The sequence below is a fragment of the Lagopus leucura genome, unplaced genomic scaffold (genome assembly GCF_019238085.1).
Source record: "Lagopus leucura isolate 7727_CA_CO unplaced genomic scaffold, USGS_WTPT01 Super-Scaffold_650, whole genome shotgun sequence".
In the NCBI taxonomy this organism is placed as follows: Eukaryota; Metazoa; Chordata; class Aves; order Galliformes; family Phasianidae; genus Lagopus; species Lagopus leucura.
In genome coordinates, this window is record NW_024962253.1 from 328,964 (window position 1) to 606,772 (window position 277,809).

Genomic DNA, 277,809 nt, shown 5'->3' on the forward strand with positions numbered 1-277,809 from the left:
TGGTAAAAGGAATGTACTGAAAACTGTTCATACAGCATCCAGCATCATCTCACTTACGGACAAAGGTTACAGTTCCTCCTTTGAACTCAGGATTTCTCTTCAAGCAACTGTCAATTCCTAAAGTAGGCATCACCAGCATAAAGTGCTGCTGCCTGCTGTCTTTCTGTCCAGCCAAATGCAGTTAAGTTTAAAAAAGGAAGCTTTAAGCATGCTAACTGCTATGTTTAATAGACTGTCATCTTGGACAAAGAAAGAACCGCTGCAAATCTTAGCTTTATCCCAGAGACTCCTCACAAGAGACTATTTTGTCTGTAAGACTGCTCAGGGAGGTGGCGAAGTCCCCCTCCCCGGGTGTGTGTAAGTGAGGCACTAAAGGACCTGGTTTACTGATGGGACTCAGGCTGATGTTTGGACTGCTGATCACGGAGATCTTTTCCAATCTAAATGACTCAGTGGTTCTAAGTTTGGGTACGGTTACTCGGAACAGCCAAGCTAATGACCAACGACCTGTCTGGTCACTGCTCTGCCTTCATACTGCCTGCCCGCTGGGAAAATGACATTTATCTCGCTGCACAGACAAGCCTAAAGTAACAAAAATCACAGATTTTCTGTTGGCAGGATCAGTGTGAAGCCACAAAGGGAAGGAAAATTGACTAGATTTCCAGGCATACTGTAAAATCACATTCTTTGCTTCAATATATACTGACAGAATAACACATTCACCAGGTTTCTTTACAAAGCTACAAAGGATAGGATACTAGATTAAAGAAAAAACAACCATTTTCAGTACAATGGTCTTGATTGCCTTTGACCGTGTCTCCCTTTCTCCACCTTCTGGTTAGATACAGAAAAGCTTCGAAGAACAAAAGAGCTGAGATTTTAATTTGATGTTCCTCACTTTCTCTCCCCTGCCCCCATCCAAATTTAAATGAAAGACATTTTAACAGTTTCAGCACTCATTAAACTATTATGTTCTAACATTACAGCTTGCACTTTCGCAACAAAAGGGCTTGTTGCAAACATGCAGCCCATTTAAATCTGCTTCAAAATGTTCCCAAAGAAAATATTGAAGTGCTTTGCTGGTCTGGTAAACAAGCAATTTTCAAACATCTTCAGAGCACCAAACTCTGAACTGTTATTTCTCACAAGGAGTTGGGAACCAAAAAAAGTCATACACAGAAAGTGTCTTCTTAGTTGCACTGTATTCTTTTACCGTTCCTCACAGAAACAGGTAAAGATAGACAGTAAAAGCATCCTTCACACAGGGAAAAGTCACTGTGTTCTAAAATCTATTCTAACTGCAGGAAGAATAAAAGCAAGCTAATAACCAGTAATACTGGAAAATCGGTATTTTTCCTGGGAGAACTTCATGTATACACCATCATGCAAAACATGCTCACTGCCACCTGCCATGTATTTTTTTTTAAAGAAACACCACACAAACTGCACTGCTTCCTGGCTAAATAAGGGAAGATAATGGTGAGGTAGTTCAGCTAATACTCTGCTTTCATATCCCTTAGCAACTAATTACGCAGTGGCACAATGACCTCACAGCATGCTAAACTCTCAGCTGCAATCTGAGAGTAGTTCCAGGAGCTGTCACAAGGGAAGGAGGAAGAGCAATAATTAGAGCAGTCATCTAGCACAAACAAGTGCCATTCTTAAATCCTTGCTGAGTAGCTTCATGGGTACCTGGACACATCTAAAGATAGTTTCTACCCATAGGCTGAACACAAGCCACAGGAAGAAGTTAGTAGCACAGATACTAGCAGGTAACTGGGCAGACAGATACAGTCCCCTGCTGCCTTACCCTCAGTCCTGCATGGATCATGTTAGTGGCAGCCACAGACTCTGCAGGAACAGAGAATGGTAAAGCTGAGATGATGGTGCAATTCAGGAGCATGTTTCACCAGACACACCAAACTCTTCTTTGAGAAGCACACACCTCAGGTGCTGCTCCAAAAGTGAACGAGGGCCACAAAATAGAAGAGAGAAGAGCACTGCTATGACAGCTACACTCACCTGAGCCAGGCAGACATAAGCTAAAGCTTCCCACTTCAGGCAAGGGACAATAAACTGCTGCTGAGTTGGGTGATATATTTGCTAAGCTCAATGAGCACCTCTTCCCACACAGGCTATATAAACATCTCATTTCCTCTCAAAACCTGCACAATAGCTGTGTTCTGCACAAGACAACCACCACAATTCCCCAACCTAACAGCAAGTCCATGCCAGTTTAGGGAAAAACACCAACAACCCACTTGAAGTCCAGGATTCAGTAACTTTTGTTCACTTTTTCTTACAAAGCTATAGAAACAGAATTGGATACAATAGGAATGAGCCATTCATTCACAAGAAAAAAAGGAAAAAAAGTAAAAGAAAATAAAAGGCTGTAACTCTGAAAGATACTCTGGGGGAGCTGAACCTGGTTCTGCTCCTCATGGCAGGGACTGACAGCCCCTCCACTTCAAAAGGGGACCTGCAAAGCACTTCCATGGATAGCAGGTTAATGGCAGAAAATGTCAACATGCAAACCTTAGCATGAAGAGCTAACAAGGCTCACTGGGCAGAGGTCCTGGGTGCACACACAGACCTTAACTGCCCTGACCAGCCTCATCAGGGGGCCTCCACTCACACCTTCTCACAACCCAGAAGCCCCATTTAAGCCCTACAACAGGCCTTCAGTAAGCTACATAATGTTAAGTAACCTAAGCTGTGTTGCAGATGTGCTCATCTCTGGCTTAGCCACAGCTGCACTCCAGGCCTGCCCTCAGACCTCAGCAGCCCAGATCCAGCATAGATTGACTCCTCATGTCAACCTCAGCCTTGCCACCATGCAGTGGCAATTGCAGGACTACATCTGACCCTGATCACCATTCCAGACATAACCCGAGACTGACTTTCTAACATGCACTCCTTGCTTACCCTTGGAGCTGCCTCCTTACTTTGAGCTTGTCTGATGTCCTGGTCTCACAGCAGAAGCTCACCTGGTCCTTATGGCTGCCTTGCTCATATTCTGTGAGTACTGTGGGACTCAGGACTGACTGGTGAGTTCCTGCTCTACCAGCTGTTATACTGCGTTCTGCTTCTGGCTCCTTACCCTCCAAAGAGTAGCCAGCCCCTGCTGCACCCTACCACATAGATCTGAGAACAGCAACCCAGGGAACTTGGTACCATTAAAAGACACAAGCTTCCCCCACCAGTCTAGGGCCCCACAGAAATGATCTCCAGTCTCACCTCTCCCTGAACACAGGTCAGTGTACACAAGAGAAAAGCAAATTACAGAGGTTGTCACCAGTTTGTTTTCACTGATTTAACTACTTACTTCATTTAATGCATCACAAAAGCAGCTTCAAAGAAGTGTCAATGCTTTCACTCCACAGCCATCTCACTACTGCACAGCACAGTACTTACAACATGAAGTCCTGTTCCCAGCACGGTTGGTCACCTCGCACTGCTACTGTTGTGCTCTTCACATTTTGCACTTTCAGGGTCACATAGGTATTGAATTTATCTGGGGAACAAGAGGCAAAAAGTTATCTTCTTCAGTTTACCATTTCATCACACAAGCACAACATTTCAAGGTTTTCAATCCATACACTGCATCCTGGGGGGACAAACCAGAGGGGCTGGAACTTGATCCTTGAAGTCACTTCCAACTCAATCCACACTGTGATACTACGAAGCAGCATGAAGGAATAGGGCCTATCTTGTGGACTGTACAGAGCTAAAATAAATGAGCATGAGGCACTAGTGCCAATCATTCCGTCTCTTCCTTTCTGACCTAACTGTTCTCCTAGTTACTATCTTGTTTTCCATCCATGAGTCCACAAATAAACTTTAAAGATAAGTCAGGGGCTGAAGGAAAAGAGTGATTTATGCTGAGTGTGCTAAAAACGTGTTGCTTAAACCAGCTGACCCGGAAGAACTGTGTTATACTCATTATTTTTATAAGCCAGGATATGTTTAGATGCTTTGTCTTCTAAATCTGAAGAAAAAACCTGGATGAGACTTTTTTTCTAGTTCCTATCACCTCTTTGCTAGTAAGACTAAAAGCAGCCAAGCAGACGCACATGAAGTTCGAATATCAGCATCTGAGAATGAACAGAGTTCCCACCCCAGACCTATCTATCAGTTTCATCAAATCTTGAACAAGACTTAAACTTTAAGTAGCTATAAAGCAGCATGCAACTTTTAACACTTGGACGTTTTGCTGTGCCCCAATATATGTTAAATCACAGCTCATTTTAATGCTGCCAAAATTCACATTGCTGTGAGCTAGTATAGCACACCTTAGCACCTAGCTTCAAATATCCTGACAGGAACCAGAAGCTCAAGAAGGAATCACTGGAAGATGGATTTCCTCATACCTATCTACATACTATTTTGCGTCCTCCTGGGAAACTGGGCTTGTTAATGAAGCCATACACTCACGCACTTCCGTTTAGCTAAAGTACAAGACAAATACTTTGCAGCTCTGAGCACTGCTCTTGGTTGGAAAAAGGCTAAGCTACATAATGTCCACTTCCACTGTGTATATTCAGCTTTTCTTCCCTAGAAAAAAACGTAGGTTTGTGTACACACAGCTACTGACATGACATGGAATGTGGGCAAGGAGACAGCCACAGAACATGCACAAGCCAGAGAACTGGAAAGCTTTCACATATAACCTAAGAGCTACTGTCCAGGAGAATACAACTGAACAAATACAACGGACGGAGTGGGAAGAGGTGACCTTAGAGGAAACCTTTCTTCACCCATAGCCTGTGCAGGTCAGGTGAGCAGGTGGAGATTTCTCAATACTGTGATGCAGCTCAGGCTTTCTCCTAACTCAGGCTGTCTGGACTCCTGAGGTAGCTTTTGTCTCTCACAAGAGAGCACAGAGCAGTAAAAAATAAAAAGCAGAGTAAAACGGGATACAGCAGTGTGAACAGAACCCACTCCTGCTACATACAAGACTGATCAGAACAAGCAGAGCACCTCTTACCTGGAGGTCCTTGCAGTTTAGCTTTTTTTACTGTAAGGAGAAAAAAAAAGAAGAAAAGGAGTCTGTTAGTGATTTTGCCCTCTTATGGTCCCGTTTGAGTGACAGAGTATCAAAGGACATCACATTAACTTGAGAACACTGCATAACAGAGGCTTGGAAGCCAATGATCCATCCGTACACTTCTTCTGTTTAACAGACCTGATGACCTGGTAACATAGCTTCCTCTGTACCCTATTTCACCTTTCAAAAACAAAACATAGGATTACGGTTTGAAAAGCAATTGGATATGGCTTATGCACAGTTGACACGGAGGAAGGAAGGGATGCCATTCAGAGGGATCTCAACTGGCTTGAAAGGTGGGCTTAGCTGAACCTAACAAGGTTCAATACAGCAAAGTGCAAGGTCTTGCTCTTGGGCCGGAGGAGTCCCAGGCATCCACACAGACTGGAAGGAGCAGTCCTTGACAGCAGCCCTGCAGAGCAGGACCTGGGGGTCCTGATGGATGAAAAGCTTAACATGAGCCAGCAGTGTGCTCTTGCAGCTCAGAAAGCAAATGGCATCTGGGCTCCATCAGGAGAGGGTTAGAACACAAAACAGCACTGGTCTTCTCATACTGAATGGAGAAGGTCTATGTTTACCTAGGGAATATTGTGTTTACAGTTCTGTTTTGAAAGCTCATATCCTCAGTGGTATTGCTAAGCAAAAGCACTAAGATGAGACATCTCTAGGCACCAGCTAGTTTTCATAGTGGAAAATTAAAGCTAAGAAGAAACATACTTAACCTAGAAAAGAAGATACACTTGAGTGGCAAAAAGGAGAGTTAAAGAGGTAGTCAACTTTCCTCCAAAAAAAAAAAAACAAAAACATCCAACACACACAGCAAAACTTTGCAGAGTCTCACTTCCAAGAAAAATATAGGGGGTTGAAAGGGAAAGCAGGGAAGAAGGGGAAAAAGATGTTACACAATTACAAGAACAGAGTTGCAGTAGGGTATGTTGATGAAGAACACTCTCACTATTTGATAAATTTTGCTTTGCCAATAGATGTTTGCAAGAAGGAAATGCTGTACCAATAACAGTATGAGAATCATTTAAAATAAACTTTTCAAGAGCTGTAGTTTTCAACTAGACTGCAAGGCCTGCAAGCCTTAGGTCCAAAACAGAGGCCCATTCTCTCCCAGTTTCAGAGCCTGAAGCATTCCTGATGCTAAAGCTAATGGTGCATGCAAAACACGCAGTGCTGGTGGCTGATGGAAGATGCAGATACCTTTTTAATCTTCAAATTAATCTGTCTTACCTCAGAGACGTGGGGAGGGCAATCTGCTCACTTCCATAGGTGCCTCTGAATATCATACAAAAGTAGACAGTAAATACTGCCTTGCAGCAAGCAGCCACCTACTTATCTCCTCCCCTTGGAGAAAGGCAGGAGACAAGGAAAGAAGTGCATGTGCTGGAGGAAAGGGAAAAGGGAGAAAGAGAGGGACCTGCAGTAAGCTTCAGCCAGTCTCTCTCTTGTGGAAACAAGTTCCAAGGTTGTTTGCAGGGGAGTGGAAGCACACGCTGCAGCATATTTCACACACAAAAAAGGGATTCAGCCTCTAGACACAAAGATGGACACAGCCTCTGCAGCTAAGATAGGTGCTATCTGTAGAGGATGACCTCGAGTCTTGATATTTAAGATGTTCATTTGGCAGCCTGCACAGAACAAATCACACCGTCAGCTCAGAGGTATGGCTTATCTATAAGAGCAGTCACAGACCTGGGCATTTCATCTGCACTGGCAACTCGTCTGTGAGTTTACATAACATGTCCAAAAAGCTCCCAAGAAGAATGACTTGAAGTGTTTTTATTCTGTTAGCCCAATGAAAAGCATTTCCCAGGCGTTGTGTGAAAACCGCAGCACAGGTGCAGCTCACACAGCACAACTGTTTCACTGGCTTGAAGGATGTTTCTGAACCCATACCAGCTCATACGGAGCTTCTATATGCCAAGCGACCAAGAAATGGCACAATGGAGCAAAAAGCATATGAAGAAACCTGACACATCAGCAGTTAAACACTCAGTGTCACAGCAGAGGCTAAAAACTCACTGTTGTCCTGATGGCTCAGCAGAAGGAGGGCAGATAGCAATCAAGCCATACAAAACAGTAACTTCTATAAAATAAAACAAAGGTAGCCATCCAAAGCACTCAGCAATACCAAGTTTTATAGATACAGTTATTTCTGTACTGCCACAATGGAAAGCTGAAGGTAAAGTTTTTAAGTGAAAGATCTAAATTAGGGATGTCCTGACTTACTCATCCCACTTACCACAGGCACTCTGAGATTGGAGAAATAATATCTGTAAACAAATGGGAGATGTTAAATCCCGTTTGGCTTCAAATGGCTGCTCTGAGCAAACTCAGGAAGCCCAGCCATTCACAGGCAAGTCTGCCTACACCACTGCTACACGGGAAGGACAGCTATGGGAAACAAAAACGAGAGTAAGTCAGAAGGGAAGGAGTCCACAGCTTTACACTGTCATGTGTGAGCACTGCATTAGGGAGATGCAGAGATGCACCTGCTCTCACTGTGCAAGGAAACATTCATTTAATTGCAGAGGGAAAAATGAAAGACTGGCATATCTGACATACACTGTACCTTAATTTATGGTGTACTGGTAAAAGCTATTAGACTGTACACAGGTTACTTTGAAATAACTGGATGCAAATTAGACAAATAGATGGAAAAATATATTAAAAAAAAATTTAAAAAGCAAGGAAAATTGGTGTAAGCATTCAGTTCATACAAATAATTTTCCTTGGAGATCCTTCACCATTATGGTGCTTCTCTACAGACAAGAAAACATTCAAATCAAAGTCCAGTCTGTGACACTTCATGAAAAGCGAGAATAAGTAAATAAACCAGGTTTCCACAGTCTGCAATTGTCCATGTGCCACAAAAGGCTGGAGAATAAAAAAGACTCTTGAAAGACTAGGAAAGATAAAACACAAGATGGCAGAAAAGGTTTAAAATCATTGTGGGGGTTTGGAGGTGGAATAGAACAGTAGAACATACATTAATGTTACACTTCAATTTCACAGAAATTCTTACAGTCCACTCTACTATCTGAAAGGTATTTTTCTGACTAGGTGCACCATATATCAGACAGTGAATTAGAATTAGGCATGCCAAATTACCGTCAGGTTCAGACAATGCCTTTAACGAAGCTTCTGAATGGGAACATGCTCACTTTCACATAAAGGGAACGTGGCTATTCTGAACAGCCGCGGATTCGATCTCACCTTTAACATTTGCTTGCAATTCAGAGGGATGCAGACACAGGGAGTGCCTCAGCAGATGGCCAAAAGATTACATCCCCACTAAATCTAGCACATGACTTACCAGCTGGTCACTCACCACTCTACAACAAAATCTACATCCTTACACAGAGGCCAATAACATGCCATGGATGGGCTGAGGGAGGAGAGAGAAGAATGGAAGGATGTGGTTTAATTAGTCCTCATAAAAAGAAAAGCAGTGCTGAAAGCAGAGCATTCAAAATGCATTTTCATGATCAGCAATTTGACAAATAGTTTCCTTTTCCATGCGAGACATGAGAGCAAGCTTACTGTGCTTTTGAGAGCAGGCCATGTAATCTAACTTCTGCTGTAGCTGTTTCCAGTCAAACGGCAGTATTGATTCATATTTCCATTTCCCTCTGTGCTTTTCTCACCTTTCACAGGCACTCAGACTTCAGTGCACAGCATTATGCAGCACCAGGTGCAAAGGTTGCTTAGACAAGAACAAGACCACAGCAAAAGGCTCAAGCTATCCAAGACTGAGTCATCACACCAAAATCATCGCCTGCGCACCCTTACAGCATGCACAGAGAACAGAGGGAATCCTGCTTGGCAAAGCAGTTCTCTAGGCCTAGAGATCTGTTACATTTATATCAGCTATAATGAGCTTTTCGTAGCAAGTTTTGTTGTCTGAACCCTGGATCAACTGCTCTAGCACATGCAAGCATAATAGGGTCAGAAGCTCAACACCTCCTGCACACTTCTTGAAAGCTGTTTATGGACCCCTCAGAGGCCAGTAAGTGGTGCAATACTGGCACATCTGCCAAGGGCTGCTCTGCCATGAGGACGCCACAGGTACTTTTCCCTCCCCAGGAAATCCAATGTTTTCCATGCACAAACCCTGCATGTCCTCACCTCCTTTTTTTCTCTCCCACTACCTGAATCACAAAAGATGCTCTGAGCTGGAGGGAGCAGAAGCCTTGCAGTGATCTTGACCCATGATTTTAACTCAGTCATTGTTCCCTATAAAAGCCCTGCAGCACCAAAGGTATGCCGTTAAACACAACTGCACATCCAACAGCAAAACAGCAGTTCTGACTGTACCATGAAATCCTTTTCACTCCTTTGCAGCTCTGAAATGGAAAGAGCTGCATGAAACAGCAGCTTATTGGTTTCCCAAGCCTTTTACACCAATTCAGCATGGTGCAACCACATTGCCATTTCAAGCCTGAGACACGTTCAAAAAGATATGTTTCACTGTACCCACACACACTCAGAACAGCACTATGTATAGAAGGAAAAGACTTTCCTGAACAAGCTCAGGGGAAAAATAACTGCACAGGAGCCGCCAGGAACATACCTGGGCTCAGCAGCAGCCTCCTTCATAGGCAAGAGCAAAGTGTACTCAGAGCTCGTTCCCTGTACACACAGCACTGCTGAGTTAAAGTGATCAGTGCAACCGAGACATTACTTCAACTATATGGACACATAAGAGACTTAAGTCATGCTTATTACATTATGCTTTGTCTTTCTGCCAAGGAAAACAAACCATTGGTTTACATACAGCCATTGTTCTGCTGAACCAGTGAGGAGAGTGCTTTACATATGACCTTCAAGAATGACGTGTTAGAAACACAGTGGGTACCTCTGTGGACCAACAGATGTAACAGCTGAGATCACATGCAAATAAATGGAGGATAACATTATGCTATAGCATGATTTGAAGGGAGGGCTGGGCTGACCAGAGAGCTAGTCAGCAGAAAAAAGAACCACTACAAAACGCCACTTTACTTGATTGCTTGCAGAGAGCAGGGATCCAGAACAGATTTCCTTCAGTACCAGGAAGACTAAGGTTGCACCCAGAGACACATTTTTCTGATTTAATGCTCAAATCCTTCAAACAGCTATCACCTGTTTGAGTGCAACAGTTTAGGGAAAATCTGGATGGCCTTGGCAGCAACCCACCTGAACCACTACGTTTTTCTCAACTGTAGTCCAGAATAAATGGAGTGGATGAGAGTATCGATTTTTAATAAAAAGAAATCAAGAAATAAACACTTGAAAATTACAAATCCTGTCCATGCAACAAAGAGCTTTCTTCAGTTTGACCACTATAAATGCCCACAGGACAACCTGCCTCATCTTTCTCCAGGCTCCGGGCATCATGCCAAGCTAGAGGAAGCTAAGCTCCTTTCAGCAACCACCTACATCTAAAAATCGACTGCTTTCATTCTTGGATTCCCTCAGAGGGGAAGGAAAGCTTCTACTCTCTTTCCTGTGGTAGCAAATTGACCTACCCAAGGGATTTCCGTTTTGCCAGATGTCTTGACATTGAATTATACTCCCTCTTAATTCACATCAATTAGCATTTTCCTGCTCCAAATGATCTGCAAATTCATTACCCTGTCCACAGACACACAAAGCTACTAGGTTTATTTGATTTACAATACAATTTCCAACAATGCTTCCTAAAAGACACCCTTTCAGTCCACAGGACAGTGACTTATAGCAGCTGGGACACAGCTGACTCCTTGGAAGGGTTTTCCAGATTCCTCTGGCACATAACATTAACTCTATTTCAACTTCAGTACTTTGCAGACTGCAAACCCAGAAAGCACTACATAAAGTATACACCCCAGTGAACATCTAGATAACCAAACTTCACTGGCTACTCCCCTTCTGCATTTGTCTATTCTTTGCTAGTTTAACATCCAGCAGTGCCTGCAAGCCCACGAACCCACAGGCAGACAGTGTTCTCCTTGTCTGCCTCCCTCCACAGCTTGGACACCTCACACCTTGGGCCTGACAGCTATTTCCAGTGGGGAAGGGATACTGCAACTCCTTCTGTTTGGTTTGGCTCATTAAACCTCACCCCATCACTTTTTTCTTTGCAGAATTTTCACTGCCCTGAGCTCTTCATCTGTACAGGAAGAACTTTGGTGGGCAAAGTACTGAAATCCATCAAGAAAAAGCAAATTTTGTTATACACAGTAGGTATATATCACTGTCTTGTCTAAACCTGCTCTATTACTGCCATAGCTCATGGACATCAGAGTGGCATAGCACACCAGTAGTCCATCTGGAACATTCTCCACGCTATTTCATTCTCAAGAATTTGGAGAGAGAACAGAACAGCAGGATGGTCAATCTATGGAAAAAGCAAACTCACATTTGGTATATCAAAACTTGATATTATATATAATATCGATGTATCAATATACAATTGATATTATGTATCAAAACATCTGGCTATTCTGTTCCATACCCAGCCTGATCATTGTGGTGTACCACGTAATTTCATATCTCCTACAGATTGATGCTTTTCAGCTCATCTTTTGCACAAAACCTGATAGCTATAAGCAGTACAGCTCTGTCCACATCAGTTTTATAAGGCTCCACTTATTCCATCTGTGTACAAAAGTTACCCAGTAACTGCAGCAGAACATATCAAAACCCCTTCTGACAGCTGCAAACACTCCAACAAAAAGCAGATTAACAAGGTACACATGAAATAAAGAACCAGCTTTGTAGACCCTTTCCACAAAGGGTATTTTTCCATCTTTCTCTTTTTTGTTTTGTCCTTCTCAGCTTTTTTAAACAAAACTCAACTCTCACTAGCAAAAGCAGCCTTCTATTACAAGACCATACTTCCCCAAAAGATATTTCCTGCAAAAGAAAGGTGACAATTCAGCTTATTTTCTACAGTTGTTTAATGCAGTAGGCAGTTAATATAGGTAGGCTTCTAACTCTCAATGACAAAATTGACTCAGACAGTTGGAGAGACACCTGGATCTTACTTACAGGTTAATCTGTTACCAGATTTGGTTTGACACATTGACTTAACAACACAGGGTTTTGTGCCCATAAACTGTAGTTTCATACGCACTCTTGCTTGTTGCTTAGCTCAAGAACTCACCTACCTGAAATACTCCTTGAACAATCTCAGCAACAGAAATTCAAAAACATGGAAGGCATTCCTAGAAACGTATCAAAGAACAGCAATTTATATATATATATATATATACACACACACACACACATACACACAAAAAAAATAGTGCTACATGCTGAGGCAATTGCAATTGTGAATGAAGAGTTAAGATAAAAGTAAAACCAATACTTCAATTAAAAAAAAAAGCCAAAAAAAAACACCAACCTTGAGATCAAAAGCATCTAACTGGAAGAACAGGGAAAATGAAATGAAAACTATGCATGTAACTTGTAGAAAGCAGCTGTGACAACTATCAAAACGTAAGAGGGAAACTAAAAGGTCTGCAATCTGCAAGTGATTCCTTCCCACACATGAAAACAGACATCAGACTGCTCTGCTAGGATCCCCACTCCAGTGCTGCTCAGCAAAACTACTGAGCTGCTGGGCTGTTTTGCTACTTGTTAGGAAGATATTTTAAGTGGAGCAACTGGTCCTGGACAAGTTCACAGAAAGGAAGAAAGGAGTAATAAAATAGCAAACGCTAAGACTAAAAAGCTAGCACAGAGCAGGATCTGCACCAGTAAACTATGACCAACATACCACGACCGCTAAGGACAAAAGCCATTCTGCTTCAAGTATTCAAAAGACTCATGTATTTTAAAAATATGCTTATCGTTTTACCCAATAAATCCCTGAGGATCTTACCAACAAAATGCTTAAAACGCTGACAAGCTCTTTTGTAAACCATAGCTTAAATAATTTTTGCGTTGTGCATTAGTATTTAGTGAAACTCCTGCTTTGCATCAAGGAAGCTGCAAGAAGTTGACTTACAGCTGACCTCAGAATGAGCTTCCTGAAAGTCAGAAGGAAGCATTCAATTGATTTCAGATAAACAGCAGCTGAAAGGAGCTTGACAACATTGTTTCTCCTATCTACCTAAAAAGCAAGTACTCAGGAGCCACAAAAAGACTGGAGACAGATGGCAGGAAGCAGAGAAGAAAGTAGAAGATGCAATTCTTGAACTTTACAACACCCCTAAGAGATCAGTGCTGCTGGTGAATCCAACGCTTCAACAATCTACAAAATATCTTCTAGTTTTCACATGAAATGCAGTTAGAAACAAAAAAAGGTGTAGAAGCTTCCAGTTCTAGGCTGCTGGTGTAGCTGTGCTATTATGCAGGAGAGGGGAGGAGGCAAAAACTTAAGGGGAATTCCCAAAGTCAGGTGAAACAGGTCACTGCTGAACTCTTCCACAATACAGGGCTACCCATCTCCTTTTCTCCTGCCAGTATGGTCCCACTGTTCAGCTGGTAGACCATCAGGCACAGGAGACTTCCTCACCAAGCAGCAATAAGACCAACAGCAGAGCCTCGAGTCACCATGCACGCAAGAAGAACCATAAGCCATCTTCTGTCGGCTGTGGGAACTGCTGCAATGACAGCTTCATGGTGCCCAGGCAAAAGATCTTCCCACTAGAAACACATCTCATTACCCATTCCTAAAGGCTGGTCAAAAACCAGTTCTCAGGTTTCCTGAAAATTTCCAGTACGATCCAGGTTTCCAGTTTTCATCATCTTCTGTGATGGAGAGGCAGATCCAAAAGTTTTGCCAAGTTTAAACACTGCTCTCCTGAGAACCCTTTACATCATCACTCACCTCTCCAGCTTCTCTGACAATAACAGTCATCTCAGTGCAGGCTGACAAACTAATTCTAGCAAGTGGAGAGAGACCATACTCAGATGCTTAGTTGGAAGTGTGTTTTACAACTCCAGATTCTGAGGGGGTTCCAAGCAGGGTTCAGTCCCTTACTGCCGCAGTCCCTGTTTCTCTGGAGTGGGTACACACACACACTGGTTGGCTGTGTAATCCCTCCTAGTTTTGGGCAGGCTTAGCATCACCTCTGACTGGATCATTTGTGTTTTCTTCAAGAATAGAGAAAAACACACACCAAAGTTTTGTTACGTCACAATTAACAAATCAAGAGATGTTTTTGTCCAGTGTTTACCTGGGGTAGAGAAAGAAGCAAAGGATGGTGATCAAGAAACATTTGATCCTATTTCTGCGAGCAGACATATTTTGAACCAGACAGCAACAGAGGGTATAGCCAACACCTCTGATTCTGTACAGATGTAACGTCCAAACACTAAAGCCAGCTGCTGAAAACCACAGCTAGGTGAAATCCTCTATCATTTATTTCTTCCTTCCTTGGCCAACCAACACACATGCACGTTGCAGAAGATTCCCTGGAGTTTCTGCTCAGCAGCTGCTTTGAACTGAGCAGTGAGGACAGGAACAAAATCTCTTACTCAAAGCACAGAGATTATGGAGAGGTTAATCCTCCTGACGCTGGCAACACAGACGGCTCTGTCAGGTGACCTGGTTCCCCGACAAAGAGGTGAACTAAACAAGAATCTGAGCTGCCTCCTCTCTCCAGTATTCTGCTGCAGCTAGTATTTTATTTTATTAGTTAAAAACAAACAAACAAACAAATACCCTATGCAAAATATTAGAGTTAGTTATTCAGTGTGCGACTCTTCCTTAGAAGACAAACTGTCAAATCGTGCTTCATTTCTTTTGCTATAAGGAGTTATTTGCAGGTTACAGGTTTCCCTTGAACATTTCATAGTTTATGATCAGAAGAGACAGCAGGCCTACTCCTGAATCTGTGCCTAATTAGGAAAAAGAAAAGAAGAATTCATCAAGCCTTTCAAAATTTACAGATAAATAGAGAGCAAGGAAGAAAGAAGGTCTGCAAATTTTCAGTAGCATAACTTACTCTTCATTCAAGCTCTGTGAGATTAAGAAATGTGATTTCTTACATTAGTGGAAGTGCCTGAGTTGATAAAGTGAACAAAACCTGCACTGTTTAATTTTACATAAAACAGACCTTAACTCATGTATGCCGATAGCTGTCAAAAACTAAGGAAATGCATAAAATGAAAGCCATAACCTTGCACCAGCAGGCAAGAAGACGTAACATTTCAAATCTGATAGAAGCCACTTTGAGTTGATAAAACAATTTTGCTGACAAACAAGGAGTTCAACTAGTTTAGAACTAATTCAGAAATGTTTGCAGTATTTTTTTTTTTTAAATGAATTTCACTTCTTTTCAGATTAATTTCTTCCAAGACAAAGCATGTGTAGCAGCTGCTCAGTCATACACATGTAAAGACCACTTAAGTGTCTTGCTGGAGTTACTAGATCAAATGACACCACCTGGTCACAGCAACCTAACAGCTACAAGAAGACACAAGTATTCTGTCTGGTGCCAAAGAAGAAAAAATAGGAATTACAGATAGAATATCATAACTTGCATTCAGCATTCATTTCCTAAGGCTAGAGCGTCATCTGCACAGATTCCTGAATGACTTTTGCTTCTATGCTTCCTGGTCAGATTTACATTAAACCAGAAACACCCTGGAAAAGAAGCTGCTGACTAACCATATCAGAAGGGAATGCCACCTCAGCAAGGCCTCAGCACCTTCTGGTACTTTCAATTTAAGGTTCAGGATGGCAAGCAAGCAATGAACTGAACACAGCTACTTGCAAAGCCCAACTGAACACAAGCCTACCAGGATAGTAACACGTATCTGTTCAATTCTGAAGTTTAGCACACTTGTTAGAAGAGATACCGAATGCAATAGTGTGTATCCCAGGGGAATTCAGAGTTTTTTTTCATTTTGGGTTTTTTTGTTTTGTTTTGTTTCCAGTAAAAACATTCCACCATACTGCACTGCAACAGATAAACAGTTTTTCCCAGGAAAAACAGCAGCTGTGTTCTCCTGAAACAAATAATGGAGAAGAATTAGTCTATCTGAAAAACAATTTTAGTAAAGATGTTAAAACTGTCTTACTTATTTCACTGCTTTGGTTCACAAACATATAAAAACCTAATACAGAGAAGACAGAAATAAGCTGACTGCAAGCACTAACAACAAGTAGAAGAAATCCTAAGGATATCAGCTACGGCATAACCAAACGAGATTCCCACCCTGGGATGAGGGATTTAGCAGAATACTGCTTGAGGAGGAACCTAACTTTACTCTTGGCATTCACAGACTGCTTACACAACACTGGTCCCCGGACAACAAGGACAAATTGCAGAGGTAGGACAGACAGTCTCACCAACTTTCAGGATTTCTTTTGTTCTGCTTCAGGCGTTGGGACGTTGATCACTTTTTATATTCCCTAGAAGGCGGCTGAAAAGGATATTTTAAGTCAAGGTTGTAAAGACAGAGTGTGTTTCCCAAAATTCAGCTATGGACTGATACTGAAACAAGCACAGGCTTTTACCTCCACCTGGGAGCAGAAGCTGAACATCCGCTCCCCATGGCAGTACTGCAGTACTGGAAGGAGCCATGTCTCCTCAACACCGTAGCCTCCACCCGCCAAGATTTTTGATTCGACACTGCAAGTATAGAGAACTGAACCATAACAAGTGTTGCTACTGACAAAGATTATGCCCAAAATAGTTCTCTTGAAACCTCTGTGGTCTGCATATATTTTGGCCCCCATAAGTATTATACTGAAATTCCATAGGCTAAATGCAATTAGTATTGAAATTGTTAACTAAAATGAACAGGCTTTGGTAATAACTTAGTGTGAGCAAATCTTCCTCTAAGCAGTTTGTTGTATTATTATTACAACTGAGCAGTTGTCAGAGCAGTAATTCACATCACAGTGAACTTAGTGCTGTGAGGATCACAAAACTGGAGTGGCCTTTAGAGTCACCACATCTAGTATTTGTTCTCACGAGGATCTGAGCTGCAGAATCACAGAATGCTTGGGCTGGAAAAGACCTCAAAGTCCATCCATTCCCAACCCAAGCTCTCTGGGCAGTGGTGCCTGGGCATCACCACACTCTGAGTCAAGAATTTTCTCCTATCCTATTTTAGTTAAAACCATTCCCCCTTGTTCTATCACTATCAGACTAAGAAAAATCCAGTCTTTCTCCTTCTAAGGAACACTACAAGAAGTCCCACCAAAGCCTTCTTTTCTCCAGAGCTGAACAAGAACAGTTCTCTCAGCCTTTCTTCGTAAGAAAGGTGCTTTCTTTAATTATCTGATGTTTTTTTTCTGGAAATAAGTCCTAGATCTCACCAGCACCTGTTTATCAGTTGGAAAATGTCACAATGTCCTTGTCTTCTCACCACAGACACCGAAAGGAAGACAGAGTCAGTCACGTTTACTTCAACCCTCTCTGTTTAGTCCCACCCGAGCTCATGTTTTCCAAACAGGTCCGGCCAGCGCAAAGCACAGCACTCATGGACACATTACCTTTGCCTTTGTACTTCCCTCTCTGCTCAGAATACTTCCCTCAGCATATAGTGTCTCACCTTTTCCAATACAGCACTGAGACAGAAGGACTCCTCAGCACTTCTCCTTTCACTAAGCTCCCTGTTTTTCAGAAATTCTTCTCATTTGCCTTTAAACTCAAAACTCTACTTACTATCAGCTCATTTTCATTAAGGCTGTCCTTGGGGTCATTTAATCCTTCACATTATACTTACCTACTTCCAAATCTATTACGCCATTAGGACTCAGCTTTAAAACACATCTGACACACTCACGTTTCTACTTTCCTTGCCATACCACAAGCAGAAGACATCTCTCTGCTTTTCCCACTGACCATTTCAATGCCACTAGCCTCTGCTACGACCAGTTCCCACCCAACTTTACATTTCTTCTGCCAGTTCCAGATTTCCTCAAAAACAAACGTCAGCTACAAACAGGTGCTTGTTTCATCCACAAACAAGAGGCTGGCTCAGCACAACCTGCCACTTGCAAACCTACACTCCATTTATATCCAGTTACTTTCCACGCTGCTTACATCCATCTAAAAAGCTTTTATTACGTCTCTTTAAATTTGATTTTAAAACTCACAGCATCACAGCCTCCCCTGCTTTAGAGGTTAAGATGCATCTGCAGCCCACAATCATCCCTTATCTCCTTTTCTGTCTGCTCTCTTGCAGAAACCACCTATCTTGTTCTCCAATTAGGTGATGTCACTGTGGCTTACAGCAATAAGCTTCCACTACCAGACTTCAGATTTCAAGTGTTGTGTATTTCAGTACTCTAAGCCACAGTTCACCTAACTCAAATTCAGTAAGGTGTTGAAGTTTTGCCATCACCTGTACATCTGTATATCATTTTCAATGATATCCTTATAAGAACAACTGGTGCAGCTCAGGAATCATACCTACTGTACCTTCTTTCTGCACCCTGATCCTGTGCGCAGTGCTTTCCTGCTTCTCATTTTCGTATGACTAAAGCACATGATGTTATCTGATTTAATATCCTATAGAAGAGCTCATCTCTTCTGCTGAGTCGGAAGCCCCTGCCTTAATCCCTGGACTTCCTGATCCTCAAGATACACCTTCCTTTACAAACTGATTGTTTCTGCTCACAGAAGACCTGTGCTTGTGCACTGTACCCTGACACAGTGACCAGGTGAATCACTAGCTCTAGGGCCACCTTCCAGGTGGAGCCTTTCTTTGTTATTTGAGATGTTAATATTTGTCCCTGTAGCTTCACAGATTTCCATGCCCTCCTCTGTAATCAAGCTCTTGACTTTACCAAGAAGCTTCTCAAGGTGTTTCACAGCTGCTGGTCTAAGTTAAATCGTGGTCACTTGAACCAAGTTCGATTTTACGCCCAGCTCCAGCATCCTTTGCACTTCTTAAAGCCTCACCTACAATGAACTGTACTGATCTGGTGGCTTCAGTCACTTCTTGACAATGAATAGGCCTGACGACACAGCTCCCTACCCAGCCATTACCAGCAGCATTTGTCCTCTGGTGTGGAACATTAGTCTGCCACAGTAACAGTGCCCAGGAACACTCCTCTGTAAACATATTATGAGATTTCTAGCCACATTTAAATCCTGGACTACATGCAGTAGATCTCTAGTGCTATCACAGCAAAATATCTTATCAGCTCTTCACAAAGTAATTTCAGCCCAGCTGGTTCTCTTTTATCCACGCTAATGCAGCTTTGCAATTCTGCATCACTAACACTGTGAAATACTGCCAGTCACCTTTGTTCCTCCCTTCCCAGAGCAGGGCATCTCCTCCAGCATCTCCAGGAAAACTGCTAATAAAACACTTCTCACTGTTTACTTTCTATAAATTTACATAATTAAACCACTTGTTTCTAAAAACTATGTCATCCTTATTTTGTCTCCAACACCACCAGCTCTTCCCTGAAAAAATGAAATGTAAGCCTCTACAAGCACACACAGGGTTAACTCACATATTCACACTTTGGTCACATGCTGCTCCGCTCCAATGGAGCTTGAACACATCTCTGTATCTTTGACTGAGTGGCAGATACAGAATGGTAACTACAGACCAGGTTCACAACATAAGCTTTGTTGCTAGTGCTCCGCTAAACCACACTCTTCGTTCCTAGCAAAACGTAACAAAACGCTGATGTAAAATACCAGTCTGACAGGTTGTGCCAAGTCTTGATCTCGTTTCAAGAAATGAAAAATGTGTATGTTCCTCATTACAGTCTGATTAGCCAAGTACTTCCATTCAAGTGGTAGGCATCACCTAATGCCCTTTTTACCAATTTTTACAGTACTGAAGAAGTTTGACAAGAGGGTGGAATTTCATCACAGCTCAATCCAGTCTGAGCAAAGACACCTCAACTTCTGCGGCTGTGATGGTAAAGCTAAGCAACCCATGTAGGCTGAAAAACACACATTTGTTGTGTATGATGACAAGCAACATAAGGCTACCCAGAACCGCAGTAAATCCTTCAGCAAATTTAATTCAGAATCGCTTTTTTTCCCTAAAAGACTACAGGTTGTTAGATTGAAAAAAATCTACGTCCTACAGAGGGTCATATTAGATTACTACAACAATCCATTCAGGACCTATAACTATAGTGCTTCTAAGCAGTCAATCTCCTCAAAAATCTGCTATTAAAATGGAGAATACACAGACTCTACTTACTTAATTTGATATGTGAAAATCTAATAAAATTTTGCAGACACAGCGAGTTATAATGGGCAGGAAAAGCTGAAAGAAAATCACTGTCTCATATCCCTTTTCTCCTTCCCAACAACCCCATACTTACACTACCTGCCAGACTCATACAGCATACAACATCTTTAGGTCCAAACAATATGTAAGTCTGGCACATATGTGAACTAGGAAAGAATTAATTTATTTCATAAAATAACAAGAGCTTACTAGTCCATGAAATTTTATTTCAGCTTTGGTGGTATTATAATTACCACACCCTGAAACAAAGGCAGTTTTAATTTCCTACAAGATTTTTAAGAAGCACCAAAGGAAGTGCATCTTTCCAAGAGGACACTGAAGAATAAAGCGTGATGGAGAACAGCTCGTGAAAGTGGGGAAGTGAACAAAACTGGAATGACACAATTTTCTAAAATGCACATAGCTGTTAACTCAGCAGTCCAGCTCCTTCCTCACCCTAAGCTGATAAGCTATCTTGGCATCACCTCAGGTAGTGTCTGATACTCCTGCCATCATAGGAAAACAGTTATTAAAAGTGTCCAGGATAGCAGTTTCCAGATCTCTGGTTATAACACACCACAGGGACTGCAGTCATTGGAACAGAAGACTGTGGAGAATCACCACAGGCACTGGAAGTCTATATTCTCTGGCTATTTCCCAAATACAGGTTCTGAGGTTTATGAAAACCCTCAAGAAAAGCAGGTATTCCTGAAGGATTTCCTTCTGGACATGTAAATATCTCTACATTCGTATATATTCTATATTCATTCCTCCTAAACTACATGCACCAAGCAGATTTTTTCAGTGTATATTACAGTTTAGGTGAAATTTGTCCCAAAGTCTCTTCATATGCAGCCTTTCCATCACCACCTGACCACATGAAACTTTGTTGTATCATTCAAAAATAATTCTGAACAATTAAAAAAAAAAATACACCTGAAAGAGGTCATTTTGTGCAGCAGTTTTTGAATAAACTGGTCAAGGATTTGCTGAAGAACTGCCTTAAAGTGACCTCAGGATACTCAAGATGCCCATGCTCAGTGCAAGGTAAAATAAAACACACAGCTCCTGATGCTTGAAGTTTACAATGCTCTCTAATCATGATCAGGTATGTAGTGATACGGAAAAAAAGAAAGGAAACACCCGTGGTGAAAAGCTGCTGCAATCAAAGCATCATCTCCATTGCTGCTAACAGAGGTTCACATTCATGAGAACTATGGCAACTCAAACACAGGCAGCCAGGGAAAAATCACAGGAAGGTTTAGAACACAACCACTAGCAACACATGAGGCTCCAAGTCATGATCCAGCTGCAGAGGTTCACACTATACACACTGCAGCATCAGCTACCCAGCTTGAGTGCCTGCGCCACAGCGCTGGCTCAAAAGCTTTACAGAAAGAAGGGTTTTGTGGGCTTAGCTCCAGACACTTTCCTCATGAGAGGACTGCCAAGACTGCAGTGGGTTGGCTATATAAGTCATACTTCACCTGGACAAAAGAGCTACTCAAGATGTCCTTTAGCATATAATTTATTTATTTTAATGATGCATCTTAAGCTGAATATTATTATGACACTGATGTCAGCTGAGAGAACAAGCAGTGGGTGCACCAACGTTCAGAAGTGCTATTCTGTAATTCCTGCATATGAAATAATCATGTCTCCCTGCTGAAAATGCTGGAGTTTCCTTAGAGCAGCATTTGGCCGTAAAGAATTAAGAGGGTTAAGCCACAGGAGCTTTAAGTAATAAGGTTAAAACCAGTATTCCTTAAAGGGACACGCTCAAGGCGGGAAGCCAAACTTCTTTTAAAACTCAGCAACAGTTTTAGGCTAGAGATTATCTGGGGAAGACACCTTCTCTTATCCCTCATTAGATATTCCCTTCTAGTCAATTCACTTTCCATTCATAGGGATGTTCAGCTGCAAGGAAGAGGACCGTGGGCCTTAGGTCAGCACAAAGTTGTTCAAAGACCACATTACATTTTACAATTCCAAATGATCCATTCCTCAGATACAGGCAGGCAAAAATGGAACGAAACAAAATTCCTAACAGTTTTTAACTCGTGCAGCCCTGGCAAGCAATGACAAAACATTCACATACTTAAGCACAGACATCAAAAGTACACTCTGCAAACAACAGGGGTGAGGAATATACACCCAGCAACATTTCAATTTAATTTTCCTTCAGAATAGAATTTCAGTAAGCTCAAGGTCTCCAACACAGTCTTGCATGTGAAACTCAAGCACCCAACTCCCTTCCAGTTCTTTCCAAATCTTTAACTCTCCTGACAAAAGGATGAGCTTATGAACATTCAAGACCAGCGTGCTACAGAGAACTAAAACCAAAGCACAACTTTCACCTGTCAGCATTTCCTCTCATTTGAGATATCCTCACCAAGCTGACAGAGACAACACAAACCTGCCATTACCACCCTCAAGTTCCTTGCCACCTCCTATAGCAGAAGGGAAAGAATTCACATCATAACATACTGCTTAAACAGTTCAACCAGCACCAGTCAAAACTGCCCCAAGCCTGGGGAAAGGGAGGCATCTGTGTGATCAGGTACTTCGCAGTCCATCTGCTAAGTGAACACAGCAATCAAAGAAAACAGTAAAAATCAGGAAGTTTAGATAGCTAGCGTCCAGACATCAGTGACATTTGCTTTAAACACATTCAGAAAGACTAGAAAAAAGTTTCTAAGCAGACTGGAGTGCCACAGCCCAGGTGAAGTTAGAGCACACTTATGAGAGGACAGGTGCCTACAGGTCACCGAGCACACCAGGACGTCTGTGAAAACAGCTAGCAATGTGTAAGGAGTTAAAGATCTGAAAAAAATGACAACTACCAACCAACACTGATTTGGAATTCACCTAAACTACACAGACACATCATGCACAGCTTACCGAGATGTACAGCTGACTGGCGCAGGGCATTGTCACAGAAGTGACAAACGCCATCATAGCGTGGTTAGTCTCTTGAGGGACGAGTCATTCTCAGTGGGGTTGCACAAATACCCTCCTAATACCAACACTTTTACTGCTGGATCGACCACTTGCCATTTACGAAAAAGGCACAGAAGCTGCTGAAGAGACAAACAACAAAAAAGCAATGAAAAGCAACACTGTGCACGCCAAGTGTAAAAGGTCCAAGACAAAAGAAAGTCCCTCCGATATCCTGCTAAATTTGAACACTCAGACAACATCCATCTAACAGGAACCTGTATCGTGGTGGGCATCTGCCAAGTGCTACATGTCACAGCAAACAAACAAAACTTTATTCCAGCAGAGTCCTTGGCAAAGGTGGCCAATGCATATGGAGGTAAGCAAAAAGGAATGGAGCAGATTTTAGTTCTCCGTTACAGGACAATGAGATCAACACACCAATATAAAATCAATTTTTCATTTCTATAGGAACTTTAGTAGCATGAATAAAGGCTGCAAAAACAAAAAAAATCAAATTCAAACTGCAGAAAAACACTCAGAATGTGTTCTGAAGTCTGCAGTTCATCTAACAAGAAACAAGAGGAGCAAAGTGCTTCCGCACACTTCCTCACAAAGAAAACACCAGGTATCAGCAGGCTTCAATCTACCAAAGTGAAAGCAAAGAAGTTCCACACACCCTCACAGCAGTTCCCAATCTGTTTGCAAGTCCATGCAATGAAATGTCTGTATGAAAAAAAAAAGTTATTATATATATATCACTCTGGTTAAAGATCTTTTGAAAGAGCAATGAGAACAGCTTTCACTGAACAGAAAAAGTAGTTTCCAAATATTGAGAAAATTTGGTAACAAGGCACAGAATAAAAATGAAAGGGAGCAAAGTTCCAAAACAAAGTAATAAAAAGATCATTTGCCATCACTGCCATCAGACATATGTACTTCATGTGCCTCCAAGTCAAATATTTAAGGTAAGGTCCTGAGTTAAAAAAAAAAAATTGCTTGGATTTCACGTGATACGGTGTAAATTGCAATTAGCTCCTAAGCTACAGTTCATATTGAGGAACTTAGATCATTTCCTTATTAATAAATTCACCATTTGTTACATAATAAAACAGAATGTTAAGAGAGACTTCAATAAGTTTGAACTGGCAGATCCCAAACTGAAAGAATCAACTGAGAGAACACCAAGTGAGCAAAATGAAAGATGCTAGTCAATTTCAGGAAGCACCTCTGTGTGCTTCTTTTATCCACTGAAAATCAGTGAGGGTGTTCAAGTATCTCTTTGTTAAAACTTTGCAGTAACAGTACCCAGAACAGAAAAACGAACAGAAAAAGGCGGTGGCCTTTCCATCGCAAACCAAACACGGCTTGTCAGTTTTAACTATGCTTAAGAACAGAAGAAGCTGGAAAGCTTTACAATTATCTCTCTAATTAAGCTACCAATTGCATGTGTCAGCTCTCCAAACCCCAAACTTATGACCCAATGTAATTAGGCTCCTTTAAGAGAAAAGATTCCTCAGCATTATCATCCAGATTTATAACACATTTCATTTTGTTCCAACATACATACACTGGTAGCTTTCTGACTAATTACAGCTAAAGAAAACCAGTCTGTAATACTTATTCATCAAGCAATGTTCCATTAATACCTGCATTTCTGCTACTGCTTTCAGAACCCAAAATCCCACTCTCATATTTTCCATTTTTATCCACCCCAAAACAGGCAGGTTTTTTTTTTTTTTTTCCCCAATTCTGCAGCCATTTCAGAATACGGTCACAATGCAGTTGTAGAACTGCCCTCTGCTTAGAATACTGAGCTATTCTGACTAAGCCAAAGAAGTCACCGGACAAGCAAGTTTTGCAGCAATTCAGAACAGCAACAACAAAGTAGTTTGCAAAAAATAAACAAACAAAAATTAAAAAAAAAAAAAAAATTAAAAAGGTGCCTAACTTCAAGAGAGCGCCATTTCATGTAACAGTCGACAACTTGAAGCAGCAGAGAGCAGGACGAGAACAGGTCCCCACACTGAAGCTCCTGCACGCCTCAGGTAGCTGCACCTCACAGAGATGCTGCAGATGGGGCCCCGAGACAACAAAAGCACTGCCCCCCCGTGGGACTAAGCCACACAGTAGGTGTGGGGACAACAGAAGACCTCCACTGCCAATATCCTTGGAAAAGCAAAGAAGTAAAGCATTTCAGACAAACAGAACAAATCAACACAAATTTTACTACAGTTACCAGATGGATAGCTAGGGAGACAAAGGGATTAAGGATACAGTGGGAGCTGTCACAAAGCAGAGGGGTGGAAAACTAGAAGAAAAGCATCACTGAGTGGTAAGAAGCCATGCCACTGTCTCAAGACACCAAGAGCTGGGGGGCAAGTGAAAGGCTGGGAAGGAGCTGATGACAGAGCACTCGTAACCACATGATCCGGCTTTGGCAGGGCCCTCGCTTGGAATGACCCTTACGAGCTGCGCTGAGATGGCAGGTACCTCCATCTGTAATCTGGTAGACAGGAAAGATCAGAAGAAAAAATGAACGAAGTTAAGATCCAAGAAAAAAAAAATAAATCAAGACTTCCAAAACAAGGCCAGGAGAGCTAACAATGCAAGACTGACATGAAAAAATTAAACTGCTTCACTGGGACTACTTTTATTTAATACCTGCTATTTTAACAAACACAATACTAAACACAAACTAGTAAAGAGAACTGTGCCAAGAGAAGATTATCAGACATAATCCAGGCACAGCTGCTCTGAACTGGAGTATATGCAATCTCTTCTGGGGTAGAATCAAAATATGAAGAAGTGTGCTGTAAATCAGTCACATACAATTCAGCTTTTTTTGTTTTTTTTTTCCTTTTGCTCCTTGACTTTCACCCTCTGCATCTTTCAAGATTACTCCTCCAAGGGAGTCCCTTAGGTTACTCCTGGAACAGCCTGTGCCACTGGCTCACTTCACACACACTCTGCCTGTAGGTGAGCCCAGCTCAGAGTCCTGCTGCACTCAGACTTCCTGCCAAGTACCTCTGTGACAGACACAGTGCAAAGCTTCTGAGAAAACACCTGATTCAATCTCTGAGAAGAAGTAGTAAAAGAAATGTGCCACCTAAAATAAGATCAAGAAGCCATGAATGTCAGCTGCTCCTCCAGAAAGAAACACAGAACTCAAATCTATTTATGTGCACTGTCTTAGATTATCCATTCATTAAAATATCATTAAAGCACATAATTCAAAGGGGAGGAGGGGGAAATAAGTGAATTACAACACGTTCGGGCTGCTAGGCTTCTTGTTACACTGCCACTTCAGGTTTTTTCCACATTTCTGTTATCTGCTAAAATGCAATTCAGATGCAATTAACAGTGTCCTAATCGCCTACATTTCCTTCACAGGTTTCTGGTTGTCTTTCTTTTTTGAACTCAGGTCTACAGCATCCAAATCCAAGTCACTATACAAACCTATGCATGTACCTTTTTTAATGGAAACAGAAGTGGCTTTTTTTTTTTTTCCTCAATAGAGCTCTCTCCTGCTTGCTCCAAAAGTTGCTGTTTTATTTCATCTCCCGGTACCTAATTTGTTTTTTCAAGTGCTCCACAGCAGTATATCACCATTTTACATATCATGGTTCATAGATGCAAGATCTCATCAGCTCACTCTTTCAGCCACGACCACTTAAAAAAAGAAAAGTGTTCAGAAAATGGAATGTATCCTGCATCCTTCTGGTCAACCTGCCTAGTGCCATCTAAACTGCTGCCAGTATGATCTACCACCTTAGCACAGCAGGTGGATATGAAAGACAACTTTCACAGCTCCCTATCACATACAGTCACAGCTACCTCAGGCGTCTTTGGATCTTCACACCTGAGCAGAAATAAGACAATCACAGAAATCAGTTCCAGGCTGCTGAAACGCTTTTGTCCCAAAGGCTCTATGAACATACAAAGAACAGCCTGAGGAGGCAGAACTGCTTCAGTAAATGCAACATACAGTTGGTGTTGTTGTAGTGTATTATCCACTCATTACCGTTACTGTTACTATGACATTAGTAGATGAGTATAAATACACCTTTAACACAAGAGGCAGACTTTTTCAAAGGACAGCCTGAAAGCATTTTGGTGAAAATCACCAAAAAGAATGAAAATAAAACAGCCTTGTAATATGTAAGCTCCACTGAGATAATAAGAATCAGCTTCAATTAGGGGATTTGGAGGAAGAGCTTGAAATGGGTAAGCCCACCAGAGATGCTCAGCATGTGCTTCAGAGATCTATGGAACATTTTTAAGACAAGCTTCACACTTACACATATTTCCTAACTCCTCAAAAAGATATATTTTTTTAAAATATCAAGGCTGAAATGCAATTTGAAAACCCTCTCATAAAAGAATAGTGCTCTCCCCAGAATACTGAATGCTGATGATACTCTGGTGTTCAGCACCTGAATGGACTGCTGTCGTCAAATCGAGGGACATCAGCAAAAAGAAAGAAAAAGCTCGACTGAGAGCAGCTCACCAGCAAGTGTGCTGGGCTTTTTCTTTTATCATATCTGGCAAGGGAGCTGAGAACATTCAAACAATACTTGTAAGCCGCAGGGCACAGCACGGGGACACCCTAAAGAACAGTGACAGCCGCGTCCCCGAACCACGAGTCCTGGCACACGGTTTCCTTCAGGGATTTTACATCTCTGGCTCCAGAGAGCAAGAAGTTGAAACTGAGATAAGGAGCATGCGACCAGCGCTACGATCCGTCCTGCACAAGTGAAGGAGGCCGGGCGGCAAGAGGGCGGTAACTGCGATAGTCTGAAACAAAAACGCACGTCTGAAGCACGCACAGCGCCGTTAAAGCCCCGCAGCTCTCCGCTCAGCGGCCTCCAACGAAGCGCAGCACTCGGACGCCGCACGGCGCCCCGCACCACGCCTTCCCCGCCGCACAGCCCGCGCTCAGACACCTGCCCAGGCGCGGAGCCGCGAGCTTCGGCCCTGCCTTCGCGGCTTCCCGACACTTCTCCGCCCCGCGGAGCGGGGAAGCAGCCGGCGGCTCGCTGGGACGGCGGGAAGGTGCGAATCGCTCGCTGAGAACCACAGAGGAGCCACGCGCAGAAATCAGAGCGCCGCGCTGCCGCTCCCGAGCGGATCCTCAGAACGCAAACTAACTCGCGCGCAGGTGCTCCGCGGCACGCAGGCTCGGCCTCTCCCCACGGCCGGCCCCACACACCCCCGAGGGGCGAAAGGGGCACCGCCACCTGTGCGAACGGCCCACGGTGCTCCGACGCCGCCGCGCCGGCCCGCACTCACCTCGCACACACAGGAGCGACATGGTGCCTCCCCGCCGCCGCGCCTCAGCCGCCCCCTGCTCCTCTCATGCCGCCCCGCGGCCGCAGGTCGAGCGAGAGGGCGTGGCGGCGGAGGAGGCAGCGCGGCGAGCGGAGGAGGAGCCGGACCGCCGCGCCGCGCCCCGCCGAGGGGAGGCACCGGGCGGGCGGCTCGCCCCGCCGCCATCTCCCGGCGGCCGATAGGGGGCGCCGCCGCCGCTGCCCCGTCACCGTGGCGAAGACCCGGGTCCCGCGGCTTCTCCCTTCCTGGGAGCTTTGTCTCTTGCTTCTTTTTCTTTCTCTCTTTCTTTCTTTCCTTCCTTCCTTCTCTTTTTCTTCTCACACCTCTGAGTGGTCTTTCAGTGCTGCTTCATCCCCAGCTATTAATGAGGCTCGCGGTGCGGTGCACTTTTGTTTCCAAACAGAGGGCACAAAGAGAAACAAAACATTTCTGGCAATGTAACTTAATGGTGTTGGAAATATCAAAAAAATTTATCAGGACGGTATCTCCGATAAAGCAGATGTTATTCGCAATGGCAATGGCAGGCCTCCTGCAAGCAGGAGAGCACCCAGAAAACAGTGTTCCATCTTTTCATGCCCTGTCACCCGACGCTTAATCTCTTTCTCCCCTGGCTCCTCATTGGCTGAGTACTGCAGGTTCACAATCTTCTCAACGCTTCACTAGATGTACAAACACTGGACAAACATAAATCTTCGCTGGCTAAGAGTAAATCTCTAATTAATTAATTAACTTCTGACTCTTACTCCACACTTGGTCATTGTTTCTGGATATCTGCTTGTTCTCCCATGCATAGAGATAAGCTCGGAAGGAGGACAGAGGGGAGTATCTTAATGCCTGCCTGTCACATCCCAACCTTCCCACAGAGCAAGACAGTCTGGCCTTGTGTAGAGGCCCTGGCTGCTTTGATGTTTGATAAGTTTGTTTTTCTTTTGCTGGGAGTTTCTCTTCCTAACAGAACAACTCTACAATATATTTTCTAGTCTCTGACACTACACTCACATTGTTTGGGACATTTACCAACTATTACAGTTTTGCAAGAAAGAATTAATCACATGACTCAGCAATTCTGTTTCTAAAACACGCTGCTAACATATACAGTATTCCTACTTTTTACATCAATTATTACAGAATACAAACACATTATGTTCTACTTCTTCAAAACAATTGCCCTTTTTAATATCTAATGCAGAAATAACATTTCATTCCCACAATGGCAAAGCGTAATATAACATTAGTTCTGTGCCTTTAACACTTAGAATAACCCGCAAGCCTATACAGAGGACAGAGGAAAAGTGTCTTGGCTGAGTCCTTCAAAGGCACAACCAAGCTTCCCAAAACTCAGACTGAGACAGAAGAGAATGAGTTCTGCCCTGTGCAACAGTGTTTTACCGCTTTCACTCCACATAAGTGCATCAGTTACAGAAGTGTGTCAAAATATGTGCAGCTTCCCTGGGATACCAAGACGAGCCCTCAAATATCTTTGTTCTCATAAGTGGCCCTTAGACTGCGAGCTGAACGTGCTCATATGACCAGAAATACTTCCATCCATGGCAGTGTGTTTGGGCACCATCAGCACATGAAGCTGTCAGGGACAGAGCTGAGGTGGATGGAGGGATCTCCTCCTATCCCGAAGTGACATCTACACTGCTGAGGTGCTCCTGACCCCACAGAGGCTCTGGTTTGCTTATTTACCTCTTACTGAGGTTTAGCAGCAGCAGATTGAGACAGCTCTGGCACACCGACCTCTGCATTGTGTCTGTACATCATCAAAGCCTCCCAGCTGTGAGCTGGGCACAACGCAGGCTTTCCATCTAGCTCCAGGGGATGTCTGAGCTGCACATCTGAAAGTAGGATATCAGATTGTCAGCCTTTCCTCATCTCTGGTGCACCTTTATTTTTCAGTGGAGCCTTACAAGTTTTTGTCAGTGAAAGATTTCTTCAGGGGTTTCCCCACTGTTCAGACTTCTGGGCCTTCTCGCTCTTGCAGCCAAAGAAAACCCTTGAGGTGCACAGGAGCTACTGTCCACAGTAACCTCACAAGGATTTATTCACAGTAAAGGTGGTCAACTGTTGGAATGGGCTGCCCAGGGAGGTGGGGGAGAACCCATCCCTAGTGGTATTTAAGAGGCGTGTGGACACAGCACTAAGGGACATGGTTAGTGGCAGGTCTCTGTACGTCAGGTTAATGGTTGGACTTGGTGATCTGGAAGCATATTTTCCAACCGAGGTGACTTTATGGCTCTGTGATTCTCTGTCCATCATGACTGTTCTGCTTCTGCTGCTGCTTCCTATTCCTCTATCTGTCTTAATATAACGAATGAAGTCTTTGGAGCCATGGTTGTCCCCAGTGGCATCACACAGCACTTGTTACAGCAAGCCCCCATTGTTCATACTGCTTACAAATGCTACCATAATACATCAATTACCTCATCAAAAGCAGATGATGTCACACTTTTTTTAATATTGCAGTAATATATTATTAGTAAACATGGGATCAAATAAGCACTGTAGCTAAGATCTTTGCTGGATGAGATCTATTTAGGAGGAATGACTGGGAGTGCTAGGATTATCACAGGTGTTAGAAATTTCTTGCAGTTCTGAGCTGTAGTTTGATTGAAATGTTTTACCAATCTTTATTTAATTTAAAGAGATCATTTAAACCCTTGCCAGATCCTAACTCCCAAGGACTGTGTTTGCTTGTGGGTCTGTCCATCCCCTCTGTCCTTTGCACCTCAGATAGGCTGTGGAAGAAGGACGATGCCACAGTGGTGAGACTTTTGCCAGGTGGAATTATCCCTAATTAAGTTAGAGTTGCTCTTTGAAATCAATTTCTCTGTGTTGTCGTAGTTGAAGTGGCAGTCCTCAAATGCATCTTTGTTATTTTTCTAATTCTTCCTCTGAACATTGTTGTCATAAACATAGAAATAGTCCAGCACTAAAATATATTGACAATCTAAAGAGAAAGAATAATTCCTGTGCCATCTTCACCCTCTTAAGCATAGATCTTTCCAGGTCTGTTTCTACAAATGCACAAAAAGAAATACAAGATTCACAAATACTTAACCACAAGCAAAGCCCCAAATCCTATTGCAGACTGGGTCTGAATTCTGCAGCTCACAGTGTGGTCTGGTAGCACGCTGGTACACCCTGTCAGCACTGTGCTTTTTATTTTTTTTTAAATGGAGATCTTTACTGAGTCAAGGATAGGAAATACATGCAGCAAGTATACTAACATTCATGTACACAGAAACTATAATCCTGTCTGAGCTAAGATTGAGGTACTCTGCAAACTCAGAAACAAGTCATCTCTGGCAGCTCGACAGTGGTGCCCAATTTTCACTCTCTGCGAAAGAAGGGTTAATGAAGGGTTAATTTTCTCTGGCTACTCAAGCTCCAGCCATTGGTTCAGGATCACCTGCTGTTGAATAGGAAGGTTATAAGTGGGTGGTCTCCCACTCACTGCAGCTTGTCAGCTGTTTTATACCTGCTTATTTGCTATAGTTTCCTTGTTGAAAGAGCAATACTGTAGATCTATTTGCACTCTAAGTAAACTGTGTTTTCCTCTGCTTTTCCTGCTCTTCTGTTTTGAGCTTTGTATTTCTGACGATGTAGAATGGATCAAGCTGAAATCTGACATGTAGAAAACCCGCAGGGGCTTTATTTTAAATCAAAAGGTTTAGATCTGTTAAACCATTTTTTCTGTTATGCAACTGACAAAATCATCTCAGACCTGTTTTCTGGGGCTAAGCTCTAAAGATAAGGAAAAAAAAAAAGCTTTTAATTTACCCCATGACGTTTGGCAGGAACTGAGTGCTGCATATAGACTAAGCAGTTGATTGATATTCTAGTATTGAGTAGTAACACTCAGATTTGTCGGTAAAAGCAACAGCTACTGAGCAGGCTTTCACTGGTATCTCTGTTCCATTTATTTTCTAATAAAATACAGCATTTGAAGAACAGCACTGCATCCCATCTTACCTGTTGTGTGGGAGCCATTTCCATAGGATCCCCAAGCACAGCTTGCTCTGGAGTGGATCACAGTAGATAGTAAGCGCAGTAGGGAAAGAAGAGCACATACATACACTGGAAGCAGCCTGTAATTCCATGTTATATTTTAACCAAGTTTTTGTTTTAACACTCTGAAATTGTCAACCAGAATGATAATTGTGAAATTTTAAAGGTTTGGAATGAATAGGACTTCTGCCTCATGCCATATACAAAGGAATGCACCTGCCTGTAATGTCACAGAAGGTGAGTAGGGCTGTGAGGGACCGCATCCCTCACAGCCAAACTTTGAGCTGTAGCTTTGGGCATCTTTTTTCCTGCATCCCCACCTCAGCTTTTCCTAAAAAAGTTTGGATAACATCAGTAAGTGACAGTGATATATCAATGTACGTTGTTGATCAATGGCTTAACTTTAGAGACTCTTCCGTACAACTTGTCATGATTCCACCAAGTATTTTAGCATGCTCAGGAATGTCTCACCTTAGCCCTCCAAATCACCCTCTGCAGACATGTAGCTTTCCTACCTGCATAGCGTGGGCACTTGAGCAGGCTTTAGTCTTTCAGCCCTAATATTCCATCCACAAAATGGAGGTTGTGATAATTATTTAAGGATGGAAGTATTAAAGATTAGGGACATCCCACAGATAATAGCAAAGATAAGGCATCCAGACACTGTCACCATGTAAAACATACAGCACAAAAAGATCTGTCAGCTTTTAGGTTACAAAACCTTGTTCAAAAGTCTGGAGAAGCAAAAGGCATTCCTTCATCTCTGGAAAAAAAACCCTCTGCGTAAGAAGGCAGCTTTCATGGGAACTGACCTTTCCATTACAGCTGCTCACAGAAAAGTCTTTTCAGCCACTCGCACAGCAGTCGGTAGAACTGAACCTATTTCTCAGGCAATTATCTCAAGCATCTCAAATGTGTTTCTTGAGCATGCTGTGTCGCTTCGTCCTTGAGCACATGTGGGCTGCCACATGCAGCATGGGATGTCTATATGGACAAGCGTTGAACAGCTAAGCTGGCAGTACAGGGTCTGTGTAAAATACAGAATCCAGAAGGGACATTTTCCAGGAATCTGATATCTCAGGGCTGGGATTGGTGGTCGCTGCCAGTGACCCTTCACTTGGCCAGCGTGGACTGCCACTACCTGCTGCTCCTCTCACAGCATATGGCACAACATATCCATGAGGTGAAGAATGTTGAGGTGCTCAGAAATCTTTTTCCTTAGACTCGGATGACCTTCATATCGGTAGAAATACCTCCCTTAAGCCATGTTTATTCAATTTTTACTTAGCTATGTCCCCTTGACCAGATTGATCATCAGTGGTCAGGAGCTGAGGATCTCTGGGGTCAAAAGCCCTGTCTCTACAATCCCCTGCTCTTTCATAAGCTCTTGTGGTTGCATCAGTGCTATTCAGAAGTGAGTCAGAAGACAGCATCTCCAGTCTAAGCATATTTATGCTCTCTGTTATCCTTCTTCTAACCTCAGCTTTCAACAGTGCACTATTCTTCCTAGTGTTTGCCTGCTAAATGAGTTTATAGTCAGCAACGCCATTCCCTCTCTGATTTTGCTTTGCCACACCCCAAAAAAAAGAACTCTATTCTAAGTGGTCCAGAGGTCACTGGCTCTGCATGGTCTCTGCTTTGTAGCTTTTTTCTTCTGAGCTGCCTCTTCTCAATTACAGGCGGCATGTATTGTACACAGCAGGACACAACATCAGACCAATATCTCCTGGTGTTGGTCCCTCACATTGCATAGAGATCTATGCAGTTCTGCGAAATGGCCACCTGATTTAATAGCAACGTGCAGTACCCTTTGTGCTATTAAACACTCTGCTTTGATCAGATTCATATAGAAATTGGAAAATAGCTGTTGTATTATAGAGAGAGAAAGGGAGAGAGAATTACTGTTTCATTTGAAAGAGATCCGATATTTTACCTGTCCAAGACTTCTAGCTTGGCAGTGTGCAGAAGCCCTCACACCAGCTGAACTCGTTTCCTGTCCTACCGCTGTGCTGTCAATTTTTGTTCTGTGCATGCTAATAGGAGTGCAAGAAACTGTTTCTCAATAGAGAAGCCTAAGAGGAAAGCTCTTCTCTTGCTTTAGTACTTTTTATCTATCGCAGAGGAACATTTGTCAGAGGTAAAAGAGGAACTATTTGTCAAAGCAAAAGGAAAAACTGTGGGCAAATATTGCCTGAGAGGTAGGTTCTGAGGAAGAGGTGCCATGTAACTGCAGAGGTCTCTCCTATCTGCTTTGTGCAATTGCTTCCTAGAGCAAAAAAGTACAAAGCAGAGAAATGCCAACCTCACAGAGCTTCCCAGAACCACCAGCCCTTTAGAAGTAGCCAGGTTGACTGACATTTCTTATGCAAACAGGTCGCTTAACTCTTCCCAAGGCTGTTCCACAGATGCTGCAGCCCAGGCAGAGAGCATGTGTCTCATGCCTTCCTGCTACATGAAGAACAGGGAAAAGCAAGCAAGCAGACTGGCTCACTGCCCCTCTGGACACACATGTCCAGATTTCAGGGCTGTGACAGCAGCATAAAAGTCCTGTTGTGAGCACCTTTTTTTTGCCACCAGCCTCCTTGGAGAAGTGTGCAGATAATTAGCATTTCAAAACTATCCTCCTAGGTTTGTCCAGGAGTCTCACTGCTGTCACTCCTCTTTCTGCCCTTCTGCCCCTTTTTTCAAAGAATTTTGGGGGAAAAAACAAAAGTCCAAAGCTTTTAAATGCAAAAATAAGAGAAGCTCTTCTATTTCATTAAATGTCCACACACTGCATAGCACTCTGTTGCTGACTGTTGCATTTTCACATGAGATTTGCGTATCTGTGTCAACAATACAGGCTGCCTGCCAGCTGTGGGGCAGCTTCCTTAATACCAGAGCAAGCTGCAGGTGAAGATAAGTCACAGAAGATGTAGCACTACAGCCTCAAAGCTGTTGTATTTATGGACAGTACCTCCTTTTTATTGAGGCTGCTGAACCTCACCGTGTATCCCAGATGGTAGTTCCAAGATCATAAGTTTTGAGGAAATAATAAAAATAGAGAACGCCCACAAAATCTTCCCCAGGAGCTCCTTGAGTAACATATGTTTGAACAGGATGAGTTTCCCTTGGGGACTCTTTCTCTGAACTGTTTGCTGCATCTCTGAATAAAATACATTGCTGAAAAGCAAGTACAAAAGCTTTGTGAATTCAAAGCTGTGGCTAACTATCTGAGATTCCTTCTTTTTCTTGAGCTGAGCATTGTTGTCATTGTTGTGGGGAGGTATGTTGTGAGACTGTTGTGCTTTAACTAGGCAAAAGAAACACATGACAGAAAAACTGCACCAGTTTTGTGGAGCCCTTATCACTTATCTGCAACCAGAACACTCACCATTCTAGAGCTCTTTGAGCCTCACAGTAGCTGAGGATAAAGATAAATTATATATAAAAAATAAAATGATAGGAAGTGGAAAACACTGCTCTGTCAACTTTCTTTTCTATTGTAAAACAAATTTAAAGGGCAAACTAAACCCCACTTTTGCTCTTTGCTAATGGAAGTCCAAATCAGCTGGTTACATAAAACTGTTATTTGAAATCAGCAAAAGATGAAGAGAGATAACCTGGCATGGATATGTCTGCTTAAACATTAGATAAGGGATCTGCAAGGATTCTGCCACAGTTAAGGTTTGCCCTGGCAGAAAGCTACAAAGGAGAAGGACTGAGTCGTTCCCCCCTTGCTTCCCTTTTTTCTCATCTCACAGAATCCCAGCATAGCTCAGTTTGGCAGAACCTTTGTATCCATCTAGCCTCCAGTTTTCTACAAGGAAATTTTCCACTATGCTGTGATAATATTTCCTGTCCCTATTGGTGTTGTTTCTCATGTCTGAGCATGGAAATTGCACAGCCCTCTCTGACATCCACTGTTATATGCTAATAAGTTCTCAAGACAGAGATGCCCAGTGGAAGCTTAAGTCGAGGTCTAGACCAATACCCGCAATTGCCAATTAGCAGCTGGGGGTCTAAGACTTGCCAGAAGGCAGAGCTGGATCTCTAATATCTACAAATAAAAGGCCACCAAGAGACAACCGACATGAAATGACATTTGCACAGTTCAAAGCATTTTTGTGCAATACCAGTCCTGCTTTTTGTCCCTCTATGCTTCTTGCCATGTGCATAAAGCCAAAATCTCAAGTGCATGGACTCAGCTGAGACCCTACAACCTTTTCCTTAGGATCCCAGCATGCTGGCCAAGTTCCAGTTGGATAATTAGATCATGATTAGACAATTGCTTTCATATGTCATTTCTCTTCCCTGGAGAACCTGGCTCTAAATTGTTTGATGCTTTCAAAGCTTCTAGTCATTAGCAAGGCTGTTTCCCTTGCCCATGGGAGAGTGAATGCTGGTAGAGCTTGGAGAATGGCTCCACTGTACATGGAGTAAAATTTCCTAATGTGTAGGATAGACATTGACTATAGTTGTCAAAATTCCTCTGGCCATTTGGGGAGATGTTGCTCTGTTTTTAAAGTGGAGGTGTGAGCATTACAATCCCAAACAGAGAATATGAACCCAAAGTCATTGTTACGCTTAGTGGGTAGGAAAGAAACAGACTGGAAGCGCCCTTTCAATGTGGTAGGGATCATTTTGTGGTTTGCAGATTGAAATTCTTAATGGCACTTATTGCAAGTTGTTTGCTTCCAGATGCTGTTTGCTTTCATGTTCAGAGTTATATGCATTAACATGGAAAATTCTGCCTGGAAAAATGTTGAGTACTGGCAACTGTGCAAGTGCAATTTGAAGAAGTAATTACACAAAATGTTTTGCTAATATATCTTTACATGCTGGCTTGTGTTTTTTTTATTTTTTTGCAAAGAGCAAAGGTGAGGGTTTTTTGCCTTTTAGTTTATTATCCTTATATGCTTAGCCGCTGAACTGTTGTATAGTATAATCATACTAATTAATCAATGCTTGGTTGAAACATCACAGTAGCCTTTAGATGCTGTGTATGATAGTTGTGATGTAGCATTCTAGGTGGGGAGGCATGTTGTAAGACTGTTGTGCTTTAACTAGGCAAAGGAAACACATGACAGAAAAACTGCACCAGTTTTGTGGAGCCCTTATCACTTATCAACATCAAAGGAAACCAGGATCTACACAGCAGGTGGAATTAGCCTAAAATAACAGAAGCATCAAGACATTCCCCTTCCTTTTCCTTATCTGTGTGTGCAGAGACTTCTTCAGTTGTCCTTGCATTCCGCTGCAATTTTTGGGACACCACTTGCATGTTGTCTTCCAAGGAGATGAGCCAACTGCGGGAGGTGAATCAGCAGGCTAAACAACAAGACTGTCGTGTTGGAGGCGACCACGGAAGGTCTAGCAATCTATCACCAGCGATGCGACACTGAAGACCACCAAATAAGGCTATATCTGTTGGGCAATCATTGGGAGCGGATAGGAGAATGATTTTGTAAAAGTAATGACTATGTAATACTTGTGAAAATATAATCCGTTCACAAACACAATTGGGGGAGCATAGGCAGCATTTCTGGAGAGAGATCCCAATGTTCTCCCAGAGCTGCCAATAAGATTACCTACTTAAAGGGAATAAAACTTTTGCTTGTAATTTTCTTTGCATCGATTTGTTCATTTTATGTACAGAAAAAGTCAGCATCTGAAACACTGAAAATTTTATGTAAACAATATTTTTTTTTCCCGTGTTTTGATCTTTGGCTGCTGGCTGTTTATACTCCATTTGTATACACATACAGACAAAACTGCTGATTGCTTACAAAGATTCCTGGTTAAGAGAGTTCTCTTTCCATCACAGGTTCTTTTATTCCACCATCTGCGTGTTTCCCCACCTGGCAATTTCTCTCTGGCCAGCAGCTCTCACCCAGACACCTATCACCTTTTGCTCCCAACTGGTGAGAAGAGTGCTATCTTCTGCACTGAGAAGCGCTTAGAAAACATTCATTGGCAGACACATCTGCAGGCTAGGTACAGCCTGCAGCACCCACAGCAATCTTTACTGACAGCAAAAAAAGTCAGACTTTCTGGCACTGGGGCTCTGTGTGCAAAGCAGAAATAACATAGAAGGAAAGCATTCCTGTTTGTACGCACCCTTCTGTAATGCCGAGGTTTCCCCAGAAGATAGCAAGAAGCCCAAGCGCTGCTTCTGTGTACAGATACCTGCTACAACAGCATCCAACAGCAGTGAAGTATCATCTTTCACTGCAGATGCTGAGAGCCCCATGGCCAGGTCAAACATAACTTGTTTCTTGGAGAATGACAGAATCTAAAGCTAATCGAAAAGCTGCACAGTTTGGGTACTTTCTAGGGCAAGTTCCTCCCTGTGGCCTCGTATATTTAGTGCTGGCCAGGTGAGTATGTACAGACTGAAGACTGTAACTTCAGGAACTTCAGGCTGCAGGAACTTTCAGTCCAATGTGAAATTTGAATATAAATGCCAAGGGAATTTATAGAGTATAATATATATATATATACATAAAAGGGGCTGGTGCAGGCTCCTGACTAGGACTAATGGATCAGCAGCATTCCATGTGTCCCCATTAGAGAAGAGCCACCTGAAGAAAGGAAAGGGAGTGCATCAGTATGGCATCAGTCCAGCACTGTGGCCACACGCAGGTGCTTTAGACACGGAAAAATCCTTGGATGAGCAAGATACCACTAAGGAAATGCAACTGAATTATCCCATGGGAGGGTTTCTACAGCTCTTATGGTTATGATTCTCACAGAAAAGTATCTGCAGAAGGTGAGTGGCCAGGTTGGCGGGTGGGTGGACGGATGGATGGACAGATGGATGGGTGGGTGGGTGGATGATGGATAGAAAAGGGAGCCTGCCATTCCTGCTCATGGCCATATCAATGAACACACCTGCAGGAAGTCGCAGACACAGTCACCTCCTTCCTGTGTGGGAATACAGGAAAAACTGTTCAGAGCAGAAGCTGTGGAGCAAGATAAACAGCATGAGAACCAAGAACACCTCTAGAAGAAGAAAGAACGTCTCACGGCTCTGACTGGATAAGCGCCTGTGTGAACGGTTGAAGTGTTTTGTAGAATGCTCTGTTGGCATGTAAGGGTGGATGGGAAAGTTGCAGGGGTGGATGGGAAAGCTAGACAAAGAAAACTTGTGAAGGTATATAACTGATGTGAGAACTTGTAATAAACGATTTGGGTCATTTGCATCTGAGTCTGTGCATCAGACACTGCATTCCTGCACCGGAAAGGCCACCGCATTCCCATACAGTGATCCCTGAGAGGTGAGAACAAAGAACTGGAGATGCTGGACCCCAGCATCGTTAGGGACCTTGTAAAAACACTTATCTCCATATCTTTGCTGGAGAGCACAGCTAGGCAGGGTTGGACACTCGTGAACACTTGTAACCGTGAATCCCAGGACCACCACAGCAGGTTGGTTGCAGCCCCCGAATGTCCCTGCTCCCCTGGAGGGCAGGGAAGAGCTCACAGCACCCTAAAGCTCTGTTATTTCCTTCGGTTCCTCTTTCCTCCCAAGGGCTCCGAGCTTCCCTCCTGGTTTCCCATCGAAATAAGCTGGGCTGGACTGCCATCTGGTGCCAGCCGGTGGCATCTGCTTCCCAGCGTGGCACCAGGAGTTCCTGGGAGGTACGTGGTTTACTGGTCAAGGTTTTGGAGCTTGCAGGGACGGCATCTGTGAGCAGAGCCCAGCAGCTGCTCCATGTTAGATTAGCAGGGTCAGTGCAGAAGGGGAGCAGGAAGCGCTCCAGGCGCGGAGCAGAACCTTCCTGCAGCCATGTTGAGAGAGGTCCATGTTGGAGCAGGCTGCCCCCCTGCAGCCTTTGTGCTGCCATGTGTAGCAGATTTCCATGTGCAACCGTGAAGGAACCCACAGTGCAGCAGGGTCAGAGAGTGCCATGAAGAAGCGACACAAAGCATTACGGACTGACTGCAGCCTACATTCCCTGTTCCAGGATGACTTTAAGGGGATGTTTACTATGTGCTATCTTGGCTTGCATGCACAGCACAGCCGGGACGTCACAGCACTGCTCCAGGCAGCCTTGGCATGCAACAGCCCCAGCACAGCTCACACCAGCCAGCTGTTTGCAACAGATGCTATCTGGGCTGGTAAATGGAGCTTATCAACTCTTTTTTTTTTGCAGGTAGGAAGGAAATGTTTCTGCAGGGATAAAACTATGAGAGAAGCTGAGGTGTGGGACATCAAGAGAGGGACAGATTTGTGCATCCAGCGCTGTTCCAGGGGAGTCCTGCAGCAGCTGCACCCTACCCTGCTAATCCCTGCACTGTCTCTGTTCACAGCCCCAGTTTCCCAGCTCCAGGCTGGACCTGAGATGATGCTCTTCTGCAGCTTTAGGTTCAGTGGTATTCAAGGATGGAGTAAGATCTTTCTTTCTTTTGCCAAAAAGGAGATAAATGTGCTAGGAAAATGTTGCTCGCACAGTTCATTTTCCATCAGCCTGAACAGCATGAAGACAGAAGGCTCTGGACTACACAGTGGGTGTGTAGGACAGTCCAGCCAAGATTGCAGTGTGCTCCACAGTCTTCATACTGGTACAGAGCCTGGCATTATGATGTTGCAAGACAAAGGCTTCCTCTCTGACCTGATGGTGGAAGTTTGAGCCTTCAGCTTAGTCGTTGTGACAATATAGTGGTCAGAGTCAATGGTTTGCCCAGGCTTCAGGAAATTCAAAAGGATTTCTCCTTTCAATTTCTCAAAAGACAGAGCTCATCATTACCCATAGAGAGCTGTGTCTTGAACTTTATCTTTGATGTGGAATTCATGTGTCACCACTTTATGCACTGCCAATTTGACTCTGGCTTATAGTGGTGACACCACATCTTGCCACCCGTACTGACATGATCCAGGACAGGCATAGCACATCAGATCTGCTGTGGCTTCCAAGCACTGCAAACCCTCAGGGATGGAGATGTCCCTCTGAGTACATGTTTGGGCTTTTCTACTGTGTACCCTGAACATACCAAACTGCAGTGCGCGCCCATCTGCCAAAATGCCCTCAGAGAAGAGCTTCAGGATGAACCTCTTGAGCATTACCCATGGCTACAATCCACTTTTTTGTGTTAGCTACAGACAGGTAGCGAGGTGTGGTGGCTGAAGTGCTAGGTAAGGACCTGCCTTCAGTCTGATAGCCTGGAAGGTCAGTTTGCCTACCCATGCCTGTGTTCCCTGCACGGCCCTATAATGGATGTGGTGCTGCCCTCCTCTGCAAGGTGTTGAAAGCTGGTTGATAGAAGGGGCACGGTATTGTAGATTTGGGGTTCCTGTGGGGTTCTGGACCAGCCCAGCCTGACCCTACCACCGTAGCTCATCAGAAACACCTTTATGATAGTGCTGGACTCTGTATCCCATTGAGCATTTTCAGTTTGGCTGCTCTACCCACCTACACTGACAAAACAAGTGTGTGTGTGAGGAGGTCACCTTTCCACGATGACAACTACAACCACAGCAGTCCTGCCGGTGTCAGCCCAGCTGCCTGGCAAACCGGCCAAGCCAGAGCAGCCCAGCCCAGCCCAGCCCTGCGGTACAGCCGTCAGGGCAGCTTGGCAGGTGCTCACCCAGCCATGAACTCACCACACCGGCGCCTTGCCATCACAGCTTTAGAGGGAAACCCTGAAGGCAGTAGGGCTCCATGCAGGACAGCCTGGAACACCTCATCTTCCTGGGGAAACACCCTGCTGGAAGTAGAGAGGTGGCCAGGGATGATGCCATGCCGTGGGTGGAAAACGCTTCTTGTGCATGGAGTGGCTCTTCCAACTTCCACATCTCCTCTGAGCCCTTCTCCGAAGTCCTGTGTCCATACACTGACAAACAGCTGTGATGCAGTTTGTGAGCAGGGAAATAGGATGAAAATGAATGTGTCCAATGTAAATACAAAGGCGCCCTCCAAGCCTGCAAGCATGAGTTCTCGTGTTCTGCTCTTTTGTCCTGCTTTTGGATGTGGAGTTGTGTTCTACAAACCAGGGGAGGTTGCCAAGAGACTGTACTTGACAGGGACATCTCTCGCAAACGCTAAGCATTCCTAAATGGGAGGTAAATAACGTGGGATACAACTAATCCTCCACTGCCCACGTAGCACACAGAGATGCATTATTCCTGCAGAGGACAAAGGAGCCCACATCTCTCAGCTGCTGAGGGGCCAAACCAACACATCAGTCGGGTTCTCCAGGCTGATAATGCCTCATTAACCATTTGTTAACACCGAGCTTCTTTCAGCTGCTTCCAGCTGTGAGCACAGGGCTGAGGATGGAAGGCCACTCCCAATCTACCAGGCCCTTCTTCCCTGTAAACAGCACCTGTGTGCAGTAAGGAGATGTGCTCCTGCGAACACACTGCCGTGGTGGGTACTCACTGTGTAAAACACCCTAAATGGCCCTGAGTCTGCTGCGTTTAGGGCAGTATTGTGGCTGTGCGGTTAGGCCTGGTGGGCCTGCCCATAGGGAGAGGAACACCCATGGGGTTGTGACTAGGAGATGTCATGTTGGTGGGGCTGTGAGGGCCATGTCTTTGGGGCGGGATAAGCAGTGTCCTTGGGAGTCTGGGGGCTGTGGGGCTGCGGGCTGTGAGGCTGGAGGCTGAGAGTACGGGACTGGGCTGTGTTGATGGAGTAGGATGCACTGTGTCTGTGGAGGTGAGGTCTGTAAGGCCGGGAGTTTGTGGGAAGAGTACTGGGTGTATTCAGCTGCCATGCTGATTCAGTTGCCATGGTGGGGCTGGGACGCATCGTGTCTGTGGGGCTGCAGACCGAGCGTGTGGGACTGAAAGGGCAGCGTTCACGGCGCTGGGACACACTGTGTCTGTGGGGCTGGGGGTCTGTGAAGCAGGAGATCTGATGGGCCGGAGGTTTGCGGGGCTGGAACACACTGTGACTGGGTGACTGGCCCTGAGCACACCGTGCTGTCGGGGCAGCGGCCGGGGTGAAGGGTCACGGCGATGGCAGCCCCTCACGGGAGCTGAGTCAAGCTCCGCCCCTTCCGTCGGCGGCCAATGAGGAGCCGTGTGGCGTGAGCCCGCCCCTTCCCCGCTGTCATCACACACCCGCACGTGGAGGGGGCGGGAAGAGGGCGGGGCTCCAGAGCTGAGCGTCAGCTTCTCTCCATTCTCTCATTGGTCGCCGGACCCCACCGGTCCGCTACCCCCGCGCCGAGCCCCGCCCCGGCCACCAATCAGCGAGGGGAGGCGGGCCGAGGGGCGCGTCCCCGCGGACACCCGGAAGGAGCGGCCGGAGCCTCGCAGCAGTCAGGGCCGCGGCGGCGGCGGCGGCGGCAGCGGCGGCGGAGGGGGCGCTGGTGGGTCCGACGGGGCGGTGCGGCGCGCGGTGCGCGGCGGAGCCGGGCCGAGCCGAGCCGAGCCGAGCACTGGGGGTGGGGAGCGATGCCCGATGCCGAATGGGTTAATGCGCCCCGTCGGTTCCAGAAGGTTCGGTGGTGGCTGCAGTGGAACGGCCCTCGGTAACCACCCACCTTGCGGCCGTGCCTGCGGGGGTCCGTGGCACCGGCGCTGCGGGGCCCGGTAGGGTGGACGCGGCTCGCTCCGGTAAAACGCGTCCCTCGGCGTGGGGCGGATGCGAGCGGCCGCCGGGGAGCCCTGCTGCCCTCTGGTGCCCGGGAGGGCGCGTGGGGACGGAGACCTCGGCAGCCCGGTGAGGCCCCAAGGTTACCGAGCGCTGCAGGTGGAACGGGAGGAAATGTCCCCACGTTTGTCCGGCTGCTCGCGGCTCAGCCCTTTGGAAGGGCGTTAGGACCCGCGGGGCTCGGGCCGCCCCTCAGACTCGCTGCCGGCTGTCTGACAGCGCTGGTGACTGCCTTCTCCGGGCAAGGCCCGACAGGGCTGCGCCTCCCGGCACGGCACGCAGTTCCCCGCCACCGCAGCGCCGTCCAGCGGCTCCGAGCGGGTCGGGGGGTGGGCGGGCAGGAGCCTGGCTTGGGGTCACGCTGCGGTGGCATCGCGGCTTCAGTGTCCTCTGGCTCCCGGCCGAGGCTCGCGGCTCTTCGCTGCCCGCTCTGAGCCTATACGATGGAGACGCTTCCTGCAGGAGGGGAAGCTGCTGTCTTTTCCCCGTGCCGGGTCTTGGGGGCACTTTCTGGCACAGCTCACCTTGTCAGCAGGCTGGGCCAGGGAGCTCCCTGCACTCTGTCCTTCCTCAGGATGGCTTTAATCTTACCCGTGGGATTGCTTCTTTGCCCTGGTAGCCTCATCAGTGCTGATCTCGATACCCTAGCTGTGCGTGCTCCCTGCAGTATGTGCTGAGCTTTCCATTCTGCATTCTCCTGGCGCTTCCAGGTCTTCTCCATTCCTGAGTACGGGGAGAGGGGAGGGAGTTCTCTACCCAGGTTCAGCTGGCCTAGAAAGAGAGGGCAGCTCATAAGTTTTGCTGTCCTCATCCTCTCTGTCTGGTACTGGCCTTCAGCCTCAGCCTTGCTATGCTGCTAGCAGAGGGCATGGACACCTGACCTGTTCTTTTCAGGCTTAATGACTGTTCCTGAGTCTATGGGCAGTATGAGGGGGTAGTTGCTGATTTGACTCCTGAAAGTCAGTGTCCCAAGGCTGACAGTGACACAGGCTGTTCAGAGAACCTGTGGGTGCCTTATCCCTGGAGGCATTCAAGACCAGGTTGGATGAGACTATGGGCAGCCTGATCTGGTGTGGGCAACCAGCCCACAGCAGGGGGTTGGCCTTGGGGCCCCTTCTAAACCAAACTATTCTGTGATTCTAAGTCTCCCAACACATCCCCAGTCCTGTGCCTGCCTTTGTTGTTCTGGGCTGCTTGATTTCTCCTCATGCTAGTTTGGTAGTATTGTCATGCAGTGTGGATTTCCACAACATCTGGGGGCTCAGAGTACTCTCTGGATACAGAAGGAGAAGATGTGTCAACTTACATGTGTGACAAAAGATGAGAAAGGAAAAGGTTAAGCTGTATTGGTTTAGCATTCTCATGAAGGCTGTCATTGTAACTGTGATTAAGTTATTGAAGCCTTCTATGGCTGGAGGCCTTAACGAGTTGAATCTGAAACTGGACAGGTGTGAAGGGCAATGCGGGTGAAATCCCAAAGGGACCCATTTGTATGTTAACAGATGGCTCACAGCAGGTGTCGTTGTGGGTGATTTGGCAGTGGAAGTCTTCTGTGGAGTATTCTGATTGCTGTCCAACTGGCGTTGCACCCAGCAACCCTTCCAGTGGTGTGGGTCCTTGTAATGCAGCTGCACATTTCCCATCCATCATGTTTGCAGCATCTGGCCCCTCTGCTCCCCAGAGCCATCTTTTCTAACCAGCTCTTCTCCTTTGTTTTTCCATTTCTCTGTTTTGAGCAAGCAAGTCAAATGGCTATAGGCCCCAGAAAACCTGGTTTCACAAACTTTGCGGTTTGCAGTTTTCTTTGACTCGTAAGTTTCCTTGAAAATCTTTGTCCCTCACAAACCTCACTGAGCAGTGCAGTGTCCTGGCAGCACCTCTCCTCGGGTGCTGGTGCAGATTGACATGCTAATAGTATAGGCATGGGTACCATCAAGCAGAATTTTTCTGGGTGGCTTTGTGGTCATTTAACAGATTGGTGCTCCAGGAATCCAATGTGGGGGTGCCTCTCTGTGTCTGAGAGCTGACTCCCCCACCCCATTGCTGGCAGGGCATTGCCAGTGCAGCCACTTGGCAGCAGTTGTTGAGGTTGGAGGTACAGAGTGGTACCCAGGGCTGAAGAGAAGGGCTGCTCTTTGCCCGCTTCTGCTGATCGTCCTTGTGGCTCAGGGAACTCCAGATTTCATTTGGAGTAGGCTGGTCCCATCAAGCTAGGTTTTCAAGGACCTAGCTCTCACTCTTGCACAGCATTGTCTCTGTAGCCTATACTTGCATGGGGAGGAGCCTTAAACTTAAACAGCGTCTTTGTGGCAGTTCTGGCTGGCCTCATGAAGGCTTCTGTTAAGTGGTTGTTGCTTTCCCCCTTTGCTGTAGCCTGGGAAACGCTGCAGCATTTGATTGCGTGAGTTTGAGTTGCCAAGGGCCCCAACTTCCCCAGCAGCAGTGTTTGGTCCTTTTCTGCCTCAGCTCTGCTGTGAGATCTGGTGGGCAGAGTACAGAGAGCCTCACAAAGCTAACAGCTAACAAAATGCCAGCGCACCCACAGAGGTGGAGCAAAGTACAACTGTGGAGGTAGAAAGGAGTAAAGCCAAGGCTTCCCACTGCACTTGGGATAAGGGCATGACAGCAGCAGTGGCCTCTGGAAGCCAGCTCATGCTCTCTGAGGGAACCAAGCTGGACTCACGTGGGTGATTAGGGTGACAATGGCAGGGGCCTGGTTGTAGGGGCAGCCGTAGGAAGGGTGAAAGAGCATACAGAATCATCACAGTACTGGGTTGCTCAGGGTTTCTCAGCTCTGTGCCGTGCTGTCAAACTTCTTGGTTTAGAATGTGAGTGGTTGCTTACCAGACAGTGTTGGTAAAGTTGTCTTGTACAGGCAAATTGTTTCTCTGCTGAGTCTAACACGTATCTCTGCACGTTACCTTTGTCTCTCCAGGTGACCCAACACAGCCAGAGCAAGCATCCCCAAAACCACGCTGCTGAGAGCTGCTGTTCTGTTCTGCTTCAGCCCTACACTCAGGTTAGCACCTGTTCAATTGGTATTGTTTTTTTTCCTCCTTCAGGATTCTTTGAGGAGACCTAGGACCACAGTGCCTCCCTCCTGCCTCTCCTCCATCCCTCTATGCAACAGGTGTCACTAGACTGGGAGAGCCAGGGTGCCTGTCACCTGTGCTGCTAAGACTGTTGACCCCTGCGCAACATTGCAAGCTCGAGGGCAATGTATTTTAAGCCCTTGGGAACTTGCTGTCTGTGCTGCTCACTGAACTTGTACTTCTCTCTGCCAGCAGCATTGAGCAGGAGGATTTCCCAACTGCTACTCTCTGCTGCTTGCTGTCCTTCACCTCAAAAAGTTGTGCCTTGGGAGAACTGCAGTACACAGCCTCTCTGCCCAGAGCTCAGGTGCAATTTGGCCAAAAGAGATTTCGTAGGGAAGCCACTGCTTAGCACATGTGACTGCCTGGGCTGTACAGCTCTTCCTCTAAGTGCCTGCCAAGGGAAGTTGGGGCCTGGCCAAGACAAGTGGAGACTGGGCTTCAGGCCATCTTTTCTTTCCCATTCCCTTCAGCCAGATGCTGAAGTGGGACTCACAAGCAGTAAGGCAGGGGTAGATTCACCTGGAACTTAACAGCAGGGGAGGAATGAGTCCTTCATTCATGCCAGCTCTGCATGAGCATTGCAGATTACCTGTCACACAGACTGGCAGCCGCAGAGCAGCCCTTTTATCTAGCTGAGTTATGGTGGTCACTAGTGCTTGCTCCTTGCTGTAATCCTACATCTTTCCTAGTGATGGAGATGTATTATATGGCTGCAACCAATGAATAGGTGTGTTTTGCTGGAGCTTCCTGAAGATCCAGGCACAAAACTCTCTCAGTGCTTGCCTGCTTTGTGACCAGGGATGTTTTAATATGGGGATCTCCATATTGAATCTACTTTTTTCCCTTCTCTGATAACTAGAGAGAGAGCTTTATGCCTCCCCAAATGATAAACCTCTTATTAGTATGTAAGACAACAGCTTCTCTCACTACCTGGTCATGGCATGAGCCTCTTTTTTTCTGGTTTGGCTATCACCTAAACCAAGTTATATCCTGGAGGTTATATCTGGGCTGGTTTAATCTTCTTAGAGTCATAGAACCATTAAATTTGGAAAAGACCACCAAAGTCATCTAGTCCAGCTGCCAGTCCATCCCCACCATGCCCACTAACCCATGTCCCTCAGTACCACGTGTCCATGTTTCTTGGAAACCTCCTGAATGGTGACTCCACCACTTTCCTTGGCAGCCTATGTCAATGTGTTACCACTCTTTCTGAGAATATACGTCTCTTAATATCCAACCTGAGCATCCCCTGAAACTAGTTCAGTTCAGTGCAGCTGGCAGTAACCTAGTATAGCTTGACAACCTTTGATTAGATTTGCAGTGTTTCCATCAGGAATGGGATATGATGCCCTGCTGGAAAACTCAAAAACATAGTAAACCAGAGGTTATATGTTCAGCAGAAGGTGGCTGGCCTGGCGTTGCTCCCTCAGCGTGCTCTTAGACATTCAGGCTCTCATTGCTCCATGGTTCTCTTGTAACTGGAAACTCAAGGAAATGCTCCTCACCCTTGGGATGGGACCCAAGTATTTGCACTGGAGTTATGCAAGGAATCCTCTCTACCCTACCATCTCTACTGTAAGTAGGTTGGGTATTCAGAGATCTGAATATTGGGAGCATTGGGACAGCTGGATCCTTGTTCAGTTCTCACTGCTCTCGAGAGAAGATCATCTGCTGGGGCTAATTTTAGCCTCCAGACATTGCAGATGTCCCTCTCGGCCCCTGTTTGTGTAAAGTCCTGCTACACGAGAGTCCTGTGTCCTAGACTGTAAAGGTTTTGCAGATGCATAATGCCTTGAGGTTTCAGAAGAACTTTGAATTCATCACTTACCTGAAGTTCTTAATCAAATTCTTTTCTTTCCACATCAGATATAGCTGCGGCCTGTATTTACTTTGGTCCTCGTACCAAGCATCCTTAGGACCTTTGCATTGTCTCGCTGCCATCCACCATCTTTCCAGCATTCACCTGCCAAAAATTTAGCTTCCCTCTTGTCTGTGGTAGTCTGTTTCTACTGCCTTGGGTAGATGCATCCAGCATCAATTGAAATCTTTAGTACCTTTGGGTGTGGATGTTGACCCAAGCCAATGAGAGCAGGGCTCTGTCCTTCTCTGTGTGGCCAGCTGGCTGCACAGCATCTGCTGTTGACTTCCTTCAGCCCGGCTTGGTGTAAGGTGAGGCCTCCTGCCCTCTCCATTGTGTATATGCACAAGAATTTGGAGCATCTCTGGACTTTGTGGTTCCTATTGCTCAGACAATTTGTTGTTACCTGAGTGCTGTGCAAGGATGCATCTGCAGTTCTGGCCCATCTTTATTTTTAGCCTGTGTGAGACGCATCTGATGGTTTCAGAAGGAAGTTGCATGTTTTGAGCTCCATGACTCATCCTGTATAAGAACCAAGGCTTCTGCCCTAACCCTCAAGTGATGTAATCAGCTATGGTGGGCCCTGTTCACCCTGGGGATGAGCAGAGAAGGAGCAGCAGAGAGGAGAAAAGCAGAGCTTTTGAGGGTGCTGTTTTATCCATTCTGCTAAGTCATTAAATTAATTCACCTAAGCATATTGGCAGGTATCACACCTCCGTGTAGCTTAGAAGGGTCCTTTGTCTTTTCTTGTATCTCCCAGCCGTCAGAGGAGAAGGAGCAAGGAGCTGTGCTCACATGCTAGGCTGAATAACCATATAATACCACAAAGCAACAGCAGACAACAGTTTTTTAGGACAGAAAGCAAATCAGGATCTTGTGTCCAGTCTAAGCCACAGCAAGGTTAAGTGTAGCAGCACAGAACTGCCTCCTTCAGTGGAAGTGTGCTGGGACTGGAAAGCATGGATTTGCCATTCTCATGTGTCTACTAGGCTTCTGCAAAAAGAGCCCGGGTCCTTTCTTTCCATACAGCCTTGTGCTGCCACAAGGTAGGCAGAGCTGTGTGTGGCTTTTTGAGGTGCGGTTAGCCATTCTGTGTCAGAGACAAGGGCTCCATGTCCCACAGGGAGGAAGCCTGCAGTGCAATGACACGTGTCACCCAGCTGGGATGACATACATGGGCCCAGTGCGGGCGTCCCATGGGTAGTGGGACAATAGCTTACGGGGGTGGCCTTCTACCTCTGCCCCCCTTTCCTTCCCTGGGGAGACGCGTCGCTTCTGGAGGTTTGTCAGATGCCATACTGAGGTCTCACGTGTGGGATGGTGGAAGCGCACAGCAAGGCTTAGAGGAGCAGAGACAAAGGAGGGAGGTAGTGAGCTGTGCTGGGGGGATTGCCATGGCAACCCATGCTTTCAGCAGCCCATGCTGTGGCCGTGCATCCTGATGCAGGCCTCAGCACCCCCAGTCCTCTGAGGCACCTACAGCTGCCTTGTAGCACCTGCTACAGCGGGCCTTGGGAGGGGACCAGCGTGCTTTGTCCTCTCCTTCTCCCTTCAGTGGTTGTTCCAGCTCCAGCCTGGAGTTGCAGAGCAGGCCCGGCCAGCAGGAAACGAGTCACCTGAGCTTCCCACTGAGTCACAGAGGGCAGCGTCATCCTGCTGCCTTTGCTCATCCTCAGTTAATCGATGGGCCCAGCTGTACCTGCATCTTCCGAGGGAGCCTGGCCTGCTGTGCGCCGTCCATCTTGCGCAGCCGGTTTGCCTTGCTGCGGGGTAGCTGCACTCCAGTGGGGAGCAAGCTCTCTGATGAGCCCTGTGATACGGTGTGAGGCCCCTGGGCAGGTAAGGGGAGCACTGAGCACTTCTGAAGCTGCTTTTGGACAGGCTGCTTGCCAGACACCGATTGGTGGTACTGAAGGAAGCATGAAACACCATCACCACTCGCTGTGTGAGCTGTCCTCTGTCACGTGCCTGAAGCCTTGGGTGTGGGCCATGGGGACGGGACTCTGGCAGCAGGCACAGCTTGCCCATCCTGACATGGATCATGGTGCGAGCTTAAGCTTCTCTCGTTACACCTCCCAAAGGTCAGGCTGGCACTGTAACACAGTGCTCGGTCCCCAGTCCAGCAAGAGGCATGCCCTATCTCCAGAGGATGCTCTGAGCTGTTGCTAGTCAGACGTAGGGGTTGTTATGAGGTTGTGTGTGCTGCTGTGCGCGCTGTGGCCAGGATTTGCACAGCTGGATGGGGAGGATGGCTGTCCGTGAGCCACCCAAACAGCCCTGTGTTCTCAGATATCATAGTCCTTGCCTGAGCTTTCAGCTCTGAACGAGGGTGCAAAGCCTCAGAAATTCCACTGAAATCTGTGTCACTGTGTGCAGTGCACCATAACGTCTGTGTCGGGTTTTGGATGATTTTACAACTTGTATGGGCTTTCCTGCCTTGTACAGTGCTACAGTTCCAGCCATCTTTAAACTCCTAGACAGGCTGGACTTCGTAAAATATGCCTTGGGCTTCAGACCATGGTGTTCCCAAGGGAAAGCCAACAAGCGAAGCTGGAATCCGAAAGTGGCCTGCTGCAAATATCTGCATGCTTCCTCCCTTGGGCTCCCAAGAAGGCTCCCTTCCTTCAGAAAAGGGAACAGTTCACTCTGTGCTGGCAGCTAAAGCTTCCTTCCCACCTGATGCTAAGGGCAATTTCAGATCCACAGCCTGAGCATTGCTCTTAATGTATGTGACCTTCAGCGCTTAGTGTGAGAGTTGGCATCACAGTATTTTAGGGGCAGGAATGATTGGCAGAGAGTGGTCAAAATCCACTGAGCCAAGCAGCGGTTCGTTCTGTCCCTATTTTTCACAGCCTGTTTTTTTGTGATCATTCCACCAGACGGAGGCTCCAGGATGTGCTATGAAATGCCACGGAGTGATAGCAGAGCCTGATGGGGAGGGCTCTGCAATGTATGCATGTTGGGGCATGGATTGCCAGTTTCTAGGGCAGAGAGTGTTATTTTCCATTTATTCAGCACCTTGCATGCCGAGATCCTTGTCTAAGGTTCTTCAGATTCTGGGCACTGTGACCTGATGAGTTAGAACTGTGTCAACTTGGAAGTGCTACTCCCTCTTTTTCTGTCTTTCCTTCTCATGCTGTATGTTTTTAAGCACAGCACAAAGCACCAGAAAAGCCCCAGGGCATGGGGTCACGCACTTGGTTCCTGGTCTGGGGAGGAGTTAAATGTAAAGCACTGAAATAAGCACTTAGGGAGAAGCAGCCAAGAGAGATTTCCTCCTGGCTGAGCTGTGTTGTTGAGGTTCGGAAAGTTCCGTGTGCGATATGTGCCATCACCTGCAGGTAGTCAGATGGGGACACGAAGCTGAGCGGTGTCACTGAGAAAATGGCCAGTGTCCTTTTGGATATTGACAGCAAGCTTAATGCTGCCACTGCTGAAAGAGTGCTAGGAGTGTCAGCAGGGGCATGAATGGTTCTTGGTTTCAGGAGGAAAATCTGTCACAGTGGGCATTCTAGCTGCATTCCCTAAGTTGTGAGAAGATAGTCCAGCTCAGTAGATAGCCCAGTAGACAGTGGCAGGCCTGAGCTTTGCTCTCAGTTCATCTTCTAGAAGCCAGCAATGCTCAAAAGTCATAGAATCATAGAATGGTTTGGGTTGGAAGGGAACTTTAAGATTACTTAGTTCCAACCCCCTGCTATAGGCAGGGACATCGTCACTAGACCAGGTTGCCCACAGCACCATCCAGCCTGGCCTTGAGTGCTTCCAGGGACAGTACACTCACAACTTCTCTGGGCAACCTGTTCCAGTGTCTCACCACCGTCACAGTAAAGAATTTCTTTCTAATATCTAGTCTAAGTATACCTTCTGCCAGTTTAAAGCCATTTCCCCTCGTCCTGTGGCTACCTGCCCTTATAAAAAGTCCCTCCCCATCTTTCCTATAGGCCCCTTAAAGTACCCAAAGATCACTACAAGGTCCCCCCAGATCCTCCTCTTCTGCAGGTTGAAGAGCTCCAGCTCTCTCAGCCTGTCCCCATAGGAATGGTACTTAAGCCCTTTGATTGCAACCCATCTCTGGACCTGTTTGTGTTGGGCGACCCAGAACTGGTTTCAGTACTCCAGGTCAGGACTCATGAGGGCAGAGCAGAGGGGCAGAATCTCCTCCTTTGACCTGCTGATCATGCTTCTGTACATGCAACCGAGGATATGGTTGGCTTTCTAAATACTAGCAGATTTTGAGGAACTAGAACATTCTCAGGCTTGTTGTCTCAAGTTGGTCTGCTAGCCTTTTCCTGAGGCTGGCAGCCTGCAATCTAAAGGTATTTGCAGTGGTTTGTTCTGACTGTGTGATAAATCTTGTTAGAGAGAAAATGAAAAGTGTGACATCAAGCTGACAGCACTCCTCTGGCTGTTGTGCCTGTTTCCTGCAACTGCAGGGCTGCTTCATGGCTTGGATTTGTGGAGGAAACAGACTTCAGATTGAAAGTAGCCCTCCCTCTTTCTCCTGTGCAGCTCTTCCTGCAGCTCAGTATTACAGATTTATTACAGATTATGGCCCTCTAATTCTGGATCTCTACAAAATTTCTGTATCTGGGTATCTGAACAGGATTCAGTGGTGCTTCCGATACAAGAAGCCTGTCATTTAGCAGGGCCAGGGAGCAAGGAGGAGCAGTTCTACCAGGAAATGCCTGTGCTCACTGCTTGGGAAGGGAAAGGCATCTCGCTCTTGAAAGCTTCCTTACAGTAGAGCTCCAAATGTTGCCAGTGGAGCTGTACCAGCAGTGGTAAGAACGCTGCCCTCCAGAGCCTGGGGACGGTGTGATGGAAGCAGTGTCATGGAGAAAAAGAGTCAAATTCTGTTCATAAGTGAACCTCTGAGAGGAGCAACAGAAGGAAAAGGCATCACTTGCAATTCTTGTAAGGAAAGAGCGGAAAATTTCCTTTGGAGTGAGGCTGTCTGAAACTTGATATGTCTCAGATGTGTGTTAAGAGAGAAATGAAAAGACTGTGCTATAAAGTGATAGGGGATAATGAATTTAATCTAATATGTTGTGTCCTGGGAAACTGAGCTGGGGCAAGGGTATTGGCAGTAATGTGATGTTTTGTGTGACAACAGCAGCGGATATCATGTGAAGACGTTTCCTGGGAAGGGATGGTAGGATCTGCTCTCTGGAGTGCCCAGGAGATTGAAGTGCAGTGACCTGGGGATAGGAGCCCGAGGCAAGATGCCAGGAGAGCTGTGTCAGTGCAGTGCACTATAATTACACGTCTTCTGCAGCATGAGCTTTGCTTTCCCACTCAGCGGCCTCACTGAGCTGGAAACAGTGTTGGGCAGAGGTGGCAGGAGGGCAGATCCCCCTCATGCCAGGTTGTGCCAAATGACTTTCTTCTTACTGTATGTTTGGCAGAAAGCAACTGCTCCACCCACTGACGGTGGTGCAGTGACACCTGATGGGTGTCACTGCAATTTCATTGCCCCCTCCTGCACAAGCATACTGTCATCAGGCTGATGTCTACCCTACTTCTCCCACCCCATCCCAATGCCCAGCCCTGTAGGAACATGCCATGGTTGCCCTGTAGCAGAGAGGCTCTCACCCTGGACTTCCCAGGGGTGTGGTTTCACGCTGTCCTCACCCCACTTGCTGGCACTGGGTGCTGCCTGGCTGCTCCCTTCCCCGGGGCAGGGACCATGCCTCAATTTCCCCATGACGTAGGAAGCAGGGAGGTGCAGAACCTGACCAGTAAGGGGAGGAGGGGAGGTTGCAGCAGCTGGTAGGAAATGACACTTTGGGGTGCTGCAATGTGGCCCTGCCCCATCCTGTCTGCAGAGGTGTTGTTTTGGGGTGCAGTAGCGCAAGCCTGCCCTGTGTGTTACAGAGTTGGCACTTTGGGTGCTGCAAAGCTGCCCTGTCCCACTCTGCCTTCTCTTGTGGCAGGGATCCTGCTTGGCTAGGGGAAAGTGTCTACATCTCCCGTCCCCTCTGCACACCCACTGGCAATCCCATGACCATGCCTTTTTCCAGTATCTGATTTGTGGGCTACTACTCCAGCACAGGTCTAAGCTTATCTGCACAGACAGGGGTCAGGAGTGCTTAGCAGTCGTTCTGTGACACCCCTTGCTGCCTGTGCTTTGTACCTGGGGGCAGCAACAGAGAGGACCCTGCAGGGGGGACAAGGGGATACTCCATCCTGCTTCCTTCCTCACCCCTGCTCCTTGCATGTCTGAATCTGACTGCTTAGAGCACATTTTGTAATAATCCAGAGGGTAAGCACCATAAAGGGTTTTGAACCCATCTACATTTTTCTGCAGAGTTCTCACTTGCATTGCTTGGCAGTAGTTTCCATGGAGGATGAGGATGATTGAAGATGGCTTTTTTTTTTTTTTTTTTTTTTTTTTCTTCCCCTCACTGCATCCTGCAAGCTGCCAGCAGATTGTCAGCACTCTTCTATTGTGGAATCTGTGAAGGATATTGTAACTGGCCTTGCTTCTGTGCAGCACTTAGAGTTTGAGGGAGTGCCCCAAGGGTTAAACCATGGTGGTGGGGTAAGGTTTGTGGCAGGAACAAAGAGCTCTTTTAAGGTTGGGATAAGAATAGAGGGAGTGGATTGAACTTCTCCCAGTGTGTTGAAGTAGAAACGTGGGTGAAACCCCTTTACTGGGAGGCAGCAGCGCTCTTGGGAGTGGAGCAGAGAGAAAGAGATGGTGGAATTCAGTGAGAGTGAGTGCATGAGAAGCTTTACAGCCAGACGAAAGCTCAGCTGTGTGCTGAAACAAATGAGTACAGAATGCAAGGCTGGGAGCCATGAGGCCTGAGTCAGATGCTCAGTTCTCACCTTCTCTCCATGCATTTTGCAGTGGCTCCTCTTTGTTATTTTCCCCATATTTCACTCCACAGTGTGAAAGTGATCAAGCTGTGCCATTCCTGTCCCTGCTCTCAAGGTTGTTAGTGAATGTGTGGAGTATCCTGCACTGGAGAAGTGCTTTGCTGGCCAGGGAGCAGCATGTGGGGTTTTTGGGTACACCTAGTCAGAGTGAAACCGTGGAACTGATCAGGGCAAAAGTAGCAGGCTCTTCATCCTGGAGGAACAAGGGAGCTGCTTAAATTGCAAGAATCCTGGTGTGAAGTTGGTTGGAAAAAGGAAAAAAGAACCTGCTAGAAGGGGAATGGCTTTTAATCCAGGGGGAAGTGGTGAGGCTGCATTGTTTGCTCTGGATACCCCATGGGGCACAGCAACAGAAGGGTCAGCAAAAGAAACCAGGGAAGGGATGGCGGAATCCCCCATTTCTCTTCCTGCAGCGAGGTAGAAGGAGGACACATCTCATTTCTATCCTGAGGCTTGACTGGTGTGAGCCAGCCCACCCAGGATGTGTGCAGGGCTGCAGGGTGTGCTGAGTCAACAGAAGCATCTCCTTGCAGAGGGAGATTTGATCTGGGCTGCAAAGACAATAGGGGTTTGCAGCTTGCAGGAAGGGTGAGCGCCAGCTGCAGGCCACACGGTGGGCTTTCCAATTTTAGTAAACTCAGATTTGTGTTACTGACCAGAAGAGGAAGCTCAGTCCTTACGTTTCACAGGTTTGATTAGCAGGCACTCAGCCATTTAGCTCCATTCCTCACCATGGGCATGCCCCCTGATCTAAGCTTTAATTTAAAGAAATTCTACATCTGGTCCTTATACTGGATTATACGACCTTGGATTTGATTTTTTTGAACAAAGGGCTGATGCTTCATTGTGTTCTGTCTAGGAGATAGAAAGTGGTCCCTGGGAATGCTCCATGACTGCTGGTGTCAGCTCCAGCTATTTCATTTCCCTGGGCACTGGCAGAGGGGTGATGGTGGGATGGGAACAGACTCTGTCACAGGCTCTGTCTTCTCTGGCAGCTCCATGGGGTCACTACAGCCCCCAGAGCAGTCAGCTGCTCTATTTTTTCAAGCACAGCGATGGGAAATGTGAGGAACACCGAGCTACTCTGAGGAGACCCTAGAAGAGAAAAGCCTGATATTGAGGCTCCTGGAAATGATAGTATCTGTTCACCTCAATGGATGTCAGACTAACAAGTTGTGTGCACCAACTCTGTGTACTTATTGCTGCTCAGCAAAGCTGCTTAGCATCAGCATCCAAAAAGCCTGAACTCTTCTGTAGTTGCTCCAAATCCTCATTCTCACACTGCCCTTTGGCATTTTGTTTGGCAGAAGCATATTGCTGACTTAAAGTCGAGTGAATAAATATCCCTGCTGACGGTTCGCACCTTGGTGCCCTGAAGTGTGCTGTTACAAGGCAGCAAGGTCCTGTGACCCCTTGGAGGGTTGCTCTGCTGGTCTTCAGCCACATAGGCTGCAGACGCAGTGCAGGCAGTTGCAGGAGATTGCTTAGTGTGGGAAGGGTGTCAGGGTGAGAGCAGCTTCCCAGGTGCCCAAAGGCAAAGTTCTCCTTGCTCTCCTGGCTGCCCAGGGCTTGTTGGGAAGCCCATCTTTTCAGAGGCTGATTTAAGTGTGTGCATTTAAATCAGCTGCGCCTATCCTGCTTATGGCTGCAGTTTTGTTCAGGTACTTGCCTGGCACTGTCACGTTGGTGACACTGTGACCATAGCGGTGATGGCATGCAATGAACCCTGCAGATCTGTGACCCTGCTGCCCTTGAAGGACCATGGGGGTGAAGCATCCTGATGGATGTGTGCAGGAGAAGCTACATAACCCTATGTGGCTCACATCTTGATTTTGTTTGTCCTGAGAAGGCTGAAAGGCTTTGTGAGTACATGGTGAGGCCATACATGTAAAAACCTAAGAGAACCAAGAGATCTGATGTAAACCCCTGCGCTTTGGCAGAAAAATGTTCGTTGTCCTTGTTAAATATGTGATATCTCAATGCAGTGTATTGTCCTTCCCTGGCCAGAGAATTAAAGAATGGATCATAGAATTGGTTTGGGTTGGAAGGGACCTTTAAGATCACCTAGTTCCAACCCCCAGCTATAGGCAGGGTCACCTCCTGGTAGATCAGGTTGCTCACAGCCCCATCAGCCTGGCCTTGAATGCCTCCAGGTAAGGGAAGATGGCTTAGCCTGGTCCTAATTCCCAGATGGAAGGTCCCCCAACATATCTGGGTCTGTGTGGCCCCTCTGGATACGTGATGTTCAGCCATTATTGCAGCACCAGCAAAGCCTGTCCTGCTGCAGCGAGAGGAGCGGCCTAGGCACATGCTCCTTGACGCTAATGGATGGGCTGTGCTCTGCGGAGCTGCTTACTGAGCCTGGTGTTCCAGCACAGCAAACAGCAGTGATGGGTGGTCTGCCTTCTGTCACCTCTCGAGGAGAGATCAGCTTGGAGGAGGCCTTGGAAAGAGATGGTGCTGAAGGATGGTTGGGGGAAAGGATGTGGAACAAAGCCTGTTTGTTTGAGCTTCTGCTGTTGAAGGAATTGCCAGTCTGGGAAATGGTCTCAAGGTGGATAGGTGTACATGAAGTTATGCATCATGTGCATGGCTTCCACCATTTGGATTGGGGAGCTGACCAAACCTGTGCACGCTGCAAGGACTGTGCAGTGTTGGTTGATGCTGAATGGCTGTAGCCATGCTACAAGAAAACCCCAGCTCTCAACAGGTTCATGCCTGAATTGTGAAGGTACGCAGCATGGGAATGTGTGTTGGGCTGTATCCAGGGGCATGTCCATGCCAGGCAGCACTGGGTCACAGTCCTGCAACCAGAGATGGGTCCAGCTGCTGGAGGGCTGATAAAGCTACTGGATTTGCTTGGAAGGCAGCCGCAGAGCCTAGAGGAAAGCCATCTCCAGCCTTGCTCCTCATCTCAGTTCATGGCACCAGTCCCACTCTGGGCTGCCCTGCTACTTTGACAGGGTGTCACTGCTGTTGCCAAGTGCTGAGGGAGAAGGGTACTTGGCACCAGCTTGCTGCTCTGCTGCTTCCTCACTGAGCTTATGGTATTGCCCTGCCGCCCACAGATGGGCTGCAGGCACCATGGATAAAATGGGTGAGGAGAGGGTGAGTCAGAGGGCAGTGAGTCAGCAGAAAGCACAGGGAAGGTGCTGTGGCAGGACTGGGCTTTCAGAGAGCCCCAGGGCCTGGTGCAGAGTCTTCCTGGGAGCTGGGGAATCCTCAGGGCTCTGTTGCTGAGGGCAGCACCCAGGGTTCAGGCAGCGGAGTGGTGGGGATGGGCCAGGGTCTGGCTTGACCATGTGCCACACAGACCAAGTGAGTCCTGTCTGGATTCTGCCCAGAACTTTGCATCCCATCCCTAGTGCTCTCTTAGCATGGAGAGGAAAAAGGAATTATCCCTGTGCGTGCACGCACACACACGCACACACACACACACACAAAAGATAAGGTTGAGTGAGGGAGGAGAGTAGGGCCAAACTTTCAAGACCGTGCATCTGGGATTCCTGCCTTGGGATGAGCTAGGTATTTTGCAGCAGGCACCAAGCAGTGGGTGCTTGGTGTCTCTGACAACCAGAGCTATGGGTCAAATACTTGAAAACATCCATCCTCACTGGTTTTTGCATTGGGGTCAGTCTCTTGTTTCAATGTCCCTAGGGTCTGTAGGGGCTTGCTGCTTGGGGCTGGCTGCAGGCACCTCCTGTCCTTCCTGTCTGTCAAAGGGCTGGGAGGGATGGAAATCAGTGGGCTGCAGCATCCTTCAGAGACACCTGGAAGTGAAAGTGAGGCCATGGAGATTATGAGGCTGGAAGCCAACAGAGGAGCAGAAGCTGAGAGCAGTAGGTCTGTTCAAGCTGGGAGAATGGATGGGGGGTGCCAGTGGCTTTGGAGAGAAGCTGGAAACAGACCGTCCTGGGAAGTATCCTGGAACAGAATAAGAGGCAACAGCGTAAGATGCATCAAGAGAAGTTCCAATTAGATGTTAGGAAAAAATTTCCTCATTGCATTTGAAATTATCACAGCTCATGTTTTTTTTGTCCTTCTCATGACCTTCAGAGTTGCTGCAGCATCACCCTGTTCTTTGCTTTGTCTCCATGTTCCTTAGCAGGAGCACCCTTCTCCCCAGAGGACTGTGCCATTCTCTGCATGCTCAAGCATAAAAAGCCTGTCTCCAACACCACAGTGGTAAAGCATAGGGCAATAAACTACCCCCACCTTTTCTGCTGGGAGTGTGGAGTGTGATCTGCAGGAGGGTGCTCGTGCTCTTGGGGAGTGGAGAAGATGCCGGCGCCCAGCAGCAGGGCTGGAAGGACTCTGGGGTTACCTTTCCTGTGGTGCCTGTCCCAGTCCTGGAGGCAGTGGCAATCAGAGGGGAAGGCACCAGGAGTCTTTTTAAAGGCTTCAGCTGCCTGACCATCCTGTGCAGATAGGGAGCAGATGGAGGCTGAGATGAGCCTAAAGGACTGTCTGGAAAGAATTACTTGCTCCCAGTATTTTCTGTTTCTTTGCCAGCCTTTTATTCTCATGGCTGCTCTTTTCCTGATCCTGTCCTTCTGCAAGGCTGGCTGCTGGCAGCCTCATCAGCCTTGTCTTCAGAAACAGCTTCGCTCTGTGATTTATTGGGTCTCCTAACTTTGACCCTGGTGTCTGATGCTTCAGAAGTCTCTGTCCCATGTGCAAGTGCCAAAAGGGTTTTTAGCGCTTGCCCAGTCCCATCTGCAGGAGTAACAAAAAGAGCAAAGAGGTTGTACATAGCCCAAGCAGAGCTGACCTTCGGCAATAGCGACATGTGCCTCCCCATCTGGCAAAGGATGCCCCCAGCATTCAGGCTCCCCAGACACTTTTATGTGGGTTTTCAAGGTCTAGGATGTTCCCATGAGCCTCTGTTTATCCCCAGCTCCCTTCTCAAGTTGTTCATCTCAGCCTTTCCCTTGGGCTTCTTGATGCTGGACTGCATCTTGATGTGAGTGCTGTGCACTGCCTTCCCCTGGCTTCCTCTACACATTGCTGCTCAACACTGCTTTGGCCCCATTGTGTTACTTAGATATCTCTTATACTATACTTGAGCACTGAGATCTCTGAGCTGGAGCAGCACAGCAAACCAGAGTGCAGCAGCAGCGAGTGGGGTTTGTACAGGGATCCATAATATTGTACAGACAATATTGATTGATTGATTGAATATTGTGAAATATTATGAAATAATATTGAATTGACAATATTGAGACAGACACAAGGGCTCGTGTCTGGGTCAGGAGCATTGGCTGTGGGTGCAGCTGTCTCGAACACATGCTGTTTGCTGTCATCCTGAGAAGATGCAGGATACTGATCATAGAATACTGATACACTGGCAAGTGGTGCTGTGCCATCCCTGCAGGTTACACCTGCCAGATAACTCCAGGGGAGGTTCTCCATGACCTGAAGCACTGTCTGGGCTCTGATGTTCTCGATGCTGACAACTCCGTCCAGCACTTCCATCCCAATGCCCTCATATCCCCATGCTGTGCTTCAAAAGAACTTGTGTACTTGGATGAGGAATTGGTTGCAAGATTATTTACAGAGAGTGGTTGTCAATGGATCCATGTGCAGTTAGAGATCAGTGACAAGTGCTGTCCCTCAGGGTTCAGCTCTGGGACTGCTGCCCTTCAGCGTCATCACGAGTGACACGGCAGTGGGACGGAGCGCACCCTGAGCAGTTTGCGGATGACACCCAGCCGTGCGGTGCGGTCGACACGGCCGAGGGACGGGATGCCGTCCAGAGAGACCTGGCCAGGCTGAGCGGTGCGCCCAGGGGAACCTCCTGAGGCTCAACACATCCAAGCGCGAGGCGTCGCACCCGGGTCGTGGCAACCCCCGCTGCCAGTACGAGCCGGGGGCCGTAGGGACAGAGCACGGCCCTGCCAGAAAGGACCTGGGGGTGCCGGTGGATGGCAGCCGGGCGTGAGCCAGCAGTGTGCCCTGCGGCCCAGGCAGCCGGCCGGATCCTGGGCTGCATCCGAAGCAGCGCGGCCAGCGGGGCGAGGGAGGGGATCCTGCCCCTCTGCTCTGCGCTGTGACACCGCACCTGGAGCGCTGCGTCCACTCCACTGGGAGACCGGAGAGTGGCCTGTCTGTATCTACAGGGGGGCTGTAAGAAAGACAGGAATGGACCATCAGTATCTGTGGTGACAGGACGAGGAGAAATGGCTTCAAATGAGAAGAGGAGAGATTTGTATTGGATATAAGGAAGAAGTTTTTTAGTCAGTGGTGAGGCACTGGCAGAAGCTGCCCAGTGAGGTGGTGGATGCCCCATCCCTGGAGGCACCCGAGGACAGGATGGAGGGGCTCTGAGCACCTGATGGAGCTGTAGTGTCCCTGTTCGCTGCAGGGGAGTTGCACCAGGTGACCTTTAAGGGCCCCTTCTGAATCACACGATTCTATGAGTTTTCTTATATGTTTGGTTGGGCAGCAACAGAAGTGTTAAGGTGATAGCTGTGACACCTCTTCCTAAATGCCAGCAGCTCTCTTGCCTTCAATTCCCCCTAGAAGAAAAGATTTTGCCTTTCACTGAAGGATGCAGTACGTTGAATATTGGTTGAAATATTTCTTCCTCACAGTAGCCCTCCTGGATGTATGCAACTCTTTACAGCCAAACATGTCCATAGCTCAACCTGGATTCATGCCCAGGCACTGCTCTGGCCTTTGTAGCCTTGGTGCTTCCTAAATCGCAGCTGGAAAAGGGTGAGCTGGGTGGGGGCCCATGTGGTATCTCTTCCTCCCATGCCACGTGGATGTCTTGCCTGGGGAGAAGAATTGATGCTGAATGTCCCTGCAGCTGCTGCCATCTTATCTGCAGGCTGCAGCTTCATGACGCTGGGCTGAGTGCCCCAGGCACCTCCCTTGGAGGCACTTACGGTAAAGGGAAGTGTATTGCAAGAGGGGTTGTGGTGAGAAGGGATGGTTCCCACAGGGTCAGCACTGCCTGCACAATCTTTGCTGCCTTCCTCACCACAGGCACTCCGCCTGCTTCCTCTTCCATCTGTAGCTTTGATGCCGGTGTTCAGACTCACACCAGGTAATGCAACATCCCCAGGACGTTCTGCAGTAACTTGGCAGGGAGGTAGGGAAAGGTGACGCTGCTGTAGGTCTGCCAAGTGGGTGCCGTCCAGACCTATGGGGTGTGTGTGCAGGGAGGATCATTATGGAGGCAACAAGGGAAGTTTTGGGGTCGGTTGTGGCAACAGAGCACCAGCAAAGAGCTGGAGGCATGGGGGATGTACACCGGGATGCCATAAACACTGATGTTTTGGAGGATGGGGCTGGGATGGGAGCAATAGGCAATGTGCTGCAGGGGGTGCAGAGTTGAACTGCCCTGCAGACTCAGGCATTGAGGGTGGTTGGAGGGCTCTCAGAGCAGTGAGGTCAGGCCATGCTCCCGTGTGATGGAGTGGATGAGCCAGGAGCTGACAGTAACTAATTTGCCTTTCCTTTGGGGTTGTGTTAGACACGTTGGAATATGGTTCTTCAAGGCTTCTGATGCAGGAGTAAGCCTAGGGTGTTGTTTTGCCCTGTGGCATATCGGAGACTCAGACTGTTAATCCTAATGCCTGTGCATCACTTAGCATGGCAATGGTCCAGTCCTGCCTGTACAATGACCTATTGGGCATGCCACAGCATTTAGCTGCCCTGCTTGTGGCCCACCTGTGGGGTTAGAGCAGATGTGGTCCTGTCCCTCCACCAGCACTGATTTGGCTTTTGCAGCCATCCACTGAGTGGGTGACTATGACAAATAGTGGAAATTTTCCCATGGGTTCCAGTTGGCACCGAGGTCAGGGATGGAGCCGCTGCTCTATGCGGTCCCACGGCTGCTGCAGTCCCTGCTCGCCGGGCTGCCACCGTGGAGGGACAGGGTGGGAGCCTACCCTGGTGTCCCCGTGCAGGGTGATCAGGGACACACTTCCACTACGGACGCTTCTTTTGTCACTCCGGAGTGACCACCACCGCCGAGCCAGCACAGCGTCCCCCAGACCATGGCGCTGCGCTCACGGTGAAACGCGTGCGTGGCAATGGGTGCACGTTCCCCTCGGGAGCACGCGGTGGTCACCCCGAGGCGGAAGGGCGCAGCGGCGTTCGGGGAGGAGAAGCCGGCCCGGAGGAATTTTCCCCTGGTGGCCAGCTGTTGTCCTGGGCCTGGCTCGCGTCCTGCGGCACTTCCCACCCCGCGCGTCCTCGGGGAGGGGACCGCGGCCGTCCCACCCTCCATCCTCCCTTCGCCGGGCGAGTGGGCGCCACCGCGGGCTGGCGGGGGTGAGTAGCTGCGGTGCGGCTCGGCAGCATCCTGCTGCCTCCGCAGGGATCCTCTCGGGCAGCGGAGAGTTTTCCCCACCCCCAGCTCTGCCGCTGCCTCTTTGTTTTCTGGCAGAAGCCTCCGTGCCTTTTCATCGCCGTTGAGGCGCTGAGCAGGAGACTGCATGTGCCTTGCGCGCGTCTCACCGGGAAGGCGACGCGGGCCCGCGAGCCCTCCGCGCCGCGCACCGCCCCGTAGGGTCTGGTGGGCAGCTCCGGGGGTCTCCTCTGCATGGGCTTCTCTCCCGGCCAGGCAGGGCTCCGAGGCCTCTGCTTTCCTCCGCTAAACCCGTTCTCACGTTGGCAGCGGTTCTGCACCTTGCCACAAGTGGAGTAAGTTGGCCGGGGAGGGGACGGCCCCGGCCGGGCTCCGCGCGGGGCTCTCCGTCGCGGCCCTCCGGTGCCGTCGCTGCTGCCGGGCAGACACCTGAGCAGAACGGAGCGGCGCGGGGGTGCGGAGCCGGCGGCGGCTGAGCGTTGCGTGTGCCGTGCCTGCCTCTCCGCCTATTCGATCGCACGACTTCCATCGGGACTGAATTCCTGCGCTGATTTCTGGGCTCGGCTCTTGTGAAAGGATCCAATTATTTCAGAGCTTTGAGCATCTCCATTTGCTGCCCATATTTGCAGCGCCCGGCTCTGTGCTGGCTGGAATTCCAAGTGATTAACGTGACTGTGACATCCCTCCTAGGGGTGTTATCTTTGCTCGCTGTCCCCCCCACCGCCCCCCTCTTTCTCCTCCAGCAGCGATCGAGACAGGCAGGCAGAGACAAAGGTCTGTCCTCAACCTGGGCTGTCCTCCTGCCAGCGGCTGCTGCATGGGATTTCCCCGCTCTGCGTGCTGCAGGTTCCGTGGGCTCCGTGGGCTCCGGGTTGATCGCTGTAGGCTGCATCGCAGAGGTTTGAGCCTGGCTGGGCTGGGTGGGCAGGGGATGCTGCCGGTTTTGGAGAGCAGCTCGATGTTCCTGTTGGATTTTTAAGCTGCTTTTCATTCTTTGACTGTGCTATCCTGGTGGTGAGGGGCTGCTGTGCATGGAGGGGAGGCTGGCAGGTGGGGGTTGGACGTGGGGGAAAGCTGTACACAGGTGGCGGTCGCATATAGGATCTGCCTGCAGAGCCTGCCAGCTCCTCTTTCCACTGCAGGCTATTGTCAGTGTTGCTGCCGGTATGTGAAATGCCAAGGCAAGGTGTCTGAGGCAAACCAGGCACCAGGGGTGAAGCCTCCAGGCTTCTTGGGAGAGCTCTCATTGTGTTCTCCTGGCTTGGGCAGGTGCAAAGCTCAGTGTCTTCACAGCCTTCCATGGCACCTATGTGTGGAGCTGAGGTTTGGAAGGCACTCTGAGGCAAACCCTAGCTCATGGTGGGGACTGGGAGTATCCAAGCACGTAGGGGTCTCTGACCCTTCTAGGATCTGCTGGGATGGTGGCAGAGGGAGGAACAGGGTTTGTTCCTGGTGGTTTTCAGAAGCTTAATGTGGGCGCTGCCTCTTGCCCCATCTTTGCCCAGCCCCTGAGCTTCCTTTCTGTTATCTGCACAGGGGCCAGCACCAAGTGAGGCACTGCAGCTGTATAAATCTGGCATGGCAGCAGGCCTTCCTCAGAGCCCCGAGAGCAGGGCTTGCCCTTGCGGTGGGATATTCCTTCCCTTTGCATCCTCACTCCTCCCCTCTCCCTGCTTCCCGTTCTGTGAGCTTCTTCCTCCCCAGCCTGAAGCCCAGGGGAGTGTCACAGCCACCTCCACCCCACTCAGCCCTTCAAGTGCTGTTTGCTCCATCACGTCCCTCTCACTGCCTTCTCTCCCATTACCGCCTCTCCCAGGGATGGTGCTGGAAGTGTCCCCAGCGTCACCTGTCTGTATCTCTCCTGATGGTGGCATACCCAATCTCACAGAGGCCTTGAAGAAGCCATTCTCTGATGTCTGTATTGCTGCTGTGCTGCTGTCCTACAGGGAAACTTTCTGCTTCTCAAGCCCTGCTCTCAGCCTGCGCAGGGAGCTTTGTGGCCTTATGCTTTCCGTGGTTAGGTTTCCTTCCTTTTTTTTTTCAGATAGGACCAACAGAGCTATGGTTTATCCTCCAGGCAGTCACTCTCTAGCAGTTTTCCACTGCCTTTTCTCTTGCCTTGTGTTCTGTACTGAGGATTATTCTGTGCTTGCCTGTAACAGCAACCCCTCTCCTGCACTGCTTGGATTCTGTTTCATTCCCAGTGATGCTGCAAAGGTTTCCTTAGCACTGCCCAGAAGAGGGAGCAAGATAAAAGCCAGTTTGAGGTTGCTTTTCTGATTTTTTGTTGTGTGAAAGGTGCAAGGAGCCCTCTCATCCCCACCAGTTCGCAGTCATGGTGCTCTGTCTCAGGCAGTGATGCTCAGATATGGCCACCTGCCCTCTGCAAAGCCCTGTGAGTTCCATTGGGTGAACTTTCTCTATCCCAGGGCTGCTCCTTGGCAGATTTTCTCTCCCCACTCTGGCAAAGCTACTTCCAATCTCCTCACTTCCTTTCTGGCCCACCATGTGTGTGGTGCAGAACAGTTAAAACAGCAACAGATCCTTTTGCAGGCTGCATCCCAGCATGCGGTACAGCTGCTGCATTGCCCAGCCGGGGACCCTTCCTCTCCTGCCATCCTGTTCTGTTGCCAGCAGATTGAGTCCACGGTTTGTTTATCCTGTGTTCCCCCTGGATGGGCTAATAGGAATGAAAGCAGCAGGTAAGCCATGTCCCTGACCCCCCAGACCTGGCTGTGTCATCCTGCGTCATGGTCTGCTGGCTTGGTGTCCCCAGGGAACACAGGGTCTCTTTCCCAGCATCTGGAATGTGCCCCCTTCCCTGCAGGTTCTTTAGCACAATGTGTCCTACAGCTGACAAAGTCTCGTGCCTTTCCCCAGGATTAGCCAGGCTAGAAGAAGAGGGGAAAGCTCTGGATCCAGCTGCTGGGAGAGCCCTGCAAAACCACAGCTGGAGTGTGACCCTGGTGGCGCTGCGGGGGAAATTTCTCCTCCTTCAATATGTGATTGATACAGAACTCTGCCTGTGCATTGGCAGCAGCCATCCTGTTTCTCTGTGTGCTGGGCTGAGGCAGGTGGGGCATCTCCTCCAACTGGCCTGGAAGCTCATTGTGAACAGGAGAAGCTCTTGCCAAGCTTTGCCCTGCAGGCAAAGCCTAGTCAGTCCTATTTCACAGAACCAGTGTGGGGTGTAACATCAGCAAAATCACAGCTGCTTGGGTGTGGGAGGGGCTGGATCTCTGGCTTGGACATAGGGAGTCTCATGTGCTGCATCCAGGAGTTGGCACCCATACTGTTCAGTGGGGCAGTGAAGACTCAGACCTGGTGCTATCCCATCCAGACCTCCAGAAGTGGGGCTCTGGAATCCCTGTTGTGGCTGCAGGAGTTTGGAGTCTCTGTGTTTGGACTTTCTGAGGCAGGTTGTGGAATTCTGGTGTTTCCCCACATGATTCTTTGGACAGTGGCACCTGGATTGGCAGGGTGAGGTGCAGCCCCTTGTGCTAGGTGCATGCACTACTGCCCAGTGCTGGCATCCCTTGGGGACTGGCATAGAGACTTCATTTGGGATGAGTTTGTGATGTCAGACTTTCCTGTGAGGCAGCTGCTGCTGGGGAGCAAAGGGCTCAGTCTGCCTACATAAGGATTTGGGAAGGGCTGTGACTATAGAAGGGCGTGGGACAGAGAAGGAAAGAGCAAAGGCTGCACCTGCACATTATCCTGCATGGACACGTAAAGGAAGGATGTGGCTTCTGCTCACCGCCCCATGCTGACTGTTGCCGACTTTTGCTGATTTTGCTTCTCAGTAGCTGACCATGCCATGGAAGTCACAGTGCAGATCCTTCCTGGAGGTGGAAAAGGGAAGCAGTTACCTGATTTTGGAGCTTTCCCTGTTCTAGACGAGCCGAGCACGGTGTGTCAGCAGTATGGCATCTTCTCATGGCTGCAGACATCCACCTGCCTTCCCTCCTGCAGAATGCCAGGAGGGGCTGAGCTTCACAAAGAGCTTTTGTTGAGGCTTTAGACCAGGAGGTTGTTATGCTGCAGTGCTGATTCGCCGTGTTTGAGTGCTCCGTGGGAGCTGACATGTTGCATCTCAGTTCTGGCTGCTCACTGGGGGTGCCCCTCCCCTGGCTCTGTTGGAAGTGGCTTTTGGGCTGGCCTGCTCTTGAGAACTGGGACTAATTGCAAATGTTACCAGAAATGTAATGAGGGAACAGAATCTTTTCTGAGGCAGACTAGGTCAGGCAACGTGCTCCTTGCACTGATGTAGGATCTGATGGACCAGAGTGTTAGAAAGGGGTGCACTTGTGTATTTGGTGCCTTTGAGCATCCCTGCTGGGATTTTGTTCATCTGCTTGGCCCTGCTGTTTCCAGGCTCTGGGACTTGTGCTTGTGGTCAAGATGTCCAATAGGACAGTAGCAGCTTCCTTCCAGACAGCCTCCAACTGAGGCTGTGTTGGGGAGAGATGCGCACAGTCCCCAGTGATGGGCAGTGCCTTCTCCTTCACCCAGAGATTCCTGGAACTGCAGAGCTTCCAAGAAGTCCTGTGGCAGAGGAGCTGAGGGTGGAATTGCCCAAGGTCTCCTGCCTGCTGTGAAAGTGTTGACCATGAGCTGCTGCTCAGATTGATTCTCCTCCTTGCCCTCTTCCAGGCATCAAAGCTGCAGTGCGGGTGGTTTACAACCACAAGGGAGCTGCGCTTATCTGCAAATCTCCGTACATAAAGGGCGCCTCTGAGCAGGTGAGTGCTGTGTGAAGAGATTGCTGTCTGTGCTCCACAGAACACTTGTGGGGAACCAACCTCCAGTCTTAGGGCAGTCAGGCTCCTGTTTCTCCCTTTCCTGACAGGCATCTCTGGCTGGAGGAAAGTAATTGCAAGTATTTTTCTTTGTATGGCCAGAAAATGTCCTGCATGGTGGATGAAAGTGTGGATGGACATGAGATCAGCAACTAGCTGGAAGCCCACAGGTTTCTGGTGACTGCAGTGTCTTGGAAAACAAGCTATGAAATGATCACCAAAATTAATCATAGAATCACTGTAGAATCAGAGAATGGCTTGGGTTGGAAGGAACCTTAAAGCCCACCCAGTCCCAGTCCCTGCCATGGGCTGGTTGTCTCCCACCCACTGGGGGGCTGCCCAGGGCTTCATCCTATCCGGCCTGGAGTGCCTTCAGGGATGGGGCACCCACAGCTGTTCTTGAGAGCTCACTGCTCTGAAGTGCCTCAGTGCTTTATAGCATCTAATATAAATCTCCCCTCTTTTAAATTAAAACCACTCCCCATTACCCTATCACTGTCAGTCTGTGTAAAAAATTGGTCTCCTTTCTGGTCATAAGGTCCGTTTACATACCAAAGAGCTGCAAGGAGGTCTATGCAGAGCTTTCTATTCTGCAGGCTGGGCAAGCCCAGCTCCCAAAACCTTTCTTCGTAGCAGAGATGTTGCAGTAGACTGATTATTTCCATGCTCTAGTTTGGACCTGCTCCAACAGCTTGCTCCTGTGCTGAGGGCCCCAGACCTGGACGCATACTGCAGATGGGGCCTCGTGAGCAGAGCAGGAGGGGACAGTCCCCTCCCTCTCCCTGCTCCCCTCTGTTAATGCAGCCCACAGTACTGTTGGCCTTTTCGATTGCAGGCATGCACTGCTACCTCATATACAGCTTTTCTGTCCACCAGAATCCCCAAGTCCTTCTCTGCGAGGTTGCTCTCAAGGAGTTCTTCCAGTCCGTGCACATATGTGGGATTGTGCTGATCCATGTGCAACAGCTTGCACTTAGCCTTGTTTAGCCTCACTGAAGTAGAGATCTCTTCATATACACAGGGTTTCATACAGGAAAGCAAGTAAAGACTGTAAAGCACAAGCAAGGTGTGAGAGTTCACAGCTTAGTTTAAAGTATTTATTATTTAAAGGGAGAATAAGGTGAAAGTACTGCCTTAAATGATCTGTAGATTTATTTGACACTGGGGAGAGGCTGGACCTCAAGACTGCCATCTCTACTTGTGTGACCCTTCAGGCCAGCAATATTCTCCTGCCCTTCTCTTCCTGGTGAGCATCTGTATCACGCTAGCCCTGCATCTCCCCCTTTTTTCTTTCCCCTCAGAGCTGCTGTGAAGACTAAAGAGCTGGAGAGGACGTTGCAGAGGTTCGGAGGCACACCGTGATGGTGGGAGCCATTCCACGGCAGCCACGCCGCTTCTGGGGGGTGCCTGGCTGGCAAGTGTCTTCAGCTAGTTGTGCCAACGATCGCCCACTGTGGGACGGGGAGATTGATCCGGAGTGGAGTGGGATTCTGCTGCAGAGAGGTGAGTGTGGGGGCACACAGGACAGGCTGGAGTGGGGGCCATCATGGAGTGGCTGAGGTCAGTGTCCATCTGGGCCAACCTCAGTTCAGGTAGGGACACACAGAGCATGTTGCCTTGGACCTATGTCCAGGCAGCTTTTATAGATCTGCAAGGATCTACAACCTCACCTTCACAATAAAAAAAACTTCCTGGTGTTCAGACAAAGCCTGATGTACTTCAGTTGCACACACTGCCTCTTGTCCTGTCACTGGATGCAAACAGAAAGAGCACCGTCCTCTTCGCACCATCCCTTCAAGTTCTTATAGGTATTGATGAGATCCCCTCTGAACCTTCTCTCCAGGCTGAATAGTTACAGCTCTCAGCCTTTCTTCATAGGAGAGGTGCCCTACTCTGTTAATGATCTTTGTGGCCGTTTCCTGGATCATCTCAGGAGTGGCCTCACCAGTGCTGGGCAGAAGGAAAGAGTTACAGCCCTTCTCTGTGGCAAGGGTGCACCATTGGATCATAGGCAACTTGGAGTCCACCAGGATATCTGAGGGCACTTTTGTAAAGCTGTTTTCCAGGCGATTGGCCCCAGCATGTACTGGTGCATGTTCTCGTTTCTCTTAAAAGAAATTTCCTGGGCTCAACCACCCCGGTCTGGCACCTTTCCTTCAATATCACAGTCGGAGTCAAAATACTACAGTTGGAGTCAAAATGTCTCCATATGGCCTTGACCTGCTCGAAGAATTACTTCTCTTGCATGCCTGCCCCTAAGCTTTTGCTCCAGAGGAGCAGAGGCAGCTGTGGAGACAGGCAAAGGGCAAAGCTGCCAGGTGTGGGCTGTTTTTAGGCTGCGTTAGGTGATGGAGCTCCTTGGCATGCCACTGATTTTTATGCAGACTTCTCATCTCTTTGTCTCTTGCAGACATTTCAGGGTTTATCAATTCAGACAGCTCATGGCCACATCTGAAACACGGTAAAAATAAAATCAAGGCCTTGTGCAGCATGAAGGTGGTTGACTCCTCCAGGCATGCAAGGATGGGTCTTAGGGATAGTACAGGGATGGATGGATGGTGCAGGAGTCCATGGTGGTCTCTGCTACCCCTGGTGCTGCTCAATTGCTCATCCATGTGGTTGAGGACTCTGGTCCAAGCTATCAGAGCTAGCTAGCTGCAATAATTGTTCAGGTTCCACTGGGTTGCACAGGCAGGTTCCCATCCCTACTGTGGAGCTGGCAGCCTGAGACAGCCCGCGTCCTTCGGCGCATGTGGCTGGCACAGGTTTTGTTGGCAAGGACTCACAGATTTGATTGCTGGTGCTGATGGGGTCACAGTCCTGAGTCCCTGGGACTGGTCTGACCTGCCTTACTGCTGCACTCCAGAGCAGTATGAGAATGTCAGGTCCCCAGCAGAGGGCAGACCCTCTTCTCCTTGCTTGTACAGACTTGTCCGCAATAGCCTCCAGCCCTGCTGGAGAATCCTCTTTGTGTCCATGCTGGGATAAAAGTGCTGATCCTGCAGGTGAGTGATGCCACAGGGTTCTCTGGAGAAGCCACACTGTGCTGATTCCTCCTTCCGTCCCAGGGGAGAGCTGCCTGCCTCCCAGCAGGGCTGGAAAGCTGGCCAAGGACCATGATCTTGCCTGACCTCACTCCTTTCTCTTTCTAGAGCCCCATGCTGGGGGGCTCACCTGGACATCCTGAGCAAGAGGTCTAGCTCCTGCCCTCTTGGCATCACCTGTGGCACTTTACTGTCCCCTTCCTGCTGCTGCATGGGCTGTCCTGACTCCAACTCCACGTGGAGTCCAGCCAAGTGAGGCTCCATGCGGCACATCCACACAGAGACGTCCCTGCCCCCGGAGCACAGCGCTGACTCCAGCCTGTCCCGACCCAGTGGAGAGGCAGCCTTGGAGCCTTCCTCACAACACTGTGCCCACCACGGCATCCTCATGGGCTACAACGAGACAGAGATCAAGCGCCAGAAGGTTTACCAGGTCTCCATCTTCTCCCATCTCTCCAGCTCCTCCGAGAGCACGGAGCAACGAGCAGGCAGTCATCCGACTCTCAAGAGGAGCTACCCTGAGCAGCGAACTCCAGAGGGGGTGCGGGATCCCAAACGAACTCACTGGGGTGGTGGGGTGGACAGCAAGCGTGATGGGGGCTTGGGGCAGGCTGCCCTGGAGGACGATGATACCTTTGAGGATGGTCTGCTGGTGGACGAGCTCTCTCTGTGCGGCTCTGCCCAGCATTTCTCCCATAGTGGGCTGCAGGTGGTGGAGCACCGGTGTGTGAGCAGTCCCAGCCCTAAGGCCAATAGAGAGGACAAGCCGCAAGATACCTCCTCCTTCTGGCCACAGCACATTGCTTGCAGTACTTTGCACACAAGAGATAGTTGCCCGGTCCCACCGGGGAATCAGCTTGCAGACTGCTGGGAGAATGGGGAGCGAATGAGTGACCATAACCTACCTGACCTTGATTTGCACAATATTGCACAAAAACCCCAGCTGGACTGTGGTGGGAGGGGAGAGAAGCCAGGCAGCAGCCCTGCTCACCGCTGCGGGGCTGGCGAAGCAGAGGAATGGCCGGTGGTGGCTAATGGGTGCAAGGAGCCTCTAGCCCCACAGATGTTACTCAGCCCTGAGCCTAGCAACCTGAGCTCCCAGGAAAAGACACCCTGTGGGAACAGCAGCAGCAGCAGCAGCAGCAGCAGCAGCTGCCCAGCCAAAAGGAAGTTGCTACCGGCTGGTGAGATTATGGCTGACTCCTGCTCCGAGGATGAGAGCCTATCCCAGCTGGTGAGGAAGAAGAGAGCCCTGCCATGCCACCCAGTGCCCACAGCTTGCCGCAGCACCGACGCCAAGGGAGCCCCTTTCTGGAATCACCTGCTTCCCACAGCCAAGGTGAGTGTCACTGCAGGGGCAGGAGGAGGCAGGGAATGTCCTGGGCTGTTCTTTTTGGGCATGTAGCCCACAGAAGCATGGCATTACGTATTGTCCCAGTGGTACAACACAGGCATGGGAAGGGCAGTGGCTGGTGGCTGGCCCTAGGACAGGCAGTATGTAGGCTGTCACTTGTCTCTGCAGAAGCAGAGGCACCCTTGGCTGATTGCTTCTCAGAGCTGGAATGCACCGTGCATGGGACACAGCTCTATCCCTGCCCTCGTGCCCTTTTTGGTGACTGTCCCCAGCTTGGCTGCCCCAGCAGCAGAGTGAGGCTCTCCAGTAGCTTCCCTTGTCATGCCTTCTCAGTCATGCCAGCCAGTTCCATCATCCCTTTGTGCTGTGCTGCCTTTTGTGTGGCTTCCAGAAAGGAAAACCCCTGAAAAGGGGGTGCCTTTAAAAGGAGACAGCAATGTGGCTTTAGGCCCCCGCCCTGCAGCTGTAGGAGCCCGGCTGTGGGCAGCATGACCCTGTGCCCAGACTTTGCACAGATTGCATGGGGATGGGACTTTTCCCAGGCTGCCCAGGGAGCTTTGTCGTATGTGTTGCCATTCCTTAGGACCTGGTTTTCAGGGTGGGAGGCTGTGTGCTGTACCCTTGGCTCAGGCACTACCATTGCTTTCCTCAACAGGCCCAGTTTGGGAGGGTGAGGACCTGCCCTTGTAGCCAGCTCTGGATTTGGGCAGCCCTTTAGCCCCAGATGTCTTGTGCTGCTCAGCCTCAGAGGGACTTGTCTCATCTGCTGGGACCACTGTGGGACAGGGCAATGGGTGGTAGCATCTCCTGAGGTGCACATCCCCAGCTGCTGCCCTAATACAGTTCCTGGTTTCATGTCCTTTCCAGAGCTCTGCAGATTGCACTACAGTCGGGAGGAGGCTGAAGAGTGGGCTGCGCCTCAAATCGTGAGTGTCGTGGCAGCGAGGTCTCACTGCAGGGTCTCGAGTACAGTGGTCCCAGCACCTTATATCCCAGTGGGGTGGCCAGGTTGGGTTGACTTTCATAACCCACAAGAGCCCTGGCTGTGAGGTGGAGGGAAACTGCTTCCAGGGTTAGGAAAATGAGTTCAACCTCCGCTGAGGAAAGGGGCAGGAGAGAGGGACGTGCCCCCATTCCCACTGGGGAGGGATCTGCACTCTGAGGAACATGTGTGGCCCAGGTCTCTGCTCTTCAGTCCCGTGCTGATATTCTCCTCTCTCTCAAGGCGACATCTCCGGAGCAGCCTACGGAGAGGAACCCGTTCCTCTGCATCATCCTGGGCCACCACCACTGTCAGCCATGCTCTGCTGGGCAATTTTGAGGTAATGGTGCCCATATCGTGATGGCCTGCTAGGGAGGGAGGTGGGTCCTGAAAGCTTGGGCTGGGCTGGCACCAGTCTGGGAGAAGCTGAGCCTGATGAGAGCCAGCTGCTTTCTACAGCAGTTGGCATGGGGTAGGGTGGCTTGTCCAAGGGCCCAGCACGTGTTGGCTATGTTGGCCAGCAGATGTTCACCAAGAGGACAGCTTAGCCAGCACGTCCTCTGTGTCAGAAGGGTGATTTAGGCACACAGGGATCCGCAGATGCCAGCCTGCAGTGCAGATTGTTTACCTTACACAGTGCTGGAAGGTCTGTAATGCTTTCCTCCTTTCTCAGGAGTCCATCCTGAAAGGGCGCTTTGCACCATCGGGGCGCATCGAGGGGTTCACCGCAGAGATCGGTGCCAGCGGCTCCTACTGCCCGCAGCATGTCACCCTGCCCGTGGACGTCACCTACTTCGACATCTCCGAGCACAGCGCGCCCTCGCCTTTCCTGGTACACGGGCGGGCTGGGACTGTGGGGGAGGTGACTGGGGGCTGTGTCCAGACGCTGCATGTTCTCTAATCGGGGGGCTGCGCGTCTCTGGAAAACACAGCTCAAGCAACGAGGCATCTGAGGATACTACCATTTAACCTGCAAAGCAAAGAAGAAATGGGATCTCAGCACTGCCAGGTCCCATCTGGACAATACATTTCTCCTTCTCACACATGCTGTTTCTTTTGCCCCAGGGAGTGATTGACTTGGAAGCCTTGGGAAAGAAGGGTTACAGTGTTCCTAAAGCTGGAACCATCCAAGTGGTGAGTGGGCTCCTGTGGCTTCTCGAAGTGGACATGCTGCATTATCACACAGTCGTAAAATGTCTTCCTTGGGAAGGGATCATCTAGTTCCAAACCACTGCTGTGGGGCAGGGACATCTCCCACCAGAGTAGGCTTCCCAAAGCTTCATCCAGCCTGGCCTTGAATGCTTCCAAAAATGGGGCATCGAATTTTTCTGTTTCTATCAAGAGTTTGCACGCACACAAAAAAGCATGGTGGAGGAAGCATGGGACCCCCCAGGGTGCTTGCTGTGAGACACAGGGACAGGAGATTTGGGGAAGGTCAAGGCTAGTGGGGTCCCCAGCAGGAGACTGTATATGTGCAGTGACGATGGGATGGGAGCACAAGAATAGAGTTGGGTGGACATGACTTACTTGTGTTGGCTGGGTCTCTGAGCAACACTTGCTGGATTTTATGGACTGGGCAAGAGCTGAGCCTCATGCAAAACCCCCTGGGACTGACATGGGGCCAGATGCCCCAGCAGTACCTACCTTGTCTGACCACTACCCATCCATCCTCTACCCGCAGACCTTATTTAACCCCAACAAGACTGTGGTGAAGATGTTCTTGGTGACGTACGACTTCCAGGACATGCCTGCCAATCACATGACCTTCCTACGCCACCGCATTTTCCTGGTGCCTGTGGGGAAAGAGAAGGGGGCCACTGTGTCCTGCAGTGAGCCACCAGGCACCGACCCACCCCGCAGGGTCCTCTGCTATCTGATGCACCTGAGGTAGGGATACTGGGTGGGATGGGGACCTGCCCACGAGTACCCTGGGCTCCCAGACCCCTTTTCCCTATGTTTCCTTCTCCAAATCTATAGACCTGGTGGTCTAGGAACACGGCAGCCTGACTCTGCAGCTGTGAGGAGGAGCAGGGACCAGCCTCTGTTTGCACTGATGGGCTGCAAGGAGGCGGAAGCTGCTGTTCTGCCCAAGGGCAGTGGGTTTTATCCCTCCAAAGGCAACCGGAATGTGGCTACCTTGATCAGGAGCCACAGAAGGGAAGGGAGCTGTGTCCTCTGCTGTCAGTTAGGCTGTCCTGGCCCTTGTGTGCACGCCTAAAATTCCTTCATCCTTCTCTCAGATTTCACAGCTCCAAGTCTGGGAAGATCTACCTTCACGACAACATCCGGCTGCTTTTCTCACGCAAGTCGATTGAGGTCGACTCGGGGATCCCATATGAACTGAAATCCTTCACGGAGATGCCAAGAAACCCTCGCTACTCACCCTGGCCCTGACCTTGTCCCTTGCTCAGGGCCACCGAGCAGTGCCCAGCCCAGTGCTTTGGGGATCATTGAGTAAAAGAGAGACCAAGCGCAGCCACCTGGAAGTGTCCCCAACCCTACGCACCCATCCTCCTGAGCAGCACTGATGTCACAGCTGTGCCCTGGGACAGAGCTGGCATCACCAAAGGGGATTTATGAGGAGGGGCAGGGGCTGGGGAGCACTCTGGGGCTGTGCCCAGGACTTTTGCAAGCTGGGAGGTGTGGCTGGAGCTGAGGGGGAGGGCTCCTCCCAACCTGCACCCGGCCCTGGGTTGGGAGCAGAAAGTTCAGAAGTTTGTATTTATTAGTATTTATTGTCATAGGGGTGCGGAGGTGTTGGAGATATGGTTCCTGGCAGGGGGCAGTCGGGGTGATGGGGGTGAGGGCAGGGGCGAAGGACGAGCCTGGAGGGTTGGCCGAGAGGGGGCATCAACTCCACGTGGCTGAAACATCACCGTGCGTGCATATCGGGGCGCGGCTCCGCGCAGGGCGCCAGCCACCGGCCGGAATGGCACGGAGCGGGGGCTGTGGCCCTTCAGGGGCCGGGTGGAACCCCCCCTTTCCCAGGGGGCCCGTGAGGGCCAGGTGAGGAGCTGCCCCTGCCCTTCGCCCCAGAACCCCGCTGGCCTCTCCCTGCGGCACCCCAGGGCCGGGGGTTCGCCCCGCGGCACTCCGTGCTGGGGCCCCGCCCGGAGCGCAGTAGCGGTACTTCTGTGTTGGTTTCTATTTAATAAACGTTTGGAAACGCAACCCGGACCTCCGACCTCGGGCACCGCGGAACCATGGGGCGAGGCGGCCGGGTCGGGCCGGGCCGGGAGGAGGAAACGGGCGGCTCTCCCGGAAGGGGCGGGGCGGCGCGGAGAGCATTCCGGGGCGGCGGGCGGGGAGCGGCGCGATGCTGGCGCAGGCGGCGCGGCGAGCCGGGCCTGGGCTGCTGCGGGTGCGGGGACCGCGGGGTTCGGGATTCGGAGTGTCCCGCAGCGGGTTGGGGTCCGAGGGAAGCGGGGCGGCGACCTCGGCCGGCGCGAGCTCCGTGTGCGGCCGCGGGGAGCCCCGGATCGCAGCCCGGTCCTCTCGCCGCGCGGGGCGGATGGAGGCCGGCAGCCCGGCGGGGGATGAGGGGCGTGCGGAGCGCCGGCCCCATTCCGTGCCTTTCCTTTCCGCAGCGCGCACCAGTGCTGAAGCGCCCGGCGTGGCTGGCCCCGGCCCCGCAGCGGCTGAACTCCGGGCTACCCGTCAATATCGGCGTGCTGTTCGTGCCGCAGCAGGAGGCCTGGGTGGTGGAGAGGATGGGCAAGTTCCACCGCATCCTCGAGCCTGTAAGGAGCCGCTTTTCTCCCCTCCTGGATTCCGCAGGTTCCTAGAGCGGTAGCGAGCACGTGTGTTGTGCGCGGGTTGAGGGGATAGTCCGAGTGCCTGTGCTTGTTCTTACCGACTGCGATCCTTTTAAAACTGCTTGTAGACGAATTTCCTGTAGAGGGGTGTTATGGCATTAGGTAATTTAAGCTCCCTCGTGTGTGAAGTAAACTTATTGGCAGCAATGGGAGCACGTCGTGCTTGGGGTTCATTTGTACTTCCCTCTGTTCTGAGCTGTCTGGGTGGGAAAACCCTTGCCTGGCTTCAGGGCTCACTGTCCAATCGCACCTTTGTCGCAGGGTTTGAATTTCCTCATCCCTCTGCTGGATCGGATACGTTATGTGCAGAGTCTCAAAGAAATCGTCATCAATGTCCCGGAGCAGTCAGCTGTCACCCTAGGTAAGAAGGGCTTCTGTCTCCTGTCCCTTCCCTTGTGTGCAGGGTGAGTGAGGAGCAGTGTGGTCAGAAATGTCACAGGCTCCTGCACTTGGCCCTGTCCTGGGGATCCAGGCTTGCCCATACCCGTGGCAGTGTGACCAGGAGAACCCTGTCAGTCTGTCTGGGCTGCTCCACTACTGCCTTGATCTGTTCATCACAGAAAGGGATCGGTTTTTCAGAATTTATATGTTTTTCCATTTTCAACTAGGAAGATCCTCCCATGTTTTTGTGTCATACAGAGATTTCAGGTCAGGTTGGTGGGCACGTTTGTTAAAATTCTAGTGTTAAGTATCCTGTTTATTTCTCATTTAAACTTTTATCTGTTAGCATCACTATAGCATGAAACATCTTGATATCAAGGCCTGAGATTTCTTTTGTAAAAATAAGGCACTTGGTAGAGGATGTAGGAGCCCTTTTTGCACAAGGATCTGTATTTCTGCTAATCCAGCTGTTAGGAAACTGTTATGTCATGACCTGAACTGATGATTGAGCACCTGGTGAAGCATTGGCCCAGGAAGCACGGGTGCAAGCAGTTCACCTTTGCTTTCCACACGACCATAAGGAGTGGACCCCCCTTGGTTCATTCAAGGACTGGCCTCCACAGTGAGAGCGTTTCCTGGATGAAGGCCCCTCCCTGAGAATGGGTGTTCTGTAGTCAGAAGCTGTGTCACCATCAGATGGGTTAACTTCTTCCTATCTATGATCATTGACGTTCCTAATAACACTGCCTGGTATTGCAAAGAATTTATCAAAAGCAATTTCACTGCCTCCAAGGGCCAACACCTGCCATGCTAAAGCAGGAAAGGGTCCACCTTTCACAGCTCTGCTAATTCTCTCAGAGGAGGTGCGATGCATTTGCTTTGATAAACAGAATGTGTCGTTCTCTCCTGGCAGATAATGTCACCCTGCAGATTGATGGAGTGCTCTACCTGCGTGTCATGGATCCCTACAAGGTACCATCCCTGCTATGCTGAGGCTCAGCTTCAACCTGAAGGCGTGAGGCAGCCTGCAGCTCTGGCTGTGCCCAGTGGGTTCTGTGCAGCCTCAGCATGCTGGCCACCATGGCAGCCCCTCATGCACAATTTACTGGCCTCTCCCATCTCACCTTACTCTGAAACACGTGCTCCATCCTTTATGTGCTATGCGGGTGGGTGGGCAAAGTACCCTTTTCCTGGGGCTGCTCTCTGGGAAGAGGAGCTCAGCAAGCATGTCTGCAGCAGATCTTTCATCTTAGCGCTAGGTTTGCCCACTCTGCCTCTCCTGAGGTCCCTTTCAGCATTACCACAGGCTTTGTATCTTTTGCTTCTGTTTCCCAGGCAAGCTACGGGGTGGAGGATCCCGAGTATGCTGTGACCCAATTGGCCCAGACCACGATGAGATCTGAACTTGGCAAACTTTCCCTTGATAGAGTCTTCCGGGTGAGCTGGGGAGGTGGATACTGGAGCTGCCAGTATCTGACAGCTTCTCGAAACCCTGCAGGTTCTGTGCATCCAGGCTGATACATTCAATACCAAAATGCATTTTATTTAGAGAGCTTCTGGCTTCTGTTTCTCTCAGCCTGTTTGTGGGTCCTTGGAGATGATGTGTCTTGCATCAGTTGTTTTTGTGCCCTGTGCCCTGACCTGGATGGTGCAGCTCTGTTTCTCTCAAATCATCAACATTTTGCTCAAGCCCAAGATGAGTGTCATGCTGACCATGTTCAAGTGGGCTGGTCTGAGGAACTGTTTGCATTCCTGGGAGAGATCTTTGTATCCAGTTATACACCGATGCACAGCAGTGTATCAGCAATTTTGATTTTAGTCACTGCCCTCATTGGGAGAATGTGACCTTAAGAGATAGTGGGAACATCTAGCCCTGCCTTTGACTCCTGAAGTAGGGCTTTTCTGGCTAATGTTGGCCAGAAAATGTTGGCCAGGGGGTGTGTCTGCGTCCCTTCTGATCTCTGTATTCTCTTCTTTTTTCTCTACTGTTTCATCTGCACCTTCCAGGAACGTGAGTCCCTCAATGCCAACATAGTGGATGCCATCAACCAAGCCTCAGACTGCTGGGGTATCCGGTGTCTACGTTATGAGATTAAGGACATTCACGTGCCCCCACGTGTGAAGGAATCTATGCAGATGCAGGTTTGGCTCTCTGGGTGAACAGTGTGGAATGAGACATAAGCCACCCTTTCCATTCAGCACCACTGTTCTCCATCCAGAGCTTACAGCACCGGGCTGTCCTGCAGGGGAGGAAGCCTTTTGGCACTTTGGCTGCAAATGCACAGCTACTGAATAAATCTGATCCTTATTCCTGCAGTGGAGGTCCCTGCCTGGTACACACAAGCTCTGCTGGCTCCCTTTAAAATCCCAAGAAGGAGAACCAGCCCACACTGGGGATCTCTTAACGTTTTGCAGCCATCTTCTTACCCTGTGCTAAGCCATGCTTGTCCAAGTGCAATGTTAGGAATGTGTCTTTGCTGTCCTCTCCCTGTGGGTGGGGTTCCGTCAGAGCATTGTGGCAGGTGGGCTGCTGACCTGTTGTCCTGCTTTTATGTAGGACACAGTTCATTTCCTCTGCGATGCCTGGCATGGTGCTGTAATTTGGCTCTAGAAGAAAAAAGCAATGTTGATAACACACCAATGATTTAGTTGCTCAGCAACACTGTACAGAACCAAGGTCAGCTGACCATTTATTGGTCAGCTTCTCATACTGCCCTTCCCAGTGGGGTGCTGGGAGAATGCAGTACAGGGATAGCTGACCTAAACTGGTCAAAGCAATGTTTGATACCCTATGATAGGTGAAAAAACTAAAAAAACTTTGGGGAGGTAGCTAGGGGATTGCCTGGGCATCAGTCAGTGGGAGGTGAGCGATTGCTTTGTGAATCTCTCATTTTGTAAAACTGTGCGTGTGTATATAATTATCATTAGTGTTACTTCTCTCTCCCTTCGCTGTCTTACTAAATAGCTTTTATCTTTATAAAGAAGTTATACTTCTTCCTTTTTCTGTGATTCTCTCCCCTGTCCCACTGGGAGCTGAGCAGTGAGCGAATGGCAGTGTGGTGCGGGGCTGCCTGCCAGATTCAGCCTCAGCTCCTGTCTTTGCAGGTGGAGGCAGAGCGACGGAAGCGGGCAACAGTGCTGGAATCAGAGGGGACGCGGGAGTCTGCTATCAATGTGGCTGAGGGGCAGAAGCAAGCCCAGATCTTGGCGTCAGAAGCTGAGAAAGCCGAACAAATCAACAAAGCTGCTGGTAGTGCCTTGTATTGGAATATGTCTTGAATACTAGGGCCTGGGGGGGATCTGCACTGCTCTGTACGGAGGGGTGATTCTCCTTGAGAGCAGACTGCATTGCTGTGGGCCAGGCTTCCTCAGCTGCTCATTCTCTCTGCTAGGCCTTAGAGGCCCCTCCACAGCCTGGGGAAGCAGGAAGGTTGTTGTAGAACAACACTGGGTTATTGTTATCTAAAAGGGGGCTTTGCATGAATGAAATTTTCTTGCTGTAGTTCTTGCAAGTGCTTTGTCTCAGTTCTGATGTGCATTCTGCTGTGCTTCGTTGCAGGAGAAGCCAATGCCATGTTGGTCAGAGCTAAGGCCAAGGCTGAGGCCATTCAGCTTCTGGCAGCTGCTCTCGCACAGCAGGTAAGCCGTGGCTCCTGGGTGAAGCCAGAGCTTTGGCGCTAGCATTGAGAAAGGTGAAACTTAAGTGGGGGTGGCACATGGCTCCCTCCCTCCTGCATGCTCCCTCCATCCCTCCCTGATGTCTGTTGGCAACTTGTGCAGCAGTGAGGAGTTTTGCTGCTGTAATGTGCTGCTGTGTAGGACAGGCTGGGTTGAACTCTTGGTGGTACATGACTCGGCATCTTTCCTGATGAGCCTGATCTGTCTCTCCCCAGCATGGCAGTGCAGCAGCCTCTCTCTCTGTGGCTGAGCAGTATGTGAGCGCCTTCTCCAAGCTTGCCAAAGATTCCAACACGGTCCTGCTCCCAACCAACACTGGTGATGTCACCCACATGGTAGCACAGGTCAGTGTCAGCAATGGGATCCTGTTTGTTGGGGGATAGTGAAGGTGACAGCTCAGTTTGCCCTGGTGGATGGGTGTTTGTGCTGAGTAAGAGGAGGTGTGGAGATGAGGAAATTGTCCCACCATGTGGGTCTGGAATAGAAGGTGTGGGCTGGAGCAGCTGCTTTGCAGCATCCTGTGGGAACCAGACAGTCCCGGTTGTAGCAGTCCCTAGTTGCAAAATGGGCCTGTGCTGGTTTGCAGCTGTAGAAGAGAGGGCAGAACAAGCTGGTGAAAATACTAGGCAAGTGCTGACTTCTCTCTGTCTGCTTGATATGTAAATTTGCCTCTTTCCTGACCATCTCTCTGCTGGCATGGAACTGAATGTAGACAGGGATTTGGCTTGGTTCCTGAAGGCATTGCTGTGTGCTACCTGTTCTCCGTATAGCTGTCTTAAAATGGTGATGTGGCATGGCAACATCAAGGTCTTGAGCAGAGCCCTTTTAGAAAAGCTGGGGCCCTGTCTACTTGTGGGGCATGCTCTGTCCCAGCCCTATGTACACCCTGTCTTCTGACATAGACCTGATGCAAGTACTCTTCCTGCTGTCCCACAGGGCCCTCTCTAGGGACAAATGACCATCTTTGTTCCTATATCATCCGGTGTGTCCCATCTCCTCCCTGATGGCTTTCTCATTTCCTGCAGGCATTGGGCATCTACACCACACTGACCAAGACACAAGCTGTGAAGACTCGGGATGAGCTACCTCCAGCCCATGGGGATCCTCAGCCCCCCAGCACAGAGATGCTTAAGGCAGAGCAGGTGACCTCCAGCTAGTGGGGCTGAACAGACACTGGACACGCTGATGGGACAGCACCCACCAGAAAGGGGATACTTGTCCAGGGCCTGTGAGGCTGTGGGGAGCCCTGTTCCTCCATCTTCCCCTGCCAGACATTCTTCTTCTTCCCTTGGCCCTTATTTTGTATCTGAATCTGATCATGTAATAAATAGTACCATTGCCGCAGAACATCCTTCTGGTACTCGGGGCCATGTCCCAACATGGAGGGGTGCAACATGAAGTGAAACTGACCTGAGAGGCACTGAGCCTGTGACAATCTGCAAGAAGAGCCTGGAGCCAAGGGCCACCAGTAACTGGAATTTCATAAGGCCTTGTGCCAGCGGTTGCATGCAGTAGCTCAAGCTGTTGCTGGTGCCACTCAGGAGTGGGTACAGGAGCATGCTAGAAACTGGTGCGGGTGTCAGTATGCAGGGGGAGGGAGGGCAGCTCTGGAATTTGGCATATACCAGCTGAGGGATCAGAGTGGTCTGTGGATCAGAGGATAAATGCTGAACCTCCTCCATCAGGTGCAGAAGGGGACTGGGGATGCAGGGGCAGAGGTTGGAGTGTTCCCTGCGGTATGTTACCATAGAATCATGGAATGTCTTGGGTTGTGAGGCACTCATAAGGATCACAAAATCCAACTGATGGCTTCACCCAATGCGTGACTGCAGTGTCCAAACACCCCTTGAGCTCCAGCAGCTCAGGGCCGTGCCCGCTGCCCTGGGCAGGCTGTTCCGTGCCCACCGCCCTCTGTTGCAGAGCCTTTCCCCACCCCCCGGCCCTCCCCCGGCACAGCTCCATGCCGTTCCCTCGGCTCCGTCGCTGTCACACAGAGCAGAGCTCAGCGCTGCCCTCCCTTCCTCTGCTCTGGGCCCAGCACACCCAGGGCCTTCAGCCGCCTCTCACGGCCTTCGCAGCCCTCCTTTGGGCACTTCCTAATAGTTTCACGTCCTTAATTAATACTTAATTAATGGATCCCGCTCTGGAGGAGTTGAGACGTGCTCAGGTCTCGTGAAAGGCGCTCGGAGGACTCAGCCCGGCGGAATTTCACACGGCCGCCAGGGGGCGCTGTCACATCCGCCGCCGCCGCACGTCGGCGCTCTCGGGCCGCCGGCGCTTCCGGGGCGGCTCAGGCCGGGCCGCGGCGGCCGCAGGTGAGTCGAGTGGGGTGCAGTGGGGCTGGGAGGGGTGTGGGGAGGGGGAATGAGGGGGGCTGAGAACAGCTGGAGCCGCACGGGGGAGGTCGTGGCGGCGGAAGAGTGTCCGGGCGGGAGTGCTAGGGTAGTGCATGGTAGCGACGGAACCATGAGGAGACGGAAGGGGTCGCGGTGGGTGAGGGATGGTGGATGGTGAGGGATGGGGGAGCTGTGAGGGAGGTCGGGAGGGGAATGGGAGGAACGGAGAAGAATGTTGGAGTGCGGGAGGAGCCAGAGTACTGGGCAATGGCAGAGGGAGCGGTGGTTGGTCTGGGGTACAGGAGAGGTTTGGGGGGTGTGAGGATGGCACGGTGTGGGTTTGGGGTGTGTGTGAGGTGTTGGAGTTTAGGCAGCAGGCTGGGGGTTATGAAAGTGGCTGTGTGGTGTCGGGTAGGAGGACAGTCAGGGTGCTAGAGAAGTGCTGGGGGGTAAGGTAGAGGCTTAGGTGTGAGGGGCTGGCTGGGGATTGGGTTACTCTGTGGTGCCAGGGGATGTTGGTAGAGTGGCTGAAAAGTGCAAGGGGAGCTGAAAATGGGAGGGGATCGGCTGCAGCAGGGCAGGAGGGTACAAGGGGTTACTCTGCAGGGGAGGTGGTACCAGGTGTGGTACTGACTGGTATGGGACAAAGTCATGGGGCAGTGGCTGGTGGCTATGAGGAGAGCTGGGGACAGAAGTGCTGGTGTGCAGAGCACTGACCAGGGATGGGTACTGGCAGGGGTGCGTCACCTGGCTCAGGTAGAGCTGTGGGGACTGAGCTTATCTGTCTTTCCCCATAGGATGCAGCGGTGGCCAGTGCTGCTTTTCCTGGCCTGGGTCTGCTTTCTCTTCTTCTGTGGTATTGGGCTCTTCATGAGTGGCTTCCTGCTCACCCGTATTGAGCTTGCCAACAGCAGTTCCTGCTCAGACCCACTTGCACCACCACCGTGGGACAAGCAGAGCCTTCCCCCAGGCTCCTGTTGGTTGCCCCAGCGCTTTCCCAAGATCGTGCTTGTTATCATCGATGCACTCCGTTTTGAATTTGCCTTGTTTAACCCAGCCAAGGTCAACCCATTGCCCTATGAGAATAAGCTGAGTTTTCTGCACCACCTGGCAACCTCTCAACCCCACCATGCCCGCCTCTACCGCTTCGTAGCTGATCCCCCCACTGCCACCATGCAGCGCATCAAGGGCCTCACCACTGGGTCACTGCCCACTTTCATTGATGTGGGCAGTAACTTCGCTACCTATGCGATCCAGGAGGACAACCTGCTGGCACAGCTGGTGCAGAATGGTACGTGTGGTGTCCTGTCATGGAAGGGCATGTAGAAGGCACCTGTTAGTGCTCACGAGGGACCTTTATTCTTTTCTCTGTGTCAAGGGAACTGTTTAGCACACCTCCTGCCTGTCAGCTAATTCTTTCACCCTACCCCAGACTTGGCTGAAGCTGTTATGCAGTTGGTGTTTCTCTATCTTGTTCTATCTTCTCTATCCTAAGCTGGGATCTGGCTTAGGATTTATTCAAAGATGGTGAGAAACACATGAAAGTGGCTGTACTAGTGGTGGCTGTCGCAAGGTCACTGCCAGGAGTGGCTCTGACAAGCCAAGGGCACTGCAAGTCAGTTGGCAGTTAGGTGAGACACCTGATGAGGGCGGAGCTAGGGCCACATGTGGTATGAGAACCTCACACAGGTAGTGCGCTTGCTTGCATCTGTTACCACATTTTATGTATAGTTTGATGTTACCTAAATAAGCATAGTGAGGCAGTAAAGAGTTTCTTGTTAGGATGGGATGATGGAGCAGAGAGAGGATGGTATGATGCTGTCTTGTGTTACTTAGAAAGATTTTTTTAAGGGCTTAAGTGCCACAAATGCCAATTGTGCTTTTGCTTGGAATGAGGCAATGTTTCTGGGTTGTCAGCTTCCCGTGCAAGCAAGGCAGGCAAATGCAGCCAGTCATCAGAGTGCAAAAGCACTGGTAGACCTTGTGCCACAGCATTAGCTATGGGGGAGATGGTTTTTGCTGCCACGCTGGAGACGCTCTGAAAACACAGAGGTGTGGCTGGTTGCAGATATGGCAAGGGCGGGCAAAGTGTGGGCAGTGGTAAGCATCCATGCTCTTGCCTTTTCTACGTATAAAAGCCCCACAGTTATGTTTCAAGTTGGAGCCTAGTGCTCAGCTTTTGATCATCTGCTGTCAGTAGCCATCTATTGCCTTGTGTCTTACAGTTGGATTGTGCAGCCCTTGGTGCTGCTGTGTCTGCTCAGTACTACAGTCATACAAATGGACGACTGTCTACTTTCTGGCCTGTTTAGTCTATGCATCTTTCTACTAAGGTGATATGGCAGAGGTTAATGATAAGTAATGAGGTTGTGCTGTACTGGGAGCTGTGGGCACTTGGAGGCTTAGAAAGGGGGTAGACCTCTCCCTTGATTCAAACTCACTTGCAACCAGATGGTGACTTAAAGCCTCAGTCTCTTTTATTATGGGTTTCAGAGGAGCCAGTGCTGACCTGGATCTTCCCAGGCTTGTACTAGTGTGTGCAATGGCTTGACTCAAATGGGCTTCCTGCTCTCACTAATTCATTTCTTTCTGCCTCAGGAAGAAGAGTGGTCTTCATGGGTGATGATACTTGGGAAGGACTCTTCCCAAAGAAGTTCTTCCGCTCTTATTTTTTCCCTTCTTTCAATGTGAAGGATCTTCACACTGTGGACAACGGGATCTTGCAGTATCTTTATCCAACTGGTAAGCAGTTCTTCCCTGAAGGCTGATCTAACTCTTATGTTATACAGGGTTCCTACTGCAAGATTGGGGTAGGACTGAAGAATTTTTCCATGATAGCATTGGGCAGTGGCACCCACTCATGTCTGCTGCCCAGGGATTAGAGCGCTGTAGCTGGATTTCCTCAGATAAGCCAGCTTTGAGGACTGATAAACTGTTTCTCTAAATACTTTTTCTCCATTTGGGAGGTAGGGCTGATTGATAGGACTGGGCTGCAGTTTTGACTGTCTGTCCTAGAAATACACAGCCGAGAGGAGCCGCTGTTTCCTCTTTCTTTATTTCTCTGCCTGGCGGTGCTTTAGGACAAACTCAGAGGTCCTGCTACCCTGTGGAAGGTGAGAGCACATTGCTGCTCCCAGTCTCAAGGAGAAGTTGAAGCGTGAGATTGATTTGTGAATGTTATGTGATTTCAGACTCCTTTCTGAGACTTAGGTTAGGGGAAATGTTCTTTGCTTTGTCTGTATATAAATGTAGATAAGTCAAAGTTGCGGTGGTCTTTTAAGGTGAAGGTGAGGAAGTTCCCCTAATGATGGGTATTGTCTTTTAATTTGTCATTTAATTTGTCATTTAACTGCAAATGTGTTGATTTTCATGTACTGAGACCCTGGAGCAGAGGGGAGGGGTATGTCCCTTGCTGGGGACAGCATTGGTATGCTGGGCCCATGTTCCACATGGGATGCAGAGAGGCACATGGATGAGTCTAACCTGAAATATCTTCAGGGAAGAACTGGATTTCTGGATTTTCCTTTTCCTGAGCGTCCCCTTTGTTTGGAAAGAGGGGAAAAAGCAGTAGTTTCCAAAGCAGCCAGACAGCTCTGACAGAGGGATCTGGGTGTAGAGCACATTCTGAATCCTAGGCTACTGTGTGATAGGAGTTTTCTTGTTTTGCAGTGAACAGTGGTGAGTGGGACTTGCTGATTGCTCACTTCCTTGGTGTGGACCACTGTGGGCACAAACATGGACCTGACCATCCTGAAATGGCCAAGAAGCTTACCCAGATGAATGAGATGCTGAGGTGATGATTGCAGTGGTAGGGGATGGCCAACTGGTTCCTGCTTTCAGCCAAACTAGGGGATCTTACCAGGGGATTTATGGACACAGAAATCCTGTTACCATGGAGAATGCATATGACCAGTAGCAGCTGAGACCCCAGCTATTGGGCAGTCTCATCTGTGTAGATGTTTGTGAGGGAGTGGCAAAGAACAGGGTTTGATTTCTGAGCTGAAGCTGTCTTCAGATCTTGGATCCTTACTTCTCAACCAAACCATCAAGTGGTGAAACCTCACTTTCTGCATGTTAAAAATAGAGATCATCACTGAGACCTAGTTAATGTTTGAGAAACATTTGGAGAAGCTTGGCGAGGGAATGCTGAATTTACTGTACAGGCTGTGTGAATTTACTGCATACGAGTTGTGTGTTTGGGCAGAACGGAATCCAGAAATTCTGCTTACACAGCCACGCTTGAAGCTAAAATGCTATGGCTGTCGATTATCAGGATTGATTTCATTTTTGCTGCTACAAGGAGGAATTAATTTGCCTTTCTGCATGTGAGAGTGGAGATGCATTGTCTTGTACTTACTGCATCCTTCAGAGACAAATCCCAGATCTTTTTTCCTTAGAAGTACGAGTTTGCTCACGCAGTGTGATGCAGTAGATAAGACTCTCATGGGATTAGCCTGAAACTGGGAACATTCCTTTTGAATTGCATTATTTTTAGAGATACCCAAAGGCCTTGAGGAACACTCACGGGAGATTTAAACAACATTAATCCACCCTATTTCAGCACTCTGACTTTTTAGTTCATTTTTGAAGTGTCTGTTGTTGCAGTCCCTGGTTTAGTTGGTACAGCTCTGTGTCAGCACCTAGTTTTGCTTAGGTCCTTTGGTGAGCTTCAGCTCTCTCACATGATCAAGCTTGGAAGGGATGGATATCTCCTCTCCCACCTGTGCTCCTGGGGTTGATGACTTTCCTTATATGTGGTGACAGGTCCTTGGTGGATCACTTGGGGAATGACACTCTCCTTCTGGTGGCTGGAGACCATGGCATGACAGAGACTGGAGACCATGGTGGTGACAGCCAGAGGGAAGTGAATGCTGCACTGTTTGTGTACAGTAAAACACGTCTGTTCGGCACCGACCCTCCCGAGGTAAGAAGCAGATCCTTAGTTGCTACTGCCTGAGGTGGCATCTGGGGCAAACTGTGGGGTGTAGAGAATAACAGCTCAATTGGGATCGTTTAGATTGAGAGGGACAGGGAGTCTATCACTTTTCCTCAGAGAAGGGTGGAAAACCTGACAAATAATGCAAATAACTGAAGTTAAAAATACCTGGATTTAATTAATATCAGGTTGCATCAAACACAATTTGGTATATTTAGTAAGACAAGTTCGTTTGAGAAAAACGTGATTGCAAGAGGAGTGAAAACAGATTCTGTTGAACTATTTCACTTCTGCAGTACATCTTTACCACTTAGTTTGCAGCAGACATATGTGACAGGGCAGGCAGCTTCCCACAGGCCTTCTGAAAAGGTCTGCAGGAATGACATGTACCTTCAGCTTTGGAGGCAGAGCCATGACCTGTATGGGGGGGGGCTGGTGTTCAAGTCCCTCCAACTGCGAGGAGTCTTTGTGTAGGGTCAGATGAGCTGTTAGACAGTGAGCCAGACCCAGGGACCTGCAGGCATCTTCTGTCATCTGCCTTCGGCAGGATTGAGCTTCCCCCTGTGTTTTAACCCTTGTCCTTCCCAGTATCTGCTCAACAGGTGCTTTGCCATCATCCCCTCTCCCAGCTGAAAGTCTGTGTTGTGCTGTGTCCTTCACAAATGTCCGATTCCTCTCCTTCAGGAACCTGAGGCCATTCCCCAGGTGAACTTGGTGCCCACTGTGGCCCTGCTGCTGGGTGTGCCCATTCCCTACAGTAACATCGGGGAAGTGATGGCTGAGCTGTTCTCCGGGGATGGTGACACTGTGTCTGAAGCTTTGCAGCAGCTCTTGGTTTATCACATCAATGCCAAGCAGGTACGGCAGGGAAAGACTTGCTGGCAGTCCTGTGGTAGTGCCAGGGGTTAGCTGTGTGATCCTAGTTCTTGGTCATGTTGGGAATTCACTGCATTCAGTTTCTTGGGAGCTGCTGAAGCCGGGTGCTTTGGCAGTTGTTCACATGCTGGGTTGATAGCACTGCATTTATGGCAGGCCTCACTGCTAAACTAGAGGAGAGAAAGGAAGTTTTCTTAGGCACATACCTGTTCTGCTTGGTGTAGGTGAGGTAGTGATGTGGTGTTATCTTCATAGAGAACTTTGTGAGTTACCTGCTTGCAGTGTTTGTTCCAGTAAAAGACAGAATCATATTCCAAGTATTAATGGGAAGCACTTGTTTAGTACCTGGGAATGAGTGCTGTGCTGTAGAAAAATACTGGCCTGGAAGTGTTACCTGCTTTAGGATAAGGTGGTTAGAGGTGGGTTTGGTTACTTGGAGAAGCTGATGGGAAAGTTGTTTCCTTGAGGCTGAAGATGACTAGAGGCAAGTTTCCTTAATAGAGATTGAGGAGTACATGCAGGTGTTTTAATGTTTCTTCAGTTTTGGAGGAGAAACAGGGCTAGCTATAACACTGTCCTAGATCAGTGGCAGGAGGAAAATGGTAGTGAATGAAGTACAAAATGAAAGAAACACCTTGTAGTAATTGAGAATAAATTGGAACAGAGAAGGAACAGTTTACACTAAGTGCAAGAGAATGCAGAACCTCAACAACTGAATGACAAAATGTGAATGAGCCTATATTTTATGGCATATGCCATTACAACTATTAAAAAAAGCCCAAGGAGTGGGACAGGCCATGTGCTAGGACATGAGCTCATATGGAAGACGTGGGGATTGTGTGTGAAGCACTTGGCACTTTGCAGAACACATTTAGTCACACGTATTACAAGGCATGTGTCTCAGCTGAGAGCCTGGCTGCCTCTGAGGGATCCTGTATTGCTAGAAGCACATTGCAAGCCTTACATTAACTCCTGAAGTCCACAGTCAGTGCTCTGGTGTAGTCCTGTGGTTCTCAAGGAAGAAAGCAAACCAAAGGTCCTGGTCCTGTTTTGGCCCAGATACCGGGAAACAGCCAGGGCTATGTGGCCTAGACACCATTGCTGCATATCAGTGAAGAGCTGGAGAGGATGTTATTGCTAATGGGAAGGCAGAAGTGTTCAGTGTCTGCTGCCTACTTATACAGGAGCAGTGTTCTTTGTCATTTAGAGATGATAGTACACTTTACTGTCCATTAGCCCTTGAGAATATTCATCATGTATGAGGAATTAGCCATATCTGGAGCTGTCTCTTAAATCTTTGCAGCTAGTTGTCTGTTTCTGGCTTGATCACACTGGTTTTGAAGAAGCACTGGCATTCCAAGGAGGTCATGCAGGCCTGGGAGAGAGCTAGTGCATGTGTTTACCATTCAAGGACAGGGGCAGATTGGTTCTTCCTGTGCTCTGTGGTGACTGGAAGCCATATGAACCTATCAGTATATTTTTGGAATTGGGCTGATCTGCACTGTGGAGCAGTGAATGTTTGCACAGGTGCCCTGACTTGTTAATGCCCTCTTAAGACTTTTGGTGCAACTTTGGGGTCATAGCTAGCTCTGTTCCTGTAATCTTGAAGTAAAAGGCAGAAGGAGCTCTCCTTAGTGCAGTGGCTTAATGTACCTGTCAAAAAGAGTGAACAGTTTGATATGATCCACTGTAAGCTGTTTAATTTGATGTCTGTTGTCAGGGAAAAAAAACAACACAAGATGAAAGTTGGCACTGGGTTCAGAGTAATAGCTGGTGATGACTTGAACTTCTGGGGGGACATTTACCTTGTGGTTACTGAAGACTCTACATATGAACTTTTAATAATGTGTAGTGTTAACAGTTGAAGAACTGGGTGCCTAAAGGTGTCAGTGCTGTTGTCAGGACAGATATGTTATTTCAGAGGGATGTTGCTTTGGCAGAGAGATACAGTTTTCCTGCATCCGAGTGACCAGTCCATATGACGCATCTTAAAACGTGGTTGTCCTCAGAACGGCTGGCAGTTTGAGACTGCTTGCACTCCAAAGGGGTTGTGTGAGAAAGATGGTAGCGAATTTCTTTTCCAGCACTCCTTTCTGATGCTGTCTCCTCTCTCCTGTTGCAGGTGGACCGCTTCCTGCACTCCTACTCGCTGGTGGCTCAGGACCTGCCAGCAGAGCAGCTCCAGCACCTGCAGGAGCTTTTCTCCAGCGCTGTAGAGGAGCACATTCAGCTCTTGGCCCAGGTGCAGAGGGCAATGCTGGTGTCTCCGGAATTGGAGTCCAAGCTCAGAAGCCTCATCAGCCGCTTCCAGCTCTATCTGCGGCAGGCACGGGCTGTGTGCATCCAGTCCTGGGCCCGCTTTCATCCTCTGCGTATGGTGGCAGGCTGCACCCTCATTGCTGCTTCCTGCTTGCTCTGCTATGTGGCCTCAGAGCTGGCCACACTGTCAGACTCCTTCTATCGTAGTTGCCTCCTGTATCCCCTGCTTTGGGGGCTGGTGACAGCTGTTCTGTATGGGCTAGCCTGTGTGTTCATCCAGGAGGAGCTGGATCTTCTCCTGCTGTTGTCTTTGGCAGCTGCAGCATCTCTACTGGGCTTTTTCTGGCAGTGGTGGGGCTGGCATCCCAAGAGAGCCCGTTTGTTGGGCAGCCAACCACTCTTGGCCAGCTCTGGTCTGAGGCAAAGACTGCGAGTGTGGCTGGGGCTGGCCTTCCCCATGGGCATTCTCCTTTTCCGCTGTGGAGCTATGTTCTCTGATAGCTTTGTGGTAGCTGAGGCCCAAGTTGCCCCATTCCTGTTGGCCTCATTGGTGATGTTGCTGATAGGAAAGCTCCACTGGGATGGTCGCCTGACTGTGCCAGAAGGCCACAAACAACAGCCTCTTGGCTTTTCCTCTTACCGAAAGGAGAGCTGGCACCTGCTATGCCTTGTGGCTGTGCTTCTGGTTTGCCTGCGGCTCTCTGGTTTCTTCCACCAGTGCCGTGAAGAAATCCCTCAGTGTCGGCCTTCTGTTTTCCTTCCACCTCTTGCCAGCCTGAGAAACACACGGGCCAAGAACCTCTTCTACCTCTTATGTGTGGCCTTGCTGGCTGGGCTGGTGTATGCAGTGCGGAGCTGGTTGCGACACTACGGCAATCTGAACAGCTCAGACCCCGTTGTGCTCTTTGTGCGCTGGGGTTTCCCACTGGTGGTCCTTTGCATTGCCTGCTACTGGGCTGTTGCTTCCAGTGCTGAGGACTCTCTAGGCAAGCTGCAGGAGCTGGTGCAAGTGGCAGTCATTGCCTTTCCATGGGCTGTCTATGGGTTAGCGTCTATTGGGTTGCTGCTCTTGCTGTGCCATCCCATGACAGTGTTTGCCAAGGACTCACGGGAATCTGCAGGATCCATTGTCACTCCCTACCAGGGGATTCCCAGCTCCAAAGTCGACTTGCTCCAGGTCATCCCTCAGATCTACAAGAGGATGCAGGAGTCTGAGAAGAGTCGCCTGGAACAGCGCACCTGCAGGGCCACAGTCGCAGCCTATGGGCTAGGCAGTGTGTACTCGGCTGCCCTGGTCATAGCACTTGCCCTCCTGGGCTTCCTCTTGATGCTCCTGCACACTGAGAGGCTCAGTCTTGCCTTCCTACTCCTCTTCCTGGAGGCCTTTGTGCTGCTGCACATCCACACACGTGCCAGAAGCCTCGCAGGAGACACCGGTGAGTCAGGGTTCAGTGGAACATCTTTTGGATGTGCAACCTGAGTGTTACCCTCGTGAGACTGCAGCCTCATCCTGTTTCCAGTGAGAGAGGCAGAGCCCAGTTTTTGCTCCTGGGGAATGGCAGTACACAGATCCTCCTTGTAGGATCCTTCTAGCTTATTTAGAGCTGCTTAAATTCTCTAATAGAAGAGAGATGCATGCAGTGTGGAGGCAGTGTGGGAGAACAAGGGGGTCCTACCCTAATGCTTCTTTCCAGAAGTGGATGCAGCTATTAAGCGCTCTGTTGCTGACAGAGTCCAGGAGCAGGGTGGGCAGCAGAGGGAGCACCTGGCCACATACTGGCATCCTGACTAGTTTCTGTCTGAGAAGAGTGAATGGGAGGGGAACATGAAAGAAAACCCTGTGGGTTTCTTTGGACTATCTTGTTCCTTGATACTGATATCTTTCTCTCTCTCTCAGAGTCTTTTTCAGTGCCCTGGTTTGCAGTCATCTCGTGGCTCCTTGCTGCTTCACAGTTCTTCTATTCCACGGGCCATCAGCCCGTCTTCCCGGCCATCCACTGGAACGCAGCCTTTGTGGGCTTTCACCTTGACCACAGTACAAACCTCGTTCCTGCTGTCCTGGTGGGCGCCAACACGTTTGCCTCCCATATCCTCTTTGCAGGTAAATCAATTTCTTCCTGGGCTGTTGAGCCTGAGCAGACATAGCTTTGCCTTGTCTGGAGGCCTGCAGGCTGAGCACGAGGTGAGGAAGGCTCCGGCACCAACTGAACAGCAGCATCCTCACTGTCCCCTTCTGGGGCTGCAGAGCTGCCAGTGGCTTGCAGCCTCCATGCAGTTGTGCCTGACCAGCAAGCTGGAGCTGGAGTATATGCTTCCTGCCACATCCAGGGCATGACGGCAGAGCCTTGACTGCTCCTCATCTCCTGGGCTCCTGGTAACTTCATGTGCCTTTGTCCTCGAGGTAGTTGGCTGCCCTCTGCTCCTGCTTTGGCCCTTTGTGTGTGAGATGCCCAGCTCACAGAAGAAGAAGTCCAAGAGGGAGTCTCAGGAGGAGCTGCAGACGGTGGACGAACACATGATGGAGATGAGGCTGCGGGAGTCCCCAGAGAAGTTCTCCACTGCTCTGCTGCAGCTGGGGCTGAAGTACCTCTTTGTCCTTGGGGCACAGGTATGGTCTGAGATTGGGATGGATAACTGAGAATAAAACTGTGCTGTGAGAACCATGGGGGCACTTTGACACGAGATGGGACTCAAATGGGTCAGAGACAGGCCTGGGGTTGAAATGTGGAGGTGGAGAAGGAGATGCAAAAATCCTCTTCTTAATCTGTGCAATTTACTGTTTGCTTTGAGAAGGCCAACAGCACACCACAAGTTGTTTGTCTTTCCTGATTTGTTATGGGAGGGAATCCTCTTTGGGATGCTTATTTCTGATGTACTGGCCTCTCAGGTCTGCAGTTTAGTATCGCTTTCAGGTATGAACCTGTTGCCCAGAAGAATGTCACTTGTAACTTTGTTTTCCTGGTCTCACGAACAGCTTCTGGCCTGTGTGTGTGCAGCTGTGATCCTCAGGAGGCACCTCATGGTCTGGAAGGTCTTTGCCCCAAAGTAAGTCCCAGGAGTTACTCTGATGCTGGGTGACAGCTCATATTGCTGAAGTCTTGGCTATAGTTCAGAGCCAGTAATGCTGGAAGTGACCATGATCTTATATCACTAGTAGAGGCTGTAGGATTGTTCTTCACTAATTCGTGCTTCAGGTTCAGAAGCTGGACTCAGACTAGAGCGTTGTAGTTTTTCCTTATCTTGATTTTTAAGGACGCCCAGAGCCCACCTGCAAGCTAAGAATATTCAGGGCAGAGAGCGAAAGACTCTCTGACTACCAGACTACAAATGAGATGCAAACCTTTGGGATAGTAAGCATGTGGGGTGTTCTTGACCTCTGAGGGTTCCCAAGTCCCACTTGAGTGTCTTGCTGAATGGCCTTGAAACCAGCAAGGAACCAAAGGCGTGCCTGGGTTCCAGACTGCAAGCAGCATCCACTGCTAAGAAATGAACATAATCCAGGTTTTAGGATTGGTGATGCTACCAGTCCCTCACTGTCAGGAAAAACAATCTGCTGGGAGTGTGGGTAGCATGATACCTTATTGCATCTGTTGTGCCTCCAGGTTCCTCTTTGAGTCTCTGGGCTTCATGGTGAGCAGCATCTGCCTCCTGCTGGGGATCTCCCTGGTGATGCGTGTGGACTGTGCCGTTAGCACCTGGTTCAGCCAGCTTCAGCTCAGGTAGCACCAAGATCTGGGGAGCCTGACTTGCTCGTTGGCCAAGGCTGTGTTCATCTCCCTGATTCCCTAGCGCCGGGAGGGGTAAAACAGCCATCAGCAATGAGTGCCTGCCGACAGCAGTTTGGGATTATCCCTAGCTCCCTGCCTCAGTGTTGTGCAAAGGACCAGTGCCAGCTGTTCCCTGTTCATCGTGATGCTCTGCAGGGAGCATGCTTCTCAGCGATTGAGGTTGGAACTCTCGTGCATTTGTTAGCAACAGGAGGAAGCCAAGAAGCAAGAGTCCTGAGGTGCTTCTCTGCAGAAACAACAGCAGGATGTCTTGCTACTGCATTCCCAACAACTGCCCCAACTGTGCAGCTAGTAGGCTGCAGAGGTCTGCAATGTGCCTGGAGAGCATCATCTTGCCTGTGCAGAGACACTGACTCACTTGAAGGGGTCTGCTAAGGAGGGATAGAGAGGAAAGGCTACTATAACTCTGCCCTCTAGCTGGGTCCTACAGCCACCACTTCTCTCTGCATGCTCAGTTTTCATGCTGGAAACAGAGTGCACATAATTATGTTAGCAGATGGTTCCCAGGGTCTTGGTTGCACCTGTCCTCCTATCAGGCTAGTTCATTGCTCTTAATGAGGCCTCTCCTGCCCTATACTCACTCCTGTTTTCCTCATGTTCCTAAACAGTACTAAGGGCAGAGTAGAGCAGACTGGGCTGTCTTGGACAGCCTGAAGCAGGCCTAGTTTTTTGGGAACATTATGGCAGGGTAAATTGTGTCCACGACTGGGAAATTCCACTTATGGCCTTTGCGTGCTTTGCCTACATATTCAGGGGTGTAGCAGCCGGGGCTCTTGGTCTCCTCCTGAGCACATGCTTGGTAGATTGGGAACACTTAGTTGCTAGCAGGATGTAGTGACAGAGCATTTGAGTCACCCCTGTGTTAGATCTTGTTAGGAGGAAAGAGGAGTCTCACGAAGCTAACTGCAGGATTGACCTTGGTGAGAGCTGAGAACAGCTGCTTGAGATTTATGAGCAGGTGGCAACTCCTGCATGGTGGCCTAGCCCACTGATATCCATGTATGTGCTAGAGGAAGTTTCTGTCACTTTGATGGCACCCTAGGCATTGTGGAGGATGACATGTGATTCAGTACTGGGTGCTTGTCACCCTCTTGATCTTGCTTTTCTGCTCGTGGCTTTGAGCTGCAAGCGAACTGTCTCAAACCCACTTTTGAGTTTGTTCTATCAGATGTATATCTGTATGGGCAGAGGTGGAAGATGGTGACCATGGTGCCTGGCTGGATTCCAGCTAAACTCTCCCTGCACTGTTGATAGGAGCTGGGATTCCTTACTGCCCTATACCACTGTGGTGCTATGAAATGATTTTCATGTCTTTCCTCTTTGGAAGGAGCTGAGGATTGCCTGTCTGAGGTCCTTCCTTCAATTTTTGTTCTGGTCCCTGCTTGGTTTTTTGACTCATGCATTCTAACTGCTCCTGCTTGAGTTCTTTGCTCAGTCTGAGAAAATCTTCCTGTGTAACTTCTGTTTCTTCCTCAACTCTGTTCTGGAAGGCCCTGGGGAAAGTGTCTAGCCATCTCAGTGATTGTTTGAGTTCTTATTGTCAGGTCCCAAGTGCCCAGTAGCTGTGGAAAACATCCTTTCAGGACAGGTTTAGTTTTGTTTCTTGCCCAACCTGGGTGGTAGTGCTTGCTCAGGTGTCAGAGGGAATTCCAGGGAGGCTTACATTGCTCTAATTTTGGACTTTCATTGCTTGGCCAGCTTCTGTCCTACTGCCTCTGATCTTTCATTTCAGCTTTGTATTTCTCCACCTCTGTGGTCCTGTCCTGCTTAATTTCACCTGACAAAAGCGGGAACTGGTTTGTATCTGACAAAACTGCCTTGACTGGGTCACTGCAACTTGGTTGTATGCGCAGCAGTGCTGGTGCAGGGAAAGGGGCAGTAGCATGTGGCTGGGAGCTGCAGAGAAACATTACAGCTCACAATTAGATAGGCTTAAGCAGTTTCATCATCCTTTAGATAGGTTATTGACTATATACTGTGACTCCTTGGTGGCCAATAAGTTTTCAGGTATTTTGGGGTAATGCCAGGGAATGAGAGTGCTTTTGTTTGGAAAGAAGGGAAGGGATGGAAGTAGCAACTAACCAGTGAATTTTTATTTAACATGATGTTAGATAATGTGTTACTAGCCTCCGAGTCTGGAGCCCCCATATGTCTTGTTGTAACCATATAACCCAGTCAGGAGCTTGCTGCCTGGATGTGTTTGTGTTGGCAGAAGCCCTTAAGGTCACTTATGCTGTGATGCTGGCCTGCGACGCTCCCACTGCTGCAACCCAGGCCCCTGGGCTTTGTTCTCTCCCACCTCTTGGACTAGTTCCTCTTTCAGCAGGTGCCATCATGCTGCCAAACCTTCCCATGCCTGTTGTGTATGTGCAGTATCCTTTCCTCAGCCCCTTGCCTGCAAGGTTGTGGCAGATCTTTGGATCTGCTGGAACAGGAGGCTCGTGGCTTGGGAGGCTTGGGCAGAGCAGAGAGAACAGAGCTGCAGCTCTGTAAAAACTCATACATCTCACCAGAAAATAACTGGACGGTGGTAGTCCCCACTGCAGAGTGTAAATTAGGACTTTGTTTTAGGCACATATTTTAATTGATTTGAGCCTGGGTTAAAAGCTGAAGCTCCCTTGAGAGCTTCTGACAAATCATTATGCCTACTCATGTCTCAGTCTACTCTCCAGAAATACTGCAGCCTCATTCCCTGACTCCTCTTATAGAGGTACAGGGATGTAGCTTCAACTCACGTCACCTGAATTTATTGCTTGCAGTAATGAAACTGCAAGTATGTGATTGTCAATGCAGTGATGCCAAGGACAGAGGACTGGCCTTATACTGACTGCTCTGCCAAGGGAGACTGGCTACTACACCAAAGAATTTAGAGTCAAGATAAGTTTTCCAAGGGCTGGAGATGCTCTTATTTTCTTTCATTCATGTGTCTAGTCTTTACTGGCCTTCCCTAATGGCCTTTGAGCTAATCATTTGGCTGCTGTTCTTCTGAGTGTTTTGGGGATAAGAGTTCATATTTGTTCAAAGCTTGATGACTTCAGAATCATGACATGCTGCTGGTGGTGGAACAAACATGGCTGTGCTTGCTCATTTAAAATTCCAAAGAGCATGTGGTGGAAGGGGCATGCTGGTCCAAGAAGAGGAAACCTGGCATGCTGGGGGAGAAGGCTCTGCTGTGCACTCTCCCATTCGGATTGTCACCACAGCTGGCTGCTTCTCTCGTGGAGCTGAAGCATGCAGATGGGAGCAGCAGCATCCTGCCCTTTCCTTCCCTCCCTCCTGCCCACCACCTCACCAGGCCCCACGTTCTTCCCGTAGCTATTTGGGTTGGATGTCCTTGGGAGAAAGGCGGGGTTAAAGCAGGCCATCACTCCTGCACATGATCTGGTCTCGTGGTGGCACAATTCAACAGCACCGGGCTCTGATTTTGGGGTGGAAACTAGCAAAGCAGTGCTATACAGAGACATTCTGACTGGTCCAGGGTCTGAGCTCTGACTGAGATGCAGACCATAGAATCATAGAATGGTCTGGGTTGAAAAGGACCACAAAGATCAACTTGATTCAAACCCCTGCTATGTACAGGGTTGCAACCACCAGACCAGGCTGCCCAGAACCACATCCAGCCTGGCCTTGAATGCCTCCAAGGATGGAGCATCCACAACCTCCTCAGGCAACCTGTTCCGGTGTGTCACCACCCTCTGTATGAAAAACTTCCTCCTAATACCTCACCTAAGCCTCCCCTGGCTCAGTTTAAGACCATTCCCCCTTGCCCTATCACTATCCACCCTCATAAACAGCTGTTCCCCCTCCTGTTTGTATGCTACCTTGAAGTATTGGAAGGCCACAGTGAGGTGACCCTGTTCTTTGCAGGAGAGTTGGACCAGATGACCTTTAAAAGGTCCCTTCCAGCTCGAACGCCTCTGATTCGACAGGGAAGCCCAGGCTGTAGCTGCCTCCTCCGCCTGCCGCGGGGCGTCGCGGTTTGGGCCTCCTCGCCCGCCGTCGTCCCTTCCGCTGTTCGCCCTCAGCTGTCGCCGTGGCGACTGCTCTCTCCCGACCAATGGCGGCAAGGGCAAAGAGGGCAGCGGCCAATGAGAGGAGAGCGGGAAGGCGGGAGGACTGCGGCGCGCGGGTGGCGGCGGCCATGAAGCGCCAGCGGTGCGGGTCGGCCCCGGAGCAGGGCTGCCTGCAGGCGTGGGCGGCCGAGTGCGAGGCCCTGGCCGGCCGATGGCGGGTGAGGCACTCCCCTGGTCCCCCTGTCCCTCCCCGCGGCCTCGGCACGGGTTGTTCCCACGAGGCTCGGCCCCGGTGTGAGGCCGGCTGGTCAGCGTGTCCGTTGCAGGCAGCGCGGTGCTCGGCGCACGGAGGAGCGGCGGCGGCGGCGCGGCAGCTGCGAGGCGCCTTCGGGGAGCTGCTGTTGCGGATGCGGGGTGAGTGGCGGCCCTGCTGCGGTCTGCCGCCTGCTGCAGACCCAGAGCCGGGCCGTACAGGGCACCGGTGTTCCCAGGCTGCTTCCCTGAGAATTCCGCTGATTGGGGTGAGCTGAAGGGAGGAGGGTGATGCATTCTGTGCTGCCTTGAAACTGAGCTCAGTCCTTAATCAAAGGGATTAAGGCTCAGCCCCGGCCTTTGTCTGAGCTCGTTGAGGGAGTGCAACCGAGTTTAGGTATGTCTGGAAAATAGGAGGAGGCCTTTCCTTGGAGAAGAGTGACTGCAGGAGAGGAACAGCTTGTCATCGTGCCATGCTGAGGAAGAGCTGTGGCTGTTCAGCTTTGGGGAGAGAAGGCTCTGGGGAGACCTGAGAGCAGCCTGTCAGTATCTAACCAGGGGGCTGTGAGAGAGGAGGAGACAGACTTCAGCAGGACAAGGGAAGTGCTTTCGAATTAAAAGAAAGGCGGTTTAGACTGGATATAACAAAAAAGGCTTTTTTACAGTCAGGGTAGTGAAGCACTGGAATGGGTTGCCCAGAGAGGTGGTGGATGCCCCATCCCTGGAGATGTTCATAGTCAGGCTGGAGGGGCTCTGAGCACCTGATGGAGCTGTGGGTGTGTCATCCAAAATCTGAGAAGAAAACTCTTAACTCCAATGTGGTGTTAGAAAGTAGCATTTCTTTATTCCTCATGATACGCACTGGGCAACTTGACAAGTCTTCTCTCTCAGAGTTCAGGTTCTACATTTAAACAAATAAGACATACATATGCAGTACATTTACATACATATTCATTCTTTTCCAAGAAATCATTAATATATGCTAATGTCCCTCTGGGCATGCGCGTTGTATTTAGGGTGGTAGTTTATCCCCATTTTTCCACCATCAGCTTAATCACTAAGACTTCTGGCTGACCTTTAGCTGTTTTTCCACAACTTGGCAAATTCCCATTGCTTGTTAGACTATAACGAGCAACTTCCAAAACAATATAAATGAAATTCAAGGAAAACGTCCTTGCACCTGGTAAAATGCAAAAATAAGTGTTGTATTATGACTCTAGTGCTTCCTGTGAAGCAAAACTAAGAGAAAATAAGGCTGTTCACACACCAGGCAAAGTTGAAATGGAAAGTTTTAGAATTAGCGTTCACTGGTTCCTTTTGCTAAGCTCTGATCTATTGGTCCTTACACTAATATACTGGTCCCTATTGCTAAACAAACTAGCCTATATCAGTTGTTCCTGATCACTGCAGAACTGGACTAGGTGACTTTTAATGCTCCCTTCCAACTCAGATGATTCTCTGATTCCTTGCTGCAAGTGGGCTACAGAGAGAATCTGATGAGAGAGCAATGCACTCTCATTTGAGAGGAGGATTTGAGGAGCAGAACAAGTTGCTCTGTGGAGGTACCTGGGGAGAGACAGTGCGGGAGATCTGTCTGTGTTCAAGATAATAGATCAGTACTGGAAGGGGGCAGGTTTTTGGTGGTCTTTTGGAAGTGCTGTAAGATAAGGCCTGGAACGCTGCAGTATCTGGATACCAGAGGAGCAGATGGCTGAATCATTGCTGGCACCTGGAGAGGTGGGGAGCATCTGCTGTCACTCTAGTTTGTGCAATCCTCAAGTTATAGATTCACACCATAACAACAAAATAAATGACAGGAAACTTGTCACAAAGCACGGGTGGTTGTAGGGCTTTCTAAAGCCGTGAAGAGGAAGATCAGTGTCTTGTTGGGTTTGATTATAGGCTTGCCACCTGCCCTCCCTGCGATGCCTCTGGAGCTTACTGTCCTCTACAACTCGCTGCTCTTTGTCATGGGAACGTCTGATTGTGCCATCAAAGGAGAAGCAGAAGGAATACGCCAAGGGCTCTGCAGGGGTAAGGAAAACTATTTCGGTGCTTTAGTGATGTACCATAATTGGCTAGAAGAGAAGGATCTTTGAACAAGGAAGACTGGCTCTGCCAGGAATGGAGGAGGTAGAGCTGCACGTGGCTGTGGATGATGTGCAGCTGTGTGGCTGTCTTGCCTGCAGCAAAACAGAAAAATTTAAGGGAACGGAGAGTTTTTACTATATAAGATGCCATTTCTCTAGCAAAGTTTTAGTGACTTTAGCAAACTAGTGTTTTTATTATGGTATGGTGGGATCAAAGAAAGCTTACTAAAAAATGCTGCAAGAGAAATTTGGAGAGAAATCTGCAGTGTTAGCACATTTGCTCTTGGACAAATAGTAATATCAGGATATAAAATATCAGGAGAGCTCAGTAAAGCTGTAGCCGTAGCTCTAAACTGTGTAGTGTCTCTTTTGTGTGAAGCCATTAGCTCCACTGTCAGAGTTTGCTTTCTGTGCTGCTTCTGTAGCCTGGGCAAGCCTTGTTAAGTCCATTCCATCCCTTACTGCCAAGGAGACCATGCTTGTATCAGCGTTTCTCTGCCTGTTGGAAAGGTGGCCATTACAGAGTATTGGCCTGTTGTCTCATGGTTGCTTTTTGGTGAGATATTTTGGTTTAGTTTTGATTTCTGGCTTATCTTTTTTTCCAGTTCTGGAGGCTTGTGGAACCTCTGGACAGGACCTTAGCACAGAAGAGCTGTGGCAGAAGGTGCTGCAGGAAGTAACTGTTGAGGAACTACAGGCACCTTTGCACCGTCTGGGGGCCTTGCAGGCAGCATGGTGGCTGGCAGATAGCTGCCTGCAGAGCATCACTGACCTCTTCCGACTCCTGAGCAGTGCTGAGGTATCTGAGCACGGATGCATGCTGAGCAGCTCCTGCACTGCCGTGTGCCAGAGTGTTTGCCTGTTGTGCTCCTCCTACAGCTCTGAAGTGTGAATTAGCCACCTTCTCTTAGCCTTGGGGATTTCTAACACAGGTTACACCTTGCCTCCTGCAGCTCTTGTAGCCTGCTTTGCTCTGCAGCTGGCACTTGAAGCTTTTTTGGGCAAGTCACGTCATTTGCAGCCAAGGCACCTGTGGGTGGGCATTAGCCAGTTTGTGTGCTCTACCCCAAAGGGAAGCGTCTGACTTGTTTGCTGCTGCCAGGAGCCCCATTTAGCCTGGGCTTGTATTTCACTTTCTTGCTGTCACTGTGAGTTTCTAAGTCATCAGTGTGTGCTGTACCTATATTTGTACAGTCTAAAATAAATGCTTGCCAGTTTGCTAAAGGATGCAGAGCTGACACAAATTCTGTGTTTGTCAGAAAGCCTACTCTGCATATGTTTCCATAGCATTTGCAGATCTGAAACACTTTTTCCCAGTCACCTCTGTTTTTACCTGGCATCCTAGTTTACTGAAAACAGACCCAAATGTGTTAATGGATCCCAGAGATCCTGGGGCACCAGGCACATGATGGAGGCTGCTGGTGGACTTGCAGTCTCTACAGAGCAAGGCAAAGAACCCTTCTTGCTGATAAGGAGGGGCAGATGCTTTCAGACAGCACTCAGACCTGCCTTGCTGGGAGTCCCTTTGGCTACACCTCACGCTGATGTGGAGAGGTGCTGCCTAGGGTCACGCAGGAATCACAGTATGAGTGGATTGTAGTTAAAGTGAGGGGGTGGAATGCTCCCCTGCAAAGATCACTGGGAAGGGTTTAGTTGGTGTTCTGTTTCCCATTACCCTGGGGTCTGTTTTTCCTATTTCTCCTCAGCATTCCCTGCCTTCTCTCCTCTGTATGTTCACAGGATCCAGGGAGAGCTCTGTGCAGTGGAGAGAAGAATGAGCTCCTCACCCTTCTCAAGGCATGGAGAGCACCTGCTGAGGAGGCCTCCGTTTCCCTTGTACAGAGCGCTGAGGACTTGAAGGGGACCCTGTGCACTGCAGCTGCCTTCTTGCAAGGTTTGTGTGAAGGAGGTGGTCACCCTTGTCACTCCCTCCCCTGCTCATTTGTCCCAGCACACCCTCCTCTCACCCACCTGCTGCTGTTGTTTTGGTTGCTCTTCCTAAGCATGCCAGCCATTGGGCTTTTCTCTTCAGAAAAGAGCCTGGACTCAGTCTTTAGGCCTAAACTTGGTATCCGGTGTTTCTCTGATTTTTCTTGCAGCTAAGACTCCCTCTTCTTCAGCCTGCCTTGTGGCTTAGCTTGGTGTATGGGATTCACAGTGACCTTGTATAAAATAGAAGGCTGACAGGGGGCTTTATTTTGTTTGTCTTTAGTTGCCTGACTTTTTGTGAGTATATTGTTCCTTCTGATTACAATGCTGTGAGAGACATGCAAAGCTATTGTGCAACCTTGTCATCTTGTATTTCAGCAGATAATTATTTAATTTTATAGAGCAGAATTTATAGAATGGTATGGGTTGGAAGGAACCCTAAAGATTATCCACTTCCAACCTCCCTGCTGTAGGCAGGGACACCTTCCACCAGGTTGTCTATAGCTCCACTCACCTTGGACACTCCTGGACTTCTCTGAGCAACCTGTTCCTGTGCCTCACTATTGTCTGAGTAAAGAATTTCCTCCTAATGTCTAATTTACATCTACCCTGCTTTAGTTTAAAGCCATTAATACTTCTCCTATCACTATGATCTGGGAAAAATGCCTTCCTCCATCTTTCCTGCAGGCCCCATTTAGGTACTGGAAGGCCACAGTGAGCCTTCTCCAGGCTGAACAATCCCAGCTCTATCTGTCTTCACTACAGGAGAGGTGCTTCAGCTATCTGATCATCCTTGTGGCCTTCTCTGAACCTGTTCCAACAGGTCTGCATCCTTGTGCTGGATGCCTCAGACCTGGATGCAATACTGCAGATGGTGTCTCACAAGGGCAGAGCAGAAAGGGACTTCCTTTCCCTGTTGGCCACTCCTGTTTTGATGCAGCCCAGAATCCAGCACAGCTGGACCCATAGGATTGCTTCTTTTGTGGGAGTAGATCTGTAAGCAAGGGATGAATGAGGAAGGTGTCTACATGTGCTTGCTTGATGGAAAGGCAAAATGGGAAGGGAAGCTGCAGAGCTGAGATATTGGATCTGTCCTAGGGTTGCAAGAGCTGGAGGCAGGGAACCTCCCCACTACCCTTTGCCTTCTCCAGGAGGCTGCAGGAGGATTCTGCTCCACGAGGGTCCTGGCCCAGATCTACGTCTGCCTTGGCTGCTGTGCTCAGAGAATGGTAATGGCCAAGCCTCACCTCCCCCCTGTTGAAGGGAAAAGGGAAAGCAGCCCAGAGCAAGCTGGGGAAATATGCTAATGTCCATGCTGCTTCTGCGTGGTCCTAGTGTGCTACAAGAAGTCAAGGTTTCAAGCAGAATTTTCCCTTGTTATTCCAGCCTCCTTGGCAGCCTCAAAATACAGGCAAGGCTTTTGTCTGAGTGTGAAAGATTGACGTGGAAAGATAAACTCAGAATAGTGGTTCCAGGGAGGGAGTCTGAAGTGCTGTGAACAACTGATATGAATATGCTGCCTGGTGGGGATGGAAGGAGTTCTGTGAGGGAGGCTGGCAGTGCGGAAGGGGATTTGATGAGCTGCTGGGCTAACTTATATGAGAGTAAACTGTCTTTGCTTAGGGGGGATCATTAGAGAAACAAAGCAGAACTGTAAAGATATCAATAAGATGTCCTTGCAGCAAACACCTCTTCCCACCTTCCTAGGGCAAGCCTCAGACAGCACTTCAGTACCTGAAGCGGGCCCTCCAGGTAGACTTCCAGTGCCATCCTGCCCTGTCTCACACTGCAGCGGTGTACCAGGAGCTGGGGGAGACAGATGCAGAGCTGCAGGCCCTATCTCTACTCTATGAGGTATGTGTCTCCTGTAGTTCTGCTGGCTTTTTTTTTTTTTTTTGTCTCACAGAGCCTGCATGGACCTTCAAGCATGCTTCTGCTTTCTGAGGGGGTTTCTAAAGTAGAAATCCAGTACCTTCAGCAACTGCTTCTTTGGATTCATCAGTGGGCAGGAAGGAGCCCAGCTTGGTCAGGAGTTCCTGCTGTTGGCACCCAGCTGTTGGATGTGGCAAGATCTCTTGAGTCCTAGTTCAGATTTTCGGTGGCTTGAGAAGAGGCTATTTTCTGGTGTCAGAGAATATCAGTCTCTTAATTGTCTAGTAAAGAGGCCTTATAAGGCAGATGGTGGCTGTAGGTGTACATTAGTCAGTCATAGCAAACTTGATCATCCTAGGAGGAGCAGGTCACAGCCATAAACACTGAGCTTGGCTCTTCAGCTGTTTGAAATGCATCACATACAAACACAGTCGTGGACAGCAGTCTCTTATTACTAATGGCCCCAGATCTGGTCTAACCAGGTCTGTGGCTGCAATGGGAGATGCTGTTTCAGACAAGTCAGAGCAATGTGAACTGAAAAGTTGGGGCACATGTTCTCTGGGTGAATGGTCTTATATATCTCCTAATGTTGTGTGGAATGTATGAATCTGCCTGTCTCGCTGTGATCTTCCTTTTCCTGAAAGTGGCTGTGATGTAGTGAATGACAATGATTTGTGCACAGGATGTATTACTTCTACTTTCTGGATACATCTGCAGATGCCAGAAATAAGAAGTGATTGCAGCTGTTTGGGACTTGACCAGAATTGTGCTGATAATATATTTTGTTCCTGTTTTGCAGGCTCTGGAAAAAAACTCTCCATCAGCTACTTCCACTAGTCCATACTTCCTAATCCAAGCAGATCTCCTTGTCAACACACCAATGTTAGCTTCTCTCCTTCGCCATCACCACCCCTCTGAAGTGAAATACCTGTTGGCACAAAGGTGTCTCCAGGATGGGAGGTAACAGCAGCTTCTAGTCTGCTTGCAACATGCTACTTGTTTGGGATCTGTGGTGGGTTTTTTTCTTCTTTTTTGTGTTCCTGGAAGTCCAGTACTGCTGTTGTAGCTCTGCTAAAGTTGTAGGTATTGTAACTAGAGTGAGTACAGTGCAGGGAGCACCTGCAGGCTGATAGTTCAGGTTAAGCCTGGCTGCTGGCACTTCTCAGGCTCACCCTGTTTTCCAACACTTGTCCTGTTTCTTCAGGGTGGCTGATGCAGTGGAACATTACCTGGATTTTCTGGCTCTGCTGCAGGAGGGACTGCAGCAACAGGCAGGTATCTTGGTGACTTGGCAGATGAAGCCTTGGCCCAGACTTCACAGCTTGACTCCAGGCTCCAGTGTCTAACCTGAAATATGGAGGAAATGAACTGGGATTTGGTGACTCTGGCCTGTCTGTTTTTGGATTCGCACAAGAGCCTGCTTGCCACTGCTGTCTGGAGAAACAGCTCCGTCTTGTAGGGAGCAGCTGTTGGCCTGGTTTTGGATACCCTTTGCTTTAGAAGTAGGGCTTTGCCTTCTTGACTGCTGAGCTATTGTTGCGCGACACCTTCTGCTTCCTGCAACAGGCTCCAGTGGCTGTGGGGATGGGTCTAAGCTTTGCTGGGCAGCAGCTCTGGGTTTCCAGTAAACATGGTTCTTTTGCTTGGCTATATCTTAGTACTGCCATCGCTTTTGCTCACCAGGTTCCCCTAGATAGTGGCTCACCTCTGCCTAGGATCCCTGAGGTGTTCCTGGAAGCAGCATCTGCCTTGGAGCAAGATGGAAGGCATCAGGATTCATTAACAGTGTGTGATGAGGTCATCAGCAGGACAACTCACCTAATCCCACAGATAGTACAAGTTGAGGAGAAGCTGGACCAGCCAGAGCACGCATCACTGGAGACTGGGCTGGCTGGTGGGCTCCTGTCTCAGAAGAGAGAGAGTCTGTTCTGCCTCATGTGGAGAGCAGCTGCTTACCTGCACCAGGGCTGGGCATGGACTAAGCTTGGCAAAGGCAAGGAGGCCATAATGCAATTCAGCAGGTAACAATGTCGTGTTGTGAGAGAGAGCCTCTCTAGCAGGCTGTAATGACTGGTTTGAGCAGAGCACAGTTCAGCATGGGGGCTGGTGTGACAGCTTACAGCTGACTTTCTAGTCCAGGCATGGCACTGAAGTTCTGTTCTACCACTTTGCAGGTGCCTCAACGACCTCTTGCGATTTCAGCCTTGTGGGCGTGATGTTGAACCAGCAGGTAGGGCACTGTGTGGTTGAACCAGCAGGTAGGCACTGTGTGGAATCTGTGTCTGGTTGTCTGCATCTGTATGCTTGGCGGGGGCATGTAAAAGAAGGTTGCATCTCCAATGCCACCTTTGGCAGGAGGTGTTTGTTGCAGTGTGCTGAGCTCTGTGCCACACTGAAAGGACTGGCTGGTTTCGTTGGAGCAGAATTTGGCCTTGCTCTGCTTTCTTCTCTCTCACAAAGGTGACAGTTAAATGAATTGTGAAGCTTCTCAGTACTGGATTTCAGAGGAAAGATTTGTATGAGATTTGCAGATGAGCAGGCAAAGGCCAAGCTACTGCTGTGGTTACTGTTACACTGTAGGCATGTAACATACCAAGTTCCTGATGTTCTTTGGTCTTACCCTTTGCTGCCTCCTGGCCTTTCCCAGCCTGGCAGCAGTCTTGGCTCTGCCGCTGTTTGTGCAGAAGGGGAACTGGAAGATGAGCAGCCCAAGCAGATCTCACACGTCTTTACCACTAACCTGTGACTTTATGTGACAGAGAGTCTCCTGCCAGAAGTGAAGGTTCTCCAGAAGATCAGGTTGCTTTCTCTGATTGGGCGAGGGATACAGTTTTTGGAGCAGGAGAGGCACAAGGAAGCCTTGCTGGATTTTCAGCATGGCTTGCAGATCTCACCAGGTAAGAGGCTCTTTTTCATGAGGAACAGAGAATTTTCACTTTTTTTTTTTTTTTTTTCCTGTACTGCTTTAATGACTTCAGCAGAAAAACATCATGATTTAGGTCATGCTTGTTCAAATACCAAGGGCTACTAGCATGTTACATATTTGAGGTGCTCCTCTGAAGCTTGGTGAGTTTGGTGAACTACTAACTATTGCTTGATGAATGCATCAGAACACTGATCATGACTACTGCCCTAAGGCAGCCTGAAAGTTTTCAGTTCTTCCTTCCTACTCCCGGTACAGTCAGCTTCTTCTCAAGAAGGTTTGCTTTTCTAGAACAAAATAGCTGGATAGATGGAGTCTTGCTTCATCCAGGGAAGGTGCCTGTCTACACCTGGCAGCCCAGAGGCTGAGTGTGGAGGCCTTTAAGGGAGAAGGGTGCAGAGCAGTGTGCTATGAGTGCTCTGGGGTGATCTCTGCAAACTCTGCTGCTCAGTGTTCCAGCAGTGCTGAGATGCTGTAGGGGTCTGAGTCTTAGCAGGATCTGCCAAAACTGGTGGTCCCAGACCTGACTGAGGTTCCTTCCCAGCCAGTGCTGTGTGCTGGGGCTGCAGATGTGTATGCTAGGAAAACCCCAACTCGTGTCCAAACAGAGGAGTGGTTGACTGTGCTGCAGGCCTGATGCCATCTGTCTTGGCTTCCATCCTGGCTGCCAGCCGCAGGGTTATAATTAGAGCCTGTGACATAGACAGTCTCCTCCCCTGTTGCACCAGCTGTCCTCATGTTCCTGCATCTGGTAGCTAAGCTTCTTTTGCAGCACTGCAGCAGTATGGGGAGCCTGATCTTTCCCTGCTAATGTCTGAATCCATCATGGTGTCTTGTAGATGACACCACTGCTGCCTTCTACCTGGTGCAAGTCCTGTGGAAACTGAACCGAAAACAAGAGGCTGCTGATTACTGGCAGAAGTACTTGGAGAGCCATGCTGGGGAAGATGGGCAGCAGGAAAGGCAAGGAAGGTGTGTAGTAGGGCATGTGGGATGTCAAGAGGCCACACACAGGAGCTCTGACAGTGCAGCCTGTGTTCTAAACAGTGAACAGTTTAACTCAGCTCCTCCTAGCCTGCACCTGCAGTTTGAATGAATCAAAGAATCATAGAATGGTCTGGGTTGAAAAGGACCACAAAGACCATCAAGTTTCAACCCCTCTGCTGTGTGCAGGGTCGCCAACCACCAGACCAGGCTGCCCAGAGCCACATCCAGCCTGGCCTTGAATGCCTCCAGGGATGGGGCATCCACAACCTCTTTGGGCAGCCTGTTCCGGTGCGTCACCACATTCTGTGTGAAATACTTCCTCCTAGTATCTCCCCTAAACCTCTCCTGTCTTAGTTTAAAACCTGAGGAGCTTTGCCCCTCTGTGTAGTCTGAGATGCTCTACAAAAGAGCAGACACAGAGCTAAAGCCTTGTTTTGTGATGGCAAAATGGGAGAGTAAAGGCTGGGGTGAGAATTGGGGGCTTTATGCAGTGCGGGAGGAGTGAACTTTCTAGTATAGTAAGACTGTGGTGAGGGAATGTCACAGATCTTATGGCTGCAACACTCTCTTCTCTTTCAGGTCCTTCCCTTTGTACCTGGACTCATGTCTGAAGCAGGCAACCTTCCCAAAGAATGAATCTCTTGCTAGATGCGTACAGGATTACCTCAGGACCACAAGGCAGGATTCCTCAAGATAGTCCAGTCTACTCATTGCCACCTGCTGAAGTTTTGCAGCCTTCCAGGGTGGCATGAGGTCCTTAAGGACTCCTCCAAGACTCAAAGCAACTTTCGGACGAAGGTGGTTTCCCAAAAGTCTGAAACAGAAGGACAGCCTCAGATCTATTTAATTTATGTAAATTCTTCTGGGACTTCTTTTCTCACAGTGAAGATCATGGTCTTGATACTGCTGGCACAGCTGTGACCCTGAGGAATATGTCCTGGGAGTGTGGGAGATGAGTGGAGATACCCTTGCTCTTTTGGAGTTAACATCAGCTGTGCTGCTGTACCGTGATGAATCCTGCTCTGTGCTCCCTGCTGCAAGGAGCTGATGGCAAAGCTGGACGTTCTTATAAAATAAAGGGTTGGCAGATGCCCTGTTTTACCTGTGTTTTGTATGTTTGCTTTTTTGCTCAGTCACTACAGTTTGGAGCCTAGAAAAGTGACTGAAGCTCAAGTATGTGGCTTGGAGCTCTGACCTCCTGTGTGGTGCATGAGCCAGCAAAAGCAACTGAGACCCAGGGCTGCTCTCCTGGCCTCTAGTGTAACCGTGGGGCTGCAATGGGGCTCCTGCTGTGCTCCTGCTACCCCCGAGAGGGAATGGGGAGCACAGGAGCCAAATTAGAGCTTTGGAAGGTGCTGGGGTGCATGGAGGTGGATGGTGTGCAGTGCCTCTCGAAGGGGTCACAACCCACGGAGTCAAACCTTCCAGAGCTGTCCCCAGATCCCTTAAATTTGGGAGAAAGCATAACAAAACCAAACCTCGGGTCCCCGTCCAGGAGCCCCAGCCTTAAGCACCCTCCCTTCGCCGGCGTGACAACACAGCGCGTCCTCACGCTCTCGCCCACGCACGGAGCGCCCGGCAGAGCCCGTGCGCGGTCATCGCACGAGTGACGCTCGCAAAGTTGTCAGTCACCAGCTCCCGCCCTTCTGATTGGATGCAGCGCTCATACTCCGTGTCTCTCCGCTCAGGTGCTAGCCAACCGTGAAGCGAGGCGGGTCGCTGTCGGGGAGGGAGCTCCCGCCTGGATTTTCCTATTGGCGGATTTTTGCTATTGGCTGCCCGGCCCGCGTTGTCTGGTAGAGCGGCCACAGCAGCGGAGCGCTGCGATTGGCTGACCATTGTGGCGCTTGGCTAGTGACGATTGGGAGGTGAAAAGGAAAGGGGCGGGGTGAAGGACAGAGGGCGCTCTTTCTTTTTCCCCCCCCCCCACCCCCTTTCTATCCGCTTTCTGATTGGCCGAGCTCCGCGCGGGGCGGAATTTCCGATTGGCCAGCGCACACTGTTGCTAGGCAGGTGAGGAGGCGCGGGGCGGGGCGGAGCTCCCCCTTCCGATGAGTCGGCTCTGAGCTTCAGTCAGCGCGAAGCGCCCCGACCCGCGTCCTCCGCGAGCCCGCCCCGAGACCCGCGTCCGCCGCCGCCGCCCGCTCTGAGGAGCCGCCGTCGCGCGCTTCCCCTCGCCCCTTTCCCCTCAGCGCCATGGCCTCGGGATCCGAGTAAGTGTGAACTCCTGCCGGCAGGCCGCGGCCTAGGCCCGGCGCTCAGGCATTGGGCCCGGCACGGCCTTCTTGCCCGTCCCTCGCCTCGGCGCCGCACAGCGCGGCGCTGCCGGGCCGGGCCGAGCCGTTCGGAACGCGGCCAGGGCCCGGCTCCGGCTCCCGATCCCGCTGTGTCATGCAGGCCCGAGCGGGCGGAGGCGGGGCCGGGGGAGGAGGGTGGGCCGCTCTTCGCGCTCCCGGCCGGGCGCGTGCCCGCAGGGGGCCCTCGCCGCCCCCTCCCGCCTACCGTGCCCGGGAAGCGACGAGTCACGGCGGGGTGAGGCTGGGCCTTCTCGCCGCACCCCGCTGTCCCGCCCGCGCTGGGTCGCGGTCGAGCGGCGCTTTGTCTCGCGGGACCCGGAGGAAGCGGTGGAGCGGCCGGCGAGAGGGGCAGAGCCGCGGCCCGCTCTCCTTCCCGTGAGCTCCGAGCCACCCCCGGGCCGTGGCCGCGGCCTGGCAAGTGACTCGGCGTGGGGAGAAACGGGCGTGTTGTGCTGTGCCGGGCCGACCCCGCGGCAGCTGAGGCGGTCCGCTCTATTTTCATCTCCCGTGCCTTTGCCTCGCGCCGCTCTCGGTTCCGGGCTGAGGATCGTCTTTCACGCTTCTCAAAAATGAGCTGGGCAATAACAGTCCCGCAGCTTCCATCCCACGTGCTCACACCGCTGGGTTGGCTCTTGAAATGAGTAAAGACGGCGCCCGAACTGATTCCCTGAATCCGGAAATACTCTGTGGCATTGCCAGAGGCACTTTCGGTCACTTTAGTGTCTGTTGTTTGTGTTCTCATTTTCTTTTGCAACTCCTGAAATTTAGACCTGGTCCTGCTAAATCAGTTCCTTGAAGGTGTGCCAAGAATTCAGCATCTGTGGTAGAGCTTGTGATGAAGGTGATAGTCTAATAGAACTATTTTTTAGCTGAGTGAAAAAGACATATTTTCCTTTTGCGAAGTTTTCTCACCACATAGAAAGTTACTCGAGTAGGGAACAGTTGCCTTTTAGCCACAGTTTTTAGTTCAGTGCTGTTGGCAACCATCTTGTTGAATTTTAGCACTGCATGAGCTAACAGAGTTTGGTTTCTTGAGAGATTTTTGTGTGCGTACCTGTCTGGCTCATCTTCAGCGTGCCTTTGAACTCACTGCTTGGTCGTCCTGTGCTGTTCCAGTAAGTGGCTGCAGTCATCTGAAATGCCATTCATTTGCTTTAATGGATAAAATGTTTTATAGGCTTTTAATATCTACCTGGGGAAAGCAGCTCCATTTGTATCGTGGATGTTTGGGCTCAGGATGGTAAGAAGCTACTGACAGGTTTGTCTCAGAAGGACGTTAATAAAAAAGCCCAGCAGCCTCCAGAAGGCATGATTGTTTTCACTTTCATTGCTGAAATTGGAGTCATCTTGAGTCAGTGACCTTTCACCATGTATTTACCATGGACTTACAGGAATATATTAGTTCCCTAGTTCATCAGGATTTCTTTTCTTTAGTGTTTTTGTTTGTTTTTTTTTTTCAGGAGAATGGCTAATGAGTGATTATTTTCTGCTTGCTTCATGTTGTCTGCCATAATTTACAGCCTTTGGGTGTTACTGTCTGCTGAACAAAGGTGCTCTGATGCACAGAAAAATGTTAGAAGTGTGGAAATATTTTAGAAGCCCCTCTCTACTCTAAAAAAGGAGTGAGAGGAAAAATGAGTGAGGGAGTTGACAATAGGGGTGAGTGGGGGAGGTGATCTGAAGATGTTGCAGTTTCTGGCAGAAAACTCGTAGAGGAGCATTAAAAGTTACTCAGGCCAGGTGTCTGTCTTGGCACTTCACTGGAGTTCACCAGCACACACAGGAGGACTGGCAGAAGAGGATCACAATGCATGTCATAGGTTTCCAGCTTAGTATTTCAGTTTGGGCTCTCCTTTTGAGGGGCATGTTTTGTTCTGTCTTTTCAGTTAATGCTTGAGAAGCCCCCAGGAGAGGTAGAACAAAAACAAATAGTGATGGTGATATTCTGAGTTGTAACTGAAAGACAGGGCAACACTTGTCTGTCAGAGCTGGCACTGTCCTGTGTGACTGTTGTGTAATTTCCTAAAACCTTTATTTTTCTTTTTTTGCACAACAATTAGGTTGGATAACTATAACTACTATAATTAGACCCCAGACATTTAGATATGTGTATGCTGATTCCTCTAGATTTTTTTTCTAATGCTTCCAAGTTTCTTCAATTGCTCTAGGTGCCGTAATGTAATGATAGCATTGATTCAGCACTTGCTTCTTAGCTAGGAAACTGCAGATTCAGTTCTTTGGTACCAAAACTTTCTCCTCGCATTCAGCAGAGCTAAATGTACCTCTTGCTGTGCTGTTCACTGCTGTGTACTGCAAAGTGTTTGCACTTTTTCTCCTCAGCTTTTATGCAGCTTTTGGTTTATTGAAAGCTTTGGTCAGAAACTTTTTCACTTGCTGCCCAATTTCTCTTCCATTTTTATCTTGTGTCCTGGCATGTATTTTAGGCTGCATAATAATCTCTGCATCCCAAAAGATAGTTACTCAGTTTCAATGACAATTTATGCAGCCAAAGTCTGGCAATGGTTTCTTATCAAAGGGCCTTTGGATCCGGTCTGATGTATGGAGGAGTATGATTTGCATTCAAACTTGAACAGACTAAATAGAGGTATTGTTGCTGTCTGGTGTCCCCTAGTTTGAGATTTGCAGTGCACCTACTGAAATAATTTCCTTTGCCCAGGTGCTTATGCTAAACAAAGTACTTTATTTGTTTGCTGTTTTGACTACTGGCCTGGTGGCATATTGGTCCCAGTTTTCTCAGTTAGGGTTGTTTTGTTTCTGCGTGTGTAAGTCCCAGCCTATTTAGGATGTTGCTGAGACCGCATTTTCCCTTGAAGATGGCAGCTGTGGGCTTCTTCCTGCTTGTATACAGCAGCTTTTCTTGTATCCCACTGGGTTTAGAGAGTGGGTCTGGAGCATTTTGCACAACGATTGAAAGGGGGATATATTAATTTCTTACACGTTGCACATGAATGAAGAAAGGGAAAAAATTGACTTGCCCAGTGCTCGCAGTCCTGGAAAAACATGTTTTACAACTCCTTATTTTGTTCGCTTCCCTGTCATTTGCAACATGTTTCCTCTGCTACTGGGACTTATGCAAAGCTTGAAGACCTTTTAGAAAGCCACTGACTGCGCTCCCTGGCTGCTGCTTGTTGTCCCTCTCTAAGTGTCAGGGAAAAGAGGTGGCTCCACAAAGTTTGTCTTGGAAAAACTTCTGTCTTGAGTGTGTGGGGGTGACGTCGTGCTGTAGACGAGGTATGACAGACCTTCCTGATATGCTTCTCAAGATGCAGTGACCCTGTTAAGCGCAGTTAATCCTGCAGCATGCTGCATTCGTACTGAGTAGTGCTTGTTATTCTGCTTCCACTCGAGGTTTGACTTCCGGTTATTTTGTCCCTCAAGAGCTAAATGGAGCCAACATGGTTGTCCACAAAGAGCTGCCTGCTCTTTGCTGCTTGCTCAAGACAGAGAAAAGCATTTTTATTATTGTCAGAATCAAGCTGAACTCTGCATTATTTTCTGTGACCTTAGATGTTGGCACATCTGAACAACTTAGAGAAAAGTAGTCAGATGTCTGTTGGGGGAAGTTACAACCATATTGCTTTTTTGTCTGGCTGAAGTACAAGTCCAGGAGCTCCTCAGGAATCAGTTGGCTCCAAATCGTGCTTTTTTTTTTTTTTTTTTTTTTTTTTTTTTAAGAAAGTGTATTAATCTGCCTTTCTTTCATTTCCTTACTATTTCTATTTGCCTTGACAAAGTCAAGCAAACCATTTTCTGTTGTATTTCTTATGGTGTAGTGTGCTAGAGCTTCAGAGACTTCTGTGAAGATATTACAGAAGGATTCTTAAAAAAAACAAAAAACCAAAAAAACAACAGTTTTTAATGAGCTCTTGATAATTTCACTGGCTTGCTAGCTTTAACTAATAGACCTTGACAGGCAGAACTCCTACCAGCTCTTCCTGTCAGGGTAGCTGTGGCATTGTTCTTTAATTCCCCCATTTATCTGGGATCGGACACCAGATGGACTTAAACTTTTGTTTCAGTGGCAGTGGTTACATGTGATTGCAGATGAGTGAGTAATTCTTTTAGGGAAAACACTGTCAGCAACATCTCAGTGACCGCTTCTTTTCATAGATAACTTTATAGCCATTTCCATTTGGGACTGATTTAATGTTTACTCACAGGAAATGTTGTCGTTGAACACCTGAAACTGGTGCTTGGGAATAACATTCTCCTTTATTTTACAAACATGTATAGGTTCTAAAAGATACGGTGATGTGTAGAAAATGGAAATCAAAGCAGGGGGGTGTCTGCAAAGGGAGGAGTGTTATCACTTAAACTCAGTCCTTCTGTTTTCTTCACCAGTTCTAAAGCAGATGACTTATCGACTGCTATTCTGAAGCAGAAGAACAGGCCCAATCGGTTAATTGTTGATGAAGCCATCAATGAAGACAACAGTGTTGTATCACTGTCCCAGGTGAGTCATCTATTAACAAAAAAACTAATGTAGATAATACATAAACAGCTGCTGTGTATTAACTTGAAATTTAACTTTGCAGCCTGAATCTGAATGTTTGTATAAGAAACTGCAGCTGTTACAAGTGAGGGAGATGGACTGTCTTGTTTTCTAGCACTCTAGCATAATAAAAATGGATTTTCATCATGAACTTTTAAGATTCAGTTGAGTTTACGCCCTCAGTCTGGTTTCAGGATTAGCTCTTGATCTATGCAGTGAGATCAGTGTCTTTGTGGCTTCAGTACGTCACTTCCATAATTCACCAAGGTCAAGTGACTTGCGTTCAAATGCTTGAATTCTTGTCTTATCAAAGGCTTGTTCTAATGTTCTTACTGTTAACAGGCAAAAATGGATGAATTGCAGCTGTTCAGAGGAGACACTGTTCTCCTAAAAGGAAAGAAGAGGAGAGAAGCAGTCTGCATTGTTCTGTCAGATGATACCTGCTCCGATGAGAAGATTCGCATGAATAGGGTTGTTCGCAACAACCTGAGAGTGCGCCTGGGTGATGTGATCAGGTGGGGACTGGCTTGCTAACACGTGCGTGTGCCTTAGTTGCCTATGTAATTTGTGTACTGGCTCTGAATTTAGGGACAAAGTTTGCAGGAATTATTTTTATATCTTTTAGAAGAGACCTCTGAGATGTTTCCAAGTGTGTGGCTTCCATCAGGGATCTCACTTCACTTTTGCACGTGTTTCTGATTGTGTACGCACTCAGATTAATACTGAAAATTGATGGTAAAGATTCTTGATGTCTATTAGCTCTTTCACAAACGTAGCTCCTGTAGTTAAATTGGGTAGTTCAATGATCCCAAGTTTACTTTGTCAGATGAACTTGCAAATTCTAGGCTTTTTTTATGTCTATACGAATAACAATAGAAGGCATCAAACAATATTGTAACCTATCTCACAGTATCTAGCTTAAGAACCCAGCTGCCTTGTGACATACAAGTGTTCAAATGTGCTGGGGATGGATATAAAAAGCATGAAGCAGTGAAGATTGAAAGACCTCAGAATATGTTTATATTCAGAATGTCTAAGTTTCAGGTTTTGTTCTGAAAGTAACTTTATACCTAGGAATTATTTAAAAGTGTTGCAGGAATAATTTTGTTATGCAACACTTGGAGAGGGTTCTGAGATAACATTGTGTCAAGTACATCCTGGCTTATAGGAGCTAGGGAATGCCAGGTGTGCACTTCAGAAGCGCAGAAGTGTTATATGCAGGCTTAAATATGGGAAGGCTGACGGTTCCATGATTGAGAATCTTCCTAATTTGCAATCTCCTACATTTCTGGGAAAACTGGAGCCTGGCACTGTACTTCCAGGGTGTTAACTGGCATAACTTTTACATGCAAACTGTTTCATACAGACTTTGTTGAGGGGAGTGGTGAAGCTATATCACCTATCTCTAATACTGGAAAATTCAAATTTTAAACAGTACCCTGTGTGGAGCAGGATAGTCCTCTGACACGGTTTGTTTCAAGTAAAGGTGAATGCTCATTTTAGATAAGGGGTTACTTTCAAAGTCTTTCCTAGTGTAACAATTCAGCTTTTCTGATGGCACTGTGTCTGTGGTAGTTCTCAACCCTATAAATCAGTTAATAGTGCTGTTGCAGCAGTCAGAAAACTTCCACATTTGTTGCCCTGTAAGTTTTTATTGCTGATATTTAATTACTTATTGTATTGCTTTCTGCAGATTAGCCTCTATCAAAATCCAGATTCATGTGCTAAACGCTTCCTGCTTGTGATCCATAAGCTATTTTCCTTCTGGGACAGTCTGTTTTTTCCTCTACTCTTTTGCTGTATCATCTTTGTAAAGCCTATGTTGAAAGTATCTGCGAAGAGTGTGTAACAAAGTAGTGCATGAAATGAATAGTTCAGCTGTAGCTAGTTCCTTATTGAAACAAAAAATAGCTTGTAACTTCTGCAGGTCATTTTTCTGCTCTAGTAATTTGTGAATTTTGGGTTAGTGAAGGACATCCTGGTGGAAGAGCAGGAAGAAAGTATGAAACTCCCAGCAGGGTTGGATGGAATGAAGGAAGGTGTGATGTGTAGACGAGCTCTCTAGGGTGTTTTGTTCCTCAGTATTTAAATGTTCTTAGGAAGGTGGGAAGTCTCAGCCAGGATTTGGATAGTCCTTTCTGGGAGTTGTACCGGCCTGAGAAGAAATACCACTGCCTTTTTCAGACCTGTGTGTAAGTCCAGGGTGATGTGGCCAACTGGTGTTTTCTTCTGTTGCAGCATCCAGCCCTGCCCAGATGTGAAGTATGGCAAACGTATCCACGTGCTGCCGATCGATGACACAGTAGAAGGAATCACGGGGAATCTCTTTGAGGTCTATCTCAAACCATACTTCCTGGAAGCATACAGACCAATCAGGAAAGGTAACAGCACTTGTTATTGATGTCCTGGTTATGTGCTGTAGTCCTGAGACTGAGTAAAGGTGATTTCTATGGACTTGCACAGATCTTTGCAAGGCATCAGACTGGCATCTTTAGAGCGAGATTTTACTGATACTGATATTCATTTTTTTTGCTACCCAGAGTTTGAGTATGTTTTAAAAATAAAATAAAATAAAAATAAAAAACTTGGGTAGAACTTGGGAGAAAATCTTAAACTAAGTTGCTACAATTTGAGAGGATTGGGTCTTTGCTTCTGTATTAAGCAATTGGTTGGATATACCAGGTGACACTTTCATTAAATTCCCTTCTTCAAAATCAGTTAATGACTGAGAGAGTGCTTAGAAAACCAATTGCAGTTTTAGAGCAATACATCTGCTGGAACAAGTATGTCCTAATACAGTATTATCAAGTATATCAAGTGCAAGTTGAATAAAGTTTTCCAGTTTCTGTGGCCCAATTCAGTCAGGAGTTGTATTTAATAACATATTATTCTGCTTCTAGAAACAAGCAGTTGTTGCAACTAGTAACTTCCTGAGATAAATTCAAAGTTTTTTATTATGTTAGAGATTTTTGTCCCTTTCCTCATTGCTTCTGGAAAGAATTTGTTCTTTGAGCCAGTAGGCTGTAATAGGACATTCAGGGCTTATCTTTGCATGTCCTTGTGTGGGCTGGAATGGCCACTCCAGGAAGTCACCCTGTTGGAGCAGTAGTGGCAAAAGCAATGTACAGATGGTGGCTGGAGTGAATTTCTCTAGTGAAACGGCCTGCAGTTGCTGTTCTCAGACATGAGGCGCTGGGAGTCAAAGTGGAGCAGTTGGGGAGCTGTGTAAAGAAACAACCTTTTTGGGATCGAGTCTCATGTGGCTCTGTGTATTTCTTGAAAACCTTTGGTTGCTCAGGCTGGCACACCATTTCAGTCTGCCTTTGGTTTTTCCTATCTCACGAATTTTCACTTGCAGTTGTGCTGTCTACTGTCCCTTGGGCTATACACTGCAAGCAGGCAGCTCATTTGTCAATTGATAGCTAGTTTCTAAAGGCAACAGAGAAAAACATGAACATCTTTCTTTTGAACCCTATTATTAGCCTGTTTATTTTTTTTTTCTAAACAGAATCTAAAGGGCTTTTTCTTTTCTGGTAAACAAAAAGAGTCCTAAAAAAGCTAAATTGAAACTGAATGGACAATAAATACGATAATTATATTTGATTGTTTGGTATTTAGTTGGAGCATTCCTTTCTGTTGTTTTCTGTTTGTTTCTGCATGAAATTTGAGAAAATTAAACTGCTGCAGATCTGAATGATGTCCTGACAGTCACAGTATTTGCAGCTCTTGAGTCTGAAATACAGAGCAGTATGAAAAATGCCAGTGGCATATGCATGTATAGCCTATTTCCTTGTCCTCTGAGGCTGCTGGGTAGTACAGGGATGGACATTTGCAGATGTCAGTTGCAACAGGGTACTGAATTGTGGGTTTTCACAGGTGACATTTTCTTGGTGCGTGGAGGGATGCGTGCGGTGGAGTTCAAAGTGGTGGAGACAGATCCAAGCCCCTACTGCATAGTGGCTCCGGACACCGTGATCCACTGCGAGGGAGAGCCCATCAAACGAGAGGTGAGCGGGATCCTGCACACAGTTCTTGTACTGACTCCAGTCTGCCCTGTAAAATCTCTTTCTGTGACAGTGCTTTCAGCTCTGGGAATGGCATTTTGTGTGTTGAATGCAATGCTGGAAGCTCTGTTTCCAGGGGATGAGCTGCCGCTGGCAGTGGTTGGAGAAATGTGCTTCCACTGTCCTTCCTCAGATACTGAGATTACACTAATGCCTAGGCCATAATTTGGTAGCAGCTGGTTTTGCATCTGCTTCCAGATATCTAGTGCTGGGCACTAAGTGGAATTTATGGACATTAAATGCATCATTTAATTCCAGAGTTCCTTTATTTCAAGCTCTTGAGATATCTAACCTGGGACATCCAGAATTTAAGGCAGCCTAAGTGGCTGGTCCATCAGGAGTAGGCCACCTTACTTTCATAGAATAGGAAATCTCAGGAATAGGAGTAATTTGCCACAACTGCCTTTTAACTAGCTGCAAATCAGATTGAGTACTGTTTTCTGGTTCCCTCTCTGTCTAACAGTTGTTGGACACTGAATGAGTCCTCCTTGGGCTCAGTAGGACACCACAGAGGCAGACAGGAGCAGGTTCAGCCAAGGTTACCAAAATAATGATGAGCGGGAGGTCAAAAGAAATGAGATGGGGCTGGGAGAGTGGGCCTATGTGGCCTAGAGTAGGAAAGGTGAAGCAGCAGGCCTACTGGCAAGGTTGAAAGGTGTAGGCAACCTGACTTTACTGAGAGCTGTGCCCAGGGACAGGACTAGAGGCAGTAGCACAAGCTGAGTCAAGAGAAGTTCCTGGCAGATAAGAGGAAAAAGATTTCCCTGAAGCCTAGAGCAGAGCCTAGAGAGATCAGGAATCTCCATCCCTGGAGATCTTCAGCAGTTGTCAGGGACAGTCTGGTATTGAAATAGTGTTACAGGCTTGGTGAGCGTTTGAGCCCCTGTAAGATTCCACCTGATGTTTATTTATGATTTTTGAGTGGCCTAATGTTACAGTGTCCTTGTTTCAACTGGGACTGAGTTGATTTTCTTCATTGTGTCTGGTATGGTGCTACGTTTTAGCTTTAAGATGAAAACAATGTTGATAACATACTGATGTTAGTTGTTGCTGAAAAACACTGTACATAGCCAAGGACATTTCAGTTTTTTAGCTTCAGGGTTTTGTCCAACAGGGTGGGTTCTGCTGAGAACCCCCTCTGGGGGTTCCTGGGATGGACCCTGTCTCTATGGGGGTTCTCTGGGATACCTCCTGTGGCAGGCAATTGCCATTGAATGTTTGGGTAGTCAGAGCTAAGAAACAAATGTGAGAGACGTGAGAAAGACTTGGAAATGAGATTCTCAAAATGACAAAGAAATGACACTGAGCAAAAGCCCAGACTCCTGGATCTGGGGAGGGATTGTCGAACTATTGTTTTCTCTCAAGTGTTTGATACGCTTCCTTCCTGGTAGGATGAAGAAGAGTCATTGAATGAGGTGGGCTATGATGACATTGGTGGCTGCCGGAAGCAGCTGGCTCAGATCAAGGAGATGGTGGAACTTCCCCTCCGACATCCTGCTCTCTTCAAGGCCATAGGGGTGAAGGTAAGCACCTGTGTGCATCAGGAGGGTGAGTGGTCTTGCTTTCACTGATGGCTCATTGTGTAGGAGGCTTAGGGTGTACTGGAGAGGAATAAGTAAGAGGAATAACTTGTGTGTTGTGTGTCTTCCTTTTTAATGCTGGTATTAGGGGAGAATTTCCTTACGTGTTTTACAGATTGAAGCAGTGGCACTTGCAAAACAGAGCAATGTTTTGAATAAGCACTGTTGGTTACTGGCGAGGTTTTTGTTTGTGTGTCATGCAAAGTAGTCAGGGTGTTGATGGTAGCGTAGCAGCTGTTGCATGAGGTTGCATCATCATTTCAGACTGACTTTATCAAATGCTTGGAATTTCACTGTGAAGATTCTTAGGCATTCTGATACTAGTTTACCACCTAAATCCCTTTTCTCTTTTCCTAGCCTCCACGGGGAATCCTGCTATATGGTCCACCTGGCACTGGCAAAACACTGATTGCCCGAGCAGTGGCCAATGAAACTGGGGCTTTCTTCTTCCTGATTAATGGTAAGTTTTGGGACCAAGATCTGCCGTGTAATCATTCATCCAGCTAATGGTAATGAATGGTTTAAATAAGGCTTATGTAGGCACACTGTGTCCTTGACGTCTGTCCTTGCTTACCTCTTTCAGGTGCCCCCCTAGAGTTGCTTAGAGGCCATTTGTGCAGAAGAATCTGTAGTGGCACCGTACTTAAATGTAGTGGTTGAAAGGCAGCTTTGTGTTGCAGGAACTTACAGTCTGTCTGAGTGTTCATTTATGTTGTAGGGAGTTCACTCCACACTGGGAGTGAAGCAATGAGATTATTCCATGTATATGGGTGTAAACACTTTTTTTTTTTTTTTTTTGCCAGCATATTTTATTCAGAAGAGAAGCTACTCTGCATTGCAGTTATCTTCCCTTCAAATAAAATACAAGACCTGTTTTGTTTCACTTTTCTTTAGTTGGGAGGAACTTTTCCTGAAAGCTGTAATGTGCACCTTGGAACTTAGCTACAAATGGCAGAACCTCATGCTGATCATTATCACTTAACAGCAGTTGAGATAGATAGGTACTAGTTTATGTCCACTCTGAAGACAAAATTCTGAATTTTCCTCAGTACTCTTCTCTCCCGTTTTACAATCAGTGCTACAATAACTGAATGTTTGTACTTGAGAACTGCTGCTTTTCCTCTCTCCTATGATTTTAATGAGACCCACGAAGGTGAAAGCATAGCAGAGAGCAGCAGTATGTGCTTTTTACCTAAAGATGTAATGGGAGTGACCTGTGGTAGTGAATTAACTTGCTTTTTATTTGAAGATGTCAGAAGTAAATGGACGTCTCTACGCACACGTTGCTCTTGTCTTATACTTCCTAAGTGTATGAGCTGATAATAAGCTGGTCTTCACAGGCTTGTGCTTCTGTTGCATCGTAAAAATGGGATTTGTTGTCAGGACTAGTGATGCGCTGTCTGCTCATCCCAAAACTGAAGTAGCAGGCAGTAGACAGAGCTGGTGTGAATTGACAAGTTGCCTGAAGTGAAACAGTACCTGCCTGCACCAGTGGCTCTGCAGCTAGAGCACTTCACTCGGCTAGCAGCTTTACACTCCTGAGGGTCAGGTTTCTTTTCCTTGGATCCTTCTGAAGAAGCATACTTTGTCTTCGTGATCACTCCCATCATCATGATGGAAAAAACCTAAACAAATTAGATTAAGTGTTAGAGTTTAGCAATTGTAGGAAGTCTCAGGGGATTGCTGTCCTTTCTGGAATTGATGTGTTGGTATTTTTATGAATTAATGCTGTGGGGGGAGGTTGCATCGGGTGCTTTTTTGGCTGTTTGCTTGTGGGTTTGGTCTTTTTTATTGGTTGTGTATGCGTTTTTTTGTTCATACTTGTTTGTTTTGTTTTGGAGCTTATTTATAAACTTGTACAGAGGTAAATGCTGACCTGTGTAAAACAAGCTGAGGACAGTTTCGGTATCTTACAGCTTTTTCCTTCCCTACTCTGGTAATTCATCACCATATAATTTGATTGCTTTTCTTGCAAGCTAGGACTGGCATTAAGTGTGTGGTGGCACATTACAGAGAAGCTCACCAAGTGTGAAATAGGGTAAGAAAAGAGGCAGCTAAAGGTAGCTCACTGTAGTCAAGTACTGCATTCTGTTAGAGTAAACTGAAGACACTGGAGTAACGATAGAAAGTAATTCCGCATGCTGTTCTTGCCTGTTCAGCTGCAAATTTAGTGAATTTGGTTGATAGTGTTTGCTTTGGCTTGAAATATAGATACTCCCATGTGAATGTTGTACTGAAAAAATTCAGCTGCATGCCTTGGAGCTAGCTGCTTCTCTTCTGGGTGCCACAGTGCTGCTATTTTTCAGGTCCTGAGATCATGAGCAAGCTGGCCGGTGAGTCTGAGAGCAACCTGAGGAAAGCCTTTGAAGAAGCTGAAAAGAATGCACCTGCCATCATTTTCATTGATGAACTGGATGCCATTGCTCCGAAAAGAGAGAAGGTAAAAATAGCCTTTGGGAGCTTAAGATGCATCTGTACACCCTTTTTGGTAGCAACTGGCATGAATCTCCGTGCTCTGAGTATAGGGCAAGGCAGCAGTTGCACCTGAGAGAAACTGTGTGTCATGCACAATGTTTCTAAGCAGCTGGTGGTTCTAGTTTCTGTCTGCTATGGTGCAGCACTAATACCTGTGCTGTGCTGGGGAGTTTTAAGTCTGATCATTGCTTTCCATCCCCACAGACGCATGGAGAGGTGGAGCGTCGCATAGTGTCCCAGCTGCTGACTCTTATGGACGGGCTGAAACAGCGAGCACATGTGATTGTTATGGCAGCTACCAACAGACCTAACAGCATTGACCCAGCACTCAGGCGATTTGGTAACTGGTTTATCTTGTTTTGTCTGTCAGATACTTTATTACAGGCTATACTTCAGGAGCCTTGAAAAGACCGAAATTTAATATTAAACCTTTTCTATGTTTGTTGATTGTGATTTGTCTCGGACTGCTTGTTTGAGGTTAACTTCTAGGATTCTGGGCTTTGGTATAATTTTCTAGTCTTATGGAAATAACAGAATACTTGAAATCTAGTAGTAGCCTTTCTTAGTTGAGCCTAGCTTGAAGGAGTAAATGGCTTCTTGAGAGGATGTTCATGCCTCAGGCTGCAGAACAATTTTCTGGCTTCTCTTAGTTTTTATTGATGAGGAGTCAGGTAGTTTCCAAGATCTGGGTTTCCAAAGCTCAGCGGTGTGATTGAATGTCTGGTATACGAGCAGTGAAGACTGTAAAGTTCAGAAAAGGTAAATTGTTCTCTCAAGTTCTTATGCTCAGGACACAGAGATAGGAGTAAACAAAAATGTCTTGCGATATCTTGGAGAAGCATCTTTTTCTGCAAATGGTGGAGAAAAAAGTTACTAAACCAGTAGCAATCTGTTTTTTTGTAATCCTGAACTCTAGTTAACATAGACTTTCCTTACCCTGCTAAGGCCTCTCCTTCTCTGATCTGACTCTGTGCTGAAAGATGCTGTAGAGAAACTCAAAGCTCTGGCATTTTCTGAAATTATGGCTTATCAGGTTGCTCAGTCAGAAGAAAACAGTCACTGCAGCTGCTTTGGTTTGTAGAATCAGTAGCATAACTAATGTTTTGTATTCCTCAGGTCGTTTTGACAGAGAGGTAGATATTGGTATCCCAGATGCAACTGGTCGCCTGGAGATCCTGCAGATCCACACGAAAAATATGAAACTGGCTGATGATGTGGATCTGGAACAGGTGAGCAGCATGATGTTGGAAAAGGTGAATGTTCATTGTGCAGTGTTTCGTAGTGGAAGAGCTGTTATGGCTTTGACCAGCAAATGTTAGTTGCTCGTTTAGCACATCTTTAAACTGGTGGATCTGTGACTCTGAGCTTTCTTCTAATTAGTTTAGCAGAGACCAAAATCCTCTCTTGCTCATTAAAAATGGCAATGCAGAGTGAAGCAGTCATGTGTCAGTAGAATCTGCACGTGGACTGCCACTGTCCTCTTGTGTTTGTTGTGGCGTTCTCTTCAAAAATGAAGTAAGTTTAAAACAGCTCTTAGGGATATGAATGTTGTGGTGATTTGGGACACTCATTTTTTTTCCTGCAATCTCTATCCTGAGTGAAGAGCTCCAGCCTTTGTGATTGTCTTTCTGCATACCTTCTGAATTCCAATTATAACTTTGATTTCAGACGGGGCACAGAATAGTGTCTCTGCCTCTGTGTCATATTTAGTGCCTCTAAAGTGTCATATTTAACTGCCTCTGTTAAATATGTGGTAGTACTGTTCCTGAAAACCACGGTGGAGCACTGACATTCCTGTATTTCATAGTTTCACTGCACCTCTGAATGAGTGACCAGAGCATGCCTTTCCTTGTGAATGCTTGCTTGTATCCCTGTGAGTCATAGTCAGTGCTTTGCTTTCAGGTGGCAAATGAGACCCATGGACATGTTGGTGCTGACTTGGCTGCTCTTTGCTCAGAAGCTGCTCTTCAGGCCATCAGAAAAAAGATGGATCTCATAGACCTGGAAGATGAAACCATTGATGCTGAAGTTATGAACTCGCTGGCTGTGACCATGGATGACTTCAGGGTAATGCAAAACTGCCCCTTTTTCTTCTAGGTGCATTATCTGAGACGTTTTATCATGACATGATACAGTTCTGTACTGCTGTTTCTTCTATTAACAGTGGGCTCTGAGCCAGAGCAACCCTTCTGCTCTTCGGGAGACTGTGGTGGAGGTGCCACAGGTTACCTGGGAAGATATTGGTGGTCTAGAAGATGTAAAGAGAGAACTCCAGGAGCTTGTACAGGTGAGGATTTCCAACGGATTTTTGCCCAGTCAGCGTAAAAAGAATCTCAGTATTCTGTTTTGGGCTGTGAAATGCTGAGATTTTTAGAGTAATTGCTTGTAGTGGACTGAAAATACCCTAATATTCTGTGTTAGCGAGCAGAGGGAGAGGAAGGTTTTGGGAAGCAACTTTCCTGTCAGGCTTTCCTTAGTTGAGTCTGCAGTGACATCTTTAGCGAATCTTGTGCTATGTGCAGAAACAGCAATAGTTCTGCTTAAGTGGAGACCACTGCTGAGAGTTTTATCATGTTTTATTAGTGGCTTTATATGCCAGAAGGTGAATGAAAATTCTTTGCACTGAGCCTTCAAAGAGCTTTTTGTCACTGCTAGCATAGGGACAGGTGAGAAGTAATAGTGAAGTATGCTGTGAAGGGACATGAAAAGTCACAAATGCTCTGTGGAAACTTCTTGTGTCTGCATCAGTATGGCTGGGTTTTGATACATTCCTGCTTTCAGTTAGCACTGCAGAGACACCTTGTCTGAGTGTTAAAAACAAACCAAACAACAACAAAAACCCATTAATTTTTAGTCTAATGTTCTGGTGTTCAGTCATTGCCTAGATCTGACCTCATTGCTAAGGATAAGTGCTCACATTAGACACCTTGCCTATCTCTGGTGGACAGAGCTGACTAGGTTGGATGATGAGCTGTTTGTTCCCTTTTGCTTCTGCAGGGCAGAGCAAAGCTAGGTTTAAGCATGCTGGAAAACTGCCCAAATTGTAGTTTTGAGTCCTTAAGAGTAAACGGACTGTTGAGGGCAACTTTGCAGTTTAGCTGTGGTGCTTTTCAAACCAGTCCCCATTTAAAAAACTCCAGTGGCCCTGAGCAGACAGAATCCTGCATTTTACTCACAAGAAATCTCAGGGTGTTTTTTTAATTGTTTTTTGTTGTTGTTGTTTGTTTGTTTTGCTTCTTCGGGGTTTCTTTTTGGTAGGAACAAAGCACAGGCCTTTTGCGGTCCGTTTCAAGGTTTTTGTGTTATTGTTCTAATTTAGTATCCTGTGGAGCACCCAGACAAGTTCCTCAAATTTGGCATGACTCCATCAAAGGGCGTTCTGTTCTATGGGCCACCTGGTTGTGGTAAAACACTTCTGGCCAAAGCCATTGCCAATGAATGCCAGGCAAACTTCATTTCCATCAAGGGGCCGGAATTGCTCACCATGTGGTTTGGAGAGTCAGAAGCCAATGTGCGCGAGATCTTTGACAAGGTAGGTGTTTATTCTGCTCCCTGTTCTGTATTTGTGCGTAGAAGTCCCACGTACTGTCTCCACTGTGCTGGGACTGCACTGTCTTAACTGGCCTGGTTATTGTTTGTGTATTTTGTGTTTCTCCAACTAGCAGTGTGAGCAGGGGCTGCTTTTCTGCTGCTGGGGATTTAATTCTCTTTGGGAAGCTAGATATGTAAATGGATTTGTCCTTCTACGGTCGGTATCTGTTATTACAGATGACAAATGTCCCAGTGCCTTAGCAGTGAGGCCAACATTAGGGTGACATAAACATCCCCCACATATCTAGTAACTTATTTTGAAACCTCATCATGTAATATCCACTACAGATGTTCAAAGCATCCTACAGGTTCTTGTTCTTCAGTATGGAGGACATAGAAAGAAGTTTGACTCCTACTACCCAGGTCCCTGTAGATAGTGTCACCTCCTGTGCCAGAAGGTACATGTCTTGTTTACCGTGGGAGTCCTCTTACAAGGTCAGGGAAGCTGCTGAAAGAGCAAAGTCGAAGGAAGAATGAGAGGAAAAAATTGTCAGTTGGAAAAGAGCCTCAGATACCATCTGCTCCAAGTGTTTGTCCAGAGCACAGAGACAACTTGGACATTTGGTTTGCATATGATAGGACCTCATGTATGTTAGTTCTGGACACATGCCAAGCATGGAGAATCCTTGACATCTGCAGCCCTGTGTGCTAGTGTTTGAACTCTCTTGTTGCGAAGGATTTTTTTCCTTATTTCTAATTGAAACTTTCTTTGCGGCAGTTTGCACCTGTTCTCGCTGCACACCTTGAAGAAGCATGTGGCTCCCTTTTCTCTCTGACTTCATGTTTGGTACTGAAGGCAGTGACTAGATCTCCCCCTTCCACACGGCATCTAAATACCCCAGTGCTTAAATAACAAAGTGATATCCCAGATCTTGAATGGAGAGTTCTTGCACAGGCAGTTACCCTCTAGCCATCAGAGCTGACACCTTCTGTCTGTCTGGTTCACAGTGATCCCAGCTTTGGGGAAATTATTTTGTTATTAGTAGAGTTTATGGAGGGTTTGTTTGGAGGAGACAGCTCTAAAGCAGCTCCTTCAAGCTCTCCAGGAGGTGACAGTGCTCTGATGCTCTTCTGAACTGCTTTGATTCTAGGGGGAGGATTAGTATGAAACCAGTGTGCTCCTTGCTTGATGGTATTTAATCATTTGTTTTGCTTTGCAGGCCCGCCAAGCAGCCCCTTGTGTGCTCTTCTTTGATGAGCTGGACTCCATTGCAAAGGCTCGAGGTGGGAATATTGGAGATGGTGGTGGTGCTGCAGATCGTGTCATCAACCAGATCCTGACAGAGATGGATGGAATGTCCACCAAGAAGAACGTCTTCATCATCGGTGCTACCAACAGGCCAGACATCATTGACCCGGCTATCTTGCGCCCTGGCCGCCTGGATCAACTCATCTACATCCCCCTGCCTGACGAGAAGTCCCGGGTTGCTATTCTTAAGGCCAACCTGAGGAAATCACCAGTTGCTAAGGTAGGTGCTATGTGTATCTGGTTTGATTTTGCTATGTGCTCCACATACTCCCCATGAGCTGGGGGCAGAGAGAGGGTTGGTGCCTGCTACACACCGTGCAGAGCTGGGAAACCGTCCATCCCTGAAGGATGGAAGTGAAGAGGTAAGGATAGGCTTGAGATCTAAAACTGAGTATCAGTGCAGCTAGATAGCAGTGTGTAACGCAGCAGGTCTTTATCACATAGTACAGTTCTGCCCACGGTGCAGGAATGGGAAATGCCTGTTATGGCAAGATGGAAAGGATTCTTGTACTCTGAAAAAGTAAATGTAGAAAACGGGGGTGGGAAATGGAAATTGAAGAGGAGCCATTGCAGTTAATTGCTGAACTCTTTCATAGACAGGAATTATATCCCTTTCCTGGGGAGCAGGCAGTAATGAAATTGATAGCATTTATCAGAGAAAAGCAGATGCAAAGCGAGTGAACAAACTTCTTTAGGCCTCGCTTCACTTTTTAAGTGCTGTTAGGAGGAGGTTCTGGTGCCACTGTGCCAGTTGAAGGGGGAAGATTGTTCCTCTTTATCTCTCTGCCCCATCTCCATTTCCAGACTGAAACTGGTCCACTGATATCAAATGCTAAGATCTGAGCAAATTATAGCTGAAATGTCAAGTCAGCCTGCCCCTTCTTGAAAGTGAGCAGGGGGGACGTTTGTGGCCATGTGGCAGGTTGTTGCTGGGTGTGGGGGGAAGCGTGGCCTGCCCTAGTGTGTAGCATACTTTTACCAGGAACATGAGCCTTAACTGCTTATCTTCTTCATACTGGCCAAAGTTAAGGTAGTGCCTTAAGGCACCGCTTTGTCATTTGAGAGTACAAGGTGTAAATGCTTTCCTTGTGGGGTGTGGTTTTTTTGTTTGTTTTTTTTTTGCTAGGATGTTGACCTGGATTTCCTAGCTAAGATGACCAATGGCTTTTCGGGGGCTGACCTAACAGAAATTTGCCAGCGTGCCTGCAAACTGGCCATCCGAGAGTCCATTGAGAGTGAGATCAGGCGAGAACGTGAGAGGCAGACCAACCCTTCTGCCATGGTGAGTGGGGCACTCTGAGCTTTCCCTACTTATGAGATAGGCAGCCCACTGCCCGTGGGTGAGGGATGATGAGTTTTTCTCAGTAATCCTCAGATGAGGACGAGTAGGCTGTAGGCTCTTGGCACAGAGTGCTGAGCTGGAGCACTTTGTTCTCTTCTTGTGGGAGGGCGAGGGCCTCCTATGGTGCCTCGTCACTGGCATTGCTCAGCAGGCCCCTGCAGCAGCTGTGAGTCAGTCTGCTGCAGCATCCCCCTCTAGCCCCTGTCTCAGTGGGTATTGATGCATCCTGACCCAGAGGGAGGTGTGGGCAGGTGCTGAGCTGCACGTGGCTCATCTCAGCTCTCCGTCCTGCTGCAGGAAGTGGAGGAGGATGACCCGGTTCCTGAGATACGCAGGGATCACTTTGAGGAGGCCATGCGCTTTGCTCGCCGCTCTGTCAGTGATAATGATATCAGGAAATACGAGATGTTTGCACAGACTCTACAGCAGAGCCGCGGCTTTGGCAGCTTCAGGTAACGGAGGGAGGCGGGGAGGGCAGAGCGAGGTGGTTAGCCCCAGGAACAGAGCGCCGAGGGCATTTTTGATGTACTCTGATAACAGTCCCTCTTCCACTGCTTTTTCCCATTCTCCCCAGCGTTTACAGCCAGCTGAGCACGTGGTGGGTACAAACTGCACTGCAGGCCAGTTGCAGCTGCTCTGTTAGTGCTCCTGAAGCCCATCAGCCCTTTTTCCTTTAATGCAAGCAACATCTGGCAGCGCTGTAAGCCTTTTTATGACCTGCCATAAGACTTCACCACATTTCTTGACCTTTTCCTTCTTGGCATCAGGGTGTTGATGTGGAGGGAGGGAATTGTGCTGATCTGTGGGGAGGCTTCTGAACTGCATCTCTTCTCTTCCGCACTGCTGTGTGCAGGTTCCCATCAGGTAACCAGGGAGGCGCTGGGCCGAGCCAAGGCACAGGAGGTGGCAGCGGGGGCAATGTGTACAGTGAAGACAACGATGATGATCTCTATGGTTAACTCGCTGTCCTCAGTGGACCAAACTCCAAATCAGGCCACGTTGTACAGGGAAAATCCAACGTTAATGGACTCTCAGCTTCTTCATTCCTCAGTGAGAACAGTGTAGGTGCACGTCAGACTTTGTACAGGGGATGTTTTCTGCAAACACAAATCCAGACCGATGTTCAGTTGGGAGGCAGACAGTGAATTAACAAGGAGGGGATCCTACTTAATTTCTGAGAAATTTCTGTTCTAGTTTATGTGGCAGAATCAGCAGCTTTAGCAAAGGGTACAACGCTAGCCTGTATTAAAAAAAAAAAAAGAAAAAAAACCTACAAAAATAATAATTAAAAAAAAGAATAAAATCCCACAAAACTCTAGCCTCTAGGCTCTGGCAATTCCTTTATGTAGTACTGCCACAGCACTGGCAATACTGCCTTGTAAATCCCATGTCTCACTTGCAATCTTGAACGCTTCTCAGCTGCCTCTCTTGTGTAGCACAGCCAATATTTGTGTGTTTTCCTGGAGTGTGTGTAGTTGCTCCTTGATGCTAATGGAAGAAAGTGGTTGGGCAGTCTCTCTCCTGTGCCCCAACTTGGAAGTAAGCACTGAGTTAAATGGCAGGTATCTGGTGTTGCTTCTCCAGTGCTGGCTGTGAGCTGTTGGGTCTCTTGCTGCTTTGGCTCTTGTGCAGCAAAGGACTCCCTGCGGAATCCTCTTCTCATCAGCCCTGCTTGAAGATGGTCACAGAAGGGTTCCTTGGCTGTTCCTGAGCTTATGATGCAGGATAACCCAAATGTGGTTAGGGAATGGGAGCTTCCTCTGATGCTGTAGCAGCAGTTTTCGTAAGACTCTGCAAGGAGACTTCCACCTTTGTGGAAACAATCCCTGTGTCCCTTTGGGCTTCTGATGAAAGGTTTGGTTCTTTGCTGTGAGCCTGCTTTTTGTTGTGATTCCATGCAGTCTCAGTAGTCAGATTTTGATCCACTTCTTGTGCTTTTTTTTTTTTTTTCCCTTTCACATCCTGATCCTTGCTTTATTTTCTATTAACTGAAAAATGTGCTTCTGCTGCGCTTATTTCACATGAGAGAAGCCCTCCCTGGGCTTGGCAGCTGGTTCCTGCTCTGTCTGCGTGCTCCCTTGCTCATCTGTGGCTGGAGCCCACGGCTGTGCCTTGTCTTTGCAGATCTGAAATCAGCACAGGGCAGAGAGATGCATGCTCTTAGGTTGAACTGTCACAGCAATTTCCTTCGGCTAATTTGATTCTCCTTACCTAACTTGAATGTGCAGCTTTGGCCACCAAATGGTAGGTAGGTATCTTTCACCAGCCATCTGCATTGTCCAGCTTTGGGCTGCATTTAGCAGTGTGTGGGATGTTACAAATGGGATTACCTGTTGCACTCACCCAAAAGAGCAGTGCACCAGGCTGTATGTGATCCAGCTCTCAACTGAAGAGTGCTTGGCGTTTTGGCTGCCAGATTCACAGAAGAGCCGTGTGCTCTCAGCTACTCAGGGCTAGCAGGAATGGGATTTTTGTAGAGATGAGTAAGTAGAGACTGTGCTGGAATGAGCAGTGAAGATGCCCACAGGGTTGCTGGGGAGACTCCAGGGCGTTTTGGCCCCAAAGGCTGCCACATTTAGAAGAACTCCGTCAGATCACATGGACTTAAAGGGAAGGAAATGAGGAGTGAGGGGAATCCCAGTGTGGCAGAATGATGGGGCTATCCAGGAGAAAAGGGGGGCTGGGGAAAAACGCACCAAAACTGAGAACACTGCTTAAATAGCACAATGACCTGCTGCTGGCTGCAAGAGGAGGCCGGGGGAGCCCCTGGGAGGCTGGGCAGCGCCTGCTCAGGTGGTCTGACCTAGTTCAGAGACCCATTCCAGCACAGTGCCTGGCTGTCCTTGCACCACCCACGTTCAATGCCGTCAGGACAGCGCTGCCAGCTCGTGGGGATGTGCTGCTGCTTGGGGAAGTGTGCTGTCTGCAATCCAGGGAAGGGTAAAAGGCTATTTCTTTAGGAGCTCTTCTGGACTTATTAAAAGCCTTACCCAGCTCTGGCACTGAGCAGATTTCTTCTTCACAGGTGCTTTGGGGATGCCACCATGCACTGCTGAGCTTGGGCAGTATTGCTGGCAAATCCAGCATCGGCACTGCTGTGCACCCTGCAGCCTGGGGCAGGAGGCAGGGGGTGCTGTGTGTCCCAGTTTCTTGGAGCTCATTTCCCTGCCTCCTCTCCTAATTACAAATACTGATTAAATCCACTGAAAGGGCTGGCACCCCTGGGAACTTCTGGAGCAGTGGCTGGGGCTGGAGTAGCCCCCAGCTGGACAGAGTCTGGGAGCTTGGCTGGGCTCTTCCCATGTTGCCATGGCCAGAGCTCCCTCGCGTGGCCCTAAAGCCATGTTCAGCGCGCCCCAGCCATAAAGCTCGGCTCCACCGGGCACGAGGTGTGTGGCAGGGAGGCCCCCAATGGCCAAGGCGCTGATTTGCCGGCTGGTTTGGCATCACCCCGCAGCCTATGTTCCTGCTGCCAGCAGGGGGCAGGCGGTGGCCGTGCTCACTGCGGCTCCAGTCCTTGTTCCCATCGAGTCCCTGACCCAGCTTGCTCCGAAGCCACCAGGGGTGGACCACGGCTGCTGCTGTCCTCGGGACCAAGCTGCGGGGTTACACGCAGTCCTGGAGGGGAACGGGAGGGAAGGATTGATGAAAAGCCTCGTTTCAATCTCCTCCCAAAGCAGCTCGCTGTGGTCCTTGCCCTATCCAGGGTGCGAGGTCTCAAAGAATGGACTTCCTTGGTGGGTTGACTGCACCAATGGACAAGCAGATTTCCTGGCACCAGAGGGAATTTCCCCGGCTGCATCCTGTGCTGCTCTCCTCACCGAGCACCGGGGTTCCTCTGAGAAGAGCTGGGTCCCAGCATCACTCCAACAGGAGAGATGGGACCAGCAGGAGCCCGAGGCCCTTCCCCTGTACCTGGGGTGAGCACCTCCCACCACAACACGTACCAATGAGTTATATTTTTCAAAATATTTTTTATTTTTCTTCAATACTGACATTACAAAAAAAAAAAAAAAAAAAAAAAAAAGTTACATAAAAAAAAAAAACAAAAAAACAAAAAAACCCCCAAAACACTATAAAACATTCAGGTCTCATAGAAACTGAGAAAAACAAAGCAGCTTGCATCTGTGTGCTGACCTGTCTTCTCGCTCCATCAGTGTCCACCAGTTTTCTGCATGCTGAACTCCAGAGAGATCAGTGGAGGGAAAAGGCGGCGCGCCCCAACCTGAAGTCAAACTGGTTGATAAATTAAGTAGTGCTTTAATAATGCAAGTGCTCTATCCCCATGCCCACGGGCTGTCCTCCTGCCACGTGATGCACTGTACAGCTGTATACCTCCAGATCCCTGCTTCAAGCCAGTGATTTCCCTTCACAGAAAGGTGCCCGGGGAAGCGCCTTGGCTTTCTCCGCGCCGCTCAGGCAGGCGCAGAGCTGCAGTGGTGGAGGAGCCCGGCTGGCCCCTCCAGGGAAAAAAATGGCAAGAGGCAGAGTTGGCCGAGGAAGGTAAGAAATATAAAAATTCTCCTGATGGAAATCCAAAGATTTTAAAAAAATACAGCATTTGAAAACCAAACCACCAAGCAGATTGCCTCATGCTCCTCTCAGCTCCACCATCACACTCGGAAGCACCTCCTGAATTAGACTTCCTTGTAGAAAAATATATACACGTGCATTTCTCTACCTATTACAATCCATAAGGTTGAACTCGAACACTAGTCAAAACCACAGCTCTGCTCACGCTTGGCTCTGCTTTTGCACCCAGTCTTGTGCTACACACATTCTCCACTCTCACAGGCAGGTTGTTTGTATGGCTGAGCTGCTCCCCAACAGCGGGGCCAACCACTCCAGGAAACCCAAAACGGGCAGAGAAAACCCTTACGGAGTTACCTAACGAGCTAAATATATGTATTAAAAAATAAAGCAGCAATGCAAACTCAACACATCTGAACAAGAAAGCTCCCAGCCTGGGCAGGAGGCTGGAAGGGACCGTCCCCACTGCTCTGAGCTCCGTCCATTGGCACAGGTGACACTCGGTGGTGGTCTTGGCACAGGAGAGGGGACCGCAGTAGGATTGGGTGCTGTGGTCCCAGGTTAGAAACGGTCCGGTAGGAGCGGTCCCTTGGCCGTACGCGCTCAGGACGGTTTCCTTGGCACCTCGGTACGGCGGGACCTTGAACAGCAGCAAGTATCAAAGAAGGGAAGAGAAGTCTAACACGGAGGGACGTGAGATCCCGTGAAGTCCTATTTACACTGCTCTGAGCTCCCTACAATCCCACCCTCCGGTCAGAAGGTTGGCTTGAAAAGCGGGTGACACAAAAACCACAAAGTGATGCACATCCCCAAGTCACAGCCTGTGCCGTGCGCTTGTGCGAGGCAGCAAAGCCGGACCTCTGAAAAAAAACAAAAAAAGGCGGCAGCTGGGAGAGAGGTGAGGGCAGGAGACTCTCCCACCACTGGAGTACAAAATGGGGCAAGAGGGGCAGAGGTGGGTGGGACAGATGGGAGTTTTGGGGAAGAAAAGTGGGTTTTTTGCATTTGAAAGTGCTCTGGCACCTCTGCTCTGTGTGAGCCAGATGCTGCGGCACGTGCATTTGGAGTATTGCTGCTTGGAGGAGAGTCCCCGGGGCTCTAGGAGCATGGGAGGTGCTGCTTGAGGATCTGTCTCGTCTGGGGAGCTATTCTGTCCGGGAAGCGGATTTTGAACTCCACGATCAAGTCTCCTCGCTGGCTGGGGGCCTTGGGGAAAGGCAGCCCCTCCCCGCGCAGTCTCTTCACTGTGCCCGGCTTGATGATGTCGTTGCAGGGCAGCGGGATCACCCTCCCGTCAATGGTGGGAATGTTCACGGTGCAGCCGCATAGGGCCTGAGGGGACAGGAAGGGAGACACACCATCAGCCGGCCCCGTAACTGCACCACGAGAGCCCTGAGCCTCCCACCCTGTGTTGCCGAGTCCCCATCCCTGCTCCTCCCCACGGCACCACCAATGACCAACAACAAGCGGCCTAAATTTAGCTCCTCGCCACCTGACTGGGGAGCCAGGACAGGGATAGGGGCAGCCGAAAACCCAGCTGAGCTCATCGGATGCCTCTGCGGTGCATCAGCTGTCGCTGCGCAGACCTGGGGTTATCTATAGCACAGCCCAGGGCACGTGGCACGGCACAGCCACGCGGCACAGCACCATGCTTTCCTGGAAGCTGGGGCCGCCATGGGTTATGGCATCGCGCCGCTGCCCCACGGCTATTTTTACACCTTGGTGACCCAAGAAGGAAGAGGCAGTGAGGCAGGACCTGAAAACGCAGGCCTGGGGAGTGTGACCCCAGTGGGCCCTGCATCCCTGCCACAGGGAGGTCTTTTCGTTCTCCATTCCCCCATGGCAAAGCCAAGAGGTGATTTTTAAGCTGCCATTCCCTCCCTGGAACTGGGTGCTGCCTACTGCAGAAACCGGCAGCAGCCGCAAACCAGCCTGCATGAGCAAGCCACGTGACGTGGGAATGCAGCAAGAAAATCCTTGTGTCCTTAAATAACTCAGACAGCTCTGCTGTATATGTGGGCAGCAGTGTCTCCAGGCTTTCAGCAAGGAGAGAGGCTGCAGAGCGATAATTCTGGAAGGGGAGGACTCCTAGGGCTGGTCCTGCCCTGCACACAAAGCACTTGTCCACCCCCATCCCCAAAAGACACCCAAAAGGAAGTAGGGAAGGATGCTCTGCAGCTGCATCCTCTGAAAAAGCTTCCAGAGCCATCACAAGAGGAGGCACCAGCAGGAACAGCTCTCCTGTCAGTCTCTGTGCTGCTGAGGCTCTGCAGCAAAGCCAACACAGCACCATCCATGCTGGGCCTGGATCTTGGGCTAAGGAGGTGGGAGGCTGCAGCCAGGTGTCAGGTTGAATATCAGGAAAAATTTCTCCCAGAGTGAGCGTTTGACATGGAAAGAGGGCAGGAGAAAAAGCGGCTGGGATGTTTGCATCCAACCCACAGAAGAGAATGGGGGGTTGATGGAGCAAAGCCCTGCCAGGCTCACACATGGGTGCTGCCCCCCAGCACGGTTCTTGCCCTGCAAAAGCTGTGGGATGGGAGCAGAAGCAGGTGGGAACAGCACATACAGACAGGATCTCAGTGTTTCCTTCTGAGAGCCAAGATGTAAGAGTTTGAGGCGATCACTCCTCCACCGTATGTTCCTATTTTTTATCCTTCTGGCCCAACTTTGCTGCCGTGTAAGAAAACTGGTTGTTCAGGCAACACAAGAGCCCATATTGGGGCGAGACGCAGTGAGCGCAGCCATGGGAGCTGCCCTGCATCCTAGAAAGTGTCTCAGTTTCTGCCTGGGTATGAAACCGGCGTGGGTTTGATGTCTGAGCTGTGAGCGCTGAGCTCTATCTGGGTCAGCAGCAGTCCCACTCTGCTTGTGGCAATGGGGGGGCTGCTGGTACTTCAGGGAAAGTGATGTCAGGTGAAGGATGTTGCGGGGTACTGCTGCTCCCATCTCCCTGAGAACCCAACAGTGCTGATAATCCTACTGGGAGGCTGACAGGGCTGTTAGTGTTGTCATTCCTCCCTCCCTTAGCCACCCACTGTAATTTTTGGAATGGACAGTTCCCTGCAGCCCACAAGGCTCTAGGGAAGCCTAGCTCCACTTCCTTCATCTGCAGCACCCATGCCCCAAGGAGCCACGCAGCTGCCCATCCTTGGCAACCCCTCACCATCACCTCTGCTTGACCTGGCACTGCTGGAGGCAGCTCTGGGGGTTGCAAGTCCCAACCACAGAGCCAGCAGACTGAGTTCACCCCTACTACAGTTTGGGAAGGAGACAAAAGAAGCAGGTGATGCTGCATCCCCAGTCCTCCTGCCCTCCCCATGTATCTGCACATGACTACAAGTGGGACTGCAGCTCCCAGCTCCTGCTGGCACCGTGCTGTGCTGCTCGCTCCAGCATTGAAGCTCAAAGCTCCAGCTAAAACAAGGCTCCTGCAAGGATGAAGCACGAGGACAGAACTAGAGGCTATAGCTGTAGGCTTAGATGAAGAGGTTGTGCTCTGATTTGCTCCATCACATACTGAGATGATGGCATATGGAGCTGGGGAGCTCCTGGCATCTGCTCACGTTTTGCAGCTCTTAAGCTGCTGCGACTCATGGAAGATGAAAGCAGTAGAGCACTGCCCTACCCTGGCAAGCATTGGGCTGAGGATGGCAGCCAGGCCAGCAGCTCCCCCACACGTCTGGTCTGCAGTGAGGCTGTGCAAAGAACAGGAAGCCCAGCTCAAAGAGATGAGGAATTTGCCCAGACCAGCGATTTCCAGCAGTCTCTCTTTGTGACTGCATCAAGCAAAGCAAATACCAACACATGCTCTGTTGACAGGAAGCTGGATGGAGACCACAGACATCTTGCAGGCAGGAGCCAGGCAGTTTCTCAGCTTGCTGCTCCAAAGGCAGAGCTGAGCACAGCTCTGTCCACCTGGACTAACAGGTCAGGCACTGACCAACAGCTTGGGGTTACTTTTAACAGATATGGGAATGCACAGAAGGAAGCAGCTGTGATATAGCATGCAGGATGCCATAAATGAGGCAGCCTCTCCCAAGTATTTCTAGAGAGGCCACTCGCCACAGGAATAACCTCTTTGTTTGAATCCGTTCTGCACCATGATGTAAAATCAGCTCCCATCCTACAGGTTAACATGAGATGAACTTGCTTCAGAGCACCCAGCTTAGCCTGCCCCACAGTGCTCCCTTGACCCCAGGACAGCCAGTGTCAGTCCGTGTCATCACAGAGCTCTCAGCTTGCTACCACGCTCAGCAGCTCACGTTTCCTTGCCTCAGGTCTGGCCCATTGAGCTTACTTCTATTAAATGCTACTGAATTTCGGAACATAAATCTGTCTTCAAAGAAAAAAAAAAAAAAAAAAAAAAGAGCTCATTAAGAAGACAGACAGCGTCTACAGTCTGAAAGGAACAGCAAATGGCAGCTGCCATAATCGTCAAAGTTAAATGCAGCTGCCAGCTGGGATTTATTAAAAAGCAGTTAGCAGCAGCAGCGAATGCACATCTTGAGCTGAGGTAAGCTCCCCTTCCTTTCCCACCTTCACCTGGTTTGCTGCTCTGGTGTGAGTCGCGCTGTGACCTCCAGGACTGATGGCAGGAATGTGCTGCATTTTGCTCACAGGCTGAATATTTTGTTTAATTTGCTCTGTATTTAGGGAAGGAAGAACCCCCCCAAAATTCAACTGTTTGGGCTGAAGCAGTTCTCAGCAAGAATGAGGCGTGACCCTGTCTTCTGACCAGGTGAAAAGGTACCATTGCCATGTGGGACAGCAGAGCCACAGCTGCGTGGCTGTGAGAACAGGTAGGCACCAGACTTATGTCAGAAAGCTTGGGTCCTCCCTTGTTCCTACAGAGCACCTGAGCTCTCTTCCATATACCCTACTCTGAAATAGAAGGGTTAAGGCATACGGGTAAGGGAGAAAATGGGTACATACCACCTGTGTTTGCTCCAGACGCGCTCAGCAGAGATCGCAGTACCCATGTTCTACACCCAGCACAGCAGTTGAGCAGCTCTCCAAAACTGAGCACTGGTCTCTCGTGCCCTACCTGGTCCCCCATCAGCACAGGATGAGGCCTGGCTCCCATCCTGGGTCATGTGGCACAGCCACGTGCCACCTCTCAGCCCGTGCCATTTCCTTCCCACCGACACTCACCTCTTTAAGACTGATGTTTGCGGTGTAGACCACATTCGTCCCATCCCTCTTGAAGTGCGAGTGAGGCTTGTCCTTGAGGATGAAGACGATGTCAGCAGGGATGTTGTCTGGGGTGGCGTCCCCTTCTTTGGGGAATGTGATTTTGGTTCCCTCCTTCCAACCCCGTTTGATGACAATGTTAAGGATCTTATCCTCAGTTCGCATGGTCCGGCCATCAGGATTGAGCCTTCTGCGGGTGATCTTCATCCTCTTGGTGGAGCCGTGGTAGATCTCTTCCAGGGACACCTTGAGCTCATGGATGACAGGCGGGTCTTGGACCTTCCTCCGTGTGTGCAGGGACTCCTGGTGCCGCCGGTGAACCCCATTAATGCCATTGAAGCCAAAACGGCCAAAGGCACTGAAAGGATCATCATCATCATCGATATCCATATCTTCCTGGTCAAAGCCATTGAACATCCGGGAGCGGCTGCTGGCGAAGAAGATATCGAAAGGGTTGGAGCCTCCAAAGAAAGACGCAAAAGTGGCGTGGGGGTCTCCATGGAACGTGTAGTGGAAAGTGTTCCCTGAGCCACCAGAGGAGCCACCTCCAGTCTTAAGACCTGGAAGAGAATGGGGAAGAGAAGACATGAATGTTCCCTGCCAGGAGAAAGCTGCTGAGACCCACGGCACCAGTACTCCTCGAGCAGCAGCATGATCTCCACAGGCCGGGGAGGCACCATCTCAACCCCTGCTTGTATTTTGCATGAAGCTGCATCAGAGCAGGGTCAGATTGGTTATTAGGAAAAGCTTTTTCAGCAGGGGGCGGTGGGCACAGAACAGGCTCTTCAGGGCAGCAGTCGCCACCCCAAGCCTTCCAGAACGCAGGAAGTGCTTGGACAATGCTCTCAGAGAGGGGATTTGAATTTTGGGTGTGGTCCTGTAAGGAGCCATGAGTTGGATGATCTATGTGTCCCTTCCAATTCGGGATATTCTGTGATTTTGTATCCAGCAAGCTCAAGGTCAAAAGCCCTTCTGGTCCCGTTCTTTCTGAAATGCTTGCTTGATTACCTCCTTTCATCCGATATATTTCATGACTAGCCCATATCCTTTTTTTCCCTGTTGGCAGGCTTCCTTCCATCCTGTTGTGCCTTCCAAGCCTGAACAAGTGAACCCTTCCAGTCCCATAGCACTACCTCATCACTTCTAAGTGTAACAGCAGCACTTCTTGCCAAACACCTTGCCCAGTCCAGAGAAAACTAGCCAAAGAAACCCTGTGCATTACAGGAGGCTAAGAATCCCACCATCTGCCACTGTGAGCAGGTGGAGCAGATTTGCCATGGCCAGTGCTCTGGCCATCATTTAGTCAACAATACTCAGTCAAGGCTCACACAAAACCCACCGTGGGTGAGTTATCTGCTACCCAAGGTGAACTACACTGACAGCTGTACCACAGGTAATCTCTAGAGGTCACACCAATAAGATGCCTCTGGGGGCCCATTTTTTGACCAGGGAAAGGTTAACACAAGCCAGACTCAAGAGCTATTTTCAGGGCATGCTGGTGATAGTAAAGGACTATTTCTGATGGGTTGCTGTTGTGCCAGTACCATCCTTACTGTTGGCAGCAGGAGGGGAAAAACACAGAGGGGACATGCTCTGACTGCGGAGCTTATCCTCCTGGGTGGAAGAGGACTTTTTCTTCTCCTCAGACTCTCCCTAGCTGGGATCTCCTTTGCCCAGTTGGGCTCTCAGCCTCCTCGTGGGGTCCACAGCTCCACAGGGGGCGAAAAGAGCAGCAACATTCCTCTCCTACCTCTCAGCTGTGCAAGTCTAGTTTTGAGAGCTTCACCTTTCCCTGGCATGGTTCCCAGGCTGGGGGCTGGGCTGTAGGGCAGGAGAAGCAAACCTCGCAAGCCCATCTCAATCCATGGGGCCCAGAAAACTCTCCAAACACTGACACCTGGATCACGTTACTGCAAGCTGTAGCTCAGTTATTGTCCCAGATGTGCAATGGGAGACAGTATTTCCCAACCCCAGGGATGGGTCACTCTCTCCCAACTGGAAGTGTCCTGGTGCATGACTATGGGCAGCAGAGACTGGGCTACTAACCAGGGAACTCTGGAAATAACTCAGTGGCTACCAGCCACAGGGAAATCCAAGCCCTGCCCTTGCACATGCAAAAAGCCCACAGATGCTCAGCAGCACAGAGCAGATGGGAGATGACTGAATGTGCTGGGGCCACCAGCACTGCTCACTGAAGGCACTTGGTGTTGCTGGTGCTTGAGCTCTGTGGAGCAGATGCTGGGATTTCTGCAGGCAACCCCATGTCCCCTAAGGGCTGAACCTGCTGCTGCTTCTGTTTTGGGTAACTCAATCCCTAATCTAGCTATGGGGCCAGGGACAACGAGGTACAATCAGTTCCAAGCCCCACTGCCATGAGGGGCTGTTCCCCCACAGCTATTTTCTTCTGCACTACTGAATTCACTCTTACTTCAGCAGCCCCTGCTGATGGACTCTGACCCTGGACTGTGCAACCAGAAGCTTTCACCTTTACACAGTTGCTTTAATTCCACGATGCCCATCAAAGGCAAAGGCAGGGTCTGATTTCAGCGGTGCCCCCAAGGAAATGCTACTTTCTCCCTGGAGAAAGCTGCTTCTAATTTTAAACAGCAGCAAATCACCGTGGCTCTGTGCATCCCCTGTGGCAGTGACACAAATAACAGGTTGAGTAATGCCTATAGGCAGCACACTGCCAGACAGAGATTTCCTGGAACTTCACCCAAGATTTGCTCAAATAAACCTAGAGGGATTTTCCCCAGGTCTGCTCTCACACCCTGACTGCTGACAACCTCTGGTCACTTCTTCACAGAGCTCCTCTGCTTTTCACTTAAGTTTCAGATACTTCTCATTCTCCAGCATCTTTCAGGAGTGCAAATAATTTCCATCGGTCAGCAGCAAAACTCTGTCCCCTCTCAAGTCTTGCCCCCTAAGATTGCACAGCACAGAGCCTGTTCTATGCCAGCTGGGCCAACAAAGGAATCTCTGCTGTCCCAAGAGCAGGTGCACCTGCTTGCAGGGCCCCCAGGAGGGGCTGCACCTTCCACAGAGCACAGTGGACCTGCTGCTCTTTTCAGCACCCAAGTCCCCGGCTGATTAATGCCGATGCTATTCAGTGCTCTCCTCACCCTCAGCAAATGGGGTTGCAGGCTTCCATATTCGACTAATAAGGCTGTGTGTGGTGGAGCTGCTCTCCTCCTCCATGCCAACCGGGAGACAACAGCAGCCGCTTGGTTTCAAAACAAAAAACCTATTACTTAAATTGGGAAAAGCTTTGAATCATGTAGGTCAGCCTGTCCCAGGGAGAAAAGTGGGGCTGGCAGCACGTGAACAGGGAACCTGTGGGGGACATCCAGGCAAAGAGAGCACTGCTGTGATGGAAATTTAGGTCGAGGAAAGGGTTGCTCTAGCACCGTCCCAGCACACAGGCTCCATTCTCCTCCATCACCTCAGCATTCAGCTTTTTGGGGCGGCACTGCCGAACACTAGGTGCCATCTCCTTGGCTGGGGAGCAGGGAAATGGGTCAGGGCGTTATTTCTGGCAGCAGAGCAAAGCGGGACTGGTGGAAAAGTGATTCTCCCACTTCAACTCCCACTTGGAGGTACTGCAAGTTGGGTGTTAGCACCCCATCTCACCCATACCAACCTCCTCAGGAGCCTGGGATGCCTCTGTGTCCCCCCCCCATCGTCCCCTTACCTTCCTCCCCATACTGGTCGTACACAGCTCGCTTTTTGGGGTCACTCAGCACGTCGTAAGCCTCCGCGATCTCCTTGAACTTCTCCTCGGCATTGGGGTCTTTATTCTTATCGGGGTGATACTTGAGGGCCATTTTCCGGTAGGCTTTCTTGATTTCATCCTCGTTGGCTCCAGACTGGATGCCCAAAATCTTGTAGTAGTCCTTTCCCATGACGGCGGTGACGTTGCCAGGCGCTGAGTACTTATTCCTGAAAGCAGAAAGATGGCACTCTGTAAGGTGAGCGCAGCACTGGGGGACAGCGGGAGGTGGGATCAGCACCCACTTATCACAGAGCACCCCGCATCGTACCATCCAGCAGCACCGCAGCCACCCCAACTCAAGTTTTCCTCCGAGGCGGGGCAGAGGCAAAGCACAGGGATGCTTTAATGCGGCACGGCCAGTGCTTCCCTTGGCTGCAGCTTCCCCTGCCCCATTGCCAAGGCAGGGACAGAAGGAGCCATCCCGCACGCTCCGCTCGCTGGACAGGGAGCACCACACGATGAGCAGGGTGCTTATAGGGGCGAGGACGTCACCGAGGCTGTTGTAGGCGTGACAGGCTAAATGCAGCCGTGCCCTCCCTCCCCCCACGGGGATCTGCAGCCCCATACCGGGCACCAACAGTGCTGGGGGAGCAGCGGGGACTGCGCTGCCGTGCTCACCTTAGAGGAACTTCAAACATTTTGTTCCTGAAAGCAATTGGCATTCAGCTGGAGATAAGTGCTTCCAGCATGTCAGAGCTGTAATTTGTATTTAGCGCAGAGGGAACGAAGCCGTTAGACAGAAACATCTTGCGATGGTGGGAGGCTTTTTTCTTAAAAAAATAAATTAAATAAAATGCTTTCTAGCCTGACTTGCACTCCCTTAGAGCCTCCATGTAACCACTGCAGCAAGCCAGAATTATTAAGTGTTATAAGAGATGGTGAAATGCCATCGCAGCCTGACACGATGCAGTGAGGTCAGCACAGGCAGCAGCTCCCTGCACTCACTTTCTCCATCATGTGGGAGGCTCAGGACCAAGCCATGCCTATACTAAGGCATTGAAAACCCAACAGCCATAGCCCAAGAAAAAGGGGCGGCAGTTAATTCACTCCACAGGCACGCTGAGGGCACAGTGAACCCGGCACGATCATGGAAACTTGGGGAGCAGCTCAATGAGTCACGAGGACACACTTCCCAAATAACATTTTCCATTGTCTTTTCCCATTCGCTTTCCCCACTGAAGGCTCCAATCCTCCCAAGCCAACCCACACCAGGTACCTCCTCCTTAGAATCCTAGAATCATTAGGGCTGGAAAAGACCACTAAGATCACCAAGTCTAACCCCAATCCACCATGCCCAGTGACCATATCCCTCAGTGCCACACCTCCACATTACTTGAACACCTCCAGGGACAGTGACTCTATCACCTCCCCAGGCAGCCTGTTCCAAAGCCTCACCACTCTTTCTGAAAAGAATTTTTTCCTGATATCCAACCTAATATCCTTGCTGTGCTCTCCCGCAGCCCTTGCTCTAGCCAATCCTCTGATCCTCAGTGTGTTTCACTAAGCACTTGTGCTCACTCCCACTCCCCTCTCTAGACCCATGCTCTAATGCCAGCCTAGCTCCTCCTGGGCAGCTCCAGCCTTCTGTGCCCCTTCAGCAGATGTTTCTGCATCAGCTGTCCATCTTCAGGGCCATCAGGCGTTCTCCTATCCTTGCTCCAACCAGATCCAGTGGAGGTCTTGGGGGTTACCCTTGTTATGCTAGAGCAGAGGAGGCTGCCAGCCTGCTGCCTGCTGCTGGACCACATCTGCAGGGCTGCACAATGACCCCGGCATCCATGGCAAAGGCTTGGATCCACTGGGTCCATCCACAGGGACATGGTTTATTGGGCATGGTGGTAATGGGTTGATGGTTGGAGTAGATGATCTTAGAGGTCTTTTTTCGACCTTAATGATTTTATGATTCTGCCTTCCTCCAAACCACCAGTTTTACCCCTTCTGCTCCAGCCCCACGTTACATAGCTTCAGGTCTGGAGGATGGGGCCAGACACCAGACTCTGCCCCATATGCCTGTGGGGCAGAATGGAGAGGCAGCACCGAGCTATTGTTAGAGACATGAGAAGGCCTCTGGGGGCGTAAAGAGCATCCTACAGCATCTTCAGATCCCAGCTTCTAAATGCCAGCACGTTTCTGTACCAGCACAGCCCTCCAGCTTCTGTGCTAAGAGCCGCTGAGCCCACACAGCCATTACGAGATGCTCTACCCCGTGCCCACCACCATCTGCATCTGCTCTATGACTCCCAGCAGGAACCTGTGACAAGGTGTGGGGGACGCAGTGGGTCCCCACAGGTGGTCCAAAAGGTTGTTTTGTGCCACGCCATAGAAACAAAGCACTACCACAGCCAAAGTCAGCCATTCCTTGCCCAGGGGTAGTGGCAGCCCAACGCACCCATCCAGCCCAGGACGCAGCCTCCACATGCACGGAAGCTCCTATCTGAGATACCCTAAGGAAAACGGGCCACCTGCAGCAAGATCAAACAGCAGCCTGCAGACAAACTGCTTCTATGCCCTGAACAGCAGACTTCACCCAAATTGGTGCTACCACAGACCCCACAGCGATTCCTACAACCTTACAGCAAACCCTGCCCAAACCTGCATGCACCACCAAGAGGTCTTCGGCTGGTAGGACGCGTGCCGGGCTCCAGCCCATCCCTGGGCACCACCGGTCCGTCTCCCAGCCCTTGGGATGGCGCACCCTGTGCCTCCCCCCCGCTCACCGCTGCTGCCGTGGGGTGCCCAGACGGTGACCCGCTGGGTCCAGGCACACTTTGGAGGCGAGCGTCACACGTGTGGTGGTAAAACACGACTCTGTCCCCGCACAGCCTCCCTCCCACCTCCCGACATCAGCTGTGCCAAGCACAGCCCCACTCTCCCCTTCTGCTCAATCATCCTTCGCTGCCTTCCCATTTAACCCTGTCGAGAGCAGGGGAAATTGCTGCTGAGATGGTGGGTGAGGAGCATTGTGATGGGCGAGGATTTCAGCATTTCAGATTTGCTTTCCGAGCCAGGACACCGCAGTGAAAGGTGCTGCCGCGCTCGGAAAAACACAAAGCAAAGCACTGCACAGATAACCCCGCTCCCCCCCTTAACAAAAAGGCAGCGAGACCTTTGTTCCAGCACCACACATGACATCAGATCGCCCAGCCCCAGGATGGGCAAGCGGCTGAATAGCAATCATTTGACGTAATCTCCCTGCTCCGCAGTCATGTAAGGGAACAAACCCACAATGAGAGCGGTCCCACTAAGATTTTCCATCCCAGACCATGAGGTCACAACGGGGCGATAAGCGGCGCCAGGGCACCGCGTGCGCTCGAACCACAGCGATTCTCACAAGACACACAGAGAGCCACTTACCGAAACTTCATAAACACATTCATGCTCCAAGCGCTCCTTCGTAAAGGCTCTAATTTTATTTTAAACATCACCTCAAGAACAGCGGGTGCAGCGAGGATGCGGGCGTCAGTGCCAGCGCGTCCTCAGCACGGGGCGAGCGCGACGTCCTTTGTGCGCTGCCATCCCCTCCCCGCCGCCGAAACCCATCAATGAAGGCGCTCGGCAGGCAGTGATTTTCCTCTCATTGGTTTCTGGCAGATTGCTGGTGCCGGGAGGCACAGAGCTCCCACATTAAGACATTTCCGCAGCAGGACTGCGTGCCCTGCCTGTATCCCAGCCCTCAGCCGCCCTTTCGCCGCCGCCGTCCCTGACCCCGGCTGAGGGCAGGGAGTCCCCGCGCTCTGCAGAATGAATGGTGCGCTCCCTCTGTCAGGCTGCTGCACCCACAAAGGGAGGGAGAAAAGTAGGACGGCATCGATGCGCGAGGCGGGGAAAAGTCGTGGAGAGCTTGGTCCCCCGGGGCCCCCTCCCCAGGCACAAGCAGAATGGGTTCAGTGGCTGCGGTCTCATTGGCAGCTGCAGCCCAAACGGCACAAAACCTCCTTCTGGGATCACCTTCATTGAGAAAAACCCGATGCCATCCCGTCCTCCCCCCTGAAGCCCACAATAACTTTGGAGCTGAGCATCCTTCCGCAGGTGCCCTGGGCACCGTGTCCCCATCTCAGGGATGAACCCCGCAGCCCCAAGGCTTGGGGTGGATGCATACCTCTCCGCGCGGCTCCAGAAAAGCAGGATGGCCGGCATGGCAGCACCGGGGCAGGCAGATGAAGCCCAAGTTTGGTCAGGCAGCACAAGGGGAGCGCGGCAGCGGGGCAGGCAGAGCCACCCGTGCCCGTGCTGGCTGCCAGTCGCAGAGAAGCAGCCAGCGATGTCATGAGTACACGCAATGAATCATCCCTTCCCCAGGCCCCCACACGCACCGCCCGCTTTCCCCCGCCCCACCGCCAGCCCCCCCCAACCCCCTCCCCAACCCAGCACCTGCGTGGGGATGGGGTGAGCCCGCCCCTGCATGTGTGGAGGGGGCTAATCATCCCCAGTGCTTCCATTGAAGGTCTCCCCAGTTTTTTCCAGCCCCAAGGAGATAATTTCATAGGAATGGGGCTGAGTCCCCTCCTCACCCCATTCCCAGCCTCATTAGCAGCCTCATCAGGATGGGGCTCCCCACTCTACCCAGCCCCACTGGGATGCCATCGGATTCAAGGAGATAGAGTTCAGCCCTCACTTTGCTCCCCACACAGGGTTCCCATCTGCGCTCCTGCTGGATGGTTCACCCTGAGTGGGCTCCCCACTCCCAGCCCATGTGTGGGGATGGGACTCATCTTCCCACATCGGGACCCCACTCCCTGTCCTGCTCTGGAGATGCCTGCATTTGGATGGAATTAACTCCCCATAGGGGCTCCCTTTGTGGCCCCATCAGAGCATCCATCCTTGAGTGGGGCTGGAGTAAAAAGCCCCCTCCACTCCCACAGAGGGTTCTCAGTTTCCACACTGGCACCAGGTAGGGATGGGGTGCAGCCTCCGCACCGCTCTCCCATTCGGTGACCCCATTTTCCACTGATGGGACTGCAGACCCCCCCTCCCCGCAGCCCCTCCATGACCCACGTGGAGCAGACTGCCCCCAGCCCACTGCGCTGTCCCTGAGCAGGGCGAGGTGACCCGACTGGGAATTGGGGCCGTGGGGTGGGTAGGAAAGACAGAGTTAACCCTTTGCCCTCCCCACACACTGTCACCTCGGCTGGGGACAGGGATTAACTCCTTCCTTGCAGGCTCCGTGTCAACACATTGCGATGCGGATGGGGGGGAGGAGGTTAGCCGTTCCCTCAACACCCGCTCCACTCCTCACGGGGGAGGTGGGGAGTTAGGGCGGGAGGTCACAAAATTACACTGTGGGGGTTGTTAACTCCCTCCTCGCCAGCATTTCGTGTTAAACCCTTCCCTGCCGCTCCCCGGATGCGCTGTGATTCGCAGCGAGGGGGGCACGAGCCCCTTCCTCCCACCCCCAGGGGGACATTGATGTCACACCCGCAGCGGGGCGGCGGCCCCCCCCCAAGGGGACACGCTGACACCCCACAGGGCGGCTTCGAGGGCGGCGTCCGGCCCCATCCACACGGTCCCGGCAGGACCGGTCCCGGCGCCGCCGGCACTCACCGCTCGCGCTGTCCCGGGGCGCCGCGCACGCACGCACTCCGCCGCCCCCTCTCCCGCCCCCACTAGCCGTGACGTCTGGGGAGTCCCGCCCGCGCTCCCCGGCAAAGAGTGGAGCGGGGGGTGGTGCCGGCCCCGCCCCGCCGCGTTCTATTGGGTGCAGGTGGCGTCCGTCCCCGCAGAAAGCCGCGCTGATTGGTTTTCGCCTTTCGGAAGGCGGGGAGAAGGGAGTGGGTGGAGCCGAGGCGCCCCTCCTCTCTATCCGCCACCGGTCATTGGACAGTTCAAGCCGACACCGCCCCTCCCGCGCGCTGTCATTGGGTGTAGGCTCGGCTAGAGGCTCCGCCCCCCCTCGCAGCGCTCGTGAGGCGTTGGAGAGCGGCGGGTTGCCCTCGCGAACCTTCTGGAACGTGTGACGTCACGGGGCGCAGCGCGGCGCCCCTCCAGCGGGCGTGGGGCCGGACGGGCCGCCATCTTGGGTCCCGGCAGGTAGCGGCGGAGCCTGGCGGCGACCTTGGGTCGGCAGTGCAGCACCGAGGGCTCCCTTGGACTGAGCTGTCCCAGGGAGACAGCAGCGGGTCTGTGTGCCTGGAGCCGCGCACAGGGTGTGGGTTCCTGCTCCTAACAGGGGCTGTCTCTGTGGAGGGCAGGACAGCGCCGCTTCACTGTGGAGGTGCACATCCCAGGCAGGACTGGGTGCTGCTGTGGCTGCCGAGCGCTGCGTGTCAGCATGCAGGGACAGGGCACTGCTGCTCCCCGCACGGCTGCTGCAGGCCTCGTGCTGTTATCTTGGCTTCCCGAGGGCCGTGCCTTGCAGGAAGAGCAGTCCTTTGGGAAGCCATAGTTCTGTCGCTTGTGCCTGTTTGGAAGACTTCTCTGGAGCCTGCATCCAGGAGAAACGCACCCATAAAGTCCTGACTTCAGAGCTGGGAGGTGATGTGCGTAATGTGCTGCTGTCGTGATGCAAGTGCCGTGTCGTCGTAGCCGAGTGGAGGAGGTTTCTGAATGGGGTATTTCAGGGGGATGTTTGGTTCTACAGCAGATCAGTCGCAGCATGGGTTCCCCTGCCTGGCCCTGTGCTGGGGCTGGTGATGCATTTGCTGTCTCCTGGTGACATGCAGGTGGCTGCCCATGATCATTTCTGCCCATTCCTGAACTGGAAGAGTCAGTGTTTGCACTGTGCTCTTCGCGCAGCATCTGACTCATCGTGATATTAAACCAGCACTTACTGTTATCTGTCTATCTTGCTGTCTATTTGTTTTGCTATCTGTGTGCCTTGAGGGACTGCTGCTCTTGCTACAAAGGGCTTGTGCCGCTCATGCAGTGTGATGCCAGTGCCCTGGGCTTGCAAACTCCTTCAGCTCCCTTTCTGAGTCATTCATCAGTGAAGGCATTGCAGCCCTGGGGCACAGCAGGCTCTGACCTTGTCTGCATTCAAAAACTACCGCTTGGTGTGCAGCTGTGTGGGCTGAAACAAGGACAGTGGGAACAGGCGCGTTTACCGGGAGGCTGCAGCATGGGGCCTGAATGCAGCCTGGAGGCTGCCAAAAGCAGGGCAGGAGGAGGGTCAGCAGAGCCCCTGCCTCCCTTTCTGGGTGCTGTGGTTGGCTGTGTCCTCTTTAACCAAAGTTGCTCTTCCACAGTCTATTATCCACCAGCACATCCGGCACCCTTTTAAAGAAATGCTAGAAGAACACAGGGAAGGGTGATGGGAATAATTAAGGGTATGAAGCAGTTTCCATACAAGGAACAATTACATAAACTAGCTCTCTTCCGTCTGGGGGAAGAGATAACTGAGGGAGGGATGACGGAGAATAATAAAATCATGTGTGTCTGGGGGAAGCTGAGCAGGGAATGGCTGCTCGAGCTCTCTTTCTTTAAAGTGCTTGCTGCCATCACGTGCTAAAATTGGCAGTGGTACCTCGGGGCAAGAGTGTGCTTCCTGCAGCAGTTCGGGATTAACCTGTGGAGCTGCTGACTTTGATGAGGAGGATGCTGAAGGTGTGAAAAACTTGTCTGGGGTCAAAATGCAATTAAGCAAAGAGAAAATCCACTGCATATTGGTGAGCACGGTGGTGATTTTTCTGGCTGAGAAATTTCCCGGGCTGTGAGCTGCTGGGGTCAAGGAGCACACTGTGAAGGTGTCACCCCAATCTTCATCTCTTCCCAAAGCCTGCCTTGGCAGTTGAACTTCATCCCAGGGAGAGAGAGCGGGGAGGCTGGGAACCATGGCTCAAAGCAGTGGGACCGTTTTTCTGATGAAACATCTTACATAATTATCTAGTGTTTGAAGGTCAGAACAGCAGATGAGGTCATTGAGCTCTGCAACTCCATATATGCATGTTAGGTGCTGAGTCCCTGCTGCTGTAAAAGCAGTAAACACAGACCTCTCCCATGGCTCTACCGCAGCCTCCTCAGGCTGGAAGCTTATGTGGGACACTCCTCATCCTTGGGTGCACAGATCCCAGCATGGCTGAGCAGACAGGCAGGAGCCATGGCACTCACTGCTGCAGTGCCCCCAGTCCTGCTTAGGCTCTCCCGATCCATGTGACACGTGGAAGTCTGGCTGGGCAAGCTCCAAAGATACATCTGAGGACACCGGGCTTGGCGGCAGCATCAGGGTTTGTACTCTGTTCTCTACAGTGGGAGCAGCGCCCACGTATTCGATGCTGTCTCTTCTTCCTGCCTGTTCCCATCCTCGGAGATGCCACCCTCCTTTTTCAGCACCCGGAGCTGCAGGATGAGGAAAGGGCTGAAAGAAAAAGCCATATCCGTTTGGTTTTTTTTTTTTTTCCTACTTTTTTTTTTAAATTATTGTATCACTCTTTATTTTTTATTGCTGAGTAGCCACCTCCTTCCCTACCAGTTAGTGTCCTGGCTGTGATCTCAAGTGGTCATATCTGCAAGGTGGTGCTGGTGGTGGGTTGTCTTCCAGGTCTTGGGGTCAGCTTCAGCCTGCATGCTGTGTAGGTGAACTTGGTCATGAGGGCACATTCTTTTCCTCCGTACTCTGGCAGCCCCTGGTCTGTCCCCGGAGGAGACCATCCAATTGAGGTGGCTCTGCCAGCCACCAGTACTTCCACCATTCTTGGGAGCCTCAGCACAAGGCCTGCCTGACACTGAGCATGAAAGGGTCTCCAGGAGGTGTCTTGCCCAAAGCCCTGCTCAAAATAGGCTCAGATGTGGGATCGCAGAGAGTTGCTTAGGGCTTTATCTGGGCTGGTCTTGAAAGCCACTGAAGGCAGCAACAGCACCGGAATATTTTGTTCCAGCAGCCTCTCCCACGTCCTTGTGACACTGCATCTCATCAGTCCCCCCCGACTCCTGAGGGCACTTGGGAGGAAGGGGACGGAAACGGCTGTTGGGGATGATGGTGATGTTTAGTTTGTCCTTGCCTATTGATGCCGAGGACGCCGGCTGCTGCCTCCCCCTGCCAGCACTGCCGCCGGCCGCTCCGCGCCATGCACCTGTGGGGGCGGCATAATGAGCCGTGTCCTCAGCTCAACCTGCTGCTTCCTCTCCCGGCAGCGTCTGAGCTGCCAGCTGGGTTGTTTCATTTTCCTTTCTGCCTCTATTCTCAAGTGGTTCACAGCCAGTGTTGGCATCCTCTGTTGGAGACCTCCCCCCAGGCTGATCGTGGCGAGCTACCATGATGAGAACCTTGGGCTTGTCAGTTGCGTGGAGATGGGAATGGCTCTCCTTGGGAGGACTTGGTCCTCTCCAGTACCCACACCTGTGCCCAGAGAAGACATTCCAGAGGAGTGGCCAAAACCAGAGTGTGGGAGTGGGATGGGAGGGCAGCAAGGTGAGTTCTGTGATGTTTGGTGGGGACGGGATGCCATGGAAATACGATTACAGACATGGAAATTGAGCTCAGAGTGGCTGAACCCAGCATTTGGTTGAAGTATTCCCTGCTGAGAGAGCTTGACAGTGGCTGGGGTCTTGTGGCATGTGTATTCTACCCATATGCACCCTTCATCCAGCAGTGTAAGGAGCCCGAGTGGCATTGATCACCTCTGGGGAGACATCTGCACATGCTACAGTTCAGCTTGGCTCCATTTCAGCTTCCAGCTGTTGATGTTTGCTGTGCTTTCCTTAGTAAAGAAGTATAGCACCTGATGGCTTCTCCTATGGATAATTCCAAATTATACTTTTAATCTACAGATGTTCCCAGAAGTGATGCTGGCTGTCAGGGCTGCTGCTAGAGTTAGGCATGCCAGAGCCAGACAAACCCACCATGTCTGTTTTGTGTGTGTCCAAGCTGCAGATCTTTCTGGCACTGAATCCTTAATTTCTGAAAGGAGCTGACTGTGGCAAGGCCCTGTCAGTTCATCAGGGCTCCAACTGGTATTCAGTTGCTGTAGAAAGCTCAATAATACCTTGGTGGTATTACCAAATTATGACTTATTAAAAACAAACAAACAAACAAACAAACTTGGGATTATCCAGCAGAACTGTTTTCTGAAAGAATGCATTGGCTTGCTATTTTATTTTTACTGTATTTTATTCTGACAGCCTTCTGCGTAGCACAGCCTTGACAGGACAACCCAAAAGCTGAGGGAACCCTGAGCTCTCCTCTGACTCACAGAATCACAGAATATACCGAGTTCATCTCTTGGCTCCACAGAGGATGGCCTGAAAATCAGACCTTAATTAGCTGAGGGTTCACTCAGGTGGGGATTTAGAAGTGTGTGCTGGTCCTGCACAGCTGTGCAGCTGTTGGCCACATCTGGAGCACGGGAGCTCCAATTCCCAAAGCCATATCTTAACCCGAGGTAGTGGGCTGGGAGGATGCAGCCCTGAGAGCTGCTCAAGGCACTGGAACAAAGCTGACTGTGGCTAGACCGCTGCCTGTCTGGCAGAAGGGTCCGAGGATGGGGGCATCACAGAATCACAGAATTGTAGGGGTTGGAAGGGACCTCCAGAGATCATCGAGTCCAACCCCCCTGCCAAAGCAGGTTCCCTACAGCAGGTCGCACAGGTCGGCATCCAGGCAGGTCTGGAACATCTCCAGAGAAGGAGACTCCACCACCTCCCTGGGCAGCCTGTTCCAGTGCTCCGTCACCTCACTGTAAAGAAGTTCCTGCGCACATTTGTGCAGAACTTCCTGTGCTGCAGTTTCCTTTTCCCTTGTCCTGTCTCCACTCACCACTGAAAAGAGTCCGGCCTCGCCATTCTGCCCCCCACACCTCAGATATTTATAGACCTGGATCAGGTCCCCTCTCAGTCTCCTTTTCTCAAGGCTGAACAGACCCAGTTCACTCAGCCTTTCTTCATAACAGAGATGCTCCAGGCCCTTCACCATCTTCGTGGCCCTCTGCTGGACTCTTTCCAAGAGATCCCTGTCTTTTTTGTGCTGGGGAGCCCAGAACTGGATGCAGTTGTCAGGCTCCCTTTTCCCAGGATCCTGAACTCCACCATCACTGTAGTCAAGATAGCCCTCAGTCTTTGTACCTGGTTAGTTCCTTCACTAGGAATCAGGTCCACAAAGGTGTCTTCTCTTGTCAACTCGTTGATCCTATAACATGGTGAAGCCGAGCCGCAGCGAGGATGAAGGGAAGCAGAGAGCTAAGGTTAAAGAGGGTGCAGACAAACACAGCACTACGGTTTGTTGAAAGGGATCAAGCAAAGAGGAGAAAGTCACAGTGCGGAGCGCTTGGGGAGAAAACGAACAGCACCTAACAAAGCGCTGGGAGAATTAATGCTTGTGCAAAACCAGCCTCGGGCTAATTTCCCGTGCCTGAGCCTTCAATAAGGGCAGCAGCGCTGAATGCGCAGCCTGAAGCAGGGAAGGAGAGTGGGAGGGAGGCGGGGAGGAGAAATTGTCACCGCTGAAGGGGAACAAAAGCTCGGCACTTTCGATGAGCCCGGACTGGGGCGGCTGCACTGCCTGCGGCACCGGGGAGCCGCCGCATGCTGGGACGATTGCAGGGCTGCTCCTTGGCACGAGGCTGTCCTTCAAAGGGCGTAAAGCCCAGCGGGGCTGTGGGAACAGCGTGTTCACAGCCTGTGCTGGTGGGGAGGGAACGATCAGAGCCGGTCCTAGATTTGGATAAGCTGAAGGAAAATGAGGAAGTAACATTGGAAGTTCAGCAAGAGAGGCAGCTTCAGTGCTTTTGCTTCCTTGGGGTGCAGTGCTCAGTTCCTGCAGTGCTGGGTGCCATGCGGGTGCTGCACCACAGCTCGGTGCTGTCGGGAGGCTGCCAGCAAGGGGTGGGCGGTGGAAATGGGATGTTTCCTCGGGCACCTTTTTTATTTAATTAAAATTAAAAAAAAAAAAAAAAAAAAGGAGAAGTTACTCTAGGAAAGGAAATGAGCTGAATGTACTCCTTCTTTCTGCACGGTGCATTTTCTTGTCCCACCCCCAGCCAGAGTTATGTAAGGACGCAGTCAGAGCAGGGTCATGCCAGGTGCAGACAGGGTGCAAGCATCTCTGCCCCATGTGTCCTGTGTTTGCTGAGCCCTCAGCACAAAGCCATGTGTGCAGCCATGTGTGCATGTTGTACATGCACACGTTGCATGTGCTCCGTGTGATCATGTGTGTACATGCATATATGTTGCATAAAGAGTAGAGTTTTGACTTTGTCAGGGTCTCCCCATGATAGCTTTCACTGGACGGTTCCACAGATATTGAAAAAAAACAGCTTATTGAAGTGACAGACAGAACAGATCGGGCTTGCCACTGATAAATGCCCAGCAGCAACAGCATCAATGCATGTCACTAGTGCTGGCAAAACACTGTGACTCTTCACCAACAGATAAAGCACAGCACTTACCAAGAAGACATCACTGTCCTGGAGCAGGAAGAGGAGTGCAGTTTCCCATCTCCCCTTCCGTCTCTCTCCTTCAATCTCTCTTCCTTTCTCTGCTCCTCCTTTCTCTTCTCTCCCTCCAAGATACTTTCCCTGATGTCCTAAACTATACCTGTATCTCTCCATGGGGTGATGTTGAGCATCGTTTGGGTGGACAGTTAAGTTCTACATGTTCAGTATGAGTTAATGAATTAAACACTCTTACTCTGGGTATCGTGGCCTTTGAGAGTCTGTGCTGAAGTGTTATCAGGTTTTTTGTCAACCTTTAGCCAAAACAGGACTGTCCTGCCACTAGACCCCCTCCTTCAGCTGCTTTTGATGCTGACATCATGGATCTCCATCTTCAAGGTTTAGATAAGAGAGAAGCGGGCAGCAGCATCTTTAATGTAATGCTAATCTCACAACACACTGTGTGTGCCAGCATCCAGTGTGCATGCCAAGATGATACCTCCAGCCCAGGCCTTCCAGCCCAGACATGGAGTTTTTGGATGTTATGCCACAGTCCCCTGCAATGATGCCAGAGAAAGATCATGCGCTGCTCTGCATCCCTCCAGGACGAAAAACGTGTGTATTACATGCACTGCATGCACAAACATCACACATCCCGTGGCATGACATGGTGCACACCATGTACATGCATGTGCCATGCATGTGCTGCGTGCTGTGCAGACACACGTCACAGCCCTTGGTCTCTTATGTGCAGAAGTGACATGAGGAGGGCAATGGTGAAAGTCACCCTACTGGAGCAGGTCATCCTCTGGGAGGGAGTCCAGCAATGGGAGGAAGAGGATGGCTATGTGCTTTGCACGCCCCTTGTCTGGGGAAGAAAAGCTCTCATGGAGCAGGAGATGGGGGTCAGCTTTGCTGGGGATGTGGCTGTGGGCACCTCTGTCTGCACGTGCCCGTGTCTGGAGGGTCTCCTTTGTCTGTGGGGACCCTTCTACCTTCTGAGCCAAGCCTTGCAGGAAGCATCTCCCTACTGTAGGCATTTGGGACCAAAAAGAGGCGGGGGAAGTCCATCCCAAAGCAAGCGTGGGTGCCCCTCTGCAAAGAGAGGGATTTCACTGCAGGTGAAATCTCCTCCATCCATGAGCCCCCCACAGCACGGATGCACAGGGACGTGTGCCAAGCAAACCCCTCAGCGTTAGGAGCTGAGTGCTGCAGGCACTGTGGGAGTTGTCCTGGAAGGGCCAAGCACGTCTGGCACAGAACCCATCCTGCACCCATGCTGCCTGCACCTGCTGGGCTTCCGGGGAGGCCGCATGAATGAGGCAAGTCGCTATTTCAGTGCTTCCTCCGGCAAGGCTTCTCCTTTAGAGGCAGCATGTGTGGGCGCTGCCTGCGTATGCGCGGGGGCTCGCTGCCTGCGTGTGCGGGTGGGTGGCGATGGGGGCTTCGGGAGAGGCTTTGCCACGTCAGGGAATTCACGCTGGGGGCTGGCGTGCCCCTGCTGGCCCCGCTGCACCGTCTGCCGAGTGCTGCATTGTGTAATGGTGCTGCTCCCTGCACCGGGTTTCTGGGATGCTTCAGATGCCCATCGTTCCTGCAACCCAGTGACATCCCCTGGTGTCCCCCCTGTCTGGGAGGGGTCTGTTGCAGCAGGTGGAGGGGTCTGCTATGGGGAAATGCCTTTAGCAGCCAAGAAAAACCCCGAAACCAGACTGCCCTCTTTGTTCTCCTAAATACCTCTCAAGGAAAGTGTTTGCTCCAAGGGAAATTTGGGGGTTTCTCCATGCACTGCTCTGCCCACAGCTCCTGGAGTGGTTAGGGTTCCAGGGAGGATGGAGAGCACTGGCTTTGGGACCACTGAGAAATATCAGTTTCTGAAACCTCTTGGTGGAGAGAAAGTAAGGGAGGGGGACAGACATAGGAAGGGCAGGGCTGGGTCGTGGGTGAGAGCCGTCTGATGGGGCTGTGCTGTCTCAGGACACTTTGCACCCCACCAAATGGGTTTGCATCTTCAGGCTCAATCCTGGACAGCAAATTTGCATGGATATGGGCTCCAGAGCCAGTTCAGTGCTGCTTTTCCACAGCTCCCCACTCTGCCCTCTCCACACATACTCAGTCCCTTTTGTTCCCTGCATGTATGGGTCTCCGCAAGGAGCGGACATGTAAGGACAACGCATATCAGGAGCAATCAGGCCTGGCCTGAGGTCCCACAGCTCGTCTCATGCCATACCAGGCAATAGGGAGCAAAGGAGATGGCACCTGCAGCAGCTGTCCCCTCCCAGAAGTCCCTGTAGGCACAGAGCAACCGGAATGCAGAAGGTTGAGGTGAGGGGATCCACTGACACTTTCTCTCTCCTCCACGTCTCCAAGTCGGCACAGCGTTGCCATGCTGCTGTCACTGTTGCCATGCTACGCTCACAGTGTCGGAAGAGGATATCAGGTTGCTTTGAGGATGAGGGGACCAGAGATGAAGCTGGGGTGATGCTGTGGCCCCTGTACCCCTCCCCTCACTGCCATCCCAGGGACCTGGTGGTGACAGAGGTGCCACTGCTTGTGGGACTGTTGTGATGGGTGGTGTCCCCAGGCTGGCTGTCCTTCCTTAATTTCTTTTCCTGGATCATGGCCACTGGCTCAGCATCCCCTCCTCTTGCCTTTGATTTTTATCATGCCCCAAGTGCAAGGTGGAAGTGCTCTGTGCCAGGCAGGGGAGACGCCACACAGCAGGGTCATTTTTTCCCCTTCATCTCTGTATTGATAAAAATTCAACTCACATACACACATACCCAAGGCTGAATGAATTCCTGTAAGGCCAGTACCCAGCTGTGCCCCATCAGCAGCTGTCGCCACCACTGGTCCACAGCAGTGTGGTTAATGTGCCCACAGCTGAGCACAGGAGGTGAGCAGAAATAGCTCCTGCAACTGCTCTGCATGGACGACTGGGCAGGGATGGAGCTGTGCACACCCAGCACTGCCCTGCACAACAGCTGTGGGTGCGTTCCTCCATGCCTAGATATGTTTGGAGGGAATTCACATGGAGATGCTGGCTCTGTGGCATAGCGAGCCCTGTGAGATGTCGGCTGTGGGATGGGGCAGGACCTTGTTTTGCTGGAGGCATTTCCTCCGCAGATGTAGAAAGCTCACACAGGGTGCCAACCCCCAGACTTCCTGCTGCCTCTCCCCAGACTGGTTCCCAGGACCAGGGAGCAGAATGCCGTCAAGGCATCCCACCAGCATCCCCCCTCCACCTCTCTCCTTCCAGCTCCCCCAGTGCTCCACCCCCACGCTCCAGTCTAAATAATTCCTCCTCTGCCTAGTGGTTTGCAGTCTGCTCTCATGTCCCTCCCTTAATCATCACTCAGCCAAATGAGACAGATATAGTTGTGTGCAGCTCCTCACGGATCGCTCACTCCAGCCCCCAGATCTCTTTGTGGCTGGTCCCTGGCTGTCTGCAGGGTATTGAGGTGCCCCCCTCTTTGCTGCCTTTGTCATTGTTCCACTGGCAAGAAGGGGCTGTGATAACCTCATTGCAGGATGCCATGGTGTGTGGGGCAGGCTGGCTGCTCTGCCCCGTCAGCTAGGTGTGTGGAGTGCATGTAACCCAGACTGGAGGACTGGGCTCATTGTCCTCAGCCCACTGCTTCCCAGCCCAGTGCCAAAAGCTAGGCTGGCTTTCTAGGGTGGCTGTGAGCCAAACCATGCTTTCCAGGTATCCTGGCTGCCTTCCTTTCTTCCTGGCCAGCCAGGCTATGCTTCAAACCCAGATCAATCCTAGATGTGCCTTGCCATTGGTGTCACCACTGCATGTAAGCTTACCTGATGTGACCACATATACTGACTGTCAGACTCAGGGATACATCCTAGAAGGAACACGAGTGCAGGGGATCATTTGGGTGGTAGGCATGACATCCCTCGCTCTGCAGTGGTTGAGGTCTGCACAGCTGAAATAGAAAGGCTGAACACACCTTTCCCCTCACCACAAGTCATTTTCCACCCCTCCTTTTTGCCCTCTGTCCCATGTGCCACCTCCCATTCCTTTTGCAAGGTCAGGGCAATAGGAGCAGGAAGCGCACAGAGAGAGGCACACAACACCTGCTGTCTCTGTGCTGCTCCCAGCACCGATGCAGAGGACCTGGACGCTGCCTGAGTGCTGCGTGGGCTGCTGCCATGAGTCACAGCCTCCAGCAGAGCCACTGCGGGGAGTGCAGCATTTACAATGCTCACAGTTCGTCTCTTGTCCCTGCACTGTGTGGGCCCCCGTGGCTCCATGTGTGAGCAGGACTGTGGGAATGAAGGAGCGGAGGGCATGAGGAGGCGGTGCTGAGGTCACCTGAGCAGTCAAGGTTGGTCCTGTGTGGGTGCAAGATGGTCTGTAGGAGAACCTGCAGGGAACAGTGGGGGAAGAGAAGGATGGTGTGAGGCAGATGGAGGCCAAAGCCAGGCTTGGGGCAGGAGCACGGGCACTCCACCACCCTATAAAATGACATTTGGGAACTGAAAGGAGCCTCCTTCGTTCCTGCATGCTTCGATGGCTGCGGGACCAGTGGTGGGGCACGGGTCCGGGCTGCCGTCCCCGGTTCCTGTCGTTCCCTATCTCCGCCGCTCCTGGTCGTAGCCCTGTGCCGGGGCGGGACAGTGACGACGGACCTCCCCTCGTCCCTTTCCGCGCCCCGGCCATCAGCACGGGCCCCAATGCCACCATGCGCTCGCGGCGCAGGAGCGACACCGTGTGGCCACGTCGCTTCTTGGGGTGGGAGAATGCCTAGGACCCTCGCATCCCATCCCGACCTCTCCTCCTCCTTAATCCCCCTGCCGGTCCTGGTCCCCAGTCCCCTCCCGAGGTACTGCTGGAAGGACAGTGAAGCTGATGTCCCCTCTGGGCTTGGTGATTCCTGCTCTGTTCTGGAAGGAGTGGATGGTTTACGTCAGGGTGGCAGCGACTCCAGGAGATGTCACCGTTGCTGTCATTGTTGTACACTGCCCACGTGGCCCAGTTTTTTTCTTCCATTGGCCCCTGACAGTCCCCGGGGCAGCAGTGGGGTGAGTTTCAGACATCTCACTGCCGTGCCCCAGCGATGACCCCAGTGCCACCACTTGCAGAGACACTGCCTGGCTCACCTCTGCCCTCCCATCTGAACGTCACCACATATATCCCCAAAGAGTGGCGGGCTCCGGTGTGAGGCACATTCTGGTTACCTTCCCGTTGCACTTAGCCATGTCCAGGGGAGCCCTGGGGCCATGAGCAGGGATTGGATGGGAGTGCTCTCCTGGGCTCCTCACCCTGGCTTGCAAAGCCAAGCATTCATCTTCCTCGCGAGCTCAGACGCTGCGGTGGCTTACCGATGCCTGTGCAATGTCTGTGAGTCCAGCAGAGGGTGCCACCTTCCCGCAGTGCTGCTGCAGGATACCCTGGCACAGCAAGGACGCCCACGGCCAGGCAGTGCAACTTAGGTGCACAGCTCTGTGGGGCAGCGGGACCTTCTCCTCGGGCCCTTGCTGTGGGATGTCCCAGCAGGAGCACAGTGCCCACGGGACAGCACCCTGCGGTGGCGATGGACCTGGGGTGAAGGACCGTGGACCTTGGGGTGATATATAGGCAGCTCTGACACCTCAACTACAATGAAATTATCAAGTCTAGGATTTCCTTCCAGGGAGGGTCTGATCATGAAGGAAGAGTGCATCTGTGGGGTTGGGCTGTCCTTGTTGCAGCCTTAACTCCTACCAACTCCTGTGATTTGGGGCTATGAGACCTGTGGTGCTTTTCACCAGTATTCAGGAGAGATTTGCAGTGGCAGAGGAATACAGGCTACTCAGGCTTTCCTAGGGACAGGGACACATTCTCCAGTTGGACCAGCAGAAGATACTAGTCTTGGCAGAGCAGCACGTCAGCATGTCACATCTGGAATGCCATAGCAGTGCCCTGCAATGCGTTTCCCACCACGTACTGGCAGGCTGGAGACATGTTCTTTCTACCCACTGGTGGTGGCTGGGGGACTGCATCTGCCACACCAGGTGCACACTGGGCAGCTGACATGGTGGTGACAGTATAACCCTGAGAGGTGTGGGCCAGCCCAGCCACCTGCATCTCTCATTAGCCAGCTCCGTGGGGACAACAGCCAACCACGCATATTGGCAAGGATGACAGTGTGTGGTGGGGGGGGGCAAGGGATGATGGAGCCAGAAATGGTGCAGTGCCCTGTACTCAGGCACAGGGGAGTGCCAGGAGCAGAGTGGGCATGACTCTGTCATGGCACTGCACCCACGCCGATGTAGTTTGGGAACACACTTATGTGTCCTGAGTGTTCCAGAGGTTGGAGACTAGGAGGAAGGAAGGAAGCAAGAAGGGACCTCCACAACACTTCACAGCTTACTTTGAAACCCTGATCTGGCCCATGCTCTGCTCCTCTACTTGGATCCTGTGGGTGTGCAGAGCATGGATTTGGAGTGCCTTTATTACCTATGTAGAGTGCAGTCCCACTCTCCTCCCCTGCTCCAGCTGCCCACAGCATTCTGGTTTCAGGTACTCAACCACCTACCAGCTTGTCCTTCTTCCTTCCACCGTCCTCTTCTGCAAAGTGATCGGTACCTGGATTTTCACAGCTGGACACCACTGCTGTGGTTTGGACCTCGTGGCAGCCCCTCTCACTGGGACTCTGTAGCTGTGGGAGTGGTCTGCAGGAAAGCCCCCCTTTGCTGGCAGAGTTGAAGACCAGGTGCCACCAGTAGCTTTCCCTGGGTGCTGCAGGGATATGTCTAGTACTGGAGAAGCCTTTAACCATCAGCACACCTCCAGAGGGCCCTTCGTTATTTGGAGTTTCCCAGCGCAGCTGCAAGCAGCTTGTTCCCAGCACCCAGCCTCCACCGTTGCCCAGGGCTTTTTATCTGGCTGCTCACAGCCTCCAGCACCTCTGTGGACAAGGAGCAGCTTTGCTCCTTGTCAATGCATGAGCTTTCCTCCTTTGCAGAGCTGGGATTGCAGCTGGGAGACAGGGACAGGAGCAGATGTCCCCAGGCACAAGCTTCTCCACCCATAATTGCTGCAGGACTTTTGGAGATGCAAGGAACAGCCTGCCTGATGGGACAAGGACCCAAGCCCAGGGCAGGGTGTTCAACACAGCAGAAAGCAGTGGGATCCCCCAAAATCCCCCTGGGACAAGCCAGGGGGGTGCTGTATGGCATCTGTGACATGTGCCTTGTATAGTCAGCAGCCAGAGGTTGGTTGGACACAGCTGTTTAATGGATACTTCCCAGTACAGAGCGGAGGCTGCAACACCTTATATCCCCAGCTGCCTGCTCGCTCCAGTCATGTTCCAGCCAGCCAATGCCCCACCTCAGACCCAGCACCTGAAATGTTGCACTGGCACATCTCCCGGCCTCACGTATGGCCTGAATCTCTGTGATTGTCTCACAGCTTGTAAAGGAGGGAGTTTCTGAAGGGGAAAGGGAATGCCTAAAGGGAGTAGGGAGGCCCTAAAGGGGTAAGCAGTGCCCTGATTTGGGGAGGGGGAGCCAAGCGGGATGGTGCCTCCATTGCCCAGGCTGAGGAGGTGGTGATGAGGCCTCGCCAGGTGGGAGCAACCAGACCTCAACCCCAGAGTGCATGCGGCAAGGTCTGCAAAGGACCCTGGGTCGAGCCTGCCCTACTGCCCTGTAGCCTGCTGCCTTACCCCCACCCTGTGAGGCCTTATCCTGGGGGCAGGAGGAAGGACCCTGGAGGACCTTTCCTATTCTCTAGCCACAGTTCTGGGCTGTGGGAGGCTGCCAGCCTGCACTAGTGCCCTGAGAGGGACCCAGGGATGTCAGCGCTGCGGGGTGGGGACAGCCTTGCTGCAGTGGAGCCTTCCTCTGCCCCATGCAGGGCCTCCAGCACCAGGGGCGGTCTCCCCTGCATCCAAGGCAGCACCTGCTCTGCTTATCGCAACCCGGCACAGCCCACACCTCGGGCGTCACCCAGCAAATCCAGCACGGAGGCAAGGGGAAAGGGGGAGCAGCTGCTTTCCCACCTGCCAATCAGCTGCTGGCTCCCCACTGGCAGAGGGTGGGGAGCTGCGTGGGATTGGCAGGTGGAATGAAAGGGGCGGTACTTCCCTCGGCCAATGGCATGCGGGGCCGGTCGCCGTGGCAACGGGGCTCCCCTGCAGGGCGACAGGGAAGGCCTCGGCAACCAAGATGGCGCCGGGGCAGGCAGGCCAGGAGCTAGGCCGGCGGCTGCAGGTGGATGGCGGCACTGTTGGGACGGGCTGCCAGGATGTAGACGACATTCTCCCGCAGGAATCTGGGCCAGTCGATGGACCTGTGGGGCAGATGGTGTCACCTCACAGCCCCCTCAGGGACAGCTTCAGAGAGACCTCCCCAGTGCTCGCCCTTCAGGATGGCATAGCCACCACTCCAGGGCGGCCCTCACCTGGCCTCCTCCTGCTCTGACTCCAGCAGTGTCTTCTCCCGGCTCTTGCCACTGCCGCTGCTGGCCGGGCTGCTCTCCGACATGGGCCCAACATGGCTGATGCTGCGGGGTGACAGAGCACTGTTCAGCCCTGCCACAGGCAATGGCTGGCAGGGAAGGGTTTGCAGCAGGAGGGAAGGGCTGCAGCCATGGAGGAGGAAAGGAAAGGCCTCCTCAGTCTGTGCAGGGGTCCCCTCCATACCTGACGCTGCAGGATGGTGTCTCCTTCTGGTGCTTGCGGAACCAGGCGTGCTGGGCCTTATGGCACTCGCCCTCCCCGATGAAGCCACTGCCATCCTGGTCCAGGGCCAGGAAAGCAGCACGTGCCCGCTCCCGCTCCTTGACTGTCAGCAGCCGCAGCAGGGAGTTCTGGAGACAGAGAGGTTTGGGGAACATCCAGGTTTGGGGATCCCCCACTACTGTCTGTGGAGGATCTGGGCAAAACCCCGGGGTCACAAGCAAGCTGTGATGGACATCCCAACCCTGTGACCATACCGGCGGCCGGAGTTTCTGCAGCAGCTGGATGGACTCATGGGAGAGGAAATCTGGCCACTCGATGTGTCCCTTCTTGTCGGGGTCCAGGGCAGAGAACTGCAGTGTGGCCCGCTCCTCCTGTGCCTCCTCCATAGGCCGCTCAAACTGCTGCTTGTGCACCAGGTGCTTGTAGTGCAGGAAGTCGTCCAGTGTCAGGGAGGTTTCTGTGGGAGCACATTCAGAGCAGCCCTTCCACCAGCCTTCCCCCAGGCGCATCCCCCCCATTTTCCCTGCTTCCTTGCTATGGGATATGCACAGCTGCCATCTTTTGCACAGCTTATACCTTTTGCCCAACAGGGTGACACCCCAACCTGGGAGCCATGTGCAGGGTGAGCAAGGGCTCAGCCCATTCCATCACAGGAGGGATACGTACCTGGGATGATCTTGCACTGCCGCAAGGTCTCCATCAAGCTGTACATCTCCTCCTCTGTCAGCAGGAGGTTGAGGTTGTCCTAGAGGGAAAGGCAGGGTAAGTGTTAGCATCCAATGGTGGCGGGGGATATAGAGAGGGGGGCAGTGTCCCCAGCCCCATGGTTGCTCCCCATTAATGTTGGTGATGGGAGCTGAGGAACTGTAGAAGCCCCATCGCCCTGGGGCAGGTCACAACATTGGAGCCTGGTGGGCACTCACGCAGTAGTAGCAGCTCCAGCCTGTCTCAGTATGTGCAGTCTCCGTCACCTCCACAGCGCTGTCGTTCTGCAGGTAGCCCATGCGGCGCAGGCAGCCATCGTGGTACACCCGACTGCAGACACGACAGGGGAAGAGGCTCTCGGCTGTCCACACTTCACAGATCTCACACATCTCATCATTGAGGACCTGTGGAGCAATGGTGCAGCTAAGCACCTTGGGGTGCTCAGCATGGCTCCCTGGCTTGGGGGCCCTACATCACTGGTATGTGTAGGAGTGCAAAGGGAACAGGAGAGTAAATTCTTGGGATAGTAGAAGGAATGTCTGGTTTTGTGGCCAGGGGACCTTATGGAAGGGTGCATGGGTTCACAGGAGTGAATGAAAGGTCAAAGGGTATGGCCGTAGGGTTGGTGGGGTTGTAGCTTCTCTGGAGTCCAGTTCTGCAGGTATGGATGAGCAGGCTCTTAGGCTGTAGGTTGGCTGAACTACAGACTTATGGGTGTGGATAGATGGAAGTTTTGACTTGGGAGTTTGCTGACTGTGTGTGAAAGGACAAGCTGTAAAGTCATTGGTTGGCTGTGTTGCCAGCTTGTGGTTGTGGGTGGATGGTTGTGTAGGGTTGCAGATGTGGGTTGGTGGCTATAGGATTGCAGGCATGCGTGAATAAACCGTGGGGCTGTAGATTCACTGGGCTGTGAAAGTTGTAGGTGTGGATGGTTGGGTTGGTCTGTAAGGTTGTGTGAACAAACACACAGAGTGGATCACCCCAGAGCTGGAAAGATTCTGCTCCCAGATTCTGCCCTACTGAGCTGCCTGTGTGCCGTGGCCAAGCCTGTTGAGCCACCTATCTCAGGGGAGTCTGTCACCACCCTGCAGCCATTGGAGGTGCTTGCACATCCCCTGTGCATCTCCAACTCTGGCCTCATCCCTACCTCCCTGTCCCCATGCCCAGCTGCTTGCCTGCTCCCGCTGCTCCAGGCTGATGTCCAGTGGCTCATCATCGTGCAGCTCTCGCTGGGGCCGGATGAAAGCGGGTGGTGTGAACCTGTTGGCTCGATCAAATTCCTCTGGCTCCACACCTCGGCCATCCCGCAGCCGCTCCCAGGCAGCCTTGCTGGCGCTGACCTCTTCTGGCTGTGAGGGCCCTGCAGATGCCTCCTCCTCTGCCTCTTGCACTGTCTGCTCCAGTGTCCCCTGGCGCGTGCCCCCAGCCTCTGCCCGCCTCCGTGCTACTGGCTGCTCCCGCAGCCCATCTTTGAAAGCTGACACAGCCAAGCTGACCTTCTGCACCTTCTCCACCGTCTGCCGTCTTGACATCAGCACCCCCATGGCTCTGCAAGGGGGGAAAGGTGCTCAGCGCTAAGCTCTTGTGGTGCAATGCTGTGCCATGGTGCTGTACCACTGAGACAAATCCCTGGTCCCCAAAATATGTACCCATGGTAGCATACTTGGATGGTGACCATGGTGGCTGTGGGGAGAAGGACCCAAACCCCTGCAGAGTTCTGAGCAAGGGAAGTCTGAGTGTTGGGGCACCTTTCCTCACCCATCCTTGAACTGCAGCTTCAGCTTAACAAGAATTGCTTGCAGGCCTTTTACACAGCAGACCAGTGGATCCCAGAGGGCCAAGATCACTTGTGACCCTGCTCTTTGCTTGCAGCCCAGAAAAAAAAAAGTGTTTTTAGCCAGCTGAAGGTGCAATGTATCCCCCCAGCGTCTCACTGAAGCAGAGCTCATGCTAGTTCTCTTACCTTTCCTAAATTTATTTTCACCCTCAAGTCTCTTCATCTCTCAACCTCAATAGTATGTATGTGTGCATTGCGTCCGTGAGTGCTGAGCACCCTGCAGCACCCTGCAGTCCTCCTCAAAATGTGGCCTGGGGCTGGCTCCTCCCAGGGGAGGCTGGGTCATGGAAGAGCTCTGAGGTGCAGGAGGGGTAATGGAGCAGCTCAAAGGCTTGGGGCATATGGACTCCGAGAAGGGACTTTGGTGCAGAATTGAGGGAAGAGCAGCTTGGGGCAAAATGGGGAGGGCAGCAGTGGCAGGAAACAGGTTGGGCTCTCTATCAGTGCAGGTGGACATGAACCCAGGCTGCACAAGTGCAACAATGGAGTGAGCTGGAGGTGGAGAGAAGGAAAATTTCTTCTCCAGCGATGTGGCGCACTGCATCACCCCAAAGGGGTCCCAGCACTACGTTGTGCCTGGCTGGAGTGGAACTGGGGAAGATGTGGCAGACAATAGGAGCTTCCAGCCCTGTAGCCTCCCTGTCCTTGCTGGAGCTGCACGACTGGTGGCACTCAGTACCTATGTAAGGGAGGATCATTAGCACAGCCATCTCCCAGCCCCTCTGGCCTGCGCGGCACACTGGGAGGCAGGGATGTTCCTGGGGAACAAGATAATTAGCAGCAACGATATGACTGGGATTTCACAGTGGCAGGATGACCCAGCTCTGCAGGCACTGCTGCAGCAGGGAGCCTCAGCACCGTAATTACAGCTGCCCCACATCTGAGCTGAGCATGCAGGCAGGCAGCAGACTGCGCCTGCACCAAAGCTGCCATGCAGCGGATGCGTGGCCCTGCACTCCCACTCCTGCCTGGCCAGCTCCTGCTGCACCAGCCCTGTTCACGTGTGTGAATGCACACACACATGCATAGGCATGCAAAAACAAATACTACTGCATGCACATATGCATGTTGCTTTCTGGCCCCTCCAATTCTAAGACCATCTGTGCGCACATTCTCACATGCAGTGCTGCGTGTGCACACATTGTACCCCATCTCCTGTGCAGGGGGACACGTGTGTCCCCAGGAGCCACTCTGCAGGTTTGGCACATGTCTTGGGAGCGTGCACATTTGGGCTGGGGTATTCACACTCATCAGCTCCCACATCCAGTTTGTGGCTGGCACCCAGCACAGCTGCCTGGGCTTTGGAAAGGTGGGAGCGGAGGAGAGCTGGAGGCACGTGTTCAAGCCACAGCAGCAGCATCGCTGCGGCTGTGCTGGTGGGAAGGAAGATACCTGGATGTCTCTGCCTCCATGCAGCATGGCCACCCCCTGCCCAGGTGGCTCAGAAGCCCATCGGCCATGGTCAACTCTCAGCATTGCAACTCTGCCTGCAACCCACTGAGCTGGGGGTACAGCAACCTCTTGAGCTGCCTCTGCAGGTCCTGTGTCCCTGAGCTCTCCTTGGCCTGTTGCTGGCCTCATCCTATCCAAAGATGCAAAAGAGGAGAGCACTTGGAACACCAGTCTCCCTGGTAGCTGATGTTCCCCAGGCTGGGGAAGCATGGGCTTGTGACATGCCCCATGCCATTGCCAGTGTTCCAGTGTACCTTCCTGCCTCCAGTCCCTGATGATCATCCTATTCCAGTGCCAGCCTGTGTCCCCTGCCACCAGCTGCTGCATGCCTGGCATTGAGCCCAGAGGCCATCACACTTCTGTCATGGCTTGTGTCTGTTCTCAGCCCTGCTGGTCTCCATGTCTCTGCTAGAACTACCTGGCTGGATTGCTTCCAACCCAATTTTACTCCTCCCTGGGTGTCTCTGTAACAGGATGTCTGTACATTTAGAGGCAGAATGGCTTCACCCTCATCACCTAGCCAGACCCAGGCCCAAAGCTTCCTAGAAACCCCAGTGTTGCATTGCTTTCTCTAGGTTCCTCCTCTCCTGGTGTCCCCTGGATGTAAAGGCAACCAAAGGCGTCCTTCCCCATAGCAGCCCAGCTTCCTGCCTCTCGCATCCTGATCACTGCATCCTGCATCCCCATGTCTCCCTGAGGGAAATTGGCTCTGTTGCTGTTTGTGGCTGCCATTGGAGATGCCCAGCAGTTCAAGATCTGGTGCTGTCACCCTGCTTACCTTGGCCTGAAGCACTGGGGCCTTGACCTTGCTGCTGGGCACCGACACAAGGGCTATTCTTAGGTTGTGGCCATCAAAGAGCTAAATCTGAAATGGTTTTGGCTGCAAACACCCGGCTCAGCTGAGTCCTGCCAGGGGCAATCACAGCGGTTGTGGGCATCTTCCCTCCTTTCCTTTGCTTCGATCATCTACATCCTATCCTGCCTTATCCCCCAGGCTGCACTGCTTCCCTGTGTTCTTCTGGTGGCAAATGCTCTTTGCTGCTTCATCTCTGGAGTGAACCACAGCGAGGAAGCACTTCATCATCCATGCGCTGTTGGATCATTCTTCCCAGGTAATCAGGGCACTCTGCACGGGGAAACTGAGGCATGGTTGAGGTGGGGCTGGTGTCCAGCATGGAGGCAGCCTGGGAGGAGGTTAGCTGGGCTGGCCTTGGCACCAAAGCCTTGTGCTGGGTGCTGGTGTACTGACTTTGGCTGTGCACAGAGGGGGGGTAATGGTGCGGGTGGATGTGTTGGGTGGATGTGTCACGGGTGGGTGCGGAGCAACACAGTGCAGCGTGGGCGCAGTGGCGGCTGCAAGCACAGGATGGATGTGTCGGGAACCAGCTGTGGGTGGATGTGTTACGGAACAGCTGGGAGCACAAGGTCGCTGTTACAGCCCAGTGGGGTTCTGAGGGGGCTGCTGCAAGGGTTTTGGGCATGGCATAGGGGCTGGCTTTGGGTGGGCAGCAGCTCAGTGAGCAAAATGAGGTCTTAGTGTGAGCAAAATGAGGTCTTAGTGTGATGCAGCCACGAGCAGGGGCAATGGTATCCCTTGCACCAATCCTGAAAAGATGTAGCAGGGGTGTGTGAGGAGCAGGACCCCTTTGGGGAAGGATGTACATGTCCCCTTCCCCCCCCACCCAACCCTGGCTCCCGTGGACCAGGTCAGCTCCTTGCCCTTACGAGTCTAATACTGATTTTTGTCCCCAGTGCTGTGCTTGGGCTACTCCCAGGGCTGCAGCGCTGTGGGGAGAAGCATTAGGAATGCAGTGCAGATATGGGTGACAACCCAGAGATCCCAGGACCCAGCTTGGGTAGTGAGCAGTGCTGGGAGGAGCTGATGCAGCTCTTGCACAACCCTCCCTGCTGCTGCCTGCCCAGGGCACCCCACATTCCATCCCCTGAGCTGACCTGTGCAGCCAGAGATCCCCAGAGGGGTCTGGCAGCAGCCCCTCATCCTCTCTCCCTGGCAGATGATGTGCATTGGGGCCAGGAAACTGTCAGGGTTGCTGCAGGGAAGTGACCTGGTTGCAGTGTAGCAGAAGGGTTGGTGGCATCCGATGCTGGTAGCAACCTCATCACCCTCTGCAGGGGCAAGGAATGTCTGGGGGGGTGGGCAGAACCCCAGCTGTGCAGTGTTTCTCTCCTGGGGACACCCAGCTGTTGGCTACTGTCCCTGCAGGATCAGGCTGCCCATCCTACTGCACCATGGCTGATGTTATAGGTGTGTCGCACGTTTACATCTCCCAGAGGGGGATGAAAATGCCATGACAGCTGAGTCCCTTTCTCTGCAGCAGACACAGCTCCCACCCAGCTCCCCACTTTTCATCTTCATCCCCAGCACCCACATTGGAATCCCACCACCTGCACAAGACCCTTCTGCACCATCCACACCCCCTCTCCCAGGTGCCCCATCCCAGGCGCCCCCTCCCTGGCACCAGGACCCCAGGGTGACCCACCCACGGGTGTTGCGATGCACAACCAGCCCACGCCACTCGCCGAGCAAAGCTCCAGCAGCAGCAAAAAAAGCCACTTACCAGAGTCCTGTTGAGAGCACAAGCCCTAGAGTGCTGCCCATACGATGCCCATCGCCGCCGTTCCTGGCCACCACCTCCTCTCCCCGCGGGTGCTCAGCGCATCCCGCGCTCTGCACGCAAATCCCTGCCGGGGAAAGGAGCGGCGAGGCTGGTACCCGGAGAGCCAGAGCCGTGTGCTGAGCGCCGAAGGATGCAGGAGACAGCGAGATGCTGAGAGCGGATGCCGGTGTCTAGCGCACACACACACGCACACACACACACACGGAGGAAGCAGGGAGCTTGTGACTGGGGCTGAGCAGATGCAGCCTGGTTTGCTGTCCCTGTACCAATTGCTGCTTGAGCTGTGTTAAACAGCTCTCCAAGAGATGGAGCATTTTCTTTTTTTTTTTTTTTTAAACTGGGCTGGCATTGGCTGAGAGATACCAATAAAAGCTTTCCCTGCAAATCTTCTGGCCCCCAGGCTGAGCTGCTTTTCTTAGAGACAACCTCAAGGACTACAGAGCTGGGGCTGCTGCTCTGGTGAAGGAGCAGAGGGCTCTGCTTCCACCCCGGGATCTTCCCCATTGAGCTTCAGACACAAACTGCTGCCACTTTAAACCATTACCTACTACGCATCCTGTGGGGCAGGGACACAATGGTTTCTGTTCTCCCAGCACAATACAGCACAAAGGGGTTTCAGATCTCCTGTTGCCGAGGGCGGGAGGGGCGCACACTGCAGGGCTGGGGGCATGCAGGAGTGGTGTGGTAGAAGGGTGGGTGCTGGGCTGATGGGGAGGGGACAGCCCCCAAGCACTGCTGCTGAAGGTGGGATACCCTCTCCATCCCCTTCACCAGCATGGTAAGAGCAGTCACTCATCCCCTGACATGCTTCTGCTATGGGTGTCACTGGCTGAATGCTCTGCTTCACTATTTCGAGGTGCCCACTGCACCTGGACATGATTTAGGGTGCTCAGATCTCTCCTAGAAGCAGCTCTTAGCAGTGCTCTGGGTAGCTCTGCTTGAGCAGGGCATTGGACCTGCAGAGGTCCCTGACCATTGTCTGGACTGGGTGACAGCCCTGGAGCTGGTGGTCCTGCAGTTCCTCATCATGTACCAGCCCTGTGTGAGCTGACACTGGCCCCACTGCTGCTGAACCAGCTGCAGTTATCCACCATACCTCCGTAAAATTCTATCATCTCATCCCCTCGATGTCCAGTCAGGAGTGAGGTGAGACCATCTGCAGCTCTTGTCACCCATATCTCCTTCCCCAGAGGCTGCTTATGAGCAAAACTGGGCTGCAGGCAGGATTCATCTGTTTGCTGCCTGTGCTGTCAGCTCCTGTTGTGCCTTGCTCCATCACCTGCAGAGCCTCATCACTCTGCCCGGATCTGGGGAGCCACACTGCACTGAATCCCTTCTGAGGATGCTTCCCTTTTGGATTTTGCATTATTTTGGTCAGGCATTGGGACAGGCTCCTCAGGGAGGTGGTGGAGTCACCATCCCTGAAGGTGTCCAAGAAATGTGGAGATGTGGCACTGAAGGACATACTTAGAGGGCTTGGAGGGCGAGGTTGGTGGGAGGACTAGATAGGTGATCTTCATGGTCTTTTCCAACCTCAGTAATTCTATCATCATTTGCTGAATGCAGTGGAAAGGTGCTGAGGTGCACGTGGTGTGGAGGGGGATTGAGAATGTGGAAGCGAATCATAAATAGGGCCAGAGGAAAACATCTCTGCAGCTGAGTGCTGGCCCCAGAGGACTGGGGAATGAGGAGGTAGTGGAGGATTGTGCCGAGAGGCTGAGTGAGCATTAAGTGGTTCTGCTGGGGAAGCCCTGCCCTAGCAGAGCCATGTATGAGAGCAGTGATTCCTGAATAAGCAAGGTGAGGAGGAGCTCATTCCCTGCTCAAGTTGTGGGAGGATCTGGGGGTCCTGCTGCACACTGTCTGGGTACCAGTACTGCCTGGCAGGCACCTGGCAATCCCCATGGTAGATTTTGTCCCTTCCATAGCATGAGCAGGTGCCCCTTCTGCAGAAAGGATCAGAGCCTGCACAGAGCATCCAGCAGCCTCTCACTTGTGCAAGATGCAGAATGTGGAATGTGGGATGCAGAATGGAAGATGTGGGATGCAGGATGTGGGATGTAGGATGCAAGATGCAGTATGTGGGCTTTGGGATGTGGGATGCAGGATGCAGGATGCAGGATGTGGCATGTAGAATGCAGGGTGCTGCAGGATGTGAGATGCAGGATGAACAATGTGGGATGCAGTATGTGGGATCAGAGATGCAGGATGTAGGATTGTGGATGCAGGATGTGGAATTTGTGATGTGGGATGTGGAATTTGGAATGCAGCATGTGGGATTAAAGATGCAAGATGTGGGATGCAGAATGCTGGAAGCAAGACATGGAATACAGGATGCAGGATGCTGCAGGATGCTGCAGGATGTGGAATGCAGGATTATTCAGGATGCAGGATGTAGGACTGTGGGACTTGAGGTGTAGAATATAGTATGCAGGATGTGGGATGCAGGATTATGAAGGATTATGCAGGATGCTGCAGGATGCAAGATGTGGGATGCAGGACACAGGATGCAGGATAATGCAGGATAATGCAGGATGTGGAATGTGGGATGCTCTTGCACCCCCAGCACCCTCTGCCCCAACACCCCTCTCCAAAAACCAGCATATCAGAGCAGGCGTGACGGCAACAGGCTGGGAGAGCACTAGCGTTGGAGACAGCTGCTGGGGGAGGGCTGCAGGGGTGGAGGTGAGAGCTGAACTGCCGCGGGAATGTGCTTTTTCGTCAGCTCCCCTCCTCCCTCCCCAAATCTCGCATGACGCCCGCGTGTAGGTCACTGTCTCCTGCAGCGACGCGGCGTGTGGGCTCACCATCTGTGGCTGTTCTGGAGCCCACAGCCCAAGAACAACGCTCTGTGCAGACACCTCTGCTGCCGGCACCCAGTCCTGCAGCCAGCAGCATCCATGAGGACACAGGTAGAAGAGGGGGAGATAAGGTTTGGGGGATGAGCCCTCTGTGAAGCAGGCGGCTGTGAGAGCTGGCGTTGCTGCCAGTCGACAGGAGGTGGTGGGAAAGAGAACTTGTCAAAATAGCGAGGGATCTTTTTTCAGGAGATTGCAAGTTTGGCTGATAGAGATAATAGTGTTGAGGCGCTGTGCAGAGAGTTCGCATCCGTGCTGGTGCGGGAGGCGAGGCTGATGCCAAAATCAGCATGAAATGGGATAAAAACCATCTGCCTATTGGGCTGCTGTGTGAGGCTGCAGCAGGGAAGGGCAATGCGTTGCCCATCACTGCATGCAGGAACAGGGCTGAGCTGCGGAGGGAGGCAGAGCACCCGTGAGCAGAACCTGAATGAGTTTGAGAAGCCGTGGGTGGTGGCTACATGCCTCACAGACCCGGCTCACTATTTGTTCGCTCTCAGACACCTTTTCTGTCATGATAAGGGGCAAAGCCAGTGGCATTCAGTGCCAGGACCTGGGGAGGGAGTGCAAAGAAAAGACGTCATCTGATGATGTGGATGGATGTTGAAATGGCCCACGAGGAAACTGAGGGAAGGCACTGGGGTGTGAGAGAAATGGGGTGCTGTGACAGTGGGAGAAGGAAGCCCAGAGAGTATCCTGTGATGGGCAGGGGCTCCTGGCTGCAGGAAAGTGTTCCCCATGTCTAAGCGTGGAGCCCTGGGTCTCTCCTGACCTGCTGCAGCTGTGGCTTGCCAAGCCTGGCACTGATTAGATGACAGTGCTCCCTCTGGACAGATAACTGCCGAGCACTTTAGAGCTTTCTCCTCGAGGAGCACTCTGGCAGGCATTAGCTAAATTACCTTCTCTGTAGGGCCACTCCAGCTGGCTCCCTGTAAGCATCCTGCTCTCTGGCCTGCCCTTTCCCCAATGCCTGCAAGACCTAGAACAGAGTCAGGGTCAGACCTTGTGCCCATGGCTCTCTGGGATTGGTGCCCAAAGTGGGGACATGAGGGCAACCAAACAGTGGTACCCTTGCAGGGGTAGCACTGATCCTCATTGGGATGCTGTCCCTGCAGCATCACCCATCCCTGTGCCCACCAACTCAGCCGCAGGGCATTCAAGCATCCTCACAGAGGAGCTTTTCAAGTGGAACGGAAATGCCTAATGAAGGCCGACTTCATTAAACAAAGCTGTCACAGGGATGATTGCTGCCTTCCTGAGCTGCTTTATTAACAATCCAGATGTGCAAGCAGCGAGGAGTGAAGTGAGGCAGCTGGGGAGGGAGCAGCTTTCCATGTCTCTGCCTTGCTGCTGAGGGCACTGCTGGGCACATTCTGGGGGACAGATGCAAGCAGGCAGCCCTTGTAGTGGGGAGCAGTCGCAGAGCCCAGCTGGTTCCATTGCAGTGTGCCCCAGCGGAGCTGAGAGCTAGCAGTGCTGGATCCAGACATCGCATCTCACTGGGGTATGGATGGGTTAAATGGTGCAGTCAGGATTTGGCACAGCTTGTGCCCAAGCTAGGAGCTGCAGAACACTCTTGGGTGCTTTGATTTAGTCACATCCACAATGCCTGCAAATCAGAACAGCACCTTTGGTGTTCCCACTGCACCCCAAGAAGGCAGAACCATTCCCATCACCCCCACTCCCACACCACAGCATCCTTCAAGGAAGTCTTGTCCAAAGGCTTCTCCTCTCCTGGAAGCCCGGAAACCCCATTCCTTTCCCTGTCTGAGGGTCTGCATGCATCTTGCAAGAAGTGGATAGGGAGGGGTGGGTAAGGCCACTGGGAAAGCCCCGCAGAGCAACTGCCCTCGCATCAGTCCTGCACTTGCCTCTTAATCAGCTAATAGTATGTTTGGGGTTTCAGGCGAGGGCCCCAGCCTGGTGTAGCCATAACAACCGCATTAGCATCACTTTCAAACATTTACCAGGAGAATGAAAATGCAGAGGGGAAGATGAAACAACAAAAAAAAGACCCATGGAGCTGAGGCCAAACGGGGCTGATGGGAGAGCAGAGTAAAAGGGCTTTCTGCGCCTCTTTCATTACACCGCGAGGAGTCCTGCAGGGCAGAAAGTGCTGATTAAATAAAACAGCTCTTGCTGGGCTGAAGAGGCTTTTTTAGGGAAAAAGAAAATGTCCCTGCCTGCTGGAGTCTGTCTGAGGCACTGCTGGCGGTGACTTCGTCTGGGTTTCTTCAGCACAGGCTGGTGCTGACTGTGAGATGAGGACTCTGAGTGGGGGGTGGGAGTTGGCCCAGGGACCTGCTGTGAGCTGGACCCATCTGGCACCTCCTGCCCATCCTTCCTTCCCAGTACTGGTGTGGCACGAGCTCTTTCTCATCCCCTGGCCAGCTGCATCCCAGCACCCAGTGCAAGTGATGGAACAGCCTCAGTAAAGGGGGATGTAGAGAAGTGAGGGCATTCCTGCCCCCAGCTTCTCCTGCAAGCCCATTAAAGTAATAAAAATTTCATATTCAGAGCTGTGCTGATGCCCAGAACACAAAAAGGTTTCACAGGCTTTAGTCATAAGCAAGTTGTGTCATAAGCAGGCGGCATCAGCTGCTACAAGGACATACCGGGAGAGGAATAGACAGGTCAGAGGAGGGATGACATAAAAAGAAACCCAATTTCTGAGGGTGACATGTGGCTTTTTTGACATTCTGCTTTCTGTGTGTCCCCAAATTCCTGCACTTGCATCCCTTGGCTGGGCTCTGACCCCCATCTGAGCCACATGTGAGCCTGGCGGCATCAGGACACAGTCCTTTCTGTCCCCCCATCATTTCTGCAGTGAACGTGGTGCCAGGCCCTGACTTACCAGCCTTGCTGAGTGTCTCAGAGTGGGCCAGATGGCTTTGTGTTGGCAGCTTGTGTCTGCTGCAGGCGGCATGCAGGCAGACCACTGCCACATGCAGATTGGGGCTTCAGCAGGGCAGGAAGGCAAATTCTCACCTCCCATGCCATGCACTGCTGTAAGCAGTCCTCCATTATGTCTTTCCACACCTGTCCTTCCCGGAGCCAGTTGGATGCTGATGACAAAAGCCATAAGCATCCGTGGCCCCTCTGTTTCCTTGATGTGCTCTCAGGGAAGGAGGTGGCATGGGGCCGGGGCTCTCCACTCACGCTGCTATATCTGGCTGTGGGCCACATCTTGCCATGCAGACTGTGCTGCTTGCACAGCATCTCAGTGGAGGCTGGTGGGGAGGACACATGCTGCTGGGATGTTGTAGATGGAAGCTATGCACTTTACTGAAGCAGCAGTGTATTTTTAAATACAACATAGCAATTTAACAAAGCTTAACTGTAAATAAATAAGTGACAATATTTGAGATAGCAGACACACGTGGTTATTCACTGCATAGAGGAGAGGGTAAAACACAGTCATCCAAGAGACCGCCCTGTTGAGTTACAAGGTTCAGAGCAGACCCCTTTGCTTTCTGCTCTCCTCAGACCAAGAGGTGAGGAGTTCAGGTGCAGCTGGATCCACTGCTCGTCCCACACTCGGTCAGCGGTTTATGGCTAAGGGATTATGTGTGGACAGCCAATTGGACCTTAGCAAAGCTCACGGAGCTTACCAAACCGTTAGTCACCCACTGAGGATGTGCATGACAAGGTGCCTCTTGACGTCAGGGATCTCTGTGCAGGCGTAACCTCAAGAGGTGTCCCTGCTCGAGGGGAGATGCTGCCGTGTGGGAGAGCTCAAGGGGCTCTTGAGCCGCTCTGCTTATGGGTTGCTGTGATTGACTCACAGGCATTTTTTGGCACGTGCTCAATTCAGCTGTTAATCAGGTTTCTGCCACTCGTTCTTTCAGCCCCCATTTTTAGCTCGTACTGTGGTCGCTGTCTGTCTTAGAGAAGCCTTGAGTGTCATTAGTACTTTGCTCTTGCCTGAGCAAGGCTTTGGGTGTGACAGCCAGGCCAAAGGAGGCACTGTTCAGGGGAAGCAAACCAACGCTCTCTACCCCAGGACTGTAGTCAGTTTACTGTTCCTTTCACAAAGCAGTGGTATGGTCATCTCTTGCCTCTGTGTCCCAAAGGGTATGTTGACGATTCAAGTGCTTACAGATCCATGGCAAGTGAGATCCACAGCACGCAAACAATTTTAGCATGAAGCATTTCTATAAATTGTATCCTACATTTTCAGTTTTGAGTGGGTGGAGTTGGACTATTTGGTTTAGCTTTTGCCAAGCTTTCATATACGATATATTTACATACAATAGACACTCATAGTAGAATCAGGACTGGGCATGGCATGGAATTAAAAGTTCCCTTTGCTGCCAGTGACCATCCTAGAAGAGTTTCCCACCAGTGTTCTCCATCCTTCACTCTTTCCAGTACCTGGTGTATCTTGTCTATATCACAATGAACAGTGACTACAGTTACATGCCCACTGTTTCAGATGCATTCTAGCAGTTGACACAGGTCATCCTATAATAGTTTCTTCACTAATGTAAGACTCGTTCTGATTGGGGTAGGCAGTAAATATCGACTCTGTATAATTGGATCATAACAACTGATATGATGTAACTGGCTCTGAATAATTAAAGTCATAGCCTGTAATCTTATTAAAGTTAAAAAAATGTGATGGTTTATATCTTCAGAAATGTTGCCTATAAATATAAAATCAAAGGGCTCTGATACAAACACACCCTTAACCAATATGTACACGTAGAATCCCAGGGTTCTTGTTGAGATGTGTTTCAGAATGACATGCTCATTGTAGTGACATATGTCTTGGACTCTGATGGTATTTATGTCACAATTAAACTCTTGTCATTTTCCATTTCATTGGGCCCACACTATGTTCCAAAGTTTGGTCCCATTGTGATTTAATCCTCGAGCAGTTATTGGGTGTATCTTACACCAAATCATAGTGTGTTTGTTAAGGCAAAAGCTGTGGAGGTACTGTTGATGGGGTTGTAAGTAGAAGTGACTAAATAGCACCAGGATTGGTAATCCCAAATAGGTTGTGTTTGGTTGGTACTATTCCAGGAGCACTGATTTACACTTATGGACTTAAGAATGCTTTCCTGTGTACGACCATGGTTGAGAAGCTTAAATTTTTCTTATAAGTATTTATTCTCATACTCCCTATACACTGAACACAGGCACGAGTCCATGCCAGTTCTTAGGTTTCCTGACCACGAGTTAAAGGTAATATCATTGCCACAGACAGGATAGTAGCATGAACACAGCATTCTGTTTGCCATCCCGTGGAGGTGCTGTAAAAGAAAACAGAGAATCAATTTGGCAGGGAGTTCCAAACAGGTTGTCTGTTAAAAAGAAAGGTTAATTCATTATGTGTAAATTTTTTATGCTTTGCACCACCACAACTATTCAGATAGATGAGCTACAAAGTTTAGTTAAAATCATAAGCACGGCATCAGTGGACGGTAATTTGACCAATAACAGTCTGGCTTGACTTTAATGCTGTCAGATATTCTCTTTATTCCTTATTCTCTCCATTTATCCCTTTGGATAACATCAGTAGGTAGATTTGGGAATGAAAGCAACAGCCCTCACACAGTATTCTGCCCTTCTGCTTTCTGACACTGAGTCACCTTAAGCAAGCCAATGACTTCCACTGCAGGGGGTTTAAATAGTCTGATGTAACCAATCTGCCATGCAGACATTCTCTTCATTCATAAGTAGAGGTGAGGCTGGCTTCAGCAGGATGGTCTGCTTCTAGCTTCAGTCTTCACTGAGGTTGCTGGTGTACCCTCAGTAAGGGGCAGTGCATTCAGAATTACTGTATATATGGGCACCTGCAACTTGCAAACCTTGGAGTGTCCTTAAGTTAACTATGTGCTTTCTGTCTCTCCTGTTAGGTGGGCACAGCAGTGTATTTTTCTGCAACTCCTTCTGTGAATCTCATTTGGGATTGTTTCTAGCAAATCAATGATCCTTTGGTGTGCACTGGTGGTCTCTCACGTATTTTCTCAACTTGCTTGACTGATTGGACTAAAGATTCAAGTCCCTTTTCCCATTCAGATACCATCGTTCTGTTCCTATAAATGTGGTTGACATGTGACCCAAAGGACTTTGTGCTAAAGTCATCTGCTTAATACTTCAAACCTGAAACATTTTTCACAACAATTTATAACTGTAAAACAAGTGGTTGGCATACTTTTCTTTCTCTTGACCAGGAGTCAGGAATTGGCTTTTGCATTTTGACGCACTTGCTTTTACTTCAGGCCTTGCAATTTTTCCCCTATGGCAGGTGAGGAGTCCAGGTGCAGCTGGATCCATCCTACTCCAACGCTCAGCAGTTTACGGCCAAGGGATTGTATATACATATATAGGATTATATGTGGACAGCCAATTGGAGAGACAACCTTAGCAAAGCTCACGGAGCTTACCAAACCATTAGTCACCCACTGAGGATGTGCATGACAAGGTGCCTCTTGACGTCAGGGATCTCTGTGCAGGCGTAACCTCAAGAGGTGTCCCTGCTCGAGGGGAGATGCTGCCGTGTGGGAGAGCTCAAGGGGCTCTTGAGCCGCTCTGCTTATGGGTTGCTGTGATTGACTCACAGGCATTTTTTGGCACGTGCTCAATTCAGCTGTTAATCAGGTTTCTGCCACTCGTTCTTTCAGCCCCCAGGCTGGGGTGGGAGGAAGAAACACGCTGTCACACTCCATTCCATGGGTACACAAATGTGGCACAGTGACCTTCTGGGGAGAGATCTGGGGGGACAGTCCTCACTCTGTCAGCTCTGATTCCCACAGCCCCATGTCACCTGTATCTTCAAACTGCTCTATCTAGGTGCTAGATCCCAGCTCCAGAATCAGGTGTCCATAGGGAAGGAAAAAAGGCAATAGAGACAAGAAGAATGCTGCCATCAAATATTGCTCAGAGCCAGTCACGACTGCACTAGGAGAGACAGCCCTAGTACAGAGAGAGGATGGGGTGTCCTGCACCTAAGCATCTCTTGCAGCATTTCTTGGCCATTGTTGGTTGGGCATGAGGCTCCTTTCCGGGCAGCTCTGGCTGTGAGTTTTATGGCTGCCTGGAACATCTCCAAAGGATTGATTTACTGTAACTCCTCTGGAAAGCAACTTCTGTGATTGCTTGCCTGGAGATCTCAAGCTGGACTTAAACAACAGGATCCTAAAGAGGCCATGAATAATTGAGCCTAATAAATATTAATAACTCGCCCGCATGGTGGCAGGGCATGTAATTGCAAGGAGCGTTCTGGAAGCACAGCTCCGCAGGCAAATGTGCACTCACAGTAGGAGAGGGGCAGAGCCCCATTAACACTGATGCTGCGAGGCTGTACTTAGCCATCTATGGCTGACAGCCCTGCAGCCCCCTCTTGTGTTAGTGGTCAAGCGTACAGGATAGTGCCATTGGGTGTCTTTTTGGGTGTCTTTGGCCGATTTCTCTTCCTAGGACTCGTCTTCTGTTGAGCCTGAGTACAGCTGCAACAAGCACAGTCTATTTTGATAAGGATGTTCGTGGTTCAGAAAGCAAAGTGATAACAAGGAGGCACACTCTGAGCTTGGGTGGCTCAGTAAGTCCTTCTCCAAAAAAGTAGTGAGGCACTGGAATAGGATGCTCAGGGAGGTGGTCCCAGGTCACTGTCCTTGCGATGTTCAAGAAGGATGGAGATGTGGAGGGATATAGTTGAGAGGGCAACACTGCTGGTAGGTGGATGGTTAGCCAGGAGGATCATAGAGGACCTTTCCAGTTATTCTGTGATCCTATGAAATTTGGGTGCAGTTAACTTCTCTATCTGTAGGTGCTAGATCCCAGCTCCAGAATCAGGGGTCCATAGGGAGGGAAAAAATGTAATAGAGACAAGGAGAAACTGCCATCAAATATTGCTGAGAGCCAGTCACGACTGCACTAGGAGAGGCAGCCCCAGTACAGAGAGAGGATGTGAAAGAGGGGTGAATGAATTTCTTGGTACGAAAAGATGATGGGGAGTTGTTACAATCAGAAAGATCAATGCACAGAAGGGCAATACAGAAATGTCACAACAAAGGGACCAGCACAGATAGGATGGTATTTCACAGGAAAAATAAAAGTGCTCACCCATCTCCAGGGATCCAGACTCACAGAAAGGGCTACACAAGGGAGGGATCTCCAAGCAGAGATCCGTTTCCAGTGGTAGTCAGCCTTTAAATGGGGTCTAAGAGAGCTGCAGCCAGACTCCACCACTTTTGGTCACACAGCTGAATTGCCTTGACCTGTGCTCTCAGAGCTGGTCCAGTCCTTTCCCCAGGTGATCAATCAGTGGTTCAGACCATGACTCAACAGTTCCCATACAGGAGACAGTTCCCAGGAGTGCACGTGGACACCTCTCTAGGTTGACTGATGTTCTTGCAGGAAAAAATGCTGATCAGTCAGTACTTCACTGAGCAGCACCAAGCCATTGATAAGGCCTTGTGCAGTTACAGGTATATGCGAAGTATCATCATGCGCAGTATATCACTAGCTATACTGTTTGAAATCTAATTACAAAGTTCAAGACAAAATCCTGCCATTATCTTACTGCGGGTGATCCATGTCCTCAATGGATTGCCTGCCTGGAATAATGCTCTTTGCCAATGCTTGAGCACATCCAGCATTTCCCTGGTCTCTGCTTTTCCAGGCAAATGAGGAAGAGAAGTCTGGAAGAGATCACAAGCTCTTGCATAGGGAGGCACAGCACACTGCAAAGTCTCGTCAGTGCTGTGAGCAGTGTAGAGACAACTACATGCAGGCTTTGCCAGAGCATTCTGAATGTTGCTGCTCATGGTGGGGAGCTCAGAGAACTGCCCCTTCACAAGCCAGCACTGTTGCCTGATGCTTTTGTGCGAAGAAGGAGCTTTCATGGCTATACAGAGAAATGGGACACAGAAACCTCTATTTGGGTGTTGGATTTTGCCCAGAGCCTTTCCAGAGCTTTCCACTTGAAATTTGTTGTGCACGGGCAGCTGAGAAGACCAGTGAAAGCTTGGCAAGGTTATTGTGAAGCTCCTTGCAGGAGCCTCCCCCACACTGAACAAGTGTTTCAAATTTTCCCCAAACTGCTCGGCTGTTGAGATCGCATCTTGCAAATGCAGTTTCAGACAACAACAGCTTGCAATTATGCAGTGCTTTCAAAACCAAGACATCCTGAATTTTGTTAATGTCTTTGTATAAATCTAGCTGAGGCTGCTGCAAAGCTCCAGCCTTCCCAAAAGCTCACAGCTGGGATCATCCACAGCTTCCCTCTATGCCCTGCTGGAGGCAGTTCATCTCGGGTGAAGGAGGTACAGAATATGTGGAGCCATGGACAATCTCACATGCTCTCAAACCTAGGTGGTAGTGAGGATTATCCATTCAACAGCCAAAGGACGCCCCAGGAAATGAAGGCTCCCTGCTCTCAGATGGATGGAGCACTGACCCCATGAAATCCAGTTGTGGGGGAATGCGAAGCATGGCACCAGGATGCAATAGTCCCCAGTGAGGGACTGAGGAGCTGCGCTGTTGCGAAGGCGTTATCACAGTCACCAAGAGGAACATGAGCCAAGGGAGCACTCTTCTAAGAGTGCAAACCACATCCACATCAGGCTACAGTAGGAGGATTGTGGCAAGCAGATCATGGGAAGACATTATCCCCTCTCTTCGGCGCCAGTGAGGATGCACACAGATCATGGGAGGGTTTCTCAAATAGCTCCTAACAGCAGCACTTGCACAGCTTCCTCTGTTCTTAAGGAGATGTGAAAATACAGACAATGATATAGAGACTGCTGCAGGAGCAATGAAAGGGAATTGTAGCATCGTGCCAAGGCTTTTGTAGCACTTGTTTGGGAGATAGGTATATGGTCTTGAGAGTACCATATGGTTCCAATGAGACATCTGGGGAGGCAAGGAGCTTTACACTTAGATATCAGTTTCTCTTTTGGCTGAATAATTAATGAAAGTCTGGGCTGAAAAGAGCTTGCTTTCCTCTGTGGTCACAGATACACCAAAATATAAGAATATCAAAATGCTTCCAGTTGCTCTTTGCTGCTGCACAGCTGCTTCTTAGATGAAAGGGTCCTTTTTTGCTTCCCAGCTATGGATGATTCAGGGTTTCAGATCAGACCTTTGCTGGGTGTGGGGAGTTTGATAAAATAATTAAAATGTAGTGAGAAAGATTACAGCTGATAAATATAATTAATAATATGAGGTTTATCATTACTGAATTGCTTGCTGGGCAGTGTGAAAATGTACAGTAAACAGAGCAATATTTCTGTAAGATGTCACTTGAAGAGCTAGCCCTTATTTTTAATGAGAAGACTTCAATTTTCATGCATTTTTCAGGGCAGGAAGCCCCAGGAAAGTCACATAGTGAGGCCGATGATCCCTAAACCTGCAATTTATGTGACTGTTGTAATCTCCTCACAACCGTAACTGATGAATATGCATCATATCATTTCTACGCATGGCAGAAAGTAATCTACTTCTAGCCCCAGGCAGGCTCCATAGGTCTGTCTGCTTCTTCTTGCATATCTGTACCAGTGGGGGTGCTGTGGGATTTGGAGCAATCTGGGGACCTGCAGAAAAGACCTATATCCAGCCTTGGTCTGTAGTTAAAGACCACCCCCATCCATAAATCCCAGTGCTGCCAGTAGCACTGCTCCATTCCTGCCTCCCCTTAAGACACATTTAATGAGCAGTTTGGGGACAGTTGGATGGGTGCAGGAAGGGTTACAGCCATCCCAGAGGCAGCCCTGAATTAACACGGTGAAGCACTACTGGCAGAGACGTGATAGAAGCAGATGAATGGCCAAGTCACAATCTACTGAGTGTTAATGGGAGTCAGGAATTAAATCCTGCTGGCTCATTAGCATGGGAAGAGGTGCCATCTGCCATGGCTGGCAAGTTCCCTGTGGCTGTTTAGGTGAGGACTGGTCTGTGAGAATGTGGGAAGACAAGATGGATACCCAGGAGAGTCAGTGCTTCACTTGCAACAGCTGTAGACAAAGTCCCTGCCTGACCACATGCTGGAATCAGCTTTCTTGGACAGCATACTCAGGGCTCAGCAGACCAGCACCTTGAGAACAATGACAGCAAGTCTGGTTAATGTTGTTTAGCCATACACAGAACGTGTTTCATGGGCAATGGGCTGTGATCCAGCCCATGGTGGAGAGCCCAGGGGAAGCCACCGTGGTACCTTGCTTTCTCTGTTGGAAGCACCAAAGAAAACAGCTGGGAAAAACTGGCAGCCTCAGGCAGTGACCCAGGTCCCCAGCGAGTAGCAGCAGGATGTCCAAAGTCCCTGAGGATGCTTGGCCTTCTGCATCAAGCCCTTGTGCCTAGACAAAGCTGGCCCCTGTCTGTGTCCCTGGACTCATGCAGACTGGCACAGCCCACACAAATTGCAAAATCCAGCCCCACTGGAGGCAGTCCTTTCTTTTGCGTGGTCTGGGCCCTCTTTGCAGGAAAAAGGGGATATCAATATAGCCAACGTGTGGGCGAAGCAACCTTGACACGAAACTCTGAGCAAATTATTCATTACTTTTGTAAGAAGGCCAGCGGCATCCTGGACTGTCAGGAATAGTGTTGCCAGCAGGAGTAGGGAAGTGATAGGTTGGAAGGATAGTCTGAAAGACAGTGTTTTGGGTGGTGGCATGGAGAAGGGATATGTTTCCAGGCATCCAGAGGATGCTTCGGTCCTTGGTTTGGGATAGTGTGATATAAGCAACCTGCGAGGAGACAGAGATGGCTCACCTGTTACAGTCCTAGGCAAAGCAGTTTAGGCCTGGGGAAGATTCATTTACTTGATTGCCCGCTAATAACGCACTAGGATAGTGAGAAGAAAAAGCAGACTAAAAGCAGCTTCCCCCTTTACTCTGTGTCTAACTCAGGTACCTGAAGGGAAGACGGCAGCAGCACACCACAACGATGGTGCTGGCTCCCAGGCTGGTGCACACTTTCACCTGATGTGTGAGCTGCAATTTTTTGGAAGCATTTTCTCGTTATCCTCAGGTTTACTTGCAGCTTCTCCCACCAGCATGCTGAGGGCAAGAACTGGCTGGCTTCCGTGCGGGCTGTGGGGCTGTGACCTCACAGAGGTGGCCCCACCCAAAGCATTATGACCTCACGGCCAAGTCTATATGAGCTAGTGACCAGCACCCTGCCTCTCCCAGTGCGGTCGTGACCGGCTTTGAGCGATGGTTAGCGACAGCGTTCTCCTTGTCCCTATCACCCTTTTCTTCCTGTACGGCTGCCTGCTCTTGGTGGCAGAGGTCTTCCTGCTCACCATCATCCGGAACCTAAAGGTAAGGGAGTTTGAGGATGGGGTGATATGGGGCTGTGGGACTTGGGACCGGGGGATCTGGCACCCACTGTGTGGGTTGCATCCGAGGAGCCTCACTGTGCCACGTTCCTGTACCTGCAGGCCGGCAGACGGCGCTTGAGACTGAGGAGATGGTGGCAGCGAGGAGCAGCAGCACCAGAGATTGGTGAGTCTCCTGTGGATCAGCGCCAGATCCCATGCTTGCCCTGATGCGTGCCAGGCAGTGCTGGGCCCATTAGAGGAGCCCAGCCCTGGACTGGGAACTGGCACGCTTCAGGTCGGCCAGATGGGCCAAGGGCGTCCCTGGTGCTCCATCCTGCTGTGGCTCAGGCCCCCTCCCTGTTTTGCAGGTGCTGACAGACAGACGGGTCAGTCATCGTGCTGCTACTCCATCTGCAGCTGCTGCAGCAAAGCTGACGAGAAGCTGCAGTGGTTGGTGCTGTCGGCGCTGCCTGATGACGTGCGTACTCCGGGCCCTGGCTTCTGGGAAGTGGCATGGAGGGACCTGGAGGAGCTGGTGGAGCGGGGCAGCCTGTCCTGCTGCAGCTCCCCCAGTGCCCCGAGTGTGGAGCGGCAAGGAGCTGAGGCACCTCAGTCAGGTGAGTCTTCTGCGGGTCACCCCCAAAACCCAGGCTTGCCCTGATGCGTGCCAGGCAGGGACGGGCCCATTGGAGGAGCCCAATCCTGGATCAGGACCTGGCATGCTGGAGGTCGGCCAGATGGGCCAAGGGCGTCCCTGGTGCTCCGTCCTGCTGTGGCTCAGGTCCCCTCCCTGTTTTGCAGGTGCCGACAGACAGCCGGGTAGGCCATCGTGCTGCTGCTCCTTCTGCAGATGCTGCAGCAAAGCTGATGAGAAGCTGAAGTGGCTGGTGCTGTCGGCGCTGCCCGATGACGTGCCTACTCCGGGCCCTGACTTCTGGGAGGAGGCTTGGAGGGAACTGGAGGAGCTGGTGGAGCAGGGCAGCCTGTCCTGCTGCAGCTCCCACCGTCCCTGGAGCTCTACCAAAGTAAACAAGGACTCCCTTAATGTGCACCAAGGAGCCTCGGCAGAGCACATCCCCGTTAGTGCCCCTGGACACGTGCAGACTGGCACAGCCCACACAGATTCCAGAACACAGCCCAGCTGTTTGCGCTCTTTTGTGCTGCGTGTTCTGGGCTTCTCCAGGCAGGAAACAAAACCTGCCCAGACAAAGAATCAAGGTGGCAAGGCAGCCAGCAGAGCAGTAGGAGATGCCTCTGAGGACGGCTTTTCCAGCTGGCTGCCATCAGCACAGGACTGCATTTTACGCGAGAACATCCTTCTGCCAGACGGACGGCTGCCTCAGAGACCAGATAATCTGGTGCCCATCCCAGAGTGGGCAGTGAATCCACCAGCAGAGCGTAGCAGCTACACAGGGGCTGCGGGAGTGGCAACAAGAAGACCAGCTCCAACCTGCAGAGATGTCTGGACTTCTGACAGAGAAGAGAACTGCAAGTGTTTCTGTGGTGCACAGAACAGACCTGAGATGGGCACTGGCAAGGAAAGGGGAAGAGCTGATGAGCTGCATGCTGGGACCTGCTCCTACACAGTGCCACCGGAGCTAGGGACAGTCACACGTGAGCGCATCATGCAAACAACTGTGGCTGTACATTGGTGGGAGCAGAAGGAACAGCAGCCTGTTGGATTGTCCACGTGTCCACCAGAAGTTCCCCAAGAGCACGGGACAGTGAGACCAGCAGCAGCAGCACCTTCACGCCTGGCTATGCAAGGTGACCGCAGAAGTGCAACCCGCCTGTGTGTGAGCTCTGCCCTCACGGGCAAGAGAAGCACAGAGCAGCCCCTATGCACCTGCATGCAGCCACCTGCGGAAGAGGAACTTCATGGAGCAGTCAAGGGGCAAGTCAGAAACAGTGCCCAGAAGCCTTCTGCATTTTTTTCTGCCCTAAAGTATTGGGGGGGTTCTATAACTGTGGAATCAAAAACAAATGTGGGGAAGACAGTCCAGTACAACACGAGAAAGCTGTACTGGCATGTGCAGTAGCCCCCCAGACATGCTGGGAAAGAGACATGGGGCTCCAAAGCAGACAGAGGTGCCAAAAAGGAGCCTCATAGCATCTGCTTTGGCTTGCTGCCACCAGTGACCATGACAATAGTACGTGGCATTCGCTATGGTCCCTTTGAGTGGCTGGCTGGTAGGAAGTGGCTCAGCTGGTTCCTGCATGGCTCTTGGCCACTGGCAGACGGCGCTTGCGACTGAGGAGATGGTGGCGGCGAGAAGCAGCAGCACCAGAGACAGGTGAGTCTCCTGTGGGTCAGAGCCAAGCCCACGCTTGCCCTGATGCATGCCAGGCAGTGCTGGGCCCATTAGAGGAGCCCAGCCCTGGACTGGGAACTGGCACGCTTCAGGTCGGCCAGATGGGCCAAGGGCGTCCCTGGTGCCCCATGTGGCTGCGGCTCAGGTCCCCTCCCTGTTTTGCAGGTGCCGACAGACAGATGGGTCGGTCATCGTGCTGCTGCTCCATCTGCAACCGCTGCAGCAAAGCTGACGAGAAGCTGCAGCGGCTGGTGCTGTCAGCACTGCCTGAGGATGCAGCAGCTCCGGGCCCTGGATTCTGGAAGGTAGCGTGGAGGGAACTGGAGGAGCGGGTGGAGCTGGTGGGGCAGGGCAGCCTGTCCTGCTGCAGCTCCCCCAGTGCCCGGAGTGCTGGCCAGAATTAATGAACTCCATCAATGTGCAGCAAGGCGCCTCGAAGGAGCTGGTCCCTGTCTGTGCGCCTGGACACGTGCAGCCTGACACGGCCCACACATGGAAGAATGTAACAGCACCGGGGAACAGTAGGCTGGCACGTACAGTCCCATTAAATCCCCATTCTAGTCATCCTGTGGTGGTTGCTGTGTCTGTGAAGTTGCAGCAGGACGTGCGTGCGAGCGGGGTGCTCAGCAGGACAGGGCCGATCCCGGGGATCAGCCCGAGCTTCCCCCGCGCACCTGTGTGGGCAGCAGGTTGCCGTGCAGCCGACGTGGGGAGAGAGGGCGCAGGGCATAGGTGGGCCATAAGATCAACGGCGTCCACGGCAATGGGCAATGGGCTGTGTCCCAGCCCATGGTGTAGAACTCAGGGGAAGCCACCTTGGTTCCTTGCCTTCTCTATGGGAAGCACCAAAGAAGACAGCTGGGAAAAACTGGCAGCCTTGGGCAGTGGCCCACGTCTCCAACAAGTAGCAGCAGGATGTCCAAAGTCCCTGAGGTAGCTCTGGTTCCTGCCACAACACCTGCTGCTGCCCCAGCCCTTGGGACTGTGCGTTGGGTTTGTTATTAGGCGACTAACCGGGGATTCGGGCTGTCACGGTGCGGGCAGTTGGACTGTCCCATGATAAGCACATATGGAAGTTATTCAGCATTTTGGTAGGTGCTTGGAACAGTGCGTCCATTGGCCTTGAGGAAGAAAGTAAGAGAGGAAGAAGGAGCTGAAGGACGATGATAAGGAACAAGAAGATGGACACCACCTGGAGATGGCTGCCATGGAACAATGTAACAATGCAGGGCCAGTGGTAGGACTGGTGTTGGGCAGCCTGGACTGATACCCACCAATAAGGTTCTGACAAGTGGACTCTGGAGGGTCTATAAGATACTGTTGAATTTCAATAAACGCCATTTTGCAGCATCCCCTGTATTGGTGTCTGTGTTGCAATGGTCCTAGCGAGGAGAGATTGCGGGTAGAGCAAGGAGAGATCGCTAGCCCCTGCAGTGAGGGACCCTGTGATGGTGGCGTGTCTGCGGCAAGTGGTGCCCCATGTGAGGAGCGTCTAGCTGCTGTCCCTGCCGTGTGAGGGTTGTCTGACTGCAGTCTCTGTTGTCCCTTGCAATAGTTGAGTAGTGGCCTCGATGGAGTCGGTGATAAAGGTACTGTTACAGTTGGGGAAGGATTATGCTGGTAAAGATACGCCTTCTAAGAAGGAAATAACCACCGTGGCATCCCGGTTAGAACGGGAGGGGGTCTGTGCGGACCCGAGGGATATTTTGAAGCCCCGCAAATGGGATATTACTCTCGCACTTGCGCAGCATGCAATGACTGCGCAAAATACAAAAGAACTTAAAATACAGGGCTTGCTGCTGGGAATGCTTAAAACAGCTAAAGAAGAAATGGAGGCAAACAGAGCTGCTCGGCAGCTTCTCGGACCGGTCCCGCTGGCGGGGGGTGCGGGAGGAGCGATTTCGGCAGCGGGAGGAGTCGGGGAGGGTCTGGACGGGGGTTCGCGGAATGTTAGCATTCTTCGGAATGACGGGCAGGCGGAGAGGGGAGCGGGAGGCGGTGTAACCTACAGGTGTTCGAGTGACGGCATCCGGCCAGCGCCATTCACCCCGATCGCGCCTGATGGAAGAGGCGGCGTCCGGCCGGTGCCATCTGCTCCGGGCCTGCCCGGTGGAGGAAGACAACGTGGCGACTGCCCGCCACCGAATCCAGACCCATCGACTCGTCCATCATATCCTTTTCTGGAATTGACAGGGTGCACGACTAATCAGGAGTCTCCTCAGCAGATGCAGGCGGAGCCAAGGCTAGCGCCTTGGAAACAGATAGGGTCCTGTCATGCAAAGGCGGCGACGGAGGCGGAGAGAGGGCGTGACTGACAGAACCAGCGATTTGCTGTACCCTCAGGGGAGGATTGGCTGTCGCCCCTGCCCGTGGCTTGTTGTTAAATATGGTAGAAACTGGTTAAGTTTTTTGTGCTATTAGCTATGTGCGGTAAGAACGCAGAAACATGGGAACGAAATAGTTATTTACAGTTAACGCAAAGCATCGCACAGTCTTTTAATATGTCTAGCTGCTGGGTATGCACATCACTCCCTAAAGTAAGTGGGGAGTTATCGTCATTTGGGGTTGTCGCCCTCAATTGGACCATCCCAGATTGGGTGTCAGGTGGTAAATGTAAGTTTGGTGAAGAGTTGGAGCAATTTAAAGCACTGCGATTTGAATTGCTCATTATTAATACTACTAGGTCCATCTTTGTAGATAGGAGCTTGGAAAGTAATGATTCTATAGATGTCGGGTGGCGAAATCTGACGGGCATGGGTTGTAGTTGGGACTATGGGAACTCTGGAATGGTGACAGGCACGAGCGAGACATCTCGTTGGAAGCAAGGCAAGAAGTGTGACCCCAGAGAAGACGCAAGTAGTGAGTGGTCCACAAATCAAAACTTTCTGGGGGTTGTGGGAATGGGAACGGCCTTCACACAGCAGGAAAGTATGGCTAAGCCGTGCAAGTTGCCCTTTGGGTATTGGTGGTTATGTGGGGATGGTTGGGCCTGTAAGGCGTTGCCGCAGAATTGGGCTGGTCCACGTACAGCGGGGTATTTGGTACCACAAGCATCGATACACAATGGGTCCTTGCAGGTCTCTTGCGATCTCCTTGGAAACGTATAAAAAGAGTAAACAACCCCCTTGTGGTTAGACCCACTGATCTTCATAGTTTTGTTAGATGGTTCTGTCCAAACTTAGGAGTAAGCGAGTTAGAAAAGGCAATTGTGAATATCTCAGCTACCCTAGAAGCTATTGAGAATGACACTATGAATGCCTTGGTGTCTATCCAAAGGGAAGTTTCCTCATTAAGTCAGGTAGTCCTACAGAATAGGATGGCATTGGATCTATTAATGGCCAAAGAAGGAGGGGTGTGTATGGTTATTAATCAAAGTTGTTGTGTTTGTATTGATGAATCCCAAAAGGTGGAAACGGATTTGGAAGCAATATGGAAACATACGAAAGTGTTGCATCAGGTGTCAGAAGACAACACATCATTTGGATTTGCAGAAGTATGGAGGGCATTAACAAGCTGGCCACCCAGTCTTGCTTGGCTTAAGCAGTTGTTTGTTGCTTTAATAGTTTTAGCCATATTGTTTATCACTTGCATTATGATGCGATGTATACTCACAGTTTGTATGGGAATAAACAAGGACATAAGGGTTGATAGAAACAAAGCATTTCTCTGAAACGTAGGCGTTATGTGGGGATGCGTGTTGTGACGGTTGTAGCTATCTTAGGGCTAAGGAAAATCTCCATCCTTAACTGGATGTGTTGGGGAAAACTTGACAGCTGAGAATGAGGAAGAGGCTGAAGTTTTTGATGCCTTCTTTACATCTATCTTTAAAAGTCAGATGAGTTATTCTGGGGATTCTCTATTCCCTGGCCTGGAAGTCTGGGTTGGGGAGCAGAATGAACCCCCCATGATTCGGGGTGAAACAGAGATTCCACCACCTAGAAGAGCTTGTCCTGTTCAATATATTTATCTGATCCTCTGGTGTTGACCAGCCAGGTGGCTTCTGCCAAATACTTCTCCCAGTGCTTAAATGTTCTGCCACCCATTACTTTTAACATGGTTTTTAACAACCTGTTGTAGCATTTCCAGAGGCTCCTGCATGATAGGGGATAGGATAAATCCACTTGATGCCATGTTCTCTGGTCCAAGTATCCACAAGTGAATTTTTGAAATGAGTCCTATTATCAGACTCAATTCTTTCCGGGGTGCCATGTCACCACAGGATTTGCCTCTCCAGACCTAATGTGGTGTTTCAGATGGTAGCATGGGGTACTGCATATGTTTCAAGCCACCCAGTGGTTGCCTCCACCATGGTGAGCACATAATGCTTACCATTGCGAGATTGTGGCAAGGTGATATAATCAACCTGCCATGCCTCCCCATATTTGAACTTTTGCCATCACCCTTCCTCCCAGAGAGGTTTCATCCTCTTGGCTTGTTTAATTATGGTGAATGTGTCACAGTCATGAATGATTTGTGCAATAGCATCCAGACTTAAATCCACCTCTTGGTCTCTAGCTCACTTAAATGTCGCGTCTCTTCCTTGATGGCCTGACGTCTCATGGGCCCATCGAGCTAGAAATAATTCGCCCTTGTTCTGCCAATCTAGGTCTATTTGAGCCACCTCCATTTTGGCAGCTCGGTCTACCTGATGGTTATTTTGCTGATCTTCAGTAGCCCTACTCTTGGGCACATGGGCATCTACGTGACGCACCTTTATAACCATATTTTTTGTTCAGGAAGCAATGTCTTTCCACAGTTCAGCAGCCCAAATAGGTTTACCCATTCTTTGCCAGTTATTTTGTTCCTGATGTAAGCACCCCCATAAGGCATTTGCTACCATCAATGAGTCAGTGTAAAGATAGAGCATTGGCCACCTCTCCCATTCAGGAACATCTAAGGCAGCTTTTACCTCTGCAAATTGGTTTGATTCTCCTTTCCCTTCGGTGGCCTCTGCAACTTGTCATGTGGGGCTCCACACAGCAGATTTCCATCTGCGATGCTTCCCCACAATACGACACGATCCATCTGTGAACAGGGCATATTTCTTTTCATTCTCTGGTAGTTCATTGTATGGTGGGACCTCTTTAGCACGTGATACTTCTTCTGCTGGTGGTGTTCCAAACCTTTTACCTTCAGGCCAGTCCATGACCACCTCTAGGATCCCTGGATGGCTGAGGTTCCCCATCTGCGCTTGCTGCGTAATCAGTGCAATCCACTTACTCCAAGTGGCATCAGTTGCATGGTGGGTGGAGGGACCCTTTCCCTTGAACATGCAGTTCAGCACTGGCAGTCGAGGTGCCAGAAGGATCTGTGTTTCAGTACTGGTTACTTCGGAAGCAGCCCGAACCCCTTCATACATGGCTAAGATCTCCTCAGTTGGAGTGTAGCCCTCTTCAGCCCTCTGTACGCCCCACTCCAAAATCCCAGGGGTCGGCCTTGTGTCTCTCCTGAGGCTCTTTGCCACACACTCCAAGTGGGACCTTTCTCTCCAGCAGCAGCGTAGAGTGTCTCTTTGTTATTAGTGGGTGGAGACATGGCAGTGATTTTGTCGATCACATCTGTTGGGATATGACAACAGCCATCTTGCCACTTAACTCCTAGGAATTGAATTTCCTGGGTGGGTCCTTTCACTTTGCTTTGCTTAAACCAGCGAAACCAGCACGCAGAAGGACCTGGATTATTTGCTCTCCTTTCTCAAAGAATTCCTTTGCTGTGTTGCCCCACACAATGATGTCATCAATGTACTGTAAGTGCTCAGGAGCACCTCCCTGTTCCAGTGTGGCTTGGATCAACCCATGGCAAACGGTTGGGCTATGTTTCCACCCCTGGGGCAAACGATTCCAGGTATACTGAACGCCCCTCCAGGTGAAAGCAAACTGTGGCCTACATTCTTTGGCCAAAGGGATGGAAAAGAAGGCATTAGCAATGTCAATGGTGGCATACCATTTGGCCGCTTTTGACTCCAGTTCATACTGGAGTTCTAACATGTCCGGCACAGCAGCACTCAGTGGGGGTGTGACTTCATTCAGGCCATGGTAGTCCACCGTGAGCCTCCATTCTCCATGGGCTTTATGCACTGGCCATATGGGGCTGTTAGAAGGTGAGTCTTGCTAATCACTCCCTGATTCTCTAGTTGACAAAACAACTTCTGAACGGGGATCAAGGAATCCCTGTTGGTGCGGTGCTGCCATCTGTGCACCGCTTTTGTAGCAATTGGTACCTGTTGCTCTTTCACTTGTAGCAACCCCACAACAGATGGATCTTTTGATAAGTCAGGCAAAACAGACAGCTGCTTAACACCTTCTGTGTCTACAGCAGCTATTCCAAAGGCCTCTCGATACCCTTTGGGATCCTTAAAGTATCCCCTTTTGAGGTAATCAATACCAAGTATACATGGAGCCCCCGGGCCAGTCACAATAGGGTGCTTTTGCCAGTCTTTACCAGTGAGGCTGATTTTGGACTCCGATATAGTCAGCTCTTGGAACCCCCAGTCACCCCATGAATATAAATTGATTTTGTCCCTTGGTGACTCGAGGGCATTTGAGTGCACTGTACACCAGTATCCACCAGGGCCTTATATTTCCATGATTCTGATGTGCCTGACCATCTAATCCACAGTCCAATATACTCTATTATCACTTTACCCCCTTGGCTGGGGGCAAGGTCCCTCTATTTGTTACCTCCGTTGTCTGCAGCAACTGGAGCAGTCACCTTTTTGGAAAAGTTCACTTTGGTGGTTGATTTGTCTTGTACCTTTGATTTGTTCTTTTACCCGTGCTTGAAGTGCAGGAGTAGGTTGTTTATGCCACTTCTTCATATCTTCCATGGTCACATAGGTAATGCCACAAGGCAAAATGTGACGTAATCTTACTGTTGTCACTTGCTCGAGCAGGACATCTTCTTTTGATAGCTGAGATATTGGATGGCACCAGCTGGGAGGAAATCAAGTTGATCAGCCCTTCCAGTAGGCTGTTTTGGGAATTCTGATCCCCATTGGATGTATCTGTTACCACCATGGATTCATCAGCATCAGGCATGGTTGATAGCTTGTCTATTATCTCTTCTTGTTCTCCATTCCGTCCAGCTTTTCAGCTACTTTTGCAATGGTTGAAACACAAGCTCGTAGAGGGCTTAAATGTAACTCAAAGTCTTGAAGTTTATTAACCGATTCATTTATAAGGGGTCTTCTTTCCCTTCTGCCATACGTTGCTGCAAATGTACTGGCGTACCTCTCTGGTGCAGTCTTTGTGAATGTACGCCACATGTTTGGTGTACACCTGTCTCTCTCAGGATCATGCTCTTGGTCTGGCTCGTTAGGAATGAAATGGGGGCTATGTAGCCTTTCCACCACAGCATAATTCTCTTAAATAACGGATGCCTTCTTCCATACCAGTCCATTACTTTTTCTCAGGCATCAGATCGTCTTTGAAAGGTATCTTTCTTTTACAGCTAACAACATCCGCTTCCAGAGAGTAAAGGCCTGGTTCTGGCATGTACTAATGTACTATGCGCACTGTATCCAAGAAATGTTTAAGAATGATCTTTAGCCTGAAGACCTTTGTCTTCAGCCTGAAGTCAGTGGCTGAGTCCCTAGCAATGCCACCCAGTTGGCGAGCTTCTCTACTATCTAGCCACACACTGTTTTGTCCCATTGTCCCAGCATCGAAGTAACCAAGTGGCAATAGGCTCATTTGGGTGACGTGAGAAGTCTTTTCTCAGACTTCGAATTTCATTCATTTTCAGAGATGATCAACAATGGTAACAATATCTTGCTCACGTCCTACTCTTTCAGGACTTCTTGTTGCCCTCATAGGTGTTGGTGACCATGGTCTTACTGAGGGCCCTTCAGGGGCACTTCTCCTGGATCACAGGGCCACTCCTCTGGACCTCTTTCCTCCTCTTTCTTCTCTTCTAACTGAGTCAAGATTCATTTCATTTTCCATCTTCTTACAGGGGCGACTGACATCAACTGTGCTGCCTCCTGTGGTTGATCAGATTGGTCAGTTCCAATGCTTTCATCCTCCAGCTCAGCTTGGAGCCTGTCTCGTTCGATTATGAGAGTATCTAGCTCAGACTGGAGGGTGTCTTGTTGAGATTGAAGACTGTCGAGTTTGGATTGCAGGGAGTCTCTCAATTCGGAGGGCATCTCTCTCAGATTGGAGGTCTTTTCTCTGGAGCAGGAGACTCTCTCGCTCATTTTGTACTGTTTACCTGAGACTCTCCCTTTCAATTTCACAAACTCTCTCCCTCTCCAGGATAGTATTGAATAAGGTCCGATGAGCATCAGCCAGACCCCAAATCATTTGTGCCTCCTCAGATCTGCCTGAGCCACAGCATTCCTGTCTCAAATATCTGCTTAAGCTCTCGGTCTTTCAGGTGTTTAGGAGTAAAGTTCCATGACACTGAAGATTTCCATCTGTCTAAAGTCTTTCCCAGGCCTCTCCACACTCCCTGCCACTCAGTATTCTCTGTTTTTGGGGAGAACTTTCTCAAAATATAATAAATAATAATACTGAGTGAAATGATGAGCAGTACATTCAGGGAGATTAACAGTGCGATCAGGTGAGCATTCAAAAACTGCATAAAGGATTTAAAGGAGAGACTGGAAACCTGCTTAAAAATCCCCAGTCCTGTAAAATTAGCAGCTCCCTCTGGAACTGTATGCCACTCTGTACACAGATACCAGGTACATATTTCCACCAGTGTTCTCAATCGATTGTATATACCTATACTTCCATAGAGCAAAGTGGCGAACTTAATTAAGACCCAGTATGTTTTGAGCATTAAAAAAGAAGAAACAGTGGCATGCAGTCCCTTGAAAGGCAGTTTCAGAAGAGAAAGTTTTTTTTGTTTTGTTTTGCTTTGTTGTGTATTGACAGAAGCAAGATAGCAAGGCTCAGAATTTACAAATATCCTAGAATACTGGCAGTCCGCCTGGACTTTTCAAGGTCACGTTTTCAGAGAGTACCGGTGAAACATAAACTTTCCCAATGAAGCTCTCCAAGAGCAGAGAGATTCGTTCTAAAAAGCTAAAAAGCAGCTGTTGCCCGCATCCTTCACCAAGAATGTCAGTGGTTTACAGGCTGGTTCGGCCCAGTTCCGCGACCAGCAGGGCAGAGGGATCCGCGGATCCGCGCCTCTGGAAAAGGGAAACAGGGGACCCCAAAATAATTGAGAACAGCGGCAACGATCTGAGGTGAAACAAACTAATTTACTAAATATGGTATCGGCAAAATATAATGAGAGAGAGAGAGTGTCTGAAAGGTGGAGAGGCCTCACCACAATGCTGAGGTGAGAAGTGCAGTCCAGTTGAGCCAATGAGGAAAAGCAGACAGAGAAGAGCAGACGGAGAAGCGCGGGAGAAGAAGAGCAGGCGAAGAAGAGAACATCTGGTGACGTTGCAAGGAGTTATATCTCTTTGCTGACTGCAAAGCCCCCTGGGGAAATGTAGTTCTTCTCCTCCGGCAGGCACCTGGAACTTGAGCATCAGCAGTCAAACCCCCAGTGCATTACATGATGTTATCTTGTGGAATACTGATAACCAAAAATCATAAAACCATGACACCTTCCCTGGCACACAGGTCATGGTAACAGGCCTGTAGTTCCCCGGATCCTCCTTACAACCCTTCTTGTAGATGGGATCACACTGGCAAGCCTCCAGTCTTCTGGGACCTCACCAGTCAACAAGGAGCGCTGATAGATAATGGCAAGCGGCTCGGCTCTCACCTCCGCCAGTTCCCTCAGCTCTCTGGGTGAATCCCATCCGGCCCCATGGACTTGTGACAGTCCAGCTGCAGTAGTAGGTCTGTGACTGCGTCCTCCCGAATTGCAGGGAGTTCTGTCTGCACCCCAGCCGAGACTACCAGGTCAGAGAGTGGAGCACCCTGAGGATAACCGGTGTGACCTTTAAAGACAGACATAAAGAAGGCATCCAGAACATCTGCCTTTTCCTTGTCATCACTGGTCACATTCCCAGCCTCATCCAGTAAAGAATGAAGATTCTCCTTAGTACTCCTCTTACCACTGATGTGTTTGTAAAAGGCTTTCTTGTTCCTTTTTACCCCAGCGGCCAGGTTGAGTTCAATCTGGGCTTTTGCCTTTCTGACTTTCTCTCTATACATCTTAACAACTTATCTGTACTCTTTTGGAGTCACCTGTCTTTCTTCCACAGGCGGTAGATTCTCTTTTTCTCCCGGAACCTCAAGAATAGCTCCCTGTTCGTCCATGCCGGTCTTCTTCCCCGCCGGCTCATTTTGCAGCTTGGGGACAGCCAGCTCCTGTGCCTTTAGGACTTCCCTCTCGCTGCTGGAGTTCCTCCTCTGGCTGCCTCCCATCCCCAGCACCCCCTGCCTGATCCCCACCTGCCCGCAGGTCGAGCTGTCGGATGGCACGTCACACACCATCACAGATGCCTATGCTGGCAAGGAGTACATCATCCAGGTGGCCGCCAAAGACAACGACATCGGCACGTGGAGCGACTGGAGCGTGGCTGTGCATGCCACCCCCTGGACGGAGGAGCCCAAGCACCTCACCACGGAGGTTCAGATCACAGGTGAGACCCTCACCCAGCACAAACACCCTACACTCAGTAGTCCGGGGTATGGAGACCCCCAGCACTGGGGGTGTGTGGCAGAGGAGGGCACAGCCCTTTACCACGTGCCTTCACGAGCCTGTGGCCCTGTTGCCTGGTTGGAATGGCCCAGGAGGTGCTGACTCAGCACACCTAGCTCTGGCATCTTCCTCACTGGAGTGCTCCAAGTGCCACGACAGGGCTCTGGATTTATGATTATTTGCTGGAGTGCTGCCCCCCACCATCTCCAGCTCTTCCTCTCCTCCACAGCTCCAACCCCGTGCAATGGCTCGGAGCGATGCCAGTTAGAAATAAAAGCCCCCAAGTTAACAAGCCTCTGTTTCTAGGAAAGAGCTGGGACTGTGTCCAAATGCACGTTATCAGCCCTTGGCTTCCCAGAAGGATGGGAGCGTGCCCTGCGCCGGTTCCCCTGACTGGCACCCGCTGTGGGGTGGCTGGGAAGCACTGGGGGACACTCACTGCCAGGCACTCTGGAACCCTCTGGGTCTACTGTTAAAGAACAGAAAGTCCCATAGACCACACTGTCTCCATTCTCATCATCTTCTCCATCCAGCTTGGCCCTAGAGTAGCACGGTTGGGCAGTGTGGGGATGGGATGCTGCCCTACTCCTGTGGGCAACATCCTAGGGGGCCCCAGCTCCTCTCAGCACCCACTCTCCCTCCCTGCAGAGACGACGAGCACCAGCACTTCCTCTTTCATGCCGCCCCCCACCACCAAGATCTGCGACAAGGGGGCCGGAGTGGGCAGTGGCGCCGTGGCAGTGTGTTGGACAGCTGGACTGGTCTTGGCTGCCTATGGTGTCCTCTTTATTTAGTGAGTATGCCCCAAATGGGGGGCATGAGGGTGGGTGCTGGAAGGGCGTGAAGAGCTCAGGGTCTCTAGCATGGTTGGGAAGGAGACGCTGACCAGCCTGTGGGCGACGGCTGTTGGGTAGGAAGCATTTGGGTTTGCTTGCAGTTCTTTGTCAATAAACCCAACATGGCTGCTTTTCCAAATCGGGTGTTCTGGTGAAGATAGCTGGACGTGGTTTTTCAGACACCTTCTGCAAAGCTTGCAAAGGAGTTGGGCTTAGATGCTCATGTTCAGCCGAGATGGGGCATAAAGGATTTGCCACCCACCAGGAGGCACCAGAAAGTGCACCAAACAGCCTCTCACATACTGAGGCAGAATGTTGAAAGGTGCACACAGTGAGAATGGGGTTGGTGTCTTCTCACTGGTGACAGGTGACAGGATGAGGGGAAATGGACTCAAGTTGTGCCAGGGGAGGTTTAGGTTGGATATCTGGAAAAAGTTCTTTACAGAAAGGGTTGTTAAGCACTGGAATGGGCTCCCCAGGGAGGTGGTTGAGTCACCTCTGAATGTGTTGAAAAACCACTTGGATGGGTTTAGTGGTTGGTTATTTGGATTGCATGATTAGGTCAAGATCTTCTCCAACCTGAGCAATTCTATGAATTCTATATATAACCATGCTTCTGACATAAGTCTCTTTCCAGGAAAAAGTGCAAATGCTGTTGAGCTGTTGGCTGTTTTCTGTTGAGCAAAGATACTACAAGGAAGGCAGTATCTGTGTCCACTGTTCAGGAAAATGCAACTGAGGCTGTAAAATGCTAAAATCCAGTTTATCATTCACGGGTGGGAATGATGTACACTGAGGACAAATACTTCAAAAGAAGCAGCCCAGTCCTTAAAGAACAGGCTGATGTTTTTTAGCAGCAGTGATATTTATTTGCTATACACCTGGAATTTCTTGGGTGTTCTCAGACAAAGCTCTGCCAGGTTCCCTGCTCAGGCATCTGCATCCCCTTGGGAGCAAAGCATTCTTCATGCACGTCAGGCACACAAAGAGATGAAGTCTATTGGCTCCAAGAGGCATAGAAAGAGTTATAAAATTATGCAGAAGAGACAGCTGCACAGCCCTCAACAGGACTCCAGCCTGCAGTTCTGCAGGAGGTATTAGAAGCTGATCTGATGGCTCCCTCTGGCTGTAGGCTCTGTGAGTGAATCTGAAGAAAATGCATTCTGCAGCTTCTCCATTCCTGCAAACATCAAAAGAGCTTGGTAATCGTTTCTTTTCCACATCCGCAAAAATTCTGCTGCACACATTGGAGTTTTGGGTCAATGCAGAAACAAGGAGTTGGTACTGGTTATCTGGTTATCTGGTTATCTGGTTATCACCCAGAGATTCTTAGGAAACGGAGGAAATGGTGAATCCTCATTTCAAGCCAGTCTAAGCAATAGCTTTGGGAATACATTTGGGTTGTGAAAAGGCAGAGGGGCTCAGCTCTTTCCTTTTGTGTTCTAGATGGGGTGGGGGAGACGCTGATTATTATCCCCTTTCCAACAGTCATTACACAGACACTGCATCCAGATTTAAGCTCCTTGGTACTCTCCTGAGTAATCAGGAGAGAGTTCTGCAGGGACCGCTGAGACATTGGGGCTGGAATTAATGCCATGTGAGGAGAGACTGGAGGAGTCGGGCTTGTTCAGCTTTGAAAAGGGATAGTTCTGGAGGACGTAAGAGGGTCCCCTAACAGCTGTGAGGAGATTATTAAGAAGATGGAGTCAGGCTTTTAATGGAGATGCACAGCAGGAGGAACAGGTTAACTTTGAGGGTTTTCCCGTGTCTCCCACTGGGAGAGGGGTCCAGAGATGTTGTGGGATTTCTGACCTTGAAGGTTTTCAAGACCAAGGTGTGCAAAATGCTGAGCAGCCTGGTTTGATGCCATCACTGCCACTGCTTTGTGAACGTTGGACCTGAGGTCCTCTCCAGCCTGAGTGGGTTTGTGAATCTATTAAAGGAGTGGAAATCATAGAATCGCAGAATCACAAAGTTGGAAAGGACCTACAAGATCATCTAGTCCAACTGTTCACCCATTACCATTACTACCACAAGCTACTAAACCATATCTTGTAGCTCCTCATCCAGACACCTCATGAACACTGCCAGAGACAGTGACTCCACCACCTCCCCGGGCAAAGAATAAGAAACAAGAGAAGTCAGTAGCTGTAAATGGTTTCAACACAAAGGACCCTGAAAGATGAATGAGGAAAAGCTGGAGAAAATGACTGCTGGGGTGCCTGCTCTGCCCCCAGTACTTGGTCTGAGTCAGGGGGAAAGCTAATTGTAGCAAGGGCCTACCAGAGCACAGCGCTCTGGGACTGGTAAAGATAAGAGGGACGCACAGCCTAGGATGTCAGAAACACAGATAAATCTCAGCATTTCCTTCTAGATTTGGTCTAATCCCATTTTCTTCTGCCAGTTCCAAAGGAAACAGGAAATTAACAGAGCTGTTGGGAAAAACATCTGTAAATGCTTTGGGCTGGCACAGACATGAGCCATGGGAAAGGCTGTGAGGAAGGTGCTGCTGCCAGGTCTGGATGTGCTGACAAAGCATGCATGGGAAGGCCACCAAGCACCTCAGCCACCTTATGGAGAAACCCCCTCATCTGCAGCCAATACTGCCTCATTCCACAGCCCTCACGAGCAGTTCCTGGTCCTTCTCACCCCTGTGCATTTTGCTCAGCTCTGGCTGGTCTGGCTTGGAAGCATGTGAAAGAGCGTGTATGCAATTTTTCAGTGCACACAGTGACATTCTGACAGTTGTCACTGCAGCCAGAGTTTTACTCCAGGAGGACATAGCCACTCGAGGGCTTCTGTGATAATAAATCAGGAGGTGCCAGTGTGAGGGAATTTTTCTGAAACAAAACAAGGACATTAGTTTTGTGGTGGAGGTACCAAGAGACTGGCAGCTGCATCTCTGGAACACCAGAAAGGAAAGGAACAATCTGTATGGTCACTGCAGTTTCCCTCTGCTCAACAACCACTGCCACTACATCACAAAGTTGAGAAATCAAGTGTATGCTCTCCCTTTGCTCCTTTTATCTTCTCTTGCACCTCATCCGCGGGCAGTTATTCACCCCAAAAGTTTCTCTGTCTCATCATGTTTCTGAGATTTTCTAGGATGCTTTTGCCCTCCTAAGCAGAAACATTCATCCTCTCGTCATGTTTGAATATGAGGACATTGTGGGTGCTACAGGTCCCTTGGCTCTCCTGATCTGTATAGGGTTCCCAGTAATCCTCTGGCAATTCTTCTGGCTGAAAAGTCCCTGCTTTAATGACACCTGCATTTCAATAATTTGTTTATTTTCCCAAGCACCAGCAGAAGAAAACTGAAAGTACTTTCCCTATATTTCTCCTCACTTGTGCTCCTCATTGAAAGTAATTAAAGAATTTGTCTCAACATCTCTCCTCTGCAGGTCTCATCAGTGTTCCTGGTTTAACTGACTTTGGGTTTTGGGGTCAGCATGTCCTGTTTGCATTATCAACGCAAGCCTGAGGTTGTCGTGGTTGGGAGGCCACACTGTGCTGGGAAAGGGATGGATGGGATTTACTGTAGTCAAGGTGCTCAGATTGGACAGCCAGCAGGCTTGCACCCAGGCCTTTCAAACCACTGCTTTCAGGGCTGTTGCTGACCTTGCTCACTCTATGTCCTGCCAAAAGCCAGCTGTGCTTAGCTGAGCTTTGTGCTTTGCTGCAGTATGAGCGTTGCACTCAGCCTTCAAAACCATGTGCTGGCAGGGAAGGTGCTGGCACAGCTGCAGTAATGCCAAATGTCTGCAGCCGTATAAGCCTGCTGGTAAATCCCCCTGCTTGTGCTATGCTGATAGTGGGGTGGGTGAGGGGGCTTGTGGCAGGGAAGGGAAGGAGAGGACAGATCGCTGTGTGCAGTGTGCCTGGAGCTGAAGCAAGTTTGGTCAGGTCTTTTTGCTGCACAATACATGGGCTGTGTTCTCTGCTCATTCCCCAGTGTTCACACATCTGGCAGGAGCCACCCTGTGTTCCCAAGTCTCATGAGCACCAGGACAGTTGCAGCCTCCTGCCATCCTCTTGCAGGCAAACCATCCTGGAAAATGTCTTCCTTGCCCCAGTAGCAGCCATACTATCAGAAGCCTTCCCACCATGCTTGGGGAGAAGATCGCATTTCAGCCACAATCCCCTCATAGGGGAGCATCTGTCTTCTCTCTCAGCTCCTCCTCACAGCCACCCATTAAGTGGGGACTTGATGCTGAATTTCTGGGAAGGGTCACGTTTGTCAACTGTCCATCACATGCTGCAGTCAACCAGGGCCCCCTTCTGTCCTAGTGCAACCAGCTGCAAGCTGCTTCCTTAATATGGGAACAAACATGGGGCTGCAGATGGGCTGGGGGTTCAAAGCGATCCCTCAAGAGGGAGGATGACCTGTTTACTTTGACAGGGCTTGCTTAGTGGGTGGCTGTGGAAACCTCAGCGCACGGCTTTACGGATGTGTTGTGGCTTATCTGTCATGTTGGCCTGGAGTCTCCTGGCTGTGCGAGATTGAAGACTGTAAAATCTGGAGTCAGTCTGCTTGTGCACAGTTCTGGTCAACAACTATTGCTTGCAGCTGAGGACATGAGGGTCTAGTGGGAATGATTTTGAGCTTGCTTCTCCTTGGGCTGGCCACGCAGCCTGACTCTGCAAGCCTTCTGTGGGGACAAGGGACAATGGGATCCAGCCTCTGTGCTGGGATGCATCATGGACCTTTTTGTCACCCTTGCTGCCCCTACGAACTTCCCCCTCGAGGGTCCTGTGTCCAGTGGTCCTGAGTTTTGCAGTGTCACTAAGCCAGTGACTGGAAATGGCTGGGATGTGCTAGAACTGAGCTTTCCCGGGAATTCCCTGCATGGATGCCATAGATTTGTTAGTCCTTGTGCTGTTGTGCAGGACTGCTGTCTGTAAAAGCTGTTTGCAGAAGTAGTCTGGAGCTGTTTGCAAACCTTCCAGGCTGGGTCTTTGCCTTAATCTTTGTGATTAGCTTAAATGGAACACAGCAGCTGGGCAGCTGGGAAGCCTGGGAAGTGGGACAAACACATTTGAAATCCAAAGCTTCCCAGAAGTTGCATTATATTGAGTTCAGTACTGAGAGACTGGAAGGACAGCTTTTTATGTGGACATCCTCTGAGCAGAAGAAGGGAGTGGGTTTGAGTGGAAGCTTGTGGTGTGTGTATTCCAGCAACCAGGGCCAGGCAGGAGAGCTGTGCGGTGAGGATGGAGGAAGGTGTGGGTGCCATATTTTCTCTTGGTTCTTGTTCCACCAGGCCTCTTCTAACACTGAGTTCAAGGCTGGAGAAACCACTGGTCTTCCCAGATGTAGCCCTTTGCAAACCACAGATAACAGCAAGATGGCTGTGAGGATGAGGACGCATCGGGTGTTTGCATGGAGACCCACGAGGGATGCAACTGATCCACTCTGTGTGCCAGGAACTTGGTGTAGCTCCAGCTGCATATCCCCACCTACAGCTTTCTGCACCCTGCTCTTCCCAGACAGCTTGGGGCCAGCTCACTGGGACCTCTCTTGCACAAGGAATGGTTCATGCCTGGGACTTGCCCTTATCATCGTGCTTGGGGATGCATCTCCCATTGAACCTGGGAGCTCCCAATGGGTTTAGGAAGAGTGACAACCACACAAATTAATTCAGTCTGTAAACCTTTGCTGCAGGGCAACCAGGGGTCACTGCTCCTCCTGAGCACACAGGGAAGCCTGTGGCAGTGGGGGGTGAATGGACACTGCACATAGCTCTGGGGAAGTCCTTGAAGAGAGATTTGGGTCTGCAATCTCCAATGAGTGTCACTCACCCCAAGGAAAGATCTTCTGATGTCCCATGTCATTAACTTAGTGTATATAAAGTGCCTCTTCCAGCAAAGTGCGCTGAGCCCAAGAAGCAGCCAAGTCTTAGGACAGCGGGGATTTCCAAAAGATTTAGTAAAAAATGTTATAATATTTGACAAGGGTACAGGGATGAACAAGAAAGACGGTGCACGTGTCTGGTGGACCACTTAGTAAATAGCACATCCCCATGCTGGAGAACATAATAAAGTATTTTTCAATAAGACAGTGTTTTTTCCCGAAATCTCTATTTGACTAAGGAGTTTGCAAGGCAGATAACATCAAGTGGGAATGGAGAGCAACTTGACCTCCAAGGGCTGTTTGGATGTTTAGAGTTCTCCTTATCTTTGCAGTGCTATAGCCAAAGTGGCTGTGTGTGATCCTGGCTGGATGCAGAGCTCAGGCTCGGCAGCAGAAGTTGTACTTACTCTTTTAATTCTCCGTGACAGAAGAGGAACTGTGAACTTCATCAGGTTCCAAAAGAGCTATCCAGGCAACTAAGTCAAATCTGATGATTGGAAGGTTGAGTTTCTCCCAGGCTGAGGCTGCTTACATGACAGTTTGGTGGTCCTGGTTTCCTGTGGCTCCCAGGAAAAGGAGCACACAGCAAAGACAAAGAGAGCAGGAGCATCGTTGGAAATTTCAACACTAAAATGGTACAATGAGACTGTTGTTTTGCAATGCTGGCAACTCTCAGAGAGACCTTTGGGACTGGAGCAGAGCCCTGCACAGATGGGAATTAGGGCCATGGCCCTTGTGGTCTTCCTGGGGGTGCAAAATCCCCCTCCTAATTGCAAACGCAGTCAATTACTGTTGGGATATGTGGGGCATGATCTGGTCTGAATCTAATCTGGGCTGCCCCAGAGCTGCCCCAGATGTCCTCCAGATATCTGCAACAATCAGAGTCTGCTCTGTTGCCAAGAGTTTGGGATAGAACCCTCTGGAAGAGGCAGGAATGGAACCTTTGGACCACAGTATACTACAAGCAGGAGCTGGACCTCCAGAGCTGGACTGCAAGGCTCCCTGGGTACGTGCAGAACCACTCTGCAGCATAGACTCCGGAGGCAGATCTGCTCTGAGTGCATGGGGATGCCAACTCCAGCAGTGTCTGTGTTCCACAATGACCCTGGTTGTGCTAGAATCATCTTAAGGTCTCCATTGCTCTCTGCAAAGGAGAAAGGCTACAATGAACCGTTCTCTAATGAGAGGGAGATGGAAAGAGATAACTGCCAGAGCACAGGGAAAAACAAGATTTGGAGCTGGGGCTCTGCTTGATGCACCCCAGCCGGCCAGTGAGTCCTTCGGCTCAGCGGGTGGCTGCAGGCAGTGTTCAATGGTCTGGAAGCAGTGTGGGGCTGGAAATTCCCTTTGGGGCTGGGGATCAGGCAGCACGGCTGTTTACAGTGAGGGAGCAGCAGGGAAGAGTTACAGGGCCAGGCACCGAGAGACCTCCCGGCAGCATCCGCCTGCCAAAGCTTTGGAGACACGTCACGTGGATGGAGACAAGACTGACCAACTTGTTGGGTTAGAGGAGCTCTGAGGGTGTTTCTTGTTTTCTAGGGTATTATTTGTGGAAACCGGGTGCTGTAAACATGGGAGAGGTCAACACTGCAATCATTGTGTGGAATAAACTGTTGGCCATGGCCAACCACAGTGATGGAGAATTACTTGCAGGTCTTTCGTTTCTTTTCAAGCTCTGCAGCTTTGAGCCAGAATTTGTGTCTGACAAGTGCCGCTGTAGGAGAAATTCGGTGGAACACAAAGTATTTGGGTGCCTGTAAAGGCTGCATACCAATCTGCTGCACTATAGACACCTATTATATCTTCCCAGTGCCATAAAGGGAGATTCTGTCTTGGTTACACCATATTATCTCTTTAAAAATCTTTTTATGGGTCCTTCTTCATCCTTTTCTCAATACCTTATCCTTTTTCCTTCTGAAAGGCTGACACCAGAATGGACTGTGTCAGCAGCAGTCTGCTGATGTGCCTGTGCATGGACGTACATCACTTCCAAAGCTCAGAGCGTGATTCCTTGGCAGTAGTGCCAGCCATGAGTTTTGTAAGCACAGGTTATTTTTTTTTTTTTTGGCTGCTGAAACTGTTGAAATTGAGCATTCTGGTAGACTGGAGGACTGTCTGTATTATGCTTACACAAGAGTGGCTGGCCTGATTGATCACATCTCTGAGCTCAGTCAGTGATAGTTCCTGGCCTGAGATCAGACAGGACAAACATACCCATTTCTTCTGTCCTTCATGTTTATCAAAATAAAGCTCCCTAGCCATGGCCTTTCAGTCTCAGCAGCACTCCGGCTGTTCCCAGTGCAAAGCAGCTGGACGATTCTCCTAGAGCTAAGACGGGTGCTACCACTGCAAGGTCCTGGGGCGCTTTGGCAGGAAGATGCTCCCAGGAGGTCTCTTGGCACCTGGCTCTGTAGCTCTGTCCTGCTGCTCCCTCACTGTAGCCATCATGCCAGATCCCCAGCCCCAAAGGGGTTTTCCATCCCCCCACTGCTCCTGGCCTATTGGACACTGTCTGCAGCCACCCGCTGAACCGAGGGGCTTGGATGCTCGCCGGCTGGATGGAGCATCTCAAGCAGAGTCCCAGCTCCACACAGTGTTTACCCCACGCCCTTCCCCTTTGCCTCCTTTGGAGACCAATTCAGAGGCCAAGCCATATGGCCAGTCCCATCTTCCCAGATCTTTGGTGTATCTGAGTTAATTTCACCTCTGTACATGTCTGCAAGGAAGTTGATCTTCATCACGTGATTGGTGCAGAGTACCCTTGATGTTGCTCCTGGCTGCCAAAATGACTCTCAAGTCACTGCTTGTGCCTTAAAGCACTGTCTCATTATTGATCCAGCTGCTGTTGGTTTTTGATGGCTTCACTGCTCTGCTTGTATTAGTCCTAATGACTAGTCATGTTTAGAATTTGAACTCATAACTTCTTCCTATTGCTTAATTGTATCTGGGCAGAAGAGACCTGTGCACTGTGGAGCAGGGCTCTCTGAGCAGCCCCAAACATTTCCTCTCTATCCAACAGCTGTTTTCTCTCCATGCAATTTCTGGGAAGAGTTCAGGCACCGTTCAGAGGCTGGTACTGGCTCTGTCTGTCTAAAGGCACTCATGGTACACAAAGCTACCATTCCACCAGCCTATGCCCAATGCAAAGCTTGACATCTCCTCATTCCATGGACTTCAATCCTGTCTTTTGGCTTTTTCCATTTGCTTTTTCTACTGTTGGGTTGCTGCTTCCCTGTTTGATGCTGAGCTGTCAGCAGAGCAGAAGCACATCCAGTTCCCAGCTTACTTGACGCTCTAACATCTTCTACTAACCCTCCATAGCCTTCTTGGTTTTTTGCTTCATTTCCCTTCGGCAGCCTTTAATTTCTTTCCCCCCCCTCCTGCCAAGCTTGCTGCATTTGCCAGATCCTGTCTGCTATATGCAGTTGGATACATTCTCCCTGGCCAAGCCCTTTGTGGCTAAATTCATGCCAGGGGCAGCACAGGGCTGCTTGGCAGATGCTAGGTGTCAGCAGCACGGCTCTGCCTGCTTTCAAACTCAACATCCCACATCCCTCAGCACAGAGCCATGAAATGGAGAAGGAGTCGCTTCCTTTCTGACAACACTCAGCTGTTTCTTTTCCCAGCAGTTTCCCTAAGTCTCTTTGAATTCAAGCTATGCAGGCTGCACTGGGACGGTGCTTCTGTGTGTCCTTGCTCACAGCCCAACCCAAACCTTTCTGACTGCCTGGCTCGGCTCTCACATGCCTGGTCCATTGCCTGTGGGATTTACGACTTGTTACCTCTCCGTTTTCCACAACAGCTGGACTAGTACCAGCAATTCCCACTACCTTTTATTTACACTTCAGGGAGGGAAACTGCAGGGATTCTGAATCAAGCCTTGCCATGGTGCTTGATGGGAGAGGAGCTGAACCAATGCTTGGTGACAGGGCTGAGGACCAAGTGAGAGGGTCACTCATTTTGGAGGGCTATGAAAACACAAATTGCCCCACTCTTCCATGCAGCACTCACTTCTTTTTCACCAAGAGCAGGAGCATCTCACTGTGTCCCATCCCTAACACAAACCTTGCCACTCCAAGGATGTCTCCACTGTGCCACAGAGGGACCAGCATCACCCCTTCCAGCACAAGCTGAGTGTGCCGGTGCCACAGTGACAAATGTACAAGCTCACACCAGCCTGAGCCCAGAAGATCCCATGTACTGGGCTGTGCGTGGCCAAGAGGGTGAGAGCAGTTTTTTCTGATTGGAAGGGGTAACGAAAGCCAGAGCCAGCCCAGCCCCTTGCTTTTGGATCAGGGGGGTAGTGCTACGGGCAGCGCTGCACACCACACAGAGGATGGAGAAGATCTTGCCATGCTGATCACTCACACAGGTTCCTCTCACCACTATCAGTACCATTTCACTCCATGCACATTTTTCTGCACATTTTTTCTGTGCATTTTTTTAATCTGCTCCCAGAGCTGTTTAACACCTCCATGGCCATATGGGTGAGTAAGGGGTTAACTCCTAGCATGACTCTCAGCTGGGAAAATGCCTTTCTTTGGGATCAGAGGGACTGGGGTACACGGGGCACAACACTCTCTCTGCCCAAAGACACCAAAGCCCTGCAGTTCAGCACCCGTTTATGGGGAGGAGAGTCCCGGGTTGTGCTTCCCAGCACGCTGTGCTCACTCCGCTCTTCCCATCAGCCCTGCTGCACGCCGAGGATAGGGAGGCAGCTGCCGCGTGTGCCGCTGGCTTCCAGCAATTCTTTTCCCGCTTCCTAAGGATGCCATGAAGCACGTTTCTATACGGTGCGGGCTGGCAGGCGGCCCTCTCCCCTTCCCAGTGATAGGGGCTTTCCAGGCTGGGCTCAGCGAGGTGCCTCAGTGGCTTTCTCCTGGGAATCGGGGGCTCTGCGGGAAGGAATTTGCTGGTCAGCGGGTTGAGTGAAGCTGAACGACCCTATTCCTGTTAGCAGAGACTTTAATTTGGATGCAGCATCCAAAAGGATTTGGAAATTCCCACCCCCCAGCTTGGGTCTCCTGGATGCCCTTAGTCCATGCATGCAGCTGAGAAGCCTCTGTGGCTGGTCCTGAGTGAGCTGAGGAGCAGACCCCACTGTCCTGTCGTGCACAGGGTGCTCGGAGAAGAGCTGGGGTAGCAGAGGAGCTCTGTGGCCTCTCCTGACGTGTGGGAATGAGATGCCAAACTGCAATGCAGCAAGCTGGGGAAGCAATTCATAAGCAAACCCCAGGCTCTGGCACTGGGGTGAGGGGTGAATACAGGGCATTTGAGATGAAGATCTGAGCAAGTTGCCTGCAAGCTGCTGGGATGATTTCGGTCTTGGAAAAGTCTTGCAAGCAAGGTGGCTGTGGTCCCTGACTGTTTTTGCCTGTAGGTCCTGTGGGTCACTGCAATCTCTCCTCTTCCTGCAGTCTGGGATAAATGGCTTGAGTTGCCCAAACCTGTGGCACTGCAGCATCAAAGGGTATTTTCCAGCACTGCAGAAAGGCACCCTGTCTGGTTGTATTCTTCTCCTTGTAGCTATCTCTACCGCTGTTCCTGAGCTCTGGTGGCTGCAGGAACCCAAATTGGTGAGCAATTGGTTGATGGGGGTACAATGCAAGAAACTGTGCCTGTCCAGAGCAGAGCAGTGCTGCTCCTGGAGTCTGCTGGTGTTGGAGAGCCCTAAAAAACCTTTCTTCTATCTCCCAAAATTTAGATCTACCTCATGACTCCCTGCAGACAGGGATGCTCATCCCTATCTCCCTGCTAGAAATGCCTTGCTTTCTCCTGGATGTGAGGGATAGAAGATAGAGGAGAGCACATAAGGTGAAGGAGGATTTTGGAAAGGGAGGCAGGAGTGGAAGTGGGCACAGATCCCCTGCCCAGGTTACGTGTGGCTCTGCACATTGCCTAGCCTATGCCCAGAGCAAGAGCATGCTGCTGGGTACCCCTGCCCTGAGCTTCTGCACCTCCAAAACAACTATCCTGGGAGTAATGGAGTGAGGGTCCACTCAGCTGTTTTCTTTATGATACAAATTTCAGTGACCAGAAAATTGCTAAAAGTGATGCCTGCAAAGGAAGCACATGCCCTGACCTTGCTCAGCAGCTCAGGCCATGTTTGGGGCTGGCCAGAGGATGCTACTACAGTGCCTTGAAAACAAGAAAGCAAGGGACTTTCCAGGAGCAGCCAGACCTGGGACCAGGCAAGGAATCCAGTAGGGCTCTGTGCAGTTTCTCAAAGCTCTCCTGGGGTAATTCACTTATTGTAGGGGCAAGCAGTGGCATCTCTCTTCTCCCTTCACATCACTCACCTTGACATCGTATGGGCACCAAGACAAGCCTAATCAGGATGGATGGTGGGGAGGGGGAAAGAAGGAAGAGTGATCTTGGCTCTCCAGCACATGAATCTGTGGTGGGACAGAGGCACTCTGACTATCCCAGATGTGCAACGCCAGGGCATTCCCCCTGGTGCTCATAGATGCCACTGATACTTTGGGGTTGGAGCGACATCTGATGGCATGTGGGGATCTACACTGCCAGGCACTCTGGGGAGATGCACCCACAGGCAATCTGCTGCTGCCCATGGACCATTGCCCCTTCTGTGTAGAGAGCTCAGGCATCTTATCAGTGCTTTGCTCTCTGCTGGGACTTTGTTCTCCCCCTGGGTTACTCATTGCCATCGATGATTGATAATGAGGATCTTTATCAGGAACTGCTTTAAACTTCTGGGGCTTCACTAGCAGCACACTGGGGCTCAGGCAGCAAGACTGAGGGAGGAACTCAGACTCCTCCTTACAACTGGAGAACCTATGAGGGCTCTGGGGATACAATCAACATGGTCAGCAGAAAGGATGGAGGCCAGGCTGGGTCAGGAGGGTCTGTGATAGGGGGAGGGTGATAAAGGGGCTCCTTGCTGGTGGTGGCTGCCCAGGGGGCTGAAGGGACCCAGCTCTTCTCAGAGGGACCCTGGGTCTGGGTGAGAAGAAGCAGTACAGGATGCACCCAGGGAAATTCCAATTAAACAGAGGGAAAATGTTTTCAACATGAGAACATTTTGAGTGTTGGAACAGGTTGCACAGACTGTTGTGAAATCTTCATCCTTAGTCGTGAAATCTTGATCCTCCGTCTCTTCCAGTCTGTGGCATGGTGACCGAGCCCTCTCTTTGGGTTTTGCCACTGCAGTTGAGCTCCTTCAGAATCACTTCTTGCCAGATCCGTGCCCAGCATGTCCTGCTGAAGAGCTCACTGTCTCCTACCTGAGGGACAGTGCCTTGGGCTTCAAGAGGATCTCACCAGCCGTTTCCCTCATCTGGTTGAGTTCCCTGCTCAGCCCCAGGTCCCCACAATAAGGTGACACAGAGAGGGTGCAGACACTCTGGATCTTCAAGTATGCAGAGAGGGAGCAAGCTGTACTATCTCCCCCAGCCCCATTTCCACCATGGACCCTGCACATCCCAATAGTAGAGATGTATTCAGGAGTTTTGGGGGGCTCCCAAAGTAGCTTCGGAGAAGAGCTGAGAGAGCTCGGATGTGGACGTTCAGCTCCTCCTACGTCAGGAGAATGTCTTGTCTTGGAAGCAAAGCACAGGCTGGGGAATCAGAAGATTCCCTCCTTGGTTTCCCTGATGACTTGGCCACCTGCCAGGGTCACTGCCTGGGGAGCCAGCAGGCAAGCAGTAGCAGCTGGGAGCAGGCAGCGGCAGGTTGTGGGATGGGGTAGGAAACAGGAGCCCAGAAATTACCTGGACGTGCCGGGGGCTGTGTCTCCAGTGTGCCCCCCGCGTGGCACCCTGTGCTGTGCTGGGCAGCCAGGAACAAGACAGAACTGGTCCGTAAAGGGGGGCTCACTGCTTACGGGAAACTTCCACCCTCCATCTCCTCCATCACAGCCTCTAGTGGGCTGACTGCCAGGGGGACTGAAAACGAAAGCAAAGCGACTGCAGATAAATTGGAGCAGCCGAAGCTCAGGACAGCAGTGTGTGTCCTGCTGCTCAGCATCGCGAGGCTCAGCACCCACCATGGCCCTGCGCGTCCTGCTGCCTCTGCTCCTGCTGGCTGCTTCTCTCCTGCTCCACCAGGCTGAAGGTGAGGGCTGTAGGGAATGTGGGGCAGGAGTCAGGATTAGGGTTAGGGCTCTGCATAGAGTGCGGTGGCCCTGAGAGCAAAGGGTGGTGGTGTGGTGCAGGTGGGTGTTTGGGTGTCTGGGTGGGGTGGCAGCACCCCAAGCTTGGGGGCAAAGCAGGAAAAAGAGCCCATTCCTGCTTCCCCCCCAGCAGCAGTGCAGGGGTGGCACTGTGTGTCACATATCGCTGCAGTGGGGCACTGGGGAGCAGGGTTCCCATGCTTATTTTGGTGCCCCAACATCATTCCCCTGCATTGCTCAGGGGAAGAGATAGAAGCAGTTGGATGGAAGGAAGGTGTTTTTAGTTTGCATTTAGTTTTCCCAGCTCTAATTTCTTAGGAGTAGGCGATAAATTGTATGAATCTCTCTTACGTTGAGATGTTTTGCCCATGTATGTAGTAGGTAAATGGCCATGCCGTTCTTAGCCCATGAGCCTTTTTTCATCCTGTTCTCTCCCCCTGTTCTTTTACGGAGCAGTGTGTTGGAGCTGACCTGCCCATCAGCGTGAAACAATCACAGCATCACTCCCAGGAACAATGACTCACATTGTGCTTCCCTGGGGTGCGAAGGTGCCTTGGCTAAATGGGGGACCAAAATCTCACATGCCCCCTCTGTCCCCCAGGTGTGGACAATCCGGCCTCAGACTGCTGCCTGAAGACCAGCCAGAAGACCATCCCCATCAAGCTGGTGAAGACCTACAGCATCCAGGGCCCTGAGTCAGGATGCGTGCTGCGTGCTGTTGTGTAAGTACTCCACTGTGGTCTGAGCCCTCCCTCCCTGTCTGCTCCTTCTTACTCAGCAGCAAACCCATCTGCCCATACTCCCAGGTTCACCACCAAGAAGAATATGAAAATCTGCTCCTCTCCTACCGACCCCACTGTCCAGAAGCTGATCAAGAGCCTGGACAACAGAAGAAAAAACCCTTCCCAGCGCAAACCCAAGAGGCAGAAGAAGAAGCAGGTCTAAGCCAGGCCTGGAGAGGTAGGTGAAGGGCAGACTGGGAGGGAGGGGATCACAAGCTGGAGAAGGGATGGCAGTAATGCTGCCCTGCATCCCAAATTCACCCCCTCAGCAGCCTGGGGATGAAGCTGGTGGCAGAAATGCTTGGGGACACTGCCCCACAGCCTCAGGTTGGGGTGTGCTGAGACACTCACTCTCTCCTTGCCCTCTTCCCTAGGGCAAGCACTTTCCCCACTGACCACCGACCAGCAATGGACACCTGCAGCACACTCACCTTCCAGCGTGGGGCAAGAGGGGACTGTGCTCTGCCCCATGTCCTCCTCCCCTCTGTCGGCACCCCCTCTCCCCAGCAGGGAGCTTGAGCCCCAGCAGTGAGCACCTTCACCATGGTGGGGGGGTTCCTGCAAGGCACCTGGTGGGATGGCAGCTTCATTTGGGGATATTATACATTTGTATTTATATTAAAGACTCTGCTTTACACAGTTGCACCTGGAGGGCTCTGCTTGCTGCTTCACAGAGCACCATTTATGCTGCAGACTGGCTTTTCTGGAAGATGGCTCTTATTTTTATACCAAATAAATGATGGCTGCAATTCATTCCCCTCTAGCCCACTTGCTCTTTTCCAGCTTCCAAGCAGTGCCCAGGGCCAGGGTGCTGCATCTCACAACACCCACGGTGGCTGAGAGCAGCATGGGGACTGCAGGTTCTGCTATACTGTTGGGCTGGAGCTTACCTTTAGCTTCAAGTTGTTGCAGTATCACAGTAGGAAGATAGGTTTTTTCCAAATATCCTTTGATTTTTTTCAATCCTTTTTTTTTTAGATATAAAATTGCAATGAGGTCAGAGCAAACTTCTCATTTTAGTGCGATTTTACCGCTTTGTCCTCACTCGTTTTTGCTGTATTCAGAGATTGGGTCATTATTAAGCAAAGTGCTTTGCTTTCAGGAGCGATAAAAGAAACTCTCTTAGGCTTTCTTCTCCAAAACGAAATGTGTGCATGGTGGAAATAGTGCACAGAAGGCTATGCAGGTGCAGCAATAGAAGAATCTGCAGAATTCATTGCAAATACAATAGTGAGCAGCTCTATCAAACCCTGAGCACACTGAAAGGTGAGGCTGCAAGCAGGTGGGTGGATAGATCCCCTGACTGCAGTCTCCCCACTGTGCTGAGGAACAATGGAAAGGCCCTGTAAAAGCCACAGTGCTGTTTGCTTTTGGCCTTCAGACGTGGACTTCAGTCAGTAAGGGTCTATTAAGCTGTATGATTACAGTAATAGGATTTGTGGGGCTTAAAAATTTCAGCATAGGAAGTGTGCTGGCTGGCGAACGCTTGTAGCTGAGTGCTTCTATTGAGTGCATTTATATGGCTGATTGCTTTATCTGGTGAGCGTTGAGGTGTATTCTTTTAAGACTGTAAAGAAACTGTGAAGAACCCGATACCGACCCTGGGCACTGAGCCGGCCTTGTGCCACAGTGCGGCTGTCCGGGCTCCAGGCAGGATGCAAGGCAATAAAACATATCTTTCAAACACAAACACAGTCCTTCTGGCTCTCATGACCGTCTTTGGGGAGAGTGGGAAGGGTGGGGAAGACAGGTTAGGGTGAAAGGGCTGCCGTGCTCCTGTGCTCTCTGGGATGTTAGAGGAGTTATTAATGGGGCTGTGACTTGCTCTGGTCATATGGGAGTGCATGCACAGGCATCTGGCCGGGGCTGACGTGAGTCTGCAAGCCATCCTCACTGCAAAACACTGTTACAGAGGAAAACAAGGTGAAAAGAACGTAGCAGAAACCTCAGGTGGGAGCAGACAAAAAAACTGCTGTCATGCATGGCAGGTGCAATAGCACCAGAGAACACTCCAATTATACTCTCTGAGCAACAGGCTGGAGGAACTGCGCTGGGCTGGGGGAATTTCCAGGAGCTGGGCCACCCTGGAGCAGACAGGATTAGGTGACAAGCAGAAAGTAGCCAAGCAAGAGAGAAACCACAACATGCAGCCAAAAGAAGGAAAGTCCTGAGTGTGAGCCAAATGATCTGCTCAGCAATTACCCGGTACAGATGAGGCTCCTGGCAGCACAGTATGCTGGGCTGGGATGCTGGACTGAGCTCCAGTGATGCTCACCTGGGGACACATGCACAGGGTTGGTCCCTCCATGCTGTACTGCTGACAACACATAGGAACATGCACACTGCAGCTCTGTGCTTACGGGTTTTGGTATTCGTGCTTACGGGGCTACACGGGTGCTAGAAGGGCGGTGATCTCCAAAACTGTGGTGTGTAGACACGTGCCCTGCAGGAGAGTGGTTTCCTCTGGACCTTGTTTCCCTCAGTGGTGGAACTAGGGGAGGAACTGTGGGTTATTAAGTGAGAGATATGCTCATGGAGAGCCAGCATTTCCAACCACATCGTCCCCCTGGGCTCTGTCCTCCTGCTTCAGCATGGAGATGGAGAAGTGGATGGTGGGCAACGGGGCTCCCACTCTCCCCAGTGTCAGCCACTTAGGAACTGGCACAGAACTGCCTTCCTGTTAGCCAAGACCTCAAGACCTTCTTTGCTCTTTTCTGGCCAAAGTCAAGCGCTCACTGTTTTTTCCTTAATTCCATTTTGACCAACAATTGACTCCATTGACTACATTCTCTCAGCTGGAGGAGATCCCAAGGAGATCCTGGGTGCCACGCTGCAGTGGGACTGAGATGCTGTGGGAGACGTGGAAGCCTCCCATGTCAGAAGCTTGTAGTAGAGGCATGGAAATCAAAACAGCTGTGATGCAGTCTCACATTTCTCAATGAGGTGAATGCAGCCAGGCCAGATTCTGCCACGGGGGCTGGCTGTGTCTGAGCTTGCTGGAATTCCCCTTTTGCCCTTTCTAGCTCCTTGGCTTGGAGGTGGGGAGCAGAACACTGCACAACACCCTGGTAAGAGGGGGTCTCAGGGAGGGCAGCAGCATGACTGGTGCCTCCTGAACAGAGCCCAGCGATGTGTAACAGTAGGTTGGATTTCCTACGGGAGCCCCCTCTCTCCCTCATGCGTTGTTCCCGTTTTCATTAAGAAATTCTTCCTCAGGAGTGAGCGCGAATCACACCAGAGTGGGGGGGGATGGTCGCTTGGATGTGCTTTGTGGCTAACCACATTCTTCTTAGAAATCTCACTGACCCCAACAGAGGGGGAAACCCATCGCATCCCCTTTTCCCAACGTGGAAAGCCCCTTTCCTCAGTCTCTCATGGTCCTCCTGGGGAGCAGAAGTGACTCCAGCAGCCATGCTTTCACCCATTCGGCACTGGGAAAGCTCCATGTCGCATGCAGGAAAGCAGAGCCTCAGTATCTCTCAGGGGCTGAGGGCTGCTGGAGGTGTTGCAGGAGTTATTCTCCCCCCAGCCCCCAGGATGCACCGCCACACCTTTTGCTCATGGCCTGTCCTTTGCCATGAGGACAGGGCCCCCAGAAGTGCCAGGAGGAGAGATCCCAAAGGAGGGGACCTCCAGCACTCCCTGCTGATCCTGCACCATCCTCCTCGCCACAGGATCTCTGCCAGCATCAAGGGAGAATGAGTGGATATCAGGTCCCAGCACCAGACTGCATCCACATGGGACTGACGAATGATGTTAATCCTCTGCTGCCTAAATTCCTCTTCCACCCACCAAGATTTCTTTGCAGTTAATAAGCTTGGAGAGTGCTGAAAGTGGGAGGGTCTGACTGCAGCTATGCTTGCACATCCTGTTTGCACTGCTCCTTCTGCCTGCCAGCTTCCTCCTGTCCCCTCCGGCAGTACTGACATGCTGGGCACGGGCGCAGCTGGAGGAAAGACTCTCCTGATGGAAAGCACAGTGCCGTGCACAAGGTGGCACCAGCAGCCAGCCACACAGAAATGAGGCACTTTGGCAGGTGGCACGGCTGGAGCTTCCTCTTCCTATCCCGGACTACGGAAGGAGCAGCTCGCTGTCTCCTACTGCTGAGAGGAGCAGAGGGATCTCCTGTCCCCAAGGAGACCTTTGTCCCTGTGTTGCAATCTCCACCGAGGTGCAAGGAAGGGCTGAAGCTGAAGCAATGGAGAGGGTGCAGGGGTGGAGATTTCAATCCAAGGCTTGACTATCCTTGTGGGGAAATATTTTTCCTGATATTAATGGGCATTTCCCTGAGTGCAGCTGGTGCTTCTCTCCCTATCTCCAGTTCCCTCCAAGAGGACCCTGGCTCTACACCTCTCCAAATGCCTGTGGGGCAGGGGTGAGATCCCTTCCACTGTCCCTTCCACAGGCTGCATGCCCCATACCACGCACGAGGGCTGGAGCAGGCTGGCTGAGGGTGGTGGTGTTGGTGGCACTGTCCTGACGGTGACCTCAAGGAGGGACAGCCTCTGTCTCTGCTCTGAAGGTTTGCAGCAGGAGTGTGCTCTTTGCTCTTGGTGATGCCTGCACGAGCAGTGAGTGCTGGCAGCCAAGCCTCCATAGGGGATTTCTGCCCATGTGCTGAGAGTATACACTTGCAGAAAGATATGCAGCTGTCTTTGGCCATGAGCCCATTTGCTCCAGGAACACCTGGAAACCACACTGTCTTTTGGCATGTACGCTCAGCCAGGCTCCATCCACCAGCGCTGCACAGATGCTCCAAGCTCAGGCAGTTCTGAATGTGTCTGGTGTGCTGGCAATGGGGAGGGCATGGAGGTGGAGGGGCAGCCAGGCTCCTGCAAACAAGTTGGAAGCTTTAAAGGCAGCCAAGCAGCTTCAGTACACACTCATCTCTGTGGGATGAGCCCCATCCAGTGGGGATGTCCCAGAGAGGTCCTGGAGGAGGGAGTGGGAAATGCACGGGATGAGATCCCAGAAGTGTTTTCCCAGGGGCCAGGGGTGAGGATCTTGACCGAAGCCCACATGCCCTGGGAGGGCACTTGGCTGTGGGGAGGCTGAGCAGCTGGCTGCAAGGAAAGCTGACGGGATGTTCGAGAACTGCACAAAGATCAACATGCTGCCTGCTGTGATTTCCCACCCGTCTTCACCAAAAGAAAGTGAAAGCCACGGGCTGGGACAGATAAATAGGCAGTGGAGAACACAGCAACAGATCGCAGCAAGCTGTGCAGAGCTCACCTCTCCTGCCCGGAGCACCACCGTCTGCAGCCCCTCCTCTGCCTGACTCAGTGACACAATGCAGCGGCTGCATCTTCTTTGCCTTAGTCTCCTGGTGCAGAGATGTATCCTGAATGGTAAGAAGGAAGCTTTACGGGTGCTTTTCTTGCAGAAGGGCTAGGAGCCAATTTCTTGTTTGCTTTTGTATTTGCAGAAGTAATACAGGAATTCACTGCTGGGGCTTTGCAGCAGCCCTCTTGAATGCTCTGCTGGTAACCCGTCCCAGAGAGACTCTGCACTGCCCAAAGTCCGCAAAGGATCCTACACAGAAAACTATGCTGGGAACAGTGGCGGAGCATTCCTGCCCCCCTGTACCCTAGCCCAGCCTGTGCACACTTGATCTCCGTGCTTCCTTTCACCCCCGTGCTTCCTTTCTCCCTTGCCTAAGCAGTCCCTAGCACAACAGGGGAACACCCCTGGCACTTGGAGCACTGGTCTGGGGACAGGGGAGGGCTCTAGGCATGCACGGTTGCCCCCACCAAGCAGTCGTCTTCCTGCCCCACTCCATGGCCCCACTGTCCACGGAGCCCAGGAGCGACCTCAATAACACGTATGCTGTTCCTCCTCCAGTGTACGCTGGCAACAACGTCCTCGACTGCTGCCTGCGAACCAGCGAGAAGCCCATCCCCCGGCGGATAGTGCAGGACTACCGGATGCAGCTGGTGCAGGATGGCTGCGACATCCCTGCCACCGTGTAAGAGCCCTAGTTCCATGATGGGTGAGGGATGGAGCAAGCAGGAGGCAGGGAGGGAGGCGCAGCAGGGTGAAGGAGGGGTGAGATGGGTTTGGGGAACAGGGAAGGATGCCAAAGAGAAGGAAAGGACATGCAGAGGCTCAGACAGAGCAGGACAAACCTGCTGAGAGGTGAAAATCTGGGGAAAATGTGGAGGAAAGTCATCATAAAGGAGACGTGGAGGAGGACGGTGATGGAGGCAGTGGGTGAGAACTCAAGCTGTGGAGGAACATCTTCAGAACATCTCTTTCTTTTCCCCTGTGGACCTGGCAGGTTCATCACCGCGAGGGGAAAGCGGCTCTGTGCCCCACCCCAAGCTCCGTGGGTGCTGCACCTCCAAGAGAAGCTGGACGCTAGATCTGCTGGGAAGGTGGGAGCTGGGCCACGCTTCAGGCATGCACTGGGGAATGGGAACAGCGTGGGCATGGGTTGGATCTGCCCCCAAACAGCTTATCCCAGTCCTAGCGGGACTGATGGATACCACAGCAAATTGCACTGGCAACAAAGCAGAGACCCCTGCTTCTGGCGTCTGGCAATGTGCACCTCTGTGGGGAAGGTTTGGGATGAGGTTTGTGGGTGCTTTGCAAGCTCTCTTCTTGCCCAGAGAGGTGGTGGATGCCAGTCTCTGGAGACAGTCAAGGTCAGGCTCTGGCCATAGTCCTGGTAACCACTTCAGCTGCAGGGAAGGGGCACTGGGAAGGCTCCTGCCTTAGATCCACACTCATCCCAGCTGGGTTTTTCTCTTTCCTAGGTCCCAAATCAAGGCAATTAAGCTATGCAGAAACATGTGCCCAGCCCCAGCACCCAGAGCAGCGCTGACTCCCAGCTGTGAATCTGAAGCTTGTGAAGCCATGAAACCTACCCTGCTTGTATGCCCTGCTGTTGTGCACAGGACCAGCCCTCCTTGGGACTGGTGTCAGTGTGCAGTGCTGGGCACAGCACTTCTGTTCTTTCTTCTCCTTTCTGCCACTGTTGTGACTGAGAAATGTGCATCTGCCCAAGCCATGGGCTGCTTGACAGGAGTCTTGGCCTCAAGGGTTCTCAGCATCACCCCTGCCACTACTGAGGCTGAGGAGTTGATTTGATCTGCAGATGAGTTTGTTGGGATCTCAGCCTTCCTGTGGTCTCATTTCCATCACTGGTCTGTTCCCTTAGGTTTCCAACATCAGCCTCAAGCCTGAGCCCTTCTATATCCCTGGGAAGGGCTGCTCAGTAAAGACTGTACAGGGATGAATGGGAGAGATGGGGATGTCCATTGCCACCGTGCTGATTCCATGTTGTTCTCAGGGAACAGGTGGTACAGTTTCTCTCTTGAGCCCTCACTCCCTTGCAGCTTTCTCTCAGTTCACTATCCTGACAGGTGGAGTGGAGTCAGGGCTGGCATCTGGAACAGGCAAAGGTGCACTGGGGGAGATGTCCCATCCTGGCACTGCTGGGTGCTGTGGAACAACTGGTGTCCACTTGGCCATGGCTTGGCCTGCAGGATGCGAGTGGTGATGGGTATCACTCAGGGTTATTGCCATCCTTCTCGGTCCCTAAGCCTGCCACCATCATCAAAGATTGCTCTTGGCAATGATGCAGGAGCAACATTCACAGCGTGTTCAGGTATTTGCTGCTAGTTCTCTTCAGTGCAATAATTACAGCATTTAGCTGCTTCCTTCCTTCCTTTCTTCTTAAAAAAAAAAAAAAAAAAAAAAAAAAGCTGTGATTTTGTCAAATAAAAAGAAAAAGAAAAGCCTATGGGTTGTTGGCTTGCCTTGTGTTTGAGCCCAAAGAACAGTGCAGAGTATGGGAGTGTGTGGAATGTAGGGTGATAAAATGGCTTTCAGGGATGAGGGGTGATTTCAGAGGGTGAAAGGTAGGAGGGAGCATGGAAGGGGAGATTTGGGCTGGACGTTAGGAATACTTCTCTGAAAGAGTGGTCAGGCACTGGAATGGGCTGCCCAGGGAGCTGGTGGAGTCAGTGACCCCGGAGGTGTTCAAGGAACGTTTGGATTTTGTGTTGAGGGATATGGTTTAGTGGGAACTGTTGGTGATGGGTGGATGGTTGGACTGGGTGATCTTGAAGGTCTTTTCCAACCCTGGTGATTCTGTGATTCTGTGAAGTGTTGCACCTCCCAGAACAAGCCACTTCAGTACCACCAGTACAGCTGCTGGGAATGGGAGCTTTGCCCTTGTGGTAGAGGGAAAGTGAGGCACAGCATGCTCAGACTGGCCTGCATCTCTGTACCAGTGAGCAGCTGGACTGCACAAGAGAAAGAGCTTTCGGGGAAGTGCAACCTGGTGAAAATCCCAGTGTTCTGCTCCTAGGTGCATCCATGGGTAAGGCACAGCTTCTGCCCCTCATCACCAATGACCTAGGAGTCCTGGGTTGCTTTACTCTCAGGTCTGCGCACCAGAGCTATGTACAATCAAGTCTCTAAAACCAAGCCAGTCTGCCATAAGGTTTGCTGCCATAAAATGATCTCAGGTCCCCTTGGGAGTTGCCCTTTCACCCAAAACATATGTTGGAACAAAATTGCTCCTTTCTGCTAAAGCTTGGGACATACATGCAGGGGCTATGTGTGGCAAGGCTAGCAGCCAAGCACTATGCTCTTGCACTACTGTTATTTGAACACAGGTTAGGAGCACCTGGGAGACTTTTTGAGGGCAGGAAGGATGTGGCCACAATCTTGTCCCAGGATGCATCCATGGGAGCAGCACGGGGAGGCCTAGGCAGCTGGTGGCTGTTGCCACCAAGCCTTTTTACCCTCCTGTTCAGCTTCTGCCTTTGCTGGTGGTTAGAGTTTCTTTCTCAAGTGTTCTCCCCCCACCAGGGTCCTTCTGCTCCATGTGCACTTGCAGTGCCCCAGGCTTGGCTGTCTCCCACCGTAACTTTCCCAGAGCCCTTTCCCCTGCTTTGTCCCTGCTCATTAAGCACAGTGACAGCTCCAGCAATATAATCCTGAGGAGGAGAAGGAGGAAGGCTGGTATGGGAGGAAAAGCCAAGACAAACGATATGAGTGGGAAGGGAGTGTAATTGGTGCTTGCTTTGGCAGAGCCACACTGCTGCTCACTCCATGACATGCGAGGGGCCACAGCAGGGAGGAGGAGGATGCTCAGCATGGATCCGTGCCCGGGCTGAGCTGCTGCAGCTGGTGGGCTCAACTTGAGATAGACCAAATCTATGCTTGGCTGGAGGCAAGGAATCTAGGGCACTGTGCCTTGGTTCCCAACCTTTGCGGACCTTGAGGGAAGGACAGGAGATGCTTCCCTGTGCAGCATGCATGGTCCCATGGGGAGAACCCTGGAGCTCTCCATGCTCCTCAGTCTATCTTTTGGGAATCTTTCCAAGCCAGCAGGACTCCACACTTGAAAAAAAAAAAAAAAAAAACCAACAAAAAACAAAAAACACAGCGAGTTTTTCTGATATATGTTAAAAAAAAAGTCAATGACTTTTCAGAGGTCATCGTCCTTGGAGAAAGCAGCAAAATGCTGGGTTGCAGCCAAGAAACAATTTCAGTAAAAGTGCTCCAAGTCCTCTTGTTTATCTCTTTCTCTCCAGTTGTGTTTTCCTGCTCTTTGCCTAGCCTCTCTGCATCCACAGAGTGGGAGATTGGGACCTGTCACTCTGGGATGCAGACATGCCCTCAGTAGGTTCAGGGTTTTGTTGCACAGACCACTTTGATATGAAGTATTCTGGAGTGTCAACTGAATCACTCAGGGAGCTTTATCAATTCCTGACAAAAATATTTCTCATGTAATGGACTCAAAAGTCATTATAAATAGAAAGCTTTCCAAGGGAGCTGACAAAACAGCCCTTCTTCTGGTTACTGTTCTCAAGGCCAGGAAAGAAAGGCAAGGCTGTACCTATACAAGCAAACCAAACATGCTCTGTGTTGTTCTATGTCCCCAGGTCTAAATTCTGGGATCATCAGAGCTCTTCTCTTTCACAGAATCATAGAATCATAGAATGGCCTGGGTTGAAAAGGACCACAGTGATCAGCTAGTTTCAACTCCCCTGCTATTTACAGGGTTGCCAACCACCAGACCAGGCTGCCCAGAACCACATCCAGCCTGGCCTTGAATGCCTCCAGGGAGGTGGCATCCATCTTCCAGGCTTGTAAAAGCTGCCACAGATGCCTTCCAAGTGGACACAAGACAGGTCAGGTGTGATCTGCTATGACCTTAGTGTCCAAGTGCAAGGACCAGCTTCCTCCATGGTGCTTATATTCTCCACTTGGTGCCATGGAAGAGGCTGCACTCCTTGTGCACAATTCTATTGGCACCAGCACTGGATCCAGTTGAAGGTGCTCAGAGACTTGTCTGGGTTGTTCGGGGAGATAAGACTTGTGGACAGATGGTCTGAGTGGGAACCCAGGAGGAGAAAAGTCTTGCTGGTTCCTTCTCATTGTGCTGTTAGCTCTTGCCTAATCAGCAACTTGTGTGGGTGATGGAGAGGATCCGGATTTGGCATCTCTCCGACCCAGGCTCCTTCTGGCTCTTCATTCAGTCCCAGAGCGTCATCTCCGGTGCTGCTTATCTGGATACTTTCTGCTAGGCTTTGTCTTGTGGGAAGATGACAGCAACTTTGGACAAGCTGTGGGGCTCTGAGCAGAACTGCTCCTCCCATGGGTTCTATATCTGAAACCTTATCCTGCAGCTGGGCTGTTCTGGTGGTATGATCCAGCCTACACCATCAGCAAACACTAAAATTTGTATCTGTGAGCGGATCCAGCTCTCCTTGCCCAGGATAGGGGCTGGCTGGATGAATCCCATTCACCTTCACCAAAATGCTGGCCCTGGGCTTCCCACTGCCTTCCTAGCCCTGCTAGGAAGAGGGAGAGAACCAACCTCCAGCCCAGAGCTTTTAGTTTTGTTTATCCATCTGCTTGTGAGTTTTGTTCTGATTTTTGGTACCTGAATATACAGACAGATCTTTCCAAACAATAACAACAAAAATCCCAGCCCATCCAAAGGAGAGAGATGGGTTTCCAACGATGCTGGGCAAACCCATTTTGAGCAAAGATCCATTTTTTGCTGGCAGGAATTAGGGTTCTCACCCCAGTGTGCCTCACAGGCATTTCCTGAAGCTAGAAAGGTACTGGGATAATCTTGATGATAGAAGAAGGGATGTGGGAGTTTTTTGGTACCTGAATACTGATTCCTCAAAGCTTGATCTTCATAGCTGGTCATGCTTGTGGATGCAGGGGAAAGCAGAAGAAAAGCATCGACTGGAGGACAGGAACAGCAGCAAAACCCTGCCAGCCCCCAAAAGCGGCCAGGCTGGGATGTTGGGATGTGCCCTCTTCTCCTGTGCACATGATGACTTTGATCCTTGCCTAGTGCCCTGGAGAAATCATGGTCTGATTCCTTGGTTCTAAGCAGGCCTGGAGTAGGGGACTGACCAGGCTGCTCTTCCTGGTCCAGATTCCTGCAGTCAAAGGAAGCCCAGCAGCTGCCTGACATGGGGACCTTTGTCCCCATGGTTTTATGTGCAGAATAGGCTCAGCCACCAGCCAGGTGCACCCTTACCCACTCCCACAGTACCCTTTGCAAAGGGAGGGGAGGCCATCCTCTCTGCCACCGATGCACCCATCTTCTCTTTATGGATGGTAGCAGTAAAACTTGGAGATGAAAGAGAAAGCCCAGGAGGACAAGCAAATAGTAGATCTGTCCTGCTGCCAGAACCCTCTGGAAAGTACCTTCCACAGGAGCCATCTCTCCCAGCAACGTGGTAGACATTAATGAGGAGCTTAGTTCCATTTTCTGTGTCACTTCCCACCTCTTCTTCATGTTTTCCATGTAGGAAAGGCTGTGACTGGTGTGCCTCCCTGGCCAGGGGGCTAGGGAAAACTTCCTTCTCTTTCTCTCAAGTGCTCTGCAATATAAAGGCATATCTGTATGGCATAATGGCTCTGGGGCTGTAGGAGATACAGAGCAGGTGGGCACCTCTAGCTTGGATGGGGCTGGAAGGGGATTGAGGAACAGCCAGCTGCTCCCTGAGATCCGCTTGGGAGCAGATCGGAGGAAGAACCATGGGATAAGGGCTGGGTAGTTGGGAAGAAGAGGAAATTTGGAGCTTTTGTCCCAGTTCCTCCATCCCTTCTTCCCAGCTCTATCTGCTGGCCATCGTGTGCTTATTTAGAGGGATGTGGCAGCTGTTCTGTGCCATTGGGAGGGTCACCATCTGCAGCCCCATCTGCTGCCTCTTCCAGCACGTCTCACTCTTCTCTGCTTTCTCACAGAAAGAAAGGTTTCCTTCTTGCAGATGTGTTAGCAGGGAAAACTCTCCTCTGCTGGGCTGTGCACCATCCCCACAATGGAAGCACACAACTGTGTTTATACGTGTTCTTTAATCTTGTTTAAACTCTCAAGCCATGACTTTCCACTGTTTCTAGGAAGATGCTGCTCCAAATAAGCAACACTGTCAAATGTCTTCTGAGCCTGTGAGGTGATCTCTGGTGAAAAACTTGAATAATTTTCATTGCAGTGCTGTGCAAACTGTAATTTCCCATCTTGTATTTAGATGCTGTGATTTTTGGAAAGGCACTGACCAGTATATTAAAGGATAGATAGCAGCCACTGTCTTACAAAGAATGAAAGCAGAAGTGTCTCGGATACACTGCAATTATAGATTCATTCAGCGCTCATAGTGCTTGGTTTCATTTCTCAGCTGATGCACAGTGCTTCAGAATTTGGAGCCAGCTGCCTGCAGGGAATTCCCAGTGCTGATGCCCATGGGGTTTCACTGCCTGTCCTGGGGGAGAGGCAGGGCTGAAGTCCACTGGGCTGAGCCCATGCTGTGCCACTGCTGTTTGCTGGGTTTGGTTGGCCTGGGCAGGGCTGGTCCTGGAGATCTGCAGTTTACACCTTGGCTAGAGAACTATGCCTTCTTTTCATTGAAAAAGGGCCAGGAGCAGAAGGTATTTGCAGCATGACGGGGGATGGCAGGAGGGAAGCTCTCTCCACCTTGGCCTGGTTTCAAGCTAAACTGCTATCCAATCCTGCTGACAGCAAATCAAATGCAGGTGGCTTGCTGCAAAAATTCACATCTTCTGGCATGCTTGTGTGCTGGAAGACCAGCATTTAAAACAGTGTTTGTGCAGACTAAAGCAAAAAATCCCTACAAAGGGCCATTTATGAGTCAGTCTCATACCATGAAGTGCTCAGACCAGCAGCCCAGCTTGGCAGCAGGTGCAGTGGTGTGAAGAAATGGGAACTGTGCTATGGCTGCTGGATGAGGCCAGTCTGTGGGTGCTGAAAGGTGCAGGCAGCATGATGGAGGGACAGAACTGCCATCCAGAGGGACTCAGACAAGTTGAGAGGTGGGCACATGTGAACCTCATAAAAGCCAAGTGCAAGGTACTGCACCTGGGCTAGAGCAAAGCCAAAGATCCATACAGATTGGGTGATGGATGGATGGAGTGCAGCACTGAGGAGAAGGACTTTGGTCTGTTGGTTGAAGAGAAACACACAATGAGCTGACAATGAGTGCTTGCAGCCCAGAAGGTCAATCATGTCCTGGGCTGCATCAAAAGGAGCATGGACAGCAAGGCGATGAAGGTGCTTTCCAGTGCAAACACCTATAGGACAGCTGGGAAGGGACTCTTTACCCAGGAGCGCAGTGATAGGGCAAGGGGCCATGGCTTTAAACTAAGAGAAAGTAAAGTTAGATTAGATATTAGGAATAAATTCTTTCCTATGAGAATGATGAAGTGCTGGAGAAGGGTCCTTGGAAGATCTGTGAGTGCCCCAACTCTGGAGGTGTTCCAGGCCAGCTTGGATGGGGCTTTGGGCAACCTGATCTGTTGGGAAACATCCTTACCCATGGTAGGGGGCCTGTAACTGTATGGTTTTGAAGGTCCCTTTCAACTCAAACCATTCTGTGGTTCTGTGATGAGTGGGTACAGGTCTTCTGGATTGCAAGGAATGCAGCCAGGCTCTGTTCCCTTCTCTCCTTCATTTCAATCCGAGCTACATTCAGCAAAAATATTGGACACAATTTTGTTGGAGAGGTGGTTCTGGAGAAGAGTGGGAGATGGGTCCAGGAAGGTGGGCATCCACTTGAGAGGGCTTTGGAGATGGGCAGTGAGTTTGATGTTTGATGGGAGGCTGAATACTCTGACCTCCAAGCACTGTCTGAAGGAACTTGGGTATACCCTGCTTCCAGGAATGGATGAGATGGTGTCCAAATACACAAAAGCCTGCTGCAAAAAAAAAGTGAAGAAACTGTTTTCTGAGTTCACTTCTGGTAGGACAAGAAGTCACAGGAAATCTTGGAGTCAGATGCTGGGGGGAAATTCCACTTATCTAGAAGGGTCAGCTAAGGAAATGCTGTGGATTTTACAGTCCAAACCTGCTGAGTTGTGCTGGCCCTGGCTTTGCACAGGGTGGACTGGATAACGTGGGGCAGCGTTTCAAAATCCTTTCTTTTCTGTATTTTTCAGGTCTCTCAGTATCCCAGCAGGTGAAGTGGGCTTTCTCTGCCTTGTGCTGTATATCTGAGAGCTGCGTGCAGTCATGGAGATTCTTGACTCAGAGGACGGTGACACCCTGGCACTGCTGCCCAAGATCTATGCTGCCCCATCCCTGGAGGTGCTCAAGGCTGGGTTGGATGGGGCCCTGGGCAGCCTGAGCTGGTGGGGGCAACCAGCCCATGGCAGGGGTTGTAAATGGGTGGGATTTGAGCTCTTCTCCAAGCTGAGGCAGTCTGTGATTCTATGATTCTAAAGAGTATGAAGCATGGGAATTTTAAACAAAATTGGCCCCAAAGTTTCCATGCTCAGTGCTGTAAGAGAATGAGGAAAAGCTTTAGCAGAAAATATCTGGAATTGGATCAAGAGCAACACACACTCCTAAACAAAGGAGATACATGGCCTTGAAAGAAAAAGCAGATGTAAACAGAGATGAAGGGGGCAGACAGCAGGTTGGGTTTCTCTGGATCTCATTTGTCTTCCTTGTGCTGCAGCTGTCTCAAGTTGAGTGCTGTGGGGCCACAGTGTGCCAGGACACGCCGGGCCATCCATCATGGCTTTGCTAGCTGCCAGGGCAAGCCCATGCCGAGCAGAAGCTCCCAGCTGTGCTGAGGGATTCTGCCTCCTTTGATTCATCAGTGCGAAGGCTGCAGCCTTTCTATACATTTTGCAGGCAAATGCAGGCACAGAACTACTTCTTCCAGCAGGGCCTTGACCCTTGCAAACGTGACCTCACAAAGCTTTTGTACAAGAGCTCTGGCTGGGCTTCAGGGGGGTCATTGCTCTCCTGCTCCCAGAACCACTTCATCTTCTGGGAAGGGATTTCTCCTGCTCTGGATCTTGCTCCTTTTCAGGTATGGCTGGTTGCAGTAATAAAAGGTTTCTAGGCCCACCAGCCAAATCATTCCCCTTTCTGGGCCAGTACTTGAACAGCCTCAGTCTGCTCAGTATTGCTGCTTCTCTTTCAGTGAAGCTGCTCTCAGTGCCAGACTGAGCATGAAGAGGAAGGACAGGTAATTCTGCAGTGCTTTGGCTTGAAACTGCTACAGAGGGTTTCCTCTGAAAGCCTTTCCTCTGAAAGTATGAGAGCAGGTACTAGCTGTCTGAAGAGCCAGCAGCTCTGTGCCACCCTTACATGGACCATCACGGACAGAATGGGCAGAGTCCAATTCAGAAGTTCCCAAGTGAATTTTTTCTCTGCTGTTTGCAAAGGAAGTCGCCATGGTGGTTGGGTCTGTGGGGGCTTCCCACAGGTCAGAAGGGTCTGCACCTTCCTTCCCAGCATTCCAATGGGAAATCCTTGATACTCAGGATTTCCAGAATATGACCAAGGCCAGCAAAAAGTCATCAGAAGGAGTGAAGCTGGAAGGCAGAACGGCTAAGAGGGCAAAGGCTGCAGAGGGCATGGGAGCTGGGGAAATCTCCAAAGACAATGCAATGTACCAGGCTGGTATTCCTACCAGGGCACAGTAGCTAAGAGTGGAAAGTCCCTGTCTGGCTCTTCAGCGTTTGATAAGCCAGGCTGGCCCTGTGCCCTGCTGAGGCAGAATGTGCTTGTGGATCCCTTGTTACAGGAAACAGAGGGGAGAGGACTCCAGGCATCAGTTAGCATGACAGGAAAGCAAAAAGCAGCCAGGTCCTTCCTTCTGGCAGCTCCAAGTCCAGCTGAGGAGAGAGGGGTCCCTGAAATTGCACAGGGACTGCTGGGAGGTGTAGGCAGCAAGTCTGTCTTACCTGTGGGCTGTGTGATGTTGCAGCTTGCTGGAAGCCTGATCTCTCTCCCTATTCCTAGCAATGCCACTGTCCCCTCAGAATTGCACCATGGAGGCCTTTTAAAGTCTGTTAGAAACCTCCTCCCAGTGTTTCACTGCAGTGTTCCCAGGGCCAACCCAGCTGCTCCAGTGCTGCAATTGTCCCCAGGCCTAATTGGAGCTATGTCTCTCCCTGCAGTGACCGAGTGGGAAATTTAAAGGAAATGGAAGCACCTTGTCTGGGCAGCAGAACACTCTGGGAGTTCCCGGTCTCAGGGCTGCAGCCACACTGCCCAGTGTCATTCCCTGAGTTTGTCCCTGCTGACAGACTGAAAACACACACGTCCATGCTAACATGCCCCTGTGAGGTCAGAAAACCCACCAGGTTTGCAGCTGTGTGGGACAAGGCTGGCCTGCAGCGTGTGCAAGCACAAAGAACTGTCCAGCTAATGGAAGTGGTTTTTCAGGAGCTCTGAGCCACACACAGCAAATACGCTGCACTGACATTGTTTACCTTCATAGCAAAATAAGCTGCTGATTATGCAGCAGTAGATTAAAGGGCTCTTAATATCTTTATGGGGTACAAGATACACAAACTCAGCCTGGTAACTGTCCTCAAGGGGGAAGGAAAAGGTGAAGGCAAATCTAAATAATCAAGGTAGAGCTCAGTACTTTATACAATCTTTTTACAATCTGCTCAGACTTGCAGATAGCACAGCCCTGCATGCATTTGTGTTATTATTCAGAGCAGTATAATATCCTTAAAGGGACACTTGCAGCTCTTGCCCCCTCATCTTGACCCCTCTCCTCTTGCACTGCACCAGGGCTGTAATTCAGTGCCTACATTTTGCAAGAATATTCCTCCTCTATTCCAGATAACACTGAATTGCCACCGCAGCTGCAGTGATTTTATGGGGAACGTCATGCAAGCCGGCAGCGTGAAGGTCAGGGTGAGGCGAGCCTCACCTCTGCAGAGGCTGATGGCAATTCATCCTTTGCTGCTGATAGATTAGAGGCACTTTATCACTGCGTCCTGCCTCCAGCATCAGTGGCAGCTCATCAGTGGCGGCCCTGCAGCCTCCTTGTTATTCCTGGGACAGCCAAGGAGCACGGGGTCAGGGGGAAAGGGGAGATGTTGGAATTAAGCAGCAAATGAAAACTGGGCAGCACCTCCTTCACACACTGCTTTGGGTTTCTGCCATCTCCCACCACCATGGTGCTCGGCCTCCTTATGTGTCACTGTCCTTTTGTCTTTTTCCCTACTTGCTGGCTCCCAGCTGGGCTTTGGGGAAAGCTACAGGGCTTATTGTTCCGGGGAACCACAGCTGTGGTCATGGTAGGCTGTGCTGGAGGCTGAGCTGGGAACTTTCGCTTCCTTTCACAGGCAGTAGGCTGGCAAAGGCAGCAGATCCATTCAGGGTCTTTTCTTCAAATTGTCTGCTTGCAGGAGGAAATGAAAGCACAGCCCTTCTGGCACTGTTACCTTTCTGTTCATCTCCAGACCTGGTAAGCTTTCATGCCTGTTGTGGGCTTCCAGGCAGCTGAGTGGAGCAGGAAGCACTATGGGAGAAGTCAGGTCAGGGCGTCACCCACTACTTCTTTACCACAGTGTAGGAACTTCTGCATTAGCAGGAATGCGTTGAAAGGAACAAAATGTTATCTACTGCAGAACTTCATCCTGGAGCAGAGCCAAAGTGCTTATGCAAGAGGAACAAGCAAACCATTGAAATCCCACAGCTCCTTAGCTGGAGTAGTGTGGTGCGGCTCCTCTGGTGTTTCTGCTTTGTGCTGGAGAATGTTGAGCCAAAAGATCTCCAGAGGTCCCTTCCAACCTCAACCATTCTCTAATTCTATGCTCTCTGCTATCTGCAGCAGCAGAAGGATCTGAATGCCCTTGTAGCTTCAGGAGAGCAGCTGTCCTGCTGGTTGTCTTGAGACCACTTGAGACCACAGCCTGAACAGGTTCCAGCCTCCATGAGCCCAAGACGAGTGAAAAAGCAATGCTGGTGCATGCTGTCCATGGCAGCCGGTCACCCATCAGGTGCCACACAGAGGCAGGAAGCATTTGCTTGATGAAAAGCACCCAGGATGAAAAATCCCAAAACCTGCAGAAAAGGGCCAGAACCACTCCTAGAACCTGAGCTGGAAAGCTGAGGCCAGACACACATCATGGCAAGGCCATGTCATCTGCAGGCAAGGGGAATTGCCCATCTCTTGGTGTGCTCAGGTCAAAGGTGGAGCCAATAGCCAGGGGTAATGGGGTATCAGTTAGACTGGGGGGGCACTGGAGGTTCTCTGATGCAAGCACCCAGGTTGGGCAACCAAATATTTTTCCCTGTGTCAAACCCTGCTGGATCTTTATATCACACTGTGCAGTGTGACACAGCCAAATCCATGCTGAACTGCTGCTCTGCTGATTCTGGGGACAGAGGAACTGGGAAGCATCTGGGCACTGGGACACACCAGAGCCCAGCACCATCCCTTTGTCACAAGCATTGTCCAGGAGCCCAGCTGTGAAGTGAGCCAGCAGGGCTTCTGCTTGCACTGCTTGTGGTCTGGTAGTGGCTGTGGTGGGGCAATGGGTTTGGCCAGGCTGCCCTTGGCCACACGCCGCTCACCAGCTCCCTTGGTTTCTATTCCCCGATCACTCTCATCCTTTCATTTTCTACATTTTCCAAGGAGGGATTTCCCATCCTCAAGGAAGAAAAGGCATTAACCTTTCCCAAAGAAAGTGTCCAGGAAGCCCAGATGGCCCTCCTCTCCTAGGAATAAGCAACGTCAACTGACATCCCTGTGCAGGAAACACTGGAAGCAGCAAATGAAGCTGGCGCTGCCAGGAGCAGGGCTTTGAGCACTTCGTGGAGGAGATGCAGCAGCTGCTGCTAGTTCATTAACATCTTTCCCCAGACCCTGTCCTCTTGCATGGAGCTGACATGACACATTCCTCTCCTAGTGTTGTTGCACTGGCATGATTTGCCTGCATTCAATGTTTGCTGTCCACAGATAGCTCCTTATTTAGCTATGACATGTCATGTTTAACTGCGTAGAAATACTGCAGCAGTGCCAGGGCCAGCAGAAAACTCACAGAAGAAATCTTCTGCATGAGGTTAGTGTGGTGACCATAGGATGCTCCAGGGCTGAATTCAGGCAAACACACACAAGCCTAGAAACACATCTGAGCTGGCAGAAGATCTTACATAAGCACACACATCTACCTGCAGAGCCTTCATCCCTTCCTTCTTTATTTGTGCCTAGCATAATGGCTTGCACATGGAGCTGGGTGCTTTCCCTCCTGCAAGCAGTTTTGAGCACAACTTTGGCTTGCAAACCACAGCATGATTAATTCCCAGCAAAGCTTCTAGGTTTAGCTCTATGGCTGCCCATGGTTCAGGGTGTTTCACAGGGTTGATCAGATGCCTCCCATGCATTGAGCCAGAGATTGGTCTCTAAGACTGGGACAAAACCACAAGAGTGGGAATGAAGGACAGTCCAAGGAATGGAAGAGAAGCAGAATGTCTCTGGCATGCCTGTGCTGGGGTCCCACCACCCCATCCCCGCAGCAGGCAGTCCCAGACCCAATCCCAAGCTTTTGCTCTGAGGATGGATTTTCTCAGCCTCCCCTGCCGGAGGAAGTCATGTTCACTTCTTGAATGCTATTTTAAAGACAGTGTTTGCCATCTAGTGGGAAAGTAAGGTCTGAGCATCCTTCTGTGCTTTGAGACTGAAGGAGGATGGGCTCCTGGCTCTGCTGGTGCCCAGAATACATGGGGAGCTGAAGGAAATGCTTTGGAATAGGGGAGAATGCACCATATCCTAGACAAATGGTGCCTTGCAGCCTGGCATCCTCCCAGAGACTGGTACCTTCCTTGTCAGCATCTTGGGGAGCTCCCTTGGGGAGCAGGATGCAGCTGCGGGGAGGTGAGCAGGTGAGAACACTTCCTATCACTTCATGAAGGAAGCCGCTGAAATGTTTCCCTCTCTGCTGTGGACCACACAGCTCAGGAGGCAGATGGATGAGAGACATGAACTCTTGCTTAAACACCAGTCCTGTCATCTGTGCAAAACTAAAGCAGACAGAGAGCTCAGTGCTTGGTGAGGTTATCCCAAATGCTGCTTCTGGTTTGAGTTAGCAACAGTCATTTCCTGGGAACATAACGAGCAGCTAAGCTGCTGGCTTCAGCCTCCCAGAATCTCTGTGTCCCTCTGTTTGGCATTTCTAGGCTGTGAAAGACAAGGAAGCATCCTGGAGGCAGGGAGTGGAAAGAAAGGAAAGAAGCAACCTGTTCCTGCAGGGAGAAGCCCATGATGGGACAGCGAGAGTTCTCAGACTTCATCCGTTTCCACATATGGGCGCCAGTAAATGTGGACTTTGGTTTATGCCTCGTTCTCTTTCAGGACATGGAGTTTTCAGCTACTAAGAGGGGTAGATAAAGAGAGTATGGGTGACTCAGTGGACTCCTATGAACTGGGGACTTAGACCCTCTCTCAAGACCCCAGGCAGAGGTGCACTGCTAGCAGACGTGTTGAAATCTACAGTGAATGTTCATCACTGTGTTTTTAAAACATTTGTGTCTGGATTCACTGTGCCCCGGGGGCCGGATGCCTTCCCTGCTTACACTGCAGGCACATCATGAAATAAGGGGGATTGAGATGTCACTTCTCTGCCTGGCACTGGGGCTGTATTTCTGGGACCTGCCTCACTACTGCTTCAGGCTGTGTCTCCTTGTGCAAGATGTGATGCCACTTCCATGGGGACTGGGTGTGTAGGGCACCAGTGCAACTTGTCCCTAAACAGTGTCCTTGCTCTGACTGTGGATCTTATGTATTTGGCCTCCCAGGCATTTTTACAAACCAGTCCTTGCACAGTGAACATCCTTGATGCTAAGGATGACATTTGGGTGTCCGTCCATCCATCCATCCATCCATCCATCCATCCATCCATCCATCCATCCATCCATCCATCCATCCCTTCCTCCCTCTGTCCAGCAGTCCTTCCATCACATTATACATCAATATGACTCTTTCCCTCAATATATGCATTCTTCCCTTCCTTCTTAATCAACCTGTCTATTCCTTCCTTTCTCCCATGCCCCAGAATATGCATATGCCTCTGTGTTTTCTAGGATCTTCTTGGGGCTGCTTCTACCTCTTAAAGGAGAAGAATGCAGCAGGAGAACAAAGTGAGAGCTGCTTTGCAGACAACCGCCTCCCCTCGCTCAAAGAACATCCTGGTCCTGGCAGAGATGGTGGAGAGCAGTTAGGGCTTGAGGGCCAGCCCAGACATTTGGCAGGATCTGTGCCACCCGAGACAGCCAGGCACTGCACACAGCCACCCACCCCGTGACCCATCGGGGCGAGGCGAGTTTGGCAGTACCTCCTGCCAGTGCTGCTGGAGCCAGAGCCACCAAGGAGCCCCAGCCCCAAAGGAAGTGCCCTGGCCCAGCGGAGGGACAGGGAGGTGCCGGCACTGGGACTGCTCTCATGGTCCTTTCCTGTTTTTCTCCTCCGCAGCTTGGAGGCAAAGTTGACTTTGGCATCCAGAGCCCTCTCCTTTATCCCAGATTGCTATTCACCCCAGCCTTGCATCTCGCTGCTCCAGAGCCACATCCAGAGCCAGCTGAATCTCTGAGCAAGCAGCCCCCAGCTCTGTGTACCTTCAGAACCCCAAGCACCGACAGCTTACTGGGCTCTCAGGCTGCCTCTGTATCACATCTACAGGCTGCTGGGGGCATGGCAAGGCTCAGATGAGCAAGATTCTGGAGGTCTCTGCTTTCTCACAGATAGCAGCAATTTTTTTTTTTTTTTTTTTTTTTTTTTTGGCATAAGCCTGGACTCTGAAGTTTATAAGCAAGGCAGGATATGGGGTGCACAGCTGTCTACATCTCAGGTAGTGCCAGGTGCATGCAACACGCTGAGCTGTTTTCAGACACTGAAGTCACATTTATGGGATTGGTGTTGCTTGTGTTCAACAGCAACCTATGGACAACTGAAGCCCAGTGCTGCTAAAATGGGATCTGGTGGTGCTGAGAGGTTTTCTAAGCAGGAGGGGCTGCGCATAGCATGCTGAGAACCAAGGGGGATGAGGGTGACTGTGGCAAATCAGGCATGGCTGGGTTGGGTGTTGCAGGCTCTCATCCCAGTATGGAAGCATTCCCATAGCATGCCAGAGACCCTGGAATCTGCAAAGCCAAGCCCCAGGACATGCAGAAAGGGCAGAGCTGAGCTGGTTATCACACGGCAGGAGATAGGCACAGGACTGGTGGTGCCACTGCAAAGGGTACAAACCTGACTCCTCTCTGGCACTGTCTAGCTTTCACTCCCAGCACAACTCTGGGGTAGGCTCATACCAGAGCCATCTCCTAGCCTTGCCTTATGGTACATGGGGACCACAGTGAGATAAATCCTGTATAATGCAGAGCCCCAGAGCCTCCTCATGCTCCCCACACTGCTGCTGCCTGCATTTCCACTCAGCCTCATATGGATCTGGTTGGGCATGACGCCACTGGCGTAGAGTACTGGGGCTAGGAGGTGCCAACACATGGAAGCAATTATGGGGGCTGTGTCAAGGTGAGGTAAGGGGGGGCAGGCAGCACACACCAAGCGGGGGGCTCTGTAGAGGGTTCTGTCCTCTGCTGGCATTCAGCAAAAGCTGAACAGAGTGAGGGTCACCAAGCTGGCACTGCTTCTCCTGCCCAGCATCTGGTGCAAAGGGGTCTTTCTGGGCAGTGAAAACACTACCCTCTTTATTGAGATTACAGAAGGAGGGTTCCCTTCTGTCTGCTGACAGCTGGTGAGGGGCGCAGCGGTCACCGATGCCCAGCACCCCTGGGAGGAGCCTGTGCCCATGATCCCCATGGAGGCGGCATGACGAGGTGATGAGGGGCTGGCTCGGTGCCCCATCCCCATGAGTCCAGCCGCTCCTGACAGGCACAGGAAGCCCAGAGATCCTGGGAGCGCAGCTTCTGTCCATAGGGTCCATCCCGCACCCTGGAGGTGCTGGGGGCAATGCCCGAGGCTGCGTGACATGGAGCCCTTGGGGCCAACAGTGGTGCTATGTCCCATACATGGTGAGCGGATGCACAGAGCAGGGTCAGCTGTGGCTCATGGCAGGATCTGGGTTCCTTTGGAGAAAGAAGGCAGAGCGTCAGAGGTTCTGCCCTGAGCCTTTTCCTGACCTGTTGGCCTCATGCCCCTCTACTCCAACACTCACTTGGCAGAGCCTTCAAGTGGGTGGCAGCAACCAGGAAGTTGTGGGGTTTGGTCTCATCCTTGCTGTGCTTCCTCACACGGAGCCTGCAGACAGACCAACAGTGGTTGAGAACCCTGAGAAACCCACCTTGGGCACCGGCACTGCTGGAGTGCCTCCACGGTGCACCCCTATCCAGCTGTGCCCAGTTGTGTTGTGGCTACAGCACAGAGCACCATGGGACACCAATGCTGAGCAGTCAGGACTAAATCCAACCTACCAGATGAGTATGGCGATGACGAGAACGGCAGCCAGGACAAAGAAGGCAAAGATCCCAAGGGAGACCAGGATGGTTGTATTCTCCAGGGGGTCACTACGGTCTGGGACAGAAAACTGTGACAGCCTCTGGCACTCAGAAAGGACCTTGCAGCCAGGCTTTGGGGCCTGCTCCCACCCCACAGCCCCCAGCTCTACTCACTGATGGGCTCAGGGTTGGGTGCCTGTGAAGGCTCCTCAGCCAGGCTTCCCAGGCTGACGTCTGTAGTGGTTTCTTCACTCACCATGGTGGCTGGGTCTATTAAAGCAAAAGGGCTGGGAATTAGTCCACCCCAAATCATGAGCAGCATGGCAGGGAGGAGTAAGGAAGGTGCCCTGGGCCACAGGGTCCTGGTAGACCAAGGGTGCCCTGAAGGCCATGGCAGGGGCAATTCCCAAATCACACCCTGCCATGATTTTCAATTGTCTGGGAGTTGCTTTTCTGCTTCCTATTGTGGAACCAGTTTCTGGGCAACCTGAAGGGGCCCCAGGAGCTAGGGCTTGCCCCAGTGACACCCAAAGGATGGAAAGGGGCTACAGAGGTGCCGAGTGCTGGAGAGGCTATGGGAGGGATGCTGCCAGTCAGTAAGACCCCAGTCCCAGACCTCTGACTGGCGTGGCCCGTGCCTCTGCGCTCCATTCGCTCCAATTCCCCGCATCCAGGAAATCCTTCGCGCTCACTTGCACCACATGCTCCAGCCCCGCAAAAGCATCTGTGATCACCTCAGACAGGTTCACCGTCTCCACCTGTGCAGCAGAAGACACTGGGCATATGAACACCCCTACAGGAGGCCACCACCTCACTGTGAAACCCCTCCTGGCCTCTGCTTACCACAGACCAGGAGCGGTGGATGACGGGGCGGTACTGGAGGCGAAACCGCAGCTGGAAGTGGGGCTCCTTGGGCCAGGATGCGGGGTACTTCCAGCTGACATGAAGCCTCCTAGGGGCGAGGGGGACAGGTTCCACCACCAAGCCCTCCGGAGGGTCCGGCTTAACTGCGTGGGAGGGGACAGGGATGCTCCATCACACTGTGTCACCCTTCTGCTATGCCATGTGGATAGCTGGGTGGGCAGGCAGGGGGACAGGCACTCACTGATGGCCTGCATGGTGACATCTAGAAGGCGGAAGCTGGAGCCCAGTGGGTTCACCTCAGTGATGTTCAACCGGTAGGAACTCCAGAACTCTGACCGGTGAACGGTGCAGGTGCCCGTGCGTGCTGGGTCCTGCAGGCATGGCCCCACGTGCCCGCTCTTGTTCCTGCAGGACAAAGAGGTGGGATGGTGATATGTTCCCCCAACATGCCAGGAACTCCATGGAGGAGGCAGACTCTTTTACAGCTTCAGCAGGGTCTGGGCAGCTCCCATTATCCCCCATATGACCCCCACAACCCCCACAAGCCTCATGTTTCCTCACGGACCCCTCAGCCCTTGCCTCCAGGACCAGGAGGACATAGGCAGAGCATTTGGAATGGAGAGTCAGGTGGGAATGCACCCTACCTTCGCTTCTCTTCTCCTGTCAGTGACTTCTTCCTGCAGTGGAGACAGGAAAAGCAAATGGTGAGGGCAGGAAGACGGGGGACAGCATGAAGCCAACCCAAACATGACTCAGAGAAGGGACAGAGGTCTCTGCACCAGATGCTCTGCCGCACCCCACTCCCAGCTTGCAGCTCACTGGGCACCATGGCACAGGGACAAGCAGTAACATTATGCCCAGTCCCACCAGCAGGGAACCGGGGGTCTCAGGATAAATTCACCAAGCAGCAGCGGCAAGCACACAGAGACACTAACAAAAGCAGCCCTGCAGGGATGCAGTGTTATTTTCCATTCCCCAGCAGCTGGCTCTGCTCTCACTGTATGCATCAACATTGAGCCCCACCACTCTCACTGCCAGCTCCACACAGCTCCAGCTCCAACCACCCTCTCCATGCTGTGCCTACACACCCAGAGGTGAGCCCTGCATCCCCGCTGTGCCTGCATGTTGTGGAGCAGAGCCCTGCTGCAGGCTTTTATAGAATCTGGCTGACTTCAAAGCAGTCCCATAATTTGGCCTGCCGTGATAATTAGAAGCAGCGTTGTTTCCCTAACTCCTTTCATCTTGAAGCATACTGAAGCACTCGGCAGCTTGCAGACAACCTGCTTCTCTTCTCCACCCCCTCCAGCACTGCAAAAGAGGGAGCCTGCCTGTGCTGGCCCCCAGTGCTGCTCAGGGGCCCCTTTCTGAACAACCACATGCTCAGTGCTGTGCTCCTGGAAACAGCTGGCTCCTTGGCTGCTGTGTTGTGAGACTGGATATGAATCCAGGGTGAAGGTCAGAGTGCAGGCAGGATGTGAGGGTTAAGCCTGGGAAGGCTCAACCCGAAGCCCTCACCTATAGGTAGTGATGTATCTGGTTGGGAGGAAGGTCTCGAGGCTGGAGGTCCAAGAGCAGGAGAAGTTCTCGTAATCAGATGCTCTGCAGGACACAAAGGGGACCCCCGGCAGATCTGGAGCCCGGGGGGAGGAGACTGTCAGTGAGGGGTCCCCACAAAGGGTCTCCCACCCTGCAACAGAGTCAGCACATAGGAACCCATGTGTCATCCCCCTGTGGCACCCCCATGTCACCCAACCAACGGACATGCTACTTACGGCCCAGCTGCAGGGACACGGTATGCAGGAGGCTGCCGTCCTCGTCGTGGCAGCTGTAAGTCCCAGCAGCAGCCAAGCTGGCATGTGGCAGCACCAGGGCTTCCTGATGGATGGCTGAGCCCTCTGGCAGTGCCACAGCCCCATCTCGTCTCCATTGGACCATTGAGCTTTAGGGGAGAGAGATAGGGTGTTAGGGGATTGGGACACCCTGTGAGCTGCAGCACGCAGAGCCAAAGGATGGGCAAAATTAGGGACGGAGACATTGGCTTTGCTCCTGCTTTTTTAGAGCTCATCCATTAAACCATCCCACAGTGTGCACATAAGACACCTACCCAGTGCGGGCACCGATGCACGACAGGGTCACGTCCGTCCCCAGCTGGCTGTACTGCACACCTGCAGGGGCACACAGAGGGGGTCACCCTGGGTCCTGCTGCACTGGGGAGCTGGAGGGATTGGTCCTGGCTGGGGCTGGGCAGTGGGTGGTGGAAGAGGAAACCCAACTCTTTACAGATGAATTTGGGGAAGGAGAGACATCTGCAGGGCAGGCACTCACACTGCTTGGTCCTTGCCCATTTTGAGGATATCCCAATGTCCCCACGCCACAGGAACTCTGTTTTGCTTACCTTCCCCTCCCCAGCCCTCGGGGATCGTGAGGGAGGCTGATGCCAAAGCTGCTGCGAGGAATACCATCACCCTGCCCAGGCCTCGGATGTGACTGTGCATCTGGGGGAAGCAGAGAGTGTCAGCAACTGCATCCCTGTACCCTGTCCCATTGCTTTGCCCTGTCCTGCTGCGGACTGTGCCACTCTCACATTTGTAGCCAGCATAAGCAATCGCCATGCTTGGAATGAGAATGTGATAGGCAAACATCCATCAAGAGATCAGGGCTGCATGAAGTGGATGGATCAAGGGTTCTTTGCTGCTGCAGCCCTGTGCTGAGAGCCTTGGCTGTCTCCCAGATCTGTGAGTGAACCAGGGTGGTCCGTAGAACTGTGATGGTGCAGCTGAAGAGGGAAAGGACTAAGGAGGGATCAAAGGGGATTGCACCACAGTGCAGTCAGTATCACTCTGGCTTTTGCAGTCAGCATTACCCCAACATGTCTATTCCTGCCTACAGTGTCCTACGAATCCCAGCCAGCATCACCCCATCCATCCTGGCCAGCACTCCATCCCTTCCAGACAGCACTGTCCTGTCTATTACAGTCCTGGCCTGAACAGGCATAGAAACAGATGAATTATTTTTTCCCTGGAATGCCTCCTGCTGCCTGTCCGATAACAAGGGGCAGTCACTATCGGGCAGGGTTGTTCACTCTCTCCAGTACTGCTACAGGGGCTGCAGCAAACTCTCTGCCAACCCCAGGCACAGGGGCAGGTGCAAGCTGCAGCCCCATGAGTGTGAATCCGTGTCCTGCTGAGTCACCCAGGCTGACAGCTTGGAGGGGAATATCCCAGCCCTGGAAAGGTGCCACAGAGCAGCTGACTGTGTCCATTCTGCAAACAGGAGGCCAGTCTCCAGTACAGCAATCTGGGGATGCTGCTGCTCACCTTGAGCCCAGAAAACTGCAATCATCTTTGCACATCAAACCACATAACACTGGAGTTATGAGAAATGAAATAAATGAGCTAATGTGCTAATATCCAGTGAGGTGGGGAGCTGGCCTCTAGGTTCGTCTTATGAAAAGGAAAGGCATGTATTGCTATTGCATTGAACCATAGCTCTCATGCCTCACACCAAGGTAATCCCACATCACAACATGGTGCTCCTGAATCACCCCGTGGTGCTCCTCCATCACACCATGATGTCTCTCCATCATACCATGGTGACCCTGCATCATACTCTTGATGTCCCTGCGGCACATCATGATGCTCCGGACACCTGAAGAAGCTGCTGTTTCCCATCCTCCACCCACCAGGCAGCCTCCAACGCAAGCCCACACATAAATAACTTCATGAGACTGTCATAAGCTTTTCCTACTAAACCACATGGAGAAACGTTCCCAAGAAACATCAGTTAAAAGCACTCTGCCAAAACTATGCTGGTAACTGATACTGACTGGGAATACTAGGCCTAGAAGTAAAATATTTCAGTGATGGAAAAAAGACTTTAAATACACTTAAAAAGCAGCAACCCAAAATAACTCCAAGCACCACATGGGCCAGAATTAACGGATGGTGCTGGGGGGATCAGGGATAAGGGAGAGTGCACTAGTGTGGACAAACACAAAATGTATTAAAGTAAAACAAGTTCTTCTCCTGATTGTCCTGTTCCTTGTGACCTTCCTGCCTACTGCCAGAGTCTGGCCACAGCTGAACATCCTAAAGAGATGGGATGCAGCGCAATCCCTGCTCTGCAACTGAATGGCCAAGAGCAAAAACCCCCACACAATGAAGCAGCATCCATAGAACTGTCCCACAGCAGGCAGCAGCCGCAGAAAAGAGGAAGACCTGCAGGCTGGTGTGAGGTGTGAAAGGTCTCCAGCTGCTCAGCGCAATCTGTCGAGAAATGACGTCCTGGTTTTCTGCTATCGAAATCCTGCACTGAAGTTAAAACGCATGCAAACGGATGCCCACACATCTGTACAGTAGGCTGCTTCCCTCAGCCAAGCTGCTATCTCATGGACCCCACACAGGCAGAGAAAGCATCCCTCTGTGTCTGCACCAGCAGTGACACAGCTGGGGACAGGGAGTCCCGGCGCAGTGGCCTGGAGCCAAACCAGAGGGAACAATCAGAGCATTTCTTGCTCCCTGCGGGCTGCTCCCTGTCAGTGCATGTTGACCGCTGTGGCCGGGTCAGGGGTGGTGGCTCAGCCTCACAATGCCGGATGCTGCTCCTGCTGCACGAGATGCCTTTTTTTACACTCAGGCGCCAGCTAGAAATGCAAGGATCCTCCATCCCACACCACGCTGCTGTCCTTCTGTCTGCTGTGAGCTCCTTCCAGTAGCATCCCTCTGAGACATATGCACTGCGGGCCAAGACATCCTGCCCCCGAATCAGTCACACAGCTCTGATGCACATGCGGGATGTGACAGTCCCCTCGGCACAGACACACTGTGCTATGACCCATGGTGGCCTGGCAGAGCTGGGCACAGATTCCTGGGGAACGCAAACTTTCCATTGCACTTGGCACTTTGAATGACAGTGGTTATTATTTTTTTTTTAACTTTGTTTCATTTGATGTTGCTCTTCCAAGAGAAAGAGACACATGCAGAGCCAGGGGGGACACATGCAGAGGGTGCCACAGGAACACAGGGTGATCCCAACTGAGCACGCAAACCCGCACTGCCTCCAAGCCTCCCCCAGGGTGGTCTGGGGCAGCGCTGCTGAAATGGAGGAAAATAAAACCAACAGCATTTGGCAGCTCTGCTCTGCTGGAGTCAACTACCTACAGAATGCCGATCTGCAGTGGAAAAGGTGTGACAGTGGTGCCGTGGCCATGCCATAGTGCTGTGCTCTTGCGCCTGTGCTGGAGCATCCCTGCCCCTCTGCCCAGCCCTGCTCCCTGCCAGTGCCCGCTGTGGGAAACCAGTCCGGTGGCCAAGGGCGGCGGCACTTGGAAGCAGCAGGAATTTCCCTCTTCAGTTTGCTTTCCTTCAGGGTTGGGAGGGAGTGCCTTGCTAACCCCCCCTTTGTCCTGCTGCCCTGCCAAAGTTCTGAGGAGCTGCAGTGTGGACTTCACCAGTGATGGGGCTGGTGCCCTGCCCAGAAAGCCGGCAGCATCCTAGTCCTGCACATCTGGCACCATCTTCTCTCCAGGTAAGCGAAAAGCTGCTGGTGATTTGTGTACCCAACAACATGAATTGGAGGTGGCACATACCTGCAGCAAACACATCAACCCTGCTGCCTCCTGCAATGCCTTGTATGGCTGCAAGGCGCTGTATCCTGCATCTTGAACTCTACCTCTGTATCTCACCATTCGGGAAGCAACTGCCATGCACTCATTTTCAGCGCTTTTTATTTGTATTCATTCTTTCACTGAAGTCTGAGAGTAAGGAGGAAAATCCTGGGGCACCTGGAGAGCACACTGCAAGCACCCACCAAGCTGCAACATGCCTGCAAGCATCTGAACACTGAGTGCCGGTGCAAAGGGAGGTTCGTCCTCTGCTGTGTTAGGGGCCACCAGGGCTGTATGCAGCTACAAGATTGCTAGCATAGCCTGCAGTACCTTCTTGCTAACATCTTTTCAAGGCCAAGGAGTGACTCCTGCTCATCTCATGCCTCACTGAGGACACTGCACACCCATAGGGTGAGGACACACCCATAGGTGCAGTGTCCTCAGTGTTGTTTCCCTTTTCACCTCTTTGCATACACATACACAGTCCTGCACTCAGCACGGCACCCACTGTGGGAGTAACCCTGAACAAAGCAGTAAAACCTGATGCAGGCTTCTCCTGGGAGAACGGTGTGGTCCAGCGACCACTGCTCAGCCCAAATGTAAGCTTAGACTCAGCACAGCCCAAATGTGCATTACGCACCCCAAACACAGCAGCCCAAACACAGGGTTAAATCCAGCACGGCCAGGAGAAAGGGTTCTGCTCCGCGCTCATCCCGAATTCCCATCCCCAGCCAACTCACTAAAAGCCCCCCAGACCCATCCATGCCCCACCACCCACAGCCTTGCCGATGCCCAAACCCAAACCCCACACCCAGGGACCACCCCTTGCACCTCGTTCCTTTGTGGGCCGGCAGCCACTAGCAAGACCCAGTGCTTGGGGGCCCAAACCTCGGCATCGCGGCAGCTTCGATGCCGGGCGGCTCTCTGCACCGACCCTGGGAAACTCCCCCCTCCAGAGCTGCGATTTCCGCCCGGCCCCTCGCCCGTACCCTCCCCTGCCCCATCCCGCGGAAGGAGAAGTCTCTGACTCCCGGCTGTAACCTGAAGCATCAGCAGAGGCCAAACAGCAAGAGCTCTGTTAGCAGCCAGCAGCCCCAAGCCCTGCCAGCTGGCAGCATTTTATTCGGAGTGGGGGGGCAAGAGGAGCCCCCAACACCAGGCTCCCCTCCCCCTCTCCCCCACCTCGCCCTAAGCCGCACGCTGGAGAAATTCCTAAAAATAATCTTCTGGCTGCAAAGACAGCTGGCTTGCAGAGGGCAAGGGATGGAGCCATGGGGGGTGGTACCCATGGGGATAGCTGGGCCATAGGCAGGAGTGTGACCTACTGGGCTCTGGCTTGAAGGGACCTTGGCAGGATAAAGGCAGGGAGGGAATGTTTTCTCCTGTCCCAAGAGAGTTTCAGATTTGGGACATTTCTCTGCTGCAGAATGAATTTGGGTGCTGGAAGCTGTACAACAAGCTTTCCTTTAGAATGTGGAAGAGCTCTGCTGTGCAGTCCATCCAGTGTGTTCCCCAAGCAGTGCCTGGTCCCAATTAAAAGTCCATGGAGCAAGTGCAGAGGGGCAAAAGCTGAAGCTCTAATTAAGTGCATGCACATCCCTACATTTACACATATGTGAGTTCCCCATTCCAAGTGCAGCACCTTAGTGCTGGGGCTGATCAGGCTGCTCCTGGTGAACTCCAGCCTGAAGCAGGGGCAACAGGGGCCTCGCAGTGCACAACACAGCCCCATGCCGTCCAATGGTAGGGGGCTCAGCAGTGTCTGGGAGCAACTGGGCGCAATGCCATCTGTAAGGCACGAAGGCACTCGGGTCAGCCAAGACACCGCAGGGCGGCAGGTCCAAAATAAACATTTCACTGTTACTGCCTGCTTTCAGGAGCTGCTAGCGTTTCATTTCAATGGCTCAAATACTCCTGCAGCTAGCAATTTGCTGTCACTCTCCTGCAAAACAAAATCCCTTCTGGGCTGGAAGGGGATTTCAGGTGTCTTTAGGGGACATCTGGGCAGCCAAATAAAGCCACTACAAGCTCATTAACTGCACCGCTGTGGCTCCAATGTCCCTGCATGGTGGGACACCCGAAGTTGCACCCCTTTGCTCACACAGCCAATGCAGCAGAGTGGGAAGAACGCTTCCCTGCAGCTGCACTGATTAATTGTCACCTCCTACTGGCATGGGCAATCATGGCGCAGCAGTGACGCTGGAAAGTACACAAGGAGGAAGCCGCTGCCAAGGACAGGGGGCTACAGAGCAGGGCTAGAGGGTGGGGGGGCTGTGAGTTGAGAAGGTTGGAAAAACACCGGCTGGATCACTTCGTGCTGGGGGAGAGAAAAAAAAAAAGAAAGTGCTCCTGAAAGATTGAGTGTGAGTGTATCCGAGCAGGGGGATAGCAGGGCAAAGTTGGGAGCGTGCTGACACATCTCCTTCCACACTGCTGGAGGGATGCCTTGGCCCCACTTGGGGACAGCTCTGTTTACAAGCTCCCATTGTCTCCTTTTCTCCTTTTTTTTTGTTTTCCACCCCCCTGAAAAGTTATAGTTCAGAGTAAACAAAAGCAAGCAGCCTCTCTCTCCAAACATTTCAACCATCCCAAACTTTCTTTGGAGGGGGGCTGCCCGTGGAATTTTCCTTATCCAAAAGAATTTCGAAATGTTCCCATTTCAGCCTGTCTTGACTTGAGGCCAGGACAGCTCTGAAATCCTTCGTGAAATACTTGAGCTGCCCTTCTCTGCAGCCTGTCTCCATCTGCAGCCACTGCACCCCAAAATACCCATGCATGGAAAACCTGGAATCCTGCTGGGGGAGGAAGGCAGACGTGACCCAGCCTGTGCAAATCCCTCCTGCCCAGCCTACCACCTGGAAGAATCCATCCAGCTCCCCATCCACGGAGATGGATCCAGCTTTTTGTGTCTTAATGATGGAGCGATTTTCTGCAGCATTTTGCAACAGGTAATGTCTGCTCCATGCTTGCCTGTTCGCCACAGAGGGAGCAGGAGCGGATGCCATGCTGCATCCTTCCCTGTGGATGGAGCAGGAACCCTGCTTTGTCCCCTGCACAAGGAGGGGTTGCACACCAAGAGGATGAGGGGAGCTCCTCCTGGATGGGCCATAGTGGGTGACACCCAGAGGTGGCCCACAGCACATGGTTGGGGTGTGCCCCCCATTCCCTGTTTGGAACTGAGATTTAATCCCAAGAATTAGAGCATGGGCAAGCAGAGACCCCCAAGAGATTCCCCAGCTTGTTTGGCACAGACATGGTGTGAGACCTCGCTGTGCAGCTCAGCCACCCAGCCATGGGGACACCAGGATGGCCGTGAAACAAAGGCAGTGAGTTAAGCTGAAAAGCCCACCCAAGAGAAGCCTATCAACCAGGGAACCAGAGTGCTAAACAAACACCAGGCTGGGATTTGTCTGTCAGTACAAGCCATTGTGGTGGCCTGGCACACAAATGTCCCCTCCTCATTTTCCCAAACACTCCCTGTATGGGCGTCACTGGGTAGGTGGTCCTGCAGCCCAAGAAATATCCGGGCACAATAGGGACACCCTGCATCCTCACCCCACTGCCATGACTCTCCCCTGGATGCACAGAAGGCTCTAGAGAGGCTGCAACCCCTTGAATCACCCACACGGTCACCCCAGGAAGGCCAGCACCCACTCCACCATCCCCATAGGTTCAATGTCCCACACCACTGCCAACACAGAAGCAGGGAAGTACCTCGACTCCGGGTGAGGCGGGGGTCATGCCGTGGAAGGGGGGTCCCCTGCAGCTGCCTGCTGCCCCCCCAGCTCTGCACCATCTCCCGGGCAGCCTTGCCGGTGCAGTGCTGCACTGCTTTCTCCTCCTGTGCAAGGGCTCCTGCGTGGTCCCCCCTCAAAGGCAATCCCCTCCCTATAAAGGGGCCAGGCAGCGGCTGTGTGGAGAGCAGAGCCTCTGGCACAGCAGATGGGGTCTGCAAGTCAAGCCTCCCTCAGGTGTGTTTGCCTTGGCTGGGGTTCAATCCCATCCAATTAGAGCTACAGAAAACATATATTAAAAAGGAGGGGGAAAATAATACTCCCTCCTGCTCTGAGGCCCTGGGCTTGGCTGGGGTTTTTCGGTCGGCCAAGTGCAAGCGATGCAGGCTCTGCTGGCAGCAGCCCGGGGAGGGAGGGGTGTTTGTGGATATTAAAACACAGTCATAAAGGAGAATAAAAGGGCAGCCTTGTTTCAGAACGAGTCTCTGAGGCTTTCCCCTCTCCCGGCATGCTCGGCACCTGGCCGGCTCGCGAGCGGCTCTGCGGCAGCAGCCCCGGCACACAGCCATGGCCTTCAGCATGTCCTGGGGTAGTGGTGGGGACAGCACTATGCCCTGAGCATCCATCTGGGCCACCCCTGTGCTCACCATCAGCTGCACGAGGGACCAGATGGGGTGCTGCTGGAGTAATCCCAACCCCCTGAAGTCCTGAAGCAGATGCTGAGGCATGGGACACAGCACCGTGCTGGCTGGGGCACACTGAGGAACCTCTGGCTGAGGCAAACCTATGGCACTTGGCACAACTCTCTTCAACAATGCTTGAGGCACTCAGCAGACACAGAGACTGTGGAATGACACGGCTTTTGAAGCACCCCTGCAGACCCTGTCACAGTGTTAAAACTTGAGCTCACCTTTCTCATGAAACCACCCATGCACATACCAACCCTGCCATTCCTGGTGCTGCCTGCAGGTCACCTTTTGGTATTGTGTCCCTCGAGGTGAAGGAGAAGCAGATTAAGGGTGTCTGCTCACACCACAAGGCATCGTGCCTGGCTCTGGTGTTTACTAGCAGAGCAGAAGGAGAGATAAGGATTGGGGGTGGCAAGGATTTGTTGCCCCCCACTAGTTTTTCCCTTGGTGCAGATCTGTGAGGATATCCAACGCCATGAGGGGTGGCTTTGACCTCTGGGGTGAGTTTGAGGGGCTCCTTCTACACCTACCGCATGGGGTCACCTCCCCAGATCTGTGCCCACCAGGGATGCTGTTCCCCTGCAGCACATCCCGCACCTTCTCATTGCCTCGCCCAGCTCCATAGGGCAGCAGCCAGCACCTTGAGGAGCGGCCCAGGATGCCATCCCAATCCAGTCCCCACCTGCCTGCTCACACCTGGCTCCTCAGCACCACCACTGCCCTCCGCCCCCTTCCCAGGCAGCTCCTGGCCACGTGGCAGTGAGGAGGGGGACAACGGGCGGCCTCCCCCATCCCTCCCTCCCCTCCTCCTCCTTCCCTCCACCTTCCCTGGTGGCTCCCTAGAACAAAACCACAGCCTTGCTGGGCCTCCATCCCCTCACCACGTGTGGACCCCGGCACGCCCCGGCCCCCGGCTCCTCTGAGTGACTAACGGGAGCCGCTGGGGCGCCTGGGGCCGTCCCTTGGCAGCAGGCCTTCCCTACAGCAGTGAAATCACGTCTGGAGAAAGCACGCGTGGAGCCGTCCCCAGAGCGAGGAGGATCTTGCCCTGCTGGCTAGCTGGCCGCCCCCTCCCAGGCAGTGCAAAATCCCCATCCCGTGTCGGACAGAGGGATGCACGGCCTACGAGAGCGCTGTCAGTCTGCCCCACGGGAGGGCGATGAGGCCTCAAGTGCCCATCGGGAACCTCCTATCACCTCCTAACACACACAGCGGGGCCGCGGAGCCACGGACAGTCCGCCTCCGCTTGCCGGCACGTGGGTGACTAATGCAGCTCTTTAAACGCCTCTGCGGAACAGGAGCGTGGCTCCAGGTTAAGGTTTAATTCTCTTCCTCTGCTGCCCGTGCTCTCCCCTCGCTGCAATGCCATAGGGACGGTGTTCCTGCCACACAGAGCTGGTGGGGATGCAGCCGGGAGCGTGCCGAGGCTGCTGCTTGGGGCTATAAAAAGCACTGCTGTGGAATGCAGCGCGCTGCTCCGGGAGGAGAGGGAAAAAATAAAAATAAAATCAGGTGCTGAATGAGTCAGGGAATCGCAGCGCGCGCCTCTGGCTCAGGTCTGTCCCTTCCTCGATGCTTTGACAGCCAGCAGCCTGGAGACTTCCCGGCGAGGCCAGGGAGTGCAGAGCGGGGGTTTTGGCATGGCCCCGAGGGCGGAGGACAGCAGCAGGGCTGGTACAGTCAGGAGGATGACTGGCACCTCCTGCCCTCGCCCAGCCCAGAGGGGCCGGATCCAGGCACACAGCCTCCTGGCCACTGCCTTTGGCAGCTGGCTTTGGGCAGTGTTTGTCCAAAGGATTAACCGTGCCCTGGTTTATGGCTGGAGGCTCCGTCTCCGTAGGATGCTGCACCCATGGCAAGAGTGGGCACTCTGCTGTACCCCCAGCCCACGGCACCCCACTGGGGACCTCACCCAGGGCCAGGGGAAAGCACATTGAAGGGAGCTCCCCGCCCCGGGACACGCAGTGTTTGTACAAGCCAGAACGGGGGAAGGCCAGATTAATTTTAAACCTGAATAAACAAGGGGAGAAGGCGATGCCAGCACTCACTCTTCCCTGCAGCTCCCTGAATCCAAGGATGCATCCAAGCACAGTCTGGTGCTGGGTCCCAGAATCCTGGGGACAGTCCCAAATCCTCCTCCGTCATGGGGCCTCCCTCATTTCAAGGAGCTCCCGTCTGAATCAGTGCTGGCAATGGGATGTGCTCCCAAAATCCCTCCAGCTGCAGTGCTGGGTCTCCAACCCGGGGTATCACACGGAAGCCCCCGTTCCATGCCGTGTCATCCGGCTGGGGACAGCAGTCCCAATGCCAAGCGCCCAAGCTCTGTGCACAGCATCATCTTGGGAGACAACCAGGAGTGGAAAAAAAAAAAAAAATTGTTTGTGGGTCAAGAGGAGAATGGAAAAAAAAGAAAAATACAACCAACAAAACACATTTTGAACTTTCGTGCCAAAAGGAAAATGAAAACCAAAACATTTTGTTCTAAATGATAGGCCTTGTTTAGTTTTCAGCGGTTTTACTTTTTTAAAATGGTTCGAATTAAATCGAGCTAAATTTGGCTTCCAAACATTACCTTGGGGTGGGGAATAAAATAAAATCAAAACGTCTCATTTGGAAAATGTCAGAATGAAACGCCATGGCTTTTCCAGCCTGGCAAGAGCCCAAGCCGAGTGCTGAACCCAGCCTCAATTCACAGCGTGTGCCGGCCTCCCAAAAACTGCCTTTTTTTTCACTTTTTCCCCTGCAAATGAAGCAGCTGCCCAATGTTACCCGGTGGGCGGCTGCTGGTGCTCCCGGCAGGGACGTCCCCGTGCTGCACTGTGCCGATGCAGCCTGTTGCAGCCAATAGCTTTGCACACTGGTCCGACCCGTGCTGCTCTTTAAAACTTCTGTTTAAATGTCTTTTCTATTAGGTCAGCATTCCTCCTTCGCACAGGGAAGGTGGTTACGGGCTGCAGCCCGGCACACAGGCTCCTCAGTGCTGGCTGCTGGATCTCTGTCAGCCAGTAGACTGCCCACGCTATTAAATTACTAAGAAAAATGGATCGTTTCTCCAAGCATTAGGTGCATTAACCTCTCTCGTGGTGGTGAGACTCAGTACAGGCGAGCTGTTAATTGGAAATTCATAGAACTGGCCGCAAAAGTTTCCTTCATCTCCCCTCCACCCTTCCCTTGATGAGGCAAAGAATGGGGGGAGCCATTTGCTCCCTCCCTGCAACACAAGGAAAGTAGCTTGCAGGGACCTTTCCAGGCACTGGAGGAAGCAAATGTACAGCCGGCAGAGTCTGGTCCTGGAGCTGCCTGGTGCTAATGTCAGCTCCACCATGTGTCAACCCACTAGTGACACATCTCAGAGGGACGCTGCCTGGAGACAATGTCCCAGCACTGTCCCAGCTGCATCTCAGAGGTGAAAATAGATCCACGGACCTTGCCTTGCTCACATCCTTCATCCTTATGCCCTTCATCTTTACATCTCAGGCACAGCATAAACATTAACAGTTATCTGAAGGTCTCCATCCCAGCCCAGCGTCCTGGGTTGCTTGGGAGCCAAACCTCCGAGCACTGCATGGCATTCCTGGAGCAGTCAGAATTGCAGGGATCTCAGTGCCTGTATGCAACCTCCAGGGAGGGAGCAAGGAGGAGTTTGCAGCCACTGTCAAGAGGATGCTCCAGGAACACATCCCCTCTGGAGTTCACACCTGGCACTGCTGCGAGGGGCTGCATTCTGCTCCTTGTGCTACAAGGAGCCCCAGGAAAGTGCAATGCTGCACATGGAGAGCCCCATGCACCCATGTTATTTTTGAGTGCCATGGGTGCAAGGACAACAAGCAATACTCTGGCTGGAGGACATGAAAAGAACATGAGGCATGGACAAGGGGAAAAGGATGCTTCCCCAGTGCTGTCACGCTCCAGCTGCAAGACTGCGAAACTCAAAGCTTTGATGGGACAGAGCAGCCTCAGGGGAGCTGTGAAGCAGCCTCCTGGGAGCCTCACAAGGAGCTAAAAGTCAAAAGCAGCCCGAGGGTGGCCAAACCCTCTGGGTTTCGGTGTTGGCCCTTGCAAGAGGGCGATGGAGCAAGAGCTGGTTCAGCCCACTAGCTCCTCCTAAGACATAGGGCCTTGGGCAAAACTCATGGAAAGCGAAGGACAGACTCCTGCGTACTTCCCCAGGGGCTCAGGATCTGTCCCAGCTCTGCACGAAAGTATGGTGAGATGCCAGCTGGCCCAGGCGCCGTGCGTGACAGTGGCTTTCGCAAAGCAAAGCAGGGACATGGCAGCTGGGCCAGCCCCAGGGGACCTTCGCAGGGCTGTTTCAGCACAGCTTTCTGCTCTGCAGCTCCACTGTTGCAATTTGACATGACACGGGGTGACGCTCCAGCTGCCCCATGCAACAGCCCCCTGCCACCTTTTTGTTTTTTCTAGCTGCCTTTGCAGGAAGGCAAGGTCTGAATCACTCTTCACGGCATCACTGAATTCAAGAGGCACTGACCTCCATCAAATTGGAGTTGGTGAGGTCCCAGCTCCAGGGATTGATCTGGGCAGAATGGAGTGCACAGTCCCAAAGGAAATGGCTGGTAAAAGTAAAGGAAGGCAAAGGAACCAGCTGAACCAGCACAACTGTGCCAACCCTCTCAGCACAGAGACATGCCCTGCATGGGGACACTGCTTCTTAAGCGCTCTGCAGGCAAATCCAAACCCCTGTGCCAAAACCAGGCACTTGGGGCTGCCTGCACAATGCTATGCAGCATCCCCAAAATGGGTTGAGATCCAGGGGCTAAGCCAGCCCTGCTGCTGTGGCGTATGGGGAGCTCTGCCTGCTCGTGGCTTCTCTGCCCCTGCCCCTTAGTATGTCTCCAGCATCATTTTGTAAACCAGGCTTGGTATCCCTTGTTTTCACTTGGAAAATAAGGGATTCACTTTTCACGCTTGGGTAAAATAGAAAAGGCCCAAACAACCTTCTTTCCACCGTCAGGATTTCATTAGATGAAGGAGCCCTAAACTTTTCCACCCCTCCCTATAAGGAAATCTCTGCGGGGCCGTAACCATTTTTATTATGCTGTTTCTATTTCTGCCCTCTCCATATTGAGAGGAGAGGACAGAGCCCGGCAGCCTCTGGGGAGTCCTGGAGTGGATTCCAAAACCCCACCAAACGCTCTCAGCATCAGCCCTTCTCCCCACATCCAACCCTCCTACCCACTGCCACAACCACCACGTTGTCCACAGCAAGGTCTGCACGAACCTCCCCAGTGGCTACAGCCCAGCGGAAACCCAAGGATTCATCATCTTTAATCTCTCTTCCCCAGGTATGTTTTCCCACTGGTTCAGCGCATGACCCTACCTGTCACCCCCTGCAAAGCTCAGCATCATGTCCACCCACACCAGCTCTCACCAGAGGTCCATCCAGCCTGGCTGCCATCTTCACGTGCATCTTCAGAAAATGTGTATGAACAGATGTGGCCTCTCCCCAGCCAGACCCTCCAGCAAACCCTTCCAAAATCCCTTGTAAGCTTTTTCAGCAATGACTGATCCCTGCTGGCCCCCGTCCAGGCTCCGCTGGTCAGATGTGACCGCAGCACAGAATCCTGCTGGGACGGAGGTGAATCAGGTCTTAGAGCATAGCTCAATTCCTTGCCTTTCTCATCCCAAGCCTTCCCTACCCCAAACAATAGATACAGCAGAGATGAGGAGGTGTTTTCCCATTTTTTCCCCCATTTCTAAGACTCACAGCCTGAAGGGGAGGTGAAATTGCACCTCAGCCTCCATCCTTCCTCATCCATCCATCCATCCTCCTGCTGACACACACTGTGGGTGCTGGGACAGCCCAATGGAACCTGAAGCTCACCCCATCCCGAGGGCATGCCTCAATGACAGGATGACTCAGAGACCTGGGAACCAGCCAGACTCGAGAGATAATTCCGATTAATAAGCTGATCTCTGACACAGCAAACCTGCTTCTAATTTCCAGAGGAATTTTTCCTTTTCCATGGAAATGGTCCACTGGAATGTGACTCTTAGGGAAGACAAGTAAACCATGACTCTAAGACATCATCATACTTTTCCACCTTCATAGCCTAGCAGGAGGGCACACCAGAGAAAAGCATCACTGGGAAGCATGGAGATCTATCTGCTGGTAGGAACTGGGGCCACAGGGTCACTTTAAAGCCCTAGCAGGAGAGACTTGGTGATTCTCACACATGAGATGCTTTCTTAATCACAGGAACACTTAGCAAAACCAAAAACTCTCTAAACATCCCAGCAAGTCACCACGGGGCTAATTCCTGATGCTGGTTTTGCATCAGCATTCCAAATGCCAAAGAAGGCCCCATTTCACTCCCCAGGGGAGAGCTCCCATCCAAGACATTCTCTGTCCTTGGCTATGGCTTTGGCATGGGTAGAGCCACCACATCCCATGACTGAACAAGAAGAGAAGAAACGAAGGCAAAAATGTGCCAAATTTCCCTAGTGATGCTGTACAGGAGGAAAGCAGAGCCATGAGCTGGTTGGCACCTACCCCTCCCCCAGGAAGCATCTCACAAAGAGTATTCCTTCACAGCAAAGCCTGCAGTGAGGGGACAGCCTCATGCGCCCACGTGAAAGCACACTACACATACAGGCATATTGCCAGGCTCCGGGCACACTCTGCCCCAGCCCCACAGCGCACATCTTCAGCATGACGATCACAGCCTGCTGCTCTGGGCATTCAGATACCTCATCCCCAGGAATAATGTTCACCTGAATTCCAAGGTTCTGCCAATACAAGAATCAGCATTTTGCAAAGAGGGGAACCTGCCTTGCAGAGGGACCATGGCCACGGCAGGAGCCTTCTGGGCTGCCACATGGTTGAGGATGGATAGCGCAAGCCAGAGATGGATGTGGAGACTGTAGGATGAAGTGAAGGTAACCCGGAGCTGATCCAGCACAAGGAGACAAGGTTTTCCTGGCTCGCTTAACCATATAAAACAACGAAGGTGCTATAAATACACCAGGGTAAACACTGGAGAGGGAGAAGAGGTCTTGAACTAAAAGCACAATGTTGGCAGAAAGCCACATGGGAATAAACTCTCCAGGAATATACTCGAGCAGGAAAACAGAGGGAGGTTTAGTCCTGTGTGAGCAGGAAGAGCCTTGGAGTTGCCTTTGAACACAACTTGGAGCAGAAAGGAAGGTTTTGAAAAGAAAGCTCCCAGCAGATAAGGATGCCACACACTGTTCCCACCTGCGTGGGTTTCCCTACTCAGGGTCCAGGAGAGACGGTGCAGAGGGCAGGGCCAGGTGGCTTTAGGTACCTGCAGACAAGGGGACACAGGGTGGGTTCCAGGTGCCTGCCCAACTCACAGCAGCTTCTGTTGAACCTGGCAGTTGCAAAAGCGGCAAAAGTTGCCGCTTCCAGGCTGAATACAGCGGGGAGGCTCGCGACGCAGTGAGTCATTCATTCATCCCTCATAAACAGGGCCTGCACCCGGCCAAGCATCCTCCTCCCCCCGCTGCTGTGACAGCCAGACTGCTTCTCCAGGACAAGGAAAAAGTGGCTTATCAGACAGGATCATGTTTTCCCTGCCCCGTGAGGCTCCCAGCAGACTGCAGCAGCTTGCAGACAAGAGGAAGGCAAACCCTGCTCCTCTCTGAGCTGGGCTGTTGGAGAACACAGTGCACTGTACCTGGGACAAGGTGGCCGCGTATCATACCAGCCCTGGCCCAAGGAGGAGCCCTGCCAGCTCACAGCTCCACGTGAGGCTGAAATGCCACAGGCTCCGTGCAGCCCCAAGCGTAACCACACCGTGACCTGCCCTCGGATAAACACAGACAGAGCGCAAACACCCCACCTCCTCCTCCAGCCAACGTCAGACGTGGCTGCAGCCTGCAGGAGCAGGTACCTGCTGGCACCCACCAGGCCAGCCCCACACTGCAGCAGCTGTGCCATCCACACCGTTGTCTGGGGCATAGCGGCATGTCCCTGAATTGTTGCAGCTTTGGGTTTCTCCTCGTGGAGATCCGATTAAAGTAAAGCATCATCACAGAAGGGTCTGGCAGTTCTGGCAGTGAAGGCCAAGCAAAACTCAGCCCCTTTCACACCGTTAACCAGACTGCTGGCAGAACTCAAGAGGGGACCCAGGGGTTGACACGGCCAGGGAAGGTGACACAAGCAGCATCAGAGCTGGGCATCTGCAGGGGACTGAGAAGCCGTGATTGAGCCAGCCAAGGGCAAGGAGGGACAAGGCAGGCTGAGCCTTTCTATTGCCTGCGCATGAGAAAGCAGCTCTTTCCGCGCCTCTCCTAATTAAGAACAGATTTTCCCTCCCCAGACCCCCCAGGAGAAGAGAGGGCCCTGCCAGGGAGACCTGTGGCTCCGCAGGGGTGAGGGCACTTTGCCTGGTATTGTTCAAACCTTTCTCCAGAAAACTCTCCCCGGAGCTCAGAGAGGGAACTCCGAGCAGATGATGGGGAAGGGGTTCAAAACTTCCACCCCGGGACTTCTTCCCACCCCCCAAGCATCCCAAGGCGGGCGCTGAGCCCAGAAGGGCAGCAGCACCGGGTACCCGCAGGCAGGGAAAGCGAGGGGCTGCTCCCAGGACTGAGCGAGGAGCTACCTTTCCCCGAGCTTCGGGACGAGCAGCAAAACACCGGGCTAAGCCTCCTGCCTGCCTGCGCGGCGCCGGCACTGCCCGCAACCGGGCGCTCCTCACCGCGGCGGCGGGGAGTCACGAACGGGAGAAGCGGGGCTGCTCCTACCTTCCTCCGCGCCTCCCAGGCTATGTGTCCATGGTGCTGAGCGAGCCGGGCCGGGCCCGGCAAGGGACCGCGGAGCTGCACCGTCGGAGGGGAGCCCGCTCGGGGCTGGCTGGGGAGGCAACGCGGGCGGTGCGGGCCCGCCGCCGCTCAATTGGAGCAGGGCGCTGCCAATCTGCCGCCGCCGCTCCGGGACGCTTCCTGTCTGCGAGCCGCGCCCGGCACCGGCACCGGCTCCCGCGGCTCCGCACCCCACCGGTGCACGCTGCATCAGCACGGAGCGCGGCCCCTGCGGCACACGACGAATTCGGGCTCCCGATGTCCCGGGGGCACTTGGTTCGCCCAGCCCGTCCCGTTGGGGCTCACGGCTTGCGTTGGTCAGGGTACCCCTGGGATGAGGAGCTGCAGCCCCCCAGCATCCTAGCAAGGGGTGATGCAGTTTCTCTGCTCCTGGGATTGTAATTTCTTCGGGGTTTTGTTGTTACAGGGGTTATGTCTTGTCTACTGGTAAGATGAAATCTGGCCCTCAGGCTTGTGTTCCTCAGCTGTGAATTAAAAAAAAAAAAAAAAAGAAGCCTCTTTCCTCCTCATGTCCTTCAGTACTTTTGCATTCCTCTTTTTCCAAGAAGCATCACCTCTTCATTGCCCTCCCTGCACTCCCTTGGAATTTTTTTTTTTTTTTTTCATTAATGTAAATATTTGCAGGAGGAGTAACCATGATGAAATTCTGCAGCGGGAAACCATCCGGTGAAAACCCACAGGGACTTCTCCCCTGGTACCTGGGACAACACACACTCTGGGATCTCCCAGGATGGGCTGAAGACCCCAGATGAGGTCAGCAAAGCTGCAGCTATGGGAGCCCCTTGCAGACCAAGCACTACCACATGCCCGGGCAGAGAGCCTGTGCAGAGATAGAGCCATGTGCCTATGTGAATGCAGCATCCATGCAGCACAACTCCAGCTATCTTACAATAGCAGAGTGCACTGCAGCCCACCTGGTATAAGCGAGGTGTGTTTGCATTACAGCCCAACTCTGCAACCCTGTGGTAACAAAGCGTTCCTTGCCCGCATCATCGCATTCCTCTGCAACCACTCAATAGCACCCTGCTACCTGCTCATGCTCTGCAACCTCATGATAACAAGTCCGTGAGTCATCTCACCTCCCATGTAATCCCGCAGTAACAAACCGGTGTTTTCCTTTGGGCCAACCCTCCTGTACAACCCTACAATAACTGAGTGCCCCGAGGCTGTGCACGCTGCCATTGCCGCAGCAGTGCTGGTGCAAGCGGTGCTCTGGGGAAGTGGTGTAACCCACAGGGAAACCCCTCCCTGTATGCAGCCTCTTCTGCCTCCTGCTCCAGGGTATTAATAAATGCAATGATTGGGATATGAGGTGTTAAGGAATTCAATGAGCACTATCCAAGGGGCAAACTAAGCTGTCTCCCAGGGTGGTAGTGCTGGAGAATGAGGGGTCCCTTCCCTTCGGTTCTCCCATGTGGTTGGGAGAAGTATGTTTTTTGCAGCTCTTTGCAAATGCAGTGGTTTCCCCAGTCTAAAATGGGGACTTCGGGAGCAGTAGGGTGAGTGTGCCCAGCCCAGCACGCACACAGGCTCCACGATGTGGGCATGCGCTCGGCTGTGGTTGAGGCTATGTGCCCAAACTGCCCGAGGAATGTTGCAGCTTGGCACATCTGCTCGTGGCCTAGGCTGCAACCTCGCTGGCCACATGTGGCCACATCTGCCCTGCCTGTGCCACAAAACGCTGGGGCCATGCCAGGGCTTGGGATGTCCCTCCCTGAGCTATCCCTATGGCCTCTGAGGTGCTTTGAACATCTGTTCATGGGGATTTTGGTTGCCTGGGAATATAGGAGGAGCTGCTCCTGGGCAGGGAGATTTTCCCTCCATTCAACTTCTTGCTTTCCCCTTCCAACTGCACAATGCTGCTCTGCTCCCATTCCCTGCAATGCTCATGAGCTGCAACCTGCAGGATCAGCTCCTTAGAATGATTGACAGTAAGCATTTAGCTGTCGTTCCCTCCTGGGAGCAGACCCTGGGCTTTCTCTCGTGCTTTGTGGGGTGCTGGGAGTTGAGAGCTGGGCTGCTTGGCGCCGGCACTGGCAGAAAGCCATGTAATGCTTTCTCTGCCGCTGCAGAGCTGGAAAGCCCATCTGCACTGCAGATCTGGGGAATCCCCCAGCTCTGCCAGAAGCAATGTTGGGAAGGCAAAACCAGGGATTGATTTTGAGGGGCCATGGGGTAAACAGCGCAGACAGACTCTCCACAGTGGAGTACTGGGATACAGGGCCACAGGGCTTGCTAAGGCACCAGCAGCATGCAGAGCCAGTAAGGAGAGACTGAAAAGTTGAGTGAGGAAGGGGCAGCTTTGGTGAGAGCAGAGTGGGGTCTGCTTGAACAGCGGAGTGCTCATTGGGGCTGGGAAACCTGGCAAAGAACCCCCAGGGCCCCCTAGGACAGGGCTGCTGTGACACATCACACACTGAACGAGGCAGGCAAAACCTGCAGCTCTGACACCACAGCTTCTGCCCTGCTCCATCCCCAGGCTGAGACTGCATGCATCCCATATCCCACATCCCAGACTGGCTGCTGCATCCTGCTCAGCAATGGGTCACCCACTCAGCACCCCAGGAGAGCCAAATCTGGGAACAGTGTGCTTCTTCTCCCCTCTCTCACTTCTGAGAAGACACAGCCAGTTCCAGCCCAGAGGGGGAACTGCCAGCTCTTGTCTAGGCAGGTCAGTACTCAGGCACATGAACAGAATGGTTGGGGCTTACATTAGAGTATCACAAACTTATGCAGGACACCCCTTCCCCCCATTCTCCTCCCCCAACCTTCTGGGTTATACACTGCTCTCCCTCCCAGACTTCAGACTAAACTCAAAGCAAGATGTGTAAGGCCACAGTGGAAGTGCTGCGTCACAGTGGCAAGGGACAGGACACTGGTCCTCAGCAATCACCAGATGCATCTGTGTTCACCAGAACTCTAACTGAAGGGAGATGAAGGTAGGAGATGAATGCATGTGAATGCTGTGGTGTAACCCCATGATGTCTGTGCACTGCAATTCTTGCCCCCAAGCCCAGCCCCAGTGGCTGTTCTTGGTGTTCCAAAGGCATGGGTTCCTGATGGGCTGGACAAGGCAATGGAAAGCTGCTCATGCTTGCCTGGTCCAGCCAGGCTCTGGCTGACGTGCACTGGGCATGGCCCTGCTCAAAGTGCAGGCTTGCTGTGTGTTTACCCTGGCCAGCCTGGAGTGTACAGGAAACCAGAGAGCTCTGCACGCTGGCTGTCACTTTATTTATTATGGTCACAGCTCAGGCTGCTTGCACTGCTGAAATGAGGCAGCAAAAACCCCAAGTGGTGCTGCATAGCTTTCACCCTGCCAGCTCTGCTTTGCTCCGATTCATCTTGCTGTCCTGCAACTGGAACAGGATGGCAGGATGCTCCATGCCATGCAAAGCTCATCCTGTCTGTTAGCAGCTTGTCTTGTCCCAGCTGTAGCCAGCCATACCACGCAAGGAGAAACTGCTGGCAGATGCCCAGCCTGGTGCCACTCCATATATTACCCACACTGGCACATGGATTTCTTAGCAATATCACATAGAAACATAGAATCCTTACAGTTGGAGAGGACATTTAAAAGTCATTTAGTCAAACTCTTCTGCAATAGATAGAGACGTGCACAGCTAGATCTGGTTGCTCATAGTCTGGTCCAGCTTGGCCTTGAAAGTCTCCAGCAACATGGCATCCACCACTGCTCCGTGCAACCTGTTCCAGTGCCTCACCACCCTCACTATAAAAGACTTTTTCCTTGTATCTAACCTAAATCTACCCTTTTTAAACTTAAAACTGTTTTGTGTTGTCCTATCACAAGAGACCCTGCTAAAGAGTCTGTCCCCTTCTTTCCTGTAGCTCGACATCTTCCTCATTTCTTCACTTCTGTCCTGCAGAACAGCAATGCACATTGTACTTTGTCTCCAGAGCTGTACTGTTGCTCCAGAATTTTTGCTTCATCTACCTCACCAGCCAAGGGAAGGAAGTATGCAGGATCCCACAGCTCAGTGCTCATGACCAGCAGTTCCACCTTCAGCCCTGCTGCTGTTGTTCTGGAGGGAACACCACAGCTGCTGTAAGGATGACAATAAAATAAACCTGGCTCTTTCCCCCAGCAGACTCAGCCGCTCCCAGTGCTGTGCACGGCAACATGCCAAACGTTCCATGCTGCAAACTGGAGGCAACTCACAGCTGAAGAGGGGTGGCAGAGAGAAGAGATACTGTGCACTCTGCTATTTATAGGGCTGCCCTTTGCCAGGGCTTGACTGGCAGCAGCAAGGACTGGGCTGGCATGGAGGGATGTCAGGGCAGAAACAACAGCCAGAAACCTGGGGACATGAGAGCAAACCTGCCAGCACTTGGAGGGCTCCTCATCCCTGCTCACAAGCTGAGCCATGTGGCTCACTGGGCTGCCTGGCTATTAAAGGGGGAAAGTGCCATCAAGACAATAAACGGGGAGCCAAGCCAGTGCCTACAACCCATGGTGATTTGGTTCTCTTCCATTACAAAGTCTCTAGCTCCTTCCCATTTGTTCTTCCTTCATCTTGTGTTTTGCTGAAGGCTCTGTGTGCCCATGCATTGGCCACTAGGATGGAAAAATCTGTGTGGGACACAGAGAGCAGTATGGAAGAAGGGTTTCTAGAGACCGATGTCAGTTTTGTTCAGTTTTGGCCTTCTGGCCTTTGTGTTTTCCATCAAAAGAATGTCCAAGGAAGAGTTCAGTGAAGGAACATGGTAATATTTGATTTTGACTTGCTGAAGAAATGGTATTTATAGTGTGAGATAGCGAGCAACAACTGAAGTGGAACATGAGAAATTATTTCCAAAGGAAAACTTGAATGTTTCCTTCCAGAAAGGCTGACCGTAATGCCTGGACGCTGCTGGGCTCCACCTCTCCTCCCTCCTGTTGTGCAGGCTGGATTTCTCTCCTGGCAGCATCTCCCCCATACTGGGCCCCAGTGGCTGGATGCTGCACACACAGCTGCCCCAAGAGACTCCTGTCCAGGGATGAGATTTGGCTCCTTCCCAAAGACTTCCCAAAGTCCCAGTGACTACAAGTTGGCTTTTGATAATTTAAACTCATGGATACATCACTTGTGTCCCTATTCCTTAGTCACTTGGCAAAATAACTCTCAATTTCCCAAGCAAAATCAGCACAATCAAAGGGATTCTGCTGTTTCTGGGACAATTGCATTCTTTTGCAAGGGATGCTTCTTCTGTGCCTCTTAGCCAGCTCTGCTAATTGTTTGCTCCTGTTGTGGCTGCTAGGAGGTGGGATCAAGAGGCCTCCTTAACCTTTCCAAGATGGTGTAAAATCAGAGCAGGGACCTGCTACTGGATGCAGATCAAAGGTCCTTACCCATGTCTGTGCTCCTAGATGCTGCTCTTTATCATTATTGTGAGAGAGAGGAGTAGGAAATGGGATGGGATGGGATGGGATGGGATGGGATGGGATGGGATGGGATGGGATGGGATGGAATGGAATGGGATGGAACGGAATGGAACAGAACAAAACAGAACAGAACAGAATAGAATAGAATATCAGGGACTTAGAAAAATCAAGTCCAACTGCCTAACCACTTCAGGGCTAACCAAAAATTAAAGCATGTTATTGAGGGCATTATCTAAATGTCTCTTCAACACTGGTGGGTAGGAACATGAACCATTTCTCTAGAATGCGTTTTTTAAGTGTGTGGCTACCCTCGCAGTAAATCAGTTTTTCCTGATGTCCATTATGAACCTCTCTGATGCAGCTTTGTGGCCATTCCCATGTATAATGGCACTGGTTCCCAAGGAGAAGGGACCACCCTCCCTTTCCATTTTCCCTCCTTAGGAAGTTGCAGCCAGTTATGAGGTCACCCCTCAGTCTCCTTTTCTTCAAACCTAGGTGTCTTTACTCTCTCCAGCCTTCCAGCTGGTTTATGAGCTTTGCTGTCCTCCTTTGAAAAATTTCAAAGACCTTAACATCATTTCAAAGACCTTAACATGGGGAAAATTGATTGCAACATTCAAGGCGAGCTCACACCAATACTAGATATAGTGGGAGAATCACTGGTTTTGATCAACTGACTGTTCCATGCATCCTAAGATGCAGTTTGCCCTAATAGGTCCATAGATGCTGTGATTTAGTAGTGGGCTCCCCAGTACCTGCTGTACCAGAGCATTGCTTATCCATCCTTGATCTTCCCTTGATATCCTGCTTAGTTTTGCTGACTGAAGAGAAATGAAATGAAACAACCAGAATAAAGAGAGGAGGAGACCATGGAGTCTATCCTTTCCAGACAATGTTTTATGGGCTACCTCCAAATGCCATTAGGGGCTTTCCATAGAACCACAGAACAGCTGTAGTTGGAATGGACCTTAAAGATTATGTAGTCCAACCCTACTTCCCTGGGCAGGGTTGCCACCGACTAGATCAGGTTGTCCAGGGTCCCAGTGAACCTGGCCTTGTGCATCTCCAGTGATGGAGCACCCACAGCTTCTCTGGGCAGCCTGTGTCAGTGCCTCACCACCCTTGCAGGAAAAAAAAAATTCTTCCTAATGTCTGATCTAAATCTCCTTTATTTTTGTTTAAAGTTGTTAACCCTTGACCAATCACTGCAATCCTTCACAAAGAGTACCTCCCCATATTCCCAGTACATTAAGCCCCCTTTAGGTACTGGAAGGCTGCAACGAGGTCTCCCCAGAGCCTTCTCTTCTCCAGGCTGAGCAAGTTCAGCTCTATCAGCCCATCTTCACAGGAGGGGTGCTCTACCCTCTAATCAATCTAGTGGTCTTCCTCTGGACTCGCTCCAACAGGCCCATGTCCCTCTTGTGCTGTGAGCCCCAAAGCTAGGTGCATTACTGCAAGAGGGTCTTCACAAAAGCAGAGTGGAGGAGGACAGTCACCTCTCTCACCCTGTTGTTCACAATCTATTTCATGCAGCACGGGATACAGTTGGCTTTCTGGACTACAAGAGCAGACTGCTGGCTCACACTGAGTTTTCCATCAAACATCACACCCAGGTCATTCTCAGTCAGTGCTGCTCTCCATCCATTCATCTCCCACTCTGTACTGATTGCCCTTACACAAATGCAGCTCTGTGCATTTGGCCTTGTTGAGCTGTATGAGGTTTGCATGGCCTAGCTGCTTGAGTCTGTCCATCCCCTCTCTCAGAGATGCTGGATTCACCACACAGCTCAATGTTATCCACAAACTTCCGAAGATGCACTCAGTACTTCTGTCTGGGTCACCAATGATGACTGCACTGGTCCCTATATGGACCTCTGAGAAATGCCACTTGTCACTGTTCTCCATCTGGACAGTGAGCCATTGACGACAACTCTCTGAGTGCCACCATCCAGCCAACAGCCTTCTGCCCAGCTACACTCTGGGTTAATCCCTTGCACAGCCACCTCTGCGTGCTGTGATGGTGTGAATACCCTTCATACTGCTGCACCCCTTGGCATCGTGGCACTGCTGAAAGACGGGAACTGACCTCGGCGATGGGCATGGGGCAGTAGCCCCGCATGGTGGACTCGGAGATGCTCAAGGGGCCGAGGCAATGGGAGCAGGAGCAGCCCCCGCGGTGCCCGACGAACCGGCGGCCTTCCCGGCTGCGAGCTCGGGCTGCGGCTGCCCTCTGCCGGTAGCGGCCCGTCCACCTGCTCCTTTGCTACAGCAGCTCCATAAACTTGATTTTCTTCGAGGAAGACAACAGTCTCAAAAGCCAAGGTAGGAAAAAAAGGCAAGGGCAGGGCAGGGCAGGGCAGGGCAGGGCAGGCAAGGCAAGGCAAGGCAAGGAAGGCAAGGCAAGGCGAGGAAGGCAAGGCAAGGCAAGGCAAGGGAATCAACCAAATCAAAAAACAGCATAGATATGCTTGGAGTAGAGAAAATACAAAGAAGACAAATAGAATAATAGAATAATAGAATCACTTAGGTTGAAAAAGAAAAAACCTCTAAGATCATCAAATCTGGCTAATAACCTAGCACTACCAAATCCACCATTACCCCAGGTCCCTAAGCACCACATCTACACATCTTTTAAATACCTCCCAGGGTAGGAACTTGGCTATTTCCACGGGCAGCTTGTTCCAATGCTTCACAACTCCTTCAGTGAAGAATTTTTCTTAATATCCAACCTAAACCTCCCCTGAGCAACCTGTGGCCATTTCCTCTCCTCCTGTTGCTCATTGCTTGGGAGAAGAAACCAACATGAGCATCTCTGCAACTTCCTTTGCAGTAATTTTAGACAGTTCTCCCCTGAACTACCTTTTTTGGGTTAAAAAAACCCAATTGCCTCAGCTCACCCCTTTGGGTGTCTGAAGCTGCTGGTTCCTCATCCTGATGCTGCCTGCAGGCTACTGGTATGTGGAGGCAAAGCCAGAGATCCAAGAAAAAGTGGCATTCACTGCCCAACAAAGCCTCTTTGAGTTCCCTTTGAGATGTTTCCATGCGGGGTCCTGGGATCATGCTGATATCTTCGATGCTGGCACACTGACAGCTGTCCTTCCTGCAACCCCACATGGTGTTTGACACCATCTCCCAAGGGCTGTGACTGAGGCTAGGAGAGGGACCACATGCTGCCCTATGTAAGCTGAGGGGGCATCATGAGGCAGACTTCCAAGACAGAGATTTCCAAAGCGGGGCCAAACAACACTCCATTGCCATTCAAACTCCTCCAAACTTTGCTTTTTTTCAGGACAGTGCTTTTGGCAACAGATTTTTATCTGGAAAAAGGAGAAGTATCCAGCTCAATCAGTGCTTCTGAGCAGCCCAGAGCAGTGATCCAAGCAGAACAGGATGCCTGGGACAGAGGGAGGAGTATGACACAGAGCATCTGCCCACCAGAAAATGACGGATGTTGAGCTGAGAGGTAGCAGAGAAGATGAGAACCAGGTAAAAAACAGCAAGCACCCATTCAGCAGGGCCAGGTATGGGTGGAGAGCACCCACCTGTAAGTAAATGGGGGGAGTGACAGCCACCCCCTGCACCAGGAGGAGTTGCTCTGGCTGTAGAACAGCAAGGGAGACTTAGGTGACACAAGAAAAAGCTACACCTGGGCTCATCATTTAGGAAGAAGCACAGGTCCCATGTTCTCCACAGTCTGTAGGATATGCTCAGAATAGTTTAGTGCCCTGCTGTCAGAGGAGCAATTGTCTATGGGCATCAGCAAGTTGTGATTCAGAGGCAGACATCTTATTTTCTGCTTAGACCATTTAGGATCAGGGGGAAAGCACAGATAGCTTGGGGGCATCTGCAGTACTGTTGGTACCAAAGCACCTGTACAACAGGAGGACAAGCTGTGCACCTAGAGCAGTTTTCTTGAGCACAGCTGGTTTTGTTAAGCAGCATCTTGATTGTGGGTGCCATTCACAAGAGCACGAGCAGGTGATTGTGAGCACAGAGCATGGGAAAGATGAGGAGGTCTGTAAATTGAAATGAGGGATTTGTGCCGTAAAATGTGTCACCAATAGGTCCCTGCGATTTACTGTCTGATTGGTTTCCAGCCGCTAGAAACTGGTCTGGTTCTTGGAATCAGGAGGAGAAGTTGATGCAGTTCAGGTGGGGGAAGGGGAAATATGTCCCCTACAGGATCCTCTCTGATCCTCTCTTTCCTCATGGAGAGACACAGTGTGCTGCTCCAGCGCAGAGTACCTGCTGCAATTTCCAGATAGAGGAAAGCAGTTGGGTGGCACATGTTCATAAACGCATCAGTGTTCAGAGGTGTAATGCAGGCCTTACAACCGTCCTGCAGCACAGCCAAAATCTGTGGGTGCACATTATCTGTGAGGAGTTTGTTTCTGCTGAGAATGCTGGGGAAGTGCTGCTGAGAGATGTGTGTCAGGACAGGACCATGACCCATCGATGCAGGTGCAGATGGCTCACGTGGGAGCTGCAGTCTCCCCCTCCCCACAGCTGCCCCAGGGCTGTGCAGCCTGACAGCAGCCCTGGAGCACCCAGCCAGCAGCACAACCATGCGATGGCAGTGCAGACCGCTGCCAGCACTGCAGCAGAGCAGAGCAGGGCTTGCACGCTGCAGCCAGCTTCTGCAAACTACTGCACATCCTGCAAGGGCAGGCAGGACTCCTCCATGCCAGAGCGGAGTGTTCTAGCTGTGCAGAGAACCAGAGAAGGTGAAGATCTACAGGCTGAACTGCCCTGTTTTCTCCATCTCCAAAAGGCTGTTCTAGCAGGCACCCTGGCTTTCTGTTTCTAGCATTGCAGCTGTCCTGCTGACTGCATCACAGCCTGTAGAGCACTGCTGCCTACATCTCTTTGGGGATCTCTGAGCAGTGTGTCTATGTCATCACCTCACTGGGACAGAGAGGGGATGGCATGGGAACCAGAGGCTCTCCTGTGTGATGGGAGGCTGACTTTGCTCCCACAAGGGCTGGGGATGGAGGCTGTAACAGCTGGCACACAGGGGATGAATGCAGAGGGGATGGTTTATGCAGGACCCTGCTACTAATCTGGCTATCATCCCTCACTGTGAATACCATTTGTTAGAGACAGAAATGCACAGGGCAATTTTCCATCTTTTCCAGGCAGCACCAGGCATTCCTCCGTGGGGAAGACCTCCAATGGATACTGGGACATCTCTGGGAGAGGGCCAGGATGAGAGCCAAGGCTATGTGAGTAGGATGTCTCACACACTCACTTCCCTGCCCAGTACTCAGCTCCCAATGGGCTGTGACAGGACAAACTCTGCTCTCTACATCTGCATTTACCAAAGAGTATCTGAAAAAGTTATTAAAAGAAATTAAGTTCAGCTTTATCCTTGACTAAACAACAGGAAGACATTTGAGAAAGACCTATCGTATTCCCTGCAACAGCACAGTGGCAACAGGAAGCTGTCACATCCCATGGATACCTCTTAGATCAAGGTTGCTCCATCCTTGGAGCACAGGGAGTGAGTCTACCCAGATAACCTTAGTACCTGTTCAGGTTATAAAGTTAGGTAGAACTGCAACATCTCCTCTCTACATTTGACCGTCTTTCCCTTGCATTTCCCTGATGCATTCATTCTCTTCAGAAAAAGTACTCTTGTGAATATGAAGGGCTTGGGGCTGCATGAATCTAAGCACCACAGCAAATGGAACATCACCCTGGCACAGTGTGGTGCAAACAAATGGTGAATCGCTGGAGTCCCTGCTGAGATGTGCTGCAGCAACCCCACAGCGGCTCCCAGCTGTTGGACTGCAGGCACACACCTCTATTCATTCAGGAATGGGGCATGGGGAGCTGCCAGCTTCAGGAAGCTTCAAAGAAGCCAGGCCTGATGCTGCAGGCAAGAATTGGATGGGGTGAGCTGGGGACAGCTGTGGGACTGTGTTTTGGCTGGGATCTGGAAGAGGCTGTTGGTGGCTCCCATGGCATGATCCCTCTCCCCTTCTCCATTTCTGGACTTTTCTCATCTCCTTGGCTCCAGCAAAGCAGAACATAGTGTCCCATCCTGAAAACTCCTACCTTGTGAAAGCCCAAAGCAGTGAGGGAAAAGACATTTGGTACTGCTCCTGCACCTAAGCCCCACTCTTGTCTCTTCTAAAAGCTTCAAGGCCATGTACACACAGGTTTCCCTGCAGTACTGAGCATGCAGTCACCCCACTGATTCCACAAGTGGTGCTTACAAGTTACCACTCACCTGCTCAGGCACCTCACCACCTCGCGCCGCCTGATAACGCAGTTCAGCCCTCAGTCCTTCCACACACCAGGTAAAGGGTGCAGACATGAGGCTGCTGAGTGGGGGCTTTCATGTCTATCTCCAGCACGTGTGAGGCCAGCAAAGCTGTGGACTCCTCCAATTTGTCCTCCCATGCAATTTGCAGATTGTGAAGATAGCGAGGACAATTTATTCTCAGCCATCTGATGCTTTCTTGCCTGAGCATACTCCCACACCAGGGGAGTGCTCAGCAAAACACACTTCTGGAGGAGAGTCTCCTGAGACTGCAAGAGTCCATGGGATTCATCTCTGCAACTTATAAAAGTTTTACTGCAAATCTTCTGGCCTAACTGAGCCAAGAGTTTGCTCCATAAATTACAACCAAGCCAGGGATTAGGAGCTCTAAAACAGACATACTTCGCAGCTAAAAATAAAGCACGGCACAAGCTTGAAGATTTGTTCTGCCTAGAAGTTTTATTACACCCAAACTGTATGAGATAATATGCAACAAAGAAATGCTTAGCGGATCCATCTGCTTTTGGACACGTTTGCTTCTGCAATCACTCTGGAATGAGGCAGTGAAACTGTGAAAGAAAGCGGAGTGAGATGGTGTCATGGAGTGCAGTAAAACTTTCTACAGACAAAGGAAAAGGTGACCCCATCCCCTGCCAGAGCTGTGCTTACCCTAATCTTGCAGCCCTAATGAAACTGCATCCCATATTCCCAGGACTTGGAAATGTCTCTTGCGTGTACCCTGGCTTTGCAGCTGGAGAGCATCCAAGGAGCCCGGATGGGACCTCAAAGGGACCTCATGGGTGACTGGGGCAGACATACAGAGCATCTCCTTGTGCATCTTCTGCCTCTAGTATGAGCTCAGGCAGCATTTATTTGGGGATGCCTGGAAAGGAGCAAGCCCTACTGGCACTGGTGCTTGGTGTTTTTTGCTCAAGGTGGCTGGGTTCCTGCTGTCCTAGGGAAGGAAGTACACTTTGGTGTGCTGGGAGGTGATCTGCATGGATCTAGCTCTGCTAGACTTTCCAGCATAGATGTGACTCCAGCCAAGGACATGCTGGAGGTTCCTTCCCTGGATGTGGACAAGTGCAAGAGCTATCATCTGCTCCTTCAGTCCATCCCTGATTGCTGTAGAAGTCCAAGCAGACAGGTCTCTGCTATGCTGAGGCTGGGTTCCCTAAGGTCATGAAGAGAAACAGACTTCAAGTTCTTTGTTTAGGGCAGGGCTTGTTTTTATCTCTAGAGGTGCCCAGCTTCTTTCTCTTTGAGTCACTGAGCGCAACCTAACATGGAGACACGCAGAAAACTGTAGTGCAACCAATTTGCCAGCCAAAACACACTGGAAATTGCTTTTGAGCACTAATTCTGACACTTTGGTCAGCATCTAGCATGGTGGCTTTGCAGAATGATTTGGCTGGTGGAATGCAGAAGAGGGAAGAAAGCACTACAGCCTGGCAACATCGTGCTGCTCTCCAGAACTTTGCAGGGAACTGATGATTTGGGCAACACCAAACTGTGGGGTGAATTGCCAGGACTCACCAGCACCAGCCCAGCCACTGGGGCTGAGGTATCACACTGGCAATTCTGGAGCAGAGCAGAAGGACTAAACTCAGCCCCAGTGGTCCTTTGGGATGCACAAGGGCAGCAGTTCTGGGACAGAGGCAGTTTTGAGCCACCCCACCACCCAGCCATGCAGCAGCACTCAGAACAGCTCAGCACTGGCTGGAGCTTTTGCTGCTGCTCCAGGACCTGCAGCCTCAGGTGTGCCCAGGTGGTTGTCAGGGCCACCAGGAAAAGGCCATCCCTGGGAACATACCCTGCACTGAGAGCAAGCTGTGATGCGCAGCGAAGCCATCTGTTTCCATCCCGCAGCTGCTGTCCTTCCCATTGCAATTTACTCTGCCTCCTATAATTTATTCATCCCAGGATGCAGCTTGTACATCTGCAGTATCATTACTGGAGACGCCATTAGCTTGAAAATGTTATAAACCTCTGTGCAGGTGATAAGTTGAAAAGTTAAAGAGGGTTATTGTGGCAGGAAAAAAAGGGGTATTTGCTCAGTGTTCATATCACACCAGAGAGCTGGACTCTGGGGGGCTGTGGAGGGAGATCAGCAGGCTGGTGTGAACGAGTAAACTGCTGCCAGCTCCCAGCCAGGTGCAAATCCCTCTCTGCTGGATCCACGTGCTGGCCAAGGGGCCTACAGGCATTTCCACATCTTTCTTTCCTCTTGCCTCTCAGCTGCATTGTTTCCTCAAGCCAATGACAAGAGGGGCTGCAAATCCAGGTGTTTGCAGCTGGACTTGTTACCCATGTTTCTACCAGCTCCAGAATTGCTGCATGCCCACTGACCTGACACTGGACTGCAGCCTAGATGCTGCATGGCTGGATAATCCGACTTCTATCTCCCTGTCTGTGCATCTAATCAGTCCTTTTGACACTGTGTCATTCTGTCTCCTCTGGGTCACCATTCCACAGCATGGGTTGATAGCACATTGGTTAAATACATCACCCAGGCTCTATGCTTTGTCTTAGCAGCAGTCCAAGCTCAAGCTTCAGCCATCATTTCCTGGTCTGCACACTCCTCACCATCCTAAAGGCATCCTGAGACTCCTTCCAGAGCTACCTCTGCACAGAGTGCTCTGGGACTGGCTTGTAAGGATACTGGATCAGCTGGAGGGAATTGATAAACCCTAGGCAGAACAGGAATGAAGTGTGGGGAGATCTGCAGGATATGTCAACCCAGCTGAGTATGAGTAGTCCCCAGCCTGCCTTACTGTCCCAACACTGCCAGATTGTCTCCTCCCATTTCCTTCCCTAACGAACACTTACACATTAAGGTTCCTGCTCCTCATCCCTCTTCACCATGACTCTCTGTTTTGTTGTGGGAGATGAAGATGGAAGGATGCTCTGTGAAAGGAGAATAGGTTCATTCCATTGCCTGGCATGGGTAGCCCTTGCCTGCTGGGATGGCTTTGCCCCAAGATAGCCCCCCTGTGCTTTTTGGGGTGACACACGAGCTGTGTACATGATTTCCCCCCACTGGTGACACCAGAACGATCCAGGCTTCTCGTCCTGTCAAGTTCTACATAGCTCATGCCAGAAACCTTCTCCACAGTGTTCCCCACAAATCCCTGACTCCCATGGAGCAGAGAGTTGCCTTCTAGCAAGACCTGGTCGTCTTCTGCAGATCCCAGTGACCCTCATGACTGTCAATATGCTTTAAGGCTCTGGATTGGCTCCATGTGTCACAGTGAACTGGAGCAATAAGGACATTCCTAGATTGCTGCTGTTGCTTCCTGTGGACAGATTTTGGGGGACATCCATTGCAGTGAGCTATGTCAGAGGGCTATTGGCTGCCTGTCCAGATGACATGCAAATAAGGACACTTTGGAGACAGGTCTGCTGGCTGAGCAGATGATGGCAGAAAGAGGCTTTGTCCACATTGGCTGCTTCTGGAGTGTGGAGACAAGCAAGACTGAACCTGATGGCCATTAATGGCAGCCAAAACCAGCTCCTCCTTGCTCCTCTGATGCATTGGCTTTCTTCTCCCCTGTGTGGCACAACTTCCAGCTGCCGATATGCGAGGAGAGTCTTTTCTAATTGTTCCTGACTTCAGACTGCTGGCAGGTAAACAGCATGGAAATTAGTGGAGACAAGTAAATAATTTGTAAATAATCATTTATTTATTACTTTTCCCTACTTTTTCTGCACAAGCAGATTGCAAGATGCCTCAGAAGTGCTCGCAATTTGGAGTGAGTTCTCTTGTGAAGCATTTCCCACGCCCCATGAATAACTTATGAACAGATCAGAGTGAATATTAAAGGCCTGAAAATCCAGAGACTTGTGCTGCTAAGCTGAGTAAGTGCCGCTCCAGCTCCTCAAATAGATGAGCTAACCAACGAAACAGCATGAGGAGGTTTTGCAGTGCTGTAATTAAAGTGTGGGCACATTTGTCAGTTAGTGGCTTGCTGGAGGGGCAGGGTAGGTGGTATGCACTAGAGGGATGGTGTACCTTGAGAAACAATGCCATCTTGCAACTGAGGGTCTGTGAATGTGATTTGAATGTCAAGAAAAACATTTTCTTTTGGAGCTGGTTCATGCAATACCATGCTCCATGGGAAGCAAACATGACCAGCTGGACTGGGCTGATGCTGGCAGTGCACAGAGGAGTTTTTGGATAGCCTACCAAGTCCATAAATTATCCACGTGGTGGCAGAAGGCATGCACAGAGGGTTTGGGCCCCAAAACTGCTGAGAGCATGAAGATGCTCTGGCTTCAAAGAATCCAGTGCTGGGCTCACACTCATTGTCAGCTAGGTGCTGCATGCTGGGTATTTATCCACCATTAAGCTCAGCCAGCTGCTTTGTGTTATTAAAAAAACCAACAAATCAACAAAACATGATTATAATTCACTCGGAAAAAGTCTCCCTCCCCCCTCCTTGGCTCTTGAGCACTACATGAAATGGGAGGGAGGATGTGACCTGACATCCCGATTGCTCTTATGGAGCTCTCCATCCTGTACTCAATAATCCCATGTCCCAGCCTGGCCAAACACACTGCCTGAGGTGATGCTGGCAGGACTGTGGGCTGTATCTGCTTTCAGGCATCTTTCTCAGTGCAGATCTCAATAGTTTCTCAAACACTGAGACACACTGACATGGAAGTATGCATGAAGCAAAAGTGTGCCATTGAATTCCTCCCTATAGAAAAAACTGGCACCCACTGACATTTGTTGATGCTTGCTGAACATTTATGGAGACCAAACAGTGGATTTTAGCACAGTGGTGCATTTCAGCAGTGGTGACAGCAAAGTGAAAGACAAGCCACTTTCCAGATGGCCAAGCACAGCTGTCATACCATGAAATGAAGAGTGTTACAATCAGTTTGCCAATGCAAATTGGCCAGTGGTGGTGACTGTTGAAAAATAGTGTTTTGTAGCTGAGAAGTTGCTCTATCAAGTAGTGCTATTGTGTTTTCTGTTTCTCTTGTGATTTCTGTGGGAATAAGTAAGAGGCATTACTTTTGGAGCAACCTACGTATCAGCATGGTGCAGATCTTTTGGCTCCTTGGGCCAGGTGCACCCACAGAGCAATGCAATGGGCTCTAGTGTAGGTCCCCGCTCTGGAGCAGACATCCCTAGAGACATCTTTAGGTATCAGATGGCTCCATCCCATCCCTGCAGAGCAGGGCTGCTTCCCCCAGATGTGACGAGTTCCCAGTAAGTGCTGCGTCCTCCCCATCTCTCAGTTGTCCTGGTGTCCCCAACCCTGCTCACGCTGCTCAGCAGATGGAAGGGACTGTTCTCAGGGACAGACTTGAAGCACCGCATCGCTCCCCCTCGCAGGGTCCCCCGTGCATCTGCAGGCCCTTCCCCTCTCCGTCAGCCCCGTGCACCTGCACTGCAAGGCGGAGAGGGATTTATCCTGCCCCAGGCGCTCAGTGTGAGGGGTCAGCCCTCATAAACCTCACCGGCACCGCAGCTTGGGCCAGCTGTCTTCCTTGTATTCATGGGGACAACATCCATGTCCTGAGTGCGTCAGGATGGTGCCTGGACCGTCCTTTGGACCAGTTCCCATTCTGATGTGCACTAGGCATGGTGTGGTGGCAGCGGATGGGACGGTGAGGTGGGAAAAGATCTGAGCACTTCCCTCCCTGCAACAAGCCCTCTGGGTAACCCCAGTCCGTGGGAGGTGGTGTGAAGTCATTCTGGTCCTCCACAAGCCCCTCCAGCTGTCTGCAGCCAACGCAGATTGTGGGACGTGTCTGGTGACTGACGGGGCCTGAAATCCACATTTATGGGAGATGATATCAAGAGTTTCAATTTTTTTATGAGTGAGGGGCTGGGAGGGGAGGAATCCCAGGGCAGCTCAAAGGGGGAGTGGAGCCAGGGGCTGGGGGGGAATGTGCATGAGACATGTTTTGTCCATTTGACCCCCAGCTGCAGGAGTTCTCCGAAGATAAAAACAACATTCCGCCACATCCGGGCAATGGAAGCAGCCAAAGAGGAGGTGGTGCAATGGCTGTCTGCAGCCTATCTGGAGCAGGGATGTATCTGAAGTACTGGGACCAAGCCCTCAGCACGCTGCCAAGGTCCAGGCAGTGCCCATTGGTCTGTGCCTTTGGGATTGCTCCAGGTTGAGCCTCTTCCCCAGCAGACAAGTCTATGGAGAGCTCTAACAGAGTGGGTTTCATCCTTTGCCAAAGGAAAGCCCATTTGACACCCACCTGATGGAGTGTTTGAGCATACAATATTCAGAGACCAGTGAGGTGCTGTTGGCCATCTTCAAATCCTGTTGATCTTCTTGGAGAAGCTCCTCTCTGGCCCCACAGGAAGCATTGTGGATTTTGGTGATTTCTACATGGTGCAATTT

The 277,809-nt window shown here is 50.8% G+C and overlaps 12 protein-coding genes across 26 annotated transcripts in view; 8 read left to right on the plus strand and 4 right to left on the minus strand.

Annotated features, from left to right (window-relative positions):
- UNC13B (unc-13 homolog B) overlaps positions 1-28,492 on the minus strand; it is a 203,271-nt gene extending 174,779 nt beyond the window's left edge. For all 4 annotated transcript variants that reach the window (XR_006177289.1, XM_042862318.1, XM_042862317.1 and 1 more), the window contains exons 1-3: positions 28,415-28,492; positions 4,988-5,017; positions 3,415-3,514 (exon numbers count right to left, since the gene is read on the minus strand). Coding sequence is in view for 3 of the 4 variants with exons in the window: in XM_042862318.1 (XP_042718252.1) it covers positions 3,415-3,514; positions 4,988-5,017; positions 28,415-28,436 (152 nt within the window). In the remaining variant the exon portion in view is untranslated. The remainder of the gene's footprint in view (positions 1-3,414; positions 3,515-4,987; positions 5,018-28,414) is intronic.
- A 15,252-nt stretch (positions 28,493-43,744) lies between these two features.
- On the plus strand, positions 43,745-76,869 carry FAM214B (family with sequence similarity 214 member B). Of its 3 annotated transcripts, none has more exons than XM_042862408.1 (11): positions 43,745-43,768; positions 46,988-47,071; positions 68,861-68,949; positions 70,308-70,509; positions 72,159-73,389; positions 74,272-74,330; positions 74,630-74,726; positions 75,060-75,218; positions 75,452-75,520; positions 76,068-76,273; positions 76,627-76,869. In XM_042862408.1, the coding sequence occupies exons 5-11, from the start codon at positions 72,313-72,315 to the stop codon at positions 76,778-76,780; spliced, it is 1,821 nt and encodes a 606-aa protein (XP_042718342.1). In that variant the 5' UTR covers positions 43,745-43,768; positions 46,988-47,071; positions 68,861-68,949; positions 70,308-70,509; positions 72,159-72,312; the 3' UTR covers positions 76,781-76,869. The 3 variants fall into 3 exon arrangements, with proteins under 3 accessions (XP_042718342.1, XP_042718343.1, XP_042718344.1); XM_042862409.1 differs by lacking the exon at positions 43,745-43,768 and adding an exon at positions 45,849-45,863; XM_042862410.1 differs by lacking the exons at positions 43,745-43,768; positions 46,988-47,071; positions 68,861-68,949; positions 70,308-70,509 and having other exon boundaries at positions 70,516-73,389.
- A 1,104-nt stretch (positions 76,870-77,973) lies between these two features.
- STOML2 (stomatin like 2) lies at positions 77,974-83,607 on the plus strand. Its single transcript, XM_042862339.1, has 9 exons — positions 77,974-78,126; positions 78,463-78,562; positions 79,496-79,554; positions 79,918-80,019; positions 80,590-80,724; positions 81,688-81,832; positions 82,142-82,221; positions 82,476-82,604; positions 83,286-83,607. The coding sequence occupies exons 1-9, from the start codon at positions 78,097-78,099 to the stop codon at positions 83,415-83,417; spliced, it is 912 nt and encodes a 303-aa protein (XP_042718273.1). The 5' UTR covers positions 77,974-78,096; the 3' UTR covers positions 83,418-83,607.
- A 950-nt stretch (positions 83,608-84,557) lies between these two features.
- On the plus strand, positions 84,558-103,503 carry PIGO (phosphatidylinositol glycan anchor biosynthesis class O). 3 transcript variants are annotated; one of them, XM_042862330.1, is made up of 13 exons: positions 84,558-84,575; positions 85,394-85,887; positions 87,195-87,338; positions 88,266-88,389; positions 89,361-89,520; positions 90,217-90,390; positions 92,531-94,103; positions 94,565-94,768; positions 95,073-95,275; positions 95,642-95,712; positions 96,270-96,386; positions 102,623-102,754; positions 103,416-103,503. In XM_042862330.1, exons 2-12 carry the CDS (start codon positions 85,395-85,397, stop codon positions 102,702-102,704), a joined length of 3,345 nt encoding a protein of 1,114 aa, XP_042718264.1. In that variant the 5' UTR covers positions 84,558-84,575; position 85,394; the 3' UTR covers positions 102,705-102,754; positions 103,416-103,503. The 3 variants fall into 3 exon arrangements, with proteins under 3 accessions (XP_042718264.1, XP_042718265.1, XP_042718266.1); XM_042862331.1 differs by lacking the exons at positions 102,623-102,754; positions 103,416-103,503 and having other exon boundaries at positions 96,270-99,524; XM_042862332.1 differs by lacking the exons at positions 95,642-95,712; positions 96,270-96,386; positions 102,623-102,754; positions 103,416-103,503 and having other exon boundaries at positions 95,069-95,204.
- A 1,117-nt stretch (positions 103,504-104,620) lies between these two features.
- On the plus strand, positions 104,621-111,622 carry FANCG (FA complementation group G). 2 transcript variants are annotated; one of them, XM_042862333.1, is made up of 10 exons: positions 104,621-104,704; positions 105,563-105,968; positions 106,447-106,593; positions 107,411-107,571; positions 107,816-107,882; positions 108,295-108,632; positions 108,786-108,841; positions 109,371-109,508; positions 110,374-110,506; positions 111,101-111,622. In XM_042862333.1, exons 2-10 carry the CDS (start codon positions 105,966-105,968, stop codon positions 111,216-111,218), a joined length of 1,161 nt encoding a protein of 386 aa, XP_042718267.1. In that variant the 5' UTR covers positions 104,621-104,704; positions 105,563-105,965; the 3' UTR covers positions 111,219-111,622. The 2 variants fall into 2 exon arrangements, with proteins under 2 accessions (XP_042718267.1, XP_042718268.1); XM_042862334.1 differs by lacking the exon at positions 104,621-104,704 and having other exon boundaries at positions 105,563-105,735; positions 105,838-105,968.
- A 1,003-nt stretch (positions 111,623-112,625) lies between these two features.
- Positions 112,626-134,639, plus strand: LOC122175002 (valosin containing protein). Its single transcript, XM_042862370.1, has 17 exons — positions 112,626-112,734; positions 117,181-117,292; positions 117,674-117,846; positions 119,570-119,712; positions 121,208-121,338; positions 122,787-122,918; positions 123,333-123,435; positions 125,282-125,415; positions 125,655-125,790; positions 126,567-126,679; positions 127,353-127,517; positions 127,615-127,737; positions 128,770-128,982; positions 130,202-130,510; positions 131,417-131,572; positions 131,930-132,084; positions 132,486-134,639. Exons 1-17 carry the CDS (start codon positions 112,718-112,720, stop codon positions 132,589-132,591), a joined length of 2,421 nt encoding a protein of 806 aa, XP_042718304.1. The 5' UTR covers positions 112,626-112,717; the 3' UTR covers positions 132,592-134,639.
- A 1,026-nt stretch (positions 134,640-135,665) lies between these two features.
- Positions 135,666-150,721, minus strand: DNAJB5 (DnaJ heat shock protein family (Hsp40) member B5). 5 transcript variants are annotated; one of them, XM_042862393.1, is made up of 4 exons: positions 150,669-150,721; positions 145,047-145,294; positions 141,317-141,915; positions 135,666-137,494 (listed from the first exon to the last, which is right to left on the minus strand). In XM_042862393.1, exons 2-4 carry the CDS (start codon positions 145,255-145,257, stop codon positions 137,261-137,263), a joined length of 1,044 nt encoding a protein of 347 aa, XP_042718327.1. In that variant the 5' UTR covers positions 145,258-145,294; positions 150,669-150,721; the 3' UTR covers positions 135,666-137,260. The 5 variants fall into 5 exon arrangements, with proteins under 5 accessions (XP_042718327.1, XP_042718324.1, XP_042718323.1 ...); XM_042862390.1 differs by lacking the exon at positions 150,669-150,721 and adding an exon at positions 149,227-149,372; XM_042862389.1 differs by lacking the exon at positions 150,669-150,721 and adding an exon at positions 148,482-148,573.
- Positions 150,722-165,619: 14,898 nt separating this feature from the next.
- Positions 165,620-168,356, minus strand: PHF24 (PHD finger protein 24). The gene is made up of 7 exons (XM_042862431.1): positions 167,988-168,356; positions 167,031-167,216; positions 166,774-166,852; positions 166,362-166,564; positions 166,069-166,235; positions 165,828-165,929; positions 165,620-165,716 (listed from the first exon to the last, which is right to left on the minus strand). Exons 1-7 carry the CDS (start codon positions 168,354-168,356, stop codon positions 165,620-165,622), a joined length of 1,203 nt encoding a protein of 400 aa, XP_042718365.1.
- A 31,764-nt stretch (positions 168,357-200,120) lies between these two features.
- LOC122175017 (ciliary neurotrophic factor receptor subunit alpha-like) lies at positions 200,121-204,929 on the plus strand. Its single transcript, XM_042862395.1, has 3 exons — positions 200,121-200,733; positions 201,441-201,585; positions 204,033-204,929. The coding sequence occupies exons 1-3, from the start codon at positions 200,406-200,408 to the stop codon at positions 204,124-204,126; spliced, it is 567 nt and encodes a 188-aa protein (XP_042718329.1). The 5' UTR covers positions 200,121-200,405; the 3' UTR covers positions 204,127-204,929.
- Positions 204,930-215,414: 10,485 nt separating this feature from the next.
- Positions 215,415-218,082, plus strand: CCL21 (C-C motif chemokine ligand 21). The gene is made up of 4 exons (XM_042862387.1): positions 215,415-215,552; positions 216,212-216,332; positions 216,417-216,570; positions 216,767-218,082. Exons 1-3 carry the CDS (start codon positions 215,486-215,488, stop codon positions 216,553-216,555), a joined length of 327 nt encoding a protein of 108 aa, XP_042718321.1. The 5' UTR covers positions 215,415-215,485; the 3' UTR covers positions 216,556-216,570; positions 216,767-218,082.
- A 3,313-nt stretch (positions 218,083-221,395) lies between these two features.
- Positions 221,396-224,087, plus strand: LOC122175011 (C-C motif chemokine 19-like). The gene is made up of 4 exons (XM_042862385.1): positions 221,396-221,740; positions 222,234-222,357; positions 222,670-222,766; positions 223,148-224,087. Exons 1-4 carry the CDS (start codon positions 221,683-221,685, stop codon positions 223,166-223,168), a joined length of 300 nt encoding a protein of 99 aa, XP_042718319.1. The 5' UTR covers positions 221,396-221,682; the 3' UTR covers positions 223,169-224,087.
- Positions 224,088-239,277: 15,190 nt separating this feature from the next.
- Positions 239,278-256,570, minus strand: IL11RA (interleukin 11 receptor subunit alpha). Of its 3 annotated transcripts, none has more exons than XM_042862345.1 (13): positions 256,375-256,566; positions 243,353-243,452; positions 243,062-243,122; positions 242,730-242,896; positions 242,473-242,644; positions 241,602-241,634; positions 241,199-241,362; positions 240,937-241,100; positions 240,710-240,851; positions 240,268-240,363; positions 240,070-240,169; positions 239,814-239,896; positions 239,278-239,724 (listed from the first exon to the last, which is right to left on the minus strand). In XM_042862345.1, exons 1-13 carry the CDS (start codon positions 256,411-256,413, stop codon positions 239,705-239,707), a joined length of 1,341 nt encoding a protein of 446 aa, XP_042718279.1. In that variant the 5' UTR covers positions 256,414-256,566; the 3' UTR covers positions 239,278-239,704. The 3 variants fall into 3 exon arrangements, with proteins under 3 accessions (XP_042718279.1, XP_042718280.1, XP_042718281.1); XM_042862346.1 differs by having other exon boundaries at positions 242,473-242,587; positions 256,375-256,563; XM_042862347.1 differs by lacking the exons at positions 240,710-240,851; positions 240,937-241,100 and having other exon boundaries at positions 256,375-256,570.
- Between the last annotated feature and the right edge of the window lie 21,239 nt (positions 256,571-277,809).

What these genes read in the sequence shown, in the direction of transcription:
- DNAJB5 (XM_042862389.1), bottom strand. Translation starts at nt 148,549, where the DNA reads ATGTTTAAAATAAAATTAGAGCCTTTACGAAGGAGCGCTTGGAGCATG. An exon ending in AATGTGTTTATGAAGTTTCG is followed by an intron (nt 145,295 to 148,481) that starts GTAAGTGGCTCT and finishes TTCTGCTTTCAG; the next exon opens with GAATAAGTACTCAGCGCCTG. An exon ending in CGACCAGTATGGGGAGGAAG is followed by an intron (nt 141,916 to 145,046) that starts GTAAGGGGACGA and finishes ATTCTCTTCCAG; the next exon opens with GTCTTAAGACTGGAGGTGGC.
- FANCG (XM_042862333.1), top strand. An exon ending in AGGTGTCTCCAGGATGGGAG is followed by an intron (nt 107,572 to 107,815) that starts GTAACAGCAGCT and finishes CTGTTTCTTCAG; the next exon opens with GGTGGCTGATGCAGTGGAAC. An exon ending in CAGCAGGAAAGGCAAGGAAG is followed by an intron (nt 110,507 to 111,100) that starts GTGTGTAGTAGG and finishes CTTCTCTTTCAG; the next exon opens with GTCCTTCCCTTTGTACCTGG.
- IL11RA (XM_042862345.1), bottom strand. Translation starts at nt 256,413, where the DNA reads ATGCACGTGAAGATGGCAGCCAGGCTGGATGGACCTCTG. An exon ending in CGTGTCCCTGCAGCTGGGCC is followed by an intron (nt 242,645 to 242,729) that starts GTAAGTAGCATG and finishes ACTCTGTTGCAG; the next exon opens with GGTGGGAGACCCTTTGTGGG. An exon ending in TGTCACCATGCAGGCCATCA is followed by an intron (nt 241,101 to 241,198) that starts GTGAGTGCCTGT and finishes CCTCCCACGCAG; the next exon opens with TTAAGCCGGACCCTCCGGAG.
- FAM214B (XM_042862408.1), top strand. Translation starts at nt 72,313, where the DNA reads ATGCGGCACATCCACACAGAGACGTCCCTGCCCCCGGAGCACAGCGCT. An exon ending in AGTGGGCTGCGCCTCAAATC is followed by an intron (nt 74,331 to 74,629) that starts GTGAGTGTCGTG and finishes CTCTCTCTCAAG; the next exon opens with GCGACATCTCCGGAGCAGCC. An exon ending in CTCTGCTGGGCAATTTTGAG is followed by an intron (nt 74,727 to 75,059) that starts GTAATGGTGCCC and finishes CTCCTTTCTCAG; the next exon opens with GAGTCCATCCTGAAAGGGCG.
- PIGO (XM_042862330.1), top strand. Translation starts at nt 85,395, where the DNA reads ATGCAGCGGTGGCCAGTGCTGCTTTTCCTGGCCTGGGTCTGCTTTCTC. An exon ending in GGCACAGCTGGTGCAGAATG is followed by an intron (nt 85,888 to 87,194) that starts GTACGTGTGGTG and finishes TTTCTGCCTCAG; the next exon opens with GAAGAAGAGTGGTCTTCATG. An exon ending in TCGGCACCGACCCTCCCGAG is followed by an intron (nt 89,521 to 90,216) that starts GTAAGAAGCAGA and finishes CCTCTCCTTCAG; the next exon opens with GAACCTGAGGCCATTCCCCA.
- STOML2 (XM_042862339.1), top strand. Translation starts at nt 78,097, where the DNA reads ATGGGCAAGTTCCACCGCATCCTCGAGCCT. An exon ending in CAGCTGCTCTCGCACAGCAG is followed by an intron (nt 82,222 to 82,475) that starts GTAAGCCGTGGC and finishes GTCTCTCCCCAG; the next exon opens with CATGGCAGTGCAGCAGCCTC. An exon ending in TCACCCACATGGTAGCACAG is followed by an intron (nt 82,605 to 83,285) that starts GTCAGTGTCAGC and finishes CATTTCCTGCAG; the next exon opens with GCATTGGGCATCTACACCAC.
- LOC122175017 (XM_042862395.1), top strand. Translation starts at nt 200,406, where the DNA reads ATGCCGGTCTTCTTCCCCGCCGGCTCATTTTGCAGCTTGGGGACAGCC. An exon ending in CACGGAGGTTCAGATCACAG is followed by an intron (nt 200,734 to 201,440) that starts GTGAGACCCTCA and finishes CCCTCCCTGCAG; the next exon opens with AGACGACGAGCACCAGCACT. An exon ending in TATGGTGTCCTCTTTATTTA is followed by an intron (nt 201,586 to 204,032) that starts GTGAGTATGCCC and finishes TTCTTCTGCCAG; the next exon opens with TTCCAAAGGAAACAGGAAAT.
- PHF24 (XM_042862431.1), bottom strand. Translation starts at nt 168,356, where the DNA reads ATGGGGGTGCTGATGTCAAGACGGCAGACGGTGGAGAAGGTGCAGAAG. An exon ending in ACACCATCCTGCAGCGTCAG is followed by an intron (nt 165,930 to 166,068) that starts GTATGGAGGGGA and finishes GTCACCCCGCAG; the next exon opens with CATCAGCCATGTTGGGCCCA. An exon ending in TCAGAGCAGGAGGAGGCCAG is followed by an intron (nt 165,717 to 165,827) that starts GTGAGGGCCGCC and finishes TCTGCCCCACAG; the next exon opens with GTCCATCGACTGGCCCAGAT.
- LOC122175002 (XM_042862370.1), top strand. An exon ending in TTGCTCCGAAAAGAGAGAAG is followed by an intron (nt 125,416 to 125,654) that starts GTAAAAATAGCC and finishes CCATCCCCACAG; the next exon opens with ACGCATGGAGAGGTGGAGCG. An exon ending in TGCGCGAGATCTTTGACAAG is followed by an intron (nt 128,983 to 130,201) that starts GTAGGTGTTTAT and finishes TTTGCTTTGCAG; the next exon opens with GCCCGCCAAGCAGCCCCTTG.
- CCL21 (XM_042862387.1), top strand. Translation starts at nt 215,486, where the DNA reads ATGGCCCTGCGCGTCCTGCTGCCTCTGCTCCTGCTGGCTGCTTCTCTC. An exon ending in CCTGCTCCACCAGGCTGAAG is followed by an intron (nt 215,553 to 216,211) that starts GTGAGGGCTGTA and finishes TCTGTCCCCCAG; the next exon opens with GTGTGGACAATCCGGCCTCA. An exon ending in TGCGTGCTGCGTGCTGTTGT is followed by an intron (nt 216,333 to 216,416) that starts GTAAGTACTCCA and finishes CCATACTCCCAG; the next exon opens with GTTCACCACCAAGAAGAATA.
- LOC122175011 (XM_042862385.1), top strand. Translation starts at nt 221,683, where the DNA reads ATGCAGCGGCTGCATCTTCTTTGCCTTAGTCTCCTGGTGCAGAGATGT. An exon ending in GCAGAGATGTATCCTGAATG is followed by an intron (nt 221,741 to 222,233) that starts GTAAGAAGGAAG and finishes TTCCTCCTCCAG; the next exon opens with TGTACGCTGGCAACAACGTC. An exon ending in ACGCTAGATCTGCTGGGAAG is followed by an intron (nt 222,767 to 223,147) that starts GTGGGAGCTGGG and finishes TCTCTTTCCTAG; the next exon opens with GTCCCAAATCAAGGCAATTA.